Raw genomic sequence first — 257,500 nt, 5'->3', positions numbered from 1 at the left:
CACTGCATCCATTCTAGCGGCTCCCGCTTATAAACTCCATGAACATGAACGGACGGATCCTCCGGCGCGCGGGAGCGGCAGGAGTCGCGTGCGCGTCAAACTCTCATCATCCCTGTTCAACTTGACGCACAATTATCTAACAATTTTCCCAGCGTCGTCGAGGCGACTTCAATATCAATATCTCCTCTGGATAATTATGTATTTTTGTAATTTAAAAACAGTTGCGTAAATCACAAATTCCTTTTTTTCCTGAGGAGATTTTTACCTTTGAATGTCAGGTGGAGGCATATTCCGGTTATTTCCCAACCGGACAAATATATCGTTTATTTGTCACTGCGATACGTCGTTTCGGCTTTATGTTGTAAAAATGGTCATCTGAAGTTTAAAAATATTTTCATTCGATAAAAATTATCCTGTGAGCTGGTTTTGCGCGCACCGACCTGCGCTCGAGCCCCTTTCAGTCAGACGCGCTCAACGTCCTTCTCTGCGCGCTCCCGTTCCACTCGCGCTGCGCGCGCGCACTCACTAGGTAAGACAAACGTCCCTAAAAATATATTTGTAACTAGGATTTCCATTGCAGTTTGTCTGTTTTAATTTATTACGCATGAATGTGACTTTTCAGACCGACTACAGAGACCCTGCAATAGATTTAAGTACTGCAAAAACATAAACAAAGACAATTAGCTAACTAAACAGACACATAAACAAACATGATAGCATCAACTGACAGTTTTTGCAACGGTTACAATATGTACATTTATTTTAAGTTGTTATATTGTATTTTACAATATGCCGGAGTTTATTTATAATTTACTCAGTACTAAAAAAGTATACTAGCCTACTTTCAAGTTAAATTTTTACTTTCAATTTAATTTTTTTTAAGTTTATAATCATTGTATCATATCATATCATGGTAGCCATATATGAAACAATATAAATATAGTATCAGACGGTAATATCTTGCTTGTTTCATATATATATGTGTGTGTGTGTGTGTGTGTGTGTGTGTGCGTGCGTGTGTGTGTGTGTGTGTGTGTGTGTGTGTGTGTGTGTGTGTGTGTGTGTGTGTGTAAATATGGAAATATTTATACATATATTTTACATATTTTGTTACTTTTTATGAAGTGCACAAACAAAAACTACATGACAATATTATGCTTTTGAACAGTATAATAGTAATAATATCATGGCACATGAATATGATCATATATTTATTTATTATTTCATATTTATCTTCTCACATAGGCCTAGTTTGTCATGGTTTAATCTTAAAAATATTGCAGCATTGTGTTGGTTGAAGGATTGTGAATGAATGAGGTGTAACGCCATCATTTATCACTGCATGAGCTGAGTGATCTGTTTCTCTCGTCTCTTTATCCGCGACCTCTTTACGAACAATGACCCTGTGTCCATCACACCCCCCTCCCAGTCAAATGCAGTTTTGTTGTTTTTACTCACAGCTGGAGCATCTTTCTCTCTCTCTCTTTCTCTCGCCCTCCTTTTTCCTCTGTTTGACCTGAACAACACGCCCGTTCTTCCCACGACACACTGCGTGGATTGTTTGGGAGGACGCAGGCGAGAAAAAGAGAGCTTGAGGCTGCAGAGACAAAGAAACATCTGGCTGTGTTAATGCACTTCGTCTAAATGTGAGCGTAGCTGTATATGTGTGGCCGCACACATGTGACCCTGTCCTGATAGTCCACCACTATGAATGTGTGTGTGTGTGTGTGTGTGTGTGTGTGTGTGTGTGTGTGTGTTTACATGGGCATGTGTGCATGTGAAGTTACAGCATGTCTTACTCCAGCTGTGTACTGCTATTGTTGATTAAGAGTCATTGAGACCATGTCATTCAGTAATCTATCACCAAATGATGACTGTCAGATACTGTGGTTTGAGATTTAGGCCCTGACTGTGCTGCTAAAATAAGTTAGTATGAAAATAACACCCCTTCGCCTATACCACCCCTAACCTGCCAAAAACTATTTTGGATGATATTTCACACAAAAATGGAGTGGTGTTAAATTTTACCCCCCCTCTCTCTCTTTCTTTCAGCAGGTGTGTTTTTTCACCACATACCGACTAATGTGTCTTATCATACATTCCAGTGGATTACGAAATGTGTGTATGTTGTAGTTGTGTGTTTGTGCTCACATAAAATCCACATGTGAATTGGTATTTGTGTGTGGTTACTGTCTGCAGATGTTCTAAGATTAAAATGTAAGACCTAAAACATTTTTAGGGTACCTTTACAGGTGTACTAAATGTACAAATGTACTTGCATTTTTCACGTAGCTTACAGATGAAAACATTGTCAAAACGATTCTCATTCACACGGATCTGCGAAAACTATTAAAAACGCTGTATTCTGCTGCCAGATCAGTTTGGCGATTTGTAAAGAAAAGGCCAAAGTATTCATCACTTTTTAAGCATACGAAGGTTAGCATATAGCGTGATGTGAATTTCGTCGTGACGTGAATATGCGTGTACTGCTGGATTTTTGTAGGTGCAGGTTGCACATGTGCATTTAATTTTTTTGAAGTATTTACATGGGTTTTAACCAACCAAACGGCAACCTCCCCCAGTTTCTCTTGAAACCAATATGGAAACCAACTGCAAGAATGGAGCAGAAACTCATTGAGCTCCATGTTAAAATTTACAGCAGAAAAACACGGTTACAGCCTGGTACAAATTGGGATTTTGGTCTATACGGCTAATTTTGCCCTTCACAACTGTAAGGTTGGTGAATTTTTTGTTTAACTCATTCGTTTCAATTATATAAAGCCTTAAAGTTCTGCATAATTAAGGGCGCGGCCACTTTGTCTGCTGTCTGTTAGTCATCACAGCACCTCAGCTCCGCCCACGTCCCGCCTCTTTGCCCATTCTCAGTTTACCCCAATTAATACTTCTGCGAATGTACGGCGTAGATACGTCATAGGCATGCGCAGCTTACGACGTACCTTGATGTGTGCACTTCCACAAAAATGTAACAGCACGTTAATTCTACGCGGACCGCAAGCTCTGTGATTGGTCTACCAGAACCTGTCCCTCAGGGGGTACACATGCTCCCTCTGCATGTGTAACTGCACATCAATGCGGACAACGACACAGAATTAAATCGATGTGTAGCCCACAGCGTAGAGCATAAGGTCAGACGCAGAAGTATAAATCAGCCTTTATCCGGGAGTGACACGCAAAGGTGACATGCTGCCAAGATGGCAACAGCCGGCTTTACGTTTCATCAGAAACCTACGGGTGACATCACGTACACTATGTCCATATTTATCACAGTCTATGGTTTTAACTTGTGGGAGATTGCTCAAAACTGGGAATGCGTATATGTAAGGCGTACAAATCAAGAGAACGAAACTTTGCAAGGCTTTACATTTAACTGTGTGTTTGAAGTACTCATTCGGCTAAACACTCCGCACCTATAGACTGTAGTAGGCCTAAGTATTTTATATGGCATTATCGTTTTTACAAATTCACGTTTTGTAGTTTACATGGAGACAATAACGATAAAAACTTTGAATAATAAAGTTTTTACAATAACACTTTGAAACCTGTTGTCAAAAGTTTGCATTTTCGGGACACCCAAACACAGTTGTAAATAAATGGCCAAAACGCATAAAAATCGTTTTTTTTTGTTGAAAACAGTTTTGTGTAAATGGCCACTGAGACAAGACCCATAATAAGTGTTTTCCAGTTTCATGTGTCAAAAAGTGCACATTTTTTAATTAATTTATGAAAACATTTTTAATGCCTTGTCAGCGTCCCTCTTGCTTTCTCTTTTTTATCGCCCCCATCACCAATTTTAGTAATCATCATAAATTAGGTATCATTCGAAAGCTTAAAATTGAAAAAGCTTGAAATTGGACATTACATTAACACAAAAAGTGAACTTTAAAGTCCCCATGAAATCAAAATGTACCCTTTTTAACGTTAGCACATATTAAAGGTCTTAGGGTGAACAATTAATCTGTGCAAGTTAATACACAGAAACAATTTTTGTTGCGTAATATTTCACATCATCATCGAACACATCATCGAAAAGATGACTTGAGGTTTTATGTTTGGTAACTGTTTTAAAGCGATATTGTGACAGGAATCTGTAACAGGAGAATGCATAAATCGTGTGTGGTTTTTGTTTGTTTGTTGGTGTTATAAACAAAATCTTAACTTAAATTTTTGTAACATCAACTTCAAATTTAGAAAACAAATTGATTAGATACGGTATATGACTTTGATTTTATAGGCTAGCACTTTTAGAGTAAATAATATTTTGTAAATATACATTTTGTAGCCTATAAAATAAAAATTTTAAGTAGCCTGCTACACTCGCTTTACAGTAAAACAAACTTTATACTTTCATTTTTTGAAGTACTTTCACTTCATGCTGAGGGTTTTCTTTAAAATCAAACCACCTTAGGCCTGGATTCCACTGCCTTCATGAATGAATTTGGCTGATGCATTTTCACGTCTATGCCCAAACAGTTGCAAGGTAGTTGAAAATCAAAACCCAATTACAGGATCAATAATTAAAAACCGAGTGTCTTACGAAATAAAAAAAGACCAAAAATAAATAAAATATTGGTCCATTAAGACTTTGCTTTCGTGTTCTTCATGAATTTCTTTTTAAATGCATTTGTAGGCTATTCTGTATATTTTCTATAAATGTATTTGTATAATATATATATATATATATATATATATATATATATATATATATATATATATATATATATATATATATATATATATATATATATATATATATATATATATATATTTGGCTGGCATTTGGCAAACCTCTACATAAAATCCTTTAATCATGTCCTGCGTTGTCACTCCAGTTCACTAGGAGGCGCTAAAGACTAAACCCTGGCGGACTGGAGGAGAGAATCAAGATGGCGCTTGGACGTGCAGGTAACCCGCTCCGTTGCCATAGATACTTATTTTAGCAGGAAAAATAAACGCAATTTTCCTCATATTACAGTTAAAATGATGTTTTTGTGATATGTTTTAGTGGTTTAAAACATTTAAGCGTTTTTATGTGGTTTAATTGGGTTGCATATGCCTCTCGAGGATCCTGTGCTGTATGAAAGTGCCAGAAATGTTTACTAGTTCATGCGTTTCATTTAATATGTCCGAAGTGAGCATTATGTGGATTCTCTAAGGTTGTTTTATTGACAAATTTAATTATGTGCTTTCCCCTTTAGTCAAAAACAACAATGTTGTATCCTTTCTGAATAACGAGAGAATAGATGTTGGTAGAAGATCTATCTATCTATCTATCTATCTATCTATCTATCTATCTATCTATCTATCTATCTATCTATCTATCTATCTATCTATCTGTCTATCTGTCTGTCTGTCTGTCTGTCTGTCTGTCTGTCTGTCTGTCTGTCTGTCTGTCTGTCTGTCTGTCTGTCTATTATATGCTATATGCTTCAGTTGTATTAACTACTTTACATTTAAATGAATATTCATTCTACTTCCTTGCATTCAAATCTGAATCCTGTTTGCTAACTCAATTCAAATTCATAATTAATCAATAAAGATTTATAACATAGTTGCCTTATGAGTATTCATATACTCATATGGTATTCATAAGAATACTTTTTCATGATGTTTTGAGCCTTAATCGACCCTAGCTGTCATCTGTGCTGCTCCAGATCCTGCTGTATCTCTCGGCAGCTTTCAGTGTTATTTACTTCCTGTCAACCCTCACCATGATCATCTACAAGAGTGAGTACTTAAAAACGTTTTTTAAAACAATTTTTTAGCCTATTGTTAATGGATGCATGCAGTTTTGGATTTGAACTAATCATAAGTTTGTATAACCCTGCGTGGTTTGTGCTACATACAAGTATGAGAAATATTTTTTCTTGTTAAGGGGAAGTGTACAAAATTCAGAGTTGAAAATGCATGTAAGTCTTCTGCTGTTTGACAGCTCATGTGTTGAGTTATCCTGTTGGCCGACTCGCTCTAGACGTGTGTCTGCTGTTTCTCATGGCCGGTCTGGAGGTCCTGAGGGTGCACTGGGGTGAGATCCTATTTTTGTTTATTAAAAAAAAAAACATTGTTTAGTAAAGCATTTCCAATAGCCTCACGTCAGTCTCTCTTCCTCAGGGGTCAGAGGTAACCTTCAGGAGAGCGAGGGCTACACGGGTTTGAATCTGATCGCCACAGGGGCCACAGTGCTGCTGGCGCTCTATTTTGTCATTTGGCAGTCGTACGTCCTGCGAGCTGATGTCATCATTGGTGCCATCTTGCTCTGTTTGTATGGCCTAACGGGAATTGTGGGACTCGGGACGTTGGCGCGGTTTACCAGGTCAGAGTTCACATGCTTGTAGATTTGGACACCTGTGTTATGTTCCAAAATGTAGTGAGCTTCCTTGCTCAGGCCTTGCCCACACTAGATTGCGGATCGGGCCGCATTTTTCTGTCCGAGCCCGGCCCGTGTCCGACAGAGCAGTAACCGAACCCGTCCCGAGCCCGACAGGCATTAAGATATTTATGTCTGAGCCCGACAGTTAAAATAATTTTTTTTCCCATCATATATTAATGACACATGTACGTTTGTTTGTGTTTTTTATTAAGCAGCAGTAGGAAGGCATTCTGAAATGTTTACAGGTGAACGCATCAGCACGCACAGGGGGCAACAAAGCATGCGTTACACAGGGTTTAATCAGTGAAATGAAATGAACAAAGGTCTACCAAAAATGGCCCAAGCTAACAGAACAAAACATTAACGTCACTTACCATTTTTCTCGAAAACTATGGCTACTAAACTGCAACATGGGATCTACATAATCTATCCATCAAAGTTTAGGCTAATCGAGGTTTTATGCAGAAAAGGATTGCATCATCAACTGTGGATGGCTTCAAGGCTGTCCTCCTGCCAGCAGCGCTGAAGTTGCGCTCGTTGCTACTGCTGCTGGAATAACGAGGATGCCGCGGGCAATATGCACACGTGTTACGCGTTGTTGTCACAGCGTCATAAACAAATTTCCGCACACAGGAAGACGAATGTTAGGGTAATCTTTTAAATTTATTTTAATCACAAAAACAAACCATTGCATCAAGTTAAACAGGCCCATTGACTACTTACATAATAAACTGTTTTAAATGTAAAAGGTTCGATGCCTTATCGAGCTGACGTGACCGAGCCCGACCCGAACCCGAACGTCTTTTCTAAATATCTGTCCGAACCCGGCCCGGCCCGTCGGGTACCGTCGGGACCCGTCAGGCTCAGGTCAGGTATCCATCCTCTAGTCCACACTAATTATGATTTTCATTTCAATATGGCACATCAATTATATAAAACTATTACACAAGATTGAATATGAAATGCTAATTATTTTTTACCTTCCTGTATAGTAGAGTGTATTGTGATTTATCTCAACAAGTGAAAACACCTTTTAGGCATTTACAAATAGCATGTTTGGTTAGATTAAAACAAACAATTGGTGTGATTGCTCTGTTAGTGTGGTTCATTTGAGGAAGGGTGCGTTCACACTTGTAGTTTGGTTAGTTTGGTCCGGACCAAAAAACAAAAACAAAACATATAGTCCTGGTCCGCTTAGCGTTCAGACTTGCATTTTTAACAGCGAACCTAAAGTTACCGAACCAAAGGCACAGGGAGACGCTCACAACCTGATTGGTCGGCTTATATGACGTCGGAGCTGCTTACCGAACATTCAAAACAATGCTGTGTGCTGGATTAAACGCTATCATTTTATGCGTGTACATATGGCATTATTTTTACCAGCTGAGAACTCATGAAGAGCTCATAAAATGTTCAAAACATTAAAAATAGCAGCAGGATTTCCTCCGTTGTGCAGAAAAGAGACGGTAGTTCCGTCGTCTGTACCGTTAAATGGGCAACAAGTCCTTTGATGAGAAGAACCAGGTGTGCTTTTTGTGAGTTTTTTCTAGCAATTTCGAAACATGCTCGTCGGACCAAGTATTGATGAGGCACCTCCTCGTTTCTCCACGTTTGTCCTCTAACGTTAAAGTTACTCATTTTGGATACACCGATCTTTCCGCGCCCTCAAATCAGCGGACTATGCGTGGCATCTTGTGACATTACGTCCAGTTTTTGGTCCGTTTACATGTCTTTGGTCCGTGTTGCGTTCATATATCAATCGGACCGCACCAGAGTTCGTTTGGAAGTGGACTGAGACCCATCTTTTTAGCGGATCTCGGTCCGCTTGTTTGGTGCGCACCAGGGTTCAGATGGCAGCGGTCACATATATTCAAATGAACCGCACTAAACGAGCAATCGCACCAGGGTTCGTTTTAATCCAACCAAACATGACAAGTGTGAACGCACCCTAAGTGTGAACATCTGAACCCTGGTGCACACCAAGTAAGCTGACAGAGTCCACTGAAAAGATGGGTCTCGATCCGCTTTTAAACAAATTCTGGTGTGGTTCGACTGAAATATGAGCACAACACAGACCAAAGACATCTTAACGAACCAACAACAGGACATGATGTCTAAAGATGCGACCCTAAAAAGGGCAGAAAGCTCAAGCACACTTGTTTTCCTCGTCATAGTCCTGATGTTGCCCATCACAGTTCGGTACAGGCGTCAGAACCGCGTCTCCTTGCAGCAGATCTTGGTGTGTGTGTGTGTGAGACGGAGGGATTCCTGCCACTGTTTTCTACTCCTTTACACACTTTACAAGCTCTTCACGAGTTCTCAGCTGGTCAAAATACCATCATATGTAGCTACACACATACAACGAGCACATTTAGCCGCACACAGTATTGCTTTGGATTTTCTGTAGTTTGTTTGGAAATATGATAAAAAGCCGACCAATCAGGGCGTGAACATCCCTATGCATTTAGTTTCGGTGTTAAAATGCCAATAAGAACGTTAAGCGGACCAGGACCAGTTTTTTTTTCTGTCCGGACAAAAAAAAACCAAACTACTAATGTCTAGTGTGTTTTGTGTAATGAGCACTGTGTGTTTGTGAGTTGTTGTGTATGTCCTTTTCCATTCTACATTTACAGGCAGCTTGCTAGGTTTGGAAACAGAGCCTGTAAGTTGTCTTATGTGTTTATCTCAATGTCTTGGCTATCAGACTAACCCAGACTGTAACATCATAATCAGAACAAAAGAATCGTAAAATGAGCGTTGGGACAAAGCAGAGTAAATCCGTCGATCCAGGCCGAGCTGCAGTTACAGTGAACGACCTCCTGAATGAACCTCACTTCAATAATTCAAACTCAGAGACTGGCTTTTAGAAAATGAGCTGAGTTTCATTCACCAGAAAAACACGGGAAACAAAAGAGACGGACAACATTTGTAACATTAGGCTCTTAAAAGTCAGACAGCCTAATCTCACGTTTACCCTGTAGAGTTTCTTAAAGTCTGCACGCAGAAGTCGGATATCTCAAGAAGAACTTAAAATGTCTCATGAAAACTAAACCTGAGCTTCTATCCACATTCATTAATAGCTCTAAACTGTTTGTAAACAAGTAATGAATTTAGCTTTCAATATCTGAAAATGTTTGCTACTGAGATGAAACATGCCATTATGTCTTATGTTTGCTTTACCCTGGTTTCTCATGAGATGTTTGTACACTATTAAGTGTGCTCTATATTGAGTAAGTGTCTGTGGTGTTGATTGGGTGTTGTTTTCTTTTCTAGTGTTTACTCCTGACACTCAACATCTGTGACTACAGCTGCCGGAGATTTGTATTGCTGTGCAACCGACTGCTGTTTCCTGACTGTAAATACAAGTTTTCTGTAATATATTGTATTTTCATTTAAAAATACTTGATGTTGTTTTTAAAAAATACCCTAATGTAGAACGGAACAGCTTTTTTCTAGGACACTTATATCATTTTAAAACAGATTTGTCAGAAATATTTTAATCTTAAAGCTGCAGTCCGTAACTTTTTGCACTCTAGTGGTTAATAAATAGAACTGCATGCGTCTTGCGGAAGAACATTGCAGCCGGAGCTACTTCTCTCTGTTTATGTCTTTGGCGGATCACGCAGGGACTGTGCTCCTCCGCAGCGGTACCTACCAGTTTGGCCTGAAATAGTCCCAATATAAATACTTATTATAAGTGTACCATAATGATTCAGGGTAAGAAAAAAACATGGTTTGGAAAATGGATTCATGTTGTACATTTTCATTATATAATTTTTGTAAATCTTTTTTTTTCCCCAAAAAAAGTTACGGACAGCAGCTTTAAAGTAGACAAAGTTTGCAAGTGCACTTTTAATGTGTAAGATCACTGTTTCTTTCTTTCTTTCTTTTTAACTAAATAGCACTTTTTATAAACTCATTTTTAATAATTTGTTCAGATATTAAGAATGTATTACTTTTGTCTTTTGCATTTTTTTTGTTTTGTTTCAAAGGCAAAAGAAAATTAAGACCTTACTCAGACATAAACTTGTCAAGCTTTATGGTGTCCAATTATGTGACAAACATAATAGTATTTTTATATATATTTTACATAGTAAAATAGTAAGAAATGTTTAGTTTAATTTACACTGAAAGAAATGTTTAGTAAAAAAATTATATTATAAATGTTACAATTTATTAAAAAATATATATTTTAAAATTAAAAATGTCCCTACGTTTTACATCATTTAGAGAATGCTGTATTTTTTTTTTTTTTTAAATAGAAACCAAATCAATAGTATTTTACATCTTTGTCTTAAAGATTTTAAATTATGAATTATTATAATTCCTCCGCCTCTTACCATAACGGGGAGATGCAAGCGCTGAATGCGCGCTCTTCTCCACGTGGGAGAGCAACAAGACCACGCCCCCTATTTTGCGTGTTCTTGTGGGCGGAGGGTTCGTCAACAAACGGTTCTAGTGACGTCATTACAGCAGGAAGTGCAGAGGTGTAGTCCAAACCGGCCGTTCGCTGTAGGCTTTGAAAGGGAACTTCTGTTAAATAAAATATCTCGCTTGTCATTGAACTTTGAGCTTAATAATTTTACAGGTATTATTTATGCTCCAACAGCAACATTACACACTAACTAAAGTTTGAAAGATGGAATCGCGAAGAACAGGACCTTTAACATTACCTGCAAGGTGCTTTGGATTAAAGAGTCTCCAAAAGGCTGAAATGTAAACATTAATTTTAGATTTTTATTTATTTCAGATTTGCTTTTACTGGCTGGATGGCCACCCAGAATTAACAATATGAAGCTCTGACGCCAGGGTGGATGAAATGGGGAGCTCTGGTACCCGGAGAGCTGAGGCAGGAGCATCTGGGGTGCCTGTGGCAGGGCTTGCTGGGTGTCCATGGCTGGCATCACTGGCTTTGAGGAGCTTAAGACAGACAGGACTGGAGCAGCCATAGCGGAAACCTCCAGCTGTAGCATCAAGGTGGTCAAGATGGAGCTCTGACATAATGGAGGTGGAGAAAGACAACTCTGGAATTTGGACAGCTGTGGCAGGAACCTCAGGAATGGAGTGGTCATGATGGGAAAAAAGAAAAGTGACAACCAAAAGAAGTGTGTACATATCCCTTTGGGAGCAGTACTGCCAGACGCAAATAATGCTCCCTTAAGCCTACACAAGGCTTGCTCGCCCTGCAAGATGCAAAGGCGAGAGAAGGGATGGGAGCATCTCTTATTGTGGCCCGCAAGACGCCATGCTGCACGAACCGGAGTGGCCTAATGTGACGACCTGAGCCGAGGCAAAAAAAGAACCGATTTGACTAAGCAAATTCTTCCTCTGAAATGAAATTAATATTTTTTTCAGCCGATCTCAGGTTCAGTACCTTAAACCAGTTGTGGGACAGGATTAGCCCCAGACCAAGTCACTGGCTTGGCCTGTTCTGCAGGAGAACGCTGAGGAGATCATAGCATTCTGTGCAGGAAGACGGGAGGGACGTCTGATTATTACCTTAAACTACATCTGCTCTATTTGACCATTTTATGGTGTTTTGTATGATTGTAAATTATTAATTGTAGATCTCACCTGTTGAGAGGCTGGATTTGGACCAGCGCTTCTGTTTCAGCAGAAGCAGGTCAATGTCACTAGGAATGTCCGCAGAACATCAGGATCCCCAGTGACCATGCTGTGGCCGGTCTGCCGTAGTACTTCCCCCTGCGATGATACTCTGGAGGAGAGTACATGTGTGTGCCTGAGGAGAGAGATTTTGTCTAATGAGTATGTTTGCATTAACGGGTAACTCATCAACGATACATACCAGAGTATGACCTGTACGACGACCTCCTCAGAATGTCCCCACACCCGAAGTCAATCAGCTTGACTTGAGATGTCTCGCTGTTTATTAGCAGATTGTCTGGTTTTATGTCACGGTGGAGGACTCCGCGAAGGCAGCACACGTTGGCAGCGTTAGCGACCTGCCTCATGATGTGCCTTGCCTTCCCTTCGCTGAGTCTTCCACCGCAACGCCTTATGAACTGGTTCAGATTCACACATTGAGAGGGACATTCAAGGACCATCATGAAGTGATCAGGGTGGTCCTGCCAGTCCAGCAGCCTGATGACCTCTGGCACACTGGGACCTTTATTCGCCAGGATGGTGAGGGCGATCTCCAGGGGAAGGGGCTTAGGATGATCAGGCTAGAATACAAACAGTTTTTATCATCATTAGATGGAGGTAGTTTATCAAATTTGTCTGTGATTTGAAGTTAATATGAGATGTTTTATAGTGTTTATGTAGTGTAATGTTATTACAAATAAATAATCATCTCATGCCCGGGGTCTTCGTGACATATTTCAAAGCCACCTAATGAAAAAAAAAAAAAAAGTAAATATGCACTAAGAGGACTTTCAGTGAAAGATGACAATGAGACAGGGCAAACGTTTCCTGGCTTGATAATGTGCTGTTTATTTTGACTTAATTTAAGATCATCCTCAAGACGTCTCCCTTCATACACCACACCTAAACCACCTTTCCCAGCTCATCACCAACACTGTAGCGGCTGAAGATGTAGTCTATTAGAAGACAAATAACATGAGTGTCCTGTGACATGCAAAAATTAATTCATATAATTATTCATTTTAAATGTGTTTTAATCAATTAATAGACAATATTAAATGATCCCATATTGAATATTTAGTTTTAACATTAGTACAGATACATATAATATGATGTTATGTTTACATGTTATGGTATAAAGATCTCCTGGCATCGATGTGGATTTTGGTATAATATTTACTGATGTGTTTTTGATATTGTGTGCTTGTGTCATTTACCATCACTTCTTCTTTTTTAGCCATGCTACCTTCCCCTTGTGTCTCTCATCCTGCTTCTCCCAACCCTGACCTGAGCTGTTCTTCGGAGGCTGTTTTCTGCCAGCTCTGAAGAAAGAGGGCTGCCTTTTCCACCACTCCTTCTTCTCCTTCACCCTCCTCTCCTCCTTTTCACCACCTCTTCCTCCACCACTTTCTCCTCTGAAGAAAGAGGGCAGCCTCCACCACCACATCTTTTTCTCCTTTCTTTTCTCCTGCACTCTCCCTGACTCCTTTCTCTCCTCTTCCTCCTTGCCTCCTTCACTTTCTTCTCCTCTCACCATCATCCTCCTCAACTTCCTCCTCGCCTCCACTTTCCTCTCCTCTCTCCATCACCCCCCTCAACTCCTCATCACCTCCTTCCTCTCCTCTCTCCATCACCCCCCTCAACTCCTCATCACCTCCTTCCTCTCCTCTCCATCACCCTCCTCAACTCCTCCTCATCACCTCCTTCCTCTCCTCTCTCCATCACCCTCCTCAACTCCTCCTCATCACCTCCTTCCTCTCCTCTCTCCATCACCCCCCTCAACTCCTCATCACCTCCTTCCTCTCCTCTCCATCACCCTCCTCAACTCCTCCTCATCACCTCCTTCCTCTCCTCTCTCCATCACCCTCCTCAACTCCTCCTCGTCACCTCCTTCCTCTCCTCTCTCCATCACCCTCCTCAACTCCTCCTCATCACCTCCTTCCTCTCCTACTCTCTCCATCACCCTCCTCAACTCCTCCTCATCACCTCCTTCATCTCCTCCTGTTCTCTATCACACTCCTCAACTCCTCCTCATCACCTCCTTCCTCTCCTCTCTCCATCACACTCCTCAACTCTTCCTTTTTGCCTCCTTCCTCTCCTCTCCATCACCCTCCTCAACTCCTCCTCATCACCTCTTTCCTCTCCTCTCTCTATCACCCTCCTCAACTCCTCCTCATCACCTCCTTCCTCTCCTCCTCTCTCCATCACCCTCCTCAACTCCTCCTCCTCGTCACCTCCTTCATCTCCTCCTGTTCTCCATCACACTCCTCAACTCCTCCTCATCACCTCCTTCCTCTCCTCTCTCCATCACACTCCTCAACTCTTCCTCATTGCCTCCTTCCTCTCCTCTCTCTATCACCCTCCTCAACTCCTCCTCATCTCCTCCTTCCTCTCCTCTATCACCCTCCTCAACTCCTCCTCCTCATCACCTCCTTCATCTCCTCCTGTTCTCCATCACCCTCCTCAACTCCTCCTCATCACCTCTTTCCATCACACTCCTCAACTCTTCCTCATTGCCTCCTTCCTCTCCTCCTCTCTCTATCACCCTCCTCAACTCTTCCTCATTGCCTCCTTCCTCTCCTCCTCTCTCCATCACCCTCCTCAACTTCTCCTCATCACCTCCTTCATCTCCTCCTGTTCTCCATCACTCTCCTCAACTCCTCCTCATCACCTCCTTCCTCTCCTCTCTCCATCACACTCCTCAACTCTTCCTCATTGCCTCCTTCCTCTCCTACTCTCTCCAACACACTCCTCAACTCCTCCTCATCACCTCCTTCCTCTCCTCTCTCCATCACCCTCCTCATCACCTCTTTCCTCTCCTACTCTCTCCATCACCCTCCTCAACTCCTCATTGCCTCCTTCCTCTCCTACTCTCTCCATCACCCTCCTCAACTCCTCCTCATCACCTCCTTCCTCTCCTCTCTCCATCACCCTCCTCAACTCCTCCTCATCACCTCCTTCCTCTCTCTATCACCCTCCTCATCACCTCCTTCCTCTCCTACTCTCTCCATCACCCTCCTCCTCCTCATCACCTCCTTCCTCTCCTCTCTCCATCACCCTCCTCAACTCCTCCTCATCACCTCCTTCCTCTCCTCTCTCTATCACCCTCCTCAACTCCTCCTCATTGCCTCCTTCCTCTCCTACTCTCTCCATCACCCTCCTCAACTCCTCCTCATCACCTCTTTCCTCTCTCCATCACACTCCTCAACTCTTCCTCATTGCCTCCTTCCTCTCCTACTCTCCATCACCCTCCTCAACTCCTCCTCATCACCTCCTTCCTCTCCTCCTCTCTCCATCACCCTCCTCAACTCCTCCTCATCACCTCCTTCCTATCCTCCTTTCTCCATCACCCTCCTCATCACCTCCTTCTTCTCCTCCTCTCTCCATCACCCTCCTCAACTCCTCCTCATCACCTCCTTCCTCTCCATCAACCTCCTCAACTCCTCCTCATCACCTCCTTCCTCTCCTCCTCTCGGCTCTTTTCCTCACCAGCATCAACAGGGGTCTCATCGCGAGGATGAGGATGTTGAACCGCCGTGTTGATGCTGGGTTTTGGGGGTGTACGCAGATGTTGATCGCACACCTCGCCAACCATTGGACTCACTTTTCAAACTCGCTGTCCCATCGCTGTGAAAACTCGTTCTCGACCACTACAACAAACCCACAAAGTGTGTGCGACTGTCTTGCGCTTATAAACACATATTCGAACGCTCTCTGTGACATCGTCTCATGTTGAAAATGTTTTTTTGTTTTTGTTTTAAATAACACGTTTTTTTTAAGGACCAAAATCGGAACAGTGAGATGAGGCAAATATATACGCCATGTGTTATATTATAAATGCTTAATACATATAAATATGCATTATTCAGGTGTTTTGACTAGTTTTAATATACATTATAGCTACATTTTTTAAATATATATTTTTTAAGTATCATAGGCAACAAAACCAGGTTTTTGCTGAATTGTGCCTTTCATTATTAACAGGAGTTGTTGCTGTACATGAAAACGATAAATATAATTGATTTCTAAAAGACTAATAAAAGCATAAGACTCGTTTTAGTAACTTGTGACATACCACATGTAGCCAAACTTCTGTATCCTTCAGTGTTTTTGGCACGTTGTTCGTTTCTCCAGTAGAGGGCGTCTATTTAACATGTTATATGGATGCAATAAAAAAAATCTGATTTTTTTTATTGCGTGCACTTTGCGGTTTTGGCCCTACAGTCAACTCCCTTTTGCACACTGTACATTCAAACACACATGCAAATCATAGTCCCTGCTCTCCTAGAACCCCCAGTTTACCAAACCTCAAACAAAGGCATTTGCTTCTGAATGTATCACCCTTCGAGAAGAGAAGGCATTCTTTTGTGCAGTTTAATGAATAATGTTTAACAGAACTTGCTTCTTTCAGCAGTCAGGGTAATCCTGAGAAAGTGAGTGTTCTCGTGTTAATTATAAACCAAAACTCAAGGTTCTCAAAATCAAACACTCCTCTGTGTGCATGCACTGCAGTTCAGCAACCCGTCTGGAAACCAGTGTGTGTTTCTGTTAAATGTTCTGTTTATTTTTACCTTGAAGGGATAGTTCTGTGAAAACTTTAATTTTGTCACACCTTTTCCCTCACTTTCATGTCTGTTTTTCCTTCTTAGAACAAAAACGAGTGATATAAAGCAGGCCATCCGAGCTGCTCTTTTCTATACACTGAAAGTGAACCACAGCTGTCAAGTAATGCAAGATTTTATTAAATAACATCTGTTTCTTAGCTGGTGAATTCAGGGGGATTGGGACACCCCATTCAATCTAATTTTATCCTTAAGATTGTTTAGAATATAGTCAATAAGTTATAAAAAACTATGCTTGTATTGTGCTAATTTGTGTCAGATTCGTAGCATGCCAGCTGCTCCCCAATCACTTCGATTCCACAGAAGATAATGACAAAGGTTTGGAACAATGTGACGGTGAGTAAATAGTGACAATTTCCAGAGGTGGACAGTAACACTTGAGTACTGTATTTAAGTACACTTTTTGAGTATCTGTACTTAAGTATTATTTTTTTCTGGAAACTTATGATTTTAACTTCACTGCATTTGAAAGACAAATATCGTACTTTTTACTCCACTGCATTTCTATCAAGGTCCTCAAAGTCGTTCTGTAGCAGCTCTGAAAGTCGGTGGATGATTTTTTCCTTCTTTATAAGGTCTAGTGAAGTTCAATGATTTCACAGCATTTTTTAAAATTAAGATGGATGTCAAAATGTTCATTTTGTTGAGTATTCACATAAACAAAGTGGATTTTGTCTTAAGTGAACATAAACAGTTGGCAGAATATCAGATGTGTATCAGTGTATTGGATCTGTGCGTTCGGCCTTAAAGTGACAGCAGCTTTGTAAAGGGCTTTATAACTTTTATATAAGTATTTAAATTAGCTTAAGTTAGTCGTATGCTAGTATGTCAGATGGAGCGTCACTGACTGGCTTAAACCATGACGGCATAATTTGCATTTATACAACAATATTAAAATAATGCGTTGACATAAAAAAGTAAATTTATTTTTGATACTTAAGTACTTCTGAAAACAAATACTTCTGTACTTTTACTCTAAGTAAAAATCTGTTTTACAACTTTCACTTGTAATGGAGTAATATTTGACCAGTACTTTTACTTTTACTCAAGTAATGAAATTGAGTACTTTGTCCACCTCTGACGATTTCATTATTAAATAAAACCCATCCTGATTGTACACTGATTAGGAAGAGAAAAGTGTGTTTGTAGGGCGAGTCGCGCTCCATATCCAGTGACATCCAAACCTGTCCAATGTTCCACCCTGTTGCTCTTCTTTCACGCCGTGCTTTGAGGATTGCCTCTCCTTGATCATACAGGGTTACAGAACGGAACAGGAATTTGCTTGCGCTCCTAAACAAAAATCACAGGATGCCATAAATGCAGAGCTTGTTGAGATTTCAAAATGTCCTTTTAGACACGTTTTCCTTGTTTTGCCAGCATGCAAAAGCATGTGATGCATAAAGGATTGGAATAAAATAAAAATCTTGCTCAGGTACACTGTAAAAAATAGTTATATGATGATATGAATAGTTATATGAGCATGTTATAAGCTTTTTCTTAACCTAATTAACGTGTTTAAGATGACATAATATTTTGAGTTTCTGTTGATTAAACCAATCTTCATTTAACACCTTTATTTATTTATTTAGTGAATTCAAAATTATAAGGCAACCAAGTAACTTATAGGCTACTTTAAGTTAAACTAACAAACCAAATATTTTTATGATTAAGTTATGACACCGTATGTTTTTGCATTGATTTAACTCATCAAAATAAGTAACAATTTTTTTTAATAAGTTACAAGATTAAAAGTCAGTTCAATTAGTATTGTAGTTAAATTAAATGTAAAGTTAAATGTAGTCTTGTTATTTTCTTTTTTTTTTTACAGTGTCATGTTGAATTTAAAAATGACATTTTGAAGTATAAATAGTATTTTCTTCTACGCCAATAATCTTTGTTTTATTTAACATGGTTTTGGAGAAAAGCAGAAAATGTGATTCTCATTTTTTAGTAAACATTATATTATGGTATATTATGAGAAATTGCATAAATGCAGTGTGTGACGGAAATGGATAATGCATATGCGTATATATTGCATGTTTTTTTTATTTAATAGTAAGTTTTATCAATATTAAATAATTAAAATTTTACTTAATGATATGTTCTTCACATTTTCAGTATTCTGATATTAATAAATAATCGGTAGTCATTCAATCTCATTGCAAAAATTAACTAAACCTGTCTTTGAATTTGTTTCAGTATCTCCTCAAGTTGTTCCCCCAAAAGCATCATTTTATGGAAGAGAAGTGAGTCAATTTTATTTGAACATTCCTTTCATAAAGCTACAGGGTGAAGCTCTATAAATATAGTCCATGACTAAATTGTTGTGTGTATGTTCCAGAAAGCCTGCATTAAATGTGCATGCGTTCATATGCAGGCTCCGCCCCCATGCATCTCGCGCTCCAGGTAGAGTTACGAGCGCGAATCACCTGTCACTCTCGCTCGAGCGCACCTGTTGCATCGTTCTAGCCTCTCTGTCCTCATCATTATATTTTGTTTTTACGTGTTTGACGGTATCAACAAGGTCGCCTTGGCTACCTCAATCGCGTCGTGTTTGGAGCAGAGTTCACATCTTGTGAGAAAACTGTGAGATTGAGATGGAGTCTTGAAGAAGAGTTTACCTCAGGAGTTTTGGAAACGGGAGGAAATAACAGCGAACCTAAGAACGGGATTATTCATTCTCTCTGCTGAGGGTAAGAGCACTTTTCTTCATCAACACAAAGTCACCGAGAGCGACGAACGCTATTATCTAAACTCAACGCTATTATTTCGGAAGCTCGACGCGACGCGCTGTAAAACGCTCCCGTTATAAAAAGGGTCGCTCGCGCGCTTGTGAAACTCTTATTTGTGTTTCTGTAAAAATAGGTACAACGCAAATAGCCTGCGGGAAAATTTCCTTTGAGTGTTTTTGGTCATTCGTGCGGCTTTAAATGACTACTTCTGTCAATATTTATATTTTGGTTTTATAAATAGAGTTGATGTCGTAGGCTATTACTATTTAATGTCTGTGGTTTATTAAAGACAAACTATGAAGGCAGTGCCATTGGGTTTGTGGGTTATTCTTATTGTGGTGAACTTTTATTACCCGATTTAAAAACAAACATAACAAATCGTCATAATTTTATGCATGCCAAACTATGGATACACTGCACAAGTTTTTTTAGTGTGTCTGTGGTGACAGTTCAATAGATGGACCTGCGGAGAGGGCATCGTTTATTGCAAATATAGGTGAACACCTCTGAACAAGTTACACAGTTTCAAAATAATCAAATAATCGTGTTTTCGAGTGCCGAAAATAAAGGTTCCGTATTGGAATTGATGGTTCCATGAAGAACCTTAAACATATGGAAGCTTTCCATTCCACAAAAGGTTCTTTAGAACATTAAAATGTTTTTCAGAATGCTTTTGTTCACTGAAAGGTATTTCTCGGAGCCAAAATGGTTCTTATATTCCTGTAAAAACCCTCAAACCTTTATTTTTAAGAGCATAATGGAACAGGTCCTACTCAACCCGTTTCGAGTGGGTATCGTATTTGGGTCTCCGGCGCGGGATGCTAAAGACCGTTAACACAGCTCTTGATGCCAGTGTATGGAAGTTTACGTACACAGCTCTTACTAGCTTGCCTCAGTTACGCTCACTCCCATAAAACACACTCCTATCCGGGGCACGCCTAAATGTAACCGGTCCTACTCTGCCCACTCCGAGCAGGATTCGAACCGTGGTCTTCGTTGTGGGAGGAGGTATGCTTACAAGAACGATAGACTGTTAACGTGCCTCTTGACGCCATTGTAGGGAGGCAGAGGTGGACAAAGTACACAACTTCATTACTTAAGAGTTAAAGTAAAAGCACTACTAGTCAAATATTGCTCCGTTACAAGTGAAAGTTGTAAAAACAGTAAAAGTACAGAAGTATTTGTTTTCAAAATCAAAGTAAATTTAGTTTTTTATGTCAATGCATTATTTTATTATTATTGTATAAATGCACATTATGGCATCTTTGTTTAAGCCAGTCAGTGATGCTTCTTCCGACATACTAGAATAAGACTAACAAACTAATTTAAATAACAATATAACTTGTATATAAGTTACAAAGCCGCTGTCACTTTAGGGCGAATGCACGGATCCAATACACTGATACATACACATCTGATATTCTCCCAACTGTTTGCCTTCACTTTAGACATAATCAACATTATTTATGTGAATTCTCAATAAAATAAACATTTTGACATCTGTCTTCTTCCATTTTGCTATAAACTATAAATCAGTGTTTAAAAAATGCTGTTAAATCATTGAACTTTACGTGACTCTACAAGAGTGATTCCTCATAGGCCGTCTGCAAAAAAAACCCAAACACCTTTTAAAGAACAAAAAATCATCCTGCGACTTTCAAAGCTGCTGAAGAAATGACTTTTGACCTTGATAGAAATGCAGTAAAGTAAAAAGTACGATATTTGTTTTTCAAATCTAGTGAAGTTAAAGTCATAAGTTTCCAGAAAAAATAATACTCAAGTAAAGTACAGATACTCGAAAAGTGGACTTAAGTCAGTGCTTCTCCAACCTTTTTGGTCACGCCTTCCTTTCAACCTATGAAAAAATGTGCCCCCCCCCCCCCAAAAAAAACAAATCTATTTAATTTCACAACAAAACAAAACAAGTTTCTTTTTTCATTGAAATTAAACATTTTAAACATTTTGAAATTACAATTGTGTTGCTGTTAGAACTGATCAGGCATAAAGCGCATGCAGTGCACATATGCTTTAACTGTCCTTGTTAGAGAATTTTTTACTTATAGGCCTACTTTTATAATGGCTATTATTGATCACACATAAACTGACATTGAACATAAGAGACTGGGTTGTGTTTATGTCATATTTAATTTTATTATAGTGATAATCATATATATGCACACTTATTGCCTGAACCACATTAATGTTTAATATTTTTTTAATGTAAACGAAAAGAGGCAGGGCTGTGTTTTATATTTCGTTTGTTATAAATATATGCAGTGAAGATAATCCATATGCGTTGCCTGAACCACATTTGTGTGGCTTAATGTTTGTTAATTAAATGAAAAGAGGCAGAGTGGTGTTTTATGACATTTCGTTTTATTGTAGCCTAAAATATACAAAATATATAAAGTGAGAGCGGACTTGTTTCCGCCCGACCTCGGGAATTCGTTCTCCCGAGTCGAACTTGAACGCGAGACAGGCGGAAGTAGCGCTGAAAGCGGCCGTCATCCAGACTCAGCTCCTGAAGCGCCTTGAATGTGCGTCTACTCTACTTCAAATGCTCGTTTTATATGCGCGTTCAATCCGCTGTGGACGTGCGAGTGGATTCAAAATGCATCCAATAGACGAGAATTTGATGCTCGATTTGCATTCGGTGTGAACGCAGCCTCTCCTCCTCGCCAACCACATTAACACTGAGAACAAGATATGCCTCATGTTTTCTGCATTTAGCTTTTGAATGACCAGCACCTGCCTGGGATGTATGTGAGACATGTCTGTCTACTGCTTTTCTCTTGCCTTTTATAAACCGATCCATCTTCCATGCGACATCAGTTAACTTGGCAGTTGTTTTTTTTTTTTTTTTTAAGTCCCGCGCCCCCCCTGCAGTACCTGTGCGCCCCTCTTAGGGGGCGTGCCCCACACTTTGAGAACCACTGACTGAAGTACAGTACTCAAGTAAATGTACTTAGTTAATGTCCACCTCTGAAGGGAGGTTTACGTGCAGGGCAGTTTAACCGGTGAGGGGATGCACGCAACTAAGCGACAGAGTCCATTAAAGGGTAACTAAACCCTAAACCAACTTTTTTTAGTTAAAGACCTGCAATACTGGGGTTTTATTAATGCTGTTTATTGATTCGAGTAAATGTTTTGACATTTGGGTATAAAGTGTTTTAATTCTATAATATATGGTGTAAAAACGTCTTAGTGCTGCCCTCTTAAGGTTGAACGGTGGCTACTGCAGTCGAATTTTCCTATTGGACGTTGTGGTGCTTTGTGACGTAGGATGGTACTTCCAACGGGCCCCTGGCACGAGCTCACCACGCCCTAAGAAATGTTTTCCCGTGATCACATGATGAGAAGGGCTTCAGTCCAGTATGAGCGCTCATGTTACATGAAGTAGAAACATTATGAATTAAACTTTCTCGTCACTTGCTTTCAACATCCTAATGATGAAAATACAGATAAATAATGCAGTTGTAAGCACATGTTAAGCTTTTCTTCTGATATTTTTGCCACCCCTCATGTCTACAGATAATTTTCATACTTCAGACGCTTTCAGACAAACCTTGATACGCAAATGGTTGCCGTGGTAACGAACAACAAATCCGTAACGTGCTAGACTGCTGGCGTATGTAGTCTAACTTTTATTTGAGGAAATCTGTTGTAATAGGCTATTAGGTTTGAACTTATTGGTCCTGTGGCATTTTTTAGTGGCATTCAGTATAAGGATATGACTGTTCAGTGTTCATCGATTAGTTAGTGATCTCATTCTCTCTTGCGCTGCTGCTTCGCTAGCATGAATGAATGAAGGAGCATCGTCGGCATCGGGAGTTAACGTAGTTTGAGCCAGCGGCTCGATTGATAAGGCTCTTTGTCCACAGACATTTTACCCTCCTCCACTTCAGGTGAAGGTGGTGGAGAAAAGTCCTCTACTTTAGATGACCGCTCTGTTGCAAAGCTACTGTCCTCACTCCAGTCACTATCCATCTTTGCGAGTCTGACAACTGTCAAACAAGTTGTCACTACGGGTCTCAGGTGCACGCCTCCCCGCTCAGCCCCGCCTCGTCTCGTCCCTTCTGCCTCTGCTGGACTTTTGCAGCATTTTTCAAATATTGTCAGTGGGCGGAGTTAGGCTGTGAACAGGGGTTTAGTTACCCTTTAAAGATGACGAGGTATATGCCCCAAAGTTTGCATAGTCTTCTGCTGCACACTCAAAAGTATGTTCTTTTTCTATACAAAAAAGAGTACATACTTTTAGTATGTAGTATAAGTAGGAAAATTGGGACGCAGCCTTTAACGTCAGTCGCTAGCATTAGTCAGTGCTGTTTTACTACACTGTAAAAAAAAATTCAGGTCTCCAATTGAAAATTTTCAAGTGACTGATCACATCTAAATTTTTCAGCTGGCCGAATTGAATTTCTGTGAATTAAATTGCATCAATTGACAAGACTGAATTTTTTTAAATTTGTACAGTGTAGTTGATTGACAATATTTGGAATGATAATCTGATATGTCACATGTTGTATTGTTTTTTTATATTCCTTTGGAAAACATGTACTAATCTGGATCCGTTCCAGGCAGCCGTGACCCCATTTTCAAACAACAGCAATGACCCGAGTGGGATTTCTCGATCAATCACAAATCCAAACCTTTCCATCTGATATCAGGCTGGCAAACAAGCGACACAAACATCCCTCTGATTACTCTGGTCTGCGATCACAATAAGAGTCAAACACGTTTATCATTCACATGAAAACCATCATCATCATAACAGGCGTGGAAAAAAGCCTTTAGCTTGCACTTAGGCTTATGGTTATGTTTGATTCCCATTACAATGCCAATTCACCCCATTTCCATTTGCACATCTGTTTGAGAAGGCATTACATCATTCACCGAAGTCAATAAAGGTGAGCTTAATGGTCATGGGTACATGACGTTTCTGTTTATAATCTTTTAAAGCTCACACAGCACAGCTCTCTGGTTTATTCAGGCCTGAGATGAGATTGGCTGAGTCACCCAAAACGTTTTAATTGATTGGTCGCTGTAATTCCTCTCACCTCGGTGAATCCATCTAATGAGCCGATGATGCCTAAAAATGAGCACAATGCACAATAGAGCAGCCGAAGCGAAGACGCTCCCTTCAGAGGGTGATTGTTTTTGCTCGCTCACCTAAGTGAAAGCAAATTAAATTACATATCATGTTCCTTGTCAAAAGACGGCTGTGACTCTGAACGTGGGTGGTTTGTTGTTGCACGTTTGCTTGGAAACCGAGGTGGTCATTAACATATTCTCAGGTTTAGATGTGACAGTTCTGTGTGTTCATTCATGCTTCAGAGACTGTCGATCAGGTCGAGCACAATTTAGAGCTAGAGAGCACCTTTCAGTTGTCAAGTAGGAATTTGAATTGACTTGATTTGCATTTAATTGAATACTGTATTTTGCCGACAGGATTTAAAGTGGAATGACAGGAAGAGGAATTCAGTTCAGCGCAGTCATATAAACAGGAATTTTATTACACTCTAAAAACTGCTGGGTTAAAACAACCCAAGTTAGTTTGAAAATGGACAGAGTCCGACAGACGCAGAAATTGGGTTGTTTGAACCCATTGAATGGACCCATTCAAAAAACCTAATTTCTTCACAAAAACACATAATTGCATCATTAACTTAAAATAAAAAAAAATGTCTTAGTGTGAATAATTTTTGTAGACAATAACATTTTTAAAAATCTAAAGAACCTTTTGTGGAATGGAAAGTTTTATGGATGTTAAAGGGGGGGGTGAAACACTCAGTTTCAGTCAATCTCATGTCAATCTTGAGTACCTATAGAGTAGTATTGCATCCTTCATATCTCCGAAAAGTCTTTAGTTTTATCATATTTATAAAAGAAATATGGGCTGTACCGAGTCTTTCCGGAAAAAAACGAGCGCCTGGAGGCGTATCGTGTGGGCGGAGCTAAAGAATGACGAGCACGCAAAGCGGTGACGTCCTCAAGTGTGGAGAAACTCATGGCTATCGATCAGATTCAGCTAATACAGATATGATCCAGAATCAGATTCGGAGGCTGAAGTAAATTGAACAGGAGAAACAGCAACAGCAGGACGTCCGTCTCTGTGGTATGGACTGTATTTAGTGGCCTGTCAACATTTGCGCTTGTTTACTCGCAGTTTATGAGGACATGATTCGGTTTATGGACTATTGTATGCGACTAAACCTTAGCAGTAGCAAGCAAAACGGTTTTGCACGTCAGACTAGTGTAACGTTATACATAGAACAACAATGGAGTCCGTTAGCGCATTTGAATGACGAAGCACGCGATCGTGTCGTTTACTGATGTTTACTCACGCGACGATAGACGACAGCACAGACATTTGAAGCAGTTTAACTCACCGGCTGCTTCCAAAGCAGGACCGAACCTTTATCGCTGGGACGGCTCCGTCAAAAACACACTTCTTTGGTATGATTTGGTGAAGTCCTGTGACAGCAGTGAACGGTGGAGATCCACTTTGCGATGCGACTGAAGTGATGATGTGAAGCTTCCCGTCATTTCTGCGTTCAAATCGGTTCAAATGCAGCGCTGCCTTCCCGGAATGCTGTGCTGAAGCGCTGAAGTCGCTCGACGTCACCCATAGAAATAAAGTGGAGCGCGGCGCGGACTATAATTCACTATATACACTAGAGACTATATAAGTGTTCACGGACGAGTGGATCTGCACCTGAGAGAGTGTTTATGGGCGTGCGTTTCCTCTCTCTCTCTAGTCACACGCGCGCGCACCCTACCGGGAGAAGAGCCCGTACGGCCCATACAAGGACCTTCCGCTCTATTAACGTCAAGTAGACCCATACTCGAAAAAAACTCTCCGAAACTTGTGAGAAACCGGAAGGAGTATTTTTGACACAGAAATACTCTATCAAACGTCCAACATTAGTTTTTGAAACTTTGTCTATGTTTAGGATGGGAATCCAAGTCTGTAACAGTGTAAAAAGCTCAGTATGCATGAAACAGCATTTCACCCCCCCCCCCCCTTTAAATGTTTCCTTTACAAAAAAAACCCTTTATTTTATTAATGTAACCCTTAATTATATTTAAGTAAAGTTTAAGTATATTTTTAAGTATACTTCATGTAGTAAGGATACCAATATCACTGTACTAGTACACTGTAAAATCCAGCAGTTGTTCTAACTAACAATTTTTTAGTTAACTTTACTTAATGCTTTAAGCTAATTGTAAAATAATACTGTAATCTGTATTCACCTACTATAGGCTACCTTGTTTTGATGTTGATTGGTACCCTGCAACAAAGAAACCACAGTTCCCTTTCAGTCGGTCACTACTATGTCACACCAGTCATGGCGGACGAATTGGTATCTCCGTTCCCTCCTTCAGGGAATGAGGGTTACCATATGTAACCGAGACGTTATTTGGTTTCAGAGAAAAGGGGAGTAATAAAGAGGTTACTTTTAAAAGGTTACCTAACTTCTAACTAAATCGGTTAATCAGCAATTAATTGGTGACCGGTAATTAATTGGTTGCTTTTAAAAGGTCACCTAACTTCTGACTAAATTATTAACTAGTCTCTTAACTACCATTATCTAAATTTATGTAATATGTTATTGCTAACAAAACATTATTTGGGTTGATATAATCTCTCTATATTTGTGACAATATCTTGCTATTGACTATGCTTGAGTCACACAAAGACTTCAACATTCGTCATCAAAACACAACAATAAAATACTTTAGTCAAGAGTAAATCTAAGTAAATCATCAAGTACACTCTTCAGGTCTAGTTACTAGTTTAGTTTAGTTACTAGAACAGTAAGTGAGCTATAATATCTAAGCTTCTGTCAGCGCAACATACTAATCCTATTTCACTTCTTTTTTTAAGGAAATCGCTTTGCATACTTTTTAAAGACTTAACTAATGCGATATTACAGTGTACTTGTAAGTGCACTTTTTCAATATTACTTGGAAGTAAATCGGCACACTTTGTAGAGTTTAAAATTGTACTTTAAGTGTAACCTTAGAGCTACATTTTTTTAGTTTGTGCTCCTCCAACTACACTATAAAGGGAACTTATTTATACTTATAGTTTCTAGTCAAATACCACATTTTATGGTTTTTGAAAGTACATTTGTAAAGTTAACTTGCAGTAAATTACTATTTTAGACATTTTAAACTGCTCCTACTTGTAAGTTTATTATCATACTTCTAGTTCACAATTTTTGCACTTTAAGCATACTACAATATTCCTTTTTAGGTATACATTTTTATAATCGAAAGATACCTTTAACTGTACTTTAAGTATATTTTATACTTGGCAGACATCTGTTTTCTTTCAAAATCAATAATTTCAAACAATATATGTTCATAAGACAGTACACAAAACTATGTGAACATAGACTATACCCAATCTAAAGAGTAAACTACTTTTAGGTATGTCTCGATCAAAAGATTTAGTACAAGTATAGGCCAAATATACTTAAGCATGAGTCAAGTACATGAGTGTAATTTTAAGTATGTTTCTGAGAAGTACACTAAAGTAGACTTAGAAGAAGTAGAGTTTAAAAGAAGTATACGAATAACACATTTGTAAAACATTTTTTGTAAGGGTCTTAATGGAATCATAGATGGCAATACAGAACCTTTATTTTTGAGACTGTACCACAAGTAAAATTCATTTCATCAGGAACTGAATTAGAATAATACAAATATATCTGAATCGTGCACAACCTTATTGTCGACTCTGATAGTAAACTTGTCATGTTGTTTTTTGTTGGGAGCCTGATTTTTTTTTTTGCACACTTTTCCAAATATCCTTTGGGCTGTAAATGCTGATGTTTGTAACTCATGCATGGAAACGTGAACAGCTGGTCAAATGTGACACCACCACAGCAAGACTCCAGATTGGGAGAATTTTTTACTTTTGTGTGCAAATATCTTTAGTATTAAAAACAAACAGTCAAGAATGGCTGACCATATCCTCTTTAATTTATTATTATTAAAGTCATTTCAGGAACTCTAGACTTTGCTCGTTGTTGACACGTCACGCACACTGACTGTAAACGCTGATATGCTCGATGATGACACACTTCCCTGTTCCTGCATTAAGACTGTCCTCAATTGCTCTTTAAGAGTCAAACTGAGAGTTTTGTTTCTAAGATGTCACGCGTCTCTCAGCAGGGCTGGACTGGGGCTAAAATTCGGCTCTGGCATACCGAGCACATCCGGCCCATGAGTTCCCCGTGAATGTTTTTGCTGGGGTTGGGGTCTTAAATTGCCGTATATAAATAAAACTAGGACAAATAATGATAGATATTATCGAATTTGCTGCAAATGCAGATAAACTTAATATTGCTTTTTTGGTCACACAGAAATGCACTTAGCAGTAAAGCTCTGATGATTTTGAGCTAGGATGCAGTAAAGTACATTTACTGCTTTTAAATGCTGTCATCATTTACTCACTCTCGTGTCGTTTCAAACCTGCATGACTTCTGGGAAACACAAAATAAGATGTTTTGAAGAATGTTGGCAACCAAGCCATTTTGGTTATAGGCTACCATTTGAATATTGTACACTCTAAAAAATGCTGGGTTAAAAACAACCCAAGTTGGGTTGAAAATGCACCGACCCAACAATTGAGTTGTTTTAACCCAATGGTTGAGTTGTTTTAACCCAGTGGTTGAGTTGTTTTAACCCAGTGGTTGGGTTAAATGTTGCTTAAGACAACCCAATTGCTGGGTAAGAACAACTCAACCATTGGGTTAAAACAACCCAATTGTTGGGTCGGTGCATTTTCAACCCAACTTGGGTTGTTTTTAACCCAGCATTTTTTAGAGTGTATGAACAAAAAAACAGACTCAAATTATTTTATTTTATGCTACACAGAAATAAATTCATTTAGGTTTGGAATGACATTAGGGTGAGTAAATGATCACATTTTTGGGTTGAACAATCATATTTTTCAAGAGTTAACACATCATTTAAGTAAGTCACTGATATCTATCTTTCATGAGGCTATTACATTTCATTAAATCTATTAAAACAAGTTAATAAAACTTTTAAAGAGGAAAAAAAAAGCTTTGTCCTTTATTTATGGGATCTAAACTTAAAGCTGTTTTATAGACTAGTTTAACTGTAGGCCAGTTTCATTTAAATGTAAGATCATGGTAGTCACAGGGTAAAAAACATACTGTACAAACCTTGCTCCTCATTATATGGCTATATTGTTTCCAAAACTATATAAAACATATATAATAAACTTATTTGTAAGTAAAAAAAAAAATGTAAACACCTGTAGAAAATACGAAAACAGCCTCTTTAAAAGTGATTTATATTCTGCAATATTAATTTATGTAATATAGCAACATTTTTAATAAATGTTTCTTCCTAAACACCATATTTATTCGCTGTTAGTAGCTGCAGAGTAAGTTGTGGTTGTGCTGAAGTGAAACGTTTGTGTGTGTTGCCGTTTTCCACTTTACCTCGTCATGAATAGGCTACGTATGCTCGCGGCTGTTTTCAGCTGATTCACCACAGAACTGTAATGTTTCCATATCACACGATTGTATAAAACAAAATAAGTCAAAGTGCCGTTCATAGAGCAGTATTTAAACGCAGCGTACGTTCGTCAGCGGCTGTGCTGTGTGGATATTCGCCTTTTGCAGTTCCATGTGCTCAAATAATAAATAAATAAATAGAAAAAAAGCGCCTAATATGGAGGGGAGGTCTCTCTCGCTGCTGTCGCTGCATGTTGTCAGTGGTTAAAAAAAAAAAAAAAAAAAAAAAAAAAAACATTTTTTGTTTTTTTTAATTTTAAACATTATACCGGCCCCAAAAGTGCGTCGGCCCACCGGGCAAATGCCCGGTATGCCAGATTACCAGTCCAGCCCTGTCTCTCAGATGAACACTGAAATCAATCAGTCCTATCCTCGTTCATTTTATAGCTCATTATGACAACAATTTACTCATTTGTGTCTAATTTTATTTCTCCTCAAATATTTTGAAGGAAATCTGAGAAAAACCTGTTGCTTAAAGACAGTCCCCATTAAAACAAAACGGTATGTCTTTTAGTATGACTGTATGAGTCTTACTGTCCAAAACAATGACAAAATGCACATTTAGAAGATGAACGCATTCAAAACAGAACATGGTTTTCTGCATGGTGAATTGCATATAGTGTACTATATAGGGGATAGATGACGATCAGACAGTGCACTATATAGGGGATAGGGAACGATCAGACAGTGCACTATATAGGAGATAGGGAACAATCAGACAGTGCGCTATATAGGGGATAGGGAACAATCAGACAGTGCACTATATAGGGGATAGGGAACGATCAGACAGTGCACTATATAGGGGATAGGGAACGATCAGACAGTTCACTATATAGGGGATAGGGAACGATCAGACAGTGCACTATATAGGGGATAGGGAACGATCAGACAGTTCACTATATAGGGGATAGGGAACGATCAGACAGTGCACTATATAGGAGATAGGGAACAATCAGACAGTGCACTATATAGGGGATAGATGACGATCAGACAGTGCACTATATAGGGGATAGGGAACAATCAGACAGTGCACTATATATAGGAGATAGGGAACGATCAGACAGTGCACTATATAGGGGATAGGGAACAATCAGACAGTGCACTATATAGGGGATAGGGAACGATCAGACAGTGCACTATATAGGGGATAGATGACGATCAGACAGTGCACTATATAGGGGATAGGGAACGATCAGACAGTGCACTATATAGGAGATAGGGAACAATCAGACAGTGCACTATATAGGGGATAGGGAACGATCAGACAGTGCACTATATAGGAGATAGGGAACAATCAGACAGTGCACTATATAGAGGATAGGGAACGATCAGACAGTGCACTATATAGGAGATAGGGAACGATCAGACAGTGCACTATATAGGGGATAGATGACGATCAGACAGTGCACTATATAGGGGATAGGGAACGATCAGACAGTGCACTATATAGGAGATAGGGAACGATCAGACAGTGCACTATATAGGGGATAGGGAACGATCAGACAGTGTACTATATAGGGGATAGATGACGATCAGACAGTGCACTATATAGGGGATAGGGAACGATCAGACAGTGCACTATATAGGGGATAGATGACGATCAGACAGTGCACTATATAGGGGATAGGGAACGATCAGACAGTGCACTATATAGGGGATAGGGAACGATCAGACAGTGCACTATATAGGAGATAGGGAACGATCAGACAGTGTACTATATAGGAGATAGGGAACGATCAGACAGTGCACTATATAGGAGATAGGGAACAATCAGACAGTGCGCTATATAGGGGATAGGGAACAATCAGACAGTGCACTATATAGGGGATAGGGAACGATCAGACAGTGCACTATATAGGGGATAGGGAACGATCAGACAGTTCACTATATAGGGGATAGGGAACGATCAGACAGTGCACTATATAGGGGATAGGGAACAATCAGACAGTGCACTATATAGGGGATAGGGAACGATCAGACAGTGCACTATATAGGGGATAGGGAACGATCAGACAGTGCACTATATAGGGGATAGATGACGATCAGACAGTGCACTATATAGGGGATAGGGAACGATCAGACAGTGCACTATATAGGAGATAGGGAACAATCAGACAGTGCACTATATAGGGGATAGGGAACGATCAGACAGTGCACTATATAGGAGATAGGGAACAATCAGACAGTGCACTATATAGGGGATAGGGAACGATCAGACAGTGCACTATATAGGAGATAGGGAACGATCAGACAGTGCACTATATAGGGGATAGATGACGATCAGACAGTGCACTATATAGGGGATAGGGAACGATCAGACAGTGCACTATATAGGGGATAGGGAACAATCAGACAGTGCACTATATAGGGGATAGATGACGATCAGACAGTGCACTATATAGGGGATAGGGAACAATCAGACAGTGCACTATATAGGGGATAGGGAACGATCAGACAGTGCACTATATAGGGGATAGGGAACGATCAGACAGTGCACTATATAGGGGATAGATGACGATCAGACAGTGCACTATATAGGGGATAGGGAACGATCAGACAGTGCACTATATAGGAGATAGGGAACAATCAGACAGTGCACTATATAGGGGATAGGGAACGATCAGACAGTGCACTATATAGGAGATAGGGAACAATCAGACAGTGCACTATATAGGGGATAGGGAACGATCAGACAGTGCACTATATAGGAGATAGGGAACGATCAGACAGTGCACTATATAGGGGATAGATGACGATCAGACAGTGCACTATATAGGGGATAGGGAACGATCAGACAGTGCACTATATAGGAGATAGGGAACGATCAGACAGTGCACTATATAGGGGATAGGGAACGATCAGACAGTGTACTATATAGGGGATAGATGACGATCAGACAGTGCACTATATAGGGGATAGGGAACGATCAGACAGTGCACTATATAGGGGATAGATGACGATCAGACAGTGCACTATATAGGGGATAGGGAACGATCAGACAGTGCACTATATAGGGGATAGGGAACAATCAGACAGTGCACTATATAGGGGATAGGGAACGATCAGACAGTGCACTATATATGGGATAGGGAACGATCAGACAGTGCACTATATAGGGGATAGGGAACGATGAGACAGTGCACTATATAGGGGATAGGGAACGATCAGACAGTGCACTATATAGGGGATAGGGAACGATCAGACAGTGCACTATATAGGGGATAGATGACGATCAGACAGTGCACTATATAGGGGATAGGGAACGATCAGACAGTGTAAATATTCTTTGCATCTGTCGTATGAAGTCTGGTTCCACGTTAGTGTCACATGAACCGCCGCAGCTCCGGTCCAGAGACACGACAGCACAGAGTGGATCCTGTGATGGAGTTCGGCACAGAGTTGCAGACCAGAAGGACAAGCTGCGATATAATACACTGAACGCTACTGGCTATTTAAAAAAAGGGTTTAAAAAAAAGGGGGAGTAGTCCCGTCCCTGTCTTCCTGTTTCAGTGGAAATGAAGTCAACACACTGAATAATGCTACGCGTTCCACTGCACTTCAGGGGGCCTTTAAATTAAACTCTCTTGAACTATGAAAGCGCAAATTGGGATCAGTGGAATTTTTCAGTTACACTTTATTTTAAGGGGACGTAGTTACACTGTACTTCCTCAAATTAGTACTGAGTAATATTAATTATATATATGTACTTACTATAATTAGTGTTTAGTTTAGGGTTAGTTAATGCTAGTAAGTGCACATAACTACGTCATCTTAAAATAAAGTGTAACCAAATTTTGTTCTGGCAGGCATTGCGGTTTGTAGCGGATACAGGGAACTGGACTCTGATGCAGTGATAGATTAGCGTTAGATTAGGTTGCTGAATGGACACGGTTCAGTCACTTGTTTTGGCTCAAATCTTCATGAGATGTGAAAATATGAATCTTAACTCAAGTTTGATCTCCCATGAAACTTGTTCTGTGGTATTTTGCAGTTGTTAATAACTTGGACACAATCTCATATGTTAAAGGAACAGTTCATTCCAAAATAAAAATTCTGTCATCATTTGCTGTACAAAAAGGAAGATATTTGGAAGAATGTTTGTAACCAAGCAGCCCCCCATGCTAGATTTCTCTACCCCCCATTTTTTGGGTGAACTATCCTTTTAATGTGATGTGAAGTTAAAGCAATTATTTCCCGAGCACAGAGCAATACATCTGGAGAAATGCAGAAATCAACAAAGGGCAAACTGTGGTCATTAAACAAAACAGCCTGGACAAACAAAGCTAAAACCCAAATGAAAGGTGGAGAGGGTGGAACTAGCAATGAATGCTTAGGGTTAAAAACAAGTTCAGGAGTGGTGGAGGTGTGTGTGGCACGGCCCTAAATAGAGGCGTTGTGAGAGTAAATTTTGGAACGTCCTCAAAATGCCAGTCCATTCATCCGCTCAGGTGTGTCAAATACCACAGGACATGAGTCAAAGAGCGTGAAGTCTGTAAAAACCTGGTTTAAAAATGGCAGCCATTTAAATTCACCTTGAGAAAACGTGTGATGTGGGAAATGCCACTGAACCAATGACATAATATCCAACCAGTGCAGTGCATTATTGCATTACCCCAAATAAGTACTTTTTATTTTAACCCGAACAAGATTTAAAGGGATAGTTCACCCAAAAATAAAAAGCCCTGTTATCATTTCACCCTCAAGTTGTTCTAAACCTGTAAGAGTTTTTTTTGTTAAACACAGAAGAAGATATTTTGAAAAATGTTGGTTACCAACATTATCATATTCCATTTTCAGACTATGGAAGTCAATGGGGACCAGAAATTGTTTTGTTGTTGTTGTTATTTAAAAAATTTTTTTAGAAACACCCAAACATGTAGACTTTCTACATATATTTGATTGAAATGTTGCTCATTCAAATACTTTTGTGATGATGCATGATTTTATCATTATATTTAGATTGATATTTTTCTAGTTTATATGGTAATTTCATCCAACACACGTACCATTGATTCGGTTGTGTGAGGCATTATATATTATTGTGCATAATAAAAGAGCAAGAATGTGTCTTATAATATGGTGGAAGCAACAGCAGTTAAGGCAGGACTAGGCAGAAAGGTGATGTTTTTAATGAACATGAGGTGGCTAGCAGGCATATTTTTCATAAGTGGTGTTTTATTTAGCTGTAAATAAGATTGCCTGCAGTGACTAGTCCCACTGCATGCAGAGTAGACAGTTTCATTGTTTATAATGGCAACAATCTTTTTGGAGAACGGTTATCTTTTTTTGGTGCTGATGAATGTGAAACCCAGGATGTTGCTGTCTAACATGTTTCTAACGTCTCCATTAAGTTATGAAAAATGCATAATGTTCTCTGAACGTCTAGATTTTTAATTGTTTTAAAAAAGTTTTTATTCTTGATTATGCAAACTTTAAGGCAACATTTCATTATAGGATTGTTACTTTTGAATGCTATCTGAAACAAGGAGTAACATTTAAAACAAATTCTAAAAAGTTCCATAAATGATGAGTTGATAATATTTTACTACTTTAAAAATGAAGTTTTATTTGCTATACGATTGTTGTGACCGTAAAAAATTCTGTCATTAATTACTCGCCCTCATGCAGTTCCAAACTCTTTTGTTCATCTTCAGAACACAAATGAAGATGTTTTTGAGGAAATCTGAGAGGTGTCTGTCCATCCATTGACAGCTGCTCAACTACCACTGTGATGCTTCGAAAAGTTCATAAAGAGATCATAAAACAAATCCATATGAATTGAGCAGTTTAGTCCAATTTTTAAAAAAAAGTCTTGATCACTTCATATGTCAAACATAACGGGATTTATACTTTTAAATGTTCTCTAAATGTTTTTGAGAACATTATTATAGACCAGATAACTTTGAATTAATGTTCTATTAAAGGCATATTTAAGATTTTTTTATTAAAATATCCAAAAACCACTTGAACAATATCAAATACTTTGTTGGCCTTTAGCACTTACATTATCCCAAATGTTTCCAGGAATGTTTAATCGAGAAATAAGCTATTTTAACCAGGACGCGGTTCGTATTTCATTTTGTAGAAGCCATTTAATATATGATGTGTTTCATTAGACAGGTGAGCAACTGTTTGGGTCGATCATCAACAGAAAACAATCATTGTTCTACAGCTCAACACAGTTAGTCTTATTGTTTAAATCTGGTTTTCTTGATTTACTGCGAGTACCATGTTTTACCACGGCTGATATCGATCTACCTTACTGTACTACAACAAGTGTCTTATAGTAGCCGTCGAGCGAATGCACAGAATAGCATTATGACATAACTTTTTAAACACACTAAAATGTGATAAAACGTGATAAAACAGCACTGCGTACCCGCATACAGTAGAGCGGAAGCAGAAGTGCTCATCTGCGGCATAATAAAAGCTCTGCGAATTCAAGGTGTCATCAAGCTACGCCTTTGTTTTGAATAAGCGACCTCTAGTGGTAAAAAAAAATAATATTAGTGCTTTAATGGTACTGGAAGAACGTTTGTTCATAACTTTGAGAGAACCTTGCCAGAACGTTCTGAGAACGTTGCCTGTTAGTTTAGTCATGAGTATTATCTTACTTATACCTGTAGAAAATCCAGGGAGTTACAGGATTCTTGCTAGAACACAAGCAATTTACTTAATATCCTCATTTCTGCACTTCATTGTTTCACACCAAACTGAGCCCTGAATAACACACTATTCTGTTCGACAGACGTAGGTGTGATAATCTTCTGTGTGGTATCAGCTAAACACACGCCATGTGTTTGAAACTGATAGAATCTTTAGTCAAATGCTTATGCTCAGAGCCGACATATGTGTGCTGTTCTGAGAACAGCTTTTGTTTTTCACTTTCATTAAGGTTCAGGATTTCACTGATGTAACAGCTTTCAGATCATTGCAAAGGGTCTCAACTGATACATAATGTTTGTGGGACTCTCAGTGGCCTGTTGAGGGTCATACCGAAGGCTCTGATTGGTCAGAGCGAGCGGTTTATTGTCTGGCTTAAGTGATCTGCTGTAGTGTGTGTGTATGTGTGTGTGTTTGTCTAGTTCTTTCTTTTTGAGTTGAATGGACAGGTAATGGACAGATGATGGACATTACTTTCAGTCATAAAGAAACAATCGGCAGTAGCTGGTATTTATTGACACAAGATGATTGGAGCAAAAATCAAAGTACATAATGGAAGTAAACCGTTGTTTGCACTGTATTTGATATTTTGGACAGTGTGTCTTTTGTGCGGATGACACTTGATAAGCGATAGCTCTATGCTAATATCACACAGAGATATCTTTGGGGAAAATGGCATTTTGGTCATTATGATCACAGCAAGATTCAGTGTAGTTCATTATGTAAAAACAAAGACAGGTAATTTGCTTTTACTTGTTTTTGACCAGGAATTAAAGCATTGGAAAGTTAAGATGTGTTGAGCTTCACTAAATCCTTGTGCTGGTAACACACACTTCCCGTTTTATTGCTGTTCAAGTAAATGTTTAATGTTGAGAAGCAACAGATCATATGATTTTTTGAAGTAATGGACAGTTTCGTGTTACTTTTTAAACGTTTAGGCTCATAGCATCAGTTTTGTTTTCTCTGAACAATCCCAGTGATACCAGATATCATCCAAATTACATCCAATGAATAAAACAACACGATAAGAGATACACCACAGATTACGAGCTCTGGATGCGCAGCTGTGTCACTGAGAGGTGCTGTAATAAAACCAGAGCATCGCAATCTGTCTAACAAAGGCACTCATAACACACACGCGTTTGACTAGCTATCTAAATAAGGACATACCATGGACCTTTATTGGTTTTATCGTACAAAGGTTTTAAACATATAAAGCTATTTATAATGACTACATACCAACCATACGTGTGTGTGTGTGGGGGGGGGGGGGGGGGGCATGTTTTTGTGAAATATAAGGACACAAATATGTATAATGACATGTGTATGACATAGGTATTACAAGGAGAGGGTGAAATATGAGGACATTGGCCTTTTCCCCACTTTTCAAAAGGCTTATAAATCATAAAGGATGAGTTTTTTTGAGAAAGTAAAAATGCAGAATGTTTCCTGTTATGGTTAGGTTTAGGGCTATCATTTGGGAAAAGGTACACACGGAAAATGAAGGATTTTGATGGAGAGCATCAGCATCACTAACTAACTATGTCACATATCCTGATTTTGCATGTTAGACGCGTTCCTGAGTCAACATATTTTGTTGATCCAGGAACAACATTCCTGTCAGATAAGTTAGTCCTTACCCCTATCCCTACCTCTAAAACCAACCCTACTCATAAGTTATCCCTAAACTCAGAGGGCAATGATAGGTGAATAACACTGATGTGGAAGCACATAACCCTGGTTGTAAGCTTAAACTTGACATAAACTGTGAACTTGTCCCTGAAATTTGATTGGCTGATTGGAATGTTGTTCCAGGATCAACAAAGATGTATTCAGTGAACTCAGGTTCTGCAGTTGAAATCTAATGCTACCGTACATTACGCACTGCATGTTGTTTTAAAAATAGTATGCAAAACATGTAGTCTTCCATAGTGAACATTTCAAACAAATGCTCCATTGTTGTCACATGACCTCATTACAGTGCATATACCCTATATTGCCAAAGTATTGGGACACCCCTCCATATCATTGAATTCAGATGTTCCAATCACTTTCATGGCCAAAGGTGTATAAAATCAAGCTGACTGCATTGTGCTGAGTGTAAAGTTTGATGGAGGGGGGGTTATGGTGTGGGGTTGTTTTTCAGGCGTTGGGTTTAGTTCCAGTGAAAAGAACATGATGATTCAGCATACCAAGACATTTTGGAAGGTTTCATGCTCCTAACTTTGTGGGAACAGTTTAGGGACAGCCCCTTCCTGTTCTAATATGACTGCGCACCAGTGCACAAAGCGTTGGTCCATAAAGACATGGAGTTTGATCTGAATGAACTTGACTGGCCTGCACAGAGTCCTGACCTGAACCCGATTGAACACCTTTGGGATGAATTAGAGCGGAGACTGAGAGCCAGGCCTTCTCGTCCAACATCAGTGCCTGACCTCACAATGCACTTCTATAAGAATGGTCAAAAATCCTCATAAACACACTCCTAAACCTTGTGGAAAGCTGTTATAGCTGCAAAGGGTGGGAAACTCCATATTAAACCGTACAGAATTAAGAACGGGATGTAAAGTTAATGTGCATGTGAAAGCAGGCGTCCCAAAACATTTGGCAATATAGTGTATCAATGACATTTTTTGTAAACAAGTTTATGTTGAAATTTGCTTATGATTTTGCTTTTGGTTCATTCATTGCAATGAAAATCCATTACCGCTCTGGGGTGCGTTTCCCAAAACCGTACTTTTTAAGCTAAGTTAGCAACTTTGCAATTTCCCATTGTCAACCAACTAAGTTGTTAACAGGTTAGCAACTATGCTTTTGGGAAACGCCCCCCAGCTTGTATACTACATGCTTTGGCAAATGTCTTCCGGGTATTACATGTATGCAGATGTGCATACTGTATATAAATAGTAGTATCGTATGACATTCGAAACGCAGCAATAAAATATGACATGTTGAAGCCAGTTGATGTGGACGAAGAAACGCTCCTGAAATGAGTCATGATCATTTAATTCAGTCGTTCACAGCTCTTGGCATCAGTCAGACTGTCTCCTGTAGCTCAGACACACCTTCCCCAAGGGTTTAAAAGCAGGTTGACTCCACGAACACGAGTTCAAAGTCCTTTTATGTTGATCTTCAACTCATTCTGAAAGTTAATTTAATATTATACAGTTATACTGGCATATACTGTTATGATTGAGTGTACGTGTTTTTTGTATCACAATCTCCTTTAGTCTATAGTCCACATCAACTCATCTGATGTATTGAGGTCAGTGTGTGAATTATACAATGGCATTTCAGACCCGCTAACCGTTTATTTGGACTGTATTTTTTCTACACTGTAGAACTGTACTACACATTTTTTTTGTTGGTTTAACTTAAAAAAGTAAGTAACCTGGTTGCCTTAAAGCTTCACTGTGTAACTTTTTTAGTTTATTCTTAGCTAAAAACACTTAGTTCTTTCAAATATATATGTGCTCATTAATGTATATTTACTTCTTTCGAGTAATAAAGTATTCTCGTAAGTTTATAATATGCCATTGAAAACACATACGGGTGAGGGGTTCGAATGCCGGTCGCCATGTTGCTCCTCCATCTTGAAAGTACATTAGCCAAAGAGGGACATACCCGTAAATTCCAGGTTCGCCTTTCGCGTTTTAACACTCGATGGCACCGTGTGGAATGTGAAGAGGGGGATTGCCATGTTAATCTTGGACTAAATCGGCCACCGTAGGAGTTAAAACAAAATCAGAATTGAGAGGAACAGAAACTATTATTCACTGAATGGTCATATAGCTTTTCACCGCTAGATGGGGGAAAATATCACACAGTGGAGCTTTAAAATTTTGAGTTTTTTGAAATTAAAAATATGAGTTGATACAATGAAGGACATTGGATTAATAAATAGAAACTCAAAATATTATTGTATCTGAGCCAGATGAAAAATGTGATAAATTATGAAAATAGCACAATCTGGCATGTTTCACTGCGTCATCACAAATAAAACACACACAATTACCCAATATGCTTACAAAATCTGTTAATAATATTTTAATAAAGTTCAAGTTCAAGTTCAAGTTCAAGAGTTTTATTTGTCACATACACAGTTATACAGAATACAACCGGCAGTGAAACAGGTCCGCTCCATGGACAGCAAATAACAATTAACAAAAAAAGCACAATAAATTATAAAATAGGGATAGGATAAAATAGGAATAGGATAAGGTGCTATATATATACATATGTTGAATTATGAATAAATCAAGTAAAAGAAATAAGAGATGTGGAATAAAATAAGTGAGATAAAGTAAACTGGAGACTATAAAAATAAATACGTGGATAACAGAAGTGCAGGAGTGTAATGTGCAAACAGCATTATAATGAGAAGTTACATGGAACACAAGAATAAAGTGCAGTGCAATATCAGTATGTGAGTTTGTTAGTACTGAGTGAGGTGAAGTCACATGTAGTTAAGTGACAGCGTTCAGGAGTCTGATGGCCTGTGGGAAGAAACTCCTCCTGAGTCTCTCAGTTTTGGCCATCAGGCTACGGAAGCGCTTACCAGAAAGGTTGTTGATTTTCAAAAATGTTCACCGTATTAACTCAAATTTTTAATTTCAATGAACTCAAAATTGTAAGGCATCCAGGTAACTTTTTTTCAAAATATTTTTTTACAGTGTATAGATTCTGACACACACATGCAGAGGTTCCTCTGTGGTCCAGAATCCGCAGTGAGCTGCTGAGCCAGGGAGTTTATTTGTATGCAACGCCTCAGAGTGTGTAATTAATTAAATGTTTGAAAAATGTCCGTGTCCCGAGAAGAGGCAGGTCTTGTTTCAGACTGGGCTGCCAGCCTGCTGTTGTCTGGTCCAGCATCTTTACGCGACAGCGGACAGAAGAGCAGATACAACCAAAACAACATTGCGGTTCATCACACTCCTAGTACTGAGTTAAAACAGGCTTAGTGAGGCATTTGACATATTTGATCAACTCAGACAACATTCACTGAAAGAAAAGATCATGTAGGATTTACTATAAAACAATCTTCCCCCAGGAAGTGCTTGTAAATGTCAAATTATTACAAAGAAATGTCAGTTTAAGACTGTCCATGAAACAGGAAATGCTAACGTTGTAGTTTTTAAATGTTAATAGAACATCCTTTTAATGCTATTAGTACTTGATGCAAGTTCTCACAATCCAATGAGAATTTACATTTTTCTCCTTTGAAAATGACTAATCAGTTTTTAGTTTTGAATAATTCAAATAATGCGGATGGTATGTTGTAGGCAGTTCTAACTTCTGAGGCTTTAAAAGCCAGCCTTGATTTTAAAATTGTAAAATGCTGAAAAACATTACATTTTAATAATGTTCTACTCAAACGAAGAAAGCTGGATATTTTAAAGTTACTTCAAAGCAACATGGAAGGATTAGAAAATGTTTTTTTTTAACATAAAATTAAATTGTTTGCAGTGACCTTGTTTATTTTCATAACATATAGAACATTTATGTATATGTTTATAATGACGTATTGATTATTCAAGAGCCGAGCAAATTGCAGACAGGATGCAGACGGCCGGTTCATGCTCTGTTTGATGCATTTACGGTTCTTCAAAGGAGTCATGTGCCTCAAGAGTCGCACAGGGATGAATTATTCACAGCGGCCTGGACAGAGAAAGAAAGAAACAATGGAAAGGCCTTTGAAAGAGAGAAGGGGCGTGGCGTGGAAAACAAAAATAGCTTGGTGTTTAGCGAGAAGTTAAGACTAAGTAAACTGACGATTTGTGTTAAAGAGGCCAAAGCGATGACGCAGGCCTTAACCAACCTCAAATTATTCAAATTACGAGTCAATAGTGCATTACTGCGCAATTTACACAGGCACACCCTGTGGGAAGTTCAGAAAGATATTATAGTACAAAATACAGTGATACGGTGTGGATTTACGGTAATTGCTGTGCCATGTGTTGCATTTCCTGCACTTAAGTTTGGTTTTAATGACCCTTTGTTCCTTCTGTCTCAGGTGGATGTCGTAGAACATGAATGTTTTGGGGACCCCAACTAAACCAAACAAGTAAGTCTCACGTTTTAATACACCCAGTTACGTGAATGGAGATGCTTCTAATGATGCAAGCTCAACTTGTTGTCGCAATTCATAAATCAATGCTCAAGTACTCGATGCGCAGTCTTTTTTTAAACGGAGCAACAGTTAAATGTTAATTTAATTTGTTATTTCTTTTTTTTTAGTTACCTAAATAGCAACCTTTTACCTGGTTTAATAGAACAGACGTTGAAGGAAACTCTTTTGCCCCCTAGAGTACTGAGCAGTCATTATAGTTTCGAAAAATTGATTTTTTACAATAAATGTAGCTGTAATTAGTTTTAATTGTTCATATTTTATTGTATAAATACAGTTTTAGTTCCATTTTAGTACCAGTTACGCATTTCTTATTACACTGCAAAAAAACAAATGTTGGTTTTTGTTGGTTTAACTTAAAAAAGTAAGTAACCTGGTTGCCTTAAAATGTTGAGTTTATTGAAATTAAAAATTTGAGTTGATACAATGAAGGAAATTGGATTAATAAATAGAAACTCAAAATATTATTGTATCTGAACCACATAAAACATTTGATAAATCATGAAAATAGCACAATCTGGCATGTTTCTCTGTGTCATCACAAATAAAACACACACAATTACCCAATATGCTTTTTACCCAAAAATCTTTTAATAATATTTTAATAAAGGTTGTCGAATCTAAAAAAAAATGTCATTGTATTAACTCAAAATTTTTAATTTTTAATGAACTCAAAATTTTAAGGCAACCAGGTAACTTTTTTTCTAAATAATTTTTTACAGTGATATATATATATATATATATATATATATATATATATATATATATATATATATATATATATATATATATATATATATATATATCTTATAAAATCACTTATTCCCATGTTATGATACTTTTTCATACTGTAATAATTTGCGTAGTGAGCTATTTTGCAAAACATAAGAGGACATGTTCTTGTCATACACCAGGCTTAGTGCACTGGCTCAATTTGCGTACTTTCAAATAACTTGTTTCTGGAATTATGTGCTTGTAAAATAAATGCAGCTTTTACTGATGTTTTTTGGGACCTACACACACCTAGCCAAACATCCTGTAGTTAGTGATTTTTTTGTGAGATTGTGTGTGTACGTATATTAAAGTCTAAGTTAACAGAGCAGCACTGTTTGGGAATGTTTGCCTTTCCTGCCCTGTTGGAAACAACCTGTCTCTGTGTCTCTGTGTGTCTCGCTCATACCCCCTTCCCTCACTCGCATATGCTCTCACAACCTGTAGATCTCGCACAATCCGTGCCATGCAGCGCTCACTTTAGACCAGTGCAGCGAGTGTGTGCCTTCTAGAGTATTTTAATTGAAATTAAAGACCGTACAGCGATGAAGAGCAGGCAACGTCACCCACCCTCCTCATCCTCATCCTCATCCTCATCTGCTCTTCTTTGCAGTGGGGTGGCCAGATCGGACAGCAAGATCAGTGCCAAGACCCTGTTCGGTAAGTAAACGACACATTTATTTGTAAATTAAAAGTGCTGTAAGCAATTGCTTCCTTTTTTCAAATGCTAAAAAATTTAATTAAATTATTGAATGAATATCAAAAGCACCTTTAATAGATTTTGTATATTTTTAAGGATTTGCTAGACACTTTTTTATGCAATTCATTAAGTTGGTAAAAACAAATCTGTTAAATAAAATATAATGTCTTATTTATTAAACAAATAAATGCTATATATATATATATATATATATATATATATATATATATATATATATATATATATATATATATATATATATATATATATATATATATCTCAAGCTAAGCTATACATTTTGTCTTGGGAATCGAACCCATGACATTGGAGTTGCATGTGCCATACTCTACTGTTTTTTTTTGCATTTAAATTCTCTCATCTGCAAAGTTTTATGAAAGATTTACACGTACATTTGTTCAGCTTGTATTTCCTGAATGTTGAACCTGATTTCAACAAGTACAACAGGATGAACGCCTTTGTTGATCCTGGAACAACATTCCAATCAACCAATCAGATTTGAGGGACAAGATTACAGTTTAAATCAAGTTTAGGCTTACATCCAGGGTTGTGTGCTTCTCCATTAGTGTTATTAACCTATCATTGCCCTCTGAGATTAAGGATAAGTAGTTAGGAATTGGGTTAGGACGAAATTGTCTGACAGAAATGCTGTTCCAGGATCAACAAAATGTTCCTTACTTAGCAAAATCCCAGTGACCTTCATGAATAAGGCCCAATGTTTACCTGTGACATAGTTGTGTATGAATGTAGTTTATTGCGTGTGTGTGTGTGTGTGTGTGTGTGTGTGTATGGTTCTTCCCCCTTCTATGACATCACATCCTATTTCCTGCTTCCTTTGAATCGCGTCCTACAGTCGGACATTTGCATGCGTATCGCACTTACTCAGTCTCACAGGCCTCACTGTGATTCAGATAAACCATAACAATCAGATGTTTGCCTATCAAATGAGTGTGCAGGGATATTTCAGACTGACTTAACACTATGAGGTTATGAGCGGCAGGGAAATCACTTATAATGGGAACGATTTACTTCTGGTGTATTTTACTTTTGGTGTTATTGATATCGATTTGAAGAGTATTGACTTCAATTGATGTTTGATCTCATGTGGGTGTATATTTTACAATGACTTTAAATGTGACTTAACCAATCACATCAGTCGTAGAATGGAAGGTCTGCTTGGTTCGGACTACAAGATATTTTTATCTGTTACGATAGTTACTGTGTCAGATTACACGATTTTGACTCCTAAAATCTTGTTGTGTCCTGGACTAGAAACACGTCAGACTACACGTTGCTACTCGACCAATCATCGCTTGGTGTCACGACGTGCGTGATGTCATTGACTTTCAGAAACAAGAGCGTAGACAAACGATGTCTGAAGCGGCGTGTTTTGGCTGTTTTATGTTTAGAAAAGCGCAAAAATAGGAAGAAAACCCAACAAAAAACATGTTCCTGGCTTGCTGGAAGAGGACAGTATGGGCTGACAATCCTCCAAAGAGAACTTGAGGTAAAATATTGTTCTTTTTATATTAAATATTTAGTTATTAGCCAGTAGTAAAAGCTTGCCACCACAACGTATTTGTAAAACATCTTTTAAGCTTACATTCCAGTAACGTTACTCACCGGGTTCCTGAAGGGCTTCCGCTATCGTTCGCCAGCATTTTTCTTATGTGGTTGTGGTAGTCCCTCGATGACACATCGTACAGGCAGGAGTACTGTTGCCACAACTCCACGAACCTTTCCTCCATTTTATAATTCCACCTAAAGTTAGCCGCTCCGTCATCTCTCATGCGTTTCGCCGTGTTTGAAAGCTGTGTGCGAAAACTGTCTCTGCTCCGGTTGGTCAGCGTCACACGTGACAGAACCCGTCGTGAAGGACCGCAAAAGAAATTCAACATGCTAGTCTTTCTGTCGTGGCGTCGTGAACTATCGCAGACGCGGATTCGGTTGTCGTATACTATGACACACTATACGAGATGAAACGATCGATTCTTACGTCCCGACGTCCATTATCGTTTACGAATCCCTACGACACCTTACGCCAAACAGATCGTGCCAGGCATTAGACTACACGATATTAGCCCGAATTTGGCACGTTACATCTGTTTGACGTAAGGTGTCGTAGGGATTCGCAAACGATAATGGACGTCGGGACACAAGAATTGATCGTTTCATCTTGTATAGTGTGTCATAGTATACGACAACCGAATCCGCGTCTGCGATAGTTCACGACGCCACGACAGAAAGACTAGCATGTTAAATTTCTTTTGCGGCCCTTCACAACGGGTTCTGTCACGTGTGACGCTGCCTGTACGATGTGTCATCGACGGACTACCACAACCAAATAAGAAAAATGCTGGCGAACGATAGCGGAAGCTCTTCAGCAACCCGGTGAGTAACGTTACTGGAATGTAAGCATAATAGATGTTTTACAAATACGTTGTGGTGGCAAGCTTTAACTACTGGCTAATAACTAAATATTTAATATAAAAAGAACAATATTTTACCTCAAGTTCTCTTTGGAGGATTGACAGCCCATAATGTCCTCTTCCAGCAAGCCAGGAACGTGTCTTTTGTTGGGTTTTCTTTCTATGTTTGCACTTTTCTAAACATAAAACAACCAAAACACACCGCTTCAGACATCGTTTGCCTACGCTCTTGTTTCGGAAAGTCAGTGACATCACGCACGTCGTGACAACAAGCGATGATTGGCCGAGTAGCAGCGTGTAGTCTGACATGTTTCTAATCCAGGACACAACAAGATTTTAGGAGTCAAAATCGCCTAATCTGACACAGTGACTATCGTAACAGACAAAAATATATTGTAGTCTGAACCAGGCATAATATCTAAAGTTTCCAAAAGAGTGTTTTTGCAGTGATGTCATAGAACAACCATTTTTGGTTCCACAAAGAATCTTTCAGTGAACATTTCAAAAAGAACCTTTTGTTTTATTACTGTAAAGAACATTTTCATGATCTAAAGAACCTTTTTTGTCACTAAAAAGAGCCTTTTGTCCATTAAAAAGATTCTATGGATAATAAAAGCTCTTCATGGAACCATCATTGCCAATACAGAATTGAGCATGATGTATGTTTATATTGACATAAATGGACTTTCTTAGTGCAGACATCAGGGCTCAATTTGCCAACTTTAGATGAACGCATAGAGCAGGGTGTTTATCGCGTACCTGTCGTCATGACGACTTGGTGTGTGTGTGTGTCTCCGGGGGTGTGCGTCTCGGCCTAAATGTACACACAGTCTGCCTCTGTGCCCAGTCGGGTGTGTCTGGAAAAAGGGGGCGTGTGCTCAACCCGGTCTGACATGTACATAAAAGAGGCTTTTGAGCTTTTTGAGCAATATCGTGCAGAAGAGGGCAGAGAGATCATACAGTTGTCATTTAAGAAGCTCATACTTAAAGGATATTTGGCTAATGGTTTATTGTAATGAGGTCGAGAGAAAGAGTGACAGTGTTTTCACAGATGATTGATGAGTTTTGGAGGCTGTTAACCTACTGTACAGTAATACTAGCTAAAGCTGTGTGTGTGTGGGGGGGGGGGGCATGTTTTTGTGACATATGAGGACACAAATGTGTATAATGACATGGGTATGACACAGGTATTACAGGGAGACGGTGAAATATGAGGACATTGGCCATGTCCCCACTTTTCAAAATGCTTATAAATCATAAAGGATGAGTTTTTTTAGAAAGTAAAAATGCAGAATGTTTCCTGTGATGGGTAGGATTAAGGGCAGTGTGTGTGTGTGTGTGTGTGTGTGTGTGTGTGTGTGTGTGTGTGTGTGTGTGAGCCTGTTTATGTGGTTTATGAGGACACAAATTTGTATAACTACATGGGTATTACACTGGTATTACACTATAAATGTGGTTTATGAGGACATATCAAATGTCCTGATAATTCAAATGGCCTTAAAAACATACTAAATGATGTTTTTTTGAGAAAGTAAAAATGCAGAATGTTTCCTGTGATGGGTAGGTTTAGGGGCAGGGGCAGTGTAAGGGGATAGAAAATACGGTTTGTACAGTATAAAAACCATTATGCCTATGGAGAGTCCCTGTAAACCACATAGACCAACATGTGTGTGTGTGTGTGTGTGTGTGTGTGTGTGTGTGTGTGTGTGTGATGGGTAGGTTTAGGGGTAGGGGCAGTCTAAGGGGATAGAAAATGCGGTTTGCAGTATAAAAACCATTACGCCTATGGAAGGTCCCTATATGTCACAAAAACAAACGTGTGAGTGTGTGTGTGTGTGTGAGAGAGAGAAAGAATCTCAAGAAGATTCAGTTCATATCTCACCCTCAGAAACTCAGAAGAAAATAATACAAATTTAAATGTATAATTTTTAAACATTTTTTTAAAAATCCCATTCTCATTAGTGCAACATAATTGGATGATTTTGTTTTTAAATGAAAGTCATACTGCTGGGACAGAATTTTTTTTATTTATTAAAATCTGAATAAATTAATAAACAAATAAATGAATTGTATATATTTTGGTATAAAAAATATATTATTTTTGTAATACAGTAATGAGAATAAAAATATTTTGTATTGACTTAAAATCAATATAAGAAAAAACAAATGTTTAATATTTTAATGGCAAAATATATTTTCTCGTGTCTCGCTTTGTGGTGAAATATAAGCAGGAAATGTTTTTTATAGGCTTTGTGCAATTCACCTGTGTGTTTATGTGTGTCTGCATTTATGGCCCTGACTTTTACATAAGAGACACAACATGTTTTTATGTTCTGCACTCTGGCAATGACCCATGGGACGGTACACGGCCCTGCCTTGGGAACACACACACACACACACACACACACACACACACACACACACACACACACACACACACACACACACACACACACACACACACACACACACACGTTTTATTGGGACTTTCCATAGACATAATGGTTTTTATAACTTACAAACTGTATATTCTCTCCCCCTACACACACCCTTCTTCCTAATACTACCATCACACTAAACTACAGGCAAAAAACATCACTTTATTATTGATAATCTGTTTTCCTCATGGGGACCAAACAGTGTCCCACAATGACAAGGTTTTCGGATATTGCCATGTTTGTGGGGACATTTTGTCCCCATGGTTTACCTGAAACGTACGTACACACACACACACACACACACACACACACACACACACACACACACACACACACACACACACACACACAAACCTTATGCTCTTGCAAAGTTTCACATTTCTGTTTGCACATATGAATTGAGCCGTGCCTGTAAATCTGTTCCTGTGGTTTGGTTTTATTGTGTCGTGTGTCCTTCCGTCCCATCAGCCCCTGCAAACCAGCACATGCAAAAAAATCTCCCATATAACACCAGATTCATGCGCGCAGAGAGGCAATGCAAATGAGCAGGAAAGCTTCAAACCCCACACACTTATCACACCATCACCAGATAAAAGAGTGAAAGACGTCAGGATTGACTTGCTCAGTCAAGCCAAATTATTTTTATATAGCGCTTTATTCAATAAAGATTGTTTTAAAGCAGCATGCAAGTAATATAATGGCAATCTTCATCATAAATCATGCAAACTTCATCATAAATGTGACACAAATTTCTATTTTGCAGTACAATAGTATCACTAGTGATAATAGTATCACTCAGAAAATTATACGTTGGATTTACTTAATTATGTCAACATGTCCACGTAATTGGGTTATGTTGAATTTAATTTAACATTGTTTATTTCGGTAAACGCAATTTTTTTTTTCACGTAAAGTTAATTAATTGCCTTTTAGTTAAATCAGGTTAACATTCTTAATTTTGTCCGAAACTATTACGTTTTATTACTCTGATATCAATATAAAAAAACAAAACAAGTAATCCAGTTTAATTGATTATTTTTATTTAGTGAAATGTTATTTTTTACAACATTTACAAAACCTTTTACATTACAAGATTGTATTGGCTAGATGGTTTTGTTACATCCATGGCATACCCAAAGTAGTTGTTTTTTATTATAAAAACAACTTTAATAGTTATTAGCAGATCCTTACCCCAAGTACATGCTCTACACTTCACCACAATGGTAACGTCCAAAAACACTAACATAACACACTTTTAAATACCAACATAACAAAACATTAAACATTAAAAAGTCTCTCTATTTTCTCATCTCGTTAGAAATGCACAAAATAGCACTTTATTTAAATATTTAGTCTCCAAATTCAGCCCATTTGCAAAGCATGATGGGAAGTGAAGTCTTACTCGATTGAAACGTTATTTCAAAATAAAAACATCGTCAAAGAGTAACGGTTTTAAGTCAGTTTAACAGGAATCAATTACATTTGAGAAACCTCATATAATGGTGTTAAATCAAGACGAATTGATTAAATAAACAGCATTCATTCTTTTGAGTGTAGTGTACAACACATATTGTAAAACATACTCAATTCAACATTGAAAAATCATATTTTACAGTGTGTGTAAAATGAATCAGTTATGAAATGAGTTCAGCTCTACAGAAGAAAATCACAGCTAACAGAGAAATGTTCTCAGAACATTGTGCCAAGGTTTTCTCAAAGTTATGAACAAACTTTATTTCAGTGATGTTAATGAAAATATCTGACCCTTTATAATGTTCTCAAAAGGGTAGCTCAAAACCATGTATTTATATATAACAATGGATTAATACATTGGTCATGGAATGTTTTTACTTGACACATTCATCTTTGTCGTTCATTGTTTCAGAAGGTTCAGAGACTATCCAAAGTAACGTTATCATAATGTTTGAAGAATGATGAAATGAATGTTCACATAAACATTTATTAAACATATTTTGAACCTTCAGAGAGCATTCGGCAATAACATTTTCATAACTTGATGGGAACATTATAACATTCTTAGATAATTATTATTCAGTCAAAGTCAGTTCGGTTCAATAAATTCGTCAATCATCAGCTGTAATGCAGCTCTCCACAAGACAATAGTGTCCTATTATTCAGCTCAATTGAGTTGAAGTATTGTTCTCAGCATTACCACTGCTGTACTCCTGTAAACACCGGTGTAATACATTAAATCGGTTTCTGTCTCATTTGCTTTCACCTTCTGTCCGTTTTCCTTTCTTGTGGATTTTTTTGATGGTGTATAGCAAAGATCCCAAATTTCCACACTTTAATTTTTTTTGTTGGTTTAACTTAAAAAAGTAAGTATCCTGGTTGCCTTAAAATTTTGAGTTTATTGAAATTAAAAATTTGAGTTGATACAATGAAGGAAATGTGTTTAATAAATAGAAACTCAAAATATTATTGTATCTGAACCACATACATTTTTTATAAATCATGAAAATAGCACTATTTTGCATGTTTCACTTCGTCATCAAAAATAAAACACACAATTACCCAATATGCTTACAAAATCTTTTAATAATATTTTAATAAAGGTTGTAGAATCTCAAAAAATGTTCATTGTATTAACTCAGAATTTTAATTTTAAGGAACTCAAAATTTTAAAGCAACCAGGTGACTTTTTTTCTAAATAATTTTTTACAGTGCAGTAAGCACAGTACAGCAAAAACCCGAAATCAATTAGCAACTGCAAATCGACGCCCTTGTTTTAAAATATCGGCGTTTACTGTGCATGTAAGAATGGGGCTTTGAAACTGACGCCGTGTGTTTGTTTGTAAGTTTGTGTGGTTGTTGCTGTCCATGTGTAACAGATGGCGTTCCCTGAATTGTGTCCAGATGGGACACCGTATCCGTTTGGCACGACAGGTGATGCTTGGAGCCGCAGAGTGGCTTTATGTGAGACAGGTTTGGTTTGGATGGTTAGTTTATTTGGACTGTTCCTGTGCGCTCGACATGAGACTGTATTTGTAACCTTGAGTATTTTACCTCTGTGATGTATTTATGAAGGAAACGGAATATTAAGCTGAATTAGTAAAAACTATTGTCCAGGACCTGATTTTAAGTAGGGAGCATTCGATTATGTTTAGTTTTTAATTAGGTTCTCAAAGAATATATAAAAATGTTGATGTATCGGCCAATATATATATATATATATATATATATATATATATATATATATATATATATATATATATATATATATATATATATATATATATATATATATATATATATATATATATATATTAGGGATGCACCGAATCCAGGATTCGGGTTCGGATTCGGCCGAATATTGGGCTTTTTGACTGGGTTCGGTTTCTGCCGAACCTTAGAATTTTTTTCCAACGAAAACCGAACCCGCTTGCACTACACGATACTGGTCGAACATGATGCCGCGGTTGATTATGGCAACGTGTTTACTAGGTGGACCGTTCGAATGCAGTAGGCTGTGAGAAAGTGAAAATGGAACTTGTGAACAGAAAATGTTGTTTTGCAGTACTTTCAGTCACAAGAAGGCAATTCAAGTCGAGCTATATGTTCAATTTGCAATGCCGATTTGTCTCGTGGTGGCAAGAACCCTAAACAATAGCCGCTGTGATGTCCGGTTCGCGAACGAATCGTTCTTTTTAAATGGATCTTTTTAATGATCCGGTCGAACCAGTTCACCAAATCGGACTGACTCGTTCTAAACGGTTCGCGTCTCAAATCAGCGCTGATCCCACAAGTTACTATAGTTACTCACTTTCTGACATGAGTGACAGTCCCTCAGACTAGAAATAAACTAATATCTTGAAGTATATGTTGTAACTCCAACAGTTCACTGAACTGAGACATGTTTTGCTGTGAGAGCCGGTGAGCTGAGATACTGCATGCGTGATAGCGTCGTCTTGAACCGAACTGTTTCTCTCGGAGTGGGACGGCTGATGCTGTTTCTCTCGGAGTGGGACGGCTGATGCTGTTTCTCTCGGAGTGGGACGGCTGATGCTGTTTCTCTCGGAGTGGGACGGCTGATGCTGTTTCTCTCGGAGTGGGACGGCTGATGCTGTTTCTCTCGGAGTGGGACGGCTGATGCTGTTTCTCTCGGAGTGGGACGGCTGATGCTGTTTCTCTCGGAGTGGGACGGCTGATGCTGTTTCTCTCGGAGTGGGACGGCTGATGCTGTTTCTCTCGGAGTGGGACGGCTGATGCTGTTTCTCTCGGAGTGGGACGGCTGATGCTGTTTCTCTCGGAGTGGGACGGCTGATGCTGTTTCTCTCGGAGTGGGACGGCTGCTGTTTCTCTCGGAAAACTGATGCTGATAATATATGAGCACGGGTGAACCAAGGATTTGTGTAAGTTTATGTTATGTCAATGTAAGGACGTTGTTTATGTCATTAATGTGTTTACTGTGATAATGGACGGAGGATGGGAGTTGGATTCGGTATTCGGTATTCAGATTCGGCAGAATCTTAACCAGTGTATTCGGTATTCGGCCGAACCTCGATTCGGTGCATCCCTAAAATATATCAATTATCGTTATATTTTTCAGTTGGCCAAATGTAAATTCTGTGAATTGATGCAATTTAATTCACAGAAATTCAATTTGGCCTACTAAAAAATTGAGATGTGATCAGTCACTTGAAAATTTTCAATTGAAGACCTGAATTTTGATAACCGATAGATCTTTATATTTGAAAACCGATATCAGTTATATATATATGCTGATAAATCCAAATTTGTATATATTTTTCGGAGAGCCTAATAAAAAAAAAAAAGATTATCTCCATTAAAAACAGAAATAACGTCCTGTATAACACACTTGTGCTGCACGTTACACTTTACTGTATTTCACAGTCATTTCAATCATATTTCTAGCAATTCAAACCCATCATGGTGAACAGTGCAAAGTGTTTCAGCTGAAGGAAATAATTTTTCACTAATTAACTTTTCAGCTTTAATATATCGGCCAAATTTTCCTATCCAGCTGATATTATTCAAAATAAACATACATCGGCCGATACCGATAAGGTGGCCGATATATTGCGCATTCTTTCGTAAAAAGCGTCTCTGTATGACAGGTGGTTGAGAAATCTTGTTGAGGTTATTACAATTTTTATTTTTTATTTTAAATTGCATTAAATTGATAAATAATGTAATGTGGTTTCTACAACAATATGAAGCTGCTCAACTGTTTTCAACATTAATAATCAGCAAATCCTCATATGAGAATGATTTCTTTTTTTTTTTTTTTTTTTTTTCTTTTTTTATTTACAAACAAACTATAACAATACAATAGACACATGTATTACACATAATATTAGAATATTATCTTGATAGGAAATAACATTAACAACAAATATAAAGGCTGAGTGTTATTGCATACAGGTTGATTCTAGATATGAATGAAATGGCAAAAATTAAGTAAGGAAAAAAAAAAAAAAAATGCCAGGAGTGAAGAAGCAGTGTGTGTGTGTGTGTGTGTGTGTGTGTGTGTGTGTGTGAGGGGGGGGTGGGGTGGGGGGGGTGGGGGGGGGGTGAACTGTAAAAAGCTGAATTCAGACTGCCTGGTCACCCATACAAAGCCACAGTGCTCTCCGGTCCCCGCACAGGGTATACCATGGTGGGGCAGCAGAGGGGAGGCCCTGCGTGCCATCAGGCCCACAGCACACAACCCCCTCCCCCCCCAGGATCTACCACGCCCCAACCCCATAGCCAATTCTCAACATACTACTCTCGCCCTATGTATGAGTGTGAATTACTAAATTATGGGCTTGTCAGATGTACTGCATTAAAAGAAGTGGATATGCAGGGTGAGTATCTACCCAGATCCCCCCTTCCTGCACAACGCACTCCCCCTATGTATTAGTGGATATATGCTTTCTCTGTGCATTAAAAGAAGTGAGGTGTACAGTGAAACACCTGCTAAGGCATCCACATGTACATCTCACATACCCTATTTTGATTTTTATTCTTGTTATTGGTAGAAATATGATGTGTCTAGCCTAATGTGTAGAGCATTTAAAAGAGAGTAAGGCGTGTTGAGTGCTACCAGGGTGTGGCGCGCGCATGCCTGAGTGGGGAGGGGGGCCCCATGGGGGCCCTAGAACCCGCAGATACCCCACCGGACCGGCCGACACCAAACCAACATGGCAACCCCACAGGACCGGGCCGTCCGAGCCATCCATGGGGCCCAGGCACAATAGAGACGAGTAGAGAGAAGTAGAGAGAGAGGGAGAGAGAGAGAGAGAGGGGAATATGAGAATGATTTCTGAAGGATCATGTGACACTAAAGACTGGAGTAGTGATGCTGAAAATTTAGCTTTCTGATCAATATTTAACAGTTTTTACTGTATATTTTATCAAATAAATGCAGCCTTGGTGAGCAAAAGAGACTTTCAAAAACATTGTACAAATGCTATCAAGCCCTCTAACCACTGAATGGTAGTGTTTATAAAACAAATTATTGGTGTTTTGTTAAAGGGATAGTTCATAAAAAGCGACAGTATCCTCATCATGTCGTTCCGAAGCACAATAAAAAAAAATGTGTCAGTTTTTTGTATAAACGATTAAACTAAATGGAGTCCAAACAGAGAGAGACAGTTGTGTATATTGTGAAAGAGAGACAGGTGAGAGACACGCAGAGGTGAGAGACGCTGAGTGACAGAGAGGTGAGACAGATTGCGTTACTAGACCTCCAGCAGTCACGTTAGGACAACAGCTTGCCTGATGTGTGTGTGTGTGTGTGTGTTCAAACATGTTTGTATATGAGGGTCAAAGGTTTCCAGCGTAGAGATTTTCAACTTCGTCTTTTTATCCTGTTTAAACTGAATTTTATGTGCTGTAAAGTGCTGAAACTTGAGTGTAAACACTGTTAAGAGAATAAATGTGATAGTCACAGTTATACCTAAAAATATTTTAATTTTTCATTTATTTTGTTTTATTTGTTTAACCTTTATTTAACCAGGGTCTTTTCTATTTATAAAAAATAATAATAATAAATAAATAAATACAAGAAATAACTTTATTACCCAGAGCAAAAAGAAAATATTGCTCAGAAGTTCACATACCGGTAGCTCAGGAGTTCAAACTTATTTTCAAGTAACTTTAACTTAGACATTTCTCCTGAAATTCCTAAAGCAAAATAATGATAGTGACCTCGAAATATTTTTCTCAGGTGTAAAATTTAGCCGAAGACTTCATTTAATTTCTGTCTGATACACTCAATATATTAAAGAGATCACATTTTCTTTAGTGGAGCTTCAGTTACCAGAAGAGTCGGCCGAGGTTCGTCTCAGGTAAACTGCAGGTGTGAGTTTAATTGCGAGTGTTAAATGAGCACAATAATCGTCGACCCAGAATCCCTCTCGGCCGTGAGAGGCTGGAGTTGGTCCCACGCGGCGTTTAGATCTCGCTCGTCGTGAGCTGTCGACATGCTGTGAAGCGTTTGGAGTAAATGTCAGACATGAATAACGCATGCGTGCAGCTCGACTTACACAAAGATGCCGTGGCGCAAACCGTTCGGACTCTCTCCATGCAACAGGAAGAGAGGAAAGAGTGTGAAGAAGACTTCCTGGAGAGATGGAGAGAGAGATAAACGGAGGAGGGGCTGTGAGAGAATGTACCTCTGATATGTGATCCCGTGAAGCAGCTGATAAGAACATGTGCTCATTTAGAGGTAATGATTAGCTCTGGTCATTTAACCCCAGGGACTCACACAGGGCGATGACCCTCTCTCCCTCTATCTCTGTCTCTCTCTCGCGCGACACAGTATTAGTGCAGTAATGGTAGGCCTATGCAATTTTGGTGCAAAAAAGTGCACCAAAATTATTCAAAAGGTTGGGAGCAACCTTAATTATTTTTTTACAGTATTTTAAGGTTAGTGTGTATATGGTAAGTGTTGTCAATTACATTATTTATATTTGTGTAAATAAATAAATAAATAAATAAACAAACAAACAAACGGCATATAGTATTTACAACCCTAGAACATTTCTCTGCTCTTATAGTTCACAAATTTAATTTAATTGTTACAAGTAAAAACACTTCGAAAATGTCATTTAATTTATTTATTTGTTTATTTGTTTGTTTGCTTGCTTATTTATTTATTTATTTAATTAATTTTATTTGATTTCCTTTTTTGGGAAATATTACTTGTAGCTATTAAATTAAATTTAGTTTATTTTTATTTTTATTTAATTTAAAGAATAATATTAAATAGATAAAATTATAGAAATGAAAATTATAGAAATAGATAAATGAATGGCATTGTAGGGTTAGTATTATTGTGTATTTGGTTAGTTCATGAATTTCATTAAATTTGATTACAAATATTGATATTTCCAAAATAATTTAACTAAATGTTTTTAACTGTTATTTATTTATTTATTTATTTATTTATTTATTTATTCTAATTTGATTTAAAGAATAATATTAAATAATTTTAACAAATTTAAACATCATTGTAGGGTTTGTATTATTGTTAGTATTATTTGTGTATGTGTGGTTGGTTAGTGTTGTAAATAGCACTATTTGTATTTGTGTATATTTGACATTTGTGTCTCGGGTGTTATAGTGCATTAATTTCATTGAATTTTATTACAATTAATGATATTTCCAAAATAATTTAATTTCATAAAATATAATGCATCATCATTAAAAATAGGAAAATAGCTATCAAAACAATTGAGCATACAGAAATATTTTTGGTTATAAAAATAAATTAAATAATAATTAAATTAAGTAATTAAGAAAAATAACATAAAAAGTCTAAATGTGCCAATAATTGTAATATAATGTATAAAAAGTCTCTGTTGGCATTCCATCACTATGTTTAGTGATCAGCTGCAGTGATTCATTAATATTTCCAATATCACATTTGATTGGCTTATAAATAGAGAGTGACAAACTCTCAAAAACATCCTGTCTCCATGACATCATGCCACTCATCCATACTGGTGTTTATGTAACTATTTTAAACACACCATAACCTGTTATCACTATTCTTACAGCGAACTAGAACTCTATAACTAGAAGTCAGAAGAATACTATAAACACAGATCTGAACTAAAACATGTTTTCAACAGAGAATCGCCTTTGATTATGCGCTTTAACCTTGAACTAAACTTAATATGTCTGTAAAATGCCTTCTAAACCTTATCTGAGACATTTACTGTAGTCTTCAAGTGTTGCCCAAGAGAGACGCCTCACAAAATCAAAATGATATTTCTCCTCTTGAGGTCAGAAAAGATCTCAAGAATGTCTCAAACTGTGCAAAAGCCACCAAAGTTTGTCTCAATAAAAGAGCAACACATGAGCACGGACATTTTGGTGTGACTCGATCCGTTCTAAAGCAAACGTGAAGTCGAGTGTTTGTGCAACACGCAGCGCTGAGCTGATTTAGGACTGCTGTAAAACAAACAGCGATATGATATTGAAGTCATAGACAGAGAGGGGAGGGAGGGTTTACATGTGTTAAACGGCTTGACCTTTGACCTCACATAAAAGAGGCAGGTGAAACTCGATTCCAGCCTGTCAGAACATTTCCTCTACGTAAGTCCATCGGTTCAAGCATTACTGCTCGGTTGGAAGCCAACAGATGTTTATAACACAATGGAGACGTTTAATACAGATTTCTAGACAGGAAGTTGAATTTTAATCCATTGGTCTGACAGGTAAGAGAATTTTAATGCCTGTAATGAGTCTCATCTCAAATGATTTTGACTTGTAAACAAGCATCGTTTCGCTAACTCCATTGATGCTTGGGGTGTTTCATGGAATCTATTATAATGCAAATGTCGGTGTTTCATCAGTTTGTCTGTTCATGTACATTAAACATCTTACTTAAGTGATCTAGAGACGGTCCATACACCAAAATGTGGCACTCTTCAGGTTAGTGTGTGTTTTTATGCACATACAGCTTGAGTATTTATTTTTGTTTCGTGAATATCTTACTTTGCATACGAGGAACTCAAGATAGTGTCTTTTTCCTCTAGCACGTCTGTGTGTCTCATATGTCATTTTTTGTCTCTATTTCTTTTAGAACAACGAAAGAAGTACTCAAACTCAAATGTCATCATGCAGGAGACGTCACAGTACCATGTGCAGGTGAGTGAGATGCTCTTTTAATTCTGTTTCTTCTCCCTAAGCTGACTGATTAGCTAAGCCTCACCAATGAGAGTTTGGTTTAATATTTAACATGCTTCAACTGATGACTTGATATCGTAATAAAGCAATCAGGTCACTTGATCAGATTTGTCAGGGCAGCGTTAACCTCCATTGGAGCTGTTGTCGACCAAGATAACGCAATCTGAAATCTGCATTATACAATGGCTAGTTTTGATCCTCAAATTGGATTGGTCGAAATGCACTGATGCACTACACTGCATCTTTTTTTTGCAGAGCTGCTTGGCTGCTTGAGTGGTTTTAGGGAATTTCTAGGGTGTTTAAGAGGTTTTAGGCCACTGCTAGGGGTTGCTAGGTGGTTCTAGGTGGTTGCTAGGGTGTTTGAATGATTTTAGGTTATTGATAGCTGGTTGCTAAGGTGTTTGGGGGGTTTTAGGCCACTGCTAGGGGGTTGCTAGGTGGCTCTAGGTGGTTGCTAGGGAGTTTGAATGGTTTAAGGTTATTGATAGCTGGTTGCTAGTGTTTTTAGGAGGTTTTAGGCCACCGCTAGGGGGTTGCTAGGTGGTTCTGGGTGGTTGCTAGATAGTGTGAGTGGTTTTAGGTCATTGATAGCTGGTTGCTAGGGTGTTTGAGAGGTTTTATGCCACTGCTAGGGAGTTGCAAGGGTGTTTCAAAGGTTTTATGCCACTGCTAGGGGGTTGCTATGTGGTTCTGGGTGGTTGCTAGGGTGTTTGAGTGGTTTTAGGTCATTGTTACATAGTTGCTAAGGTGTTTGAGATGTTTTAGGCCACTGCTAGGGGGTAGCTAAGGTGTTTGAGAGGTTTTAGGCCACTGCTAGGGGGTTGCTAGGGTTTTTGAGTGGTTTTATGTCATTGATAGCTGGTTGCAAGGGTGTTTGAGAGGTTTTAGGTCACTGCTGGGGGGTTGCTAGGTTGATTGAGTGTTTTTAAGGTGGTAAGGTGGTTACAAGGGTGTTTGTATGGTTTTAGGTTATTGATAGCTGGTTGCTAAGGTGTTTGGGAGGTTTTAGGTCACTGCTAGGGGGTTGCTAGGTGGTTCTAGGTGGTTGGTAGGGTGTTTGAATGGTTTTAGGTTATTGATAGCTGGTTGCTAAGGTGTTTGGGAGGTTTTAGGCCACTGCTAGGGGGTTGCTAAGGTGTTTGAGAGGTTTTAGGCCACTGCTAGGGGGTTGCTAGGGTTTTTGAGGTGTTTTATGTCATTAATAGCTGGTTGCAAGGGTGTTTGAGAGGTTTTAGGTCACTGCTAGGGGGTTGCTAGTTTGATTGAGTGTTTTTAAGGTGGTAAGGTGGTTGCAAGGGTGTTTGTATGGTTTTAGGTTATTGATAGCTGGTTGCTAAGGTGTTTGGGAGGTTTTAGGCCACTGCTAGGGGGTTGCTAGGTGGTTCTAGGTGGTTGGTAGGGTGTTTGAATGGTTTTAGGTTATTGATAGCTGGTTGCTAAGGTGTTTGGGAGGTTTTAGACCACTGCTAGGGGGTTGCTAAGGTGTTTGAGAGGTTTTAGGCCACTGCTAGGGGGTTGCTAGGGTTTTTGAGGTGTTTTATGTCATTAATAGCTGGTTGCAAGGGTGTTTGAGAGGTTTTAGGTCACTGCTAGGGGGTTGCTAGGTTGATTGAGTGTTTTTAAGGTGGTAAGGTGGTTGCAAGGGTGTTTGTATGGTTTTAGGTTATTGATAGCTGGTTGCTAAGGTGTTTGGGAGGTTTTAGGCCACTGCTAGGGGGTTGCTAGGTGGTTCTAGGTGGTTGGTAGGGTGTTTGAATGGTTTTAGGTTATTGATAGCTGGTTGCTAAGGTGTTTGGGAGGTTTTAGGCCACTGCTAGGGGGTTGCTAAGGTGTTTGAGAGGTTTTAGGCCACTGCTAGGGGGTTGCTAGGGTTTTTGAGGTGTTTTATGTCATTGATAGCTGGTTGCAAGGGTGTTTGAGAGGTTTTAGGTCACTGCTAGGGGGGTTGCTAGGTTGATTGTGTGTTTTTAAGGTGGTAAGGTGGTTGCTAGGGTGTTTGTATGGTTTCATGTTTTGGATAGCTGGTTGTATGTACCTGCAACCTGAAAGAACCCCAGCAGAACAAGTGCTTACATTTCCGCAAACGCTAATCAACCTGCACGTTGATCCAGGTCTGATTCGAGACGTTCTGGTGAACTTTGTTCTGATCTAGATGCATTATTTTCCTTAATGTATTTCTCCTCACTTTCACCCTTCACTTATTGGCTATATTGTCTCTCTTATCTCTTTTTCTCACTCTCATACACGCATAATGTTGATAAAACGCCTACGCCCGCAGCTGTCATTATCAGGTCTCAAATACTTACACACTTTTGCCATATCAGAAGTATCATGATCTGAGTTTAGGCACATAAGGCTTTTATTCTAAATCACATTCACAGTATTACAAATCTAAGCAAAACTTAATCTTTTCAGTCTAAAAAATGTCAACTCAATTTATTACAAATTGGCCAAAGGAACAAAAAGATTTTAGAAGGTCTTGAAAGTGATGTACATGATAAGATTTTTACATTTTATCTAAAGAAAATGTCTGTGTAGAAGAACTCACTGCCAATATGCTAATGTATTCTAGGTTGTTTTTAAGTTGCTATGGGTGAATTTAGGTCATTGATAGCTGGTTGCTAGGGTGTTTGAGAGGTTTTAGGCCACTGCTAGGAGGTTGCTATGGTGTTTGTGGGGTTTTATGCTATTGATAACTGGTTGCTAGGGTGCTTGAGTGAGTTTAGGGCAATTCTAGGTGGTTGATAGACAGGGTAAACCGAGCCTGATCTGCCGGCGATTTGATTTCGCTCTGCAACTCAGTCTGGAAACCTGTACATTCATTTCTAGTCCTTCTGTTACACTTTTGCGGGAACCAATCACAAACTGACTTATCCACTTGGCACACTATTGGCGGGTTTAACACGATAACGGGTAGAGAAATGATGGGTCGTTGCCCGTTGATCACGCCTCTTGTGGTCTGATTTGTTGAAGGACTATCCAATTGCATACAGAGTCATTTGAATAATGCTTGTTTATCAGACCTCCTCTGCAGTAGAAAATACAGAGCAGACTCCCCAGACAAGTGTTCAATCTTAAATTGAGCTTGGTCTGGTGATAGCAAGACAAGGTGGTTGCTAGAGTGCTTGAGTGGTTTGAGGTCATTGACAGCTGGTTGCTAGGGTGTTTGAAAGGTTTTAGGCCTCTGCTATTGGGCTGCTAGGGTGTTTCTGTGGTTTAATGTTATTGATAGCTGGTTGCATGAGTGGTTTAAGGGCAATTATAGGTGATTGCGTTAAGAGTGGTTTTAGGGCAAGTCTAGGTAGTAGGTAAGGTTTTGAGTGGTTTTATTTAATTGATAGCTAGTTGCTAGGGTGTTTGAGACATTGTATGCCACTGCTAGGGTTTGCTAGGGTGTTTGATTGATTTGAGGGCCACTGCTAGGGGTTGCTAGTGTGTTTGAGTGATTTTAGGTCTTTGATAGCTAGTTTTTAGGGTATTTTGGTGATTTTAAGCCACTACTATGAGGTTTCAATGGTGCTTGAGTGATTGTAGGGCAATTATAGGTGGTTTGCAAGTTTTTTTTTTTTTTAGGGTTTTAGGTAATTGATAGCTAGTTGCTAGGGTGTTTGGGTGTTTTAGGTAATTGATAGCTAGTTGCTATGGTATTTGAGTGGTTTTAGTTCATTGATAGCAAGTTTCTAGGGTGTTTAAGACATTTTAGGCCACTGTAAGGGGGTTGCTAGTGTGTTTAAGTGATTTTAGGTTTTTGATAGCTAGATGCTTGGGTGTTTGAGGGGTTTTAGGTCATTGATAGCTAGTTGCTTGTGTGTTTGAGTGATTTTAGGTCTTTGCTAACTAGTTTTTAGGGTGCTTGAGTAGTTTTAGGGCAATTGTAGGTAGTTGCTAGGGTGTTTGAGGGTTTTAGGTCATTGATAGCTAGTTGCTATGGTGTTTGAGTGGCTTTAAGGGATTTATAACTGGTTACTAGGGTGTTAGAGTGATTTTAGGCCACTGCTAGGGGGTTGCTAGTGTGTTTGAGTGATTTTAGGTCTTTGATAGCTAGTTTTTAGGGTATTTAGGTGATTTTAGGCCACTACTAGGAGGTTTTAATTGTGCTTGAGTGATTGTAGGGCAATTATAGGTGGTTTGCAAGGGTGTTTTAGTGTTTTAGGTATTGATAGCTAGTTGCTAGGGTGTTTGAGTGTTTTAGGTCATTGATAGCTAGTTGCCAGGGTATTTGAGTGGTTTTAGTTCATATATAGCAGGTTTCTAGGGGGTTTAAGACATTTTAGGCCACTCTAAGGGGGTTACTAGGGTGTTTGAGTGATTTTAGGTCTTTGATAGCTAGTTGTTTGGGTGTTTGAGTGGTTTTAGGGCAATTATAGGTGGTTTGCTAGAGTGTTTGAGTGTTTTAGGTCATTGATAGCTAGTTGCTATGATATTTGAGGGGTTTTAGTTAATTGATAGCTAGTTGGTAGAGTGTTTGAGACATTTTAGGCCACTGCTAGGGGGTTGCTAGGGTGTTTGAGTGATTTTAGGTCTTTGCTATCTAGTTTTTAGGGTACTTGAGTGGTTTTAGTGCAATTGTAGGTAGTTGCTAGGGTGTTTTAGGGTTTTAGGTCATTGATAGCTAGTTGCTATGGTGTTTGAGTGGCTTTAAGGGATTGATAACTGGTTACTAGGGTTTTGAGCATTTTTTTAGGCCACTGCTATGGGGTTGCCTTTGGTACTTGAGTGCTCTTAAGGGAATTATAGGTGGTTGCTAGGCTTTTTGAGTGGTTTTAGGCAAGGTGATAGGTTGGGTGCTTGCTGCTGTGCATGAGTGTATGAGTGTTTTTTCCCCCTTTCTTAGAAAACTATTTTTGTTCTGGCACTTTGAAAAGCCCAGAAAGCAAATCATTGATCTGAAGGACCTATAATGAAACTTTAAAAACACTGACCTACCCTCTTGTAAACAGCTTATGTACATGCAAATATCTCAAAGCAAGCAAATATAAATGAATCTTCCCTTTGTGCAGTTGAAGCTGGTTGGACTACATCCTGTTAAAATCTTTCCACCTTTTCAAAGTCTTTTTGTTTCTGATAAAATGAGTCAATAAACATGTTATTGGTTGGATTGTCTGGTTAATCCACGACAGCCGTGCTGAGATCTCTTTACCTTATATAACTATAGTGACAAGACTTAATCTGCTTATGAAACATGCATGATGCTTTAAATAATTTGTTCTCTTTGATGGGTAGGGATCACTGTTTGTCACATAGTATTGTGACATGTAAATGCACACCCACCAACACCAATGCACCCCCCAACACACACACACACACACACACACACACACACACACACACACACACACACACACACACACACACACACACACACACACACACACACACACACACACACACACACACACACACACACACACACACACACACACACACACACACACAGGTGTGGTTAAAGTGGATATAAAAATGTTATAAGAAGGTGTGCTAACATTAGTCACTCAATCAACATAACAATTCATTCTTTTAAGATGCTGACACAGAGCAACACCCTATGACATTTAGAAAGAGCCTATATTTATGTATGTTTTAGACAGTTTAATATCTCCTAAATTGTCTAAATAGGCAGATCAACTTCCAGTTTTTGCATTTCCTTTGGGATGCAAAACATATTTAAAACATATTTGTGCCAAAGTGCCTGTAATTGTCCAAAATCACTTATTTTATGCGTTCAAGTTCCTCTTATAGTCACTTAAACATTACTGTATAGAGAATATAGAATAGATGAACAAGTCAGTGATTTTGCACATTTTATACATTTATATGCATAAATGGTTAATGAAAATAAAATATTTATAATGCAATGCTAATCAACTTAGCATTAATTAATCTATAGAATACTACAAGATATTATACTGTCTGCTCTGCCTCGTTCTGTGATAAGATCAGATCGCAAAAGTTATTTCAAACACTCAACTGATGTTATAAAGTGAGTTTGGTGTTAAAACGTGTAATGTTTGGTAGTGTTGTAGTACTCGAGACCGGTCTTAAGACAATTTTTTGACGGTATTGGTCTTGTCTCAGTCTTGACCACATTTGTACTCTGTCTTGTCTCGGTCTCGGTCTCAGACTTAGAGGACTCAGGATTTTGTTTCAAGGCCTGTCAAGACCACAACTGCTGGGGTGGTACTAAATTACCAGTGTATTGCCTGATTTAATGACTTATTTACTTAATAATAATTAATAATTATTTATTAACATAATTCATGTGATTGGATGTAAAAAATCCTGCTTCAGTTGCAATCAATATCTTATTTTTACTTTGATTTATTTATTGTGCCGGTTCAGAAATGAGGGATTGTGTCAAAAATGACACCAAAATCAATACAAATGCTCACAAAATTCAAGATATTGTTGCAAAAATATATTTGTATGAGTTCTAGATTTTTATATTATAAGATGTTATATCATTATAATGTTATAATGTTATATAATTATACATGTTATATTATAAGCTGTTTTCACAAATTGAGCAGAACTAAAAAAAACAAAAATAAAGCATATTTTCCCCCAGGTGGCTCGCCAAAATGTTCTTTTGTCGCTCAGTTGTTGTATGAAAAACTCTTGGCATTGTGCTGACATCATTACTATAGCACTATTATATTATTATGGAGTAGAAGATAGTCTGAATAAATAGATCTCTTTTGCTGTACATGCAAAATAGCAGTGCCACAATCCATCATACAGATCGGATGTGATGAACCAAATCGCATTTGTTTGCATTGCATCATTCTACCAATGACACACTCGTCTATTTGTATGTTTGCAGCATCTCTCTACATTCGTCATGGACAAAACCGAGTCCATCGCTACGGTAGACGATGCCATTAAGAAGCTGAAACTGCTGGACTCCAAAGACAAAATCTGGACACAGGAAATGCTGCTGCAGGTGACGGAAAATTCCATCAAACTCCTGGACTGTGAGACCAAAGTGAGTGGGATCTTTCCTTGTGTGTTCACGTATTCAGAAATTAGCACAATAGACTTTTGTAAAGTTAATATGAAATCAAAATGGACCCTATTTACTTTCTTAATCCATGTTCCTTGTCTTATTGTTCAAGTTTTATTTGTATATGTCATTTCAAAGAAAAACATTTTTGTCTCTGTAATCTTTCTACATAATGTACTGCCCTTTTCTGCTGACGTCAGTTATTACCCAACTATTGACTATACATTACAATACACAATATACATTGCCCAATAGCAATAGCAATTTCCAATATTAACAAGCACCCTTTTCAAAATTCAATCTGGTCCATTTTGTCTCATTGAAGATCGAATATAAATCTGAGATTGCACGTTTTTACCATTTAAAATTCTTTATTTATTAATAAAAAGTTAGACATAATTGAGATCATGCAGTGAGAACCGATTTAAGCATGTTCCACACCTGTCCATTGAACAAAGCTGACTCTATGGCCAAGTGCAATCCGATCTGATCTGGAATAACTGGATAGGGAGCATTTCATCCGTGTGAATCATGTGCAATGAGTCTTATTGTGACGCCATTATTCAGGTAATATGTGACTGCTTCAATAAGTGCCAACATTACCAGATCTTTGACCTCATTAATGATTATAATCATTGTTTTAGAGACAAAGGTCATCAGCCTTATTTTAATTTAATTTAAGTGTATTTAATTGTTGGCAGTTCCATTAAAATATACATATACAAAATAAATATAAATATTAAAAAAGAAAGAAAAAAAACATTAACATTTTTTAGAATAAAAATTATTAGTTTTTTAAGAATATTTAAGAATCATGTTTATGTACTATATTGATCTATTTTGTACATTTAACACATTTCATTTTTACATTTAATATAGATTTTTTTTTTTTTTTGCAAGCCATTTAGGGTAAGATCATTTTGAAGTTTGTTTTGAAGGTCTAATTCTCCTGACCTTTGTTTCTCTTTCTCTTAGGAAGAGCTTGAAAACTTTCCCCTAGCCACAGTCCACCACTGTCAGACACTGCTGAACCAGACAAGATACCCCTCCGTCCTTATGCTCATCTGTCAGGACAATGAACAACACAAACCAGACATTCACTTCTTCTATTGTGACGAAGTGGAGGTAAGACTCACCTTTGAAATGCATAAAAATTAGGTTTCATCATGTGCTTTTATTATTTTGCAGACATTCCAAGAAATGTTGTATCTCCAAGTAGCAGCAAACATAGACACTCATGTACATATAGACAAAATGTTTAGCCTGTGGAAATTTTATATCTTTAATTTTCCAGAAATACCTGACTATTATGAAAAACCTGAAAACAATTACGCCCTCACGGTATAATGATAAACACTATAGAGTAGGAATGGGTCCTGAATCCCGGTATTAAATGAGTCCCGGTGCTACATTATGAAAGACAGCAGTATCGATAAGCTCTGATGCTATTGGTTCTTCTGTCGGTACCGGAGCAATGAAGAAAATACACCTACTATTTAACCCGTTTCTATAAGCAATAGTATTAAACCATGTGTTAGATTTTTGCTAGTCGCAAACCAGAAGAGAGAGAGAGAGAGAGAGAGAGAGCAAGAGAGAGAGAGAGAGAGAGAGAGAGAGAGAGAGAGAGAGAGAGAGAGAGAGAGAGAGCAAGAGAGAGAGAGAGAGAAAGAGAGAGAGAGAGAGCAGAGAGAGAGAGAGAGAGAGAGAGAGAGAAAGAGAGCGATCTCTCACGCGGAGCTAAAGCGCGCACGACGTGACAGTCCCTGCTTAATGAGTGACGACAATGGCCAACAGAAGTTTAGTCTGGTTACACTTCAGGCCTGTGGTATTAATCTAATTGTATTTTTGATGTTGGTTGCCAGGAATTATAAATAGATATAAGGTAAAACTATTAAAAATGCTGTGTTCCGTCTTCCGCAACTTCCTTCCCTTCACAGCTGTGAGCATTGGTTCCCCTAAACCCCAAACTTAACGTCAGAATCAGCACAATCAGTGATTGTTGTAAAGTGCAGTCTCTACTGTTGCTGAATTTCGGGATGTGTTTGTTAATAAATAGATAGAGCTATTAAAAGCACAATAATTGGCCCAAGAGTTCCCAACTTCAAGGTGGTTTATGTGTGTGGGCTTTGAAACCGACCACAACTCGCACATTATAGCTTTTGGCTTACAAATATACTTTAGGTTTCGTGTGCTTGTCTAAACCATCAGATACACACAACAAACAGCCTATTTTAAAATGACCGCTTGGAGAGTATTCACTTGTCTTAAATGAGGGTTAATAGTTGGGAGAAAATATTATGTATATTATTAGATCTGCATTCCGTCTTAAAGGGGCAGCGTCTAATAAACCTGGACGATTGTGTCATTAAATATGAATCAAACAACAAAAGGTGAAGAGAAAGATGCTCACTGCTTTAAAAAGCATTAATCTATTAATTTGTACAGTGAAACCTATGCAGTGTTGTTTGTTATTTGATTATTAGATATCTTTTGTAGGCCATTACCCAAACAGAAATGTTAGTAGACCTTCCTGAAATTAAAGCACCATATTTTATTTGTTTCTTTGTTTTATTGTATATTTACTGTATTTATTTGACCGTTTGTTTGTACTTTGTTTCTTGTTCTTATCGTGAGCATATATAAAACAAAAAATGCCTGTAAATGCACTGGTGATAGATTTTTTTATATTCGTTTTGTTTAAACATTGCTGTTTATTTTGCTATAGATATTTTATATATTATAAAGCAATGTTAAATATATATATTTTTTAAATTCTATTTATTATAATAAAGTTAAAAAAAGAACTGATAAGAATACCGTTAAAGTACCGGATCGATAAGCAATATTGGTAAGAGTAGTAATACCGCTAAAACCTTAACGACATCCCTACTATCAAAAGCTGCTTTCACTAAAACCATATGTGTGTGTTTGTGTTTTAGGCCGAGATGGTGCACGCTGACATTGATAGCGCTCTGGGAGACAACACACGCGGCAAGAAGACACGACCGCAGACGCTAAAGTGAGACCCAGACCTCATGGACACAAAACTACTTGAGTGTTTTTTAATTAACGTATTACTTGTCCGAATATTTAACACCAAGTTTCACAACACTTTTACCTGTTGTACAGACTGTACATCGTGACACTGAGAAGCCCTAAAAAACACGTAACCGTATCGGCAGATAGTAAAGAAACATTTACCGTAAGGTTGCTGTGATCTTTTGTGTAATAGTTGTTCATTTATTTAGGGATGCTACAGTATCAGCACTGAGCTTTGGTTACATGCAGACTTGTGTTTTGGAAGCTGTCCGATTTTCTTCCTGAAAAACCGGTTGCAGGGTTATCAGAGAAAGAAGACCGTACAGCTGTTCACACGCACATTAGCTCCATTCCAGATCCCAGTGATCTGCCTTGCTGTCTACTTAGGCAGCTTAACTGAAATGCAACCTCATGCAATTGATTTCAATAGCTTGTTAAAGTTAGCATTTCGCTAAGCTAAGTAGGCAAAATACATAGCAAACACAAATGCAGAATAAAATAGACAATTTTTAATTGGTTAAACAATTTAGATTATTTTCAGTGTTGATGAATTATATTTATAATCAGCATTGCCCGCATTCTCCACCATTTAAGCTCGTCACAATACATTAAGGGATTGTCTTCAAAAATTATACAAAGCTTACAATGTCTTGGCCACAATAATCTATCTTTAAAGGGAAATGGTGTTTGTGTAGTTTTATGCCATTGCTAGGTGGTTGCTAGGATGTTTTAGGGTGGTTTTATGACACTTTAAAGGAGATTTATGGGTTGTTTGAGTGCTTTTGTAGCCGTTGGCCCTGCTTGCTCAGTTAGGGACACAAAAATTTAAACTGAATATCCAAATAAATGTAATTACTAAACTAACTATATTGACTAAATTAGTGATCTGCCCGCATTGTCGCTATATGACAATTGAAATGAGCTGGATGACATCACCATTTTCCTGTTAACACTGTTAAGCTGCTTTGAAACAATTGGCATTGTAAAAAAGCACTTTATAAATAAAGTTGACTTTTAGGGCATTTCTAGGTATTTGCTAGTCAGGCTTAAATGAGTGTAAACTATTTTAATTCTATTCAGTATTTAATTAACTATATTTATAATAGGCATTGCCCACATTCTCCACCATCTAAGTTCGTCACAATGCATTAAGGATTTGTATTAGCAAGTTATACATGCTGAGAAGGCAAAGTTTCTAATTTGGCTAAAATGAGGTATCTTTAAAGCTTGCTGGCAACCTTTTGGAACAAGTTGCATTAAAGGGTTAGTTCACCCAAAAATTAAAATTATTTCATTAATTACTCACCCTCATGTCGTTGGACACCTGTAACACCTTCGTTCATCTTCAGAACACAAATGAAGATATTTTTGTTGATGGCTGAGAAAGGCTTCAGAAAGGCCTCCATTGGCATTCAGTACATTCCCACTGACCCACTCACAAGACCCATAAAGGCACTAAAGACTTTCGTTACAAAGTCCATCTCACTACAGGGGCTGTACAATAATTGTACCAAGCGGCGAGAACAGTTTTTGTGTGCAAAAAAAAAAATCAAAATAATGACTTTATCTGCCAAGATATTGTCTTCCGTGTAGGCATGGGCGTAGATTACGCGGGGGACGCGGGGGACGTGTCCCCCTCACTTTTAATAAAATGTATTTTCGTCCCCCGCACTTTTACTGGGTCTCACCGATCCTAGTCGACCCGCTCCGAGCGGGATTCGAACCTGCGCGAGGGCGGGCAAGTTAACAGGGACGCTAAAAACAGCCTTCTCTAATCTCGGTTGAGAGCGCGCTTCTTGAGGTCACGGGCAAATGTATTTACATAGAAACCAAAGTGAATACATCAAGATTTAAATTCAGAGACAAAAAATTATCTATGCAGGACCTGTAATTTTATTCGAATCTAAATATGAGGAGGGCGCTCTCACAGAAAGTCCAAAAGCGGATTCGTAGAGGTAATACCTCTGGAGCTGTAGCTGAGCTGAAGGAAAACAATCGTTATGAGTGATGAAACGTGACGACGACAATCAGACGATTGCGACAATATATTATTTATGTGTGTTTTTCAAGTCATCTCAATGTAGGCTATTTATTGACAATAAAGTAGGCTATATGAATAATGCAGCTTTTAATGTTTAGTATCTTCTGCTCACCAAGGCTGCATTTATGTAATCAAAAATAGTTAAAACAGTACTATTTTGAAATATTATTACAAATTAAAACAGCTTTTTTTCTATGTGAATATATAGTAATTTATTCCTGTGATCAAAGCTGAATTTATAATCATTACTCCAGTCTTCAGTGTCACAAGATCCTTCACTAATCGTTATAATCAAGATATAATAATCAAGATATAATCAAGATATAAGATATAAAAAATAATTTTATAATCAAGAAACATTTATAATTATTATCTGTGTTGAAAACAGTTGTGCTGCTTAAAAATGTTGTGGAAACCATGATAGCCTACATGTTATTTTTCAGGATTCTTTAATGAATAGAAAGTTCAATGGACAGCATTTATTTGCATTTATTAAATACATTATCTTTTTTAATATTAAAAATATCACTTGTGATCAATTTAATGCATGCCTGATCAATAAAAGTATTAATTTCTCTCTTTTTTAATTTTACCACAAATGTTCAGATGGTTTCCACAAAAATTAAGCAGCACCTTGAGCAGCAAAACTGATAATAATCATAAATGTGTGTTGATCATCAGATCCTCATCTGAGAATTATTAGTGAAGGATCATGTGACACTGAAGACTGGAGTAATGATGATAAATTCAGCTTTGATCACAGGAATAAATCACACTTTACTATATATTAACATGGAGAACAGCATGGTTTACATCAGAATATATCTATATTTTTTTACATTGCATAAAATCTATGGAATTAATGCACAATTGTTTGTAGTATATAAACCAATCATAAAATTGGCATAAAAAATAGGAGAATAATATTATAGATATTAATTATTGGTTATTTTTCAGCAGTGTATTTGATATCTTGCCCAATTAAAAGCAAGAGATGTGATAAATTATATTGGTCCAAAAAAAAAGGGGGGGGGGGGGGGGGTATTACGACATTTCTGTCCCCCTCACTTCTGAAAAGATGGCAACGCCCCTGCGTGTAGGTCTCGGACGTGAACTCACGCGATAGCGGCGCTCCTGCTCTTCCGGTTCATGTATTTGCTAAGATTCGAACGGCGGAGCTGCGTCATATTCTCACGCATGCGTCGAGTTCACGTCAATAATTTGGTGGATTATATCTTGTGAGTGGGTCAGTGGAAATGTACTGAATGCCAATGAAGGCCTTTCTGAAGCCTTTCTCAGCCATCAACAAAAATATCTTCATTTGTGTTCTGAAGATGAACGAAGGTGTTACGGGTGTCCAACGACATGAGGGTGAGTAATTAATGAAATAATTTTCATTTTTGGGTGAACTAACCCTTTAAGGATTTCAGGACTTCCTGAAATGCCTTAAAATTTTGCCTATGTAGGCTGTTCACTATGTATGGAACACACACATTCACTCTTTCTCTCCCTTCCATCAGGTTGAACCAAGAAAAGATGAAACGCCAAAGGGAGACCATTATCCCGCCGTCTGAGACTAGAAGTTCTGGCCCTGGGGGCAAGGGCAGAGTAGCAGCTACGGACATGAAAGGTGCCACAGACACAATACGCTTGTATGCTTACAGTTATTGGAAATACATTAATGCTAAACCCTCTGTGTGTGTGTTTGTTTTATATTTTAATCAGAAGAACTGTCGATGCAGGACCCCGAGTCCAATATGCAACTGGCCCAGCGGATCGAGAAGGACGTGGTGAGTGCCGGTGTCACTGCGTAACACTGGATATCTGCTCGCACACACATCTAAAACACACTCAACCATTGAGTGTATCAGATTAGTGGTTACATCAGACCAGACGTAATGCTGTAATTCAGGCTGTGTGTTTTCACTCTGTGTGTGTCATTCAGCAAATCCTGAACTGTGCTCTAGACGACATTGAGATCTTTGTGGCGCGTCTTCATAAAGCGGCAGAGGCTTTCGCACAACTCAACCAGCGCAACAGGAGCAAGAAAAGCAAAAAAAGAGGACCGGCTGGTATATATATTTATATTTACTCATGTTTAACGTGTCTGGTAAATTGCTTTTATATGTTTATTCCTAAAATAAAGATTGTTAATTAATGCTTAGGAAAACAAATATGTAAATGCATTCATATGCTTCCCTAAACTTAATTCTCATGCTACTTGCATGTGTGTGTTTCAGAGGGAATGCTAACGCTACGAGCTAAGCCTCCATCAGAAGGAGAGTTTATCGACTGTCTTCAGAAGCTGAAACTCTCTTTCAATCTGCTGGTGGGTTTCGCCTGCCTCTTTGTTTCTGAATAAAAAAGCATGCCCTTAAACACACATGCACTCTGAATCACGCAAAACTCTATAGCTGCTTGGTTTAGTCTTTCTGTGGTTTAATTTGAAGGGTCATCTGGAATATCTGCATTCAGATTGTGTATGTGCTTTAACTTTTTACAGCATGCAGAAAGAAACCAGAGCAAATTTCTGTGCAAACTGTTTGTAAAAGAAATTGTAAACTGTTGCATTCATCCATTTTTTTCATGAATGGAATGCACTCAAATTTATTTTGCTCAATGTCATCAAAGAGGCCAATAATATGTAAGTGAACCCTGTTGACAATCTTTTTGCCCCCTCTACAGGCCAAACTGAAGAAACACATTCAGAACCCCAGCGCTTCAGAACTCATACACTTCCTGTTTGGACCTTTGGAAATGGTGAGGAACTGAACACATTCACCAGTTCTTTTCCTAGCTATCCTAATGAAAACCAAACATTTCTGTTGGTTTTATTATAAAAATGCATGCTTATGTTTACTACAGAATAAACCAAAACTTTAATGCTAATGCTACCACAAAAGAAAACCCTTTGCATTTAATTAAATAAATGAATGACTTAATAGAGACATACATACATGGATACATAAAATTAAACTTTATTAGGTAATTTTTACCTTTGAAGACACCCCCGTATTAAGCTCACTTTTATATTTTTTTAACTAAAGTAGAAGTACTCACTAATAAAACAACAATAATATGAACTATATGGGCATCCTGCTTGGTACAATAAGATAATGCAAATATGCATAACTGTAAAAGGCTCATTTAATCAAAATGTACAGCCAGACTATCCGTTATGTGTTTTTATCTGTGTGTATTCAGATACTGCAGAGTTGTGGCAGTCCCGAGCTGCCGCGTGTGGTCATCTCTCCTCACCTGTCGCGGGACGCAGTGGACTTCCTGAGAGGACACCTGACTCCCAAAGAGATGACCATCTTTGAGCTGCTGGGAGACGGTTGGACGAGGCCCAGGTGATGATTCAATCAACAACTGTAGATGTGTTACAGGAGTGTGTGTTAGTGGTAAACTGATATATCGCGCTGATACATCAGCCAATGTTTGTTCAGTTCGAGATTATCAGTATCAGATGATTGTAGTTCCCTCTTATGGGAATGCCGAAATCAGCCTTTGAATTGATAAATAAAAAATAATAAAATAATTATATCAGGTTTTTTTGGATATCACCTTTCATGTCATGTGTAATACAGCTGTTTGTGGATGCAAAAGGTCTGCTAAATATATTTATTGTCTTCCAAAAGAAATAATTGATTCTGAACTGCTTAAATGAGTCGTCCTGATCTGAAATTCAGATCAGAATTCACAAACCAACGCTTTCCATTGACTTTGTATTGCGTAAGACGGTCACCTTTTCTTTTCTTACTTATAACAAAAAACAGAATAATGTCTGAAAGCTTATTTGTGACAAGGTTGACAGCAAACAAGCTAAAAAACACATAACTAAGTTTTTATAAGCTGTCGACCCTAAAAAACGAGCGTTTAAGGAGACAAAAGTGGATAAAGGGCAATAATAAGTGAAGAATCAGCAGGAAGAATGGGTCAATTTTGGGATCCTGACACTCAGTATGCCTCAGTTTACCTACTTGTGCAGTAAACATTGTGTCAAATATTCAAATGTCAGTTTTATATATTATATTTCCTGTCGTTTTTTAGCTTGTTTTCTGTACACCTTGTCACATTTCAGCTTTTAGACATTGTTAGATTTTTTGTAATAAGTCAGAAATGACAAGGAGACCGCTTGACACAATAGAAAGACAATAGAGGCTGTTGGTTTGTTATCCTCCCCCCGGTGGGCGTGGATTTCAGATTCAGACACGTGTGGCTCTGTCTCTATGTTGTCTAATTCTGGGTGTGTCTTTGTGTATCTTAGAGCTGATTGGCCGAAAGATCAGTGCGCTCCTCTGTATGTCCCAAAGTTCCGGAACGGCTGGGAGCCGCCAGTGGAACTGTTTCGCACGTCGCCGTGGGAGACGGAGAGCGCTGGTGTGCCGAAGTCTCCAGCACAGCCAGAATACAGGACAAATGAGGTGAGAGAGAAACATGACTCCATTAATGATGCTGTGGTTAAACCAAGCGGCAACCTCCCCCAGTTTCTGTTGAAGCCAATACGGAAGTAACTTAAACTGCAATTCCTCGACTGGCCATTAGGGACAGGCTTCAGAAGGAGCAGAATCTCATTGAGCTCCATGTTAAGCCTGGTACAAATTGTGGTTTTGGTCTATACAGCTAATTTTGCCCTTCATGACGACTGTGAGGGGGTGAATTTTTTCGTCATTCGTTTACATTATATAAAGCCTTAAAGTTCTGCATAATTAGGGGCGTGGCCACTTTGAGTGACATGTGGATAGCCATTTATCCGCTGTATGTTAGTCTTTGCGTCACCTAAGCTCCGCCCATATCCCGCCTCTTTGCCCATTTTCTGTTATCCGGGCGATGATGCGCTGCCAAGATTGGCCAGTTGTGAAGTGAATTCAAATGTATTACCTACTCAGACAGTATACGGTTTCGGATGCAGCATCAGTCTTTTCTGTGTGAAAATCTATTCTCTGTGTTAAATGGATACCCTCTTTTCCTTTTTTTTTATGTCAGTTCTTTGGATCACAGTCATCGCTCTCTTCAAATGGGTAAGTTAGTCAAGTGGCTTATATCTGAGTAACTGTGAGATTTTGAGTAAATTAGAATTACGTGAAACTTGAATTTTATATGAATTCTGTCCTTCAAACTAAAATGACAAGATACTGAGTAACAAATGCACAAAATAAAACCAGACTGACATACATTTAGACAAGAGTCAACTATGATAGTAAATTGAATCTAAAAGGTTGAACTGTGTTCAGGTTGATGTGTTTTCAGTAAATGTCAGGTTAAGGTAAGTTGTCAAATGTTTTATTGTCATTTTATTCATTTTATCAATTACAATTTCTTTGGGCCAAAACAATGTTGATGTTCCACAAATCTGCTTTTTATTGGATTTAACTGAAAAGCAATTAAATAAAATATAATATAATAAATTATACACAGGATGGCATAACATTATGACCACCTTCCTAATATGCTGTGGTATCTGGCACCAAGATGTTAGCAGCAGATCCTTTACATCCTATAAGTTGCGAGGTGGGGCCTCCCTGGATCGGACTTGTTTGTTCAGCAGGTCCCACAGAAGCTCGATTGGATTGAAATTTGGGGAATTTGGAGGCCAAGTCAACACCTCACACTTGTACTTCTCAAACCATTCCTGAACCATTTTTGCTTTGTGTCAGGAGCATTATCTGCTGGAAGAGCCACAGCCATCAGAATACCGTTTCCATGAAAGGGTGAACATGGTCTGCAGCAATGCTTAGTTAGGGGGTACGTGTCAAAGTAACATCCACATGGATGGCAGGACTCAAGGTTTCCCAGCAGAACATTGCCCAAAGCATCACACTGCCTCCGCCGGCTCGCCTTCTTCCCATAGTGCATCCTGGGGCCATGTGTTCCTCAGGTAATCGACACACACACACCAGGCCATCCACGTGATGTAAAAGAAAACGTGATTCCTCAGACCAGGCCACCTTCTTCCAGGTCCAGTTGTGATGCTCACGTGCCACTGTTGGTGCTTTCGGCGGGGTCAGGGGTCAGCATGGGCACCCTGACTGGTCAGCGGCTATGCCGCCCCATACACAACAAACTGATGCTCTGTGTATTCTGACACCTTTCTATCAGAACCAGCATTAACTATTGAGCAATTTGAGCTCCAGTAGCTCGTCTATTTGATCGGACCACACAGGCCAGCCTTCGCTCACCACGTGGATCAATGAGCCTTGGCCATTTCTTTTAATTTCCTTTTATATAGTAGTTCAAACATCAAATAAAGGGAAATGTTCTTAAATTATTGTGACAACTTCCAATTTTTAGTGTGGCACACAGTTCTGACATTTGATCCATATAAAGATTTTTCTGATCAGCTTGTTGCGCTCACATTTTTCTCAGGTCTTTCTCGACAGCTCCTGCTCCTGCTCCTCGGAAGTATGCAAAAATCCGCTATCACTTTGTGGCACGTAATGCCAACGAGCTGTCAGTGCTGCAGGACGAAATTCTAGAGGTATGAAGATCACAAATGACATCTCATTAATACCTCAAATACAGCAATGAGATTAAACAGAGCATTTGAAGCATAAGAAATGTCAAGGTCTCAGATTGTGCTCTGATGTGCCAACATATACCAATCAAAAGATCTTAATATGAACTCAAACATTTCTCATCAAAAATGTATTTCATAGTTTTATTCTCTTACTGTATGCAACACAATTTCTGTTGAGTTGTATTGAAAGTTGAAAGAACTAAGCAATGTATTTTTTAAGGTGTTGGAGGATGACAAGCAGTGGTGGAAGTTGAGGAACAGAAGTGGTCAGGCGGGATTCGTGCCCTATAATATCCTGGATGTGGTCAAACTCGAGGACCCTCAAATCATGAGTGACCCGCCCTACAGTCCAGTAACACCTTACAGTCCGGTAAACAAACCCGCTGAACCCAGTTTGATTTAAGTGAATGTTAAATGCCGTTAGTAATCATTACTGTGTCTCTCACACAGCCATACCGAGGACAGTCGCCCTCCGGCTCAATGGGCAGTGACAAAGACGGTGAGTCTGAGAGAAACATACTAGATAAGCATGATCAGAAGCTGTTAGCGGTTCTGGATAAGAAAATGTGTGTTTAACTCTTTCCCTGCCAGCGTTTAAAAAAAAAGTCGCCAGTCACCGCCAGGGTTTTTGACAATTTTCACCAAAATTAAATAGCCCATAGAATATTTTGTTTTATGAATATCTGAGCATGCAATATATCAAAAGAAATCAAAAGATCAACAAAAAAATGTTTTATTCTCGCTTCATGTATTCCTTTTTTATCAAAACTTGAATATGGGTAAGTTTCATAAAAAAAGCAACATTTTGAACAAAAAGCTGAGAAAATCACATTTTTGTGAAAGACTGTATCCAGATCAGATTCAAAACGATGATCAAACACAGATGGAGGAGATCGAGTCCATCAAGACTTACTGCTTCACAGTCCTGTAGCTCGTCCTGGGTCCACATTTCATTCAGTAACATTAGGCAGTTTTGATTTATATGTTTAATGTTGATGTTTAATGTTTAAGGCATATGATTATATGTGATCGCTCGTTTTACTTATAGACTGTAAAAAAATATGGACGTAGTGCCCATGACGTCACAAAAAGGATTTCAAAAAGCTGTTCTGAAGCTTAATGCTTCAGAGCTGGCCATTGTCATCTTGGCAGCCCATCATCGCGTGTCATCACAGAAAATGGGCAAAGAGGTGGGATGTGGGCGGAGCTTTGGTGACGCAATGACTAACAGACAGCGGATAAATGGCTGTCCACCTGTTACACAGTGACCACGCCCTTAATTATGCAGAACTTTAAGGCTTTATATAATGTAAACGAATGAGTGTAAACGAAAAATTCACCCCCTCACAGTTGTCATGAAGGGCAAAATTAGCTGTATAGACCAGAACCACAATTTGTACCAGGCTGTAAATGTAGTTTTTTCTGCTGTAAAGTTGGGGATTTTAACATGGAGTCCAATAAGATTCTGCTCCATTCTGGAATTGCAGTTTAATTCACTTCCGTATTGGCTTCAAGAGATCACGGGAGGTTGCAGCTTGGTTTTACTGCGTCCTCCTCTCGTGTGTTTTGATCAGGAGATTCAGTACTCATTCAGAAGATGTGTAATAGCACCCCCTAGCATCTAACATTGAAAACCTGGAATCCTGGGAAATTCAGTTTTTTGGCCTGGAAGCATTTTCTCACAAATAATGGAAAATTCTGTGTTTGGCAGGGAAAGACTTAACAAGTCTCTCTTTAACATTAACTAAAATGTTTCTCTATCATCGTTCTGTCTCAGGTCACACTCATCAGATGGATAAAGTGAATGACGAGCTGCTCATGTTGATCACCGGCAATAAGATGCAACAGCCCGCGAGGAACTTCAAGGTGGTGCGTCAGTCGGCCGTCCCGCTGACCTTCGACTCCAGCCCAGCAGAGGTCACCACCTGGCTCAATGCCAAGGGCTTCTCCAAACCGTGAGTCAAATAAAATACAGATGAAGCCCTCTAAACTAGGAAAAATGTATCAAAATAAAATATGTTACTAAGAATTAATGGTTTTCTAAACCATGAAAAGTGTATTAAATAAAAATAAAATGGATTTACTATTAACTCATTAAACCTTCTAAACTATTTAAAAAAAAAATATATATATATATATATATATATATATATATTTTTTTTTTTTTAATTTTTACTGAGAAAATTTATATTTTTTTTCTGAGAACTCATTAAGTCTTCTAAACCATTAAAATAGTATTAAATAAAATATATTTACTATTAACTCATTAAGCCTTCTAAACTATGTAACATATTTATTTTTAATAATTAATTAATGTATTGTAATGAGAAATCATGAAGTCTTCTAAACTATGAAACATGTTAAATTAAATAAAATGTATTTACTATTAGCTTATTAATAAGCCTTCTAAATTATGAAAAAAGATTAAAGTGTAATAAAACTATTTTTTTAACCATTAACTCATTAAGTCTGCTGAACTATGAACATGTATTTTAAAAATATTAAAATTATATATATATATATATATATATATATATATATATATATATATATATATATTTTTTTTTTTTTTTTTTTACTGATGAGCAATTAAGCCTTATAAAGTCAGAAAAATGTATTGAAATATTACAATAATCAATAAAAAAGACCCTATGAAGTGCATCAACGGAGGCTTATTTCCCTTTGTTGACACATTTCCTGTTGACATCAGAAGTTGCACCAGGACATATTGAAGGGTTTGTCCCTTTTTCCTCATTGTAGCCAATGGCCTTTAGTTTGTGTCAGTCTGTACAGTTAAAACCACGTATGACAGCTTGTCCAGTGAATGAAAGCTTTCCACATGACTATACATCATAGCGCATACTTTCCCAACTGAAGGCAGTCTGAAGGCAGTCTGATTTCATGAGGTCTGAAAAAGCAGCGTATTAAGAAGGCTACATTTGAGGAATAAGACGTGTGTCTGTTTCTGTCAGGACCGTGGAGCGTCTGGGCATCCTGACAGGAGCTCAGCTCTTCTCTCTGAATAAAGATCACCTGAAGGCCGTGTGTGGAGACGAGGGCTCTCGCGTCTACAGCCAGATCACCGTCCAGAAATCACAACTAGAGGTCAGAAACGTTATACAGTGCAGTATCTGACATTATGGGAAACATACACACTATAGGATTTGTCTGATTTGTCTTTTCTCTCTGTATCAGAAGAGTCGAGGAGATTCCGAACTGCAGGAAATTATGAGGAAACAGCAAGAGAAAATCGAATCTGCCCCATGAATGACTGTCAATCAAACTGTCACCTGGCAACAGTGACTGTCAAGCAAACCCACCAATGAACTTAGATGATGTAGATTCTGCCACACCGTCAACCAAACGGCTAATTCAATATCTTTTTAAATTTGTATATTTATTGTTGGTGCTTTTTATTATTAGTGTATGTACGGACCTTACCTAATTTATCCGCATGCATTATCTAGTTCATGCTGGAAAACACTTGTAAGCTTATAGGACTCTTTATTGGATGAAAACAATGTGTCGCTGAATCTCACGAAAACATGTACAGGTCACACCTCAAAAACAAAAGAAAAATGTCCAAAAATTGGGGCCTATTCTGCATTTTCATGACATTTAAATGTTTTTTTTCTTTGTAATTTTCAGTCTTTGTTTTTCAGACCTCAAAATTGAAAGAAAATGTTAATTATTTGGGTTATTTTGCATTTTCGTGACATTTTAACTGCTCAAAAGTAATGCAGATTTTTCCCCCTCATGATTTTCATTCTCAATTTTTCACACCTTAAAACCAAAAGAGAAATGTAATTTTATATATATATAAACAGAACCAAGTATCGTTTTTGTCCTTATTTTGTATTTTTATGACATTTTATCTCCAATTTCTCGAAGTAATGCTTTTTTCTTTCTCTCATACTTTTTGTTATTTTTACAACTTAAACGAAAAATTATTTTATAATAATAATAAATATTTTACCTCTTTTGGGGTTATTTTGCATTTTCATGACATTTTAACTTAATTTTCAGTTTTTTCCCCCTCATAATTTTCATTCTCAATTATTAACACCTCAAAATCAAAGGAAAAATAAAACTATTGAGAAAAAACCCCATTAGGACCCATTAAAGGTGTAATATGTAAGATGTTTGCAGTAAAATATCCAAAAACTACTAAGCCAGTGTTATATATTTTGTTCAATTGAGTACTTACAAGATCCCAAAAATGTTTTTAACTTTTATGTATTCAACTATTCTAATCAAAAGAGGACCGGTATCTACGCAGCATTTTTGAGATGTGAGAGCTTCGCAACAAACTTCGACTTGACAGAGATGCCGTTCATGTGCTTTATTAGACAGGTGAGCAAATGTGCATAAAACTAATAAATGGAGATATGCTAGTCTCATACAGCCAACAAACTTAACACACAGAATTACATTAAATGCACTCAAATGCAGTTTAGGCCAAGTGAAACACTACTGTTTCTTTACAATGTTAATTGATCAAATAAACTATGAGTAGTAACTTAGCACTTGTGGGTAGTTCGGTAGAATGAAATGTCCTCATGTCTTTATATCCCCGGGACTCGTGTGTGTGTGTGTGTGTGCCGCTGATATCTGTGCTTCATACCACAGTCATGTTAAAAACACTACATTAGTTTCTCAATAGGTGAATGCAATTTACATTAAAAACATTGCATTCACCCATTGAGAAACATTATTTCCCCATTTTTAACTTCAGTTTCTTAAAGTAATGCATTTTTTTTCTCTCTTGCAAATTTCATTCTGTTATTCAGCCTCAAAATCAAAAGAAAACCAAAATTATGAAAAAACATTAAAACCATTACCTTTTTTGGGTTATTTTGCATTTTCAAATCAACAAATTTAAGGCAATATTAAAAAGATATAATATATAAATCAGCATAAATGAATAGCAATACAATAAAATATATATATATATATTTACATCACAGTAATGCAAAAATGTGTTTTAAGCTGATGTGAATTGCAAAACAGTGCAAAATGTAGATACAATTTTAAGCTGAGTTTTGGTGAAATGTGACCCGTACATGTTCTTGACCGCTGAGATTCGCCCGTGTCCAAAGGGTTGAGCGGAGTGAACGTTTTCTCGGGGTTTGACGTATGATTGCAGCCGTGACGTCTGTCACACTACACCTGTAAATAATGTGCTAAATTCAGTCTCATCACGCGTGTTCTGATGCTGATCGTTACGACCAATGAATGAAGCGAGAACAGTCAGTTTAGCAGACGGATTCATGCTCTTGTCAGTCAACACTGTACTGAACAAGTTTTTTTTTTTTTTTTTTTTTTATAAAAGGGCATTTCGAGGGAAGGATGATTTGGTTTGATCTTACAGTATGTGGTTCAAATCACATCAGAGAAAAAAACTCAAATACTCAGATGAAGTTTAATCAGTTTAATCAGATAATAGTACAGCCTCTTAGTATTATCCTCTGTTAGTCTGTCCAAATGTTATTTATAAAAACAAATCACTGTATTGTAAATTTAAGAAATAAAGTGACTACTTAAAGACTGCCTCAAAAATTTATCTCAAAATATTCAATGCATTTAGCAACTAAGCAAATCTAAAATGTAGCGATTGTAATCCAGCAATCACAACTTTCACGTACAGTCATGCACATTCACGTTCCTTCAAATACCTCCTTTATTAGGACCGAGACACATCTTTGATCAGTCTTTAAAAACACATTCAAAATGCCACAATTATGCTTCAAATATCAAAAATAAGTGCTAAAAGTTATTTTATTTTAATGATTGACTGGTGGTTCAGTTGCGATACTTCTTGATGTACTTCTTGATACTTCAGACTTCTTGAAGTCTGCGAGATTCTCGCTTGTGATTGGTGGAAATGCTCTGCTTCTCAAATGAGGTTTTATTTGTTGAGGTACGCATCCAGCCAGATTTCTCCGGATTTCTCCAAAGACCTGAGAGGAAAATGATGAAGAGTACAGTGAAGAATCTGCCAGAAAATGCACAAAATGCAACACCTTTTCACTGCCAACTCATCACATATGGACGTTTGGTCAGGAGCGTTTCTTTCAATAGTTATATATATATAACCCACCCACCCCTAAATCTATATTATATCAAATAAAACACAGGATAACAGGCAGATACAACTACAGTCTCAACTTGTTCAAAAAGCACAAATAGTCTAAGTGCTCTGAGGCCAAACAACTGGGATCTAAAAGTGATCACCGTCTCCATCTGCTGTAAAGCTCTGATCATGTGAATATATATTCAAAAATGCCCGACAGAAGAAGCGTTACGTCATGAGCTACGATGGAGCGGGACACGGTTGCCAAGTCTAGGTTTTTTTCCAGCAGATTTGCCCTATTTTTTTTTAACCTTTTACGCACTTAGATATTTTATAAGCGCTTGTATCTAAATATCTTATATTCTACTAATGATAAAACTGTGCTAGATGTTATCTGCATAACATTTTATATATGAAAATGGCATATTTTAAGTTTTTAAAATTTGGGATATTGGTCATGGGGCTAATTTTGTTACGCAACCCTGGAGCGGGATATTTCCGCAAGTTTCACTCTGTTCTTCACATAAAGATATCGTAAGATCACGAGTTTCGTAACACGAGTTGTTTGTAATACTTTATTTGGTCAGATTTTGCTGTAAATACACTGTAAAAAAAAAGCAGCTTAAATTTAAACACAATCAACTTAGATATTTAAGTAATTTCAACTTAAATGACATTAAACTGACTTTAAAAATGAACTGAATCTTTTATAACTTATAAAAAAAGTTACAAATTGTTACAAGTTAAAGCAATATGTAAACATATGTTGTCATACCTTATTGATCATATTATTTTCTACAGTGTACCTGTGACTGTACTTTTATTTGCCTGTTACATGTTTTATATTGTTGAGAAGTGGGTGGGTTTAGGATAACAGTGGGGTTAGGTGTTCCAAAGTATCTATGAAAGTATACATATTTATAACAATTTCTACTTGCAAATGCATGCGAAGACTTAAATGCATCTTGATCTGACCCAGGGAAACAACTGATAGCAATGGAGTGCCATCGGAAAGTGACACAAATAACAAAAGTCCATATGTGATGAGTTAGAAGAATAAGAACATGTTGCAGAATGATTAATAATGAATAAGAATCAAATAATATACTTTTTTACTATCTAGATCATTTCCCAAATGGATAAAAACAAGTCTCACTCTAGGTTTTTTCTTGTTAAATATTGTGTTTCATACGGCATTTAACGTTAAATTGGTTGTGAATGTTGACTTCTTATAGCAGTAGCTCCTGAATCAGTGTTAGAGCTTCTTTTTAAGGTGAAATCAAGAGATGTTCATGTTCATACCTGACGACGTCCGCAAAGGCCCCGCACAAGGTCTTCTCTTGGTACTTGACACCGTATTTGTCACATAACGCTCGAACGTGTGGGGCGGCACGCCAGTAATTGTGCCGAGGCATTGTGGGGAAGAGACTGGGACAAGAACAAACCGCAGTTGTGAAAGGAAGGTACACTTACAGATATATTTGGCACTGAAAGTGTGTTTCGGTTTTTCTTACTGGTGCTCGATCTGAAAGTTGAGGTGTCCGCTGAACCAGTCGTTGAAGGAGGATTGCTCAATGTTACAGGTTGCGACCAGCTAAATGAGAGAAATGTAAGCATTGGCATGCTAGAATGACTAGTTTAGAAAACCAGTGAAGCTGTGACGGGTCAGAATGTACCTGCATATTAAGCCAGTCATGGTGTTTCTCATAGTCAATGTCCATGGGGATGTGGCTCATCTGGGTCACCCACACAAACCAGTGACTCTCCAGAAACCTGCGGCCCACAGGAACAACACATTCATACAGACATCATGTAAAAGTATAGCCGTACAGTGATTGTATCAGATTGCAATACTTTAATACCAGAATTGTATGCGCAAAAAACGTGGTACATGGTATTTTTTGTAAGTGTGTGTGTATTTTAAATGTGCCTCTCATCAATTTAAAATGCACTTGTAATATAAACTCTACAAAAAACATGTTTAAAGCAGAAGTAGTAGATGAAATGATGCTTTGTACCTCACAAAATTAAACAGAAGCACCGACCAAAACACACCGTAGAACTGTGTGTAACACAGGAAGTATCGAACGTAGTAACTTATACACCAAGCGAGGTCCTAAAAAAGACAAGACGAGAGGAGATAAGATAAGAACAGAGAAAGTGCTTATTTATAACACACAGATGCTGGAACATAGCAAGAGTCAAAGTCATCAAACCTACCACCCAAAGACCGTGTGTGATCATATTGTGAAAGATCTGGAACTGGAAATACACTGGAATGAGCAGAGGAGGTCCAACTGAGGAAGAGAGAGAGACGTTAAACATCAGGACAAAATCAAACACAGCAAGCCCAGTTGACGGTTCCTATCATAACTGGTCATATATGCAACAATACTTAGGTAAGTGGTACGTGTCAAAGTAATTGCCCAAAGCATCACACTGCCTCCGCCGGCTCGCCTTCTTCCCATAGTGCATCCTGGTGCCATGTGTTCCCCAGGTAAGTGACACACACACACACACACCAGCCATCCACGTGATGTAAAAGAAAACGTGATTTCTCAGACCAGGCCACCTTCTTCCATTGCTCTGTGGTCCAGTTCTGATGCTCACGTGCCACTGTTGGTGCTTTCGGCGGGGTCAGGGGTCAGCATGGGCACCCTGACTGGTCAGCGGCTATGCCGCCCCATACACGACAAACTGATGCTCTGTGTATTCTGACAGCTTTCTATCAGAACCAGAATTAACTTCTTGAGCAGTTTGAGCTCCAGTAGCTCGTCTGTTTGATCGGACCACACGGCCCAGCCTTCGCTCCCCACGTGCATCAATGAGCCTTGGCCGCCCATGACCCTGTGGCCGGTTCTCCACTGTTCCTCTTGGAGCACTTTTGATAGAGACTGACCACTGCAGACCGGGAACAGCCCACAAGAGCTGCAGTTTTGGAGATGCTCTGACCCAGTCGTCTAGACATCACAATCTGGCTCTTGTTAAACTCGCTCAAATCCTTACGCTTGCCCATTTTTCCTGCTTCTTACACATCAACTTTGAGGACAATATGTCCACTTGCTGCCTAATATATCCCACCCACTAACAGGAGCCGTGATGAAGAGAGAATCAGTGTTATTCACTTCACCTGTCATGTCATAATGTTATGCCAGATCAGTGTATATATATATATGATCATATTATACACTGTATTATAGTCACTGTGGCATAAACCCACTTACTGAAGAAGAAGTACTTGTGCTGATGGTTGTAAGGCAGATGCTTGATCTTTTTAACACCGTACTGAAATAAAGACAGATGGAAAAAGTCAATTCAGAGCTGATCAGGTGTTTTCACCCTATGTTTCATGAGGATAGTGTGTTTGTACCTCCACAGGCTGCACGGTTCCCACTACAAATGCGTTGAGCATGTTGACGTCTGGGTCCTTTTTGAACACGTTCGGTTTAGCGTGATGCTGGAAGTGGCGATGGTTCCACCAGCCCGCAGATGCTCCCTGAAGATGGGCACATACAAGCACAAAAACATCACATATGTTCACACATACAAATATCACACACAGGCCAATACAGCATACAACAGAACTTCACAAGTGACCACAAGTGATGATACTTTGACAGTAATGCAAACAGCACTTGTGACAAAGTACATGGTGGATGGGTTTGATGTTTGATGCATGTTGCTAAGCTAATGATATATATATATAATACCCTAATTAACATAAATAGTTTAAAATGCAGAGATTATTTTTAATTAGACTGATCAGCATGTTTTGGTATTGAGTGAATTATATCAATCTTATAAGGGGTTATTATCAGTGAAATTTGACTGTAAATTCAGTCAGTTTTCCTAGGGCAGACATTGGCCACTACTGTATACATGCTGAACGAAGCCAACACAAACAGCAACATAGTGTCAGCCCAGATCCGGTAAGAGTGGATTGTGTACCAGGTGTGGCCCGGACAATATGTTGCTGTTTGGGAAGCTTGAAAATGCATTATCTAAGTATGAAGGGCAACTTCCAAAAAACAGATTGTATGATTTCAGTCGGTCTAAAGCATTTATTCCAAACAAAATTAATTGAATCCCTTCACTTTAATGTAATAGTATCCACTGTCAAAATTTAGATGTTTTTTGTCCATTTTGACTTAGTATAAAAATTGAATAATTTCACTTTCATGTAATAGTATATACACTGTCATAATTTAGGATTTTTGTACATTTTGACTTTGTAATAATTTAATAATTCAACTTTTATGTCATAGTATACACTGTCGTAATTTAGGATTTTTGTCCTTTTCTGGTCAATTTTTGACTTCGTGTGATAATTGAATTATTTGCACTTTTCTGTCATAGTATACACTGTTGTAATTTTGAATTTTTGTCCATTTTGACTTCATGTGATAATTGAACAATTTGCACTTTTATGTCAAAGTATACACTGTTGTAATTTTGAATTTTTGTCCTTTTCTGGTCAATTTTTGACTTCGTGTGATAATTGAATAATTTGCACTTTTCTGTCATGGTATACACTGTCGTAATTTTGAATTTTTGTCCATTTTGACTTCGTGATAATTGAATAACTTGCACTTTTAAGTCATAGTATACACTGTCGTAATTTTGAATTTTTGTCCATTTTGACTTCGTGATAATTGAATAATTTGCACTTTTATGTCATAGTATACACTGTCGTAATTTTGAATTTTTGTCCTTTTCTGGTCAATTTTTGACTTCGTGTGATAATTGAATTATTTGCACTTTTCTGTCATAGTATACACTGTCGTAATTTGGATTTTTTTGTCCATTTTGACTTCATGTGATAATTGAATAATTTGCACTTTTCTGTCATAGTATACACTGTCGTAATTTTGAATTTTTGTCCATTTTGACTTCATGTGATAATTGAATAATTTGCACGTTTGTGTCATAGTATAAACTGTCGTAAATTTGATTTTTTTTGTCCATTTTGTCTTCATGTGATAATTGAATAATTTGCACTTTTCTGTCATAGTATACACTGTCGTAATTTTGAATTTTTGTCCATTTTGACTTCATGTGTTAATTGAATAATTTGCACTTTTATGTCATAGTATACACTGTCATAATTTTGAATTTTTGTCCATTTTGACTTCATGTGATAATTGAATAATTTGCACTTTTAAGTCATAGTATACACTGTCGTAATTTTGAATTTTTGTCCATTTTGACTTCATGCGTTAATTGAATAACTTGCACTTTTAAGTCATAGTATACACTGTCGTAATTTTGAATTTTTTTCCTTTTCTGGTCAATTTTTTACTCCATGTAATAATTTAATAATTTTCACTTTTGTGTCATAGTATACACTGTCGTAAATTTGATTTTTTTGTCCATTTTGACTTCATGTGATAATTGAATAATTTGCACTTTTCTGTCATAGTATACACTGTCGTAATTTTGAATTTTTGTCCATTTTGACTTCATGTGATAATTGAATAATTTGCACTTTTGTGTCATAGTATAAACTGTCGTAAATTTGATTTTTTTTGTCCATTTTGTCTTCATGTGATAATTGAATAATTTGCACTTTTCTGTCATAGTATACACTGTCGTAATTTTGAATTTTTGTCCATTTTGACTTCATGTGTTAATTGAATAATTTGCACTTTTATGTCATAGTATACACTGTCATAATTTTGAATTTTTGTCCATTTTGACTTCATGTGATAATTGAATAATTAGCACTTTTAAGTCATAGTATACACTGTCGTAATTTTGAATTTTTGTCCATTTTGACTTCATGCGTTAATTGAATAATTTGCACTTTTATGTCATAGTATACACTGTCGTAATTTTGAATTTTTGTCCATTTTGACTTCATGTGATAATTGAATAATTTTGAATTTTTGTCCATTTTGACTTCATGCGTTAATTGAATAATTTGCACTTTTATGTCATAGTATACACTGTCGTAATTTTGAATTTTTGTCCTTTTCTGGTCAATTTTTGACTTCGCGTGATAATTGAATTATTTGCACTTTTCTGTCATAGTATACACTGTCGTAATTTGGATTTTTTTGTCCATTTTGACTTCATGTGATAATTGAATAATTTGCACTTTTATGTCATAGTATACACTGTCGTAATTTTGAATTTTTGTCCATTTTGACTTCATGTGATAATTGAATAATTTGAACTTTTATGTCATAGTATACACTGTCGTAATTTTGAATTTTTGTCCATTTTGACTTCATGTGATAATTGAATAATTTGCACTTTTCTGTCATAGTATACACTGTCGTAATTTTGAATTTTTGTCCATTTTGACTTCCTGTGATAATTGAATAATTTGCACTTTTGTGTCATAGTATAAACTGTCGTAAATTTGATTTTTTTGTCCATTTTGTCTTCATGTGATAATTGAATAATTTGCACTTTTCTGTCATAGTATACACTGTCGTAATTTTGAATTTTTGTCCATTTTGACTTCATGTGTTAATTGAATAATTTGCACTTTTATGTCATAGTATACACTGTCATAATTTTGAATTTTTGTCCATTTTGACTTCATGTGATAATTGAATAATTAGCACTTTTCTGTCATAGTATACACTGTCGTAATTTTGAATTTTTGTCCATTTTGACTTCATGTGTTAATTGAATAATTTGCACTTTTCTGTCATAGTATACACTGTCGTAATTTTGAATTTTTGTCCATTTTGACTTCCTGTGATAATTGAATAATTTGCACTTTTGTGTCATAGTATAAACTGTCGTAAATTTGATTTTTTTGTCCATTTTGTCTTCATGTGATAATTGAATAATTTGCACTTTTCTGTCATAGTATACACTGTCGTAATTTTGAATTTTTGTCCATTTTGACTTCATGTGTTAATTGAATAATTTGCACTTTTATGTCATAGTATACACTGTCGTAATTTTGAATTTTTGTCCATTTTGACTTCATGCGTTAATTGAATAATTTGCACTTTTATGTCATAGTATACACTGTCGTAATTTAGAATTTTTTTCCTTTTCTGGTCATTTTTTTACTCCATGTGATAATTTAATAATTTGCACTTTTGTGTCATAGTATACACTGTCGTAAATTTGATTTTTTGTCCATTTTGACTTAATGTGATAATTGAATAATTTGCACTTTTCTGTCATAGTATACACTGTCGTAATTTTGATTTTTATGTCCATTTTGACTTCATGTGATAATTGAATAATTTGCACTTTTGTGTCAGTGTAAACTGTCGTAAATTTGATTTTTTTGTCCATTTTGTCTTCATGTGATAATTGAATAATTTGCACTTTTCTGTCATAGTATACAATGTCGTAATTTTGAATTTTTGTCCATTTTGACTTCGTGATAATTGAATAACTTGCACTTTTATGTCATAGTATACACTGTCGTAATTTTGAATTTTTGTCCATTTTGACTTCATGCGTTAATTGAATAATTTGCACTTTTATGTCATAGTATACACTGTCGTAATTTAGAATTTTTTTCCTTTTCTGGTCATTTTTTTACTCCATGTGATAATTTAATAATTTGCACTTTTGTGTCATAGTATACACTGTCGTAAATTTGATTTTTTGTCCATTTTGACTTCATGTGATAATTGAATAATTTGCACTTTTCTGTCATAGTATACACTGTCGTAATTTTGATTTTTTGTCCATTTTGACTTCATGTGATAATTGAATAATTTGCACTTTTGTGTCAGTGTAAACTGTCGTAAATTTGATTTTTTTGTCCATTTTGTCTTCATGTGATAATTGAATAATTTGCACTTTTCTGTCATAGTATACAATGTCGTAATTTTGAATTTTTGTCCATTTTGACTTCGTGATAATTGAATAACTTGCACTTTTAAGTCATAGTATACACTGTCGTAATTTTGAATTTTTGTCCATTTTGACTTCATGCGTTAATTGAATAATTTGCACTTTTATGTCATAGTATACACTGTCGTAATTTAGAATTTTTTTCCTTTTCTGGTCATTTTTTTACTCCATGTGATAATTTAATAATTTGCACTTTTGTGTCATAGTATACACTGTCGTAAATTTGATTTTTTGTCCATTTTGACTTCATGTGATAATTGAATAATTTGCACTTTTCTGTCATAGTATACACTGTCGTAATTTTGATTTTTTGTCCATTTTGACTTCATGTGATAATTGAATAATTTGCACTTTTGTGTCAGTGTAAACTGTCGTAAATTTGATTTTTTTGTCCATTTTGTCTTCATGTGATAATTGAATAATTTGCACTTTTCTGTCATAGTATACAATGTCGTAATTTTGAATTTTTGTCCATTTTGACTTCGTGATAATTGAATAACTTGCACTTTTAAGTCATAGTATACACTGTCGTAATTTTGAATTTTTGTCCATTTTGACTTCATGCGTTAATTGAATAATTTGCACTTTTCTGTCATAGTATACACTGTCGTAATTTTGAATTTTTGTCCATTTTGACTTCATGTGTTAATTGAATAATTTGCACTTTTATGTCATAGTATACACTGTCGTAATTTTGAATTTTTGTCCATTTTGACTTCATGCGTTAATTGAATAATTTGCACTTTTATGTCATAGTATACACTGTCGTAATTTAGAATTTTTTTCCTTTTCTGGTCATTTTTTTACTCCATGTGATAATTTAATAATTTGCACTTTTGTGTCATAGTATACACTGTCGTAAATTTGATTTTTTGTCCATTTTGACTTCATGTGATAATTGAATAATTTGCACTTTTCTGTCATAGTATACACTGTCGTAATTTTGATTTTTTGTCCATTTTGACTTCATGTGATAATTGAATAATTTGCACTTTTGTGTCAGTGTAAACTGTCGTAAATTTGATTTTTTTGTCCATTTTGTCTTCATGTGATAATTGAATAATTTGCACTTTTCTGTCATAGTATACAATGTCGTAATTTTGAATTTTTGTCCATTTTGACTTCGTGATAATTGAATAACTTGCACTTTTAAGTCATAGTATACACTGTCGTAATTTTGAATTTTTGTCCATTTTGACTTCATGCGTTAATTGAATAATTTGCACTTTTATGTCATAGTATACACTGTCGTAATTTTGAATTTTTGTCCTTTTCTGGTCAATCTTTGACTTCGCGTGATAATTGAATTATTTGCACTTTTCTGTCATAGTATACACTGTCGTAATTTGGATTTTTTTGTCCATTTTGACTTCATGTGATAATTGAATAATTTGCACTTTTATGTCATAGTATACACTGTCGTAATTTAGAATTTTTGTCCATTTTGACTTCATGTGATAATTGAATAATTTGAACTTTTATGTCATAGTATACACTGTCGTAATTTTGAATTTTTGTCCATTTTGACTTCATGTGATAATTGAATAATTTGCACTTTTATGTCATAGTATACACTGTCGTAATTTTGAATTTTTGTCCATTTTGACTTCAGGTGATAATTGAATAATTTGCACTTTTATGTCATAGTATACACTGTCGTAATTTTGATTTTTTGTCAATTTTGACTTCATGTGATAATTGAATAATTTGCACTTTTATGTCATAGTATACATTGTCGTAATTTTGAATTTTTGTCCATTTTGACTTCATGTGATAATTGAATAATTTGCACTTTTATGTCAAAGTATACACTTCATAATTTTGAATTTTTGTCCATTTTGACTTCGTGATAATTGAATAACTTGCACTTTTAAGTCATAGTATACACTGTCGTAATTTTGAATTTTTGTCCATTTTGACTTCATGCGTTAATTGAATAATTTGCACTTTTATGTCATAGTATACACTGTCGTAATTTTGAATTTTTGTCCATTTTGACTTCATGTGATAATTGAATAATTTGCACTTTTGTGTAATAGTATAAACGGTCGTAAATTTGATTTTTTTTGTCCATTTTGTCTTCATGTGATAATTGAATAATTTGCACTTTTCTGTAATAGTATACACTGTCGTAATTTTGAATTTTTGTCCATTTTGACTTCATGTGTTAATTGAATAATTTGCACTTTTATGTCATAGTATACACTGTCATAATTTTGAATTTTTGTCCATTTTGACTTCATGTGTTAATTGAATAATTTGCACTTTTATGTCATAGTATACACTGTCGTAATTTTGAATTTTTGTCCATTTTGACTTCATGCGTTAATTGAATAATTTGCACTTTTATGTCATAGTATACACTGTCGTAATTTTGAATTTTTTTCCTTTTCTGGTCAATTTTTTACTCCATGTGATAATTTAATAATTTGCACTTTTGTGTCATAGTATACACTGTCGTAAATTTGATTTTTTGTCCATTTTGACTTCATGTGATAATTTAATAATTTGCACTTTTCTGTCATAGTATACACTGTCGTAATTTTGAATTTTTGTCCATTTTGACTTCATGTGATAATTGAATAATTTGCACTTTTGTGTCAGTGTAAACTGTCGTAAATTTGATTTTTTTGTCCATTTTGTCTTCATGTGATAATTGAATAATTTGCACTTTTCTGTCATAGTATACACTGTCGTAATTTTGAATTTTTGTCCATTTTGACTTCGTGATAATTGAATAACTTGCACTTTTAAGTCATAGTATACACTGTCGTAATTTTGAATTTTTGTCCATTTTGACTTCATGCGTTAATTGAATAATTTGCACTTTTATGTCATAGTATACACTGTCGTAATTTTGAATTTTTGTCCTTTTCTGGTCAATTTTTGACTTCGCGTGATAATTGAATTATTTGCACTTTTCTGTCATAGTATACACTGTCGTAATTTGGATTTTTTTGTCCATTTTGACTTCATGTGATAATTGAATAATTTGCACTTTTATGTCATAGTATACACTGTCGTAATTTTGAATTTTTGTCCATTTTGACTTCATGCGTTAATTGAATAATTTGCACTTTTATGTCATAGTATACACTGTCGTAATTTTGAATTTTTGTCCATTTTGACTTCATGTGATAATTGAATAATTTTGAATTTTTGTCCATTTTGACTTCATGCGTTAATTGAATAATTTGCACTTTTATGTCATAGTATACACTGTCGTAATTTTGAATTTTTGTCCTTTTCTGGTCAATTTTTGACTTCGCGTGATAATTGAATTATTTGCACTTTTCTGTCATAGTATACACTGTCGTAATTTGGATTTTTTTGTCCATTTTGACTTCATGTGATAATTGAATAATTTGCACTTTTATGTCATAGTATACACTGTCGTAATTTTGAATTTTTGTCCATTTTGACTTCATGTGATAATTGAATAATTTGAACTTTTATGTCATAGTATACACTGTCGTAATTTTGAATTTTTGTCCATTTTGACTTCATGTGATAATTGAATAATTTGCACTTTTCTGTCATAGTATACACTGTCGTAATTTTGAATTTTTGTCCATTTTGACTTCCTGTGATAATTGAATAATTTGCACTTTTGTGTCATAGTATAAACTGTCGTAAATTTGATTTTTTTGTCCATTTTGTCTTCATGTGATAATTGAATAATTTGCACTTTTCTGTCATAGTATACACTGTCGTAATTTTGAATTTTTGTCCATTTTGACTTCATGTGTTAATTGAATAATTTGCACTTTTATGTCATAGTATACACTGTCATAATTTTGAATTTTTGTCCATTTTGACTTCATGTGATAATTGAATAATTAGCACTTTTCTGTCATAGTATACACTGTCGTAATTTTGAATTTTTGTCCATTTTGATTCATGTGTTAATTGAATAATTTGCACTTTTCTGTCATAGTATACACTGTCGTAATTTTGAATTTTTGTCCATTTTGACTTCCTGTGATAATTGAATAATTTGCACTTTTGTGTCATAGTATAAACTGTCGTAAATTTGATTTTTTTGTCCATTTTGTCTTCATGTGATAATTGAATAATTTGCACTTTTCTGTCATAGTATACACTGTCGTAATTTTGAATTTTTGTCCATTTTGACTTCATGTGTTAATTGAATAATTTGCACTTTTATGTCATAGTATACACTGTCGTAATTTTGAATTTTTGTCCATTTTGACTTCATGCGTTAATTGAATAATTTGCACTTTTATGTCATAGTATACACTGTCGTAATTTAGAATTTTTTTCCTTTTCTGGTCATTTTTTTACTCCATGTGATAATTTAATAATTTGCACTTTTGTGTCATAGTATACACTGTCGTAAATTTGATTTTTTGTCCATTTTGACTTAATGTGATAATTGAATAATTTGCACTTTTCTGTCATAGTATACACTGTCGTAATTTTGATTTTTATGTCCATTTTGACTTCATGTGATAATTGAATAATTTGCACTTTTGTGTCAGTGTAAACTGTCGTAAATTTGATTTTTTTGTCCATTTTGTCTTCATGTGATAATTGAATAATTTGCACTTTTCTGTCATAGTATACAATGTCGTAATTTTGAATTTTTGTCCATTTTGACTTCGTGATAATTGAATAACTTGCACTTTTATGTCATAGTATACACTGTCGTAATTTTGAATTTTTGTCCATTTTGACTTCATGCGTTAATTGAATAATTTGCACTTTTATGTCATAGTATACACTGTCGTAATTTAGAATTTTTTTCCTTTTCTGGTCATTTTTTTACTCCATGTGATAATTTAATAATTTGCACTTTTGTGTCATAGTATACACTGTCGTAAATTTGATTTTTTGTCCATTTTGACTTCATGTGATAATTGAATAATTTGCACTTTTCTGTCATAGTATACACTGTCGTAATTTTGATTTTTTGTCCATTTTGACTTCATGTGATAATTGAATAATTTGCACTTTTGTGTCAGTGTAAACTGTCGTAAATTTGATTTTTTTGTCCATTTTGTCTTCATGTGATAATTGAATAATTTGCACTTTTCTGTCATAGTATACAATGTCGTAATTTTGAATTTTTGTCCATTTTGACTTCGTGATAATTGAATAACTTGCACTTTTAAGTCATAGTATACACTGTCGTAATTTTGAATTTTTGTCCATTTTGACTTCATGCGTTAATTGAATAATTTGCACTTTTATGTCATAGTATACACTGTCGTAATTTAGAATTTTTTTCCTTTTCTGGTCATTTTTTTACTCCATGTGATAATTTAATAATTTGCACTTTTGTGTCATAGTATACACTGTCGTAAATTTGATTTTTTGTCCATTTTGACTTCATGTGATAATTGAATAATTTGCACTTTTCTGTCATAGTATACACTGTCGTAATTTTGATTTTTTGTCCATTTTGACTTCATGTGATAATTGAATAATTTGCACTTTTGTGTCAGTGTAAACTGTCGTAAATTTGATTTTTTTGTCCATTTTGTCTTCATGTGATAATTGAATAATTTGCACTTTTCTGTCATAGTATACAATGTCGTAATTTTGAATTTTTGTCCATTTTGACTTCGTGATAATTGAATAACTTGCACTTTTAAGTCATAGTATACACTGTCGTAATTTTGAATTTTTGTCCATTTTGACTTCATGCGTTAATTGAATAATTTGCACTTTTCTGTCATAGTATACACTGTCGTAATTTTGAATTTTTGTCCATTTTGACTTCATGTGTTAATTGAATAATTTGCACTTTTATGTCATAGTATGCACAGTCGTAATTTTGAATTTTTGTCCATTTTGACTTCATGCGTTAATTGAATAATTTGCACTTTTATGTCATAGTATACACTGTCGTAATTTAGAATTTTTTTCCTTTTCTGGTCATTTTTTTACTCCATGTGATAATTTAATAATTTGCACTTTTGTGTCATAGTATACACTGTCGTAAATTTGATTTTTTGTCCATTTTGACTTCATGTGATAATTGAATAATTTGCACTTTTCTGTCATAGTATACACTGTCGTAATTTTGATTTTTTGTCCATTTTGACTTCATGTGATAATTGAATAATTTGCACTTTTGTGTCAGTGTAAACTGTCGTAAATTTGATTTTTTTGTCCATTTTGTCTTCATGTGATAATTGAATAATTTGCACTTTTCTGTCATAGTATACAATGTCGTAATTTTGAATTTTTGTCCATTTTGACTTCGTGATAATTGAATAACTTGCACTTTTAAGTCATAGTATACACTGTCGTAATTTTGAATTTTTGTCCATTTTGACTTCATGCGTTAATTGAATAATTTGCACTTTTATGTCATAGTATACACTGTCGTAATTTTGAATTTTTGTCCTTTTCTGGTCAATCTTTGACTTCGCGTGATAATTGAATTATTTGCACTTTTCTGTCATAGTATACACTGTCGTAATTTGGATTTTTTTGTCCATTTTGACTTCATGTGATAATTGAATAATTTGCACTTTTATGTCATAGTATACACTGTCGTAATTTAGAATTTTTGTCCATTTTGACTTCATGTGATAATTGAATAATTTGAACTTTTATGTCATAGTATACACTGTCGTAATTTTGAATTTTTGTCCATTTTGACTTCATGTGATAATTGAATAATTTGCACTTTTATGTCATAGTATACACTGTCGTAATTTTGAATTTTTGTCCATTTTGACTTCAGGTGATAATTGAATAATTTGCACTTTTATGTCATAGTATACACTGTCGTAATTTTGATTTTTTGTCAATTTTGACTTCATGTGATAATTGAATAATTTGCACTTTTATGTCATAGTATACATTGTCGTAATTTTGAATTTTTGTCCATTTTGACTTCATGTGATAATTGAATAATTTGCACTTTTATGTCAAAGTATACACTTCATAATTTTGAATTTTTGTCCATTTTGACTTCGTGATAATTGAATAACTTGCACTTTTAAGTCATAGTATACACTGTCGTAATTTTGAATTTTTGTCCATTTTGACTTCATGCGTTAATTGAATAATTTGCACTTTTATGTCATAGTATACACTGTCGTAATTTTGAATTTTTGTCCATTTTGACTTCATGTGATAATTGAATAATTTGCACTTTTGTGTAATAGTATAAACGGTCGTAAATTTGATTTTTTTTGTCCATTTTGTCTTCATGTGATAATTGAATAATTTGCACTTTTCTGTAATAGTATACACTGTCGTAATTTTGAATTTTTGTCCATTTTGACTTCATGTGTTAATTGAATAATTTGCACTTTTATGTCATAGTATACACTGTCATAATTTTGAATTTTTGTCCATTTTGACTTCATGTGTTAATTGAATAATTTGCACTTTTATGTCATAGTATACACTGTCGTAATTTTGAATTTTTGTCCATTTTGACTTCATGCGTTAATTGAATAATTTGCACTTTTATGTCATAGTATACACTGTCGTAATTTTGAATTTTTTTCCTTTTCTGGTCAATTTTTTACTCCATGTGATAATTTAATAATTTGCACTTTTGTGTCATAGTATACACTGTCGTAAATTTGATTTTTTGTCCATTTTGACTTCATGTGATAATTGAATAATTTGCACTTTTCTGTCATAGTATACACTGTCGTAATTTTGAATTTTTGTCCATTTTGACTTCATGTGATAATTGAATAATTTGCACTTTTGTGTCAGTGTAAACTGTCGTAAATTTGATTTTTTTGTCCATTTTGTCTTCATGTGATAATTGAATAATTTGCACTTTTCTGTCATAGTATACACTGTCGTAATTTTGAATTTTTGTCCATTTTGACTTCGTGATAATTGAATAACTTGCACTTTTAAGTCATAGTATACACTGTCGTAATTTTGAATTTTTGTCCATTTTGACTTCATGCGTTAATTGAATAATTTGCACTTTTATGTCATAGTATACACTGTCGTAATTTTGAATTTTTGTCCTTTTCTGGTCAATTTTTGACTTCGCGTGATAATTGAATTATTTGCACTTTTCTGTCATAGTATACACTGTCGTAATTTGGATTTTTTTGTCCATTTTGACTTCATGTGATAATTGAATAATTTGCACTTTTATGTCATAGTATACACTGTCGTAATTTTGAATTTTTGTCCATTTTGACTTCATGTGATAATTGAATAATTTGAACTTTTATGTCATAGTATACACTGTCGTAATTTTGAATTTTTGTCCATTTTGACTTCATGTGATAATTGAATAATTTGCACTTTTATGTCATAGTATACACTGTCGTAATTTTGAATTTTTGTCCATTTTGACTTCATGCGTTAATTGAATAATTTGCACTTTTATGTCATAGTATACACTGTCGTAATTTAGAATTTTTTTCCTTTTCTGGTCATTTTTTTACTCCATGTGATAATTTAATAATTTGCACTTTTGTGTCATAGTATACACTGTCGTAAATTTGATTTTTTGTCCATTTTGACTTCATGTGATAATTGAATAATTTGCACTTTTCTGTCATAGTATACACTGTCGTAATTTTGAATTTTTGTCCATTTTGACTTCATGTGATAATTGAATAATTTGCACTTTTGTGTCAGTGTAAACTGTCGTAAATTTGATTTTTTTGTCCATTTTGTCTTCATGTGATAATTGAATAATTTGCACTTTTCTGTCATAGTATACAATGTCGTAATTTTGAATTTTTGTCCATTTTGACTTCGTGATAATTGAATAACTTGCACTTTTAAGTCATAGTATACACTGTCGTAATTTTGAATTTTTGTCCATTTTGACTTCATGCGTTAATTGAATAATTTGCACTTTTATGTCATAGTATACACTGTCGTAATTTTGAATTTTTGTCCTTTTCTGGTCAATTTTTGACTTCGCGTGATAATTGAATTATTTGCACTTTTCTGTCATAGTATACACTGTCGTAATTTGGATTTTTTTGTCCATTTTGACTTCATGTGATAATTGAATAATTTGCACTTTTATGTCATAGTATACACTGTCGTAATTTTGAATTTTTGTCCATTTTGACTTCATGTGATAATTGAATAATTTGCACTTTTATGTCATAGTATACACTGTCGTAATTTTGAATTTTTGTCCATTTTGACTTCAGGTGATAATTGAATAATTTGCACTTTTATGTCATAGTATACACTGTCGTAATTTTGATTTTTTGTCAATTTTGACTTCATGTGATAATTGAATAATTTGCACTTTTATGTCATAGTATACATTGTCGTAATTTTGAATTTTTGTCCATTTTGACTTCATGTGATAATTGAATAATTTGCACTTTTATGTCAAAGTATACACTTCATAATTTTGAATTTTTGTCCATTTTGACTTCGTGATAATTGAATAACTTGCACTTTTAAGTCATAGTATACACTGTCGTAATTTTGAATTTTTGTCCATTTTGACTTCATGCGTTAATTGAATAATTTGCACTTTTATGTCATAGTATACACTGTCGTAATTTTGAATTTTTGTCCATTTTGACTTCATGTGATAATTGAATAATTTGCACTTTTGTGTAATAGTATAAATTGTCGTAAATTTGATTTTTTTTGTCCATTTTGTCTTCATGTGATAATTGAATAATTTGCACTTTTCTGTCATAGTATACACTGTCGTAATTTTGAATTTTTGTCCATTTTGACTTCATGTGTTAATTGAATAATTTGCACTTTTATGTCAGTGTAAACTGTCGTAAATTTGATTTTTTTGTCCATTTTGACTTCATGTGTTAATTGAATAATTTGCACTTTTATGTCATAGTATACAATGTCGTAATTTTGAATTTTTGTCCATTTTGACTTCGTGATAATTGAATAACTTGCACTTTTATGTCATAGTATACACTGTCGTAATTTTGAATTTTTTTCCTTTTCTGGTCAATTTTTTACTCCATGTGATAATTTAATAATTTGCACTTTTGTGTCATAGTATACACTGTCGTAAATTTGATTTTTTGTCCATTTTGACTTCGTGATAATTGAATAATTTGCACTTTTCTGTCATAGTATACACTGTCGTAATTTTGAATTTTTGTCCATTTTGACTTCATGTGATAATTGAATAATTTGCACTTTTGTGTCAGTGTAAACTGTCGTAAATTTGATTTTTTTGTCCATTTTGTCTTCATGTGATAATTGAATAATTTGCACTTTTCTGTCATAGTATACACTGTCGTAATTTTGAATTTTTGTCCATTTTGACTTCGTGATAATTGAATAACTTGCACTTTTAAGTCATAGTATACACTGTCGTAATTTTGAATTTTTGTCCATTTTGACTTCATGCGTTAATTGAATAATTTGCACTTTTATGTCATAGTATACACTGTCGTAATTTTGAATTTTTGTCCTTTTCTGGTCAATTTTTGACTTCGCGTGATAATTGAATTATTTGCACTTTTCTGTCATAGTATACACTGTCGTAATTTGGATTTTTTTGTCCATTTTGACTTCATGTGATAATTGAATAATTTGCACTTTTATGTCATAGTATACACTGTCGTAATTTTGAATTTTTGTCCATTTTGACTTCATGTGATAATTGAATAATTTGAACTTTTATGTCATAGTATACACTGTCGTAATTTTGAATTTTTGTCCATTTTGACTTCATGTGATAATTGAATAATTTGCACTTTTATGTCATAGTATACACTGTTGTAATTTTGAATTTTTGTCCATTTTGACTTCATGTGATAATTGAATAATTTGCACTTTTATGTCATAGTATACACTGTCGTAATTTTGAATTTTTGTCAATTTTGACTTCATGTGATAATTGAATAATTTGCACTTTTATGTCATAGTATACATTGTGGTAATTTTGAATTTTTGTCAATTTTGACTTCATGTGATAATTGAATAATTTGCACTTTTATGTCAAAGTATACACTTCGTAATTTTGAATTTTTGTCCATTTTGACTTCGTGATAATTGAATAACTTGCACTTTTAAGTCATAGTATACACTGTCGTAATTTTGAATTTTTGTCCATTTTCACTTCATGCGTTAATTGAATAATTTGCACTTTTATGTCATAGTATACACTGTCGTAATTTTGAATTTTTGTCCTTTTCTGGTCAACTTTTGACTTTGTGTGATAATTGAATTATTTGCACTTTTCTGTCATAGTATACACTGTCGTAATTTGGATTTTTTTGTCCATTTTGACTTCATGTGATAATTGAATAATTTGCACTTTTATGTCATAGTATACACTGTCGTAATTTTGAATTTTTGTCCATTTTGACTTCATGTGATAATTGAATAATTTGCACTTTTATGTCATAGTATACACTGTCGTAATTTTGAATTTTTGTCCATTTTGACTTCATGTGATAATTGAACAATTTGCACTTTTATGTCAGTATACACTGTCGTAATTTTGAATTTTTGTCCATTTTGACTTCATGTGATAATTGAATAATTTGCACTTTTATGTCATAGTATACACTGTCGTAATTTTGAATTTTTGTCAATTTTGACTTCATGTGATAATTGAATAATTTGCACTTTTATGTCATAGTATACATTGTGGTAATTTTGAATTTTTGTCAATTTTGACTTCATGTGATAATTGAATAATTTGCACTTTTATGTCAAAGTATACACTTCGTAATTTTGAATTTTTGTCCATTTTGACTTCGTGATAATTGAATAACTTGCACTTTTAAGTCATAGTATACACTGTCGTAATTTTGAATTTTTGTCCATTTTCACTTCATGCGTTAATTGAATAATTTGCACTTTTATGTCATAGTATACACTGTCGTAATTTTGAATTTTTGTCCTTTTCTGGTCAACTTTTGACTTTGTGTGATAATTGAATTATTTGCACTTTTCTGTCATAGTATACACTGTCGTAATTTGGATTTTTTTGTCCATTTTGACTTCATGTGATAATTGAATAATTTGCACTTTTATGTCATAGTATACACTGTCGTAATTTTGAATTTTTGTCCATTTTGACTTCATGTGATAATTGAATAATTTGCACTTTTATGTCATAGTATACACTGTCGTAATTTTGAATTTTTGTCCATTTTGACTTTATGTGATAATTGAACAATTTGCACTTTTATGTCAGTATACACTGTCGTAATTTTGAATTTTTGTCCATTTTGACTTCATGTGATAATTGAATAATTTGCACTTTTATGTCATAGTATACACTGTCGTAATTTAGGATTTTTGTCCTTTTCTGGTCAATTTTTGAATTCATGTGATAATTGAATTATTTGAACTTTTCTGTCATAGTATACACTGTCGTAATTTGGATTTTTTTGTCCATTTGTCATGTGATAATTGAATAATTTGCACTTTTATGTCATAGTATACACTGTCGTAATTTTGAATTTTTGTCCATTTTGACTTCGTGATAATTGAATAATTTGCACTTTTATGTCATAGTATACACTGTCGTTATTTTGAATTTTTGTCCATTTTGACTTCATGCGATAATTGAATAATTTGCACTTTTATGTCATAGTATACACTGTCGTAATTTTGTATTTTTGTCCATTTTGACTTTGAGATTATTGAAAAATTTCCACTTTTATGTCATAGTATACACTGTTGTAATTTTGTATTTTTGTCCATTTTGACTTTTAGATAATTGAATAATTTGCACTTTTATGTCATAGTATACACTGTCGTAATTTTGTATTTTTGTCCATTTTGACTTTGAGATTATTGAAAAATTTCCACTTTTATGTCAGTATACACTGTCGTAATTTTGTGTTTTTGTCCATTTTGACTTTGAGATAATTGAATAATGTCCACTTTTATGTCATAGTAAACACTGTCGTAATTTTGTATTTTTGTCCATTTTGACTGTGATAATTGAATAAATTCCACTTTTATGTCATAGTATACAGTGTCGTAATTTTGTATTTTTGTCCATTTTGACTTTAAGATAATTGAATAATTTCCACTTTTATGTCATAGTATACACTGTCGTAATTTTGTAGTTTTGTCCATTTTGACTGTGATAATTGAATAAATTCCACTGTTATGTCATAGTATACACTGTCGTAATTTTGTATTTTTGTCCATTGTCACTTTGAGATAATTGAATAATTTCCACTTTTATGTCATAGTATACACTGTCGTAATTTTGTATTTTTGTCCATTTTGACTTCATGTGATAATTGAATAACTTGCACTTTTAGGTCATAGTATACACTGTCGTAATTTGGATTTTTCAGTCCATTTTGACTTCATGTGATAATTGAATAATTTGCACTTTTATGTCATAGTATACACTGTCGTAATTTTGAATTTTTGTCCATTTTGACTTCATGTGATAATTGAATAACTTGCAATTTTATGTCATAGTATACACTGTCGTAATTTTGAATTTTTGTCCATTTTGACTTCATGCGTTAATTGAATAATTTGCACTTTTATGTCATAGTATACACTGTCGTAATTTTGAATTTTTGTCCATTTTGACTTCATGTGATAATTGAATAATTTGCACTTTTATGTCATAGTATACACTGTCGTAATTTTGAATTTTTGTCCATTTTGACTTCATGTGATAATTGAATAATTTGCACTTTTATGTCATAGTATACACTGTCGTAATTTTGAATTTTTGTCCATTTTGACTTCGTGATAATTGAATAATTTGCACTTTTATGTCAGTATACACTGTCGTAATTTTGAATTTTTGTCCATTTTGACTTCATGCATTATTTGAATAATTTGCACTTTTATGTCATAGTATACACTGTCGTAATTTTGAATTTTTGTCCATTTTGACTTCATGTGATAATTGAATAATTTGCACTTTTATGTCATAGTATACACTGTCGTAATTTTGAATTTTTGTCCATTTTGACTTCATGTGATAATTGAATAATTTGCACTTTTATGTCATAGTATACACTGTCGTAATTTTGAATTTTTGTCCATTTTGACTTCATGCGTTAATTGAATAATTTGCACTTTTATGTCATAGTATACACTTTCGTAATTTAGGATTTTTGTCCTTTTCTGGTCAATTTTTGAATTCATGTGATAATTGAATTATTTGAACTTTTCTGTCAAAGTATACACTGTCGTAATTTTGAATTTTTGTCCATTTGTCATGTGATAATTGAATAATTTGCACTTTTATGTCATAGTATACACTGTCGTAATTTTGAATTTTTGTCCATTTTGACTTCATGTGATAATTGAATAATTTGCACTTTTATGTCATAGTATACACTGTCGTAATTTTGAATTTTTGTCCATTTTGACTTCATGTGATAATTGAATAATTTGCACTTTTATGTCATAGTATACACTGTCGTAATTTTGAATTTTTGTCCATTTTGACTTCATGCGTTAATTGAATAATTTGCACTTTTATGTCATAGTATACACTGTCGTAATTTAGGATTTTTGTCCTTTTCTGGTCAATTTTTGAATTCATGTGATAATTGAATTATTTGAACTTGTCTGTCAAAGTATACACTGTCGTAATTTTGAATTTTTGTCCATTTGTCATGTGATAATTGAATAATTTGCACTTTTATGTCATAGTATACACTGTCGTAATTTTGAATTTTTGTCCATTTTGACTTCATGTGATAATTGAATAATTTGCACTTTTATGTCATAGTATACACTGTCGTAATTTAGGATTTTTGTCCTTTTCTGGTCAATTTTTGAATTCATGTGATAATTGAATTATTTGAACTTTTCTGTCATAGTATACACTGTCGTTATTTTGAATTTTTGTCCATTTTGACTTCATGCATTAATTGAATAATTTGCACTTTTATGTCATAGTATACACTGTCGTAATTTTGAATTTTTGTCCATTTTGACTTCATGTGATAATTGAATAATTTGCACTTTTATGTCATAGTATACACTGTCGTAATTTAGGATTTTTGTCCTTTTCTGGTCAATTTTTGAATTCATGTGATAATTGAATTATTTGAACTTTTCTGTCAAAGTATACACTGTCGTAATTTTGAATTTTTGTCCATTTGTCATGTGATAATTGAATAATTTGCACTTTTATGTCATAGTATACACTGTCGTAATTTTGAATTTTTGTCCATTTTGACTTCATGTGATAATTGAATAATTTGCACTTTTATGTCATAGTATACACTATACACTGTCGTAATTTTGAATTTTTGTCCATTTTGACTTCGTGATAATTGAATAATTTGCACTTTTATGTCATAGTATACACTGTCGTAATTTTGAATTTTTGTCCATTTTGACTTCATGCGTTAATTGAATAATTTGCACTTTTATGTCATAGTATACACTGTCGTAATTTTGAATTTTTGTCCATTTTGACTTCATGTGATAATTAAATAATTTGCATTTTTATGTCATAGTATACACTGTCGTAATTTAGGATTTTTGTCCTTTTCTGGTCAATTTTTGAATTCATGTGATAATTGAATTATTTGAACTTTTCTGTCATAGTATACACTGTCGTAATTTGGATTTTTTTGTCCATTTGTCATGTGATAATTGAATAATTTGCACTTTTATGTCATAGTATACACTGTCGTAATTTTGAATTTTTGTCCATTTTGACTTCGTGATAATTGAATAATTTCCACCTTTATGTCATAGTATACACTGTCGTAATTTTGAATTTTTGTCCATTTTGACTTCGTGATAATTGAATAATTTGCACTTTTATGTCATAGTATACACTGTCGTAATTTTGAATTTTTGTCCATTTTGACTTCATGCGTTAATTGAATAATTTGCACTTTTATGTCATAGTATACACTGTCGTAATTTTGAATTTTTGTCCATTTTGACTTCATGTGATAATTGAATAATTTGCACTTTTATGTCATAGTATACACTGTCGTAATTTAGGATTTTTGTCCTTTTCTGGTCAATTTTTGAATTCATGTGATAATTGAATTATTTGAACTTTTCTGTCATAGTATACACTGTCGTAATTTGGATTTTTTTGTCCATTTGTCATGTGATAATTGAATAATTTGCACTTTTATGTCATAGTATACACTGTCGTAATTTTTAATTTTTGTCCATTTTGACTTCGTGATAATTGAATAATTTCCACTTTTATGTCATAGTATACACTGTCGTAATTTTGAATTTTTGTCCATTTTGACTTCATGCATTAATTGAATAATTTGCACTTTTATGTCATAGTATACACTGTCGTAATTTTTAATTTTTGTCCATTTTGACTTCGTGATAATGGAATAATTTCCACTTTTATGTCATAGTATACACTGTCGTAATTTTGAATTTTTGTCCATTTTGACTTCATGCATTAATTGAATAATTTGCACTTTTATGTCATAGTATACACTGTCGTAATTTTGAATTTTTGTCCATTTTGACTTCATGTGATAATTGAATAATTTGCACTTTTATGTCATAGTATACACTGTCGTAATTTTGAATTTTTGTCCATTTTGACTTCATGCGTTAATTGAATAATTTGCACTTTTATGTCATAGTATACACTGTCGTAATTTAGGATTTTTGTCCTTTTCTGGTCAATTTTTGAATTCATGTGATAATTGAATTATTTGAACTTGTCTGTCAAAGTATACACTGTCGTAATTTTGAATTTTTGTCCATTTGTCATGTGATAATTGAATAATTTGCACTTTTATGTCATAGTATACACTGTCGTAATTTTGAATTTTTGTCCATTTTGACTTCATGTGATAATTGAATAATTTGCACTTTTATGTCATAGTATACACTGTCGTAATTTAGGATTTTTGTCCTTTTCTGGTCAATTTTTGAATTCATGTGATAATTGAATTATTTGAACTTTTCTGTCATAGTATACACTGTCGTTATTTTGAATTTTTGTCCATTTTGACTTCATGCATTAATTGAATAATTTGCACTTTTATGTCATAGTATACACTGTCGTAATTTTGAATTTTTGTCCATTTTGACTTCATGTGATAATTGAATAATTTGCACTTTTATGTCATAGTATACACTGTCGTAATTTAGGATTTTTGTCCTTTTCTGGTCAATTTTTGAATTCATGTGATAATTGAATTATTTGAACTTTTCTGTCAAAGTATACACTGTCGTAATTTTGAATTTTTGTCCATTTGTCATGTGATAATTGAATAATTTGCACTTTTATGTCATAGTATACACTGTCGTAATTTTGAATTTTTGTCCATTTTGACTTCATGTGATAATTGAATAATTTGCACTTTTATGTCATAGTATACACTATACACTGTCGTAATTTTGAATTTTTGTCCATTTTGACTTCGTGATAATTGAATAATTTGCACTTTTATGTCATAGTATACACTGTCGTAATTTTGAATTTTTGTCCATTTTGACTTCATGCGTTAATTGAATAATTTGCACTTTTATGTCATAGTATACACTGTCGTAATTTTGAATTTTTGTCCATTTTGACTTCATGTGATAATTAAATAATTTGCATTTTTATGTCATAGTATACACTGTCGTAATTTAGGATTTTTGTCCTTTTCTGGTCAATTTTTGAATTCATGTGATAATTGAATTATTTGAACTTTTCTGTCATAGTATACACTGTCGTAATTTGGATTTTTTTGTCCATTTGTCATGTGATAATTGAATAATTTGCACTTTTATGTCATAGTATACACTGTCGTAATTTTGAATTTTTGTCCATTTTGACTTCGTGATAATTGAATAATTTCCACCTTTATGTCATAGTATACACTGTCGTAATTTTGAATTTTTGTCCATTTTGACTTCGTGATAATTGAATAATTTGCACTTTTATGTCATAGTATACACTGTCGTAATTTTGAATTTTTGTCCATTTTGACTTCATGCGTTAATTGAATAATTTGCACTTTTATGTCATAGTATACACTGTCGTAATTTTGAATTTTTGTCCATTTTGACTTCATGTGATAATTGAATAATTTGCACTTTTATGTCATAGTATACACTGTCGTAATTTAGGATTTTTGTCCTTTTCTGGTCAATTTTTGAATTCATGTGATAATTGAATTATTTGAACTTTTCTGTCATAGTATACACTGTCGTAATTTGGATTTTTTTGTCCATTTGTCATGTGATAATTGAATAATTTGCACTTTTATGTCATAGTATACACTGTCGTAATTTTTAATTTTTGTCCATTTTGACTTCGTGATAATTGAATAATTTCCACTTTTATGTCATAGTATACACTGTCGTAATTTTGAATTTTTGTCCATTTTGACTTCATGCATTAATTGAATAATTTGCACTTTTATGTCATAGTATACACTGTCGTAATTTTTAATTTTTGTCCATTTTGACTTCGTGATAATGGAATAATTTCCACTTTTATGTCATAGTATACACTGTCGTAATTTTGAATTTTTGTCCATTTTGACTTCATGCATTAATTGAATAATTTGCACTTATATGTCATAGTATACACTGTCGTAATTTTGAATTTTTGTCCATTTTGACTTCATGTGATAATTGAATAATTTGCACTTTTATGTCATAGTATACACTGTCGTAATTTTGAATTTTTGTCCATTTTGACTTCATGTGATAATTGAATAATTTGCACTTTTATGTCATAGTATACACTGTCGTAATTTTGAATTTTTGTCCATTTTGACTTCATGCGTTAATTGAATAATTTGCACTTTTATGTCATAGTATACACTGTCGTAATTTAGGATTTTTGTCCTTTTCTGGTCAATTTTTGAATTCATGTGATAATTGAATTATTTGAACTTGTCTGTCAAAGTATACACTGTCGTAATTTTGAATTTTTGTCCATTTGTCATGTGATAATTGAATAATTTGCACTTTTATGTCATAGTATACACTGTCGTAATTTTGAATTTTTGTCCATTTTGACTTCATGTGATAATTGAATAATTTGCACTTTTATGTCATAGTATACACTGTCGTAATTTAGGATTTTTGTCCTTTTCTGGTCAATTTTTGAATTCATGTGATAATTGAATTATTTGAACTTTTCTGTCATAGTATACACTGTCGTTATTTTGAATTTTTGTCCATTTTGACTTCATGCATTAATTGAATAATTTGCACTTTTATGTCATAGTATACACTGTCGTAATTTTGAATTTTTGTCCATTTTGACTTCATGTGATAATTGAATAATTTGCACTTTTATGTCATAGTATAGACTGTCGTAATTTTGAATTTTTGTCCATTTTGACTTCATGTGATAATTGAATAATTTGCACTTTTATGTCATAGTATACACTGTCGTAATTTTGAATTTTTGTCAATTTTGACTTCATGTGATAATTGAATAATTTGCACTTTTATGTCATAGTATACACTGTCGTAATTTAGGATTTTTGTCCTTTTCTGGTCAATTTTTGAATTCATGTGATAATTGAATTATTTGAACTTTTCTGTCAAAGTATACACTGTCGTAATTTTGAATTTTTGTCCATTTGTCATGTGATAATTGAATAATTTGCACTTTTATGTCATAGTATACACTGTCGTAATTTTGAATTTTTGTCCATTTTGACTTCATGTGATAATTGAATAATTTGCACTTTTATGTCATAGTATACACTATACACTGTCGTAATTTTGAATTTTTGTCCATTTTGACTTCGTGATAATTGAATAATTTGCACTTTTATGTCATAGTATACACTGTCGTAATTTTGAATTTTTGTCCATTTTGACTTCATGCGTTAATTGAATAATTTGCACTTTTATGTCATAGTATACACTGTCGTAATTTAGGATTTTTGTCCTTTTCTGGTCAATTTTTTAATTCATGTGATAATTGAATTATTTGAACTTTTCTGTCATAGTATACACTGTCGTAATTTGGATTTTTTTGTCCATTTGTCATGTGATAATTGAATAATTTGCACTTTTATGTCATAGTATACACTGTTGTAATTTTGAATTTTTGTCCATTTTGACTTCGTGATAATTGAATAATTTGCACTTTTATGTCATAGTATACACTGTCGTAATTTTGTATTTTTGTCCATTTTGACTTTGAGATTATTGAAAAATTTCCACTTTTATGTCATAGTATACACTGTTGTAATTTTGTATTTTTGTCCATTTTGACTTTGAGATAATTGAATAATTTCCACTTTTATGTCATAGTATACACTGTCGTAATTTTGTATTTTTGTCCATTTTGACTTTGAGATAATTGAATAATGTCCACTTTTATGTCATAGTAAACACTGTCGTAATTTTGTATATTTGTCCATTTTGACTGTGATAATTGAATAAATTCCACTTTTATGTCATAGTATACACTGTCGTAATTTTGTAGTTTTGTCCATTTTGACTGTGATAATTGAATAAATTCCACTGTTATGTCATAGTATACACTGTCGTAATTTTGTATTTTTGTCCATTTTCACTTTGAGATAATTGAATAATTTCCACTTTTATGTCATAGTATACACTGTCGTAATTTTGTATTTTTGTCCATTTTGACTTTGAGATAATTGAATAATTTCCACTTTTATGTCATAGTATATACTGTCGTAATTTTGTATTTTTGTCCATTTTGACTTTGTGATAATTGAATAAATTCCACTTTTATGTCATAGTATACACTGTTGTAATTTTGGATTTTTGTCCATTTTGACTTTGTGAAATTGAATAATTTCCACATTTATGTTATAGTATACACTGTCGTAATTTTGGATTTTTGTCCTGAAAATTGAATAATTTCCACTTTTATGTCAGTATACACTGTCGTAATTTTGTATTTTTGTCCATTTTGACTTTGAGATAATTGAATAATTTCCACTTTTATGTCATAGTATACACTGTCGTTATTTTGTATTTTTGTACATTTTGACTTTGTGATAATTTAATAATTTCCACTTTTATGTCATAGTATACACTGTCGTAATTTTGTATTTTTGTCCATTTTGACTTTGAGATAATTGAATAATTTCCACTTTTATGTCATAGTATACACTGTCGTTATTTTGTATTTTTGTACATTTTGACTTTGTGATAATTTAATAATTTCCACTTTTATGTCATAGTATACACTGTCGTAATTTTGTATTTTTGTCCATTTTGACTTTGAGATTATTGAATAATTTCCACTTTTATGTCATAGTATACACTGTTGTAATTTTGTATTTTTGTCCATTTTGACTTTGAGATTATTGAATAATTTCCACTTTTATGTCATAGTATACACTGTTGTAATTTTGTATTTTTGTCCATTTTGACTTTGTGATAATTGAATAAATTCCACTGTTATGTCATAGTATACACTGTCGTAATTTTGTATTTTTGTCTATTTTGACTTTGAGATAATTGAATAATTTCCACTTTTATGTCATAGTATACACTGTCGTAATTTTGTATTTTTGTCCATTTTGACTTTGAGATAATTGAATAATTTCCACTTTTATGTCATAGTATACACTGTCGTAATTTTGTATTTTTGTCCATTTTGACTGTGATAATTGAATAAATTCCACTTTTATGTCATAGTATACACTGTCGTAATTTTGTATTTTTGTCCATTTTGACTTTAAGATAATTGAATAATTTCCACTTTTATGTCATAGTATACACTGCCGTAATTTTGTATTTTTGTCCATTTTGACTGTGATAATTGAATAAATTCCACTTTTATGTCATAGTATACACTGTCGTAATTTTGTATTTTTGTCCATTTTGACTTTGAGATAATTGAATAATTTCCACTTTTATGTCATAGTATACACTGTCGTAATTTTGTATTTTTGTCCATTTTGACTTTGAGATTATTGAATAAATTCCACTGTTATGTCATAGTATACACTGTCGTAATTTTGTATTTTTGTCCATTTTGACTTTGAGATAATTGAATAATTTCCACTTTTATGTTATAGTATACACTGTCGTAATTTTGTATTTTTGTCCATTTTGACTTTGAGATAATTGAATAATTTCCACTTTTATGTCATGGTATACACTGTCGTAATTTTGTATTTTTGTCCATTTTGACTTTGAGATAATTGAATAATTTCCACTTTTATGTCATAGTATACACTGTCGTAATTTTGTATTTTTGTCCATTTTGACTGTGATAATTGAATAAATTCCACTGTTATGTCATAGTATACACTGTCGTAATTTTGTATTTTTGTCCATTTTGACTTTGAGATAATTGAATAATTTCCACTTTTATGTCATAGTATATACACTGTCGTAATTTTGTATTTTTGTCCATTTTGACTTTGAGATAATTGAATAATTTCCACTTTTATGTCATAGTATATACTGTCGTAATTTTGTATTTTTGTCCATTTTGACTTTGTGATAATTGAATAAATTCCACTTTTATGTCATAGTATACACTGTTGTAATTTTGTATTTTTGTCCATTTTGACTTTGTGAAATTGAATAATTTCCACATTTATGTTATAGTATACACTGTCGTAATTTTGGATTTTTGTCCTGAAAATTGAATAATTTCCACTTTTATGTCAGTATACACTGTCGTAATTTTGTATTTTTGTCCATTTTGACTTTGAGATAATTGAATAATTTCCACTTTTATGTCATAGTATACACTGTCGTTATTTTGTATTTTTGTACATTTTGACTTTGTGATAATTTAATAATTTCCACTTTTATGTCATAGTATACACTGTCGTAATTTTGTATTTTTGTCCATTTTGACTTTAAGATAATTGAATAATTTCCACTTTTATGTCATAGTATACACTGCCGTAATTTTGTATTTTTGTCCATTTTGACTGTGATAATTGAATAAATTCCACTTTTATGTCATAGTATACACTGTCGTAATTTTGTATTTTTTGTCCATTTTGACTTTGAGATAATTGAATAATTTCCACTTTTATGTCATAGTATACACTGTCGTAATTTTGTATTTTTGTCCATTTTGACTTTGAGATTATTGAATAAATTCCACTGTTATGTCATAGTATACACTGTCGTAATTTTGTATTTTTGTCCATTTTGACTTTGAGATAATTGAATAATTTCCACTTTTATGTTATAGTATACACTGTCGTAATTTTGTATTTTTGTCCATTTTGACTTTGAGATAATTGAATAATTTCCACTTTTATGTCATGGTATACACTGTCGTAATTTTGTATTTTTGTCCATTTTGACTTTGAGATAATTGAATAATTTCCACTTTTATGTCATAGTATACACTGTCGTAATTTTGTATTTTTGTCCATTTTGACTGTGATAATTGAATAAATTCCACTGTTATGTCATAGTATACACTGTCGTAATTTTGTATTTTTGTCCATTTTGACTTTGAGATAATTGAATAATTTCCACTTTTATGTCATAGTATACACTGTCGTAATTTTGTATTTTTGTCCATTTTGACTTTGAGATAATTGAATAATTTCCACTTTTATGTCATAGTATATACTGTCGTAATTTTGTATTTTTGTCCATTTTGACTTTGTGATAATTGAATAAATTCCACTTTTATGTCATAGTATACACTGTTGTAATTTTGTATTTTTGTCCATTTTGACTTTGTGAAATTGAATAATTTCCACATTTATGTTATAGTATACACTGTCGTAATTTTGGATTTTTGTCCTGAAAATTGAATAATTTCCACTTTTATGTCAGTATACACTGTCGTAATTTTGTATTTTTGTCCATTTTGACTTTGAGATAATTGAATAATTTCCACTTTTATGTCATAGTATACACTGTCGTTATTTTGTATTTTTGTACATTTTGACTTTGTGATAATTTAATAATTTCCACTTTTATGTCATAGTATACACTGTCGTAATTTTGCATTTTTGTCCATTTTGACTTTGAGATAATTGAATAATTTCCACTTTTATGTCATAGTATACACTGTCGTAATTTTGTATTTTTGTCCATTTTGACTTTGAGATTATTGAATAATTTCCACTTTTATGTCATAGTATACACTGTCGTAATTTTGAATTTTTGTCCATTTTGACTTCATGTGATAATTGAATAATTTGCACTTTTATGTCATAGTATACACTGTCGTAATTTAGGATTTTTGTCCTTTTCTGGTCAATTTTTGAATTCATGTGATAATTGAATTATTTGAACTTTTCTGTCATAGTATACACTGTCGTAATTTTGAATTTTTGTCCATTTTGACTTCATGTGATAATTGAATAATTTGCACTTTTATGTCATAGTATACACTGTCGTAATTTTGAATTTTTGTCCATTTTGACTTCATGTGATAATTGAACAATTTGCACTTTTATGTCAGTATACACTGTCGTAATTTTGAATTTTTGTCCATTTTGACTTCATGTGATAATTGAATAATTTGCACTTTTATGTCATAGTATACACTGTCGTAATTTAGGATTTTTGTCCTTTTCTGGTCAATTTTTGAATTCATGTGATAATTGAATTATTTGAACTTTTCTGTCATAGTATACACTGTCGTAATTTGGATTTTTTTGTCCATTTGTCATGTGATAATTGAATAATTTGCACTTTTATGTCATAGTATACACTGTCGTAATTTTGAATTTTTGTCCATTTTGACTTCGTGATAATTGAATAATTTGCACTTTTATGTCATAGTATACACTGTCGTAATTTTGAATTTTTGTCCATTTTGACTTCATGTGATAATTGAATAATTTGCACTTTTATGTCATAGTATACACTGTCGTAATTTTGAATTTTTGTCCATTTTGACTTCATGTGATAATTGAATAATTTGCACTTTTATGTCATAGTATACACTGTCGTAATTTTGAATTTTTGTCCATTTTGACTTCATGCGTTAATTGAATAATTTGCACTTTTATGTCATAGTATACACTGTCGTAATTTAGGATTTTTGTCCTTTTCTGGTCAATTTTTGAATTCATGTGATAATTGAATTATTTGAACTTGTCTGTCAAAGTATACACTGTCGTAATTTTGAATTTTTGTCCATTTGTCATGTGATAATTGAATAATTTGCACTTTTATGTCATAGTATACACTGTCGTAATTTTGAATTTTTGTCCATTTTGACTTCATGTGATAATTGAATAATTTGCACTTTTATGTCATAGTATACACTGTCGTAATTTAGGATTTTTGTCCTTTTCTGGTCAATTTTTGAATTCATGTGATAATTGAATTATTTGAACTTTTCTGTCATAGTATACACTGTCGTTATTTTGAATTTTTGTCCATTTTGACTTCATGCATTAATTGAATAATTTGCACTTTTATGTCATAGTATACACTGTCGTAATTTTGAATTTTTGTCCATTTTGACTTCATGTGATAATTGAATAATTTGCACTTTTATGTCATAGTATACACTGTCGTAATTTAGGATTTTTGTCCTTTTCTGGTCAATTTTTGAATTCATGTGATAATTGAATTATTTGAACTTTTCTGTCAAAGTATACACTGTCGTAATTTTGAATTTTTGTCCATTTGTCATGTGATAATTGAATAATTTGCACTTTTATGTCATAGTATACACTGTCGTAATTTTGAATTTTTGTCCATTTTGACTTCATGTGATAATTGAATAATTTGCACTTTTATGTCATAGTATACACTATACACTGTCGTAATTTTGAATTTTTGTCCATTTTGACTTCGTGATAATTGAATAATTTGCACTTTTATGTCGTAGTATACACTGTCGTAATTTTGAATTTTTGTCCATTTTGACTTCATGCGTTAATTGAATAATTTGCACTTTTATGTCATAGTATACACTGTCGTAATTTTGAATTTTTGTCCATTTTGACTTCATGTGATAATTAAATAATTTGCATTTTTATGTCATAGTATACACTGTCGTAATTTAGGATTTTTGTCCTTTTCTGGTCAATTTTTGAATTCATGTGATAATTGAATTATTTGAACTTTTCTGTCATAGTATACACTGTCGTAATTTGGATTTTTTTGTCCATTTGTCATGTGATAATTGAATAATTTGCACTTTTATGTCATAGTATACACTGTCGTAATTTTGAATTTTTGTCCATTTTGACTTCGTGATAATTGAATAATTTCCACCTTTATGTCATAGTATACACTGTCGTAATTTTGAATTTTTGTCCATTTTGACTTCGTGATAATTGAATAATTTGCACTTTTATGTCATAGTATACACTGTCGTAATTTTGAATTTTTGTCCATTTTGACTTCATGCGTTAATTGAATAATTTGCACTTTTATGTCATAGTATACACTGTCGTAATTTTGAATTTTTGTCCATTTTGACTTCATGTGATAATTGAATAATTTGCACTTTTATGTCATAGTATACACTGTCGTAATTTAGGATTTTTGTCCTTTTCTGGTCAATTTTTGAATTCATGTGATAATTGAATTATTTGAACTTTTCTGTCATAGTATACACTGTCGTAATTTGGATTTTTTTGTCCATTTGTCATGTGATAATTGAATAATTTGCACTTTTATGTCATAGTATACACTGTCGTAATTTTTAATTTTTGTCCATTTTGACTTCGTGATAATTGAATAATTTCCACTTTTATGTCATAGTATACACTGTCGTAATTTTGAATTTTTGTCCATTTTGACTTCATGCATTAATTGAATAATTTGCACTTTTATGTCATAGTATACACTGTCGTAATTTTTAATTTTTGTCCATTTTGACTTCGTGATAATGGAATAATTTCCACTTTTATGTCATAGTATACACTGTCGTAATTTTGAATTTTTGTCCATTTTGACTTCATGCATTAATTGAATAATTTGCACTTTTATGTCATAGTATACACTGTCGTAATTTTGAATTTTTGTCCATTTTGACTTCATGTGATAATTGAATAATTTGCACTTTTATGTCATAGTATACACTGTCGTAATTTTGAATTTTTGTCCATTTTGACTTCATGTGATAATTGAATAATTTGCACTTTTATGTCATAGTATACACTGTCGTAATTTTGAATTTTTGTCCATTTTGACTTCATGCGTTAATTGAATAATTTGCACTTTTATGTCATAGTATACACTGTCGTAATTTAGGATTTTTGTCCTTTTCTGGTCAATTTTTGAATTCATGTGATAATTGAATTATTTGAACTTGTCTGTCAAAGTATACACTGTCGTAATTTTGAATTTTTGTCCATTTGTCATGTGATAATTGAATAATTTGCACTTTTATGTCATAGTATACACTGTCGTAATTTTGAATTTTTGTCCATTTTGACTTCATGTGATAATTGAATAATTTGCACTTTTATGTCATAGTATACACTGTCGTAATTTAGGATTTTTGTCCTTTTCTGGTCAATTTTTGAATTCATGTGATAATTGAATTATTTGAACTTTTCTGTCATAGTATACACTGTCGTTATTTTGAATTTTTGTCCATTTTGACTTCATGCATTAATTGAATAATTTGCACTTTTATGTCATAGTATACACTGTCGTAATTTTGAATTTTTGTCCATTTTGACTTCATGTGATAATTGAATAATTTGCACTTTTATGTCATAGTATAGACTGTCGTAATTTTGAATTTTTGTCCATTTTGACTTCATGTGATAATTGAATAATTTGCACTTTTATGTCATAGTATACACTGTCGTAATTTTGAATTTTTGTCAATTTTGACTTCATGTGATAATTGAATAATTTGCACTTTTATGTCATAGTATACACTGTCGTAATTTAGGATTTTTGTCCTTTTCTGGTCAATTTTTGAATTCATGTGATAATTGAATTATTTGAACTTTTCTGTCAAAGTATACACTGTCGTAATTTTGAATTTTTGTCCATTTGTCATGTGATAATTGAATAATTTGCACTTTTATGTCATAGTATACACTGTCGTAATTTTGAATTTTTGTCCATTTTGACTTCATGTGATAATTGAATAATTTGCACTTTTATGTCATAGTATACACTATACACTGTCGTAATTTTGAATTTTTGTCCATTTTGACTTCGTGATAATTGAATAATTTGCACTTTTATGTCATAGTATACACTGTCGTAATTTTGAATTTTTGTCCATTTTGACTTCATGCGTTAATTGAATAATTTGCACTTTTATGTCATAGTATACACTGTCGTAATTTAGGATTTTTGTCCTTTTCTGGTCAATTTTTTAATTCATGTGATAATTGAATTATTTGAACTTTTCTGTCATAGTATACACTGTCGTAATTTGGATTTTTTTGTCCATTTGTCATGTGATAATTGAATAATTTGCACTTTTATGTCATAGTATACACTGTTGTAATTTTGAATTTTTGTCCATTTTGACTTCGTGATAATTGAATAATTTGCACTTTTATGTCATAGTATACACTGTCGTAATTTTGTATTTTTGTCCATTTTGACTTTGAGATTATTGAAAAATTTCCACTTTTATGTCATAGTATACACTGTTGTAATTTTGTATTTTTGTCCATTTTGACTTTGAGATAATTGAATAATTTCCACTTTTATGTCATAGTATACACTGTCGTAATTTTGTATTTTTGTCCATTTTGACTTTGAGATAATTGAATAATGTCCACTTTTATGTCATAGTAAACACTGTCGTAATTTTGTATATTTGTCCATTTTGACTGTGATAATTGAATAAATTCCACTTTTATGTCATAGTATACACTGTCGTAATTTTGTAGTTTTGTCCATTTTGACTGTGATAATTGAATAAATTCCACTGTTATGTCATAGTATACACTGTCGTAATTTTGTATTTTTGTCCATTTTCACTTTGAGATAATTGAATAATTTCCACTTTTATGTCATAGTATACACTGTCGTAATTTTGTATTTTTGTCCATTTTGACTTTGAGATAATTGAATAATTTCCACTTTTATGTCATAGTATATACTGTCGTAATTTTGTATTTTTGTCCATTTTGACTTTGTGATAATTGAATAAATTCCACTTTTATGTCATAGTATACACTGTTGTAATTTTGGATTTTTGTCCATTTTGACTTTGTGAAATTGAATAATTTCCACATTTATGTTATAGTATACACTGTCGTAATTTTGGATTTTTGTCCTGAAAATTGAATAATTTCCACTTTTATGTCAGTATACACTGTCGTAATTTTGTATTTTTGTCCATTTTGACTTTGAGATAATTGAATAATTTCCACTTTTATGTCATAGTATACACTGTCGTTATTTTGTATTTTTGTACATTTTGACTTTGTGATAATTTAATAATTTCCACTTTTATGTCATAGTATACACTGTCGTAATTTTGTATTTTTGTCCATTTTGACTTTGAGATAATTGAATAATTTCCACTTTTATGTCATAGTATACACTGTCGTTATTTTGTATTTTTGTACATTTTGACTTTGTGATAATTTAATAATTTCCACTTTTATGTCATAGTATACACTGTCGTAATTTTGTATTTTTGTCCATTTTGACTTTGAGATTATTGAATAATTTCCACTTTTATGTCATAGTATACACTGTTGTAATTTTGTATTTTTGTCCATTTTGACTTTGAGATTATTGAATAATTTCCACTTTTATGTCATAGTATACACTGTTGTAATTTTGTATTTTTGTCCATTTTGACTTTGTGATAATTGAATAAATTCCACTGTTATGTCATAGTATACACTGTCGTAATTTTGTATTTTTGTCTATTTTGACTTTGAGATAATTGAATAATTTCCACTTTTATGTCATAGTATACACTGTCGTAATTTTGTATTTTTGTCCATTTTGACTTTGAGATAATTGAATAATTTCCACTTTTATGTCATAGTATACACTGTCGTAATTTTGTATTTTTGTCCATTTTGACTGTGATAATTGAATAAATTCCACTTTTATGTCATAGTATACACTGTCGTAATTTTGTATTTTTGTCCATTTTGACTTTAAGATAATTGAATAATTTCCACTTTTATGTCATAGTATACACTGCCGTAATTTTGTATTTTTGTCCATTTTGACTGTGATAATTGAATAAATTCCACTTTTATGTCATAGTATACACTGTCGTAATTTTGTATTTTTGTCCATTTTGACTTTGAGATAATTGAATAATTTCCACTTTTATGTCATAGTATACACTGTCGTAATTTTGTATTTTTGTCCATTTTGACTTTGAGATTATTGAATAAATTCCACTGTTATGTCATAGTATACACTGTCGTAATTTTGTATTTTTGTCCATTTTGACTTTGAGATAATTGAATAATTTCCACTTTTATGTTATAGTATACACTGTCGTAATTTTGTATTTTTGTCCATTTTGACTTTGAGATAATTGAATAATTTCCACTTTTATGTCATGGTATACACTGTCGTAATTTTGTATTTTTGTCCATTTTGACTTTGAGATAATTGAATAATTTCCACTTTTATGTCATAGTATACACTGTCGTAATTTTGTATTTTTGTCCATTTTGACTGTGATAATTGAATAAATTCCACTGTTATGTCATAGTATACACTGTCGTAATTTTGTATTTTTGTCCATTTTGACTTTGAGATAATTGAATAATTTCCACTTTTATGTCATAGTATATACACTGTCGTAATTTTGTATTTTTGTCCATTTTGACTTTGAGATAATTGAATAATTTCCACTTTTATGTCATAGTATATACTGTCGTAATTTTGTATTTTTGTCCATTTTGACTTTGTGATAATTGAATAAATTCCACTTTTATGTCATAGTATACACTGTTGTAATTTTGTATTTTTGTCCATTTTGACTTTGTGAAATTGAATAATTTCCACATTTATGTTATAGTATACACTGTCGTAATTTTGGATTTTTGTCCTGAAAATTGAATAATTTCCACTTTTATGTCAGTATACACTGTCGTAATTTTGTATTTTTGTCCATTTTGACTTTGAGATAATTGAATAATTTCCACTTTTATGTCATAGTATACACTGTCGTTATTTTGTATTTTTGTACATTTTGACTTTGTGATAATTTAATAATTTCCACTTTTATGTCATAGTATACACTGTCGTAATTTTGTATTTTTGTCCATTTTGACTTTAAGATAATTGAATAATTTCCACTTTTATGTCATAGTATACACTGCCGTAATTTTGTATTTTTGTCCATTTTGACTGTGATAATTGAATAAATTCCACTTTTATGTCATAGTATACACTGTCGTAATTTTGTATTTTTGTCCATTTTGACTTTGAGATAATTGAATAATTTCCACTTTTATGTCATAGTATACACTGTCGTAATTTTGTATTTTTGTCCATTTTGACTTTGAGATTATTGAATAAATTCCACTGTTATGTCATAGTATACACTGTCGTAATTTTGTATTTTTGTCCATTTTGACTTTGAGATAATTGAATAATTTCCACTTTTATGTTATAGTATACACTGTCGTAATTTTGTATTTTTGTCCATTTTGACTTTGAGATAATTGAATAATTTCCACTTTTATGTCATGGTATACACTGTCGTAATTTTGTATTTTTGTCCATTTTGACTTTGAGATAATTGAATAATTTCCACTTTTATGTCATAGTATACACTGTCGTAATTTTGTATTTTTGTCCATTTTGACTGTGATAATTGAATAAATTCCACTGTTATGTCATAGTATACACTGTCGTAATTTTGTATTTTTGTCCATTTTGACTTTGAGATAATTGAATAATTTCCACTTTTATGTCATAGTATACACTGTCGTAATTTTGTATTTTTGTCCATTTTGACTTTGAGATAATTGAATAATTTCCACTTTTATGTCATAGTATATACTGTCGTAATTTTGTATTTTTGTCCATTTTGACTTTGTGAAATTGAATAATTTCCACATTTATGTTATAGTATACACTGTCGTAATTTTGGATTTTTGTCCTGAAAATTGAATAATTTCCACTTTTATGTCAGTATACACTGTCGTAATTTTGTATTTTTGTCCATTTTGACTTTGAGATAATTGAATAATTTCCACTTTTATGTCATAGTATACACTGTCGTTATTTTGTATTTTTGTACATTTTGACTTTGTGATAATTTAATAATTTCCACTTTTATGTCATAGTATACACTGTCGTAATTTTGCATTTTTGTCCATTTTGACTTTGAGATAATTGAATAATTTCCACTTTTATGTCATAGTATACACTGTCGTAATTTTGTATTTTTGTCCATTTTGACTTTGAGATTATTGAATAATTTCCACTTTTATGTCATAGTATACACTGTCGTAATTTTGAATTTTTGTCCATTTTGACTTCATGTGATAATTGAATAATTTGCACTTTTATGTCATAGTATACACTGTCGTAATTTAGGATTTTTGTCCTTTTCTGGTCAATTTTTGAATTCATGTGATAATTGAATTATTTGAACTTTTCTGTCATAGTATACACTGTCGTAATTTTGAATTTTTGTCCATTTTGACTTCATGTGATAATTGAATAATTTGCACTTTTATGTCATAGTATACACTGTCGTAATTTTGAATTTTTGTCCATTTTGACTTCATGTGATAATTGAACAATTTGCACTTTTATGTCAGTATACACTGTCGTAATTTTGAATTTTTGTCCATTTTGACTTCATGTGATAATTGAATAATTTGCACTTTTATGTCATAGTATACACTGTCGTAATTTAGGATTTTTGTCCTTTTCTGGTCAATTTTTGAATTCATGTGATAATTGAATTATTTGAACTTTTCTGTCATAGTATACACTGTCGTAATTTGGATTTTTTTGTCCATTTGTCATGTGATAATTGAATAATTTGCACTTTTATGTCATAGTATACACTGTCGTAATTTTGAATTTTTGTCCATTTTGACTTCGTGATAATTGAATAATTTGCACTTTTATGTCATAGTATACACTGTCGTTATTTTGAATTTTTGTCCATTTTGACTTCATGCGATAATTGAATAATTTGCACTTTTATGTCATAGTATACACTGTCGTAATTTTGTATTTTTGTCCATTTTGACTTTGAGATTATTGAAAAATTTCCACTTTTATGTCATAGTATACACTGTTGTAATTTTGTATTTTTGTCCATTTTGACTTTGAGATAATTGAATACTTTGCACTTTTATGTCATAGTATACACTGTCGTAATTTTGTATTTTTGTCCATTTTGACTTTGAGATTATTGAAAAATTTCCACTTTTATGTCAGTATACACTGTCGTAATTTTGTGTTTTTGTCCATTTTGACTTTGAGATAATTGAATAATGTCCACTTTTATGTCATAGTAAACACTGTCGTAATTTTGTATTTTTGTCCATTTTGACTGTGATAATTGAATAAATTCCACTTTTATGTCATAGTATACAGTGTCGTAATTTTGTATTTTTGTCCATTTTGACTTTAAGATAATTGAATAATTTCCACTTTTATGTCATAGTATACACTGTCGTAATTTTGTAGTTTTGTCCATTTTGACTGTGATAATTGAATAAATTCCACTGTTATGTCATAGTATACACTGTCGTAATTTTGTATTTTTGTCCATTGTCACTTTGAGATAATTGAATAATTTCCACTTTTATGTCATAGTATACACTGTCGTAATTTTGTATTTTTGTCCATTTTGACTTCATGTGATAATTGAATAACTTGCACTTTTAGGTCATAGTATACACTGTCGTAATTTGGATTTTTCAGTCCATTTTGACTTCATGTGATAATTGAATAATTTGCACTTTTATGTCATAGTATACACTGTCGTAATTTTGAATTTTTGTCCATTTTGACTTCATGTGATAATTGAATAACTTGCAATTTTATGTCATAGTATACACTGTCGTAATTTTGAATTTTTGTCCATTTTGACTTCATGCGTTAATTGAATAATTTGCACTTTTATGTCATAGTATACACTGTCGTAATTTTGAATTTTTGTCCATTTTGACTTCATGTGATAATTGAATAATTTGCACTTTTATGTCATAGTATACACTGTCGTAATTTTGAATTTTTGTCCATTTTGACTTCATGTGATAATTGAATAATTTGCACTTTTATGTCATAGTATACACTGTCGTAATTTTGAATTTTTGTCCATTTTGACTTCGTGATAATTGAATAATTTGCACTTTTATGTCAGTATACACTGTCGTAATTTTGAATTTTTGTCCATTTTGACTTCATGCATTAATTGAATAATTTGCACTTTTATGTCATAGTATACACTGTCGTAATTTTGAATTTTTGTCCATTTTGACTTCATGTGATAATTGAATAATTTGCACTTTTATGTCATAGTATACACTGTCGTAATTTTGAATTTTTGTCCATTTTGACTTCATGTGATAATTGAATAATTTGCACTTTTATGTCATAGTATACACTGTCGTAATTTTGAATTTTTGTCCATTTTGACTTCATGCGTTAATTGAATAATTTGCACTTTTATGTCATAGTATACACTGTCGTAATTTAGGATTTTTGTCCTTTTCTGGTCAATTTTTGAATTCATGTGATAATTGAATTATTTGAACTTTTCTGTCAAAGTATACACTGTCGTAATTTTGAATTTTTGTCCATTTGTCATGTGATAATTGAATAATTTGCACTTTTATGTCATAGTATACACTGTCGTAATTTTGAATTTTTGTCCATTTTGACTTCATGTGATAATTGAATAATTTGCACTTTTATGTCATAGTATACACTGTCGTAATTTTGAATTTTTGTCCATTTTGACTTCATGTGATAATTGAATAATTTGCACTTTTATGTCATAGTATACACTGTCGTAATTTTGAATTTTTGTCCATTTTGACTTCATGCGTTAATTGAATAATTTGCACTTTTATGTCATAGTATACACTGTCGTAATTTAGGATTTTTGTCCTTTTCTGGTCAATTTTTGAATTCATGTGATAATTGAATTATTTGAACTTTTCTGTCAAAGTATACACTGTCGTAATTTTGAATTTTTGTCCATTTGTCATGTGATAATTGAATAATTTGCACTTTTATGTCATAGTATACACTGTCGTAATTTTGAATTTTTGTCCATTTTGACTTCATGTGATAATTGAATAATTTGCACTTTTATGTCATAGTATACACTGTCGTAATTTAGGATTTTTGTCCTTTTCTGGTCAATTTTTGAATTCATGTGATAATTGAATTATTTGAACTTTTCTGTCATAGTATACACTGTCGTAATTTGGATTTTTTTGTCCATTTGTCATGTGATAATTGAATAATTTGCACTTTTATGTCATAGTATACACTGTCGTAATTTTTAATTTTTGTCCATTTTGACTTCGTGATAATTGAATAATTTCCACTTTTATGTCATAGTATACACTGTCGTAATTTTGAATTTTTGTCCATTTTGACTTCATGCATTAATTGAATAATTTGCACTTTTATGTCATAGTATACACTGTCGTAATTTTGAATTTTTGTCCATTTTGACTTCATGTGATAATTGAATAATTTGCACTTTTATGTCATAGTATACACTGTCGTAATTTTGAATTTTTGTCCATTTTGACTTCATGCGTTAATTGAATAATTTGCACTTTTATGTCATAGTATACACTGTCGTAATTTAGGATTTTTGTCCTTTTCTGGTCAATTTTTGAATTCATGTGATAATTGAATTATTTGAACTTGTCTGTCAAAGTATACACTGTCGTAATTTTGAATTTTTGTCCATTTGTCATGTGATAATTGAATAATTTGCACTTTTATGTCATAGTATACACTGTCGTAATTTTGAATTTTTGTCCATTTTGACTTCATGTGATAATTGAATAATTTGCACTTTTATGTCATAGTATACACTGTCGTAATTTAGGATTTTTGTCCTTTTCTGGTCAATTTTTGAATTCATGTGATAATTGAATTATTTGAACTTTTCTGTCATAGTATACACTGTCGTTATTTTGAATTTTTGTCCATTTTGACTTCATGCATTAATTGAATAATTTGCACTTTTATGTCATAGTATACACTGTCGTAATTTTGAATTTTTGTCCATTTTGACTTCATGTGATAATTGAATAATTTGCACTTTTATGTCATAGTATAGACTGTCGTAATTTTGAATTTTTGTCCATTTTGACTTCATGTGATAATTGAATAATTTGCACTTTTATGTCATAGTATACACTGTCGTAATTTTGAATTTTTGTCAATTTTGACTTCATGTGATAATTGAATAATTTGCACTTTTATGTCATAGTATACACTGTCGTAATTTAGGATTTTTGTCCTTTTCTGGTCAATTTTTGAATTCATGTGATAATTGAATTATTTGAACTTTTCTGTCAAAGTATACACTGTCGTAATTTTGAATTTTTGTCCATTTGTCATGTGATAATTGAATAATTTGCACTTTTATGTCATAGTATACACTGTCGTAATTTTGAATTTTTGTCCATTTTGACTTCATGTGATAATTGAATAATTTGCACTTTTATGTCATAGTATACACTATACACTGTCGTAATTTTGAATTTTTGTCCATTTTGACTTCGTGATAATTGAATAATTTGCACTTTTATGTCATAGTATACACTGTCGTAATTTTGAATTTTTGTCCATTTTGACTTCATGCGTTAATTGAATAATTTGCACTTTTATGTCATAGTATACACTGTCGTAATTTTGAATTTTTGTCCATTTTGACTTCATGTGATAATTGAATAATTTGCACTTTTATGTCATAGTATACACTGTCGTAATTTAGGATTTTTGTCCTTTTCTGGTCAATTTTTGAATTCATGTGATAATTGAATTATTTGAACTTTTCTGTCATAGTATACACTGTCGTAATTTGGATTTTTTTGTCCATTTGTCATGTGATAATTGAATAATTTGCACTTTTATGTCATAGTATACACTGTTGTAATTTTGAATTTTTGTCCATTTTGACTTCGTGATAATTGAATAATTTGCACTTTTATGTCATAGTATACACTGTCGTAATTTTGTATTTTTGTCCATTTTGACTTTGAGATTATTGAAAAATTTCCACTTTTATGTCATAGTATACACTGTTGTAATTTTGTATTTTTGTCCATTTTGACTTTGAGATAATTGAATAATTTCCACTTTTATGTCATAGTATACACTGTCGTAATTTTGTATTTTTGTCCATTTTGACTTTGAGATAATTGAATAATGTCCACTTTTATGTCATAGTAAACACTGTCGTAATTTTGTATATTTGTCCATTTTGACTGTGATAATTGAATAAATTCCACTTTTATGTCATAGTATACAGTGTCGTAATTTTGTATTTTTGTCCATTTTGACTTTAAGATAATTGAATAATTTCCACTTTTATGTCATAGTATACACTGTCGTAATTTTGTAGTTTTGTCCATTTTGACTGTGATAATTGAATAAATTCCACTGTTATGTCATAGTATACACTGTCGTAATTTTGTATTTTTGTCCATTTTCACTTTGAGATAATTGAATAATTTCCACTTTTATGTCATAGTATACACTGTCGTAATTTTGTATTTTTGTCCATTTTGACTTTGAGATAATTGAATAATTTCCACTTTTATGTCATAGTATATACTGTCGTAATTTTGTATTTTTGTCCATTTTGACTTTGTGATAATTGAATAAATTCCACTTTTATGTCATAGTATACACTGTTGTAATTTTGGATTTTTGTCCATTTTGACTTTGTGAAATTGAATAATTTCCACATTTATGTTATAGTATACACTGTCGTAATTTTGGATTTTTGTCCTGAAAATTGAATAATTTCCACTTTTATGTCAGTATACACTGTCGTAATTTTGTATTTTTGTCCATTTTGACTTTGAGATAATTGAATAATTTCCACTTTTATGTCATAGTATACACTGTCGTTATTTTGTATTTTTGTACATTTTGACTTTGTGATAATTTAATAATTTCCACTTTTATGTCATAGTATACACTGTCGTAATTTTGTATTTTTGTCCATTTTGACTTTGAGATTATTGAATAATTTCCACTTTTATGTCATAGTATACACTGTCGTAATTTTGTATTTTTGTCCATTTTGACTTTGAGATAATTGAATAATTTCCACTTTTATGTCATAGTATACACTGTCGTTATTTTGTATTTTTGTACATTTTGACTTTGTGATAATTTAATAATTTCCACTTTTATGTCATAGTATACACTGTCGTAATTTTGTATTTTTGTCCATTTTGACTTTGAGATTATTGAATAATTTCCACTTTTATGTCATAGTATACACTGTTGTAATTTTGTATTTTTGTCCATTTTGACTTTGAGATTATTGAATAATTTCCACTTTTATGTCATAGTATACACTGTTGTAATTTTGTATTTTTGTACATTTTGACTTTGTGATAATTGAATAAATTCCACTGTTATGTCATAGTATACACTGTCGTAATTTTGTATTTTTGTCTATTTTGACTTTGAGATAATTGAATAATTTCCACTTTTATGTCATAGTATACACTGTCGTAATTTTGTATTTTTGTCCATTTTGACTTTGAGATAATTGAATAATTTCCACTTTTATGTCATAGTATACACTGTCGTAATTTTGTATTTTTGTCCATTTTGACTGTGATAATTGAATAAATTCCACTTTTATGTCATAGTATACACTGTCGTAATTTTGTATTTTTGTCCATTTTGACTTTAAGATAATTGAATAATTTCCACTTTTATGTCATAGTATACACTGCCGTAATTTTGTATTTTTGTCCATTTTGACTGTGATAATTGAATAAATTCCACTTTTATGTCATAGTATACACTGTCGTAATTTTGTATTTTTGTCCATTTTGACTTTGAGATAATTGAATAATTTCCACTTTTATGTCATAGTATACACTGTCGTAATTTTGTATTTTTGTCCATTTTGACTTTGAGATTATTGAATAAATTCCACTGTTATGTCATAGTATACACTGTCGTAATTTTGTATTTTTGTCCATTTTGACTTTGAGATAATTGAATAATTTCCACTTTTATGTTATAGTATACACTGTCGTAATTTTGTATTTTTGTCCATTTTGACTTTGAGATAATTGAATAATTTCCACTTTTATGTCATGGTATACACTGTCGTAATTTTGTATTTTTGTCCATTTTGACTTTGAGATAATTGAATAATTTCCACTTTTATGTCATAGTATACACTGTCGTAATTTTGTATTTTTGTCCATTTTGACTGTGATAATTGAATAAATTCCACTGTTATGTCATAGTATACACTGTCGTAATTTTGTATTTTTGTCCATTTTGACTTTGAGATAATTGAATAATTTCCACTTTTATGTCATAGTATACACTGTCGTAATTTTGTATTTTTGTCCATTTTGACTTTGAGATAATTGAATAATTTCCACTTTTATGTCATAGTATATACTGTCGTAATTTTGTATTTTTGTCCATTTTGACTTTGTGATAATTGAATAAATTCCACTTTTATGTCATAGTATACACTGTTGTAATTTTGTATTTTTGTCCATTTTGACTTTGTGAAATTGAATAATTTCCACATTTATGTTATAGTATACACTGTCGTAATTTTGGATTTTTGTCCTGAAAATTGAATAATTTCCACTTTTATGTCAGTATACACTGTCGTAATTTTGTATTTTTGTCCATTTTGACTTTGAGATAATTGAATAAATTCCACTTTTATGTCATAGTATACACTGTCGTTATTTTGTATTTTTGTACATTTTGACTTTGTGATAATTTAATAATTTCCACTTTTATGTCATAGTATACACTGTCGTAATTTTGCATTTTTGTCCATTTTGACTTTGAGATAATTGAATAATTTCCACTTTTATGTCATAGTATACACTGTCGTAATTTTGTATTTTTGTCCATTTTGACTTTGAGATTATTGAATAATTTCCACTTTTATGTCATAGTATACACTGTCGTAATTTTGAATTTTTGTCCATTTTGACTTCATGTGATAATTGAATAATTTGCACTTTTATGTCATAGTATACACTGTCGTAATTTAGGATTTTTGTCCTTTTCTGGTCAATTTTTGAATTCATGTGATAATTGAATTATTTGAACTTTTCTGTCATAGTATACACAGTCGTTATTTTGAATTTTTGTCCATTTTGACTTCATGCATTAATTGAATAATTTGCACTTTTATGTCATAGTATACATTGTGGTAATTTTGAATTTTTGTCAATTTTGACTTCATGTGATAATTGAATAATTTGCACTTTTATGTCAAAGTATACACTTCGTAATTTTGAATTTTTGTCCATTTTGACTTCATGTGATAATTGAATAATTTGCACTTTTATGTCATAGTATACACTGTCGTAATTTAGGATTTTTGTCCTTTTCTGGTCAATTTTTGAATTCATGTGATAATTGAATTATTTGAACTTTTCTGTCATAGTAAACACTGTCGTAATTTGGATTTTTTTGTCCATTTGTCATGTGATAATTGAATAATTTGCACTTTTATGTCATAGTATACACTGTTGTAATTTTGAATTTTTGTCCATTTTGACTTCGTGATAATTGAATAATTTGCACTTTTATGTCATAGTATACACTGTCGTAATTTTGTATTTTTGTCCATTTTGACTTTGAGATTATTGAAAAATTTCCACTTTTATGTCATAGTATACACTGTTGTAATTTTGTATTTTTGTCCATTTTGACTTTGAGATAATTGAATAATTTCCACTTTTATGTCATAGTATACACTGTCGTAATTTTGTATTTTTGTCCATTTTGACTTTGAGATAATTGAATAATGTCCACTTTTATGTCATAGTAAACACTGTCGTAATTTTGTATTTTTGTCCATTTTGACTGTGATAATTGAATAAATTCCACTTTTATGTCATAGTATACAGTGTCGTAATTTTGTATTTTTGTCCATTTTGACTTTAAGATAATTGAATAATTTCCACTTTTATGTCATAGTATACACTGTCGTAATTTTGTAGTTTTGTCCATTTTGACTGTGATAATTGAATAAATTCCACTGTTATGTCATAGTATACACTGTCGTAATTTTGTATTTTTGTCCATTTTCACTTTGAGATAATTGAATAATTTCCACTTTTATGTCATAGTATACACTGTCGTAATTTTGTATTTTTGTCCATTTTGACTTTGAGATAATTGAATAATTTCCACTTTTATGTCATAGTATATACTGTCGTAATTTTGTATTTTTGTCCATTTTGACTTTGTGATAATTGAATAAATTCCACTTTTATGTCATAGTATACACTGTTGTAATTTTGGATTTTTGTCCATTTTGACTTTGTGAAATTGAATAATTTCCACATTTATGTTATAGTATACACTGTCGTAATTTTGGATTTTTGTCCTGAAAATTGAATAATTTCCACTTTTATGTCAGTATACACTGTCGTAATTTTGTATTTTTGTCCATTTTGACTTTGAGATAATTGAATAATTTCCACTTTTATGTCATAGTATACACTGTCGTTATTTTGTATTTTTGTACATTTTGACTTTGTGATAATTTAATAATTTCCACTTTTATGTCATAGTATACACTGTCGTAATTTTGTATTTTTGTCCATTTTGACTTTGAGATTATTGAATAATTTCCACTTTTATGTCATAGTATACACTGTCGTAATTTTGTATTTTTGTCCATTTTGACTTTGAGATAATTGAATAATTTCCACTTTTATGTCATAGTATACACTGTCGTTATTTTGTATTTTTGTACATTTTGACTTTGTGATAATTTAATAATTTCCACTTTTATGTCATAGTATACACTGTCGTAATTTTGTATTTTTGTCCATTTTGACTTTGAGATAATTGAATAATTTCCACTTTTATGTCATAGTATACACTGTCGTAATTTTGTATTTTTGTCCATTTTGACTTTGAGATTATTGAATAATTTCCACTTTTATGTCATAGTATACACTGTTGTAATTTTGTATTTTTGTACATTTTGACTTTGTGATAATTGAATAAATTCCACTGTTATGTCATAGTATACACTGTCGTAATTTTGTATTTTTGTCTATTTTGACTTTGAGATAATTGAATAATTTCCACTTTTATGTCATAGTATACACTGTCGTAATTTTGTATTTTTGTCCATTTTGACTTTGAGATAATTGAATAATTTCCACTTTTATGTCATAGTATACACTGTCGTAATTTTGTATTTTTGTCCATTTTGACTGTGATAATTGAATAAATTCCACTTTTATGTCATAGTATACACTGTCGTAATTTTGTATTTTTGTCCATTTTGACTTTAAGATAATTGAATAATTTCCACTTTTATGTCATAGTATACACTGCCGTAATTTTGTATTTTTGTCCATTTTGACTGTGATAATTGAATAAATTCCACTTTTATGTCATAGTATACACTGTCGTAATTTTGTATTTTTGTCCATTTTGACTTTGAGATAATTGAATAATTTCCACTTTTATGTCATAGTATACACTGTTGTAATTTTGTATTTTTGTCCATTTTGACTTTGAGATTATTGAATAAATTCCACTGTTAATTCATAGTATACACTGTCGTAATTTTGTATTTTTGTCCATTTTGACTTTGAGATAATTGAATAATTTCCACTTTTATGTTATAGTATACACTGTCGTAATTTTGTATTTTTGTCCATTTTGACTTTGAGATAATTGAATAATTTCCACTTTTATGTCATGGTATACACTGTCGTAATTTTGTATTTTTGTCCATTTTGACTTTGAGATAATTGAATAATTTCCACTTTTATGTCATAGTATACACTGTCGTAATTTTGTATTTTTGTCCATTTTGACTGTGATAATTGAATAAATTCCACTGTTATGTCATAGTATACACTGTCGTAATTTTGTATTTTTGTCCATTTTGACTTTGAGATAATTGAATAATTTCCACTTTTATGTCATAGTATACACTGTCGTAATTTTGTATTTTTGTCCATTTTGACTTTGAGATAATTGAATAATTTCCACTTTTATGTCATAGTATATACTGTCGTAATTTTGTATTTTTGTATATTTTGACTTTGTGATAATTGAATAAATTCCACTTTTATGTCATAGTATACACTGTTGTAATTTTGTATTTTTGTCCATTTTGACTTTGTGAAATTGAATAATTTCCACATTTATGTTATAGTATACACTGTCGTAATTTTGGATTTTTGTCCTGAAAATTGAATAATTTCCACTTTTATGTCAGTATACACTGTCGTAATTTTGTATTTTTGTCCATTTTGACTTTGAGATAATTGAATAATTTCCACTTTTATGTCATAGTATACACTGTCGTAATTTTGTATTTTTGTCCATTTTGACTTTGAGATAATTGAATAATTTCCACTTTTATGTCATAGTATACACTGTCGTAATTTTGTATTTTTGTCCATTTTGACTTTGAGATAATTGAATAATTTCCACTGTTATGTCATAGTATACACTGTCGTAATTTTGTATTTTTGTCCATTTTGACTTTGAGATAATTGAATAATTTCCACTTTTATGTCATAGTATACACTGTCGTAATTTTGTATTTTTGTCCATTTTGACTGTGATAATTGAATAAATTCCACTTTTATGTCATAGTATACACTGTCGTAATTTTGTATTTTTGTCCATTTTGACTTTGAGATAATTGAATAATTTCCACTTTTATGTCATAGTATACACTGTCGTAATTTTGTATTTTTGTCCATTTTGACTTTGAGATAACTGAATGAATTCCACTTTTATGTCATAGTATACACTGTCGTTATTTTGTAATTTTGTACATTTTGACTTTGTCATAATTTAATAATTTCCACTTTTATGTCATAGTATACACTGTCGTAATTTTGTATTTTTGTCCATTTTGACTTTGAGATAATTGAATAATTTCCACTTTTATGTCATAGTATACACTGTCGTAATTTTGTATTTTTGTCCATTTTGACTTTGAGATAACTGAATAAATTCCACTTTTATGTCATAGTATACACTGTCGTAATTATGTATTTTTGTCTGTTTTGACATTGATATAATTGAAATAAATTCCAATTGTATGACATAGTATACACTGTCGTAATTTTGTATTTTTGTACATTTTGACTTTGAGATTATTGAATAATTTCCACTTTTATGTCATAGTATACACTGTTGTAATTTTGTATTTTTGTCCATTTTGACTGTGATAATTGAATAAATTCCACTGTTATGACATAATATACACTGTCGTAATTTTGTATTTTTGTCCATTTTGACTTTGAGATAATTGAATAATTTCCACTTTTATGTCATAGTATACACTGTCGTAATTTTGAATTTTTGTCCATTTTGACTTCGTGATAATTGAATAATTTGCACTTTTATGTCATAGTATACACTGTCGTAATTTTGTATTTTTGTCCATTTTGACTTTGAGATTATTGAAAAATTTCCACTTTTATGTCATAGTATACACTGTTGTAATTTTGTATTTTTGTCCATTTTGACTTTGAGATAATTGAATAATTTCCACTTTTATGTCATAGTATACACTGTCGTAATTTTGTATTTTTGTCCATTTTGACTTTGAGATAATTGAATAATTTCCACTTTTATGTCATAGTATACACTGTTGTAATTTTGTATTTTTGTCCATTTTGACTTTGTGATAATTGAATAATTTCCACATTTATGTTATAGTATACACTGTCGTAATTGTGGATTTTTGTCCTGAAAATTGAATAATTTCCACTTTTATGTCATAGTATACACTGTCGTTATTTTGTATTTTTGTACATTTTGACTTTGTGATAATTTAATAATTTCCACTTTTATGTCATAGTATACACTGTCGTAATTTTGTATTTTTGTCCATTTTGACTTTGAGATAATTGAATAATTTCCACTTTTATGTCATAGTATACACTGTCGTAATTTTGTATTTTTGTCCATTTTGACTTTGAGATTATTGAATAATTTCCACTTTTATGTCATAGTATACACTGTTGTAATTTTGTATTTTTGTCCATTTTGACTTTGAGATAATTGAATAATTTCCACTTTTATGTCATAGTATACACTGTCGTTATTTTGTATTTTTGTCCATTTTGACTTTGAGATAATTGAATAATTTCCACTTTTATGTCATAGTATACACTGTCGTAATTTTGTATTTTTGTCCATTTTGACTTTGAGATTATTGAATAATTTCCACTTTTATGTCAGTATACACTGTTGTAATTTTGTATTTTTGTCCATTTTGACTTTGAGATAATTGAATAATTTCCACTTTTATGTCATAGTATACACTGTTGTTATTTTGTATTTTTGTCCATTTTGACTTTGTGATAATTTAATAATTTCCACTTTTATGTCATAGTATACACTGTCGTAATTTTGTATTTTTGTCCATTTTGACTTTGAGATAATTGAATAATTTCCACTTTTATGTCATAGTATACACTGTCGTAATTTTGTATTTTTGTCCATTTTGACTTTGAGATAATTGAATAATTTCCACTTTTATGTCATAGTATACACTGTCGTAATTTTGTATTTTTGTCCATTTTGACTTTGAGATAATTGAATAATTTCCACTTTTATGTCATAGTATACACTGTCGTAATTTTGTATTTTTGTACATTTTGACTTTGAGATAATTGAATAATTTCCACTTTTATGTCATAGTATACACTGTCGTAATTTTGTATTTTTGTCCATTTTGACTGTGATAATTGAATAAATTCCACTTTTATGTCATAGTATACACTGTCGTAATTTTGTATTTTTGTCCATTTTGACTTTGAGATAATTGAATAATTTCCACTTTTATGTCATAGTATACACTGTCGTAATTTTGTATTTTTGTCCATTTTGACTTTGAGATTATTGAATAACTTCCACTGTTATGTCATAGTATACACTGTCGTAATTTTGTATTTTTGTCCATTTTGACTTTGAGATAATTGAATAATTTCCACTTTTATGTCATAGTATACACTGTTGTAATTTTGTATTTTTGTCCATTTTGACTTTGTGATAATTGAATAATTTCCACATTTATGTTATAGTATACACTGTCGTAATTTTGTATTTTTGTCCATTTTGACTTTGAGATAATTGAATAATTTCCACTTTTATGTCATAGTATACACTGTCGTAATTTTGTATTTTTGTCCATTTTGACTTTGAGATAATTGAATAATTTCCACTTTTATGTCATAGTATACACTGTCGTAATTTTGTATTTTTGTACATTTTGACTTTGAGATAATTGAATAATTTCCACTTTTATGTCATAGTATACACTGTCGTAATTTTGTATTTTTGTCCATTTTGACTGTGATAATTGAATAAATTCCACTTTTATGTCATAGTATACACTGTCGTAATTTTGTATTTTTGTCCATTTTGACTTTGAGATAATTGAATAATTTCCACTTTTATGTCATAGTATACACTGTCGTAATTTTGTATTTTTGTCCATTTTGACTTTGAGATTATTGAATAACTTCCACTGTTATGTCATAGTATACACTGTCGTAATTTTGTATTTTTGTCCATTTTGACTTTGAGATAATTGAATAATTTCCATTTTTATGTCATAGTATACACTGTTGTAATTTTGTATTTTTGTCCATTTTGACTTTGTGATAATTGAATAATTTCCACATTTATGTTATAGTATACACTGTCGTAATTGTGGATTTTTGTCCTGAAAATTGAATAATTTCCACTTTTATGTCATAGTATACACTGTCGTTATTTTGTATTTTTGTACATTTTGACTTTGTGATAATTTAATAATTTCCACTTTTATGTCATAGTATACACTGTCGTAATTTTGTATTTTTGTCCATTTTGACTTTGAGATAATTGAATAATTTCCACTTTTATGTCATAGTATACACTGTCGTAATTTTGTATTTTTGTCCATTTTGACTTTGAGATTATTGAATAATTTCCACTTTTATGTCATAGTATACACTGTTGTAATTTTGTATTTTTGTCCATTTTGACTTTGAGATAATTGAATAATTTCCACTTTTATGTCATAGTATACACTGTCGTTATTTTGTATTTTTGTACATTTTGACTTTGTGATAATTTAATAATTTCCACTTTTATGTCATAGTATACACTGTCGTAATTTTGTATTTTTGTCCATTTTGACTTTGAGATAATTGAATAATTTCCACTTTTATGTCATAGTATACACTGTCGTAATTTTGTATTTTTGTCCATTTTGACTTTGAGATTATTGAATAATTTCCACTTTTATGTCATAGTATACACTGTTGTAATTTTGTATTTTTGTCCATTTTGACTTTGAGATAATTGAATAATTTCCACTTTTATGTCATAGTATACACTGTCGTTATTTTGTATTTTTGTCCATTTTGACTTTGAGATAATTGAATAATTTCCACTTTTATGTCATAGTATACACTGTCGTAATTTTGTATTTTTGTCCATTTTGACTTTGAGATTATTGAATAATTTCCACTTTTATGTCAGTATACACTGTTGTAATTTTGTATTTTTGTCCATTTTGACTTTGAGATAATTGAATAATTTCCACTTTTATGTCATAGTATACACTGTTGTTATTTTGTATTTTTGTACATTTTGACTTTGTGATAATTTAATAATTTCCACTTTTATGTCATAGTATACACTGTCGTAATTTTGTATTTTTGTCCATTTTGACTTTGAGATTATTGAATAATTTCCACTTTTATGTCATAGTATACATTGTTGTAATATTGTATTTTTGTCCATTTTGACTGTGATAATTGAATAAATTCCACTGTTATGTCATAGATACACTGTCGTAATTTTGTATTTATGTCCATTTTGACTTTGAGATAATTGAATAATTTCCACTTTTATGTCATAGTCTACACTGTCATAATTTTGTATTTTTGTCCATTTTGACTTTGAGATAATTGAATAATTTCCACTTTTATGTCATAGTCTACACTGTCATAATTTTGTATTTTTGTCCATTTTGACTTTGAGATAATTGAATAATTTCCACTTTTATGTCATAGTATACACTGTCGTAATTTTGTATTTTTGTCCATTTTGACTTTGAGATAATTGAATAAATTCCACTTTTATGTCATAGTATACACTGTCGTAATTTTGTATTTTTGTCTGTTTTGACTTTGACATAATTGAAATAAATTCCACTTTTATGTCATAGTATACACTGTTGTAATTTTGTATTTTTGTCAATTTTGACTGTGATAATTGAATAAATTCCACTGTTATGTCATAGTATACACTGTCGTAATTTTGTATTTTTGTCCATTTTGACTTTGAGATAATTGAATAATTTCCACTTTTATGTCATAGTATACACTGTTGTAATTTTGTATTTTTGTCCATTTTGACTTTGTGATAATTGAATAATTTCCACATTTATGTTATAGTATACACTGTTGTAATTTTGGATTTTTGTCCTGAAAATTGAATAATTTCCACTTTTATGTCAGTATACACTGTCGTAATTTTGTATTTTTGTCCATTTTGACTTTGAGATAATTGAATAATTTACACTTTTATGTCATAGTATACACTGTCGTAATTTTGTATTTTTGTCCATTCTGACTTTGAGATTATTGAATAATTTCCACTTTTATGTCATAGTATACACTGTTGTAATTTTGTATTTTTGTCCATTTTGACTGTGATAATTGAATAAATTCCACTGTTATGTCATAGTATACACTGTCGTAATTTTGTATTTATGTCTATTTTGACTTTGAGATAATTGAATAATTTCCACTTTTATGTCATAGTATACACTGTCGTAATTTTGTATTTTTGTCCATTTTGACTTTGAGATAATTGAATAATTTTTACTTTTATGTCATAGTATACACTGTCGTAATTTTGTATTTTTGTCCATTTTGACTGTGATAATTGAATAAATTCCACTTTTATGTCATAGTATACACTGTCGTAATTTTGTATTTTTGTCCATTTTGACTTTAAGATAATTGAATAATTTCCACTTTTATGTCAGTATACACTGTCGTAATTTTGTATTTTTGTCCATTTTGACTTTGAGATAACTGAATAAATTCCACTTCCCTTTCAGTCGGTCACGTTCGACGTACGTCAGAACTGAACCGACGAATGGGATCTTACTTTAGAGACCAATCCTACTTCGAGCATCTAACAACGAGCCAATGAAATTTGGCATGCGATCACGCATTCCACGCTCCGCCCCGCAGCGCGGGTATAAATAGGAAGTGGAATGGTAGATCAGCGCTTTCTACTTCGGAGCCGAGCAGTGTTTACTGTTTCCTACGAAGAGTGTCTGACTACGAGTCAAAGAGTGTTGAGTGAGAGAGTCTGCCAGTGCGGGTGATACGGCGCGTCAGTGAGAGACCGTCTGATCAGTGATCAAGCGATCTAAAGGAGCTTGTTGGTTCGCTGAGCGTTTCCCATACAAACTGTTGGTTCGCTGAGCGTTTCCCATACAAACTGTTGGTTCGCTGGGCGTTACACACACAAATACACATCACTGAGAGCTCACACAGGCTTGCAGAACGAACTGTGTGGAGCCGCGGTCATCTCCCTGAGTGCTTCAGCACACTAAAAGAGCAGCTTTCCATTCACAAAAGAGCAACACGGTTTGACCCTGCGTCTTTTTCAAGATGTCATTCAAACCGTGTATTCCTGGTATGCAACTGTTTCCTGTCCTCTTTGACGGCCACGAGCGCATGTGAGATTGCGATCGTGGGTGATTCATGTTCTGGTAAAGAACATGGTCACGTCGGCGCGTTGTTCGTCTCCCCCTTCTCATAAAGGGCTCGAGTGTTCAGCGCGCCGTGTGCCGTCGAGCGACCGGCTGACAGCGGTGGTTGTCACAACAACCGGCGCGCGTCAGTCGGCGCTCTAGATGCGCGGTCGAGACTATGAAACCTCAGATGGGGTCGAGTCCCTTCGCCTATCCCCCGATCTAGTTCATTTCTAGTGTTACTGGAAAAGGGCTACTTTGGCTGATAAGCGCTGGTGGCCTGAGGATTACAGTGGGGATTCCCCGCCGGGTAAATCCCCTCGGGCCCCCACTCCTCTATCGCATCAAAAGCATGCTGAGACTCTGTTCGTGGGTGGTACGGATTCTCTCATGAGAACACGACCACGTCAGGGCATTGTTCGCCTTGCCTTCTTCATAGAGGCTTGAGCGCTCAGTGCGCTGTGTGCCGTTCTGACGGCCACGTTCACTGTCTCGCATGCCTGCTGGTAGTTGAAGGTGGAATCGCTGATCCTAAAGAGAAAAGGGCTTAGCGTTTCATTTTTGGCTCTGGCAGAGGACAGATGTCAATTGCTGCATCGGAGAGAGGGAAATATGGAGGGTCAAAAGGGCCAAAAATGAGACAAAAAAAAAAAAAAAAAAGTGTCATTGTTTTCCCTCTCTCACTGCCCTCTGCCCTGCACGCACGAGGGTAGTCCCAGCCCAGGGGTTGTGCAGGAACTGCGTGCGGTGTTGGACCTCGCCCTATGGGCGGCGAAAATCACTGCACGCTCCCTGGGTCAGGCGGTGTCCACACTAGTGGTCCAGGAATAGGGGGCTAACCTGGCAGATATGCGCAAGAAAAGCCTGTCTGTCGGGCTGGCCTCCTCGGCGGCACCATCGAGAACTTTGCCCAGCAGTTCTTGGTGGCCCTAGAGCAGACGGAGGCGTTGCACCAGGGTGCCGACGACCAGCTGCTCGGTCGTCGGTCGCAGCGCCTCTGCCGGCTCGCCGCCGAGGGCATCCCCTCCTGCGTCCGCCTCCACCCTGCTAGAGCCGAGCAGCAGCCTCCACTGGAGGAGCAGGGTGCCGGACGCGAGGGACGCCCAACCCGTCCAGGGCCCGCTAACCGGCAGGCAAGCGCAAGGGGACGCGGCCCTGAGACGGGCCGGCTAGGGAGAACAGGAGCTGCTCGGGGGAGACGATGTTCGCATCCCTCCCCCACCCCCCCGGAGGAGGACCGGGGGGGCCCTGACTGGTTTCGGTTCTGCCACTGGCTCTCCGGAGTCCAGCGGTACCCACATTTTAAGAGCAGTTTCCTCTCTCTCTGGGCCCCAAGAGGGTCAGGTTGGCAGTGTGCGACGCCCACGGGCCTTGTCACTCCTTTCCTACCCTCCCGTCGCCAGGGGGCAGTTGTGTGGGCCTCGAGGACGCCCCCGGGCCTTCTCACCCACACACTTCCTCTCTCGTGAGCACTCAGTCAACACTCCGGGCCGCCCACGGGCCTCCCGGGTCGGGGCTGAGTGCTTCACTTCCCTGCCTCCGGGCAGTGGGCAGCAGAGTGGGCTCCGAGGACGTCTCCGGGCCTTCTCACCCACTCTCTGTCCAAACCAGGAGTGCTCAGGCAACACTTCGGGCCGCCTCCGGGCCTCCCGAGTCGGGCCAGAGTACTCCGCTTCGCTGCCCCACCCCGGGCACGTCTGTGGTGCGGTTGGTCCCGCTTGCACGGTCTCTGGGGGCCTGGCTAGGTCTCCCCGGGCCGTCTCGCTGGCTCATCCGTACCATCAGACTCGGCTACGCGATTCAGTTCGCGCGCCGGCCGCCCAAGTACGGGGGCATCCTCTTCACCTCCGTGCGAAGCAGCGATGCTCAGGTCTTGAGGTCAGAGATCGAGGTCCTACTGGCGAAGGACGCGATCGAGCCGGTTCCTCCAGCCGTTATGAAGACGGGGTTCACAGCCCCTACTTCATTGTGCCCAAGAAGGGGGTGGGTTATGACCAATCCTGGACCTGCGAGTTCTGAATCGGGCCCTGCACAAGCTCCCGTTCAGGATGTTGACGCAGAAACGCATTTCCAATGCATCCGTCCCCAGGATTGGTTTGCAGCGATCGACCTGAAGGATGCGTACTTCCGTGTGTCTTTCTCCCTCAACACAGACCGTTCCTACGTTTGGCGTTCGAGGGGAAAGCATATCAGTACAAGGTCCTGCCCTTCGGGCTGTCCCTGTCGCCCCGCGTCTTTACGAAGGTCGCGGAGGCAGCCATTGTTCCACTCAGAGAACGCGGCGTTCGGATTCTCAACTACCTCGACGATTGGCTGATCCTAGCCCAGTCGAAGGACCAGTTGTGCGAACACAGGGACCTGGTGCTCAGTCACCTCAGCCAGTTGGGCCTTCGGGTCAACCGAGAGAAGAGCAAACTCTGTCCCACACAGAGGATCTCTTATCTCGGTATGGAGCTGGACTCGGTCAACCGGACGGCGCGCCTCACCGAGGAGCGAGTCCAGTCGGTGTTGAACTGCTTGAATATGTTCAAGAGCAGGACAGCGGTCCCACTGAAATTCTTTCAGAGGCTCCTGGGGCATATGGCATCTGCAGCCGCGGTCACGCCGCTCGGATTGCTTCATATGAGACCGCTTCAATGCTGGCTCAATGGCCGAGTCCCGAGGTGGGCGTGGCAGAGCGGTCAGTACCGGGTTCCAGTGACTCCTTACTGCCGCCAAACCTTCAGCCCGTGGTCCAGCACTTCGTTTCTCCGGGCCGGGGTGCCCCTAGAACAAGTGTCCAGGCATGCTGTGCTGTTCACGGATGCCTCCACCACAGGCTGGGGGGCCACGTACAACGGGCATGCAGTTGCTGGTCTGTGGACGGGGCCGCAATTGCATTGGCATATCAATTGCCTCGAGTTACTGGCAGTACATCTGGCACTCCGCCGCCTCAAGGGGCCGCTATGTGGCAAGCATGTACTGGTCCGTACGGACAGCACCACGGCCGTTGCGTACATCAACCGTCAGGGTGGTCTACGCTCCCGTCGTCTGCTCCAACTCGCCCGCCACCTCCTCCTGTGGAGTCAGAAGCAGCTGAGGTCGCTTCGGGCCATTCATGTCCCTGGTGTGCTGAACCAGACAGCCGACGAGCTCTCTCGTCAGCCGACACCTCCGGGAGAGTGGCGACTCCACCCCCAGGCGGTCCAGCTGATATGGGACCAGTTCGGGGCCGCACAGGTCGACCTGTTTGCCTCTCCGGACTCGACCCATTGCCAGTGGTACTATTCCCTAACCGGGGGTACCCTCGGCACAGATGCACTGGCGCACAGCTGGCCCCGGGACCTACGCAAGTATGCGTTTCCCCCAGTGAGCCTTCTTGCACAGACTCTGTGCAAGGTCAGGGAGGACGAGGAGCAGGTCTTGTTAGTTGCGCCGTATTGGCCCAACCGGACCTGGTTCCCAGAACTCACACTCCTCGCGACAGCCCCTCCTTGGCCGATTCCCCTGAGGAAGGACCTTCTTTCTCAGGGACGGGGCACGTTATGGCACCCGCGTCCAGACCTCTGGAATCTTCATGTCTGGTCCCTGGACGGGACGCGGAGGTTCTAGATGGACTACCACAAGCTGTCGTAGATACCATCGCTTCAGCTAGAGCCCCCTCTACGAGGGGCCTCTATGCTCTGAAGTGGAACCTGTTCGTTGAGTGGTGCGCTTCCCGCCAGGAAGACCCCCGAAGGTGTTCGATCAGTGTCGTGCTTTCCTTCCTGCAAGATGGGTTGGAGAGAAGGCTGTCTCCCTCCACCCTCAAGGTATATGCTGCAGCAATAGCAGCGTACCATGATGTAGTAGAAGGTAAGTCCGTGGGGAAGCACGACCTAATCGTCAGGTTCCTCAGAGGTGCGAGGAGACTAAATCCTCCTCGTCCATCCTCGATACCCTCTTGGGACTTAGCTCTAGTGCTCCGAGCACTTCAGAGCCCTCCCTTCGAGCCTTTGGCGTCTTGTGAGTTGAAAATCTTGTCAATGAAGACAGTGCTCCTGACGGCATTGGCCTCGATCAAGAGGGTAGGGGACCTGCATGCACTTTCGGTCAACGAATCGTGCCTAGAGTTCGGGCCGGGTAACTCTCACGTTGTCCTGAGACCCCGGCCCGGATATGTGCCCAAGGTTCCTACCACTCCCTTCCGGGATCAGGTGGTGAACCTGCAAGCGCTGCCTTCGGAGGAGGCAGACCCAGCCCTGGCTTTGCTGTGTCCGGTCCGCGCTCTTCGCGCTTACGTTGACCGGACCCAAAGCCTTCGGACCTCAGAGCAACTCTTCGTCTGTTACGGAGGCCAGCAGAAGGGAAAGGCTGTCTCCAAGCAGAGGTTAGCCCACTGGATAGTGGATGCTATAGTCTTGGCCTACCAGTCCCAAGACGTGCCTTGCCCGTTCGGTGTAAGAGCTCACTCCACTCGGAGTGTTGCTTCTTCCTGGGCGCTGGCTCAAGGCGCCTCGCTGACAGACATATGTAGAGCTGCGGGCTGGGCGACACCTAACACGTTTGCTAGATTCTATAGCTTACGTGTAGAGCCGGTATCTTCCCGCATCCTCGCCCCCAGGGGCCAGGAGCGCTAAGTGCCCGTTCTAAGTGTCGGCTTGCGAAACGCCACTCCCGCCCTCTGGGCCGGATACGTGCGTCTATTGTCTCCAGTTGTGTTCCCCGGGAAACCGGCTAACCCTGTCGAGCTCCTCCGTCACCCCTCCGGTGTCAGACGTTGCGGACCGTCTGACGCCAGGCCTGCACCCGTATGCTTGTGAAACGTGGCTGTAGGCTGGGTCCCATATGTAGCGGTTCCCTCACGGCAACCCCATATGTGTATTCTTCCACGGTTCCAGCTACCCTTCGGGCTAGCCCCGTGTCTTTCCCTCGACAGAGCCCGCTCTGTCGTCTCTGGGCGTGTTCTTTCCCCCCTTCAATCAGGCTGGAACCACCCCAGAGACTGCCATATGTTGCACTACCCTGCCAGGTTAGTCCTTATGTGTATTCTGCCACCTCTCCTTCCCTGAAGGACGTGGCCCCGCAGCGTACCCTCTCTCTCAAGTCGAGGTAGGCACGCTTTCCCAGCGTTATCCAATAGTCATTCTGAGTGGGTCTTGCAGAAACAGCAGTGACTGTACTCCCTGCTTGGAGCCCTGACTTCCGTACCATACTAGACGGTGCAGTGCGCTCAAGCAGGACGCTGGAAGGGCCAGCATCCTGGCGTTTTCCATAAGGGATCCCATTCGTCGGTTCAGTTCTGACGTACGTCGAACGTGACCGACTGAAAGGGAACGTCTCGGTTACGTATGTAACCCTCGTTCCCTGAAGGAGGGAACGGAGACGTACGTCCCGTCGCCAGATGCTGTGCTTCCGCTGGGAGTCCGGTCACCTTTCGGCTCCTCAGCAGAAAAAGCGCTGATCTACCATTCCACTTCCTATTTATACCCGCGCTGCGGGGCGGAGCGTGGAATGCGTGATCGCATGCCAAATTTCATTGGCTCGTTGTTAGATGCTCGAAGTAGGATTGGTCTCTAAAGTAAGATCCCATTCGTCGGTTCAGTTCTGACGTACGTCTCCGTTCCCTCCTTCAGGGAACGAGGGTTACATACGTAACCGAGACGTTTTATGTCATAGTATACACTGTCGTTATTTTGTAATTTTGTACATTTTGACTTTGTCATAATTTAATAATTTCCACTTTTATGTCATAGTATACACTGTCGTAATTTTGTATTTTTGTCCATTTTGACTTTGAGATAATTGAATAATTTCCACTTTTATGTCATAGTATACACTGTCGTAATTTTGTATTTTTGTCCATTTTGACTTTGAGATAACTGAATAAATTCCACTTTTATGTCATAGTATACACTGTCGTTATTTTGTAATTTTGTACATTTTGACTTTGTCATAATTTAATAATTTCCACTTTTATGTCATAGTATACACTGTCGTAATTTTGTATTTTTGTCCATTTTGACTTTGAGATAATTGAATAATTTCCACTTTTATGTCATAGTATACACTGTCGTAATTTTGTATTTTTGTCTGTTTTGACATTGATATAATTGAAATAAATTCCAATTGTATGACATAGTATACACTGTCGTAATTTTGTATTTTTGTACATTTTGACTTTGAGATTATTGAATAATTTCCACTTTTATGTCATAGTATACACTGTTGTAATTTTGTATTTTTGTCCATTTTGACTGTGATAATTGAATAAATTCCACTGTTATGTCATAGTATACACTGTCGTAATTTTGTATTTTTGTCCATTTTGACTTTGAGATAATTGAATAATTTCCACTTTTATGTCATAGTATACACTGTCATAATTTTGTATTTTTGTCCATTTTGACTGTGATAATTGAATAAATTCCACTTTTATGTCATAGTATACACTGTCGTAATTTTGTATTTTTGTCCATTTTGACTTTAAGATAATTGAATAATTTCCACTTTTATGTCATAGTATACACTGTCGTAATTTTGTATTTTTGTCCATTTTGACTTTGAGATTATTGAATAATTTCCACTGTTGTCATAGTATACACTGTCGTAATTTTGTAGTTTTGTCCATTTTGACTGTGATAATTGAATAAATTCCAGTGTTATGTCATAGTATACACTGTCGTAATTTTGTATTTTTGTCCATTTTGACTTTGAGATAAATGAATAATTTTCACTTTTATGTCATATATACACTGTTGTAATTTTGTATTTTTGTCTATTTTGACTTTGAGATAATTGAATAATTTCCACTTTTATGTCATAGTATACACTGTCGTAATTTTGTATTTTTGTCTGTTTTGACTTTGATATAATTGAAATAAATTCCAATTGTATGACATAGTATACACTGTCGTTATTTTGTATTTTTGTACATTTTGACTTTGTGATAATTTAATAATTTCCACTTTTATGTCATAGTATACACTGTCGTAATTTTGTAGTTTTGTCCATTTTGACTTTGAGATTATTGAATAATTTCCACTGTTATGTCATAGTATACACTGTCGTAATTTTGTAGTTTTGTCCATTTTGACTGTGATAATTGAATAAATTCCAGTGTTATGTCATAGTATACACTGTCGTAATTTTGTATTTTTGTACATTTTGACTTTGTGATAATTTAATAAATTCCACTGTTATGTCATAGTATACACTGTCGTAATTTTGTATTTTTGTCCATTGTCACTTTGAGATAATTGAATAATTTCCACTTTTATGTCATAGTATACACTGTCGTAATTTTGTATTTTTGTCCATTTTGACTTTGAGATAACTGAATAAATTCCACTTTTATGTCATAGTATACACTGTCGTAATTATGTATTTTTGTCTGTTTTGACATTGATATAATTGAAATAAATTCCAATTTTATGACATAGTATACACTGTCGTAATTTTGTATTTTTGTACATTTTGACTTTGAGATTATTGAATAATTTCCACTTTTATGTCATAGTATACACTGTTGTAATTTTGTATTTTTGTCCATTTTGACTGTGATAATTGAATAAATTCCACTGTTATGTCATAGTATACACTGTCGTAATTTTGTATTTTTGTCCATTTTGACTTTGAGATAATTGAATAATTTCCACTTTTATGTCATAGTATACACTGTCGTAATTTTGTATTTTTGTCCATTTTGACTTTAAGATAATTGAATAATTTCCACTTTTATGTCATAGTATACACTGTTGTAATTTTGTAGTTTTGTCCATTTTGACTGTGATAATTGAATAAATTCCAGTGTTATGTCATAGTATACACTGTCGTAATTTTGTATTTTTGTCCATTTTGACTTTGAGATAAATGAATAATTTTCACTTTTATGTCATAGTATACACTGTTGTAATTTTGTATTTTTGTCTATTTTGACTTTGAGATAATTGAATAATTTCCACTTTTATGTCATAGTATACACTGTCGTAATTTTGTATTTTTGTCTGTTTTGACTTTGATATAATTGAAATAAATTCCAATTGTATGACATAGTATACACTGTCGTTATTTTGTATTTTTGTACATTTTGACTTTGTGATAATTTAATAATTTCCACTTTTATGTCATAGTATACACTGTCGTAATTTTGTATTTTTGTCCATTTTGACTTTGAGATTATTGAATAATTTCCACTTTTATGTCATAGTATACACTGTCGTAATTTTGTATTTTTGTCCATTTTGACTTTGAGATTATTGAATAATTTCCACTTTTATGTCATAGTATACACTGTCGTAATTTTGTATTTTTGTCCATTTTGACTTTGAGATAATTGAATAAATTCCACTGTTATGTCATAGTATACACTGTCGTAATTTTGTAGTTTTGTCCATTTTGACTGTGATAATTGAATAAATTCCAGTGTTATGTCATAGTATACACTGTCGTAATTTTGTATTTTTGTCCATTTTGACTTTGAGATAATTGAATAATTTCCACTTTTATGTCATAGTATACACTGTTGTAATTTTGTATTTTTGTCTGTTTTGACATTGATATAATTGAAATAAATTCAAATTGTATGACATAGTATACACTGTCGTAACTTTGTATTTTTGTCCATTTTGACTTTGAGATAATTGAATAATTTCCAATTTTATGTCATAGTATACACTGTCGTAATTTTGTATTTTTGTCCATTTTGACTTTGAGATAATTGAATAATTTCCACTTTTATGTCATAGTATACACTGTTGTAATTTTGTATTTTTGTCTGTTTTGACATTGATATAAATGAAATAAATTCCAATTGTATGACATAGTATACACTGTCGTAATTTTGTATTTTTGTCCATTTTGACTTTGAGATAATTGAATAATTTCCACTTTTATGTCATAGTATACACTGTCGTAATTTTGTATTTTTGTCCATTTTGACTTTGAGATAATTGAATAATTTCCACTTTTATGTCATAGTATACACTGTCGTAATTTTGTATTTTTGTCTGTTTTGACTTTGATATAATTGAAATAAATTCCAATTGTATGACATAGTATACACTGTCGTAATTTTGTATTTTTGTCCATTTTGACTCTGAGATTATTGAATAATTTCCACTTTTATGTCATAGTATACATTGTTGTAATATTGTATTTTTGTCCATTTTGACTGTGATAATTGAATAAATTCCACTGTTATGTTATAGTATACACTGTCGTAATTTTGTATTTTTGTCCATTTTGACTTTGAGATAATTGAATAATTTCCACTTTTATGTCATAGTATACACTGTCATAATTTTGTATTTTTGTCCATTTTGACTTTGAGATAATTGAATAATTTCCACTTTTATGTCATAGTATACACTGTCGTAATTTTGTATTTTTGTCCATTTTGACTTTGAGATAATTGAATAAATTCCACTTTTATGTCATAGTATACACTGTCGTAATTTTGTATTTTTGTCTGTTTTGACTTTGATATAATTGAAATAAATTCCAATTGTATGACATAGTATACACTGTCGTAATTTTGTATTTTTGTACATTTTGACTTTGTGATAATTTAATAATTTCCACTTTTATGTCATAGTATACACTGTTGTAATTTTGTATTTTTGTCTGTTTTGACATTGATATAATTGAAATAAATTCAAATTGTATGACATAGTATACACTGTCGTAACTTTGTATTTTTGTCCATTTTGACTTTGAGATAATTGAATAATTTCCAATTTTATGTCATAGTATACACTGTCGTAATTTTGTATTTTTGTCCATTTTGACTTTGAGATAATTGAATAATTTCCACTTTTATGTCATAGTATACACTGTTGTAATTTTGTATTTTTGTCTGTTTTGACATTGATATAAATGAAATAAATTCCAATTGTATGACATAGTATACACTGTCGTAATTTTGTATTTTTGTCCATTTTGACTTTGAGATAATTGAATAATTTCCACTTTTATGTCATAGTATACACTGTCGTAATTTTGTATTTTTGTCCATTTTGACTTTGAGATAATTGAATAATTTCCACTTTTATGTCATAGTATACACTGTCGTAATTTTGTATTTTTGTCTGTTTTGACTTTGATATAATTGAAATAAATTCCAATTGTATGACATAGTATACACTGTCGTAATTTTGTATTTTTGTCCATTTTGACTCTGAGATTATTGAATAATTTCCACTTTTATGTCATAGTATACATTGTTGTAATATTGTATTTTTGTCCATTTTGACTGTGATAATTGAATAAATTCCACTGTTATGTTATAGTATACACTGTCGTAATTTTGTATTTTTGTCCATTTTGACTTTGAGATAATTGAATAATTTCCACTTTTATGTCATAGTATACACTGTCATAATTTTGTATTTTTGTCCATTTTGACTTTGAGATAATTGAATAATTTCCACTTTTATGTCATAGTATACACTGTCGTAATTTTGTATTTTTGTCCATTTTGACTTTGAGATAATTGAATAAATTCCACTTTTATGTCATAGTATACACTGTCGTAATTTTGTATTTTTGTCTGTTTTGACTTTGATATAATTGAAATAAATTCCAATTGTATGACATAGTATACACTGTCGTAATTTTGTATTTTTGTACATTTTGACTTTGTGATAATTTAATCATTTCCACTTTTATGTCATAGTATACACTGTCGTAATTTTGTATTTTTGTCCATTTTGACTTTGAGATTATTGAATAATTTCCACTTTTATGTCATAGTATACACTGTTGTAATTTTGTATTTTTGTCCGTTTTGACTGTGATAATTGAATAAATTCCACTGTTATGTCATAGTATACACTGTCGTAATTTTGTATTTTTGTCCATTTTGACTTTGAGATAATTGAATAATTTCCACTTTTATGTCATAGTATACACTGTCGTAATTTTGTATTTTTGTCCATTTTGACTTTGAGATAATTGAATAATGTCCACTTTTATGTCATAGTATGCACTGTCGTAATTTTGAATTTTTGTCCATTTTGACTGTGATAATTGAATAAATTCCACTTTTATGTCATAGTATACACTGTCGTCATTTTGTAGTTTTGTCCATTTTGACTGTGATAATTGAATAAATTCCACTGTTATGTCATAGTATACACTGTCATAATTTTGTATTTTTGTCCATTTTGACTTTGAGATAATTGAATAATTTCCACTTTTATGTCATAGTATACACTGTCGTCATTTTGTAGTTTTGTCCATTTTGACTTTGAGATAATTGAATAAATTCCACTTTTATGTCATAGTATACACTGTTGTAATTTTGTATTTTTGTCTGTTTTGACTTTGATATAATTGAAATAAATACCAATTGTATGACATAGTATACACTGTCGTAATTTTGTATTTTTGTACATTTTGACTTTGAGATTATTGAATAAATTCCACTGTTATGTCATAGTATACACTGTCGTAATTTTGTATTTTTGTCCATTTTTACTTTGAGATAATTGAATAATTTCCACTTTTATGTCATAGTATACACTGTCGTAATTTTGTATTTTTGTACATTTTGACTTTGAGATTATTGAATAAATTCCACTGTTATGTCATAGTATACACTGTCGTAATTTTGTATTTTTGTCCATTTTTACTTTGAGATAATTGAATAATTTCCACTTTTATGTCATAGTATACACTGTCGTAATTTTGTATTTTTGTCCATTTTGACTGTGATAATTGAATAAATTCCACTTTTATGTCATAGTATACACCGTCGTAATTCTGTATTTTTGTCCATTTTGACTTTAAGATAATTGAGTAATTTCCACTTTTATGTCATAGTATACACTGTCGTAATTTTGTAGTTTTGTCCATTTTGACTGTGATAATTGAATAAATTCCAGTGTTATGTCATAGTATACACTGTCGTAATTTTGTATTTTTGTCCATTTTGACTTTGAGATAATTGAATAATTTCCACTTTTATGTCATAGTATACACTGTCGTAATTTTGTATTTTTGTCTCTTTTGACTTTGATATAATTGAAATAAATTCCAATTGTATGACATAGTATACACTGTCGTTATTTTGTATTTTTGTACATTTTGACTTTGTGATAATTTAATAATTTCCACTTTTATGTCATAGTATACATTGTTGTAATTTTGTATTTTTGTCCATTTTGACTGTGATAATTGAATAAATTCCACTGTTATGTCATAGTATACACTGTCGTAATTTTGTATTTTTGTCCATTTTGACTTTGAGATAATTGAATAATTTCCACTTTTATGTCATAGTATACACTGTCGTAATTTTGTATTTTTGTCTGTTTTGACTTTGATATAATTGAAATAAATTCCAATTGTATGACATAGTATACACTGTCGTTATTTTGTATTTTTGTACATTTTGACTTTGTGATAATTTAATAATTTCCACTTTTATGTCATAGTATACATTGTTGTAATTTTGTATTTTTGTCCATTTTGACTGTGATAATTGAATAAATTCCACTGTTATGTCATAGTATACACTGTCGTAATTTTGTATTTTTGTACATTTTGACTTTGTGATAATTTAATAATTTCCACTTTTATGTCATAGTATACACTGTCGTAATTTTGTATTTTTGTCCATTTTGACTTTGAGATAATTGAATAATTTCCACTTTTATGTCATAGTATACACTGTCGTAATTTTGTATTTTTGTCTGTTTTGACTTTGATATAATTGAAATAAATTCCAATTGTATGACATAGTATACACTGTCGTTATTTTGTATTTTTGTACATTTTGACTTTGTGATAATTTAATAATTTCCACTTTTATGTCATAGTATACATTGTTGTAATTTTGTATTTTTGTCCATTTTGACTGTGATAATTGAATAAATTCCACTGTTATGTCATAGTATACACTGTCGTAATTTTGTATTTTTGTCCATTTTGACTTTGAGATAATTGAATAATTTCCACTTTTATGTCATAGTATACACTGTCGTAATTTTGTATTTTTGTCTGTTTTGACTTTGATATAATTGAAATAAATTCCAATTGTATGACATAGTATACACTGTCGTAATTTTGTATTTTTGTCCATTTTGACTCTGAGATTATTGAATAATTTCCACTTTTATGTCATAGTATACATTGTTGTAATATTGTATTTTTGTCCATTTTGACTGTGATAATTGAATAAATTCCACTGTTATGTTATAGTATACACTGTCGTAATTTTGTATTTTTGTCCATTTTGACTTTGAGATAATTGAATAATTTCCACTTTTATGTCATAGTATACACTGTCATAATTTTGTATTTTTGTCCATTTTGACTTTGTGATAATTTAATCATTTCCACTTTTATGTCATAGTATACACTGTCGTAATTTTGTATTTTTGTCCATTTTGACTTTGAGATTATTGAATAATTTCCACTTTTATGTCATAGTATACACTGTTGTAATTTTGTATTTTTGTCCGTTTTGACTGTGATAATTGAATAAATTCCACTGTTATGTCATAGTATACACTGTCGTAATTTTGTATTTTTGTCCATTTTGACTTTGAGATAATTGAATAATTTCCACTTTTATGTCATAGTATACACTGTCGTAATTTTGTATTTTTGTCCATTTTGACTTTGAGATAATTGAATAATGTCCACTTTTATGTCATAGTATGCACTGTCGTAATTTTGAATTTTTGTCCATTTTGACTGTGATAATTGAATAAATTCCACTTTTATGTCATAGTATACACTGTCGTCATTTTGTAGTTTTGTCCATTTTGACTGTGATAATTGAATAAATTCCACTGTTATGTCATAGTATACACTGTCATAATTTTGTATTTTTGTCCATTTTGACTTTGAGATAATTGAATAATTTCCACTTTTATGTCATAGTATACACTGTCGTCATTTTGTAGTTTTGTCCATTTTGACTGTGATAATTGAATAAATTCCACTTTTATGTCATAGTATACACTGTCATAATTTTGTATTTTTGTCCATTTTGACTTTGAGATAATTGAATAATTTCCACTTTTATGTCATAGTATACACTGTTGTAATTTTGTATTTTTGTCTATTTTGACTTTGAGATAATTGAATAATTTCCACTTTTATGTCATAGTATACACTGTCGTAATTTTGTATTTTGTCTATTTTGACTTTGAGTTAATTGAATAATTTCCACTTTTATGTCATAGTATACACTGTCGTAATTTTGTATTTTTGTCCATTTTGACTGTGATAATTGAATAAATTCCACTGTTATGTCATAGTATACACTGTCATAATTTTGTATTTTTGTCCATTTTGACTTTGAGATAATTGAATAATTTCCACTTTTATGTCATAGTATACACTGTCGTAATTTTGTAATTTTGTCCATTTTGACTTTGTGATAATTGAATAAATTCCACTTTTATGTCATAGTATACACTGTCGTAATTTTTTCATTTTTGCCCATTTTGACTGTGATAATTGAATAATTTCCACTGTTATGTCATAGTATATACTGTCGTAATTTTGGATTTTTGTCTATTTTGTCTTTGAGATAATTGAATAATTTCCACTTTTATGTCATAGTATACACTGTCGTAATTTTGGATTTTTGTCCTGAAAATTGAATAATTTCCATTTTATGTCAGTATACACTGTCGTAATTTTGTATTTTTGTCCATTTTGACTTTGAGATAACTGAATAAATTCCACTTTTATGTCATAGTATACACTGTCATAATTTTGTATTTTTGTCTGTTTTGACTTTGATAATTGAATAAATTCCACTGTTATGTCATAGTATACACTGTCGTAATTTTGTATTTTTGTCCATTTTGACTTTGAGATAATTGAATAATTTCCACTTTTATGTCATAGTATACACTGTCGTAATTTTGTATTTTTGTCCATTTTGACTTTGAGATAATTGAATAATGTCCACTTTTATGTCATAGTATACACTGTCGTAATTTTGAATTTTTGTCCATTTTGACTGTGATAATTGAATAAATTCCACTTTTATGTAATAGTATACACTAGGGGTGTGCATTGGCACTGCCTTCACGATTCGATTCGATTACGATTCACCAGGTAACGATTCGATTCAATTCGATTCTACGATGCATTGTGATGCATCAAAATTCTACTGCACACAAAGCAAATTTTTCATCAGTCATGAGGCAATACAAGCAGATATTAAACAACAGATTGTATTGGCTGCTATGTGTCTCCTGTATCTTTGACATAAGTTATTAAATAAAATAAAATGTAATTAAATAAAATTAAATAAAATGCAATTAACCCTTAAATGCATGACTGTTTCACCAAATTCTTACATATTCAGGTCGTTAGCGACCCAGATCTATATTTAACATGCATAGACCTCTACCTGTCGTGATAATATATAAAACTCCTGATTTTAGAGTAACAGCTACAGAAGAATAAAATAAAACCTATTTCGTTACCTTTTGGAGCTTGGAAGGGTTCAGTTTGAGCAGATGTTTAATACCATCATCATATGACCTCGTCAGAGTTTACCAGTAGATTCAGCATCTGCCTCATATTCGCGATCTCCAGCATATTCTCCAAACTCATTTTCAATGTCTTCAAAATCAATATTTTGATCACTGACAGCTTCTTGACCACATCCATCATCAAGAGACAGTGACACTAACATATGATTGTGTTTAGTACTTGCTCTCTGAAGTAAATCACTAACCCATTTCAAGTTTTGCAGATTATAATTATTGTTTCGTTTTCTGTCAGAGGTAACTATGAGTGAAACGTCACTTCATCATTGGGTATCAGACATTGCCACCTTGTGGAATAAAGGTGAATTGCGCCTGGAACAGGAAGTATTTGAAACTTCACAACTTTATCGTCCGCCAGAAAATAAACAGTGACATAATCGATTATGGCACTTTGCCGCATCGATGCTGAATCGTTCATGCCCCGCATCGCGATGCATCGCCAAATCGATTATTGTTGACACCCCTAGTATACACTGTCGTAATTTTGTAGTTTTGTCCATTTTGACTGTGATAATTGAATAAATTCCACTTTTTGTCATAGTATAAACTGTCTTTTTTTGTCCATTTTGACTTTGAGATAATTGAATAATTTCCACTTTTATGTCATAGTATACACTGTCGTAATTTTGTATTTTTGTCCATTTTGACTTTGAGATAATTGAATAATTTCCACTTTTATGTCATAGTATACACTGTCGTAATTTTGGATTTTTGTCCATTTTGACTGTCATAATTGAATAAACTCCACTTTTATGTCATAGTATACACTGTCGTAATTTTGGATTTTTGTCCTGAAAATTGAATAATTTCCACTTTTATGTCATAGTATACACTGTCGTAATTTTGTATTTTTGTCCATTTTGACTGTGATAATTGAATAAATTCCACTTTTATGTCATAGTATACACTGTCGTAATTTTGTATTTTTGTCCATTTTGACTGTGATAATTGAATAATTTCCACTTTATGTCATAGTATACACTGTCGTAATTTTGTATTTTTGTCCATTTTGACTGTGATAATTGAATAAATTCCACTTTTATGTCATAGTATACACTGTCGTAATTTTGTATTTTTGTCCATTTTGACTTTGAGATAATTGAATAATTTCCACTTTTATGTCATAGTATACACTGTCGTAATTTTGTATTTTTGTCCATTTTGACTTTGAGATAATTGAATAATTTCCACTTTTATGTCATAGTATACACTGTCGTAATTTTGAATTTTTGTCCATTTTGACTTCATGTGATAATTGAATAATTTGCACTTTTATGTCATAGTATACACTGTCGTAATTTTGAATTTTTGTCCATTTTGACTTCATGTGATAATTGAATAATTTGCACTTTTATGTCATAGTATACACTGTCGTAATTTTGAATTTTTGTCCATTTTCTTTTCATGTGATAATTTAATCATTTCTACTTTTATGCAGTAGTATCCACTGCCATAATTTAGATTTTTTGTCCATTTTGACTTCATATAATAATTGAATAATTTTACTTTTATTTAATTGTATCCACTGTCATAATTTAGATTTTTTTGTCCATTTTGACTTTATGTAATAACTGTGTAAATGTCACTTTGTGTTATAGTATACACTGTCATAATTAAGAATTTTTGTCCACTTAGTTTTTATGTAATAACTGAACAATTTCTACTTTTATGTAAAAGTATCCACGATCGTAATTTTTATTTTTTTTGGCCATTTTTACTTTATGTAATAATTGAATAAATCCACTTTTATGTAATAGTATCATTTGTCGTAATTTTTAATTTTTGTCCATTTTGACTTCATGTAATAATTAAATAAATTCACTTTTATGTAAAAGGATGCACTCTGGTAATTAAGAATTTTTGTCCAGTTTGACTTTTTGTAAGAATTGGAAGAAAAAAAACACTTTGATGTAATAGTATCCACTGTTATAAATTTTTATATTGTCCATTTTGGCTTTATGTAGTAATTGAATAAATGTCACTTTTATGTAATAGTACAATGTGTGCATTTACTCTAGATAGCTGTGTTACTGTGTCCCAATTATTAGATTTTCCCCAAATCAAACATTTCCCAAATATGGGACAACAAAGTGTATATTCAATTCAAATTGTCTACAGATATGATAATGAACTGTATTAGTCAGTGGAAGAACTGTTTCCTATACAGGTGCTGGTCATATATTAGAATATAATTTAAAAAGTTGATTTATTTCACTAATTTAATTCAAAAAGAGAAACTTTTATATTCATTCATTACACAGAGATTGATATATTTCAAATTTTTATTCCTTTTAATTTTGATGATAACGACTGACAACTAAGGAAAATCTCAAATCCAGTATCTCAGAAAATTAGAATATTGTTTAGGACCAATAAAAAGAAAGGATTTTTATAAATCTTGGCCAACTAAAAAGTATGAACATGAAAAGTATGAACATGTACAGCACTCAATACCTAGTTGGGGCTCCTTTTGCCTAAATTACTGCAGCAATGTGGCGTGGCTTGGAGTCGATCAGTCTGTGGCACTGCTCAGGTGTTATGAGAGCCCAGGTAGTTCTGATATTGGCCTTCAGCTCTTCTGCATTGTGTGCTCTGGCATATCACATCTTCCTCTTCACAATACTCTATAGATTTTCTATGGTGTTAAGGTCAGGCAAGTTTGCTGGCCAATTAGGAAAAGGGATACCATGATCCTTAAACCAGGTACTAGTTGCTTTGGCACTGTGTGCAAGTCCCAAGTCCTGTTGAAAAATGAAATCTGCATATCCATAAAGTTGGTCAGCAGCAGGAAGCATGAAGTGCTCTAAAACTTGCTGGTTTACGGCTGCATTGACTTTGGACCTCAGAAAACACAGTGGACCCTGATTTCCAAATGAAATGCTAAATTTACTTTCATCAGAGAACATAACGTTGAACCACTCGGCAGTCCTTCTTGCCTTTAGCCCAGGCGAGATGCTTCCGACGCCATCTGTTGTTCAAGAGTGGCTTGACACAAGGAATGGGACAGCTAAAACCCATGTCTTGCATACGTCTGTGCGTAGTGATTCTTGAAGCACTGACTCCAGCTGCAGTCAACTCTTTGTGAATCTCCCCCACATTTTTAATGGTTTTGTTTCACAATCCTCTCCAGGGTGCGTTTATCCCTATTGCTTGTAAACTTTTTTCTACCACATCTTTTCCTTCCCTTCACCTTTCTATTAATGTGCTTGGACACAGAGCTCTGTGACCAGCCAGGCTCTTTTGCAATTACCTTTTGTGTCTTGCCCTCCTTGTGCAAGGTGTCAATGGTTGTCTTCTGGACAACTGTCAAGTCATCAGTCTTCACCATGATTGTGTAGCTTATAGAACTTGACTGAGAGACCATTTAAAGGCCTTTGCAGGTGTTTTGAGTTCATTAGTTGATTAGAGTGTAGCACCAGGTATCTTCAATATTGAACCTTTTCCCAATATTCAACTTTTCTGAGATAATGAATTTGGGATTTTCCTTAGTTGTCAATTAAAATCACCAAAATTAAAATAAATAAACATTTGAAATATATCAGTCTGTGTTTAATGATTGAATTTGAAAGGAATTAGTGAAATAAATCAACTTTTTGATGATATTCTATTTATATGACCAGCACCTGTATATGGTTGTAATTATATTAAACTTTTAAGAACTTGTTGGTACCTTCAGGTGTCCGATGACAAATTTGTGCACAAAGTGATTCCATCGAGAGGTTTTAAACACGGACAGGTGACCGAAGTCGTGTTGCAACCATCCAGCTTGGGACTAAAGACACATAACAAATAATCTATTTTATATAACTCAACTTTTAACATGGTTAAATGACCGTAATAATTATATCAAATGTGTCTGTCGTACCTGTGCAGTGCCCAGTAAAACAGCAACGATGGCCGTGTTGATCCAGCCGGTTCCCAAGTACCACACCATCATCAGGGCGATGGCCTCCAGGAACAGGATGTGACTCAGATGCAAGATGAAAAACAGTGGCTGGGTTTTGAAACACCCCTCAGCCTCTAGACGCTCACGCAGGGCTCGGAAATCCTCCACAAGAGCGGCCTGACAGAGAGAAGAGAAGCCAATACAGAAACACAGCTCAACTATAGCTGTGTTCACAATTCATGACCCAAATTTTTAAGACGTGAAAGTAGTTGTATCTAGCTTTGTTTCCATCCAATGTGGCAAATTTAACTTGTGTTTAAAATTGGAATCTCTCAAATGTGGAACATTTGTGAATAAAGCACTTTTTTTCCATTTCATGTCTTCAAGAGAACAAAATCCTACTATTTTGTCACTGTTTTGGTGCAAAATATAATAAAATTGGGTCTGAGTGCAGATGAAACTCAATATATGCTGTCATGTTATCTTGCTTTCTGATGCCTGTTGTTTGGAAACACAATCCTATGGGGCTTCTGGAAGTTAATTAAACCAGATGACAGACTTTTGGCCCAGGCATTTCACAACAACTAAACACACATTTAAGATGCTGTGATGTGATTAGTCCGCTGGTTAGTCTATTTATCCAATCACATGCTCTGTTGAGGTAAAGTCACGTGAGTTTTTGTTGTGCAACGAGGGATTTATTATGTAAATGTGTTTCCATTGTATAGTTCCAACCGGTTTTTGTGTGCATATTGAAGTATTGCATAAAAAACGAGTGATGGAAATGGCAAATTTTGCACACAAAATAAAATTACTTATGTGACTAATCGGCTGTTTCCGCTGATGGTGTTTTATTGTTGGTCACTAGGTTAACATACCACGAATGTCATCCGCTTAAACAACCTGATGTTCAGCTTGAATCCCAATTTAGTAGCACATTTAGTACTGAATTAAGAATGCCTTTTAACTCTTTCCTGAAAGTATTTTTTCTTTTTCTTTTAAGTGGCCAGTCAGCACCAACATTTTTCATAATTTTCACAAGAGTTTCAAGGCCCCCAGAATATTTTGTTGTATGAATATCTGAACATGCAATGTATATATCATATACCAACAATATATAAACAGGAAGAACAGGCCCTCCGTTTTTAAACAAAATAACCCATTTAATTCAGTATGTTATTTGACTACAAAAACTGTATCTTTAGAAAAGGGAAGTTCATACTTAGAAAGATCGTTTGATAGTCTCGATTAAAAGTGTTAAAAAAATCTATGTTTTATAAGTCTTACAAGAAGACAGATGGGTAGTTAACAAATAAGCAGTAAAAATGCTTTTGTACAACACCATTTTAAAGAAAAAATGCATATTGTTATGGAGTGTGAAGTCGGATGTTTGAGAAAATATAAGGGTTCACTAACTTTGTTTGTGATAATAATTATTTAACTGTTTTTTGAACATTATTACTGAAATGCGTCCCATGGTGTGACATTACTAAGAATATAAGGGTGTTGCACCAAAGGACATTAGAACGTCTCGGTTACGTATGTAACCCTCGTTCCCTGAAGGAGGGAACGGAGACGTACGTCAGAACTGAACCGACGAATGGGATCTTACTTTAGAGACCAATCCTACTTCGAGCATCTAACAACAAGCCAATGAAATTTGGCATGCGATCCACGCATTCCACGCTCCGCCCCGCAGCGCGGGTATAAAACAGGAAGTGGAATCGTAGATCAGTGCTTTTCCTGCTGAGGAGCCGAGAGGTGACCGGACTCCTAGCGGAAGCACAGCATCTGGCGACGGGACGTACGTCTCCGTTCCCTCCTTCAGGGAACGAGGGTTACATACGTAACCGAGACGTTCCCTTTCAGTCGGTCACGTTCGACGTACGTCAGAACTGAACCGACGAATGGGATCCCTATGGAAAACGCCAGGATGCTGGCCCTTCCAGCGTCCTGCTTGAGCACACTGTACCATCTAGTATGGCACGGAAGTCAGGGCTCCAAGCAGGGAGTACAGTCACTGCTGTTTCTGCAAGACCCACTCAAAATGACTATTAGATAACGCTGGGAAAGCGTGCCTACCTCAGAGAGAGGGTACGCTGCAGGGCCACGTCCTTCAGGGAAGGAGAGGTGGCAGAATACACGTAAGGACTAACCTGGCAGGGTAGTGCAACATATGGCAGTCTCTGGGGTGGTTCCAGCCTGATTGAAGGGAGGAAAGAACACGCCCAGAGACGACAGAGCGGGCTCTGTCGAGGGAAAGACACGGGGCTAGCCCGAAGGGTAGCTGGTACCGTGGAAGAATACACATATGGGGTTGCCGTGAGGGAACCGCTACATATGGAACCCAGCCTACAGCCACGTTTCACAAGCATACGGGTGCAGGCCTGGCGTCAGACGGACCGCAACGTCTGACACCGGAGGGGTGACGGAGGAGCTCAACAGGGTTAGCCGGTTTCCCGGGGAACACAACTGGAGACAATAGATGCATGTATCCGGCCCAGAGGGTGGGAGTGGCGTTTTGCAAGCCGACACTTAGAACGGGCACAACGCTCCTGGCAACTGGGGGCGAGGATGCGGGAAGATACCGGCTCTACACGTAAGCTATAGAATCTAGCAAACATGTTGGGTGTCGCCCAGCCCGCAGCTCTACATATGTCTGTCAGCGAGGCGCCTTGAGCCAGCGCCCAGGAAGAAGCAACACTCCTAGTGGAGTGTGCTCTTACACCGAACGGGCAAGGCACGTCTTGGGACTGGTAACCCAAGACTATAGCATCCACTATCCAGTGGGCTAACCTCTGCTTGGAGACAGCCTTTCCCTTCTGCTGGCCTCCATAACAGACGAAGAGTTGCTCTGAGGTCCGAAGGCTTTGGGTCCGGTCAACGTAAGCGTGAAGAGCGCGGACCGGACACAACAAAGCCAGGGCTGGGTCTGCCTCCTCCGAAGGCAGCGCTTGCAGGTTCACTACCTGATCCCGGAAGGGAGTGGTAGGAACCTTGGGCACATATCCGGGCCGGGGTCTCAGGACAACGTGAAAGTTACCAGGCCCGAACTCTAGGCACGATTCGTTGACCGAAAGTGCATGTAGGTCCCCTACCCTCTTGATCGAGGCCAATGCCGTCAGGAGCACTGTCTTCATCGACAAGATTTTAAGCTCACAAGACGCCAAAGGCTCGAACGGGGGGCTCTGAAGTGCTCTGAGCACTAGAGCCAAGTCCCAAGAGGGTATCGAGGTAGGACGAGGAGGATTTAGTCTCCTCGCACCTCTGAGGAACCTGACGATTAGGTCGTGCTTCCCCAAGGACTTACCTTCTACTACATCATGGTACGCTGCTATCGCAGAAGCATATACCTTGAGGGTGGAGGGAGACAGCCTTCGCTCCAACCCGTCTTGCAGGAAGGAAAGCACGACACTAATCGAACACCTTCGGGGGTCTTCTCGGCGGGAAGCACACCACTCAACGAACAGGTTCCACTTCAGAGCATAGAGGCGCCTCGTAGAGGGGGCTCTAGCTGAAGCGATGGTATCTACGACAGCTTGTGGTAGTCCATCTAGAACCTCCACGTCCCGTCCAGGGACCAGACATGAAGATTCCAGAGGTCTGGACGCGGGTGCCATAGCGTGCCCCATCCCTGAGAAAGAAGGTCCTTCCTCAGGGGAATCGGCCAAGGAGGGGCTGTCGCGAGGAGTGTAAGTTCTGGGAACCAGGTCCGGTTGGGCCAATACGGCGCAACTAACAAGACCTGCTCCTCGTCCTCCCTAACCTTGCACAGAGTCTGTGCAAGAAGGGTCACTGGGGGAAACGCATACTTGCGTAGGTCCCGGGGCCAGCTGTGCGCCAGTGCATGTGTGCCGAGGGTACCCCCGGTCAGGGAATAGTACCACTGGCAATGGGTCGAGTCCGGAGAGGTAAAAGGTCTACCTGTGCGGCTCCGAACTGGTCCCATATCAGCTGGACCGCCTGGGGGTGGAGTCGCCACTCTCCCGGAGGTGTCGGCTGACGAGAGAGCTCGTTGGCTGTCTGGTTCAGCGCACCAGGGACATGAATGGCCCGAAGCGACCTCAGCTGCTTCTGACTCCACAGGAGGAGGTGGCGGGCGAGTTGGAGCAGACGACGGGAGCGTAGACCACCCTGACGGTTGATGTACGCAACGGCCGTGGTGCTGTCCGTACGGACCAGTACATGCTTGCCACGCAGCGGCCCCTTGAGGCGGCGGAGTGCCAAGTGTACTGCCAGTAACTCGAGGCAATTGATGTGCCAATGCAATTGCGGCCCCGTCCACAGACCAGCAACTGCATGCCCGTTGTACGTGGCCTCCCAGCCGGTGGCAGAGGCATCCATGAATAGCACAGCATGCCTGGACACTTGTTCTAGGGGCACCCCGGCCCGGAGAAACGAAGTGTTGGACCACGGGCAGAAGGTTTGGCGGCATTAAGGAGTCACTGGGACCCAGTACTGACCGCTCTGCCACGCCCACCTCGGGACTCGGCCATTGAGCCAGCGTTGAAGCGGTCTCATATGAAGCAATCCGAGCGGCGTGACAGCGGCTGCAGATGCAATATGCCCCAGGAGCCTCTGAAAGAATTTGTCCTGCTCTTGAACATATTCAAGCAGTTCAACACCGACTGGACTCGCTCCTCGGTGAGGCGCACAGTCCGGTTGACCGAGTCCAACTCCATACCGAGATAAGAGATCCTCTGTGTAGGACAGAGTTTGCTCTTCTCTCGGTTGACCCGAAGGCCCAACTGGCTGAGGTGACTGAGCACCAGGTCCCTGTGTGCGCACAACTGGTCCATCGACTGGGCTAGGATCAGCCAATCGTCGAGGTAGTTTAGAATCCGAACGCCGCGTTCTCTGAGTGGAACAATGGCTGCCTCCGCGACCTTCGTAAAGACACGGGGCGACAGGGACAGCCCGAAGGGCAGGACCTTGTACTGATATGCTTTCCCCTCGAACGCAAAGCGCAGGAACGGTCTGTGTCGAGGGAGAATAGGCACATGGAAGTACGCGTCCTTCAGGTCGATCGCTGCAAACCAATCCTGGGGACGGATGCATTGAAAAATGCGTTTCTGCGTCAACATTCTGAACGGGAGCTTGTGCAGGGCCCGATTCAGAACTCGCAAGTCCAGGATTGGTCGTAACCCACCCCCTTTCTTGGGCACAATGAAGTAGGGGCTGTAGAACCCCGTCTTCATATCGGCTGGAGGAACCGGCCCGATCGCGTCCTTCGCCAGTAGGACCTCGATCTCTGACCTCAAGACCTGAGCATTGCTGCTTCGCACGGAGGTGAAGAGGATGCCCTTGTACTTGGGCGGCCGGCGCGCGAACTGAATCGCGTAGCCGAGTCTGATGGTACGGATGAGCCAGCGAGACGGCCTGGGGAGACCTAGCCAGGCCCCCAGAGACCGTGCAAGCAGGACCAACGGCACCACAGATGTGCCCGGGGTGGGGCAGCGAAGCGGAGTACTCTGGCCCGACTCGGGAGGCCCGGAGGCGGCCCGAAGTGTTGCCTGAGCACTCTGGTTTGGACAGAGAGTGGGTGAGAAGGCCCGGAGGCGTCCTCGGAGCCCACTCTGCTGCCCACTGCCCGGAGGCAGGGAAGTGAAGCACTCAGCCCTGACCCGGGAGGCCCGTGGGCGGCCCGGAGTGTTGACTTAGTGCTCACGAGAGAGGGAGTATGTGGGTGAGAAGGCCCGGGGGCGTCCTCGAGGCCCACACAACTGCCCCCTGGCGACGGGAGGGTAGGAAAGGAGTGACAAGGCCCGTGGGCGTCGCACACTGCCAACCTGACCCTCTTGGGGCCCAGAGAGAGAGGAAAGTGCTCTTTTTGTGACAAGGTGGGTACCGCTGGACTCCGGAGAGCCAGCGGCAGAGATGTTTTGACCAGTGCGGCCCATTAGCTCATCCCCCGATGCAGCGACCGACATCTGGTCCTCCGCCGGAGCCCCAAAAGAGACGACTGGTGCTCCACGTGGGAGGTCAGCACGCCCTTCCGGAAACTCCACCGGCACAGTGGAGGGGGGAGGGGCCCGAGGAGCCATGAGACCCGTCGGGTTTGCCCTGACCGTCACCCTCAGGTCCCCACCAAGGTCATCAGCCAAAGTAGCAGCCCTCTGCTTTGCAGCTGGAGGACCGCTAGATCGGGGGATGCACGATGGCGCTCCACCTCTTCTGAGGTACTGGAGTCTGGACCGTAGCACTGCGATGGACATATTCCCGCAGTGGGAACATGTCTCATCCACGAACGCAGCCTCAGCGTGCTGTGCGCCCAGACACGTGAGACAACGAACGTGCCCGTCAAGCGGAGACAGAAATCGACCGCAACCAGAAACACACGGTTCCCTATCTCGAGGGAACTTCGAGCTGCGTCGAAACGCTAGGGGGGACGCCTCTGCGTGCCATGTCATGAAGCACTTGTGTAATCAGTCCAATAGCGGGACGATACGTCACGGGCGGGTGACGTCATCGACCAGGAAGCTATAAAGCATGCCCGGACCAAACAGTCACTAGCTTCTGTGTCTTCACAAGCGCTCTGTGTGAATTGTATGTCCATTTATTGTGTGTGTGTTCAAAAAAAAAAAAAAAAAAAAAGAAATATAGGTGTTGTGTTCCTCCCTGCCCACGTTACATCACGGGTTGGGATACACACGTCCTAATGTGTGATGTGTTTGGGGCTCGAGCATGCCCAGTCAGCTCTCGAGGGGGTTGGCTGCGAGCATTGCGAGAGACTCCCAATGCGCATATTAAGATCACGCCGGGCACTCTTCGAGGAGAGTGCTTTGGCTCGCGGTCCTCAGGGCTCGGGTCCCGCTGTTGCCGAGGCGCAGCGAAGGCTCGCGTCCTGGGGATCGCAGTTGGATCTAGTGGCGGGGTTAGAGACGGGTGATCCCCTATCTCTGCCTTTACCCGCTGGATCTCGTGACTCAGTTAGCGAGCTGGAAGCACGCTCTGCGGTTTTCTTCCGCTCGCGCTGAGGCACAAACGCAGCGCAGCACTCCAGCTCTGAGGAACTGGATGTTGTTAGCGCTGATGATGATCTGCCAAAAGAAAACGACACACACACACTCATAAAAAGAGGTGCTATTGGTGTAACTCGCGCTGTGTCCAGGTTAAGTTTAGACTGGCCGGCCGAGTGTCAAGAAGTTCGCCAAAAAATAAATAAATATATAAATAAAATAAGAAAGAGAAAGAACAATATAATGGCGAGCAGACAGCATGTTTGAGATTACGAGGGGCTGAATCTAGTGGCTCGGATCTCGCGTTTGCCGAGGCAGCGTGTAGATCACGGGTCTACAATATAGATTCTATGACTCGATCGGGGATCTCGCGCTTGCCGAGGCAGCGTGTAGATTACGGGGTTGAGTTTAGTGGCTCAGATCGCGTGTTTGCCGAGGCATTGCGTAGATTATGGGTCTGCATCTATCATTCAGAAAGGGCGACGATGTCTCGCGGGGAAGAGACGCTTGCGAGCTATCTCTCCCCCAAGTCCACATCGTCACACAGCCCCACAGCTGCCCACAACAAGCCGGTAAAAAAAAAAAAAAAAAAAGTCGGCTTTGGGGGTAGGGCATATTCGGCAGCAGATCAGGCGGCCGCCGGTTTGTATACGGCGGTTGCCCTGCAAGCATATAAAACAAGCAGACCTGCTGGGGGATATTGATATGTGAAATATAAAAAAATATATATATAATAAATAAATAAATAAATCAAAATGTCCCTCTGGGGCTGTCGGGCGGGGCAGCCTCAGCCGAGTACGTCCTTCTCAAACCTACACCGAGCAAAACAAAGAGAGAGCGTGGCCGCTCGGGCCCCCCCCCTGAGCGACGCGCTCAGCCGGGACCTTCCCGTGGTAGGGCGGATCTGAGGGCCGTCCTTACTGCTAGGAAGGCCTCGGCTAAGAAGTCCTGACGTCAGAGGCGCAGGACTTCCGATGGCAGTCCCCTCCGGGAGAGTGCGGCTCGCCGAGGCGCCCGCTCATTCCCGGTGCCATCGGGGGGGGCCGGTCTGCCAACCCTGCCACCGTTGGTGCTTCAGGGCGCGGCGGTCCCCGGCGAACATATATCTCCTTGTCCACCCGGAAACGTAGCGGCTTGGGGATGTTCGCGCCCTCTCGTGAGGGCCCCGTGGCGGTCAGTTCGGTTGCTACCTGCCGGTTATCCGTTACAGGACACCGGGCTGACCACCCAGGAAAATCCAGAGACCAGCCTCGAGAGGCTGGTTCCCTTAGTAGATTTTCTGGCAGCGTGGAAACTTCTGACGAATATCTCAGAATGGGTCCTGCTCACATTATAAAAAGGGTTCGGGCACACCCACCCGTGTTCAGCAGGGTTACTCCTACGGTAGTAACCCCCGAGCAGCCTCTGGTCATGGAACGAGAGGTACAGACTCTTCTGCGAAAAGAGGCTATACACGGGTCCCTCCCCTCTGCAGAGAGTCGGGCTTTTACAGCCGGTACTTCATAGTTCCAAAGAAGGATGGAGGGTTAAGGCCTATTTTTAGATCTGCATCAGCTAAACAAAATGCTCACGATAAAACAGATCGTGTGTCACATCAGGTCCGAGGACTGGTGTGTCACAATAGACCTAAAAAATGTATACTTCCACATCTCCATCCTTCCGCAGCACAGACAGGTCTTCAGGTTTGCTTTCGGGGGCGAAGCTTACCAGTATTGAGTGCTGCCATTCGGCCTAGCTTAATCACCCCACACTTTCACCAAGTGCGTGAATGCAGCTCTGGCTCAGGTGCGACTCCAGGGCATTCGCGTGCTCAATTATATCGAGTGGGCGTTCAGCATCGAGATGCTGTTCTCGCCCATATGAGAGTGTTGGGGCTAAGGTTGAACGGAAAGAAATGTGTGCTGGCACCTATAAGCTGCAGAGCACTACTTTTCTGGCGGTAGTCTGTGACACGAAAATAATGTCGGCTCGGCTATCCCCTCCCAGGATAAAAACGATCCTGGATACCGTGAACCAGATAAAGCTAGGTCAGTCACTCACTGTGAAACACTTTCAGAGAGTGTTAGGGCTGATGACAGCAGCATCCAACGGGGTACCTTTTGGCCTGCGGTACATGAGACCCTTACAGTGGTGGCTCAGGACCAAGGGGTTCTCCCTGAGGGGAAACCCTTTTTCGCTTGATCAAGGTCACGCGGCGCTGCCTACGTGCCTTAGTGAAGTGAAAAGATCCTTGGTTCCTGTCCCAAGGTCCAGTTCTGGGGGCTCCTTGTCGTCGCGTAGCGCTAACGACGGATGCCTCCCTAACTGGCTGGGGAGCGGTCATGAGTGGCCGCTCGGCCCAAGGTCTGGGCGGCCGTCAGCTCTCCTGGCACATAAACCAGCTGGAGCTGATGGCTGTGTTTCAATCATATAAGATCAAACACTTCCTCTCAGACCTGCGGGGCCGCCATGTGTTAGTTCGGTCAGACAACACTTCGGTGGTCTCGTATATAAATCACCAGGGGGGGTTGAGATCGCATCGGGTGTGGAAGCTGACGCATCATATGCTAACATGGGCCCAAGGCAAGATGCTCTCGCTCAGGGCGATGTACATCCCGGGGGTCCTGAATGTAGCGGCAGACTCCCTGTCGAGGCAGGGAGTGATGCCGGGAGAATGGAGACTCCACCCGAGGTGGTGGAGGAGCTGTGGATCCGCTTTGGGCGAGCCCAGGTGGATCTGTTTGCGTCTCGAGAGACGACACACTGTCCAGCATATTTCTCCCTCACGCATCCAGCCCTGCTGGGGCTGGACGCAATGGTACAGAGGTGGCCGAGGCTGCGTCTGTATGCCTTCCCCCCTCTGGCATTGCTCCCAGGAGTGCTGGAGAGCGTCCGCCGGGACGGGGTTCAGCTTTTATTGGTAGCCCCGCTCTGGCCGGGCCAAGTATGGCTCGCCGACATTATGTCTCTCCTAGAAGGTCCTCCCTGGGAAATCCCAGTCAGGAGAGATCTTCTTTCGCAGGCCGGGGGGGTCAGTACTGCACCCACGCCCGGAACTGTGGAAACGGTGGGCTTGGCCCCTGAGGGGGCCCAGTTCATAAACACGGGTCTATCTACTGAGGTGATAGAGACCATGTTGCACTCCAGAGCACCATCCACAAGGAGACTTTACGCACTCAAATGGAGAGTTTTTGTCGCCTGGTGTACACACCAGGCTTTGGACCCTGTTAACTGCCCGTTCGGTTCAGTTCTTGAGTTCCTACAAGAAAAATTCTCCGCAGGGTTATCTCCGTCAACACTGAAAGTATATGTGTCGGCGATATCTGCTTATCATATTCCATTAGATAATGCATCATTGGGGAAACACCCTTGGGTCATGCGGTTCCTTCGTGGTACTTTGAGGCGCAGACCTGCGGCACGCTCGAGGGTGCCTACTTAGGCAGTGGCACCCTCTTGTCTGGAGTTTGCACCAGGAATGGTAAAAGCATTTCTCTTCCCGAGGGAAGGATATGCTCCCAAGGTCCCGACTAATGTGCCGGGACCAGTAATGCTGCAGGCTTTCTGTCCGCCTCCGTTCACTAGTCAAGACCAAGAGAAGCTAAATCTGCTATGTCCGGTCAGGGCCCTAGATGCATATGTCCACAGGGCTTCCCTGTGGCGAAACTCAGAACAGTTGTTTGTGTGTTTTTGGGTCCCCGAGCAAGGGAAAACCGGCTTCAAAGCAGATGCTTAGCAAGTGGATAGTCGAGGCTATTTCGCTCGCTTATGAGTCGGCCGGACATCCTTCACCAATGAGGGTCCGCGCCCACTCCACTAGGAGTATGGCTGCCTCTATGGCTCTTATTTCGGGAGTTTCATTGTCAGAGGTATGTGATGCGGCTGGGTGGTCCTCTCCGCATACATTTGTGAGGTTTTACAATCTAGATGTAGCCTCTACACCGGGGTCCCGGGTGTTTCTGGGTTGATTCACACATACAGACATTTGGGACTCTGGCGGCGTGGGTATTGAGGTCCCCTAGCGTTTCGACGCAGCTCGAAGTTCCCTCGAGATAGGGAACGTCTCAGGTTACGTATGTAACCATGGTTCCCTGAGAGGGAACGAGACGCTGCGTCGAGATGCCATACTCCCGGCATGCCTGTGATCGATTTGTTCGACTTTTCCAGAAGCTAGTGACTGTTTGGTCCGGGCATGCTTTATAGCTTCCTGGTCGATGACGTCACCCGCCCGTGACGTATCGTCCCGCTATTGGACTGATTACACAAGTGCTTCATGACATGGCACGCAGAGGCGTCCCCCCTAGCGTTTCGACGCAGCGTCTCGTTCCCTCTCAGGGAACCATGGTTACATACGTAACCTGAGACGTTTGAATGACATCTTGAAAAAGACGCAGGGTCAAACCGTGTTGCTCTTTTGTGAATGGAAAGCTGCTCTTTTAGTGTGCTGAAGCACTCAGGGAGATGACCGCGGCTCCACACAGTTCGAACTGCAAGCCTGTGTGAGCTCTCAGTGATGTTTGTGTGTGTGTGTGTATGTGTACACGCCCAGCGAACCAACTCTCAAAGGAAACGCTCAGCGAACCAACAAGCTCTTTTTGATCACTGAAGGGACGGTCTCTCACTGACGCACCGTATCACCCGCACTGGCAGACTCTCAAACACTTGAATATTTGACTCGTAGTCAGAAGCTCTTCGTAGACACAGCAAAACACTGTAGAAAGCGCTGATCTACCATTCCACTTCCTGTTTTATACCCGTGCTGCGGGGCGAAGCATTAAACTTGTCAGTGGAATGGCCAGATTTAAAATTAGGATATGGCATCACACCGGAGGACACGCATCTCAATAAGCTCACTTCCTAGGTCGTCAATCAGTATATTGTGTACATAATATGTGTGTACATATGTATACATGTGGCGACTCCCTGATTAGTGCCCTTACTACTGCACTAGGGAGCTGATTGAAACATGGTTTTCAGTGACAAAATGCTTTGATAAATATATGGATGAAAACAATTATTGTAATTTACACATAAGCAAATTATTCCTGCGGTGTTTATTAACATTTGTATGCTTTTCTTTTTAATTTATAAAAGTAATTTATTGAATCATTCTTGAGGACAATCTTTGGATTTGGGTCAAAAAATTTACAAAGCTAAGGACAAAGCAGTTTTTATAACAACAGGTCCATGAAAGACAAAGACATGTTGACCATTTACTGCATTTTAAATGACGATACAAATTATATCGATTTTTATCTTGTGTGACAAAGAAAATGCCATGTCACGTCAACAACCCAGAAAGATTTGTTTCCCTGAATGCAATGACCTGATACATTTCATTGAATTGTAATTCAGTACATGTCTTGTCATCCCAATTTGAATTTCAATGTAACTTTTTGTGTGACTTTTCAACTCTAGATTTGGCCCACCTGAAGATCATTCTTATATTATTAAAGATTTTTACCAGCAGCCATATCACCCTGTAGTCCAAGACTGGTTTCCCACCGAAGCTAAGCAGAGTCGAGTCTGGTCAAAGAGTAGGGGTGTAAACCCGTAATCCTGGCCAAATTTGCCCATAGGCCACTGTCCATCATGGCCTCCTAATCCTCCCCATACATTGATTGGTTTCATTACTCTGTCTCCTCTCCAACATAAGCTGGTGTGTGGTGAGCGTTCTGGTGCAATATGGCTGCCGTCGCATCATCCAGGTGGATGCTGAATATTGGTGGTTGTTGAGGAGGTTCCCCCCTTCAATATGTAAAGCGCTTTAAATGCCTAGAAAAGTGCTATATAAATGTAACAAATTATTATTATGACATTATTATTATTATTATTATTATTATTAGATTTTTTTAAGGTCTGTGCTGCTTTTTTTCTAAAGCTTGGTGAGCAAAGTTGATCAAAGGGACCATAGGTTACAATAGTTCCACGATCAACTTAGATTTATGGTATATTTGTTAAAACGCACCCCTGGCCCTTTAAATTTTTGCAATGTCTTCCTAGTACTTCATCATTAATCTTCATAAATATTAATACAGTATGCAAAACTCAGATATACAAACCGATTCCAAAAAAGTTGGGACACTGTAAAAGTTGTGAATAAAAAGAGAATGCAATGATGTGGAAGTTTCAAATTTCAATATGTTATCCAGATTACAACATAGATGACATATCAAATGTTTTAACTGAGAAAATGTATCATTTGAAGGGAAAAATAAGTTGATTTCATGTCATCAACACATCTCAAAAAAGTTGGGACAAGGCCATGTTTACCACTGTGTGGCATCCCCTCTTCTTTTTGTCACAGTCTGCAAACGTCTGGGGACTGAGGAGACGAGTTGCTCAAGTTTAGGAATAGGAATGTTGTCCCATTCTTGTCTAATACAGGCTTCTAGTTGCTCAATTGTCTTGGGTCTTCTTTGTCGCATCTTCCTCTTTATGATGCGCCAAATGTTTTCAATGGGTGAAAGATCTGGACTGCAGGCTGGCCATTTCAGTACCAGATCCTTCTTCTACACAGCCATGATGTTGATTGGAAAATGCAAGGTCTTCCCTGAAAGAGACGACGTCTGGATGGGAGCATGTGTTGTTCTAGAACTTGGATATACCTTTCAGCATTGATGGTGCCTTTCCAGATGTGTAAGCTGCTCATGCCACACAATCTCATGCAACCCCATACCGTTAGAGATGCAGGCTTCTGAACTGAGCGCTGATAACAACTTGGGTTGTCCTTGTCCTCTTTAGTCCGGATGACATGGCATCCCAGTTTTCCAAAAAGAACTTCAAATTTTGATTCGTTCGACCACAGAACAGTTTTCCACTTTGCCACAGTCCCTTTTAAATGAGCATTGGCCCAGAGAAAATGCCTGTGCTTCTCTATCATGTTTAGATTTGGCTTATAGACCTAAAGACCAATAGAGTTAAAGAGTTTTAGCAGACAACAGCACAAATCCACATGGTTGGTTGTGTTCAACAACATTTTCTGAAAGTATTCCTGAGCCCATGATGTGATTTCCATTACAGTAGCATTCCTGTATGTGATGCAGTGCCGTCTAAGGGCCCGAAGATCACGGGCATCCAGTCTGGTTTTCCAGTCTTGACCCTTACGCACAGAGATTGTTCCAGAACCTCTGAATCTTTGGATGATATTATGCACTGTAGATGATAACTTCAAACTCTGACATTTTTCCCTGCTCTTTTTATACCCAATCACATTGCCAATCGATCTAATAAGTTGCAAACTGGTCCTCCAGCTGTTCCTTATATGTAAATTTAACTTTTCCGGCCTCTTTGCTACCTTTCCCAACTTTTTTGGAATGTGTAGCTCTCATGAAATCCAAAATGAGCCAATATTTGACATGACATTTCAAAATGTCTCACTTTCAACATTTGATATGTTATCTATATTTTATTGTGAATAAAATATAATTTTATGAGATTTGTAAATTATTGCATTCCTTGTTTATTCACAATTTTTACAGTGTCCCAACATTTTGGGAATTGAGTTTCTATTTTGAATATACATATTCTAACTGACTACGGTGTGAGGGGCAATATTTACCCGCCAAACCTCAAGTTTTATTCATCTTAGTTTGAATCTTTAGTTAAGTCTCTTTACTCACATTTTTCTGTCGGTCTAGACTGGGTTCAGATGCCTCAAGCTCCCCGATTAACAGCGGCTTCATGTATTTCCTCACCAGCTGAAGGTCTGGATGAAATGCAGTAAACGCCTCCTATCACACCAGATAAAACATATTTAACACTGAAAATCTTTATTTGAATCGGAAACAATTACAAAAACACAGGAACAAATAAGCACTTGAAAATTCATTGTTTCCTGAAACTCTTGAAATTTAATGAACTTACTACCTAGACAGCATTATGTAACATTAGAAGCACATGCTTTAAAACGCTGTCTAACTGGGAAATTATTGTTTTGCAGTAATCTAGTATAATCTGTCATTTTCCTGTTAAATTTGAATATTCATGTTTGTTAATATGGGCATGATTAATTATTCATAGTTACATTAACATAGCATTTCTACAGAGTACATTTGGTCATACTGGTCAAAGATGTACCCGTTTTACAATAATATAGTCTACTATTTACATTATACAACATTTATACAACATGATGCCCAAAATATTGTCGAGGCAGACTGCCTACCTCATTCTGAGATGTTTTGCGGTAATCTGATCTGTATAATACTCTCAAAAGCTGCATAGGTAGGTAGCTCACTAGATTAAGTTATAGCATTGTTTTTCTTCCCCAAACCGTGTTAAATGTAAAAATGTTACTGTTGAATGTGTTTTACCGTGGCATCTTCACCAGCATAGTGTCCGAGGATCCGCAGTCCTCCGGGGTGTCTCTTCACCCACTGGCTCACATTATAAACCTTCCTTTCAACCACGATCCACTGATCTCCAAACTTGGTGTGCTTCTGCACCTCCTCCCAGGTGTACGTACTGAATCTCCCATTGGTCCCGGTGATCCGGTCCGTCTGCTGTCCTCCGCCGCCCATCACTGATCAAACTCTGACTGCTGCTTACTGTGCACTGTAAGATTAAGCACCTCAATTAAACACCTTAACCAAAAAACATGACTTTACAAAACATGCAACAATGACATTTAATGTTCACGTCTGCCTGTTATTTAATGCAAAAATCCACACTCTCAAATATTTAGTCAGGTAACCAAAAAGGGACAGTCTAAATTAATTATATCCAGGTTGACTTTCTGCAACAATGTCTAAATAGGCAGTTCACTAGTTTATGAGACGCAGCCTATTATTCATGACCGTTTGATATGCTGTAAAATGTTTTGTCAGTATTTAGTGTAACTCATTATTCATTACTTTTCCCTTAAAAAAGTAAGGGATTATTTCTCTTAAAGGCACAATATGTTGGATTTGTGCCACTAGAAGCACAAGAACAATCTTATATATTTTCTTGATTTGTGTACTTACATTATCCCAAGTGTTTCCAAGAAGGTTTAAATCAGGAGAAAAAAAGCCATTTTAACGCCTATCAATGACATCATACTCGCGTTACCCTCGATTTCCGGGTGGAAATCATGAAAACAACAAATACGTTTTAATATATTATATATTTTAGTAGACAAGGGAACAAATGTTTGAATAATACAAATCATTCTACACTAAATTACGAATAATTATTGTACACTAATACAGTACTGCATTAATACACAAATACAATATGTTTTAAAATTAATTGCATGTCATTTAGCAACACAAGCCATCCAGCACTCATTAATATGATATTCTAATATCGATCTAGCTAACTGCAGTGTGCAACAAGTCTCTCATAGCAGCGACAGAGCGAATGCACAGAGTAACGTTATCATTTTTACAAAAATAATTTTTAACACCCTCACGGTTGAGTGGAAGAAGTGTAAGTGGGGACTGTGGCATAATAAAAGCTCAACTGCTGTCGAGCCATTGTGTCTTCCTCGTATCTTTAATTATCAATCGTTCCAGCGGCCTCGTTCCTCTCCCACAGCACTTGGCCCTGCTCTGCTTCATATTACAGTAACGTTAGTAATCTTATCCATGAACATGATTTCTGCCCAAGTCTGTCCTGATTCTTTTCTACCGGCTGTAGAGGTGAAGAATACAACTCCAAAGATTCCACGCTCAATATCAGCATCATCAGGCTACGCCTTTGTTTTTAATAGGCGACCTCTAGTGGCAAAAAACTACATAGTATGCCTTTAGCTCTTTCCCCGCCAAACACTGAATTTTCTGTTATTTGTGAGAAAACACTTCCGGGTCAAAAACTGAATTTTCTGTGTTTCCGTGTTTCCACTGTCAGACGCTAGGGGGCGCTAATACGCATCTTTTGAATGAGTACTGAATCTCCTGATCAAAACACACGAGAAAGACGCAATAAAACAAGCGATCACATGTAATCATATGCATATGCAAAATAACCTGATCATGAGCATTAAACATCATTTAAAACAAAACTATCTAATGTTACTGAATGAAATGTGGACCCAGGACAAGCTACAGGACTGTGAAGCTTTAGGGGTGTTGATGGACTCGATCTCCTCCATCTATGTTTGAGCATCGCTCTGAATCTGATCTGGATACAGTCTTTCACAAAAACATGATTTTGTTCAAAATGTTGCTTTTTTATGAAACCTACCCATATTCAAGTGTTTATTTAAAAAAAAGGAATGCGTGAAGCTAGATTAATTTTTATTTAATTTTTTATTTTAAAAAAGAGGGTGAGCTCTTTCTTTTGATATATTGCATGCTCATATATTCATAAGGCAAAATATTCTATGGGCTTTTACATTTTTGTGAAAATGGTCCAAAACCCTGGCGGTGGCTGGCAACTTTTTTTTTAAACGCTGGTGGGGAAAGAGTTCAAGGTGCAGTATGTAGGACTGAGTGGTTGAAATAGGTACTGCAGTCCAAATTCAAAGTATTGAAGATCGTTGTTTCCCCCGCACCGTCCTCCTCAGACTTGAAGCTCACGTGGGTTGCCAGCTTGAGGATATGCAACAAGAGTGAGTGCAACTGACAATGAAAGCCACACTATAAGGTGATAAGTTGATTTGTCCGTTTTTTATTATGCTCACGTTCATAGAGATTTTTTGATGGAAATCGAGGCTTTAGAACCTGCTCTCTGACCTGGTTTGTCTGCTAGCTTTCACGGCTGCAATACGCTGTTTTCCACCAACTGGCAACCTGGGGTTTCGAAATACTATTGGATAAACTGGCAGTGGGCGGTACCACACAGACCAAAACAAAAACAGACATTCCGACACGGAACACACATTCCAAAGTAGAATAACTGGCTCTACACTCTAAAAAATGCTGGGTTGTTTTGGGTCAAATATGGACTAACCCAGCAATTGGGTTGTTTTAACCCAGCGATTGGGTTGTCTTAAGCAAATATTTAACCCAACCGCAGGATTAAAACAACCCAATTGATGGGTTAAAACAACCCCAATTGATGGGTTAAAACAACCCAATTGCTGGGTTAGTCCATATTTGACCCAACGTTGGCGATTGCAAAACTTGGCAACCCTGTCTGCACGTGTGCTGAAATAAACGATCTTTGCCAGTGTTGTAAAAAAATGAAAGAATTTAAGGATACACAATTTTGTGGGCGGGGCTAAATTCGGCTGGCATCCAGGCTAGGATTTAATATCAAAATTCTATGTTAAAATATGTTTTTAATGTACAAACTTTAGTCAAGAACAATTTTTGCAATTGTATATTATTTATATGAATTCTTGTATTGTATAACTGCTCATGGTTGATACAGGATTTAGAAAGAAATTAGTAATCCAAAAGTAATCCCAAGTAAATGTAAGTAATCCAATACTTTTTTTTAGAGCAAGAGTAATTGGAACAGTAATCTAATTACACAGTTGAAGATGTAATTAGCTAGTTAATTACATTTTTAGAGTAACGTACCCAACTTGCTGTAATCTAAAATGAGTGTACATCTAAATCAAGTCAAAAAATAGGTTCATATTCCAGAATCAACCTGCAGCCTTAGGCTACACTTAGGTTAAGGTCAGGATGAAATATATCCTAACAGCACAATTATTTACTTTTTATATTGCACTTAAATACAATCCTAGTCTTTGTTTAGGAATGAGACAACGAATGCTCACATAATCTCATTAATTATGCACCAGACACTCGAAGGGTCGTGCTGAAATACACGCACCTAAAGATTTTTAACTGCTTCCTCATTTTTTGCCCATTTTGCATGATATGCAAACAAAAGCAGGAATAAAAGTACAGCAAAATAACAGCTCTAGATTCTTCAGAACTGCCCACTTGAATATTACAAATGAATAAACTGTTAGATGTCACATTAAACGCTGCACAAAAGCATCCTTTCTTCCTATTGAACAGAATGAACTTGATGAACTAATGTCCATTCATGTGCATCCATTATGTTACATAACATGAGCAGAAAGAAAAAAGGTTTCAATAATTCACTCACCTTCTCTGCAAGCACTTTGATCACACAGTCATTTAGTTTGTGTGTGAAGGGAAAAAGAAGAGGATGAGAGGCTCATGCTGTCTTATACACTCACTCTTCATCACTTGTACTTCTGCTGAATTCCGAACAGATCATTCGAGTGCCACCGGCCAATCAGCGCGCAGAATCTGCGCCAGTCTCGCGAAGCATCAGCCAATAGGAAGAGAGAGATAACTTTGGAAGGGAGGGGAGAGCGCGGAGATAAAGAAGAGTTACTCAGGTTCGAGTCCCACATCAGCACAAGAGTGCCGTCATACATCCTGTAACAATGACAGCGATTTTAACGGATATATAATATTAAACTTCTGCATTAAATACATGTTTATTATTTATAAGTTACTACCCTTATCAAATATAGTGCTATATCAAATACCTTGTCAAATAATGTATAATACAGTCAGTGACTGAACGAGATTTACTGTCTAAAAAACTGTAAAAAAGACAACAAAAAGTGTACATTTTCATATCATTCTTATAGTGAAGATCTATATTCTGCTGTAGCCTATTCAAAAACAGAACTTTTAATAGGGTTTTGTCTCTGTGGATTACGCTTTGTCTATTTTAATAGCAAAGATTATTGTATTTTCAATTTAAAGCATCATGATTCTCAATACAGTTCTAAACTAGTCAACAAAATGACATCTGTAAAGCCACTGCATGTTTTTACAGTATTTTGTTTACCAACAACAGCTGTCCGTTGTTGCAATAATAGGCCTATGGATTCATAATACACATATTTCAGCATTTCACATGTTAAGACTCCTTTACTAAAGTTTCTTTGAATAAATAGGCGCAGATTGGTGACTGATCTGACTGTTAAAACATTTCAAATGAAAAAAGAGAAGAACTTTGGACTTTTCCATGCAAAGAAAACACCACAGACTTCTTTTGAACATGTGTTTATTATCAAGGCTTTACAGCTAAATTGTGCCATCCTTAATTTGTATCATGAGTTGTAATAACATCTACGAATGATTCTCCATTGTCAAGCATTTATTCTCTGATAATGTTCATAATAAAATAAGATAATTAGATGCTCATAAATGGTCATACAAAAAATTATATTTTCCAGCTGCAGCATTACTTTATAACTTGAATTCACAATTTATTTTACAAATTTTTGGCAGACCTTTTTTTTTGCTACACTGTAAAAAAGTATGTAATTAATAAGCTATAACAACATCAAAATAAGCAATTTTCTTCTTCATTGTAAGTTATACAAGATTCAACTCATTTTTAAAGTGAGTTTATTGTAATTTGAGTTCAAATGACTTAGTACTTAAAAATAATGCAGATTTGTTTTTACAGTGCATATAAAATTATTATTATTATTTTTTAAATTCTCTATACCTGTAAAAAAAAAAAAAAAAAAAAAAAAAAAGTTTAGGGTAAATCTTAAGATTTAAATAACATTCCCAACCGGTTCATTAAAAATATATTGTATGTAGGAATTACATAATGTCATATTGACCTGAAAGATTTAAAATGTGAAGCAAAACCTTTGGCCTTCATCGTGGTTTTCAGGGTAGGACACATTATAAACCATATCAGTTTGGTTTATGCATATTAATTAGGTGACACCATAGTTCCAAGGACTTCTTTCCAATTTCTAAAACGTGGTTTAGACATTATTGTTCCTACATATGCACTCATGCAGTCGTAATGGTTGCTTCTTCACCCCCTGGCCTTCATAAATTCCTATGGTTATGCAGGCAGATGAAACTATTGTTCACTTTTAGGACGTGTTTATCCACTTCAAACATTTAATACTGAACCAAACGGAAGCAAACCCCAACTTCCAAAGGATGGGTCAATCAGGAACTAGATTGAGTTAGCGCATTGAAATCACTATGTCCTCTGTTCACCAAGAAAGCCTGTATGATCAAAACGTGTGAATAAAGCGAATTACCTTTACAAAAACCCCCCAACTATTAAAATACTGGTGTAATTTACTGGTTGTAAAAATGACGTGGAATGGAAGTTGAGAGTGTTTTTCGTCCATATTAACATATATGTCCAAGTGAAAAGGCTTCTCAAACAAGAAAAAATGTAAGGCGGGACTTGATTTCATCGGGAATTGATTGGATATTTGTGATTTGCTATTGGTCTATCTCTCAAGAGTGACAGTTTGTCCCACCCTCGAGAAGAGAAGAGAAGAGAAGAGAAGAGAAGAGAAGAGAAGAGAAGAGAAGAGAAGAGAAGAGAAGAGAAGAGAAGAGAAGAGAAGAGAAGAGAAGAGAAGAGAAGAGAAGAGAAGAGAAGAGAAGAGAAGAGAAGAGAAGAGAAGAGAAGAGAAGAGGATGGAGGGTTAGTTATAACAAAGTCCTTTTAAGACGTAACTCGGGCATGCAAGTGCAGCTCATCATATTCTCCAAACCTGTTCACCAAGCTTATAAATTTCATATTTGAAATCACCAATGAAATCTTACAACTGTCTCTTCTAGTGGCAGCTGCAGTCACGCGATGACTTTACTAATCAACAATTGGCTCTTTCATTTAGAAGGCGGGGCTTATTCGCCATATTGGTGTGACTTTCTTCCATTCACCTAATCTTCATATATAACATCTTTAGAGTTATGAGGCCATATGAATAAAAAAAAAATGAAATGATGATGTGCACGGATAAATTATTTAGAATAAATACAGCAATACTCAATTAAAAAATAACAGATAAAAAACAAGAACTGTCCATTTTAATTTCAAAATAATGACAAAAACTGACGATTTAATAACTGAAGAATTAAAAATATATAGTTGTGAATTAATTAGAAAAGGATTGAGGATTAAGCCTAATAAACACAAATATTGACTGATTTCTGGCTGATGAATACCTGGATGGCAACAGCACCAGGTTCACAGGGTCAATAACTTAAACTGGCCACTAGGGGGTTGTGCTGCTCTGACACCGTGGAACATCAAGGCTGAACTTTGATGCATTACATCAACACTTCAGCAGAAAAACACCTATATAGGGCATAGCGTGATTCTGACACTTATCAGTATGTGCAACACCACAGATCATAATTTGAAGACTCCACACTATAAATGTACTCTGTAGGCTACTAATAGGACTTCTTGTGAGACTTCATAATAATATCATCAATAATCCAATAAACAACATTATATAATGCTTTACAGATCAATAGTTCATATAGTATAGTAACATATATTCAGTTTAAACAGCATATGTATGACATGACGAGTGTACAAGCCGATGGAGTGAACTTCATTCAAATATCCTCGTTTTGAATATTCCTTTCAGAGCAGAACAGCTGAGAGTGAATCATCTCACTAAAATTAGCAGTTTGTTCAGCCTTGTTATGTCCTCACTCTGCAATACATTTCTTTATTTATTTGTTTTTTTGTGACGATGGAATTATGCATGTCCTGAGCAGCACAGAAAATAGTTTCGGTTGATTTGGTGACCAACCATTTTACTTCGGATTTTATGTTTTTTCTTGTTTCTCAATAGTTTTTACTTTCTCTCCACAAAGGCTTTTATGCTTTTCATATTCATAAACGTACTAATGTATGGAGCAAAAAACTTATAGGCATAATTTTAACTTTAAAAAAATCTTAATTTCATTATGCTTACACGTCAATATATGTAACATTTAATATATAGCCTAGGCTGTATATTAATGGGCTATATTAATGGAGACCTTGATCATTTTACGTACACATCGTTTTATTTTACACTACGTATAGGCTACTAATGTTTAATATGAATAAATATATAATAAATATTTAATTTTAAAAAGAAAAGAAAATAATAAATACGTTCTCTATTGCATAACGTGAACTTGGAATAGAGGAATTTGACCGCCTCTCGGTCCCCCTAGACCACGTGACAATCGTGTGTAACTCGCATGTCCCTGTTTTGGTTGCTAGGGGAGAGAGAGAGAGACGGTTCATGGCAACGCTTTACGCAAACTCCACACACACACACACACACACACACACACACACACACACACAGAGAGAGAGAGAGAGAGAGAGAGAGAGAGAGAGAGAGAGAGAGAGAGAGAGAGAGAGAGAGAGAGAGAGAGAGGAAGAAGCGCGAGACGGCTTTGATCACACAACGTTGGACAGAAATAGGCTAGAGAAAACGAGTCAAGCCCTTCTGGAAACTTTAAACTGACATCTCCACAGGATTTTTGTCCGATTTTGGAACACGGAGTTACAGTGCGGCATCATCGGTTCGGTTCACATTGCCGCCGGCCAGGTCACAGCAGCGAGTGTACGAGACCGGGATCCACAGACCGGGCGGCCGGGACAAGAGCTGCGTGTGTCGGCAGAGCGGCGCTCAGCATCAGCCTTCACACAATCAAAACTGACAGACTGACACTGAAAGTTTGTGACTGTAATGTGAGTCATTTAATGCTTTTAAGTTTTAACAAATAATATATATATATATTTAAAATGAATAAATAATTCACTATGAAAAGCTAGTATGCTGTTGACACTCATCTGTAAACTTTGAGTTCACATTACAGAGACAAAATTAAGCATTATCCCTGTTACAGTACTTATTTGTACAACTACTACTACTACTATTACTACTACTACTATTATTACTATTATTACTATTACTATTATTACCATAATCTGTTCAATAGCATATAAAGACATTGTGAAGAATTATCCACACAGACACTCAGAATGGCTCTTTGCTTGCATCTCTGCCGTTTTTGCTGACATTGGACCTCGTTGTACTGGGACTGAGGGGAAGCCGCCTGTAGTCAGAGCACCATGTGTCGCTGTGCTGGCTCTGTCACTGCCGGGTCAATCCTACTGAGTGAAACTGACACGGGGAGGGGGGGCCAGCCCCACAGACCGCCTCACCCTCTTACCCCGTCCTGAAACACACTCTCACCACACACACACACACTCGGACAAACGCCGGGCTAGCCGGCTGAGGGTATGGGCAACTCGTCCCGAAAAGAGACCGAGGACGAAGGGGGAGAGGAAAAGGAGAAGGTTAAAGAGAAAGGAGATGAAGGAGAGGAGGAGGAGGAGGAGGAGGAAGAAGAAGAGAAGGTCGTGGAGGACGAGGAGCTCCCTCTCGGAGTCGATGAGCTCTTAGCGAGCGGAGATCCCGTGTTGGACCTGAGCTACTACAAGTTTCGACGGCTTCCTCGTCAAGTCCTGGATCTGGAGTACCTGGAGAAGCTCTACGTCTGTGGAAACCGTCTCCGCGACGTCCCTAAAGGCATCACGCGGCTGCAGGGTCTGCGAACCCTGGCACTGGACTTCAATAAAATTGAAGACGTTCCCCTCTCTGTGTGCAAGCTGACCAATCTCACGTGTCTTTACCTGGGAAGCAACCGGCTGATGAGCCTCCCGCCGGAAGTGAGGAACTTGCAGAGTTTGCGTTGCCTCTGGGTGGAGAGCAACTACTTCCAGCGATTCCCCAAGCAGTTGTACGACCTTCCCAATCTACGCTCTCTGCAGATTGGCGACAACCGCCTGCGCACCCTTCCCTCGGACCTATGTCGTATGGAGGCCCTGAGAGGACTCTGGCTGTACGGAAACCGCTTTCAGGAGTTTCCGCGAGTGCTCCTCAAGATGGAGCAGCTGGAGATTCTGGACATGGACCGCAATCGGATATCAGAGTTCCCAAACTTGCATCATCTTCCTGCGCTGAGACTCTTCTCCTACGACCACAACCCTGTGAAGGAGCCCCCGCGCGTCGGGCTGGAGGTGCTCATTGTCGGGGAAGGGGCTGAGGAGGTCCTACAGGTTAGAGAGAGAAGGAGAGAAGCGAAAGAACGCGCAGAGAAGGAAGCGGAGGAGGCGGCGGCGGCTGCGGCGGCGGCTGCTAATCCAGTCATTCACGGAATACTCAAGAAACTCCGAATGAGCTCCGCCCTAAACTTGGCAGTTGCTAAGGAGAAAGAAACAAATGGGTCGGTTCCCTCAACAAACCCAACTGGGGATGAGGATGAACCACAAAATAATGACAATGGGGCAGAGCCTGAGAGACAAAGTGTGGCGTTTGAGCTTGGGTATGATGATGACGGTTTGGAGTATGAAAGGGAGGAGCTAATCTGTGAGGGGGAGGGGTATGACGGCTACGAGGAGGCGGAGTTAGAGTACGAGAGAGCCGAAATGGATTATGAATATGAAGGGGAGGAGCAAGAATAACCTTGATGCTTTCACCTCTTCTATGGGTCATGGCAGTCTCCTTATTAACGCTGAAGTGTGTACTTTCTACAAACAAAAATGCATGAAATGTTTGTTTAACCAGTTTTTGCAATTCTGTGGTGCAGATGCTACACACTTCTGCTTTACTCATCTGAAGTATTACTGCAAGGGTTGCAGGTTCAATCCCAAGAATGAACTGGAGAGTAACTAAGAGTTATTAGGGCCCTGATAATGGCACTTAAGTAACCCCAGAATGCTTTATGGGGTAAAGAAAGCGACTGTAAGTCGCTCTAATAAAAAACTAACATTAAATTGATGTAATTGATTGGAAAGTAGAAGGAAAGGTTGAATTTTGAAGGAATAGTTCACCTTTGAATGTGTTATTCAAAGCCCGTATGACTTTCTTTCTTCTGTGAAAAACAAAAGATATTTTAAGGAAACATTTTTGTTCATACAAATAAAAGTCATTGGGGTCCAAAACTACATTAATTTTCATGCTATAGACAAAAACACTTTTTTTCAAAATATCTTTTTGCTCAGCAGAAGAAATAAAGTTTGGGATGTCTTGAGGGTGATTAACTGATGCCATTTTCATTTATTTTAGGGTGAACAATCCCTGTAATGCACTTGAAACATGAAAATGTAGCCTCTCGTTTTGGCAATGTATCAGTAACACAATTTCTCAAATATAGCTTAAGTTATAAAATAGCATCACTCTAACCCCTATGAATTAACTTTTGCAATTATGCAAGAGTTTTTCACACAAGTATAAGTGAGTGTTGCTATTATTAGAAGGCATTATTGTTGGCCAGACCATTGCTGCAGTCCTCAAACACAGGACTCTCTTCAATAATTACAGGGTTAAAGACTTGTGATTTGTTTAAAAAAAAAAAAACAACTGTGAAGACCTGTGAAACTGCACAATTTGCGTCAAAACTACATTAATGTGTGCTGTGTATTTCTAATTAAGAGCAGGACTCAGATATTTTTTTGTTTGTGAGTGTGTGTAAGTGTGTCTGGAACTCTACCCTGACAAGAGTGTACTGTTTTTAAGAAACTTGATGCTGCTATTGCAGCGACGTGTGTTGGTGAAACCAAATATTCTCTTATTAAATAACCAATGAGTTTGCCAAACATGTTTCAATGATTCATGTCTAGTCGGACTCTCCATGCCAGCGATTAGGCAATATAGCTATTCTTTTTCAATGTATATACACATATACAGTGCTGCTTGAAAATTTGTGAAATCTTTGCAGAATCTGTGAAAATGTGAATAGTAAAACAAAATAAGAGGGATCATATTATTACAATGCATGTCATTTTTTATTTAGTGCTGTCCTGAAAAAGATATTTCACATAAAAGATGTTAACATATAGTCCACAAGACAAAAAAATAAATGAAGGTGAATTTACAAAAATTACCGGTTCAAAAGTTTATGAACCATTGATTCTCAATACTGTCATTCCCTGACGATCTACGGTTGTTTTTTTGTCTTGTGATGGTTGTTCATGAGTCCCTTGTTTGTCCTGAGCAGTTAAACTGCCCAACATTCTTCAGAAAAATCCCCTTTCTTCAGTTTTCCATCATATTTTGCATATTTGAACCCTCTCCAGCAGTGACTGTATGATTTTTAGATCCATCTTTTCACACTGAGGACGATTGAGGGACTCAAACAAAACTATTAAAAAAAGCTTCAAACATTCACTGATGCTTCAAAAGGAAATACAATGCATTAAGAACCAGTAATTTGAAGATCAAGGTAAATTGTACTAAATACTAATTGAATTAAGTACTAAATAAAATAAAAACATCCTCTTCAAAGTTTTCACCTCTGGCTCTTAATGCATCGTTTCCTTCTGAATTATCAGTGAATGTTTGAAGCTTTTTTTAATAGTTGTGTTTGAGTCCCTCGATCGTCCTCAGTGTGAAAAGATGGATCTAAAAATCATACAGTCACGGCTGGGGAGGGTTCAAATATGCAAAAGATGCTGGAAAATGGAGGAATTGTTTTGTCATAACATCTTGTATGTAAAATATCTTATTCAGGACGGTACTAAATTAATAAATAAAAATCACAAAACAACCTTATTTTGTTAAAATGATTCCCATTTTCTGCAATGGGTTCACAAACTTTAAAGCAGCATATATGACAATATTTGATTTTCCCAAATAAAACTAGTCAAAAGGGTATTTTTTATTAATTAAAATTGAGCTTTCCATTGATGTATGGTTTGTTGGGATAGGATAATATTTGGCCAAGATACAACTATTTGAAAATCTGGACTCTGAGGCTGCAAAACATTTATATATATTGAGAAAATCGCCTTTAAAGTTGTCCAAATGAAGTCCTTAGCAACACATAATCTAATAATAATACATTTTTATATATTTACAGTATAGGAAATGTACATAACGATCATTTTGACCCATACAATGTATTGTTGGCTATTGCCACAAATATACCCGTGTAACTTATGACTGGTTTTGTGGTCCAGGGTCACATATGTAAATGTCAACACTAAAACAAAGTTAAAAAAAAATAGTTTCTATATATAAACAAGGCATGTTTTCAAAATTAGGCAGGATTTTTTACAAAATGGAACTGATTAATAACAGTATTTAAAAACATTAGCTGTGATAATGCAATGAATCGTTGAATAAATTTTTGGAAGCAGATTTTTGAAATGATTAATTGAATACAATGCTTGTGATATTTACACTCACCAGAAAAATCCGCACAAGAATATTTTCAATACTCAAAATATATTTCCAGGTCCCAGGAAAAATCCCACACTAAAGTGTCTAGAAGGCCAATTAAGTTTCGGAATTTAGTGAGTTTCCACTAAGAAGCCAAGCTGTCTGGCATGATCTGAGACAGATGGGAAGATCTAGCCAAGCTAGCACTAATAGAAGTAAACTTTCTCTCTCGTCGTATGCTTGAAGGACTCGATGTGCGAAAGTCAGAGGAGGCGTGCGGACAGAAGAGAAACATCAGGGACAGAATAGTAATGGGGGTGCGCTCCATAAAAGGCCTGGGTCGTTAGTCAGGGATGTTTTGGGAGAAAGACCGAGCGAGAGAGAGCAGCGCTTAATGTGTAAATGATGAGGTCCCAGAACAAAGACTGTAACAGATCCAGCAGGTTTGTGGGTTGGGTGATAATATAAAAATGAAAATAGAGTTTAACACCAAATTAACACAGCAAGCGAGCCATGTGACACAATGCAAAGCAAATCTCTCCAAAGAAGGTGTCTCAAGATGATGAAGACAGATTTATTGATTATCTTAGAGAAGATTTTAAAAGAATAACTGTTCACTACACAAAACTGCGGTTTAAATTCTTGAAAATCGTCCTTTTGCGTTCTGCGGAAGAAAGTCATACTTCCAAAACACATGCGTGAGAATTAAAGAGGTCATCTGTTGAAATCACGGCCCTCTAATTTGCAAGTTCCTCATTTGTTCATTCTTTCCCTCCGATATCAGTCTTATACTTTTCTATTCCAGTCACATCTGCCAACTCTCTTCTTCTAGTCAAGAAGTGTGTTTTCATTGCCCTTTCCTCCTCCTTCCCCTTTTCTTCCTTCATCCATCATTGTGCTGTTTAAACTCTCTCTCCATCTCCTGTCACTTCTCATCTCTCCCTGAAAGAGTGTCGAATCCCATCTGTTAAAATATTTACGTAATGCAATGCGTCTGTCGTTATTGCTGCGAAGAATCTGAAACAAGTGTTTTGGCACAACCTGTGACAGGAAGTGGAGAAAAGAGTGTCTCCACTCCAGAATCAACACAACCCATCACGTATACGCAAATGTGCACGGCTCAGGTGTCTTTAAAAACAGACAGTTTTCAAGTCACAAAAACGTGTTTTTTTTTTTTTTATTCAAATCTGCCAACAGACTTTATTGTGAGATCTCAAAGGAAGGCAAAAGGACTGTGGACTGTGTTGAGTGGCAGGTGGATCTCAACCTTTCAGCTGTGGAAGACGTTGAACAATTGATCAAAAAGTGGTTTAATGGATGCTGAAGTGGTCCAATTTTGATATTTTAAAGGAACTGTATGTAAGAAATGTATTTCAATTAATCATAAAATGGCCCTGATATGTCACTAGACATTAAGTTCATTTCAAATACTTATATCACTGACAGCAGTAGTACGGCCAGGATATTGTCATTTAAAAGTTGTTGTTGCAGCCCTCAACTGATGTTGATGTTGACATGTTGTGTTTTGGCCCGAAGCTCCGCCCTCAACCTATCGACCAATCACGAATTCAGTAGTGTTTGGGCATCCGGGTTGCCAGATCTGCTCTAGTTACCACAGCTGCAGATCTACAAACGTTCCTGCTGATCCTGCAGCCAATCTGGCAACATTGAGTCAGGGGGAGGGGGAGACACCGCTCTACAGTCATTTGAAAGTGATTGCAGTACCAGTTTTGGCCACAATCTTACAAACACTTCCTTTAAGGTAAAGGCTCTGCCTTTCATTGAAACTTACCACTCTTGGTAATCACTATAAAATAATGACTATCTGCTTGTAATGTAAAAAATACTGTTTCCGAGTCCAAGCCTCAACTTATAACAACTGAGAATACAATTTCAACAGCCATTTATGAGCACCATGTATTCATATCACACATTTAAGCTGAGCTTTTAAGAAATTTACACTGCACACTACAGTCCCCAGGCTCGCGGTGTCCCAGAAACCAATATTTTAATGATTCATAAAAGATGAATCACTGTATGGCCATCTGAGATTTCAGTATAGAGATGAAAGTTAGGATAATTATTTTTTCAGTAGTATTACAGCACATCATGAATGTTAATAAGAACTGTTTGTTGTTTGCTTTTGGCATTTGATAGAGCTTTTTGTTCCCAGAAATTGATCCAATGTCAGATTTAAAGGGTTAGTTCACCCAATAATGAAAATTACTCCATAATTCACTCACCCTCAAGTCATCTTATGTATATGACTTTCTTCTTTCAGCCAATCAGGAGTTGTATTAAAAAATACCCTGGCTCTTCCAAGCTTTAAAATTGGAGTGAAAAGTCCATCCATCCATCCATCCAAAAAGAGCTCCACAAGGCTCCAGGGGGGTAATAAAGGCCTTCTGAAGTGATGCGTTTTTGTAAGAAAAATATTCATATTTATAACTTTATGAACTATAATCACTGGCTTCCGGTAACGGCCATACACAGAACGCGAGCGGCTTCTACTGACAAACTGAAGAGATCAGCCGGCTACTGTAAACACTTATATAGTTAAGAACATTGTTGTTGATTAAAGTTGAAACTATGACGAAAACGTGTTGTGTTTGGGGTTGCACCGTCCGATATACAGCAAAAGGTGTAGGATTGAATCGATTTCCTTCAGAAAAAAGTAAATATATCCAGCAAAACTTGTTGGTGAGGAGGCTAAAGCGAGTGGACGTCGTCAAAAGTGGCGCTACAGAGAAGTATTCTCAAAACGGTCCATCGACAAAATCATAGCAGAGCATAATTGTCTTCAGCTGGGGAAATTCGAGACTAATATTAGTAAACTTTAGATCTCTTTTAAAGATCGAACTCATTGCCAGTCAATGTAGTAAGGTAACAATGTAGTAACTGCCTGAAGTAAAAGGAAGAGACTGAACTTCAAGTGTCATGTAGGCTACTGATCGAATGTCAATGGAAGAAATAGGAAAAGCAAAACATAGTTGTAGGCTGTTGGATGTTTGATGCGTGTTGGACCACATTGGCTTCATCATCACCGCGAGTTTAGTTTGAGTGAATGCCTAACGTTAGCGGAGTAGCGCTAGTCTACAGCACGCTATAATTTTGACCGTCAGAAGCTCACGTCTGTGCCATCTCCGACCCCGACCGAGCAACAGAAAACGATCATAGCCTTTTTTAGTTTGATAACAGGGAAATAGACCATCTACGATAGCCTAACATATTGTAAGTCAAACAGCAACAGTCACTAAAATAACTACTCAATGTAGGCTGAGGCTCATTTAAAAATTATATCATTAGACTAGCACTACATCTACTGGAGCAAGGTTAGGCATTTCATGTATTGCTATCATCTTAATTAGTTAATCAGTCCCTCAATAATTATGTTAACGATGTCTGAATCCCAAGCAATTTACTAGCGTTGCCATAGGAACACTTCGGCTTTTGCCTCCCGGAAGAACGTTTATTACTGTTGTGACATCATGGTGAATTGTCGTATTAGAAGTCTAAAACAAGAAATGTGGGAGGAGCTTGAGTTTGTTGCCCAGCCTCATTTGTTTGAACCATGAGAGAAGCTTACAAAGCTTAGACTTAAGACTCATGCGTCGAGTCAGAGGCCACTCTTCCTCCGGAACTTGACTCCTGTACGGCCATTATCAGAAGCCAGTGATAATAGGATATAAAGTTATAAATATGGATATTTTTTCTCACAAACATCACTTCAGAAGGCCTTTATTAACCCCCTGGAGCTGAATGGATTATTTTTATGATGGATGGATGGATGCACTTTTTTGGGCTTCAAAAGCTTGGAAAAGCTAGGATAATTGTGTTTAGGATGGCTTGAGGATGAGAAAATTAAGGGATCATTTTAAATTTTTGGGTGAACTAACCCTTTAACAAGATCATTATATTTGCTCAAACTCCGGGTTAGTGACCTGAGCAAACCCTTAACCAAAAGTATAAGACTTTGTTTTAGTAACTCGTCCAGCTTTGTTTGTGTTACGGACATGACACCTCAAATCTGCCTGGCAGACCAAAAAACAGTTAACAAAGAATTAAAAATAGCACAGAACACATCTAATAAGCTCTCATCTCAAAAGATTTGATTTCTTATTATATGACATCTTTAAAGGCATACTGTAAGTCTGGCTCAGAGATTTTTGGCATAGCCGTTAGCCCTGGATTCTCAGGCGCCAAGTATCGAGTATCTGTGGAACGGCTGAGCTCTCTGACACAGTCCAGGCCTGAGGAGGAGAACATAGTCTCTGTGCTTAATCATTTAGCGGCTTACTGCTAGTTTACGTTAATGCCATTCTCCCAAGGTCAGCCGCATAGCAAGCCGTGACTGAGCATCGGACTGCCTCTGCGGCGCTTGAAACTTCATACCCTTGTTACAGGCACTCGCAGTAATATCTCTGTCACTGCCAGATCTCAGCAGAAGTCATCTGGTGTCTGAAATGTAATCCGAGCCATTGTGACAGCGTGTCAGCACAAGAGAGGAGGGGCCATCATGGTCCAGCGCGTTTGAATTTGCTCCTAAGTAGGGCATGTTTGCATGTTCTGTATGCCAGTTGGTCGGGTTTTGCACTGTAAGCTATTAAAATTGTAGTTGCAAGGCTAGGAAACCGGAGTGCGAGAAATAGATTTTCAGATTTACTTAAAGGGGACATATTATGCCCCTTTTCACAAGATGTAATATAAATCTGTCAAAATGTGTCTGAAGTCTCAGCTCAAAATACTCCCATCATTTATGATAGCTTGTCAAATTTGCCCCTATTTGCGTGAGCCTGTGTGTCCCTTTAAATGCAAATGAGCTACTGCTCCCCGCCCCCTTCCAGCGAAACAAGCTTCAGATACAACGACAACAACAACAAAAATCTCACTCAGCCAAAATGTCAGAAATAACCAGTTTTGGAGTGTAGCCTTATGCTGGGTACACACGAAAAGATAATTGGGCCGATTTGGGGCAGATTTCTCCCCTTCCGACAATCCTAGGTAAAATCCCAATTATCTTGATGGTTATACAGATTATCTTATCAGATTTTCCTGTGGTGTGAGGTGTGTTAAGAGTGAACAGATTGGAAGAACGCCGGAGCCGCCCCAATTTCGAATCGTAAATATTCAACATGTTGAATACTTCCAATCAGAATTCCTGACGTGTGGGGGGAACCCAGAGAACGCAAGCGCACGCATTCTGGAGATTATCCCCTAAAATGAAACTATACCCAATAAGAAAGCGAGCTGACGGAAGACTCACCTTCAGCTTGCGCTGTAACATGTAAAGTTCATTTTCACTCTGTCGCCATGACTTCATCTAAACATTTTCCTTTCCCTCTGTGAATTTTCTGTAAGAAGCATTCCATACACAATAAGCGCAATTTCTTCTTGCTGGTCGTCCGCCATGTTTGTTTACTTTAAAGTCATGTTTGAGATGTTTCGATACAAGAGATTTTGCGCGATTTTCTGTGTTCACAGACGGGACTCTGTGTTTTGCGAATGGAACTTTTCACATTGTGGCACTACACACAAGAGGAACAAAACGGTTAAATCTATGATCTCTTGTTGTCATGTCTGTGGTCTCTCACATTTTGAAACTCTCATAAGAGTTTAGAAATCTTTTCACCGGAGTCGGACACTTTTAGACTGCACTTGGATGTTTCTGAATGGTTAGTGGATATATTTATGTAACTTTAGTTGTTGTGGAGTTACATTGATTCAACACATCGACTAGCATGTACCATTATGTTAATCTATACCTTGTTGGTAACACTTTAGATGACTGGTCATCGGTTAACATTAGTTAACTACATTAGTTATCATGAACTAATAATGAACTCCACTTATAAAGCATTTATTTATCTTTGTTAATGTTAATTTCAACATTTACTAATACATTATTCAAATCTTGTTAACATTAGTTATTGCACCGTGAACTAACATGAACAAACCATGAACAGTATTTTTATTATCTAACGTTAACAAAGATGAACTCAGTTAATATTAGTTAATACATTAGTTAATGTTAACAAATGACCATTATTCTAAAGTGCTACCAAATTGATTTATAGATGCACATGTGGGAACGTAACGCATCCGTCACCTGACTATACGATGCATAATAAATATGCATTTATGAATTATGCACGGTGAGCGTTTTGGGATAAAAATAACGACATAGCTCTAGTCTCTGTGAATACAGTCAAGAGACTGTTGACTTTAGCCATTTTGGCTGTACAGCATTTTAGAAAGCTTATTCAGAAAATACATTTTTCACAACATTCACAAAATATAAAGTGCCATCCTTACTGGGTATGAAGTTAGAGCATGAAGTGTTGGTATTGACCCATCCTTCAGAAACAACTTTTTAGCAAATCCAGCATTGTACTTACCCACATTGTTGAAGCAATTATGTGTAAAATTATTTGCGCAAATATAACATTTTACCGACATTCTTTGGCACATTTCCTTCAAAAATTCAATTTAACCGCAGTGTGCTCAATGGCTTTAATGCCGGGAGTCTTTGGAGACTCGTATGTTCATCGGTACATCCAAAAACAGAACAATGTTTTTGGCCTAGCTAGATGATACAGCGAGTAAACAGAAAAAGGCGGTCTCTGTGCTTCTCACTCAGGGGTGTGTCTATGCCAAAAAGGCAGATCATCAACAGTCACAAGCAGGGTTTCTATATTTTTACGTAGAAGTAGGGGGGAAATCTGGAACAGTGGGTAATGAGAGATTGATAATGATGGATGGATTTTTAGGGTGTTGCTATGTGGTTGTTACAGCATTGCTAAGGTGTTTCTGTGTGGTTGCTTAGTGGATAAACTTGAAGTCTATGATAATTTAGTCTCTAGATAGGAGTTAACAACAACAAAAAACATTTTCTACCATGCAAATTTTAGGTTTCCTTTACGTCCATATAGTGTAAATGATGCAGCAAATGTCGAAATAGTGTTTAATACTAATGTTGAGTTTAAATCACTAGCGCTTGACTGCTAATACTTAATTAACTGCTAAATGACTTTACCTCAGCAACCGTCAAACAACTTACAGACAACCACTATAGTCAATTTTCAATGTTAACATTAAAGAATTAGTTCACCCAAAAATAAAAATTCTCATTAATAACTCACCCTAATATCGTTCCACACCCGCAAGACCTCCGTTCATCTTCAGACACAAAAGAAGATATTTGTGTTGAAATCCGATGGCTCAGAAAGGCCTTCATTGACACCAATGTCATTTCCTCTCTCAAGACCCATAAAGGCACTAAAGACGTCGTTACAAAGCCCATCTCACTACAGTGGCTCAACAATCATTTCATGAAGAGACGAGAATAGTTTTTGTGCGCAAAAAACAACTAAAAAACTTGTATAGTGATGGGCCGCTTTTAGAAGCCTCTGAGCTTAAAGGTGCACCATGTAGTATTTTTGCAGTAAAATATCCCAAAACCACTAGGCCAGTGTTATATATTTTGTTCATCCGAGTACCTACAATATCCCAAATGTTTGCAACTATTTGTAAATTGTCAGAAAATTGCTATTTTAACCAATGACCAGAATGTGTCATCATAACGTTTGAGGGAGTCGCCTGTCAATCGCGTCATATCTGCGCTACCCTCGGTTTTATCCTGCAGAAGCGCTTTACTCTTAGCAGTGTGAACATCACAGCAGCGCTGAGCGAACGCACAGAGTAACGTCAGAGCATCATCTTAAACACACTTAAATGTATCTAATATGATAAACAGAGCTGCATTACCTTATAATCATGACCTGAAAAAAAGAAATACTGCAGGCGCCCGGCGTCTGTGTCCCGTCATAATAAAAGTCCCGGTGCTCACGAGCCGTGTGTTTGTTTAACAATCGCTTCAGCGGCCGTGCTCAGCTCAACAACACTCGGTGCTGCTCTGCTTTACACTACAGTAACGTTAATAACCGCATCCATGAACATGATTTCTGCCAGAGTCCTATTTTCCACCGGCTGTGAGGTGAAGACCACATCTCCCAAGATGCTGCGCTCAAACTTGGCGTCATCAAACTACGCATTTGTTTTGAACAGGCGCCCTCTAGCGGATGGAAAGTTGCATAGTGCACCTTTAATAAATCAGTGTATCGAATCAGCAGTCAGAATTCACATGGCTTCAGCAGTTTGCCGGTTTGATACGCGATCCGAATCATGATATGCAGATTCATTGATACGCATGATTCGTGGACTTTGTAACGACGTCTTTAGTGCCTTTATGGGTCTTGAGAGAGGAAATGACATTGGTGTCAATGAAGGCCTTTCTGAGCCATCGGATTTCAACAAAAACATCTTCATTTGTGTTTCGAAGATGAACAGAGGTGTCAAACGACATGAGGGTAACTAATTAATGACAGAATTGTCATTTTTGGGTGTACTAAACCTTTAAGAACAGGCTTAAAAGACCAATCCCTATTCTCCCTTTCTCATGAGGATTATTAAGGAGAATGAAAGATCTGCCTGCGTGGGAGAGTGAACATTGGCCCCGAGATGAGAAAGAGAAGCTTACACACACAGACCTGAGCGGGCACCATAACTGTGCCCATATGCCAACCAACTGAGCTTTCAGTTGGTGCCACTCCTCTCTCAGCAGGGCTAGGGGCTTGTGTACATAAGTCGTGCATAGATAGATCCGATACACACAATATATCTCAATCTGCTGACCAAGTTTCTATACATGTCATAAACATTCCAGGTCTTGCTTACAATCTTACAGAAATAATTTTGTTGCTCATCACTTTTTAAATTACTTGCTGTCAAAATCATAGCTGATTTTAATTATTCACAGCTCAATGCATTATACAACAGTGTGTATCCAATTAAAATGTTTGCAATTTGAGCAAAAGATGCCATCAGCTTGTTGCCAATGTGTTGCTGTGCAGTTGTTAAGGGTTAAGTGTTTTTTAGCATGGTGCTATGCTATTAATAATAATACATTTTATTTATAATGCACTTTATATTAAACAAAATTTCAAAGTGCTAAGTGCTATTTGGGTTGCTGCTTATAGGTCCAATCAAACATGGACCCCCTTTTTAATGTCAGTGAGATTTATTCATTTGTTTATTGTCTTCCAGGGGGAAAATGCACTCTAAAAAAAGCTGGGTTAAAAACAAACCAAGTTGGGTTGAAAAAGGACAAACCCAGCATTGGAGTTGATAAACCTAATTGCTGGGTTTGTCCTTTTTCAACCCAACTTGGGTTGTTTTTAACCCAGCATTTTTTACAGTGTAGAAATTTGATTGCTAAAAAAACCTCAGTGTGTGGACAGTCACTAAGTTAAATACTTATTGTTAAGGGGTTTGATCAAGTCCTAACCCTAAGTATGACCAATAGTGATGTAAACAAACACCTCTAAAGCAATATTGTCTTGTCTGAAAATGTAGAAATTATCAGGCTAAAATTGACAGTATTTTGTGTTTGAACCAATATTTCAGATTTATTGTGAAGCCAGGACATTATATCCACTAAGATTAAACCTGTGTGAAAGACAGAGACAAAAAGAGGACGTTATTATTAACAAGTGTTCAAATGTACATGAACGAGGGATGTACTGTATATGTTTCTGTCTGTACCTATCAGTGTCTCGTCCACTGTATCCGCTCTCTCGGTGTCTCTGTATGCCTCCTTTCACCCGGTTTGATCTCTGCTGCTCCAATGACGATTTATCACAAAACCTGCAACAATTATAAGGACGGAAACCATATTTAAACCAACCAGAGCACGCTCATCCCCACAGCATCCAATCAGAACACACTCATTCCCCCTAGTAACCAATCAGAGCACACTCAACCCTCTGGTTTGAAAGAATACTTCACAATTTCATGCAGTAGTTGCCCATGCCTGCTGGGCACAGACAGTCGGTTTAAATAAATGAGCAATCAGTTTTGCCAGTCAAGTACTAGGAACACACTTAGAGACAGACATGACTCACTTGCTTTGGTAGTGTGTGAGGAAGTGTTGCGGGTCGACTGGTGTATGCGAGAGGCTTGTGATGTTGGGGGCGTTCAGGACGAATCCTGATGAGCCCTGTCGAATACAGAACAGACAGTACACAAAACCATTCTAGAAATCTCGCTCAAAGCAGCAGCAGCAGCAGCACACCAAAAAATAAGATTTCCAATCATCTTTTGAGTGGATGACTATTGTTGTTGAGGTGAGACATGCTATCTTTGTGTGCTTTTGGGACATTAAATCGGAACTGGCACAGAACGGACTGTCTTCCAAATAGCTTTTCTAAGGAGAACACATTTTGCTCAATCTTTTTTTACTTGTTGTAAGACCAATTAATTGACAGTGAAATATAAAGGAACAGTGTATCCTCCAACATCATGTACAGATTTCCATCACCCTTATGTCATTCCAAACCTATATGACTTGCTTTCCTCATATGTTAGGCATCTGTGTTGGGGTGGTACATTACAAGAAACTCGAGTTATGTAATCAGATTACTTTTTCAAGTAACTAGCAAAGTAATGCATTACTTTTAAATTTTAAAAACAAAATATCAGAGTTACTTTTCCAGAGTTTTCCCCTTTATTGACTGAGAGCTCCCCATGTTGAGAAAAATCGTAAGTGCAGACTGGCGTTAAGTGTTAAGATGACGGTTATTTTAGTTGTAGACTAAATGTGAGCATGCATTTACTAAGCTTGCTTGCTTGCACACACACACAAAAAAAGCAAAGAAAAAAAGTATTTTTTAGTATTCCTCAAAATGTATAAAATCAGTCAAATGCAAAACCAGAATACTATGCAAACCTCCAATAATTAAATATGCTTCTTAAAACAAATACTTTTATGCATTTAATCTCACTTTATTGAACAATGTCAATGCTGACCATCAAAGATTCAGTTTAACCATTAGCAAAAATGACTTTAGATTTTTAGTTTTTATGGGTGAAGTGAAACTTTTTTTCTCCTGTGTCCTATTCTTCCGTTATCCAGAAGGGCAGCACAGCTGAAAGGTTTGTTTGAATTTCCATTTCCTATTTGCTTATTATTGTTTGATCTTATTATTTAAATTTTCCCCAAAAATATAACGTTTTTGTTATAAAACAAACAAACAAGCCCAGTCCGGGTGAGAAAAAGAGATGCAAAAGTATCATTAACTAATTGCGATGGTTTAAGAAAAGTACTTTTCAATTAATATTGTAATGCATTAGCCTGACAAGCCAGACCCACATCAAGATGTTTGGTCTGGAAACTCACCATTAACAGCTCAATCCGAGGGGCGGATAAACGGTTGTCTTTCAAACTCCCTCTGCACGCGATAGGATAGCGCTACAACCAACCAGAGCAACGAAGGTGAAGCAGAGCTTGTTGATAATTCAACTTTTGCCGTATATGTATGTATGTATGTATGTATGTATGTATGTATTTATTTATTTATTTATTTATTTATTTATTTATTTATTTATTTATTTATTTATTTATTTATTTATTTATTTATTTATTTATTTATGTCTTTAAAGAACATTTTCCACAATTAATGAAACAAAACAAAACAAACAAAAATATTTAAATAAAATAACCAAAGAAATATAACAAATAATATGCATAACCGAAAAAGGTATAGTCAGAAGCCACTGCTTATTTATTTATTTTTTCTTCCAATGGATTAGATCAGAACAACATGTATAAATATAATTAAAGTTATATAACACTATAAAGTTATAGTGTTTCTATAAACATTTCTCAGAATGTACAATGACAATTAAAAAGATCACATAAACATACAGTACAGGCCAAACGTTTAGACACATTACTATTTGTATTTCTTCTGCTCATCAAGCCTGCATTTATTTGATCAAAAAATACAGATTTTTTTTTTAATATTGTGATCTATTATTACAATTTAAAATAATTGGTTTTCAATGTATTCTACTTTAAATGATCATTTATTTCTGTGATCAAAGCTGTATTTTCAGGATGGTTCCTCCAGTCTTCAGTGATCATGATCCTTCAGAAATCATTCTCAGATGAGGATTCATTATGAGTGTTGGAAACAGTTCTGCTGCTTAATATTTTTTTCATAACCTGTGATACTTTTTTATAATTATTTGATGCATAAAAAGGAAAAAAGGAAAAAAAAAAAAAAGAAGTAAATGTTTTAAAAATAGAAATCTTTTGTAACAACAATATATACTGGTCAGTCATTTGGGGGTCAGTCTTTTTTTTTTTTTTTTTTTTTTTGGAAATAAATCAATAATTTTATTCAGAAAGGATGTGTTCAATTGATAAAAATTGATAGTAAAGGAGATTTATATTTTTTGAAAATATGATTTTATTTTGAATAAATGCAGTTCTTTTGAACCTTTTATTCATCAAATATATTAGGCAGCAGAACTGTTTCCAACACTCATAATGAATCCTCATCTGAGAATGATTTCTGAAGGATCATGATCACTGACGACTGGAGGAACCATCCTGAAAATACAGCTTTGATCACAGAAATAAATGATCATTTAAAGTAGAATAAATTGAAAACCAAATATTTTAAATTGTAATAATATATCACTATTACATTTTTTTTCTGTATTTTTGATCAAATAAATGCAGGCTTGATGAGCAGAAGAAACGTCTTTCAAAAACATTACAAATAGTAATGTGTCCAAACTTTTGGCTTATACTGTGTATACACATTTCAGATATTACTACAATAAGTTTAGTATTACATATACCAATTATTTACATTATAAATAAGTATTACGTTGTTTTTAAACATTTTCTTAAATTTGCAGAATGAATAACAGTTTTTTAATTCCATCTCTAAATTATTCCATAAATGTATCCCTTTGACAGATATACATCTATTTTTTATATTAGTTCTTGACCAAATTTTTTTAAACATGTGAATTTTGAGTTTGTACTGACTCTCTCTTATTTCGAACAGCCTCTTAATACAATTTGGAAGTAAATTATTATATACTTTATACATTATCTGTACAGTATAAAAATCAACTAAATCAAAACTTTTACAGCGTGTTAATTTAATAAACAATTTATTTGTTGGTGCATAATAGTCAACCGGTTTTATCAGTTTTATCGTATGCGGTTGGCAAAATGCCGAACACATCTTCCCTTTTTAAGAATGACTTCAGTGCCGTTCTTTGTTCTTTTCTCAGAGAAAAGCTTAACTCCAAGTCTTCCAGAGTCGCGGTCAAAGCTGATTTGAAAGACCACCGTTCGCCAGTTTCTGTGTTTACTAGAAGCACACGCACGCGCAACTCGGACGTCATTATATTAAGCACCGCCCACCGACTCTATACACGATGTGATTGGCCTGACCAGAGTTTGGTTTTTACAGCTCGCAAGTCTATGAAGAGTTGCTAGACGACATTCGCTGCAAATTTGCTGCCGCTAGAGTGCACAGGGCCGGCGTTTGCTTTAGGCGATCTAGGCGGTTGCCTAGGGCGAGAATTCTGTTGGGGGCGTGGGTGCCCTCTAGTGTCACCCTTAGGCTTACTTCCCATTAATCATAGAATTACAACAAGCTAAATAAAACAATGTTATTAAAAATGATCATCCTAGGGCACCCCCTTAGCCACACGTTTAAACATCAAAAAAAGAAGTGGTCTAAACCCTTTGGGTGCACAGGGACGGAAAAAGAGAAAGGAAAAAGATTCAAACAAAGCCCAGTACAGAGGTAAGTCTTCTCATCTCAGCCATTAAGGTGTCAAACAAAATAAATTGACTTAATATTATTAATATTATCAACTAATTTTGGACGGTATTGGATGTTTCATTGGTGTCACTAGATAGTTAGTTTTCTACATATTACAAAAAAAAAAATTTGCTGACAATAACCTACATGGATGTAAAAATGTCAAAAGACTAGTACGTTATGTGGATAATGTATCATTAGCATGCTAGTTATGAAAAGTACACAAAATTCAATCTCGCCTAGGGCAACCAAAGAGCTAGAGCCGGCCCTGAGGGTGCATCTAGATTTCTAGGCTAGTAATGCATTACTTAAAAAAAAAGAAAAATCCCTTTTTTTAAGTTAACTTTTTTTTTTTTACTTTTTTGAATGTGCTCAGATATGAGTACGATTGGAAAAGCTGCAGAGGAGGAAAAGATTAAACAGGTTTAAAGGGTGTGTAAATTACAACAGAATTTACATTTCTTGAGTGAACTTTTCCTTTCAAAGGTTCTTCATTAAAATGTACATTGGTTGTTTATTTAAATATATTTGATGGCCAAACTAATCTAGAGGGCAAACTTTATTAGTTTTACTTACCATCGGCCCAATAGACAATCTTTTTAGAGCAGGTCTAGTGTTTGGTCTGCCGTCCTCGTGACTAAAGCCACCTTGCAGAGAGGCCTGTGGGAAGAACATCCAAAAAACACACAAGCTCAGAGAACTTGATGTTGTCTTATTAGTATAGTTTATCTAAAGAGTGAAAGATAGGTACTCACTGAACTGGTCAGAGGCCTCTGGGTTTCTCTTGTAAATCCAGTTTCTCGAAGTGAACGGGAGGCAAGTTTTGGTAATGCTTCACTGCCCTGACACACACACACACAGTTTCACTATATTAGTGAGGACATTACATAGACTCCCATTGATTTTATATCAGGTCAATGATACTTTCTATCCCCTAACCCAACTCCTCTCCCTAAACCTACCTATCCCAGAAACGTGCAAAACAATAGATTTAAATAAAAACTTTTCGGCCGTTTTATAAAACTTTTTTAATTAGTGAGGACCAGTCAAATGTCCTCACTAGTGAGTTGTTTTCATATTTTACTATACAAGTGAGGACATTTGTGCCCTCACAAGTATTGCCAAACAAGGAACACACACACACACACACACACACCAAACCTCATCCAGCTGAGACACACTACAAATCACATGAATGTGGTGATGTTAAAGGAGAGCGTAATAGCAGAGGATGAGAGAAACAGAGAAACCACCTGTAGGAGAGATCCGGGCAGGAAGTCAGTCCTCATCACACTTTCCTGTATCCTGCGAGCGTCGTCCTGACAACCATCATCACCCAATCAGAGCAGAGAGTCAGCATAACAATGGAAAAAGGATTTGATTATGTGACTCGCATGAATACAACCTTAAGAATTATGGATGTGTGCAGTTAAAAAAAAAAAAAGTATTGCCAACAGAATGATTAACCCCCCCAAACACACACACACACACACACCATGTTAATGTGTTGAGGGAGGAAGGTGTTTGGCTGTAGATTGGTTCCCTTAGTGTATCCACTCTCTTCTATTGGTCCAACTAAAACAAACACAGTGGAATGAAACACCTACAATGCTACATCAAGAACCTTTGAATCTCTTAAGAAACCCATATTTTAAAACCACACTAATTACCCAAAACTCTGAGGCGGTGAGAATTGCAAGTGCCTTTATATTCAGTCTGACGGGGCGCTGCTCTCTAAAAGACAGGGAGATAGAAAGTAAAAGAACAATGAGGCCAGGGTGAAGTGACATGGCACAGTGCCCTTTGAAAGCTGCTGCGTTTCTATGTGTGTGTCTTTGGCTCTCACATATCTTGGCTGAGTTTGGAGCTGCAAATATCCACTCTCTCTGCGTCTGGACCCCGAGCAGGCCAAAGGCTCCGTCCCGTCGGGCAGAGCCAGACGCTGGTAATGACGCTTCGATTGAGACTCAAAACTGTCCAATAGTGAGAGCCTAAGAGAGAAGAAAAAGGCAAAAAGTGTTTGTCTTAAATGATTTACTAAGGTGCAAAAAGGTTTTTACACACACACACACACACACACACTCTGGGCCATACCCAAACTGTGGATTATCATAGCGGTCCAGACTGGAGCTGTAGTACAGAACAGGACGGTGGTTGGCAGAGTAACCTGTCCCAAAATGATTTCCTACATATGGCTGGAATAACTCCTTACCTGGATAATAGAGGACACAACTCATGACAGATTCAACATCTTATTCTACAGCACAAATAAATCTTACAGGATATCTACAGTGGAACTAATAGGTTTACACAACACCATTTTCATCTGCGTTTTGGCCGTACATTTACACGAGACTGAGCCTGAAAATGCAAACTTTTGGAAACGGGGTTTCAAAGTGCGAGTTTTTGAAAACGATAACGCTATTGTCTCTGTGAAAACTACAAAAACGTTGCAACTGATCTTGACTGCTGAGACCACCAGAAGTGTTCGAATGGCAATCTTACTAGTCCCTACTGACAGAGGCCATCATTGACCAAATCAATTACATCAATGTTGACCATAAAATCCACAGATTTGCAACATCTTCAGCTGGGTGCACACTGTGATTTATAATAGTCCTTTACGAGTGTTCCTTGTCAGACTGTACGAACATGATCGCCGCTGTAAGCCATGTCACACACTGTAAGATCTCAGTTGTCATTAATGTCAGACTGCACGATACTCAAGGCGCGCTAAAATACGACGCACACAAGAAAACTCGTCTGAAGTTTTATATCATCAATCAATGACGTGTTCGGTGACGGTGAGCTGCATTACACGCGGGACTGAAATGCTGGCTACAAAGAAATCTCTAGCTCTCGTTTCGGTCATAGTTGGTCTTGAAAAACAGATATTTGACAGTCGTCGTAGGAGAAGTCACACTGCAGGACTGTGCGCCAAACCTTTTGACACTGCCAGAATTTGGTCTGAGGTAAAATTTGATCGCAGGTGTCATTAATCGGCTGCCGGTGAACATGTCAAACTAACAATCAAAGTCTTCAGATTTTAGCCTAGGATCTGAGGAATCTTTTAGGACTTACAAAATTTGTCTCGGACAGCCCAATCATGGCCAAAATCGCACAGTGTGCACCCAGCTTTAGACTCATAGGATTTGTTTTACGATATCTGTATGTCAATTAATAGTTACTTAAGATATTATCTGCAATGTTTATGGTCTTTTAGGAGAGGATAAGTATTTTTTTAAATCGTTGATGTATCTAATGCACACTGTGCACAGGTCAGTTAACTGACCAAACATAAAAACTTCCATATGTAGGGCCTATAGAATTACGGAGGAAATGTTAAACATTCATATCAGTGTTTAGCAGTAGAAATTAATTTGAATAGCTTATACAATAAATATTAATACAAGCCTCTGTTATTATATTGCACTATATTCTAGGCTATTCAGATTCAAAGGCCCTGTCCCAAATGGCACGCTAAACCCTCACGGTCGTCCTCTGAGTCTGTACTTTCACGAAGTACTGCCGCTTTGACTGCCGGGTAGAAGTCCAAACTTGCAGGCTCAGCTGAAGTGCGCATCGAGGGGGCATAGCAGCCGCAAAGGAGGCGCTAATGAGCACCCTTCTTTAAGCTTAAATGACAAATGGGACACCCTACGGTCTTGTGGACTTAACGGACACGTGCACGCAATGGCCATTGTAAGTCTACGAATCCAAACGTGCACATGAAGTGTGCTATTTGGGAAAGGGCCAAAGTTTGCCATGCATCATCTTGGAAATAAAGCAGTCAGGGTTATTTATCTAAATAAGTTATGTGTGTATTTTATTTCCTGATTGAGCATTGCAAAAGCTATTTCAGACTCTTAAAATAATAATTCCCCAAAAGATAAAAATTTGCCCACGATTTACTGAAATGTCAAATCATCCTAGGTGTATAGACATTCTTCTTTCAGACGAACACAATCGGAGTCATATTAAAAAAAATGTCCTCGCTCTTCCAAGCTTTATAATGGCAGTGGATGTTTATGATTTGAAGTCCATAAAAGTGCATCCATCATAAAAGATATCCACATGGCTCTGGGGGGTTAATAAAGGCCTTCTGAAGCAAAGTGGTGGGTTTGTGTAAGAAAAATATCCATATTTAAAGTTATAGACTAACATATTTATAGACTAAAATACTAGCTTCCAACAGATAGACACAATGGCAAAAAAATAACCCCTGACATAATGCAGGATGTAGTCGCAGACTTTGACTCCTCTGATTAACTCGTCTGTGTTTCGTTCGTCTGAAAGAAGAATGTCATATACACCTAAGATGACTTAAGGGGTGAGTAAATCATTGGCTAATTTTCATTTTTGGGTGAAATCCAATGTCAAGTTTCTCACTTTAGTTCACCCAAGAAAGAATTTAAATTCTGTTTTTATTTTCTCGCCAATGTTTTTTTCTTCTTCTGAATAATAGTAGACATTTTGAAGAATCCTACAGAGCTTTTTATGCTATATGTGACACTGGACCATCAGACGGGTATATTTGTGGTAATAGCCAATAGACTGTCTGGGTCAAAATTATTTTTCTTTTATGCCAAAAATAATTAGGAAAGTGATTAGTAAAGATCATGTTCCATGAAGATATTTTAAAATTAGTAATATGCATTGCTAAGGACTTAATTTGGACAACTTTAAAAGGGGATTTTCTCAATATTTAGATTTATAAATCTCATAAAAAAAAGACCCTTATGACTGGTTTTGTGGTCCAGGGTCACATATATGTAAAGTGATCTGTATGACATTATATTCACTAATATTCACTACAATATGCACACTATAATATTCACTTGGTGAAGTTTGATGGTCACAACGAGAATCAAAAATTCTCGTTTTCCACAAAAACAAAACAAAAACAAACAAGTCTAAAACGATGTAAAAATGAGGAAAATAATATATATATTTTTAAATACTTGACCTATTCTTGCTCCGATCTAGAGTTTTAAAGGTTTCAAGTAAAACGAGGAATCAAAACAATTATAATGTGCTGTAGAAAAGATGGATAACTGTTTATATTTGAAAATGTGGCTTAGAAAAAGTCTAAGGAAAAATGTGACCTGATATTATCTGGCTTCAGAAGCAGCATAATCAGACCCAATAATTATATATAAAAACACAAAGTAGCCTATAGTTTGATGAAAAGTTAGACTGAATGCGAGATGTGTGTGTCCTTTATCACCATAAGAGTGTCTGAAGGAGGTGCAGTACTGGTTGAGGCCAGTGTTAGCGGGACGGCCCTCTGCTCTGCCCGTTCCATATGAAGACTTGATCGCACCCAAGGGTCCAACCATCTGTAACTGTGACTATAACCAAACACAAAACAACCACTGCACAAACACACTATGACAAATGTATCCTTAACGTGTTGTTTTATTTCAAATACCATACTGGAAGAATTACAGATTGATATAAACAAACATTTTCCAGTAGCCTATTTTTATCAGAAGTCACATTGACACCAACCTCAGATAAAACATTTATAAATGTCATGCTAAAGATTTCATCACCTTATTTATTTATTTAATTGCGTCATTAAAATGCGCACTTGATGGGTCGTTGAATCAAGAAACAACAACTGCTGATATTATTATTGTTTTAGCATGATTTAAATAACCTAATAACATTAATAAAGCGGTTCGTCCGTTACCTGTCGGCCCTCCGCGAAGTAAACTACCTGTGCGTGGCGCTGCTCTTTTATCTTTGTCCTGGTAACGGTTACCTGGTAACGAGCGCAGTCACAGACGAGTTTGTCACGTGACACACGTGAGACAAGACGCGGGAAGGTGAGGTGACAACTTTACAGTACATTGCGCTACTGTTCAACAAGAATTTTTAATAATATTCATATACAAAATTCAGCTGGTTGAGATTAAAGGTAAGAGAGACATTCTAAAGGGACACATTCACGGCCTCCGAATTTATGTCCGACACTGACATGAATTACAGATTTGTGATCACCTCGTTTTCACGGTAATCGGCATCGACGTAAATCCTGCAAAATGTATATTTTAATTATTAAAAATATATATTTATAACACTATACTCAGTATTATATTACATTTGCATCAAATTACAAAAACAAGTTAGCTGTTTTGAGGGCACAGCTGACGGTAAAGTGTACATCTTTCCCTCTTTTGACTGCCATTATCAATCTCTCTCAATTTTTATTTCTCTTTTTAAAGGTCATGAAAACACTATTGTTGAGTTTTTATTTTGCTATTTGAAAAAATGGGAACACACGTTTGTTTTTGTGACATATGAGGACATTGCATAATGGTTTTTATACTGTACAAACCGTATTTTCTATCCCCTTACACTGCCCCTACCCCTAAACCTACCCATCACACAGACACACACACACACACACAGACACACACACTGCCCCTGCCCCTAAACCTACCCATCACACAGACACACACACACACACACACACTGCCCCTAAATCTACCCATCACAGGAAACATTCTGCATTTTTACTTTTTTTTAAAAAAACTCATCCTGTATGATTTATAAGCATTTTGAAAAGTGGGGACATGGCCAATGTCCTCATATTTCACCCTCTCCTTGTAATACCTGTGTCATACCCATGTCATTATACACATTTGCGTCCATATATGTCACAAAAACATGTCCACACACACACACACACACAAACAAATGTATCCTCATTTACCCAACTGCGACTTCTTCTTCTGAGGGTCCCGGAAATGTAAAAAGGGCCTATTACCAGATAGATAGATATATATTTAAAAAGAACTAAATTTACGTTTTTAAAAAGTGTGCACAAATGTATTATAAATTGTATGCAGTATGCCCTAGAAAATAAGTTGTGGATTGGAGCCTAGTTCACTAAATAAAGATAATCAATCTCAGAAACTTTATTGTGAGTTTAAATGAATTAAAAACAAGACTGACTTTCTGCTCTCAACATATTTCATAACTGCTTTAAATTTTGTTCTTGTCTCTTAAGAATTTACCTGAGACATTGAATGCCATCAGATATTATCCAGAGAAATTTGACGTCCCTTTAACAGATGATGATAGTTTTAAAGGGATAGTCCCCGCAAAATGAAAATTAAACCATGATTTACTCACCGTCAAGTCATCCTAGGTGTATTTGACTTTCTTCTTTCAGAGTTAAATTAAAAGTGTCATGGCTAATCCACTCTTTATAAAAACATATTTAAAGTCATATTTAAAACTAAAAACAGCTAGCTTCCGACAGACGGCCTACACAAGTTGACTTATGGCAAAAGAATAACCCCTGATGTGATGTAGTGACGCCTCTCACTGTTCAAACAAATGGAGCTGGGGAACAAACTCACAAATTCTATAAAAATTCTCATTTTAGACTCTAATTCATGATTAATGACTAATTCACTCTGGTGTTTTGTTTTGCGCTATCCTCTGCGTTCATCAATACGTCTTGCGTCAGTTCAGGCATCAATCGATCGCCATAAATCAGTGCGTACCGCCATCTGTCGGAAGCTAGTTATTTTAGTTTATGAATTTTTAAATATTGATATTCTTCTTACACAAATGAATTGCTTCAGAAGGCCCTGGAGCCATGTGGAGCACTTTTATGATCATAGATGCACTTTTATGGATTCACCCACTTACTGCCATTATAAAGCTTGGAAGAGCCAGGACATTTTTTTTATGACTGATTATATTCGTCTGAAAGAAGAAAGGCATACACACCTAGGATGAGGGTGAGTAAATCATGGGCTAATTTTAATTTTGGGGTGAGCTGACCTTTAGCTCAGCCGCACAGCTCTGGGTGACTGTGGATGTATGTGACCACAGGGTGGCGCTGTTGTGCTGTTCAAATGAAGCACCGGACTGGCATCTGAAGCCTTGTCACTTCACGCCCTTTGTTTTACATCATCATGTTCAATGTCCCATGATGCACATATGTCTTTATGTAATACTCACTGTGTTGAAAGTGTGCTTATATATTATTATCAGATTCCCGGACATACTTGGCATCTCTGTGTGGCCTTGTCTGTGTCACAGCTGAAGTAATTTGCATAATCACCACGGCCTCCACCGTGAGTACGGCAGTAACACATCACGACATTAATATTACTCTCCGCTCTGGAAAGATAAAGTCAAATCCATCATTACGGCAGCTATCAGCACGTCCCCGCTGTCTACCTGTCTCCCACATTAATTCTCTCTCACCTTCAGTGAGAGGGCGTCGGCGCTCCTATCTCCCAGCGAACGAAGGCAAAACATTGCTCCTGCAGGGTGGCCTGTCGCTCTCCCGGGAGCCGAGTGCGGGCGTTTATTGAGCGGTGCATGTAGGCATGACTGCCCTTGCGAATAACGGCACCGTTGGGGTTGCTCAAGCGACACAGTGATGTGTCCGTGACCGAAAAACTCTCTCCCTTTCTGCAGTCATCTCCTCACAGGATTAATCTTTGTGGCATGCAACAGGATATGGAACGGTGAGTAGGGGAGTGCTGGGTTTTATCAATGCAGGTGAGATGAGGTCGGTTCAGGTAAGTCACAGAGCTCTTTTACAACGCTATGGTAAGTGTTTACCAGCAGGAGGTGATCTTTGGACCTAATCTACACCTTTAAACTCCAATTTCTGAGTTGACCCACAAACTTGTCTACCTTCGGGGTGGTGACCAGCCTAACCCCCTCAAAAACAGTTTTCTAATTCAAGCACAAAGTTGGGAACTTATAATCGAGATAAACGTAGCATGAAAGGTTTTCCCAACTCATTTTAGGCACATAAGGTGAAGACAATCAGGGATAAAAGTTGCAAGATTGCTAAAATAGTACCCAGTCCCAATCACCCATTTCAATTTATGAAAGACACACACACACAAAAAAAGCATAACTGGCACAACGTATGAAATAGAAGCATTTTGAACTGTTAGAGACGTTACACTTTCTTTATAGTTGAATATGAAAGGCGGTCCACCGGAAGCTAAATATATTTCTTATAAAATCCCATCAATTTGCTTCAGAAGGCCTTTATTAACCCCCCGGAAGCCGTGTGGAGCAGTTATATGATGGATAAATGCACTTTTTGGGGCTTCAAATTTTGTGCTGTAATTATAATGCTTTAATTAGCAAGGACATTTTTTTTTAGTAGAACTCCTATTTTTTTAATACAATAGTATTCATCTGAAAAAAGAATGTCATATACACCTAGGATGGCTTGAGGGTGAATAAATTATGGGATCATTTTCATTTTTGGGTGAACTAACCCTTTAAGGATTAAAAAGAGCACAAGACTAGTAGGCTAATTAGACAAAGCAGATGGGATACGTTTTGATTTTATGTTGACTTAAACATGTTTAATTCTTGTTTAATAATTATACATGCATACTAATTAACATGATCTAATATTTAAGATACTATATAAAATATGCACTTTTAAGGATTCATTTGTTTTATCATAGCGCTACAAAACATACATTCAGAAAACAAACAGGAATGGTGAGCAGTTTATTTGAGACATCATGGAGCAACAGCCAATAACAAAAGGTCAGTATACACTCAATAAAGAGATGTTGTCCAGTGGGACATGATGTGTGTGAGAGTGATGGAATGTCTTTTTCTTACAGGTAGAGGAACTCCTGGGATTTGGTGAAGAGGAAACCAGGTTGGATGCACACACCTCAACCTTAGGAGGCAAATGCAGGCGAACAAGACACGGGCGAATTCGCTGGAGAAACAGGTAGGTAGTCCCCATAGCATGAACAGAGACCAGACCAAGAATTGAAGTGAGGTGTGTTCTTAAAAAGGAGTTCAGATGAGGTGCAGGTGTGTGTGATAATGAAGTGCATGCAGGTGAGAGTCGAGGAGGATGCTGGGAAGTGAAGTGCAGAAGTGTCCGGGGACCATGTGACTGTAATTGGTGTTATTTTGCCAATAGGCTTGTTCGACATCACTCAGCGATGAGCAGACAGATCAGCGGCTGACTTGAAGCAGTGCATGCCGGTTAGAATTTTTTTTATCTGATCCACGATTGGCCGGATTCACCGCATGACAGCGATCACGGGCGTTTCATGTTTATTCTAAAACCTTATGTTACACTAATGCTCACAAATAATTTATTTATAACAGTACAACCTCTTTAATGTAGTAGCGATGTTATATTGTCATGTTTATCAAACACAGCGCAAGGAGAAGGAGAAAGTGTCTGACTTCACGTCTCCATTTGCAGCTCCTCCCCGTCTGCACGCGGCTACTCTCGCCGATCGGAAACATCCAGCCGCAGCCGATGTCGAACACACCTACTTATTGAGCAGTAGGCTGAATGGAGTCGTTTACTTCCAGCCTTTGTGCTAAACTAGGCTAGCGGTGGGTGCACCACACGGAGATGAAAATGGTATGTATGGACTTATCTAGCTCTGGGGGAGTCTGCGTGTTTCTTTAAAGTGCAGAAAAATATAACCTAAAACATCCTTTCCCTTATACATTCATTTTACAAGACCAGCGTTTTGAATTTGCAGCCTCATGCTAATGTGGCCATCAGTCATATCTGATAAAGTGTTGCGTGCAGACAGAATGTCACTCTCAGACCTGGACAGGAACATTGTGTTCCAATCGCTGACCCAGAAGCGTTTAGGTTAGCTGATCTCCTTAGTAAAGACTGGCATGGTGATTGACATTTGCCACAAAATGACCACTGCAACTATCTATCTTTGACATTTTCAATTAAGAAGAAAAATGATGGGATGTAAAAAAACCTCCTCAGGAGCAGCCCGATTATTTTCCCTCCTCAGGCTCATTTTGTTCCAAAACCTACTGAGCTGCCTACGGAGTCAGCATTTTAAGGCTTCATAAGTATGCAAAGACCTTTCCAAAGGTGCCTAATTGTAGCCAAAGACAGCTTTGCATGTGGAGAAGACAATACCAGGATGCATTACAGTTGGATAATATTGCAAATGAATACTGAATAGTATTGGAAAAAAAAGGGTGTGTTAAAGGAACACTCCACTGTTTTTAGAAATAGGGCTTATTGAACTTCTTTTCTACATTTAGATATGTGGGCAAATGCATTTTTATCTCAGTGAATGCATTGTTTTAGTTTGGCAGGGTCGCCGCTAGCTTAGCTTAGCATAATGAATGGAATCCTATGTTGCCAGCTAGCGTGTCTAGAGTAAAAGTGATCCCAAAAAAAACAAACACCCACCTAAATAAGTCTTGTGACCTGTGTATTCACAACAAGTACAAATAGCGATGCAGATTAAGACTAGGCGATTTCCTAGGCATTTATTGATTAGGGACTATATGATGGGGAAGTGCAGGCGAAGCAGAGATATCATGCAACACATTGCGATCGCTCAACAGACGGAGGACGTGAGGATGAGAGCCGTGATATCTCTGCTTCGCCTGCGCTTCCCCATAATATAGTCCTAAGTCAGTATCTGCCTAAGAAATCGCCTAGTCTTAAAGGACAACTCCGGTGAGAAATGAACCTAGGGGTTATTAACAGATGGTTACCGAGTAGATCGTTCTCTGGGATGCGTTTTCTTGAAAATCGAATGTAAAGAGTTTTATCTCTAAAAACAGATTAGCTAATAACACTAGTCTATGGGGCACAGGGTAGACACAGGGTGGTAAAATTAAATCACTAGTTAATACCACTAACAAGGCTCAAAATAGCCTCACACTAACACGGTAGCATAATGAGGGTCCCTACATGCAAACCCAAGCATTGAGAACTTTGTAAGAGTGCAAACAGTTTAATAAGAAGATACGTTGTAAACATAGTGCCTTCTGACAGGCACCGTCTCGAAAAACAGTCCCGATGAATCGATCTACGAGCGCTGTTCTAAGTGAGCTGGTCGATAGGAATTAAGTTTGTGAAATGTAATAACATGGATATTTTTATTTTTATTTATTTATTTTCTCTGTTGTGTTCAGTGTTTTCTTCCGGAAACAACGGACCATATGAGATTCCAAGTCACAGTTCATCACTTAGCAGAGCTCTCGTCGCTCGATGAGTCGAGACTGTTTTCCAAGATGGCGCCTGTTCGTGAACGCGAAATGCGCTCTGTTTATAAAGTATCTTCTTATTAAACTGTTTGTACTCTTACAAAGTTCTCAAAGCTTCGGTTTGCATGTAGGGAACCTCATTATGCTACTGTGTTAGTGTGAGGCTATTTTTAGCCTTGTTAGTGGTATTAACTAGCAATTTAATTTCACTACTCTGTGCCCCATAGACTAGTGTTATAAGCTAATCTGTTTTTAAAGATAAAACTCTTTACATTCGATTTCCATGAAAACGCATCCCAGAGAACGATCTACTCTGTAACCATCTGTTAATTACCCCTAGGTTCATTTCTCACCGGAGTTGTCCTTTAATCTGCAGCGCAATTTGTACTTGTTGTGAGTACGCAGGCCACAAGAAGTAATTAGGTGGGTGTTTTTTTTTGGGGGGGGGGATTACTTTTACTTGGGACATGCTAAGTGGCAACATAGGATTTCATTCATTATGCTAAGCTAAGCTAGCGGCGACCCTGCCAAACTAAAGCAATGCATGGCAAAAATGCATTCGCCCACATATCTAAATGTAGGAAAGAAGTTGGTGTGGAGTGGAGTGTTCCTTTAAGCATTTTTAAACTTTTGCCATTATCTTAACAACAACTATTGTAATCGGTTGACAAATCGCCCATGTGGAGCACTGAATTTTGTGACACACAGTTGATGTCTAAAAGAAATTCCCTCCAAATCAATCGCTTAAGAGTTTTCTTGCCAGTTGGATGCTGTCTTAGAAGGCAGATACCCATGTAGGCAGCTCACTAGGTTTTAGATCAGAGCTACTGCATCAAAATTTCATCATTTCCCTGCTGCAACCACAGGGGTTTGGTTTTGAGATTACAGCTGACAGTAGACACTAAACTTTTACCCAGAAGCTACGTCTCTAATGGAACCGTTCCATTCTTTCACAAAACCCCGAAACTGACACCACTCATCTCACGTTTGGCAGGCTAGAAGAGAAATGCTCTTTCCAACACCACATCTCTGTCTGTATCCCTTCGGCGACACCAAATGAGGTCAAACGTAGCTCATCTACAAGGAATAGTGATCTGCGACTTTTGCAAAAGAAACCTGGAAGATGTAGAAAAGATGAAGAATTGGGATTATTCTTTACAATATTAGCCCTTGTGTGTTCATATTTTAGTTGAATTTACACTGTATTTGAATTCAAGGTCCTTTTAATGTTTTGTTTTGTTTTTTTACCATGTTAAAAACCCATTCCACAGATTTCACCCTTAAATCAGCACAGAAGAAAGTCTGCGTATTCCTTCTGAGCTGATACTTGAGCATGAAATAGCACAATTTTAAAGATGAAAGAAATAATTGATGGCAGCAAATTATCATCAGGGCTTCAAAAGTAATATTTTCATAATTTTAGCAGTAAATGTGTGCTTTGATCTCTTAATTCCGGGTACATTTTTGTTCTTTGTTTGTATGCAGCTCTGTAAAGGTAGATAATTAGCCGCAATCCAATCACTTTGTGTGATGAACAGACTGAAATTTAAGTCGTTATACACCAAAAAAACATCCCCTCAGCCGTGGCTCTCGAATCTCAAAATACACATTCATATTCAGACTTATGGTTTGGTGCTTAATCATGTGACGTTTGAGAACAAATGGCATTGCTGACAATCAGAATGCACCTCATCATGGGATATTTGAATATCAAAATTTCCTACAAAACAAAATTGTTACATTTCAATTAAGGTTGAACTGTTCATTACAAATAAAATAAAAACATGGCTATTAAAATATTGTTGAACATAAAAATATACAACAAATACAGATTTTATGTCGAATCAAAAACATTTTCTCACCCCCTTCTTTAGTCCTTTCTCTCTTCATCTCTGGAGTGTATTTCAGCACCTTTTCTCTCCTTTCGATTGCTTTGCATTTTCACACTCACTTCTCATGCTTCTTTTATTTTCTCACCCTGTCTCCCCCTTTCTTTCTCTGTCAGATATTTCTCTCTCTCCATCTGTCCTGGGGGCTGATGGTACTTTCAGTGTGTCTGGACTCCCTGTTTCCAGGAAATATCATGTCAGAGCAAATAATGCTTGTGTCCTTCCCAGCATATAAGACAGATGGAGAGAGGAAGCAAGACGGAGAGAAACACAGAGAGGTTTGGCTGTAGTAGTAAAAAAGACGACTTTATTCAGAAGCCACAGAGAGGAGGAAAGGGAGATGCTTATAGAGCATTGTGCACAGATGTACAGCAGACAAAGTGATCTGTACTTGGACATGTAACATGTAAACTAAAGTGAAGTCTTGTTTCTCTTCTCCTACAAAATAATAAATAAATACAGCAGAAAAATATATCAATATTAGATGAAAACTGTAAACCTAAAAAATATACACAAAAATTACAAATATTGCCTTGGCAAGTAACTGTTAAATAGAAAAAAAGCACATAACTAAAGTACTAAAACAAACTATATTTATGTTCAAAGATGTTGACGTCAAGCCACCTTTATTTATATAGTGCTCTATACAATATCATTTCAAAGCAGCTTTACACTGCAAAAATATATTTAAAAAAATAAGTTACCTGGTTGCCTTCAAATTTTGAGTTCATTGAAATTAAAAATTTGAGTTAATACAATGAACATTTTTGAGAATCGACAACCTTTATTCAAATATTATTGAAAGGTTTTGTAAGCATGTTAGGTAATTGTGTGTGTTTTATTTGTGATGACGCAGAGAAACATGCCAAATTGTGCTATTTTCATAATTTATCAAATTTTTTATGTGGTTAAGATACAATAATATTTTGAGTTTTTATTTATTAAACCAATTCCTTCACTGTATCAACTAAAATGTTTAATTTCAATGAACTCAAAATTTAAAGGCAACCAGGTTACTTACTTTTTAAAGTTAAACCAACAATATTTTATTACAGTGCAGTAATAACAGAAAAATTGTGCATTTTGGCTGTTGGTGTCTTTCATAACACCAGAACAACGTCATTATCACAACGTCAGAATGAGATTGTCGCTCTCTCATCATCAAACTGTACGAAACCGTATTTAGCACTCAAAACAACACTGATTTGTGAACGTAGCCAGAGAAAACAGTCGGTAAAAGCAGCAGAGCGGGAACTGGAGAGACAGACGGAACGAGAGAGGTGTGGGATAGAGGTGTGGATGGAGTGTGTCTAATATTAGTCCGCTGTGATGTCATGATGAAGCTCGAGTGGATGTGTGCTGCGATTCAAAGAGAGTCCAGAGCTCAGCGTGTCTAGTCTGCAGGATCCTGGAACACGGTGTTTGTCCTGATTCTTTATTTACTCCAGGATGTACTTTAGCCTCCCGTTCTATTTATAAACCTTTGACTCTCCTGTCCCTCTTCTTTCTCTTGCAGCCTACTCTTCCTCTGCTCTTTTTTCCCCCAATCATTCAGCTGTTTTGACAGGCCACAGCTGGATGATTACACAACCAATCGTTGTCTGTTCATCGCCTTACATCACTTAACCAAACACACGTAGGAATCAAAAACTGATTCTTATTTATCATTGCATTTGGTTCTGAAAACAATTAAAGGACAACTCCAGTGAAAAAATGAACCTAGGGGTAATTAACACATGGTTACAGAGTAGATCGTTCTGTGGGATGTGTTTTCATGAAAATCGAATGTTAAAGGGGGGGTGAAATGCTGTTTCATGCATACTGAGCTTTTTACACTGTTAAAGACTTGGATTCCCATCCTAAACATAGACAAAGTTTCAAAAACTAATGTTGGACGTTTGATGGAGTATTTCTGTGTCAAAAATACTCTTTCCGGTTTCTCACAAGTTTTGGAGAGTTTTTTTCGAGTATGGGTCGACTTGACGTTAATAAGAGCGGAAGGTCCTTGTATGGGCGTACGGCTCTTCTCCCGGTAGGGTGCACACGCGCGTGACTAGAGCGAGAGAGGAAATGCACGCCCGTAAACACTGCTCTCAAGCTGCAGATCCAGTCGTCCGTGAACACTTCTGTCGGTTATAGTCCGCGCCGCGCTCCACTTCATTCCTCCACTTTGACATTAAGCGACTTCAACGCTTCAGCACAGCATTCCGGGAAGGCAGCGCTGCATTTGAATGCAGAAATGACGGGAAGCTTTACAACATCGCTTCAGTCGCATCGCAAAGTGGATCTCCACACTCCAAGAAGTGTGTTTTTGACGGAGCGGTCCCAGCGATAAAGGTTCGGTCCTGCTTTGGAAGCAGCCGGTGAGTAAAACGGCTTCAAATGTCTGTGCTGTCGTCTATCGTCGCGTGAGTAAACATCAGTAAACGACACGATCGCGAGCTTCGTCATTCAAATGCGCTAACGGACTCCATTGTTGTTCTGTATAACGTTACACTAGTCTGACGTGCAAAACCGTTTTGCTTGCTACTGCTAAGGTTTAGTCGCATATAATAGTCCATAAACCGAATCATGTCCTCATAAACTGCGAGTAGACACAAATGTTGACAGGCCACTAAATACAGTCCATACCACAGAGACGGACGTCCTGCTGTTGCTGTTTCTATTTCAGCCTCCGAATTAGATTCTGGATCATATCTATTAGCTGAGATCGATAGCAAGGGCTTCTCCACGCTTGAGGACGTCACCGCTTTGCGCTCTCGTCATTCTTTAGCTCCGCCCACACGATACGCCTCCAGGCGCTCTTTTCTTTTTCTTTTATAAATATAATAAAACTAAAGACTTTTCGGAGATATGAAGGATGCAATACTACTCTATAGATACTCAAGATTGACATGAGATTGACTGAAACTGAGTGTTTCATCCCCCCCCCCTTTAAGAGTTTTATCTCTAAAAACAGATTAGCTTTTAACGCTTGTCTATGGGGCACAGAGTAAGTGAAATTAAATCGCTAGTTAATACCACTAACAAGGCTAAAAATAGCCTCACACTAACACAGTAGCATAATGAGGGTCCCTACATGCAAACCGAAGCTTTGAGAACTTTGTAAGAGTACAGACAGTTTAATAAGAAGATACTTTATAAAGACAGTACATTACGCGTTTACGGACAGGCGCCATCTTGGAAAAGTCTCGACTAGTCGAGCGACAAACGCTGTGCTAAGTGATGAAGTGTGACTGAATCTCATATGGTCTGTTGTTTCTGGAAGAAAGCACTGAACGCAGCAGAGAAAATAAATAAATAAAATAAAAATATCCATGTTATTAGATTTCACAAACTTAATTCCTATCAACAAGCTCACTTAGCACAGCATTCGTGGCTCGACTCGTCGAGACTGTTTTCCAAGATGGCTGCTGTCCGTGAACGCGTAATGCACTGTCTTTATAAAGTACCTTCTTATTAAACTGTTTGTACTCTTACAAAGTTCTCAATGCTTCGGTTTGCATGTAGGGACCCTCATTATGCTGCCGTGTTAGTGTGAGGTTATTTTGAGCCTTGTTAGTGGTATTAACTAGCAATTTAATTTTACTTACCCTGTGCCCCATAGACAAGTGTTATAAGCTAATCTGTTTTTAGAGATAAAACTCTTTACATTCAATTTTCATGAAAACGCATCCCAGAGAACGATCTACTCTAACCATTTGTTAATTACCCCTAGGTTCATTTCTCACCGGAGTTGTCCTTTAATGGATTGCCTGCAATGTTACAATGATATGTTCATGCTGACGTCAGAAGATGATTGTGATCATTTGACTTTAGCAAAAACTCTCAAAAGAAAATTCTGAATTTATAAAAGTGTGAACAGTATTAGGATCATTAGCTCTCATTTCTGTTGGCTGAGCTTGTTCTTGGGATTAAAGTCGGTGTAAACCAATGTTTCCTAAACTTGTTCTTGGAGGCACACAACTTTTGAACTCATCAGCTCATCAAGATCTCCAAGATCTGAAACGGATGGGTCAGATAAGCGAGACGTTTAATTTGTGTACTCTGGGTGTGCCAAAACCCAATCCATAAGGGTTCAGTAGAGATTACAAACAAAATTGCTAGATACAATAAATGTGAATGAGTAAAATGTTCAATTTGTCTATGCAAAAGAAATCTTAAAAAGCTGTTGAGGGCAGTAAGTGCAATTGCTTTCCAAACATTGTCCAAGTACTTAAAGAATCATTAACAGAGCCATCAACGGGGTAGTTCACCCCCAAAGGAACATTTTGTAATTTACTCACCCTCATGTCGATCCAAACCCGAGTTTCTGTCTTCCGCATATCAGAGAAAGTTCATTTCTGAAGAATGTCCAGGGGCTCCTCTCACTTTTGAAGAACCATGGAATCAGAATCATTTTTCTTACAATTCCCATTCTTAGTAAAACTACAATTACAGAAATGTATGACACACACTCGGAGTGCAATCAAACTGTGGCAAATGAATATGCCATACTAAAATTAATAAGACACTCAATCTCAATATTACTTGAGCATGACAAATGATTTCAAATGCATTACCTTGTGTGGTGATAAATTCAGCTGTACTGACTTGCAAATTAATCATTGTTGTTTCTATTTATAGACAATTGCGTTATTAAGAAAAGAAAAAAAGATAATTTACCACCAAGCTACAAATAAATAGTTAAAGTGTCACATTGTGTTTTTTTCGAATATTCCCTTTCTTGAGTGTGTAATATCGCTGTTTGTGAATGTAAATATTCTGCAAAGTTGTAAAGTCAAAAGTACACCACAGTTATTGTCTCCCAAAAGAAAAAATCGACTCTGAACCACCTTAAAGAGTCGTCTGTAATTTAAATCCCACTGCATGACGGTTTAATGTCACTAGAAAAGATATTTGCATGTCCCACCTATGTTGTGGATAGAGACAGAGCGTATTTAGGCCACGCCCACGCCAGGGGGGGGGGGGGGAATCCAACACTCTCCATTGACTTTGTATTGCGTGAAGCAGTCGCCTTGTCTTTTATCACTTATAACAAAAACAGAACAATGTCTAAAAGCTGATATGTGACAAGGTGTGCAGCAAACAAGCTATAAAACACATAACTACGTTTTTATAAGCTGTCGACCACAAAAAACGAGCTTTTAAGGAGACAATAGTTGATACTGGCAATAAGACGTGAAGCTTCAGCAGGAAGAATGGGTCAGTTTTGGGATCCTGACTCTCAGTATGTCTCTGTATGCCTACGTGTGCAGTAAACATGTTTTCAAATATCCAAATGTCAGTTTTATATATTGTATTTCCTGTCTCTGATTACTTTCCTCTTCAGTGGGCGTAGTTCTCAGTGTAATTTTGCATGTCGCGCTCTGTGTCTATTGCTTGTATGCACTTGTATGTCTTTAAAATGCTCGTTTTTTTGGGGCTAACAGCTTATAAAAACTTCTGGGTTTTTGTTCCTGTGTTTTTTAGCTTGTTTTCTGTACACCTAGTCACATATCAGCTTTTATACATTGTTTTTTTTTTTTTGTAATAAGTCTGAAATGACCACGAGGCGGCTTCCCGCAATAGAAAGTCAATGGTAGAGGTTAGATCGGGCTCAAAAAATCAAGCCCGACCCTACCCGAGCCCGTGCACGTTGTGTCCGAGCCCGGACCGGCCCGACACATTAACTTTAATTATGAGCCCGAGCCCGATTTAAACCCGACCATTGTTCAATACGTGGGCGTTTTGACGAGAACGAGCTTGTAATGAGCAAAGTGCAGCGAAGTGGACTGGTAAGGCTCATGATAAAATTACATTTCGTTTTCAGTTTTCTCCACAGCGACTGTACAGCCGAATAACATTTTGTTGCAATATTTTCATGTTTAACACTTTGAAGCTGCTTTGAAACAATCATCATTGTAAAAGCGCTATAGGCTATAAATAAAGTTGACTTGACTCTGCTCAATAATCCGCAGACGCGCACTCATGAACCGCTCACTGGTAACAGATGTTTGCTCAAATCCAGCTCAGACATTTATCTGTAGCTTACTTTGTTGTTGCCATTAAACAATGTGTTTTTTCCTTCATATTTATGTTTAAATATTATAATATTATTTTTACATTTCATATGATTACGATGAGTGAAAAGATGCGAGTGGGTCAGAAATGATTTTGGTGGTTATATTTAGTTTAATATTAAGTTTTGTTTTGTAGAAAGCATTTCTTTCGTTTTGTTTAAACTACATCTTAATTTTAAAAAAGGTTTCTTGGGCCAATTGCCTGGATTTAATAAATAAAAAGCAAATAGCAGACTATAATCGCGAGGTGAAGTCGTGGGAGTGATTGCTTTCATTGCTCATTAACTGGAGCGCGCGTCTCATAAATAAACCGAAACTCAGCAGGCTATACTCGCCTCACAGACATGAGAAATATGCGTATAGAAAGCTTGAACTGACCACTTTTAAATGAAACGATTCGAAGATATTTAATTAAGCAAAGTGCAGTGTTCACGCGAGCAGCTCTTGACTCAGAGCGTTTCTGTTTATAATGCTGCGCTCCATCACTGCTCGAGCTGTGAGTTTAACACGCATTTTTACACTAATCCTGACTTGTGCAACTTTGTAGCCTACACATTTGTTTCTTAGTTGTTGTATTAGTTCTTACTTTGCTAAATATACATATAATTTCTGATTATAGCATAGCTTTCTGCCCACCCAATTAGACTAGTAAAGTAGGCTAATCATTAAAAAAACAAACGCTTGATCACGGGCCCGGCCCTACCCGACCCGAGGATAGTGCAGGGAAATCTCAGCCCGACCCGGCCCGCGGGTCGGTTCGGGCTCGGGTAGAGAATCTAAACTCTAGTCAATGGAGTTTACTCCATTGACTAGAGTAAACTCCATTGACTCTAGCCCTCTAGTCCGTGGGCGTGGCTTTCAGATTATGACGGGTGTCGCTCTGTCTCTATTGCCCGCCAACTACTTGCTTCGCCTACAAACGTCATTTTACTGACGACTGTTTATCAAAACCCTGGGATTAGCAAAACACTTGCTCTTGAAAGATGGCTCAGTATCAGTTCATTTGGACCAGCTGCTCTTCAGAATCACAACCTGTAAGTATGATTACTTATTGATGTATATTTTCTACCGGGTGTTTAAAATGCGAAGTTTTGTGTTTTATATTGTGTACGTTTCCGGCTAACTCACGTTATTACTGTCTTACTGAAATACTTCTGCTCATCAGTGGGACACTATTACCTAAAACTGAGTTTATTAATGCCGATCGCCTTTTCTTACTATTGTGAGTAATGATGAAAGATGGAGCCAGACTTGCTTTAGAAACGTCATTCACATTAGTGCTGGGAAAGGTAATTTTAATAGGTTCCCACTTGTGCACAGCAATAAATTAGAAATACACACACAGGTTTGTTGATGAACATACTTTTGTTAATGCTGATGGTGAGGAATTACAGTTGAAACATCTCATAATGTTCCTCAAACTGAGTAGCGTATCACTGAGAAACGTCCTGCTCCTTGTGATGGAGGTTCAGGTTGAATAACTAGTTCTTCCAATGTTTATCATCGGACTCGCGCTCGGATTGATGTGGTAAAATCGACATCATCGTTATTATTGTCTTTACAGTGTGTACAATCGCTGCGCTTTAGGAAGTAGTGATGTCCGGTTCGCGAACAAATCGTTCTTTTTAACCGGATCTTTATAGTGAACCGGTCGAACCAGTTCACCAAATCTCAAATCAGTGCTGATCACACAAGTTAGTTACTATAGTTACTTACTCTCTGACATTAAAATTAATCTAAAATTAGGGACACTAAAATTATGATCAAAGTTATTCAACTAATTATACAAATACAATTTATGAATTAGGTTTTAATTAATTCTATAAACAATAATACATATCTGCCAACATTGTCGCTATATGATAAATTGGAGTGGGCTGAAGGCATCGCCGTTTTCTCCGGGGCAACTGTGCAGCCGAGTCTGGTTTTGTTGCAATACTGTCCTGTTTGACACTGTGAAGCTGCTTTGACACAATCGTGATTGTAGAAGCGCTATATAAATAAAGTTGAGTGATTGATTGACATGAGTGACAGTCCCTCCGAATATAAATAAACTAATATCTTGAAGTAGATGTTGTAACTCCAACCGTTAGCTGAAGTGAGACATGTTCTGCTGAGAGATCTGATGAACTCACGAGCAGTACAGAATCGAAAACCGTTTCTTTCGGACACGTACGATACGGAGAACCGATGAGCTGAGCATGCGTGTTATTTGTTCAGAGGAACGAAATGCAGGTTTTAAGTGTATAAAACGAATCACGTTTGGAAACATCATAACATAAAGCTGTCTTATCACTGTATTATTTTAAAGTTTGGAAACAATGGATTGTAAAACGGTCAAATTAACCATTTATTTGTTTTATCAATAATGCATGATAATTTCAGGAACAGCTTTTTTCTTATTTAATTTCTAAGTCGATACACATTTTAAAATGTAATCAAAACAGTAGGTTCGATATCAGACTACATATTCAGCTTGCAGCAGTTCACAGCTCAGCTCAGCTCAGCACACGCACACACACACACACACACACACACACACACACACACACACACACACACACACACACACACACTGATACAGCAGTTCTCGAGTCAGGACCGGGTTGCAGGTTGATCTTTCGGATCACCAGTACAGAATCGAGAACCGTTCCTATCGGACACGTTCGATCTTTCGGATCACCAGTACAGAATCGAGAACCGTTTCTATCGGACACGTTCGATCTTTCGGACATGTTCGATTGTGAGAACTGGTGAGCTGAGATACTGAGAATGCGTGACACCGTCGTCATGAACCGAACTGTTTCTCTCGGAGTGGGACAGCTGCTGCTGTTTCTCTTGGACAGCTGATGCTGATAATATATGAGCACGGGTGAAACGAGGATTTGTGTAAGTTTATGTTATGCCAATGTAAATGTATTTAATCTGTGTAAAACATCCGTGTTTGCACGACAGTGGCTATATTGAGTGCTTTTGCAAAACATAAATAAAAAAATGTATCTAAGATAATGATGATGACATTAATAATTATTACTATACTAAGTTTTGATTACAAATACTTTATATGAATGTGTTTGAATGTATTTTCATCCGCCGGGATGATAGAAATGACATAATTACTTAAAAACCGGTGATCCGTTTTTTTTAACCGGATCATTGAAACAAACTGTCTGAAAGAACCGGTTCGAACCGAACTTCCCATCACTATTAGGAAGCCTCTGGAGCTGAAGTTCAGTTATGCTAATAGATGTTTACCTTCTGAATCAACATTGGTGGACCAATAACAACAGACTGGGCAGTCTGGCCAATCAGAGCAGGCTCACAGAAACGAGGGATTTATAAAGTCGTTTGATGTGGAGATGTGCAATGCCTATTATGAGAAAATTAAACAGTTTTTTTTACCTTTAGTGTATGTAAACCTATTGTAGAAGACTCTCTTTAAAATAGCATAATAGGGACACTTTAAATACGCAAACAACTCACAATTTTTATTCTTGAAAAAAAACTGAAGTGATAAAATAACATAATAAAGTGAATAAAGACTCCACGCCAGCTGATGTACAAATGATTTAGTCTATTTTTATTATGGAACATAGTCAGAACTGTGCTCCTTAGCTCCGCCCACCCTCACTCACATCCAATCAAGTGGAAGGGTTTGGGTGGGACAGGAAAACAAACAAAAATAAAACTCCAACCAATAAGATCACAGTCCGCTCGGCCAAAAAAACAGGAGAGGCTCAAAATTGGGAACGCTTTACAGTCACACTGCCGGACCAACGTCTCAGATGCCTCTAGCTCAAACCACGGCCCCCCAAAAACAATAAACTCTCTACTGTCCACTACACGATTCCCCAAACATTCACCAGCTCCGGAAAGCGGAGTAAAGGATGCAGACACAACATCAGGAGCATTTTCAGGAATACGACGAATAACCCCTAACTGCATGTTGAACACCCATATGCTACACTCTTCAAAATAAAGGTTCCAAAAGAGAGTCTTGGCAGTGACGTCATAGAAGAGCCATCGTTGGTTCCATAAAGAACCTTTTAGTGAACATTCTAAAAAGAACCTAACACCGTGTCCTAACTACATGCAACGCGATAAGATTCTTGTGAAAACAACTTGTCAGTCCACACCAGACGCGACGCGATTACGAGATGCAACAAATCAATCAAAAACCCCAGCCAATCAGAACAGCGTGTGGGCGGGCTCTAGCAGCAAGTGCACCAGAGATTAATCTTGACGGCACTCGCAAGGAAATAAATAAGTCTACATTATCAAATTCACAAATATAACACCATTTAAACTACTAAAATACATACAGAGTTACTAAAACAATCATTGTCATAGAATATACTTGTTTGTTGTTCACAGTTTGAACGCTTTTGTTTCAGTGTGTTAATTTCAAGATCTGAGGTGAAATATCCGTTGCTGCTTTTAGTAGCTATGACAAAGCTGGGAGCGCTAAATCAGGCCCGGTTCCAGAATCAAATCATTGAGGGTGCTTCTGAAATTACTGAGGGTGCTTTAAGCAACAGCTCCACCAAAGCGCTGTAAAGTCAGAAATTTATGGTAATTTGTTTACAGTTCATATACTTTAATGCGTTACTAGTATTTTAACATGTCATCTTCCTGAAAACCAAAAAAAAGGTTAAGTGAATTTAGTTTTTTTTTAAATTCCTATTTTATCACCAACAACTATTAGGGGTTAACAGTTTAAGACCCAGAGACCAGATATGCGAAATGAAGACCAGGAGTCTGGATGTTCAATCATCGGAGAAAAATTTAACTGAAGAATAGTTTGCAGTTTCATCGGTAGAGTCAGCTTCAGAGTCTCACAGGGCGGTTGCAGGCCAGACTATATTTTGCCAATATTATTACTGTGTCGACTGAGGGTGCTTTTGCTTGTGTTTCAGGGTGCTTAGCACCCCTGTAGAACCGGGCCAGTGCTAAAGGATATTCAAAGTAACATTACACACTTTTAACATTAAATAAAGCACATAAACACTACCTGAGATTAACATTACCATGTTTTGTGTTGTTGTTCCAGCCGCAACGTCGCACAAAAATAGAAACCGTTTCTAAAATAGATTCATCGCGTGTCGCCGTCGCGGCTGGTTAGAACAAAAACTCGAATTAACATGGAAAGATACCTTTTATCGCGTGTTGCAGCGTCGCATCGCGTGTAGTTAGGACACGGTGTCAGTGTGAAGAACATTTGAATCATCAAAATAACTTTTTTACTGTAAAGAACAGTTCTTTCTCGTTGTTCTTTCGTAAAATGGAAATATCGGGAACTACAGATGCCAATAAAAACCTTTATTGTTAAAGAGTGTACATTTTTAAAACTCTACAGTGGCTTTCTGTCCAAGCCGTCATGGAATGTTCAAAGTTTTTTGACAAGTATGAGATTAACGGAAGAGCTTTAGGAAGAGCGAGGCGTCTGAAACCCTAGCCCAACACTTCAGCGCACACACGTACATAGCGTCTCATGAATAATAAACACTCATGGATGAACATGGAAATGAAGGGAAAGGAAAAAAGTGGATCGTTGCACACTTTGGACAAAGACAGGTGAGTTAGATCCTTACGGTAAGTTCTGGCATACTAACGTAGGAATTGTGGAAACAGACGCAAATCTTTCGCCAACCGCTCTGCGTTCCCAAGCACTCTCCCGGGCGCCTGAACCTCGCTGTGTTCATCAACAAACAATAAACGAACAAACGTACAACCAATAGAAAGGAAACAACACATGCCGTATGATGCCACTGGGTCATTTACAAAAACATTGAAAGAAACAAATGACAACAGGGAAAGAATGCGAGGATATAAAAACGTGGCATCCCTCGGCATTTACAGAAAGCATGTTTAACTGGCTTTAGATCGCGTCTATGCTGTTAACCTCTATCGACACTATTCTGTGAGTCGCTCACAGGCAGCTAAGTCTATACAGTACCGTTATTCTTCATAGATTTATAGGTTGTTTTTTTACACTGTACAAAGTTGGCAAAAAAATACATGAATAAATACATAGAGTCAGATTGTACACATCAAGCGCGTGTTGAGACTTTTCGCCGGAGAGGGGTATCAGGGGGAACGAGAGCGAGCAAGAAGGACCAAAGCCGTCCAGATGGGCAAAATAATATTCTCAGGCTATTTAGAGCAAACGCTTGTGTTATTGGAGTTTCATTACTAGAGTCGTCTTTCATCCGTCAGCACTCCTCCATATAGCATAATGAACAAACTTCATAATTAAAATGTGTGTTTGTGTTACTGAAGTGGCTTCAAGGCTGCAATGTGGATTAAACTGAAAGTGCTGAGCGTGAGAGAAACAGATTTTATTGCCTGTAGATTATTAGAACGCGCTTTAACTCGATTTCTCGTGCTCGTGAAAAACTTGCCTCGTGTCTGTGATATTCTGGTGCCAAAATATGCTCCCCAAGGGCTTAGAGTCTGAACATACATATTTTCAAATGTCCAAAAGCCAAAAACCTGGTGAGTTCTGATGCCAATTGCTTGAATTTTTGTGCTATTTTAGCTTGCCTAACTACATTTCACACATTCAAGCAGACAATGAGACAATTTACTTTACTAATTTGAATATCGCAGCACTTTGGTAAACATCTGTTGATTTGAAATGTGCAATATAAATAAATAAGTTTTGATGTGTCAACATGAAAAAAAAAGATTAGAGGTTTGTTCAAATCACTAACCCTTTAAAGGTGGGATAAGTGTTATTTCAAAACCGTTTTAGAAAAAGGACTCGGGCCGAGTGGAATAACGAACTTGTAGCCAATCAGCAGGTAAGGGGCGTGTCTATGGTGAGAAGAAAGGCCCAGTGCACGTCATTATTCAAAACACACGAGTCACACAGGATGGACATTAGCCAAAAAATAACTAATATATGCTGCTTTTGCTTGAATATGCTCTTGTGTCATGTTCGCTTGTTTGTCCATTTGCGATCGTATTGTGACCCGTTCATTTCCACACCGTATGGAGCATCTAAAACCCCTCAGTGTTTCAAGCGTCAGCTCACAAAATGTGTTCGACAGGTAAGATACTATACTCCTAATATACCGATATGTTTGTTTCCTCTTTACATCTATATTACCCATCTGGTCACAATTGTAATATATGTCGTTAGGTGAACTATCGAGCTTGTATAGCCTACTAACTTTATCGAGTTGTTCATGAGAACGGTTTGTTTTGTGATCGCTATAACTCTAATCTTGTCATAATTGTAATATGTTCGTTAGCTGGACTGTCGGCTCGTGTACTATAGAGTTGTTCATGAGAACGGTTTGTGTTTTTGTGATGGAAGGGGTGACTTTTTCATTGAATATTCGACCTGGATTAGTTCTACACAGATTCTGCTACAGTCGTTGCCTGGGTTACGTATGTGTGGGGCGGAGCTATCAAAATAGGGCCGAGAACCTTTTTGGCGGTTGGGGTTTGTTTTGGTGATTTGAAATAACAACAACGGTTACCAGATATCACTTATCCCACCTTTAAGTTTTACGCAAAAGTGATGATGCTTGCCGTAAAGGGATAGTTCACCCAAAAATAAATGTCATCATTTATGTGACTTTGTCTTCCATAGTAAAAATGCTATGGAAGTCAATGGCTACGGTCAACTTTTACAGTCAAACATTCTTTAAAATATCTTCTTTAGTGTTTAACAGAAGAAAGAAACTCATACAGGGTTGGAGCAACATGAGTGTGAGTAAATGACTGAATTATCGATTTTGGGTAAACTATTCCTTTAACAAGTACGGTACGAGCCAGCTCCTCAGAAGTTTGGCCAGAGGGCTTTGGTTTTTTGGGTTTTGGCTGTAAATGTCTGTGTAGAGAGAGACTGGTGTATGACATCTTTAAGCCCTGCCAAACACACTAGGCAGCAGCATATGGGACGCAGACAGGCTGAAAGCGCCTGTTCTACATATGCTGGACCGCAGCGAGTGTGTATCTGGCTCAGCTGGCCGTCATCCTGCCGTTTTGATGCAGTTCTGGGATATTTGAGAACAGATGCAACCCGCATCAAACTAAAACAACATGGTGCCATTATGAAACTCAACACAGACTTTGGACGCATATGTGTTAAACAGCTATTTTTAAACGTCCCCCTTCGTGTGATTGTCTGGGGCGTTGTTCATCAGTGTTGAAATGACAAGCAAAGAATCTATTCTTTCCTATGTTAAAAAAGATCAACATGAAACTGCACTAATAAATTAATAAATTATTTACAAAAAAAGTTACCTGGTTGCCTTAAATTCATTAATTGAAGTTAAAAAAAATGTTGAGATTCGACAACCTTTATTAAAATATTATTAAAAGATTTTGTAAGCATATTGGGTAATTGTGTTTTATTTCTGATGACGCAGAGAAACATGCCAAATAGTGCTATTTTCATGATTTATCAAATTTTTTATGTGGTTCAGATACAGTAATATTTTGAGTTTCTATTTATTAAACAAATTTCCTTCATTGTATCAACTCAGATTTTTAATTTCAATAAACTCAAAATTTTAAAGCAACCAGGTTACTTACTTTTTTAAGTTAAACCAACAACATTTTTTTACAGTGTGTATGTTGTCGATTACCACCGAGTAAGACTATCATTTCGGCTACATTGCAAATACACCCAAAAACACACATATTTCAAAAGTTTGGGAAGAAATATTCTTTCCGAAATCCTAGCCAAGAACACTTTTAATATGAAGTTTGTGACCTGTTGACATTTTGTTGGTCGCTTGGTTTCTAATATCATTGTATTGCGGTGACTAGCCCCGCCCACAGTGAAATCTCATTGGTCCAAAATAACTACGTTTTGATTTTAAACATCCAATATTTTCTAATTGGGTGTGGTTTTGTCACTTTGGAGCCTTTTAGCTTTCAATGACGACAGGAAAACCACTGATTAGGTTTGGAGGAATTGTAGGTAAAATGATAGGCGGGGTTTGGCAGTGTGAAGTCATAGATGATTGGCAGTTCTTTCTTGCTCCTTCATTCCCCCTCAGCCTCAGCAAAAATACGACAGATCTGAGGGCATTCGGGCTTGTCATCAACACACGGTTCATCAGGAATATCTGTTTTCAGTACAAGTGACAAACAGAAACATTTATTTGCTCAGTTATTTACAAAAAAAGTTTGTCAAAACATGAAATCAGGAGACTTCCTCCATTTATCATCAACATTTATGATCAAGAATAACAGAAAACACCGAGCACACACACACATACGGACGCACAGAGAGTCGAACGGAAACAGAAAGAGAAGAAGAATTATTACTTGTAGCGTCGTTTTTAACGTCATTCAGAAGAAGTCACACTAAAACCCTGACGGGGAGGAGTCACGCTTCCTGACGGACAGCTCTTCAAACCAATAAAGAGAAGCACACGGGGAGCTGGAAGTGAGCCAGACAGGTAAAGAGAGAGAGATATCCAGACACTGACAGACACAATTTGGATAGCAATCTATCAGAAGAGCCGGAATATGTCAAACTATGATTGACCATCTCACACACCACAAAACCAAAACCGCTCTAGTAAAGCTCTCCTGACATCAGAGAGTGAGAAGAGTTAGCTGTCCACAGGTCAGATGAGGGCATGTACATCTCTACTAAAGGTCTTTTACAAAGCAACAACTTCAAAAAAATAATGCCAACAAACTACATGAAGGTTGTGGCCAGCAGAACATGAAAAAGAGAAAAAATGACTTGATGCTTTGTTAGTAGGCTTCTCTTGGCAAATGACCTAGAAAATAAGGGAGCCTAGTTTATGTTTTGTAGCTCCTCAAATCAATCCCCTGCAAATATGAATTTTTTATTCTTTTTCGCTCATTTGGTAGTGTACGCTCAGAAAATTACAGATTAGATCTCCTTCCTATCTCAATTATTTCTCACAGACAGAAATAAGATTAAATTGAGATTTTTAAAAACAAATCTCTCGAGAAAATAACCCTGATAATTGCTCTGCACTTTACACATTAGATCTCCTTACTATCTCAATTATTTCTCAGAGACAGAAATGAGATCAAATGGAGATTCGTGCTGGTTTTTGTCTTGAGTAATCGATAATTGCACATTTATTTCCTCTAGCGTATATTTTATAGTCTGCAAATCAGAAACTAGAATGCTAGAATCTCATTTGGGGCCCTATTTTAACGCCCTATCTGAAACGCAAGTGTCAAAGCGCGGAGTGCAAGTAACTTTGTGGGCGGGTCTCGGCCCTGTTGCTATTTTCCCGGCGGGATAAATGGCTCTTGCGCCCGGCGCAAATCTAAAATGGGTTGGTCTGAAGTAGCTTCATTATTCATAGGTGTGGTTTGGGCGTAACGTGAATAAACCAATCAGAGCGTCATCCAACATTCCCTTTAAAAGCAGGTGCGCAAGTTCCATTATGGGATGCTATTATTATGGCGTATTTACCAGGCGCACGCCAGGAGCGGTCCACAGCCGAGGAGACTGATGTTCTTGTAAGAGCAGTGAAAGACAGAGAAGTTGTGTTGTATGGGGATGGGAGAAACCCACCCAAAATAGCGTCGGTTAAACAGGCGTCGGTTAAACAGTTTTTTCAGTTTTTCAGTCGATTTTTTTTCCTGGTTCTTGACGGACAAATCAATTTGTCAGATGTCCTTATATACATATATGTCTTGCCACTATTGGGCAAACAGGTCTGATCCTTAATTACTACAATTAGCCTGAATCATTTGTAAGCTAGAATTATGCCTATTTTTTTCACATCTTCGTGGCACACCACAATGATTTCCGTCATCTCATGTGTTAATTTTTTTTAGTGTAACAATTTATGATTTGCAAAAATAACTGTTGCATCTGTGTAGATTACATGAGCAAAGTATGCGCGTTGTGCACGCTATACATTATGGTCAAGCATGCGCCCTTAAAATAGCATAATGAACAACGCGCAACGCGCCGCTGACTTTAGACCAGGTTTTTTCTGGTCAGTGGCGCAATTGTTTAATGGAACGGCAAAATAGCACCAGGGATTGTTTGCGCCGGAACACGCCTCCTTTTTTGCGCTGAACCGCCCAGGGAACGCAAGTTCATTCACTAGTTTAGCGACGTGCTTCTGTGGAGGGAAAAGCGCGCTTTGCGCGGGTGCAAAATAGGAATGACACATGCGTCGGCGTACAAAGTCAATTGCGCTGAGTGCAAGATAGGGCCCCTGGTGTTTTAGTAGAAAGTACATTGACATTTCAAACTGTGGTCACATTCTCCCAAATGTTGCTGCTGTCCACATTCCTTTTTTTATGGCTCTATACGCTTACATTCAGGTTCATTTGTGTTTTTTTACCAATTAGAGATTAAGCTGATACTTAAAACATGGCCAGTAATTGAGAACTAAACGATGAGCTAGGCAATAAAAACTAAGCGATAAAATGTGGCGTTTATCAGCTGCAAGCGAACACCTCATACTGTAAGTGTCTCCAGCTGAGACCTGCATGATGCAACCCGCTGCAAACATGCGCTAAACTCATTCTTTATTCTTTTTTCTTTCTCGCTCTCATTTCTGAAGAGCAGCTAATTGGACGGAGGAGTGACTGATGTACGGCATGTGAATTTGTCTCTCTGATAATGTGTGTAGGAGCGAACACGGAAACTGCAGCTGTGTGTGTGGGAGATGCGTGTGGAAAAATCGTTTTTTATATCAGTAATTCAGTATGATGAAGAACTGAAATTTTTGTTGCTGGTTAATGAGCTAAAAAACAATTCCATGTGTTTGTGATGCTCTAAACCAGCATGAGTGTGTATGTGCGAGAGAACTTTAGCCCAGTTTTCCTAAAAAACAAAACAAAAAAAGACAACCTAAAAGGTCCAAGCAGAAAATAATTCACAGTGACACTGACTGCCAAAACAATCATCCTGCTCTATAATACACACACAGGCGAACACACACACACATAATGAGCGGACCAAAGGTGCTGGTCAGCACAGGGGTCAGTGACCGTCACACACACACACACACACACTTCAGACTGCTGACTGAGTCTCATGAGAATATCTACTAAATAAAGCACAACTGTCCCGCAGCATTTACTGCATTTATTCTGGAATTATTAAACAAACAATGATTTTAACAACAGATGAAGTGTGTCATTTCTGCACAGCAAGCAGCACCAAAGAAAACAGCAAAAATAGCTAGATTTTTATATTTTTACATGCACAAAACATACTCCCAGGATGTTCTGGTTGGTTAGGGTTAGGGGTTTGGCCCGTCTTCCATTGTTAATAAAACAAGTAGCCCAAACTCAATATTAACACAGGAAGTCAAATAGCTAATGGCTTACTTACAGCCGACTCTGAGCGTTAAATGTCACCTTTAAGTGAACATATGATTGGGAAAGTGTGTGTCTGCATGGGGTTTGTTATGTGACGCACATTACAGACTCAATATTTAGTTTCTCCAGTCTGCAGCTGCGTGTGTGACAGCAACACGTAATGCATACACAAACACACACACAACGGTCAACTAGCTTCGATTGGTAAAGCAAAAAACAAGATGACCTTACACATGCACACTGAAAATGTGCTCAAATTCTGCTCAAACACACACATGCACGTGCACAGCACACACTCGGCAGATGTTGCATCTTGCTCAATGTTTGTGTACGCTAAAGGGTAAGTTATGGAGAACAAACACACGCAGTTTCAGCTGTACTATTATCTGATTACATTGAGCATATTAGAGCGCACTATTAAGCGCTCCACTGATCTGAGATGGCTCCTGGCTGAAAGCAGATGTACTGCGGACCCTTAAATACAGTCTGGAAGACGAGCTGCATCGCCGGCTCCGATCTGCCAAAGATCCGCCTCGGCACGGACACACACACGCAGGCCTCGAATCTATTAAAGACGGCAGAGTCAGCCGAAAATCATTACAAGGCCTTCTGGAGTTTGTATTCAGCATGAGTTTATCAGTGTTACTTTAAAGCCAATGATAAAACTTTAACATTTAACATCGCCACGTTTCCACCGCAGGAACTTTCCCCAGGGACTTTGGGAGGGTACTCTGTCTGTTTCAACCACAGGGACCAGGGTCTAAATGAAGTTCTGGGTAAAAATGTCCCCCTTCAGAAAGCCCCTGCTCACGAGGAAGTGCTTTTTCAAAGTTCATGAACTTTTGGCGGTGGGATTTGGGCACTGAACATGCTAACAGGTTGAGCTACCCCAGCAGTTTATTTTAAAAAGTATTTTAGACCATTATGGAAATGCAGACAGCAACAGGTCGGGGGGGGTGTGTGTGTGGGGGCGGGGGGGCTTGGGGGGGAGTGGAGTTCCTGACACAAAATTGTTCTGGGCAATTTCGGTGTAAACGTGGCTGTAGAGGTCACATGACCATATGAATATTGCTTTAGCTTAGTAGGTTCTCTAACAATTTTGGTTGCAGAGTAAATTAATAATAGGTCACAAAGACAGGGGTGTGAATAGAATATTTTGAGAATGATATCTGTAATGCTACATCCACACCAATAGGTGTCAGTATAAAGCCCAAAACCTCGTTCAGACTTTGTCCAAATCCGATGTGTGATTTTTACTCAAAATTGATTTTACCTTTAAGTGTGAACTGCCTGCGCGTGTTTCATTTCAAAGAAGTACATGATAAAAAGAGAACAGTACGTATGTCCAAACCATAGACGGTATTAAACAATGGACAAAGTGTCCTTGACGTCACCCGTAGGTTTCTGAAGAGCATTTTTTAAGCCCAAAGTGGTCAGAGCTGGCCGTCGCCATTTTGGAGGTACGTCACTCCCAGATAAACAAAAATAGGCAAACGTGGGTGGAGCTAAGATGTCTCGTTATGAGACCATGCCTACTTAGCTCGACCATAGCGGCAATCCACCTGCCACTCAAGTGGCCACGCCCTTAATTATGCAGAAATGTAATGCTTTAATTAACAGTTGTCATGAAGGGGAAAATTAGCTGCATAGACAAAAAACACTATTTGTAGCAGTCTTTACATATTTTTTCTGCTGTAAAGTTGGGCATTTTAACATGGGGGTGATGCAGATTTGACTCCGTTTGGAGCCTGTCTCTAGTGGCCAGTCGAGGAATTGCAGTTTAAGTCACTTCCGTGTTGACTTCAAGAGAGACCGTTGGAGGTTGCTTGACTGGTAGATAAAAAATAGTTTGTACACCTTTAAAGTAGCATGCAACTACAGATTAATTTTAGTAAAATACAGTACTATCAACTACACTGTAAAAAAATATTTAAAAAAGTAAGTAACTCAAAATTTGAGTTAATACAATTAACATTTTTGAGAATCGACAACCTTTATTCAAATATTACTAAAAGATTTTGTAAGCATATTGGGTAATTGTGTGTGTTTTAATTCTGATGACGCAGTGAAACATGCCAAATAGTGCTATTTTCATGATTTATCAATTTTTTTATGTGGTTCTGAAACAAAAATATTTTGATTTTCTATTTATTAAACCAATTTCCTTCACTGTATCAACTCAAATTTTTTATTTCAGTAAACTCAAAATTTTAAGGCAACCAGGTTACTTACTTTTTTTTAAGTTAAATCAACTTTTTTTTTTTTTTACGGTGCAGTTATTTTAGAAAATAACATTGGGTTCAACTGATTAAAATAATAGTTGTTCCTCTACATTTTTGTTTTACTGATAAATGAGAACAGCTGTGTGTATTAAAATCACACAAATTAGCCAAATGCACGAACTGTGCGAAATTAATGGAGCATCAAATTTGGCCAGATATTTTGCTTTGGGGTTATGCACTAGTTATGTTACTAAAACACAGTTTTTTTTAGGTGAAAAATAGTCTATCCTGTTCAATGTCTCTGCCCAGAATAACCAGTAGATTGGACAGCCGTCCTCTGCTTCTGTGTGCCGATGTCACGCTGAGTGTCTCTACACAACTGCACACTCACTCCGTCCCCATAGTGACCCTATGGCAACGGCACCCTCCACGGAAACGCCACACCACATGCTAACACGTGCCTCGTCATGCCGCGAGCAGCCGGCCTGCATAAATAACACATACCTGACAAACACACACACGCCAAACACATACATAAAACAAATTATTCGCCAGAGAGAGAGAGAGAGAGAGAGAGAGAGAGAGAGAGAGAGAGAGAGAGAGAGAGAGAGAGAGAGAGAGAGAGAGAGAGAGACAGTGTCTGTCCAGCCCAGTCCAGCCTCCCCGAAAGTGCCGTTTGCTCTTCAAAATCGCTCCTCCCTTAAAATACAAAAACTATTTATTATTGTTACAAACAATTGCTATTATATTTCCCAGTGTTACACCATTAAAAAGTGCAGCTCACATTTCTCCAACTCTTTTCAGAGGAGAACAAGAGTCTCGTATTAAGACGGAAGGAAGCCATGAGAAAATAGAGCAGCATATTCACACACTTTGATTATTTTTAACATCAATGAAGATACACATTAATGCTGTAATACACACAGGCGAATCTCACACAACCTGTCAAGAACACATCTGGGTCTTATTTCACCCCAAAATCAAGAGAAAGAAATGCAAAAGAATTTTTTTTGCATTAAAGAAAATAAAGCCCAAATTCTCAGCACCACAATTTAAAAAATAAATACATTATTTAAATGTTAAAATATTAATTCATTGTTTGCAGTAGTACAAATTAGTTTTAATGTATGCATTTTTTGGGGTTAAAAAAATAGTATTACAGTAATCATTGTTTAGATTAAACAAGAATTACAGAAAAAGATTATTTTCATTATGTTAATAAAAAAAATTGGGGGAAAATGTGCTTAATACCCCCCCCCCCCCACACACACACACACATTACAATTATTATATATATATATATATATATATATATATATATATATATATATATATATATATATAACAAAAAATTATATATATATAAATAAATAAATATATATATATATATATATATATATTAGTGCAGTAAGTAAATATATTATATATTATATATATATATTAGTGCAGTATTAGTAAAATTATATATATATATATATATATATATATATATATATTAGTGCAGTCAAATCAATTACAAGTTAGTGTTTAAATAATATATTTGTGTGTGTACTGTGTATAATTATTATGTATAAATACACACTCGTTTATGTATATTTAAAAAAAATAATAAATATATATTTTGTAAAAACTTTAATTTATGCTTATTTCAATTTAAAATAAAAATACTGAATTGCAAAATATAAAATTTTATATTATGGTAATAATCATTTTGGGGTAAAATGTGTTTAATTATCATGAAAATAATCTTTCAATAATTTTTTCTTTGAATTGTCTTAATTTTCGCTGCAAAATATAATTTCTTTTTTTTCTTTTCTTTTGATTTTGGGATAAAACATGAGCAGGCGTGTTTCCGTGAGATTCATCCCCATCTACCTCGGTCTCATACACACATCCGCGGGTAAAGGCAGGTTTTTTTGTCCCGTTAACAGGAGGGTTTCAGTAAAAGATGAGCCCCTATCAGCGCGCGCACACACACACACAAAGAAACACGTCACTAGAGCAAAGTGTGGCGAGAACTATCCGGCGCGAAACTCTTTGCTTCTATATTTCACAGCAAATCTGGAAGAACAATTCTGATTGATTTCTTCAAATGTCCTTTTCATGAAAAAAAAAGATGACATCAAGTTTTTTTTTTTTTGTATGTGTGTGTGTGTGTGTGTGTGTGTATTTTTTTCTTTCCATCTGGGTTTCCTTCCAAAAGTCCCAGAAGACCTGGAACGATCCTTCGAGAAAGTCGTTTTCTTTTCTCCGCCCTGGTGGTTAATGTTTTTAACGATATTTGGGTTGGATCTACGACACGTCACTCACAGCACACGGACGACAAGGGATCCCGAGAAAAAGAGGGACTTCACTACTATTGTGCCAGCGATAAAGAGAAACCACAGAGGAAAAAAAGCAAAAGAGACAAGGATGGTGTAGTCCATTCGCTGTCTCCCGATGGCGTAAGATTCGATGTCTGCGGCTTTCGGCTGAACCAATCGGAGCTGTTTACTTAGAAGAAGAAAGAGAGATAGGAGGATAGATGAAAGGAACAACGATACGGAAAATCAGTTCAAGTGAGAAAGGCTTGGAGAGGTCAGGGATTTCGAGAAAAACAACTATAAAGGAGACGAGAAAAAACGAGAGACTGTTAATGGAAAGAGGGCGTCTCACTTCCCCTCATGGCTTAATTACAGCGGCCCTCCGGGGCGTCGGACTCGCACGGGATGTCTGAGACCTGGAAAAATACAATTCCCAGAGTTCCAGTGACTTGATCCGTTTCAGCGGTGGCCAATTTAAAGGCTGCCAAATGAGCTCCCATGAGCCTCCGGGTCTAGACGTGGGGTTGGTCGGTTGAATGAGACGAGGTGAAGCGTTCACACATCCGAAAGATGTCAGACCTCTCCAGCCTGAGGAACACTGGGGAATGACGGCAGAAAAAAAACAGCAAACATCGTCCTGGTAACGTGTAGTTGCGGCACAAGCACTCTCAGAGCATCTTTAAATGGCTTTGTTGGATTTCGCGACTATCCCAGAGTCCCGAACGGATGCTAATGCACAAAATATCAAAAGAACCGTTTGTGTAATCAGCAATTGGTAAATATGCAGGCCTTTATACTACATGTTACCAGAGTAAATAGAGGCGAAAAGCGGAGGAGAGATTCAGAAGCTCGAAGGTTAAAGGTTACAAGAGTGGATGGCTAAAAGTACCCGTGTTGTGCCGTCTGGCAGCAAGTTAGTCTTGTGCATAAGGACGGGGTTTCGGGTCAAAGGTCAGATGGGGTTGGAGGGAAAAATGGGAGATGGAGAGGGCGAATCAGGCTTTGAGGGCGTGCCACTGCGCCACGTTTGTACGTGGCCGGCTCAACATGTCCTTCCAGTGTTTGACCTCGGCGGGGCCGCTCTTCCATGACAAGTAGATCTGAGAGAGAAAACGAGAAAGAGGTGGTTGTAAACAAGAATGAAGGACACAGCAGGGTTCCCGCTCTTTTCAAAACAGTCTTTCCAGGTAGGAAATCGTAAGGAATTTAACGGCTCGTTTCCAATACCACTAAACGATTCTGTTAACGATTCTTTTAGTACTTTTGAAGAACCCTATTTTCAGTCGCCGTGCCTCTGTTGATCCAGTATGAGAGCTCAATCGTGACTTTAGCACAGCGTTCTGCAACAGTGAACGAGTGCAGATGAAGCATTAATAGAAACACATGTCATGAGAATCAGTGTTTATTTCAAGAATATAACCCAACCCAAAGTACTACTAGATTGACTACTAGACTACTAAGATTGATCACCCTCTTATTTAGCATATATGTCGTTTCTAGTTATAACTAGTTTGCCCACCAGCCGTTGTGGCTAGTGGTTTTCCAAAGTCACTCAGGAGTTTCACTGGCCATAATTTTGACTTCAAAACCATGGGGAAAACTGCCATATAGATATTTTTATATCATCTCATAATCTGGCAGCAGGGTTATTAGGCTGCTGTCCCTTTAAGACCTGACGCACAGATCCATTACACTGTTACACATGCGTTTTCTTTCTCAGCTCTTTACATTCACTTAAAGCAGAACTGACTGTGTTTACGTGAAAACTAGAGAGAGAGAGAGAGAGCGGTGTTGTGTGTCTATTCTGAGGAAAATGAGTGTTGGAGAGTGTTTCAGATATTTCAGCATCGATAATGTATCGTAAAAGCATATATATATATATATATATATATAGTACATACACACACACCGATCAGGCATAACATTATGACCACTGACAGGTGAAGTGAATAACACTGATTATCTCTTCATCACGGCTCCTGTTAGTGGGTGGGATATATTAGGTATCAAGTGAACATTTTGTCCTCAAAGTTGATGTGTTAGATAAAGGGAAAAATGGGCAAGTGTAAGGATTTGAGTGAGTTTGGCAAGGGCCAGATTGTGATGGCTAGACGACTGGGTCAGAGCATCTCCAAAACTGCAGCTCTTGTAGGCTGTTCCCGGTCTGCAGTGGTCAGTCTCTATCAAAAGTGCTCCAAGAGGAACAGCGGAGAACCGGCCACAGGGTCATGGGCGGCCAAGGCTCATTGATGCACGTGGGGAGCGAAGGCTGGGCCGTGTGGTCCGATCAAACAGACGAGCTACTGGAGCTCAAACTGCTCAAGAAGTTAATGCTGGTTCTGATAGAAAGGTGTCAGAATACACAGAGCATCAGTTTGTTGTGTGTGGGGCGGCATAGCCGCTGGCCAGTCAGGGTGCCCATGCTGACCCCTGACCCCGCCGAAAGCACCAACAGTGGCACGTGAGCATCACAACTGGACCTGGAAGAAGGTGGCCTGTTCTGATGAATCACGTTTTCTTTTACATCACGTGGATGGTTGGGTGTGTGTGCGTGGCTTACCTGAGGAACACATGGCCCCAGGATGCACTATGGGAAGAAGGCGAGCCGGCGGAGGCAGTGTGATGCTTTGAGCAATGTTCTGCTGGGAAACCTTGAGTCCTGCCATCCCACATATTACTTGGACACACACCACCTACCTAAGCATTGTTGCAGACCATGTTCACCCTTTCATGGAAACGGTATTCTCTGGTGGCTGTGGCTCTTTCAGCAGATAATGCTCCTGACACAAAGCACAAATAGTTCAGGAATGGTCTGAGGAGCACAGCGAGTTTAAGGTGTTGACTTGGCCTCCAAATTCCCCAGATCTCAATCCAATCGAGCATCTGTGGGATGTGCTGAACAAACAAATCCGATCCAAGGAGGCCCTACCTCGCAACTTACAGGACTTAAAGGATCTGCTGCTAACATCTTGGTGCCAGATACCACAGCGCACCTTCAGGGGTCTAGTGGAGTCCATGCCTCCACGGGTCAGGGCTGTTTTGTCAGCAAAAGTGGGACCAACACAATATTAGCAAAGTGGTCATAATAGTATGCCTTATCAGTGTGTGTGTGTGTGTGTGTGTATATATACATACAATAGAATACACAGGATGCACATATTATCACCTTTCCAATGACATCGTTGCGGCTCAGTCGATCCTTATCCATGACGGTGATGATGATGGTGGTCTCTCGGAGAACATGTGCGGGCACCTCAAAAGGGAAGGATTCGTTAAAAACTGGGTTCAGGCAGCGTTTGATGGTCACCGTCTTCTTCTTCTCCACTCGCTTGTCTTTGTGCATTAGCCATACTTTTACATAGGGGTCTACAGCCAATCAGAGAATGAGAGGGCATGAGTTGACACAAAATTAAACCAGTGTATTTGTTATTATATGCGTGTCTGAGTACCTGAGGTGCCTCCGATGTCCATGGCTTTGAGGTTGCGAGCTTTAATGATGTTAACAGTGATGGTGTTGGCAGTGGGGTTATAACACAGAGACAACAGCAGATCGCCACGTCTTCCCTACAGCACACACGCAAACAGAACACATGTCTTGACACAAGCTTGAAAGAGGTTCAAGGAAGTGTATGTAAGATTGTGGCCAAAACTGGTACTGCAATCACTTTCAAATGACTGTAGAGCGGTGTACCCCCCTCCCCCTCCCCCTGACTCGAGGTTGCCAGATTGGCTGCAGGATCAGCAGGAACGTTTGTAGATCTGCAGCTGAGGTAACTAGAGCAGATCTGGCAACCCAGATGCCGAAACACTACTGACTTCGTGATTGGTCGATAGGTGGAGGGCGGAGCTTCAGGCCAAAACACAACATGTCCACATCAACATCAGTTGAGGGCTGCAACAACAACTTTTAAATGACAATATCCTGGGCGGACTACTGCTGTCAGTGATATAAGTATTTGAAATGAACATGATTTCTTAATGTCTAGTGACATATCAGGGCCATTTTATGATTCATTGAAATACATTTCTTACATACAGTTCCTTTAACTTAATGCAGATAAGACGATTATCAGAAATAAAGTGCAGTCTGTTACTCACACAAGGCTTGGAATATAGACACTCACTATACAACACTTTAAAAAAGATGGTTCTTTACACACTATCGATTTCGAAGCATAGAGAAGCACTCACGCTGCCGTCACTGCAGGGTTTAAGATCCTTCCAGAACGACTTCAGCTGTCCGAGCTCCACTTTATTCAGAGGGATGGAGACCTCTCCGATCGGGTCGTTACGGCTGAACCGATCGTAATCCAGCACCTGGAGATACAGCGTCCGTTCCCGCACCTTCTCATACGGGAACCCTGAGGAGAATTAGATTCAGATTTACCCATCCCGAATGATGAAAACGGAGCATACTTCATCCAGAAAATCAAAAGAACATTTTGTGCATAATAAAGCCATTAACATTTTTGCACCGTGACAGTATTTTCCTGATTATTCAGCATATTTGCCCCCAAATTCTCATTACTGTCAAATACATTTTTTTTAATAACAAACAAAAACCCTCTCCTTATGGTAATGAGTCCTGGTGGTTTAGTTTTACAAACTTTTTTTGGATGTTCTTGTCATTTACATTATTCTCATTACATTCTAATTGTTTAAATACATTATTTTCATCAGTATTATAGTAAATAGTTACAATTTGGCACTTTTACCTTGCATTCAACATACACATCTTATCAGTTCATGCAATTCCTGTTAATTTAACCCAATATGACCTTTGTGTTGCAACCGCTTAGCTCTAGTATTAAAGCTACAGAAATGCTAATATAATGTAATATAATATAATATAATATAATATAATATAATATAATATAATATAATATAATATAATAAATATAATATAATTAATTAATTAATAAAATAAATAAATAAATATAATATAATATAATATAATTAATATAATATAATATAATATAATATAATATAATATAATATAATATAATATAATATAATATAATATAATATAATATAATATAATATAATACGTAAGAGATAATCCGCTTCGCATGGGGGTCCTGATCACTCTGAAGGGGTTTATTCTGCGATAACAACCGACTGGGTGTACATTATCCCGCACATGGCTACTAGTCTCAAATAAATTAGACACAAAATATTGTCTTGAGATTAAATATTTTAATAGCTCTTACGCCAAGAAAAACAGTTCCAACCTGCTTTAAGCCTTTATCTATTGCTGCTAAATGTTGAAAATGAATGCTGAAAGGGTTAGTTCACCCTAAAATGAAACCAAGCCTATGATTTACTCACCCTCAAGTCATCAAAGGTGTTTATGACATTCTTCTGTCAGACAAATACAATCGGAGTTATATTTAAAAAGTCCAGGCTAACGTTAATCTAAGCAGTAGCTGTAACGTTAGCTGTTTTTGAAGTCCATAAAAAATGCAGCTCTCTGTCAAATAACGTGCTCCACACGGCTCCGATGGGTTAATAGAGCCTTCTGATTCGAATCGATGCGTTTGTGTAAGAATAATATCCATATTTAAAACTTTAAAAAGGAAACCCGCCTTGAAGTCTTCCACAGCCAAGGCTGTTTAAGCCACAAGATGGCGCCAGCGTTAAGCATAGTCTAGAAGTAGTACCGGTCAAGATAACTCGCAGTACCCGGATGAGCGGGTGTTATCTGGAAATAACATACCGCTGGAATGCGGGATTGACCGCGATTGACCAACCAGAATCAAGTATTTCACAGAGCCGTGTAATAATAATTTTTAAATAATACTTATTTTTATCAATTTAACGTACAATTAATAATTCATTTGTAATAATAATAATAATATTTATTTTTAATGATATTAAAGTAATGATAGTGTTGAAAAGGAAAAAATATGTTTTTATGTTTTTCTTCATATTTTGAGATTAAATATGACCTCGACACATACTTGACAGGGATATTTTCATCAAGCAAGAGACTGTTGAAAGCTGAAAAGATGTGAGGAAACACGGTTGATTCACAACTGACCTTCAAAAAGGAAGGTTTCGTTCCAGTGAGGGTTGAGATTTTTCCTCTTGACTTTGGTCTCGAGTTTGTGCTTTCTGTCGGGCAGTAGGTAGATTTTGACGAAGGGGTCGGAGGTCCCAGAGAAGTCTTTAGCGGGCAGGTCTTGACCTTTGAGGATCTTCACCGTTAGAGTCGTGTCTTGGAAGCTGTAGCCCAAGCTGAACTGAATCCGGCCAAGTTTCTCGCTCACTGGACCTTCGTGGTCGTCATCTTCCGACCCCGGAGACAACTAAAGAGAGCAAGAGAGAGAATGAAGAATGGTGCGTAGACAAAAGCACACACACTTCAACATAACCAAAGCTTTAAGCAATCTGGAGTGTTTTTAAAACCTGACGTTTTTCTGCTGTTATAATTAATCAAGACACACTTTTTTCTTACAAGTGTTTTGAAATGTTGTTTAAATATGCAATAAATGAGGCATTATCTAATTAAATATGCACTAATTTGCATATTTTCTAGAACAGAAATTGATGCATTGGACAAAGCCCGGTTCCTTGTTTCTTTTTGTTGACATACTGTGGTTAAAGGTTTTATTTGAAATTTCTCTTTTTATCACTTCATAAATCAGAAAATACTGTCAGAGAAAATTACATCTTCACTTATGTTTTAGGAATAAAATGTCAAGTGAACGACCTATGAACAGACCGCTCTGTAAAAAACCTTTTCTGACGTATATGAAGAAAACAGTCTTTGAAGATATCTAATTAAAATCTGCAGATGCAAATAAAGAGGGGCAATTAAAAGTGTATTTTGGTCTGAAGCTAGTCTGAAACATCATGTTATGAAAAGCATAATTACTCCCAAATCTCAAAATCGACAACTGCATAATAAAACAAAGTTTTTACTTGTAATGTCTTGCCTTAAAGTGCCCGTATTATGTTTGTCTCTGGATATTACCTCTCAAGTAATATAACTGTTTGTAAATGTAAAAATCTGCAACGTTTTAAAGATCAGTGATTCCACTCTCACTTCCTGCATGCACATATTTTATACATAAGTTTGTAACAAATTTGGATCGCGTGTCAAACTGCTGAAATCACGAGACATTGGCGATCTGAATCATGAACCAATACGCTGATTCATGACCGTTTGAATCTTTATTTTAGGATTGAAAACAAACGCGGAAGAGAAGACAATGCTGAATAAAGTCGTAGTTTTTGTTATTTTTGGACCAAAATGTATTTTCGATGCTTCAAGAGACTCTAATTAACCCACTGATGTCTCATATGGACTACTGATGATGTTTTTATTCCCTTTCTGGACATGGACCGTATAGTGTGCATACACTTGCATACGCTCTCGGACTTAATCTAAAATATCTTAAACTGTGTGTGAAGATGAACGGAGGTCTTACGGGTGTGGAACGACATTAGGGGGAGGAGTTAATGACATCAATTTCATTTTCGGGTGAACTAACCCTTTAATACTGACTACAAACCTGGTAAAAATGACTGGCGGTCAATGGAGGAGAGCGGTGTTTTGCCCTCCAGGTGGGCGTTCCTTTTAAGTGTGTGACGACACGTGAAAACTATGAAGCACCTAGTTTATATTTAGTAAATATAAAATTAATATTCATAAGCCCCTGATGGCTTTGTATGTTGTTCAGACGTTCCTCTTCCTGTCTAAAGGGGCCGAACGAGCCTCAATGTGATTCAGACTTAATGCCAGCAGTCAGACAGACTCTGCGGGACCAGGACGCTACACACACACACACACACACACACACACACTGTCCTACCATCACCATGTCTCCAGTGAGCGAGTTGGCAAGGTCAGACACTGAAGAATGGCCGTCGGCATCTGGAGGCTGACCCTTAGGGCTGTTGGCCGGTTTATTCCCCATATTCCTACTGCAGGGCGAGACAGACAGAGAGAGGCACGGGTTACTAAAAATACCACCGGGGTGTGACTAGCTCTGCGTTTCTTTGTCAGAGAATCAAACCCAGATGACCTTTTGACCTCTATGAGCATGGACTCGTGTTATTCTGACCCGTTTCATCGCACATTTTCAAAACGGACAAGATTATGAAGAAGACAAATTTATAACAAGCACGAGAATGACCTTTACTCTCAATCACTTAAAACACAATAAAATAAAGCCACAAAAGAGAAATAGAAAAGAAAAATCACATGGTTCACACATTTCCTGTTATAAAAACACTGTGGGACAAATCAGTTCATAACACAGCCAAAAGATACCAGAAACTGGCCAATATTCAGAGTTATTAAATATCTCAGCAAACACATAACGCTGTCAGTTCATCACGCCGCGGTGCGGTGCGGTCCGTTTGGTTTTCCAGGGGTCGGTGTCCGAAGTCGGATTTGGGCGGCTGGCCTCCACTGGAAAATCGGCTTAATATATGGAATGATACGGGTTCAGTACAGGCAAGGCCGATTTACAGGCATTTGTAGTATAATGATTATTACCACAGACAATAATTCTGACTTAAATAAAACGCTTATCGCCACAGAAAATCATTTTGACACATTACTCCTTTTAATAAAATTGATGAATATGTATTGCAGAAGAAAATAATTGTTGACTAATGGCACAAGGTAAAAAAACAAATCATATTAAATAAATAATTAAATAAATAAATGATAAATAAATAAATAAATAAATAAATAAATAAATAATAAATAAATAAATTTAAATAAATGTTTAATGCAATGTAAAATATTTTGATTCAAATTTTTTAAATATAAAATAAATTATGTATTGCCATAGAACATTTTCTCACTGCTCACTTGAAGTTAAAAATAAAATAAAAAATGTTTAATGCTACAGAAAATCTCTATTCTCTATCAGGTCTATAAAAAATATATAAAAATAGTAATATTGATAATAATTTATAATTTGTATTGCCACAGAAAATACTTGACTTATCGCTCAAAAAAAAAAAAATCATTTTGACACTACTTAAGAAATAAATTTAAAAAAATAAATTAAATAAATTAAATAAAACAGGCAATAGTTTTGACTAATTGCTTCAATTTTTTTATTAAATTAAATGTGTATTGCTACAGAGCACAATTGTGACTCATTGCTCCATAAAAAATAAAATAAAATAAAATAAAATAAAATAAAATAAAATAAAATAAAATGTTTTGTGCTACAAATGCTACAAAAATTGGTCCATTTAAAAAAATTATAATAATACAATATAATGTGTATTGGCACAGAATATACTTGACTTTTCACTCTATGTAGAAAAATTTAATAATAAAATTTAATAATAAAATAAAATAAAATAAAATAAAATAAAATAAAATAAAATAAAATAAAATAAAATAAAATAAAATAGAGGGTTTAAAAGCAGCATATTTTTTTCCAGTGCTCTTACATGCATTACAATTTCCAGCAATTTGTGGTCATGATATTGAAGTTTATATAATTTTCTGTGGTAAGAGATATTACGCCACAAATGCCGTCAATCGAGCATAATGTGAACTAAACCCATAAATATTCCTCTAATGTTTAACTAAACTACTGAACTAGTGACAGGACAAAACTAAACCAGAGCAGGGCCAAAAGAGAAGAGAGAGAGAGAGAGAGAGAGAGAGAGAGAGAGAGAGAGAGAGAGAGAGAGAGAGAGAGAGAGAGAGAGAGAGAGAGAGAGAGAGAGAGAGAGAGACAGAGACAGAGACAGAGACAGAGAGGGTGAAGAGAGGACAAATGCACACGTCTGAATGAAACTGAGTGATCCAGAGACAAAAAGACTGAGACACACACACACAAGACAACTACAGGATGAACATAGAAAAGCGATGGAGGCGGCACACGGATACAGACCAAACTCAGACACAGTAACAGCTGGAGGGAAAAAGAGAGACAAAAGACAGCGTAAGAGGAGAAGAGACGCTTTTCTGTGATGGAAAGGCAGAAGATTATTCGCATGACTGGAGAGTCAAACAAAACCATGAGAGAGACGTCAACCAAACCAGCACAGCTGCAGGAGAGAGAGAGAGAGCGAGAGAAGAAACCCTGCAGTCAGTCAGAGAGAAAGAAAGGAGAGTTAAACGAAAGCACACACACAGATTAGTTCTACAGAAAAGAAACGACGGAAAAAAAGAAAGACAAAGAGACCAGGAAGGAAGCATTTCGTTTCCGGAGAGAGGTGAAGCTTTGAAGAGAAAGAGAGAAAATGAGCGCTGGAAAGACAAAAGAGAGAGAAGGAGTAAACAAATAGTGTAAAGGAACACAGCAAATGGCACATACAGTCGAACACAGAGAGCAGGAGGGAGGAAAAGAGAGACATCCGGGAGGATCAGACCGTCTTTAGACTGGCAGGGAAATTTCTTCTCTCGCTTTAAAGGATAGTTCACTTAGAAGTGACAACCTTTTCATCGTTTGCTCGCCCTCGTGTCGCTTTACTTCTGTCTTCTGTGGGACAGAAGAGAAGGCGTTTTTAAAACTAATCTAAAGTGTGTGGTGAGCTCAGCTGATCTTAAGAGGGCAGAAAAGCACCCAAATGTAATCCATACACACTATGGTCAAAATCTTCAGAAATCATACGATAACTATCCATTAACCAATCTTGCATGCAGCCAGACATGCACCATAAAAACAAAATAATATAAAATTCTAAAAATTAAATCACTATAATATATAAATCACCAAAAATTATAATATTTGCATAAAGCCAAAAGTGGAAAACAAAACAAATAAATAAAATATAAAAAATAAATAAAATATTTTCATTTTTTCTCATTAATACACACAGCAGCCCATTTTGACAGAAAAAAAACAGAATTGTTGACATTTTTGTAGATTTATTAAAAAAGTGAAATATCTCATGGGCCTAAGTATTCAGAGCCTTTGCTCAGTATTTAGTAAAAGCACCCTTTTGATCTAATACAGCCATGAGTCTTTTTTGGAAAGATGCAACAAGTTCTTTCCCCCTGGATTTGGAGATCCTCTGCCATTCCTCCTCCAGATCCTCTCCAGTTCTGTCAGGTTGGATGGTAAACGTTGGTGGACAGCCATTTTCAGGTCTTTCTAGAGATGCTCAATTGTGTTTAAGTCAGGGCTCTGGCTGGGCCATTCAACAGTCACGGAGTTGTTCTGAAGCCACTCCTTCGTTATTTTAGCTGTGAGCAAGATGGTCATTGTCTTGTTGGAAGGTGAACCTTCGGCTCAGTCTTCGGCAGAGGTCCTAAGCTCTTACTCTGGAGAAGGTTTTCGTCCAGGATATCCCTGTACTTGGCCCCATTCACCTTTCCCTCGATTGCAGCCAGTCGTCCTGTTGCTGCAGCTGAAAAACACCCCCACAGCATGATGCTGCCACCACCATCTCCACACATACCGCTTAGAAGTAAGGCCAAAAAGTTATATCTTGGTCTCATCAGACCAGAGAATCTTATTTCTCACCATCTTGGAATCCTTCAGGTGTTTTTTTAGCAAACTTTCGGAGAGGCTTCTGTCGAAACACTCTTCCATAAAGCCCCGACTGGTGAAGGGCTGCAGTGATTGTTGAGTTTCTACAACTTTCTCCCATCTCTGGAGCTCAGCCACAGTGACCTTTGGGTTCTTCTTTACCTCTCTCACCAAGGCTCTTCTCCCTGATAGCTCAGTTTGCCCAGACGACCAGCTCTAGGAAGAGTTCTGGTCGTCCCAAACGTCTTCCATTTAAGGATTATGGAGGCCACTGTGCTCTTAGGACACTTAGGTACAGCAGACATTTTTTGTAACCGTGGCCAGATCTGTGCCTTGCCACAGTTCAGTCTCTGAGCTCTTCAGGCAGTTCCTTTGACCTCATGATTCTCATTTGCTCTGACATGCCCTGTGAGCTGTAAGGTCTTATATAGACAGGTGTGTGGCTTTCCTAATCAAGTCCAATCAGTATAATCAAACACAGCTGGACTCAAATGAAGGTGTAGAACCATCTCGAGGATGATCAGAAGAAATGGACAGCACCTGAGTTAAATATATGAGTGTCACAGCAAAGCCTCTGAATACTTAGGACCATGTGATATTTCAGTTTTTTTATTTTTTTATTTTTTATAAATCTGCAAAAATGTAAAAAAAATCTGTGTTTTTCTGTCAATATGGTCAATAGGGAAAAAATGAACTTAAATGATTTTAGCAAATTGCTGCAATATAACAAAGAGGGCAAAATTGAAGGGGGTCTGAATACTTTCCGTATCCACTCTATGTGTGTGTGTGTGTGTGTGTGTGTGTGTGTGTGTGTGTGTGTGTGTGTGTGTGTGTGTGTGTGTGTGTGTGTGTGTGTGTGTGTGTGTGTGCTGTGTGTGTGTGTGTGTGTTTAATTTATAATCACTGAAAATATTTCTGCATAAAGACAAAAGTGTAAATTTAAATAATTAAAAAAATATAAAAAAATAAATTAAAAAAATAAAATAGTGAAATGTAAGAGGCTGTTTACTAAAATCGTATTACATGAAGTCAGAAGTGGAAAATAAAATAAATAAAATATTAATAAATATATATTAAATAAAACACAACTTAAATCGCCATTCACTGAAAATCTTTCAGCATACAGCCATATGATAAAAATAAAATAAATATTACATCACAGCTGTGCTCCTTCATGTGAGTAAAAATGTATGCTTAACAACAAAAACAATTAAACAGACAAATGTAAAATAAATCAATAAATAAACTCATTTATATTAAAATAAAGCTATAGAAAGTGTAGTCACCTTTCCTCCTGATTTGAACTGTATAACCTTCAAAAGCTGATTTTAGGCATTAGTCTCGTTCCTCTAGTGTTTAGCTCCCCTCTAAAATGATTGTGTTTTCTTTTTTGGAGCATTTTGCTGAATAGAAACGAGCAGTTTCTGCTAAATAACTGAGAGAAGAACACGAGGGTGAGTAGACGAGGATAATCATATTTCATAGGAATCATATTCCCATCTGGATCCGCACCAGTCTAAGGAGAGCCGCAGAGGTCCAGCAGGACGGATCTGACTCGAGCGGGCGAGCGGGAGGTTTACGCACAAACCATAAAGCGTCTGTCTGTCAACACATCTGTTTCGAGAAAACATCCTCTCAATGGGCTCACTTTAGTTCTTGGTTTATTCACTCAAAAGCCGCCACAAACATCATGGCCGAGTTGTTGAAGACACACAGACGTAGCCGGAGCGGAGACAGGAAGACAACGAGCAGGCAAAGCACGAGACACACACACTCACAGACAGACAGACAGACACGAGGTTAGCTCGGGAGGGGAGAGAGACAGGGCTTTCAAATCTTCAGAAACACATCCTCATGAATATTCAGAATCAGTGTCAGTAATTGGTTAATAGCGAACTGAATACAGCTCTGATTGGCTGAATCTTTTAGTGAGTTAGTCCTTGTTAGTTCAATCTTGAACCCACACACATTCAGCTGCCATGAAAATGACGGGGGAAAAAGATGGAGAAATGATAATGACAGAAAGATGGGAGTGAATATCGGGGTATGAAACCCATAGGTTTAATTAAAGGGGTTATAGGATGCTTTTTAAAGGTTTCCTTTTCCTTATGTGTGTATCTTTTAGTGCATGTATAAGATCTGCAAAACTACAAATTTAAAACCAATAACGTTTGTGTTTATAACTTCATTAGAAGCCTTGAAAGCTGAGACACACTTGAAGTGTTTGACCAATCACAACACACCGGGTCAGCTGGCCAATCAGAGCACTCAGAGCTCATCAGAAGGAGGGGCTTAATAAAGTGTTTCAGACAGACTGGGAATAGAGGGGCTGCAATAATGTACAGCATGTGATAAATAATGTGTTTTGTGAACATATTCTATTAACCCAATAAACAAACAAAATTGTGAACTTTTAAAATAGCATCATATGATTCAACAGACGTGAACCTGGACCACAAAACCAGTCATAAGAGCCCTTTTTATTTTATTTAGATGCATCTGAAAGCTGAATAAATAATATTTTCATTGTTGTATGGTTTGTTAGGATTAAAAACTTTAATATTGTCCAAATGAAGTCCTTAGCAATGCATATTACCAATAATAATACATTTATGATATATTTATGGTAGGAAATGTACAAAATATCTTCATGGATCATAATCATACTCTGATTTTTGGCGTAAAAGAAAGTTGACTGGTGAAGCGCTCCAGGGTCACATTTCTACTTCTACTAAGCAAGTGCTCTCCATATCGATCATAAAACATCATTATGTATCACACGAACATACTGTACACATTACTATAAATGTCTGAATATAAAATGTCTAATACGATATAAAAAAGACTCAATTTTTCATTGTTCTAGAAAGAAGCAACAGATGAAGTCTGAAGATCTTCTGTTGGTCTCAGTAATGCATGTGTGCGTGTGTGTGTGTGTGTGTGTGTGTGTGTGTGTGTGTGTGTGTGTGTGTGTGTGTGTGTGTGTGTGTGTGTGTTGGCTGACCCCTGGCCCTGGTGAGATGAACAGGTGAAATGAGGACAGGGAAAAGAGAAAGAACACAATGAGCATCTTTCTCTCTCTCTTTCTGTATCTCTCCGTGTGTCCTTGGCTATCGATCGAGGGCAGATAAAGGACACGTAGACTGAATAATTCATTCACTGTAGACGTGAGACTCGCCTGCAGGTTTTTCAGAAGTTTGGCTCAGTAACCGGTTTAACTTTATCTGTCATCGCACATCAACATACATATCATCTTCATAAATCAATGAGCGCTACAGGACGCTTTATCAAACCCATCCACCTTTGACACGGTCGTGAAATAGCAAACATGCGTGCGCCCACATGAATTAACTTCTATATTAATGATCCTTTAATCTCTAATGAACTTATAAACCATATTAAAATAAAATAGATTACTGTCATTTTTATTAATACTGTACATGCAAGTATTGAAAACTTTTGTCTTCAAATTAAATAAATAAAAGTTACACAAATTAAATATTAATTTATATAATACTTACTAAATATTTATTACATGTTGGTATTGTTTTATGAAAGCAATATGCAGACGTGTTTTAGTTGCTACAATTATATGTTTGATTAATAAATATATATAAACTTTTAATTCTACTTAATTAAATTGTATACATTAATTAAAATGTATATAGATCAAAATAATTATATTTTTAAATAATTTTATATTTAATAATTAAAATGTACGCAAAGGAAATAAAATAATAAAATACATATTAATTCATGAAATAATATAAAAAATTATTAAATCAATATTTAATACATAATTATATATATATATATATATATATATTATATACTAATATTTTTATTTTAAAATAATCAAATGTGAAAATTCAAATGCATACAAATTAAGTAAAATATTTATTTTATATATTTATATTTATATATTAAATAAAATTAAAAAGATACATTTTTGAATACATTTTATTTTAAATAATTAACATTAAATAATAATAATTATTATTACTATTAATTAAAAATAACTACATATGAATGTAATATTCAGACTAAATTAATGATTTATTAATAAATGATAGAAAAATATTTATTTTATATAACATTTAGTAAAATAATTTTACAATTATTTAAAAATAAGTTTGGCTTCTTCCCTAATACCCAAATCACTCGACACTACATCAAATTAAAGAAGAAAATCGGTATAGTTGACTATTTTCTGGTCATAAGGGGGTTTGGTGCTTTGTGTTTTGTGTAATAACACTCATTTACCATGGTAAAAACACTGTGACGTGACTTTGAGTGGCAAAGCAGTTTGCAAAACTATAATGGATGTAGGACAGCACGAGGTGAAATAAGACAGAGAGAAACTGAGGTGTACAAACATCTCCCACACACCGCGTAGATGTTTTATATCTGTGAATAATGCATACATGATTATTAATGCATCTAGAAGGCAGCCTGCAGGTGTGTGGCGTCGCCAGTAGGGGGCGCACAGAGCCTAAATTCCCCCCGACATCTGGAATGTGCTCTTCCAAGCGCTCTCACCTCGAAAGTGGGCTGTTGGCATGGCAACCGAGGGGTGGTGAGAGTGTGTGTGTGTGTGTGAGGGATGGAGGGGCAGCAAACGGGAGACCATATATTGCACAAACAGCAGACGAGGAGAAGGATATATGACAGGTACAGGTGAGCGCCTCGCTAACACGCACACACACACACACACGCATGGACGCACATGACTAACACACACGCACATTCAGAGGCGGGCCGCTTTGGGGTTCACCGTGACCTGTTATACTATCCTGCGTTTACCTGGCCCGGGAACCAACGCACGCACCGCTGACGCGTCCAGGCTGGAGAGGGAGACCGCGCTCCCCTCTATACAGATCCCCGTCAGAAACACACAACATCATGCCACACACACACACACACACACAGTACTAGAGATGATTACATAACCAACCCACGATGCAGAGCGGCATGAGTGTGTCCTCAGTAACTCATTACTTCATGCATGTGTGAGATGCAACGGGCCTTTCGAGACAAAAGTCGAAGCCTGTCCAGTACACACACACACACACACACACACACACACACACACACACACACACACACTGCTGTTAGCTCATTCACTTCATTCAAACCGTGTCGTAATTTCTTGGACAGCACACTATAAACACACACACACACACACACACACACACACAGATCTAATATGTGCTCGAGCTCAGCAGAACAGCTCAATTAAAATCTCATGCTCCTGGGCAAGACAGACCAAGATTCCCATTAAAGTCCCTAAAGGAATAGTTTAGCCACAAATACAACTCGTCTACTCCCCCTTTCCATCGAGTGTGGACTGTTAAGGAGATGTTTGGCTGAATGTCCGAGCTGCACTTCTGAACTTCTCCTATGCATCTCCACAGAAGAAATGATTAATAATAATTCTGTCATGAGTAATGGCTGATATGTTTAGTCTTGGAGGTATAGATCAGTTACGCCTCTGATATTGCTCTTAATAATCCATCCATGCCACACTGCTGTGAGTTAGATATGCTGCTCAGACACGAGTTACCTGTAGCAGATCTACACAGGTGGAGCTGGGGAAGGAGGAGGGTTTCTGAAAGCGTGAGGCCACTGCTACAGAAAATGCTAAGTAGAACTCAAAGGTTGAGCAGCGAGCTCATTGGCTACCGATACCGCAGGAACCAATCAGCTGTGCCCTAAAGAGAACGATGTGATCATATGCAGATTGAGTTAAGGACCAATCAGCCTGGGCTATCTAGAGTTTCATGACAGAACTTTGTATTTATTGACAGAATAATAATTTCTTTTAATTCACTAATATCTCTTTTCTTTTGGTCGTTTGGTCTTATATTTCTTTTAAAGGAGTCACTCAAGTATAATTAATAGGGCCGGGACTTTAACACGTTAATTAAGATTAATTACGCAAAAAAATAAATAACATAATTTTAACCACACTTATTTTTGCACCGCGGAACGTTTTTCAATGAATGAGTTTCGACGGACCGATTATACTGGAACACCAACTAGCGCTCACCTCACGAGTCACGACAACAACAAACCATCGTGAACATGAACGAAGAAGCTGATGAGACCGCTTTGCTCGGCCCCGTGGATGGGAAATTTAGTTTAAAAAAACGAAAGGATGGAAGTAGGGCTGCACGATCTGGGAAAAATATATAATTGCGATTATTCTGGGTAAAATTGCGATTGCGATTTAAAATGCGATTATTATTATTATTATTTTTTACAAATGAAAAGTGTGTGTATATAACATTTTGTGTTTTTATATTAATGTAACCAATAATAATTATTATGATTATTATTACTGCTAAAAATATTTTAAAAAATAAGAAATATTACCATTACAATAACATTTTCATTATTTTTGTAATATTTTACAGAAAACTTATTTTACAAAACAAAAAACAAAAAACTGCTGGGTTACCTATTAATATGCAGACAGCCTATGACTAAAAACATTAGAAAGGTCTAAGCCTAAGGAGTTATTGTAAAAAAATAAAATAAAAGGTGTGTGTGTGTGTGTGTGTGTGTGTGTGTGTGTGTGTGTGTGTGTGTGTGTGTGTGTGTGTGTTGTTTATCTGTGATTTCAATTTCTTAAAGTCTGTCTTTAATATGAAATATGAACCTCTTGTGCATCCACTGTGGGGGAAAAAACTCCTGTACATTGAAGAAAAACATGGATTGTCCAACAAATTTATAATTTTTTAAGTTTATTAATTTTTCAAATGTATTAAGCATTATTTTCTTATTATTGATTACCCAAAAGTTTTTAATTCATACTGAAAGCCAGAGGGCGCCCTCGAGCGGAAAACGCCACATTTGCCTCAGAGAAGTAATTGACGTTAGTTTTCAGGAAATCCATGATGTGAAGCTAACGCTGTAAACAGAAGATAGAGACGCTTTGACGCTTTTTAAACGTGACGACAATAAACACGACTGCAGCAAAATGTGGTGTGTTTGAGTTCTTCAAGCCGTCAAA

At 36.6% G+C, this 257,500-nt stretch overlaps 8 protein-coding genes and 1 long non-coding RNA gene across 18 annotated transcripts in view; 4 read left to right on the top strand and 5 right to left on the bottom strand.

Annotated features, from left to right (window-relative positions):
• Nucleotides 1-101, bottom strand: part of myrf (myelin regulatory factor) — a 64,657-nt gene extending 64,556 nt beyond the window's left edge. The window contains 1 exon segment of the mRNA XM_067437125.1: nucleotides 1-101. This exon segment is cut by the window's left edge and continues 37 nt beyond it. Coding sequence (XP_067293226.1) covers nucleotides 1-12 — 12 coding nt within the window. The 5' untranslated portion in view covers nucleotides 13-101.
• A 313-nt stretch (nucleotides 102-414) lies between these two features.
• LOC137065463 (transmembrane protein 80-like) lies at nucleotides 415-12,185 on the top strand. The gene is made up of 8 exons (XM_067437126.1): nucleotides 415-529; nucleotides 4,851-4,923; nucleotides 5,217-5,233; nucleotides 5,652-5,745; nucleotides 5,951-6,043; nucleotides 6,130-6,331; nucleotides 9,662-9,743; nucleotides 11,139-12,185. Exons 2-7 carry the CDS (start codon nucleotides 4,905-4,907, stop codon nucleotides 9,672-9,674), a joined length of 438 nt encoding a protein of 145 aa, XP_067293227.1. The 5' UTR covers nucleotides 415-529; nucleotides 4,851-4,904; the 3' UTR covers nucleotides 9,675-9,743; nucleotides 11,139-12,185.
• A 6,657-nt stretch (nucleotides 12,186-18,842) lies between these two features.
• eps8l2 (EPS8 signaling adaptor L2) lies at nucleotides 18,843-81,982 on the top strand. 3 transcript variants are annotated; one of them, XM_067436934.1, is made up of 21 exons: nucleotides 18,843-18,860; nucleotides 42,582-42,632; nucleotides 44,080-44,126; nucleotides 59,112-59,176; nucleotides 66,036-66,197; nucleotides 67,191-67,340; nucleotides 69,155-69,234; nucleotides 72,816-72,925; nucleotides 73,021-73,085; nucleotides 73,241-73,367; nucleotides 73,536-73,624; nucleotides 73,981-74,055; nucleotides 74,500-74,648; nucleotides 75,566-75,722; nucleotides 76,285-76,319; nucleotides 77,665-77,776; nucleotides 78,036-78,185; nucleotides 78,266-78,314; nucleotides 79,593-79,770; nucleotides 80,788-80,920; nucleotides 81,011-81,982. In XM_067436934.1, exons 2-21 carry the CDS (start codon nucleotides 42,598-42,600, stop codon nucleotides 81,080-81,082), a joined length of 2,040 nt encoding a protein of 679 aa, XP_067293035.1. In that variant the 5' UTR covers nucleotides 18,843-18,860; nucleotides 42,582-42,597; the 3' UTR covers nucleotides 81,083-81,982. The 3 variants fall into 3 exon arrangements, with proteins under 3 accessions (XP_067293035.1, XP_067293034.1, XP_067293033.1); XM_067436933.1 differs by lacking the exon at nucleotides 18,843-18,860 and adding an exon at nucleotides 19,031-19,307; XM_067436932.1 differs by lacking the exons at nucleotides 18,843-18,860; nucleotides 42,582-42,632 and having other exon boundaries at nucleotides 43,911-44,126.
• On the bottom strand, nucleotides 52,489-57,015 carry LOC137065065 (serine/arginine repetitive matrix protein 1-like). Of its 2 annotated transcripts, none has more exons than XM_067436628.1 (2): nucleotides 56,340-57,015; nucleotides 52,489-53,387 (listed from the first exon to the last, which is right to left on the bottom strand). In XM_067436628.1, exons 1-2 carry the CDS (start codon nucleotides 56,731-56,733, stop codon nucleotides 52,864-52,866), a joined length of 918 nt encoding a protein of 305 aa, XP_067292729.1. In that variant the 5' UTR covers nucleotides 56,734-57,015; the 3' UTR covers nucleotides 52,489-52,863. The 2 variants fall into 2 exon arrangements, with proteins under 2 accessions (XP_067292729.1, XP_067292730.1); XM_067436629.1 differs by having other exon boundaries at nucleotides 56,566-57,015.
• Nucleotides 81,983-83,231: 1,249 nt separating the features above from the next.
• fads2 (fatty acid desaturase 2) lies at nucleotides 83,232-179,825 on the bottom strand. Its single transcript, XM_067436935.1, has 13 exons — nucleotides 179,673-179,825; nucleotides 175,997-176,237; nucleotides 175,304-175,414; nucleotides 160,726-160,923; nucleotides 160,531-160,632; nucleotides 87,259-87,384; nucleotides 87,113-87,173; nucleotides 86,109-86,185; nucleotides 85,907-86,004; nucleotides 85,565-85,661; nucleotides 85,403-85,482; nucleotides 85,191-85,316; nucleotides 83,232-83,775 (listed from the first exon to the last, which is right to left on the bottom strand). The coding sequence occupies exons 2-13, from the start codon at nucleotides 176,201-176,203 to the stop codon at nucleotides 83,724-83,726; spliced, it is 1,335 nt and encodes a 444-aa protein (XP_067293036.1). The 5' UTR covers nucleotides 176,204-176,237; nucleotides 179,673-179,825; the 3' UTR covers nucleotides 83,232-83,723.
• A 3,922-nt stretch (nucleotides 179,826-183,747) lies between these two features.
• Nucleotides 183,748-187,427, top strand: LOC137065106 (leucine-rich repeat-containing protein 10B). Its single transcript, XM_067436671.1, has one exon. The coding sequence runs from the start codon at nucleotides 184,635-184,637 to the stop codon at nucleotides 185,856-185,858; it is 1,224 nt and encodes a 407-aa protein (XP_067292772.1). The 5' UTR covers nucleotides 183,748-184,634; the 3' UTR covers nucleotides 185,859-187,427.
• Nucleotides 187,428-197,993: 10,566 nt separating this feature from the next.
• Nucleotides 197,994-212,112, bottom strand: saxo4 (stabilizer of axonemal microtubules 4). 3 transcript variants are annotated; one of them, XM_067436669.1, is made up of 12 exons: nucleotides 211,875-212,110; nucleotides 207,472-207,595; nucleotides 204,339-204,456; nucleotides 204,091-204,235; nucleotides 203,915-203,978; nucleotides 203,740-203,819; nucleotides 203,498-203,563; nucleotides 203,000-203,086; nucleotides 202,821-202,904; nucleotides 198,516-198,610; nucleotides 198,157-198,258; nucleotides 197,994-198,060 (listed from the first exon to the last, which is right to left on the bottom strand). In XM_067436669.1, the coding sequence occupies exons 1-12, from the start codon at nucleotides 212,007-212,009 to the stop codon at nucleotides 198,021-198,023; spliced, it is 1,140 nt and encodes a 379-aa protein (XP_067292770.1). In that variant the 5' UTR covers nucleotides 212,010-212,110; the 3' UTR covers nucleotides 197,994-198,020. The 3 variants fall into 3 exon arrangements, with proteins under 3 accessions (XP_067292770.1, XP_067292769.1, XP_067292771.1); XM_067436668.1 differs by having other exon boundaries at nucleotides 197,994-198,258; nucleotides 211,875-212,112; XM_067436670.1 differs by lacking the exon at nucleotides 211,875-212,110 and adding an exon at nucleotides 207,940-208,000 and having other exon boundaries at nucleotides 197,994-198,258.
• Nucleotides 211,875-212,667, top strand: LOC137065107 (uncharacterized). Its single transcript, XR_010901595.1, has 3 exons — nucleotides 211,875-211,989; nucleotides 212,188-212,252; nucleotides 212,479-212,667. It is a non-coding gene; the product is annotated as an uncharacterized lncRNA (long non-coding RNA).
• A 25,781-nt stretch (nucleotides 212,668-238,448) lies between these two features.
• Nucleotides 238,449-257,500, bottom strand: part of syt7a (synaptotagmin VIIa) — a 196,151-nt gene continuing 177,099 nt past the window's right edge. For 2 of the 5 annotated variants that reach the window (XM_067435828.1, XM_067435827.1), the window contains 6 exons: nucleotides 246,847-246,958; nucleotides 245,070-245,337; nucleotides 243,221-243,390; nucleotides 242,479-242,593; nucleotides 242,196-242,395; nucleotides 238,449-240,129 (listed from right to left, as the gene is read on the bottom strand). In XM_067435828.1, coding sequence (XP_067291929.1) covers nucleotides 240,025-240,129; nucleotides 242,196-242,395; nucleotides 242,479-242,593; nucleotides 243,221-243,390; nucleotides 245,070-245,337; nucleotides 246,847-246,958 — 970 coding nt within the window. In that variant the 3' untranslated portion in view covers nucleotides 238,449-240,024. The remainder of the gene's footprint in view (nucleotides 240,130-242,195; nucleotides 242,396-242,478; nucleotides 242,594-243,220; nucleotides 243,391-245,069; nucleotides 245,338-246,846; nucleotides 246,959-257,500) is intronic. The other 3 variants (XM_067435829.1, XM_067435830.1, XM_067435831.1) reach the window with 3 other exon arrangements.

Source organism: Pseudorasbora parva, chromosome 25, assembly GCF_024679245.1.
Source record: "Pseudorasbora parva isolate DD20220531a chromosome 25, ASM2467924v1, whole genome shotgun sequence".
Classification (NCBI taxonomy): domain Eukaryota; kingdom Metazoa; phylum Chordata; class Actinopteri; order Cypriniformes; family Gobionidae; genus Pseudorasbora; species Pseudorasbora parva.
Note: the sequence above shows the minus strand (reverse complement) of the source record. Positions and strands in the feature narration are given on the sequence as shown.

Coding starts and splice junctions, on each gene's coding strand:
- saxo4 (XM_067436668.1), bottom strand. CDS start 212,009: ATGCTATGGGGACTACCTACCTGTTTCTCCAGCGAATTCGCCCGTGTC. Junction 204,457..207,471: donor CTCCTTCAGACACTCTTATG/GTGATAAAGGAC, acceptor TCTATTATCCAG/GTAAGGAGTTATTCCAGCCA. Junction 204,236..204,338: donor TATGATAATCCACAGTTTGG/GTATGGCCCAGA, acceptor CTTCTCTCTTAG/GCTCTCACTATTGGACAGTT.
- LOC137065463 (XM_067437126.1), top strand. Junction 5,746..5,950: donor CACCATGATCATCTACAAGA/GTGAGTACTTAA, acceptor GCTGTTTGACAG/CTCATGTGTTGAGTTATCCT. Junction 6,044..6,129: donor GGTCCTGAGGGTGCACTGGG/GTGAGATCCTAT, acceptor TCTCTTCCTCAG/GGGTCAGAGGTAACCTTCAG.
- eps8l2 (XM_067436932.1), top strand. CDS start 44,012: ATGAAGAGCAGGCAACGTCACCCACCCTCCTCATCCTCATCCTCATCC. Junction 76,320..77,664: donor TCATCGCTCTCTTCAAATGG/GTAAGTTAGTCA, acceptor CATTTTTCTCAG/GTCTTTCTCGACAGCTCCTG. Junction 77,777..78,035: donor TGCAGGACGAAATTCTAGAG/GTATGAAGATCA, acceptor GTATTTTTTAAG/GTGTTGGAGGATGACAAGCA.
- fads2 (XM_067436935.1), bottom strand. CDS start 176,203: ATGGGCGGCGGAGGACAGCAGACGGACCGGATCACCGGGACCAATGGG. Junction 86,005..86,108: donor TCACACACGGTCTTTGGGTG/GTAGGTTTGATG, acceptor TGTCTTTTTTAG/GACCTCGCTTGGTGTATAAG. Junction 85,483..85,564: donor ATGACTGGCTTAATATGCAG/GTACATTCTGAC, acceptor TCTCTCATTTAG/CTGGTCGCAACCTGTAACAT.
- LOC137065065 (XM_067436628.1), bottom strand. CDS start 56,733: ATGTTCTTATCAGCTGCTTCACGGGATCACATATCAGAGGTACATTCT. Junction 53,388..56,339: donor AACCTCGGCCGACTCTTCTG/GTAACTGAAGCT, acceptor ATATATTATCAG/CATCAGTTTTCCGAGAGAAA.
- LOC137065106 (XM_067436671.1), top strand. CDS start 184,635: ATGGGCAACTCGTCCCGAAAAGAGACCGAGGACGAAGGGGGAGAGGAA.